This window comes from Pavona decussata, unplaced genomic scaffold (genome assembly GCF_977016875.1).
Source record: "Pavona decussata unplaced genomic scaffold, jaPavDecu1.1 SCAFFOLD_143, whole genome shotgun sequence".
NCBI lineage: Eukaryota > Metazoa > Cnidaria > Anthozoa > Scleractinia > Agariciidae > Pavona > Pavona decussata.
The window spans coordinates 876500-1164857 of NW_028145556.1; the positions used below are offsets into that span (position 1 = coordinate 876500).

The 288358-nt window shown below is 39.6% G+C and overlaps 13 protein-coding genes, 4 long non-coding RNA genes, 2 other non-coding genes and 4 pseudogenes across 24 annotated transcripts; 8 read left to right on the forward strand and 15 right to left on the reverse strand.

Moving 5' to 3' along the window:
• The first annotated feature begins 727 nt into the window (after positions 1-727).
• Positions 728-22956, forward strand: LOC146466483 (alkaline phosphatase-like; annotated as a pseudogene). The gene is made up of 7 exons (XR_014867943.1): positions 728-1166; positions 2147-2375; positions 17985-18221; positions 18749-18889; positions 19281-19388; positions 20119-20400; positions 22739-22956. The product of XR_014867943.1 is annotated as an alkaline phosphatase-like (transcript).
• LOC146466484 (uncharacterized) lies at positions 5106-8333 on the forward strand. Of its 2 annotated transcripts, none has more exons than XR_014867998.1 (3): positions 5106-5260; positions 7136-7205; positions 8014-8333. It is a non-coding gene; the product is annotated as an uncharacterized LOC146466484 (long non-coding RNA). The 2 variants fall into 2 exon arrangements; XR_014867997.1 differs by lacking the exon at positions 5106-5260 and adding an exon at positions 6746-7040.
• A 20274-nt stretch (positions 22957-43230) lies between the features above and the next one.
• Positions 43231-54779, forward strand: LOC146466485 (photoreceptor-specific nuclear receptor-like). The gene is made up of 4 exons (XM_085127303.1): positions 43231-43450; positions 43910-44191; positions 48822-49379; positions 53012-54779. The coding sequence occupies exons 1-4, from the start codon at positions 43423-43425 to the stop codon at positions 53251-53253; spliced, it is 1110 nt and encodes a 369-aa protein (XP_084983429.1). The 5' UTR covers positions 43231-43422; the 3' UTR covers positions 53254-54779.
• Positions 54780-54925: 146 nt separating this feature from the next.
• On the reverse strand, positions 54926-64182 carry LOC146466486 (alkaline phosphatase-like). Its single transcript, XM_085127301.1, has 8 exons — positions 64053-64182; positions 61348-61677; positions 59844-60089; positions 58562-58798; positions 57896-58036; positions 57394-57501; positions 56218-56499; positions 54926-55712 (listed from the first exon to the last, which is right to left on the reverse strand). Exons 1-8 carry the CDS (start codon positions 64111-64113, stop codon positions 55486-55488), a joined length of 1632 nt encoding a protein of 543 aa, XP_084983427.1. The 5' UTR covers positions 64114-64182; the 3' UTR covers positions 54926-55485.
• A 5041-nt stretch (positions 64183-69223) lies between these two features.
• LOC146466487 (alkaline phosphatase-like) lies at positions 69224-83157 on the forward strand. Its single transcript, XM_085127047.1, has 8 exons — positions 69224-69352; positions 75272-75607; positions 76501-76746; positions 78727-78963; positions 79505-79645; positions 80180-80287; positions 80981-81262; positions 82394-83157. The coding sequence occupies exons 1-8, from the start codon at positions 69292-69294 to the stop codon at positions 82621-82623; spliced, it is 1641 nt and encodes a 546-aa protein (XP_084983173.1). The 5' UTR covers positions 69224-69291; the 3' UTR covers positions 82624-83157.
• Positions 83158-87719: 4562 nt separating this feature from the next.
• On the reverse strand, positions 87720-91059 carry LOC146466488 (uncharacterized; annotated as a pseudogene). Its single transcript, XR_014867956.1, has 3 exons — positions 90838-91059; positions 89387-90143; positions 87720-87928 (listed from the first exon to the last, which is right to left on the reverse strand). The product of XR_014867956.1 is annotated as an uncharacterized LOC146466488 (transcript).
• A 3692-nt stretch (positions 91060-94751) lies between these two features.
• LOC146466489 (alkaline phosphatase-like) lies at positions 94752-112999 on the reverse strand. Of its 2 annotated transcripts, none has more exons than XM_085127300.1 (8): positions 112836-112999; positions 107668-107997; positions 106493-106738; positions 103547-103783; positions 102864-103004; positions 102206-102313; positions 100786-101067; positions 94752-95633 (listed from the first exon to the last, which is right to left on the reverse strand). In XM_085127300.1, exons 1-8 carry the CDS (start codon positions 112894-112896, stop codon positions 95407-95409), a joined length of 1632 nt encoding a protein of 543 aa, XP_084983426.1. In that variant the 5' UTR covers positions 112897-112999; the 3' UTR covers positions 94752-95406. The 2 variants fall into 2 exon arrangements, with proteins under 2 accessions (XP_084983426.1, XP_084983425.1); XM_085127299.1 differs by lacking the exon at positions 112836-112999 and adding an exon at positions 110016-110169.
• Trnas-uga (transfer RNA serine (anticodon UGA)) lies at positions 100359-100431 on the reverse strand. Its single transcript has one exon. It is a non-coding gene; the product is annotated as a tRNA-Ser (tRNA).
• Positions 110034-112825, forward strand: LOC146466491 (uncharacterized). Its single transcript, XR_014867996.1, has 3 exons — positions 110034-110166; positions 110201-111599; positions 111646-112825. It is a non-coding gene; the product is annotated as an uncharacterized LOC146466491 (long non-coding RNA).
• Positions 113000-115599: 2600 nt separating the features above from the next.
• LOC146466492 (uncharacterized) lies at positions 115600-117754 on the reverse strand. The gene is made up of 3 exons (XR_014867974.1): positions 117678-117754; positions 116613-116841; positions 115600-115729 (listed from the first exon to the last, which is right to left on the reverse strand). It is a non-coding gene; the product is annotated as an uncharacterized LOC146466492 (long non-coding RNA).
• A 4115-nt stretch (positions 117755-121869) lies between these two features.
• Trnas-uga (transfer RNA serine (anticodon UGA)) lies at positions 121870-121941 on the reverse strand. Its single transcript has one exon. It is a non-coding gene; the product is annotated as a tRNA-Ser (tRNA).
• Positions 121942-126233: 4292 nt separating this feature from the next.
• On the forward strand, positions 126234-128166 carry LOC146466494 (uncharacterized). Its single transcript, XR_014867942.1, has 3 exons — positions 126234-126298; positions 126895-127123; positions 127997-128166. It is a non-coding gene; the product is annotated as an uncharacterized LOC146466494 (long non-coding RNA).
• Positions 128167-131834: 3668 nt separating this feature from the next.
• LOC146466495 (D(1) dopamine receptor-like) lies at positions 131835-134209 on the reverse strand (annotated as a pseudogene). The gene is made up of 2 exons (XR_014867995.1): positions 132737-134209; positions 131835-132239 (listed from the first exon to the last, which is right to left on the reverse strand). The product of XR_014867995.1 is annotated as a D(1) dopamine receptor-like (transcript).
• A 1804-nt stretch (positions 134210-136013) lies between these two features.
• Positions 136014-150136, reverse strand: LOC146466496 (beta-taxilin-like). Its single transcript, XM_085127302.1, has 13 exons — positions 150026-150136; positions 149760-149940; positions 149527-149606; positions 148130-148189; positions 147700-147810; positions 145697-145839; positions 145374-145425; positions 144524-144643; positions 144149-144223; positions 143562-143654; positions 139886-139981; positions 139078-139191; positions 136014-137877 (listed from the first exon to the last, which is right to left on the reverse strand). The coding sequence occupies exons 1-13, from the start codon at positions 150071-150073 to the stop codon at positions 137452-137454; spliced, it is 1599 nt and encodes a 532-aa protein (XP_084983428.1). The 5' UTR covers positions 150074-150136; the 3' UTR covers positions 136014-137451.
• A 7814-nt stretch (positions 150137-157950) lies between these two features.
• Positions 157951-189378, reverse strand: LOC146466497 (bromodomain and WD repeat-containing protein 3-like). The gene is made up of 43 exons (XM_085127353.1): positions 189205-189378; positions 189069-189127; positions 188972-189001; positions 188725-188784; positions 187776-187926; positions 185793-185885; positions 185463-185548; positions 184659-184733; positions 184423-184563; positions 183682-183762; positions 183047-183075; positions 182380-182451; positions 181382-181452; positions 180717-180817; positions 179712-179752; positions 179247-179345; positions 179016-179067; positions 178440-178541; positions 177843-177909; positions 177622-177689; positions 177182-177310; positions 176574-176651; positions 175561-175783; positions 174882-175095; positions 173874-173970; positions 172761-172999; positions 172185-172398; positions 171419-171541; positions 170730-170837; positions 169323-169395; positions 169158-169209; positions 168811-168893; positions 167945-168056; positions 167719-167780; positions 166615-166924; positions 165860-165985; positions 165318-165387; positions 164702-164755; positions 164466-164501; positions 164147-164209; positions 162573-162668; positions 161525-161677; positions 157951-160764 (listed from the first exon to the last, which is right to left on the reverse strand). Exons 1-43 carry the CDS (start codon positions 189233-189235, stop codon positions 159637-159639), a joined length of 5352 nt encoding a protein of 1783 aa, XP_084983479.1. The 5' UTR covers positions 189236-189378; the 3' UTR covers positions 157951-159636.
• A 6-nt stretch (positions 189379-189384) lies between these two features.
• Positions 189385-200200, forward strand: LOC146466498 (dehydrodolichyl diphosphate synthase complex subunit DHDDS-like). Its single transcript, XM_085127355.1, has 7 exons — positions 189385-189710; positions 191861-192003; positions 193699-193815; positions 196772-196873; positions 197024-197138; positions 197677-197784; positions 198492-200200. Exons 1-7 carry the CDS (start codon positions 189528-189530, stop codon positions 198852-198854), a joined length of 1131 nt encoding a protein of 376 aa, XP_084983481.1. The 5' UTR covers positions 189385-189527; the 3' UTR covers positions 198855-200200.
• A 268-nt stretch (positions 200201-200468) lies between these two features.
• On the reverse strand, positions 200469-202878 carry LOC146466499 (E3 ubiquitin-protein ligase TRIM71-like). The gene has a single exon (XM_085127354.1). It carries the CDS (start codon positions 202794-202796, stop codon positions 200601-200603), a length of 2196 nt encoding a protein of 731 aa, XP_084983480.1. The 5' UTR covers positions 202797-202878; the 3' UTR covers positions 200469-200600.
• A 1644-nt stretch (positions 202879-204522) lies between these two features.
• Positions 204523-207516, reverse strand: LOC146466500 (E3 ubiquitin-protein ligase TRIM71-like; annotated as a pseudogene).
• Positions 207517-212322: 4806 nt separating this feature from the next.
• LOC146466501 (uncharacterized) lies at positions 212323-228915 on the reverse strand. Its single transcript, XM_085127082.1, has 13 exons — positions 228802-228915; positions 225122-226054; positions 223604-223755; positions 222260-222399; positions 219557-220872; positions 218473-218616; positions 218138-218272; positions 217207-217363; positions 216686-216903; positions 215374-215685; positions 214581-214741; positions 213837-214508; positions 212323-212893 (listed from the first exon to the last, which is right to left on the reverse strand). The coding sequence occupies exons 2-13, from the start codon at positions 225999-226001 to the stop codon at positions 212465-212467; spliced, it is 4716 nt and encodes a 1571-aa protein (XP_084983208.1). The 5' UTR covers positions 226002-226054; positions 228802-228915; the 3' UTR covers positions 212323-212464.
• Positions 228916-232013: 3098 nt separating this feature from the next.
• Positions 232014-241502, reverse strand: LOC146466502 (uncharacterized). Its single transcript, XM_085127180.1, has 5 exons — positions 241225-241502; positions 237377-237843; positions 235234-235839; positions 234230-234438; positions 232014-233689 (listed from the first exon to the last, which is right to left on the reverse strand). Coding segments are annotated over exons 1-4 (1353 nt in total). The 3' UTR covers positions 232014-233689; positions 234230-234436.
• Positions 241503-244420: 2918 nt separating this feature from the next.
• Positions 244421-248715, reverse strand: LOC146466503 (uncharacterized). Its single transcript, XM_085127305.1, has 5 exons — positions 248579-248715; positions 246603-246914; positions 246123-246142; positions 245661-245782; positions 244421-244742 (listed from the first exon to the last, which is right to left on the reverse strand). Coding segments are annotated over exons 1-5 (588 nt in total). The 5' UTR covers positions 248581-248715; the 3' UTR covers positions 244421-244610.
• A 50-nt stretch (positions 248716-248765) lies between these two features.
• Positions 248766-286209, forward strand: LOC146466504 (activating signal cointegrator 1 complex subunit 3-like). The gene is made up of 34 exons (XM_085127297.1): positions 248766-249003; positions 249656-249701; positions 250044-250727; positions 251221-251288; positions 251639-251805; positions 252004-252145; positions 252772-252897; positions 253675-253875; positions 254741-254881; positions 255762-255926; positions 261445-261693; positions 262168-262302; positions 262853-263044; positions 265593-265817; positions 268418-268537; positions 269182-269346; positions 270176-270262; positions 270834-271010; positions 271316-271541; positions 273289-273542; positions 274420-274655; positions 275319-275472; positions 276453-276538; positions 277493-277805; positions 278430-278693; positions 279284-279421; positions 280166-280419; positions 281272-281509; positions 281704-281838; positions 282709-282764; positions 283410-283578; positions 283871-284137; positions 284787-284993; positions 285760-286209. The coding sequence occupies exons 1-34, from the start codon at positions 248791-248793 to the stop codon at positions 286060-286062; spliced, it is 6603 nt and encodes a 2200-aa protein (XP_084983423.1). The 5' UTR covers positions 248766-248790; the 3' UTR covers positions 286063-286209.
• Positions 257942-260568, reverse strand: LOC146466505 (uncharacterized). The gene is made up of 2 exons (XM_085127265.1): positions 260442-260568; positions 257942-259907 (listed from the first exon to the last, which is right to left on the reverse strand). Exons 1-2 carry the CDS (start codon positions 260546-260548, stop codon positions 258071-258073), a joined length of 1944 nt encoding a protein of 647 aa, XP_084983391.1. The 5' UTR covers positions 260549-260568; the 3' UTR covers positions 257942-258070.
• Positions 286210-288358: the final 2149 nt, after the last annotated feature.

Below are 288358 nucleotides of genomic sequence, written 5' to 3' on the forward strand. Positions count from 1 at the left end.
CTATGCGCTAAAAGCAACCGTTCGCGAACGCTTAATTCATAGCCGACGCCATCTTCAATCAAAAGAACAATGACGATGAGAATAGGTCGTGTAGGCCACATTCAAGTGTTTTACGCTTTCTAATATTGTGGCGATCGCATATAACGCAAATTTTCGGCGCAAGTGTTTCCGTCATCACTCTTCAAGTGCGGATATTTATAGGTCTGGACAGAAATAAGTTAAACGTACTCATTAAGACTTCCCGAAGTACTTTTCTTCATGAATTCCAAGGTCGCATTTTTATTCATTTGTCTTGCATCCGCCTTCTAGCTGAAATAATATGTATGTAAAGTCCTAGATCCTTATTCAAATCTAACCCTAATTATAAGTTAAATTGAAAAAATGTTAACAGAAAAACCATATTCAGAGCCGGATTGAAATATGCTAAACTGCTTTTAAAAGTTTGAATTGCCCCCAGCCTAGAAATATGGCCGTTAAGTACGATATGCCTGTAGGTTTGGGTAAGACGAGAGGAGCTTGCTGCCACCAGCCACGGTATCCATAGAAAAAGAAACAAACGAAAGCTCTCAACCAAATGCAGAACGGAACTAACCGACCCGGTACAGTTAAAACTTAATCATTCAACATGGCGAAATAATTTATTGAAAAATTAAGCACAGAGGACAAACACAACGAAAGAAGAGTACGCAAGCTAACGCCAAAGTCAACTCTCCTGGTAGCGCGACGAAATTGTGACGCACAGATGGGGGTCAGCTGGCGAGCTCTTGACGTGCGCTCCCGTGCTAAGACTTCAGTGTCCCCATGTACTGAATTTTTTTCTATCCGACATCTCTTAGGTGTGAAAGGCGACATCTTTCGCAATCAAGACGACAATTCGTGGTATAAAGAAGGTGTCAAGCTTGTTGAGGACAACCTCAAGGTTAAACCAAACCTCAACACCGCCAAGAGCGCCATTTTGTTTCTGGGCGATGGAATGGGTATCACTACCATCGCCGCCACTCGGTTTCTCGATGGACAGCAGAAAGGAAAGAAGGGGGAGGAAAACGTTTTGAGTTGGGAGGTGTTTCCGTGGTCAGCTTTGGCTAAAGCCTACGCTGTTGACCTACAGGGAACAGACTCTGCAAGCTCCGCGACAGCATTCCTGAACGGAATAAAAACCAATGAAGGTAAGGACTCCCAAAAATTGTTAAAAAATATCCCTTATCCCGCGGTTTACAAGCTCAATATTAGTTTTTTCTAAGCGCTTTTCATGTATCCTCGTTCCCAGTTCCAACGTTATTTTGGTCAGCGGTTGATTAAAAACCAGCGAGTGGTATGGGGACGAGTGGTAGCCTGCTAAACTGTTTACCGGGTTAAAACGTCTGGGCATGCGTCAGATTAGAACCATTTGGAGAATCGTTTTTTCTAGCTGTCACACATTGAAACAGTAAACAAAGATACACAGCCCTGGCCAGTCTCCACTTACTTCGGCACTTACTTCTACTTTCGCTTTAAAGAAAAATTTGAACTTTTTCTAGTAGCTAAAATTGTAAAATAAACTCACAGACTCCGGAAAAAGAAAAAAAAAAACTTCGAGACCTTATCTTTAATGGAATTTTCCTTTTTCTTTGCGATTTTTTGTCGCTCATTCGAAACTTTTTCAGTTCATGAAACCGCTTTGTCATAATATTTGCTCAGTTGATATTTTCCTCGGGAAATTTAGCGACTGGAATTGGAGCCACTGCGCATGCTCTCCTTTTGACGGCGTTGAGACCGTGGTGATGATTAGATTCACCTAATGGTTCTAGTCTGATGCATGCGCAGACCTTTGACCACGGTGGAGCGTAGCTAGTGGCCTGTTTCGCACGATATCAAACTGATTTGACGTTGGCGCCGTAAGGAGTAGGAGACGCCAGCGCCGTGTTTGCTGTCCGCCGCCCAAGCTAAAAGTTTGTCTTTGTTTGAATAAAGCCATCAGCTTTGCAGGATAGCGACCTTGGTAAAGTCATCCCTTACACATTCCTCGAAATTTAAAGTATTTCACTTTCCTTCGCGACTGTAAGCCTCATTAAATGTCCCGTCACAGCTGTTTCATAGAATACATTTGCTGAGATGAAAAAGCCTTTCCATGATCAATTTTCTTCCTGTTTGTCTTATAATTCTCAAGATATCCTTGCTGTCGACCAATCTGTTCAAAGGGGTTACTGCGCTTCCTTAACGGAACAAAGTAAGGTCGTGTCCATCCTTGCGCTCGCTGAGAAAGCTGAGATGTCAACAGGAATCGTAACCACCACACGCGACACCCGCGAGCGCATACGCGCACTTGGCCGACCGCAACTGGGACGCGGATAAAACAAGCAAAGTAAAAGATGATGCATCCAAGTGCAAAGATGCCGGTTATTTCAGTAATCTAATTATACTTCACTAGAAATCAAGTTCATCCCACCCTACCCCAACAAGAACTATGCCCAAACTGCTAAAGAAAAAAGGTTTCATATGGACCCTTGTATCACTGAATGTATATGTACGTATACCAAAAAAATAAAAAAACAAAGAGACTTTACTGAGAAATAACGAAAGGGATTGCACTAACCCGCGGGGAGCTGTTGCTATTCGCGACAGGCTAGTTATGTTTCACTCAAGTCAACAAAGACGAAAAACAAAAGGAAATTATTAGTGTTCACTAAGCCCAAAAAGGAGGATATGAGAGATAATAGAAATAACTAAGAAGGAGAAATAATTAAGGGACAAAAAAGTAACTAAGGTACAATCTATTCATTAGGAACTCGCGAACTGTCTTGTACAATTCATTTGTTCATCTTCCTCTACTTATTAATACTGTTACTGAGAACAAGCAAAACAGCAAGAGACAAGAAACAAGAAAACAAAAAATAAGAAAACACGGACTAGCTGTTGAGAGGACCATTACGCTTTTCTATATCATTGACTTGAATTTCATTTTATTTTTACCAACTCATAACATCCACCTACAGGAGGTTAACATCTACCTAAGGGAGGTTATGATGTTTATAGCACCAAGTATGTATAATAAGGAAGAATTGACCTGGAATATACAGAAAATTCCCAAGCAAAAGAATGCTTATGACTGTGGGATGTTTGTTTGCATGGCAAGCTGAGTGGTGCATCTGCAGTCAAGTATTAGAAAATAAAGAAAATGGTCATGCATGTCTTTGAAAATGAATACAATCAATAAATATTAATATTATCTGAATATTTCAGTTTGTAGAGCACCTTAGCAGAGGGAAGAAGCCAAAGTTTAATCAGGTAATGATTTGGCATGCATGGAAATTGGATATTTTGAAGTACATACAGTAATAATAATAATAATAATAATAATAATAATAATAATAATAATAATAATAATAATAATAATAATAATAATAATAATAGTGAGAACTCTTTATTAACATATTTCAAGCTTCTTAAGATCACAAGTTTCCTTGCTAGAGGATAAGCTTCTATGCGTATGAATTATTTATTTATTTATTTTTTTTATTTATTTAGCCTCGCCTAACTAAAATACAAGCAGAATGGAAACAAACAATAGAAAAAAAGAAATACCAAAGATATAATAATTACGCAGGGAGACCACTACAGCGTAGCCAATTACAGCGGATCCCTCATTATTATAATACATAAGCTATAAAATGTACACTGTAAGCTACTGTACCTCCCTTAGGTAGATGTTAACCTCCTGTAGGGGGATGTTATGAATTGGTAATAAATGAAATGAAGCTCAGGTCAACGATCAGGAAAGCTCCTGCAATATTGTAAGTTTTAATGCTTGCAAATAAGCTTTCTATGCGTACGATTGTGCCAGTATAACACATGCGATACAAACATGGTGCTACAAAACGTACCTCAGTCCCTTAGGTAGATGTTAACCACCCGTAGGTCGATGTTACTTGAGCAAATCTTGACTGTTACCATAGTTCCACGTTTCTTCCACAAATCGAGTGTAAAATCCTTAAGATGTTCAAACGCCGAGAAACGAAAGTAGGAAGAACTCTGTATTCTACCATAACGAGACCTAACAAACGTTCGAAGTCTTTATTTCACCGACGTCGTCCGTTATTACTACTAAAAGAGAGTGAATGCAGGTCAATTTCCGGTATAATCGGACCTCGGATCGTGGCTGCTCCGATGAATAACCCAATGACGTCACCTCCCTTAGGCTGATGTTATCTTTTCGAAACCGGCCTACTCTGGGACCTTTACTCACCGCGAGATTGTGCGAGCTAATGCGAGTTTAGACGAGTTAAGGAAAAATTGACCTAGCCTATCAGTTGCGAGTTTGTGCGAGTTAAGGCGAGTTAGGGGAAAATGAACCACCTAATGTTAAGGTGATAAGGGTTAAAACATATAATATGCTTTAAAAAAATATACATGAAAAAGATACCTTGCAATTTCGTTATGTCTTGCATATATAATAAGGCTTCATGTTTTCCAATTACGAAAAAAATAAACGAAAAATTCCAGATGAGCTCCAAAATTAAATAAAGCCAAATCTTATTTAAATTTAGAAATTGAATTTTTTTCCTAATTGGACAAGCTCAAGTACGGATATGGAGTTCTGTTCTTTATTAATTACATAGCATTCAGACACCAAACTATCCAATTAGGAGGCTCATTGTACGATAATAATAATAATAATAATAATAATAATAATAATAATAATAATAATAATAATAATAATAATAACTATCATCATCATCATCATCATCATATTATAATATTTATTATAGCTACATAAATAGTTGGCAGAATAATAAATTAGTGAATAAAGAAACTAATGTAAACAAAACCATCATGAATAGGGGAGATAAGTAATAGACCCTGTTTTCCTTACAAATCAGTATCTTTGACACTTTTGAAATCCATATTCTTTGGCGATCCCCTTTGGGGATTAATTTTGAAAAATTACACTGAAAGTAGGATGAGATAATTAAATTGGTATCTACTTTGCTTAGTGGCGAGATTAAGCGAGTTTGTGCGAGATAGTGCGAGTTTAGGCGAGTTAAGGAAGTTTGAACGTAATCTGAAGTGGCGAGTAAAGGCGTGTTAAGGCGAGCTAAGACCCCATGCAGAGTAGGCCTCAAGACTAACAACACAAAACTCGATCATAGGATTAATGTTGCCACACGCGTTTTAACCTAGAAAGTGCGTGCATTGATATTTTTCTCAGTATCCAGCTTTCACACAATCAGGCGAGAAGTTCACACCATATCGTCGTGCAAGAATGTCTGCTGAAAAAGGCGAGGTACAGGCTGTAAATCGAAAACTACTTAGGCGACTTTCTTTTTATTTTAGTTGATATTTTTCAGTAGGTTGTTCATTTATGCCAGTAGCACTTTTTAACTCCCGACACGCAAGAATTTCAGAGCTTGTCCTTTTTGAGTAGATTGTTAGTGAACTTACCGTTACGCAACAGTGACGGCGACGACAGCGCCACAAAACAAAACGCTTAATGAGCTAAAACAATTGCTTTGCACGTGCGTTTTAAATTTTGATAAATTTCTTTGCCATCCTCTGCAAAACAACAACCTAACAATACCAAATTTAACTCAACTTGGACGCAACTCCTACCACTTTGGTTGCTGGCGAATCCTTGGTAGTTCGACGTTTCTGTTGTAGTTGAACGAGTTAAAATTATGGCCAAGTAGTACGAATGAAGTAAAGTTATATTTTCAAACGACGTTTTCTTTGGCACTATCGTCGTCGCTGCTTAAGTTTCCTTATAATTAAGCGGGAAGTCTCTTTTCGTTTTTCACGCGCGCACAGTGTCTAAACGTCTTGGGACAGGCTAAAGCACCCTACTGCACCGGCAGGTCGACAAGTCGACTTCTAACTTGACTCCAAGAAAACGGACTTCGAGAAATCTTGTATCAAGTCGACAGTGCTGATTTGATGTATTTACTTTTATTAGGCAGGATTTTTACAGCGTTTTGGTGGACGTCAATTAAAGAAAAGCCGTTGAAATTATTTTGAATTCTGACAAGGTTCCAAAGTAACCCGGCAAGAAACTAAGAATTTTCGCTCGCTAAGAGAAGGTAAACGTTATTAAAATCGATTCTCGAGCCAGATCAAGCGCAAATAAAAGGTATTTTTGAATTAAAAATTTTCAATTTTTACTGCACGGGATAATTTGCTCACTTGCACGCAACGCTGATTTAATTATCAGGTGTAGCGATTTTAAATGTTTCATAAAAAAAATACGGCTTCGTTAAAACAATGCCCATTTTATTACATAACCTGGCTTGGAAATCAACTTTCATAACGTTTACCATCCGTCAGCGGTTGCCTTGAAATGCTCTCATGCATAATTCAAAATAATTTCAACGGCTTTTCTATGATTGACGTCCACCAAAACGCAACTTTATCGGAGTCTTTTGAAGGCAAGGTGTTATTAGTAACCGCTTTAAGGGTATTACCCGTCACCGCAATCCTAACATTACACTTCACAATTTTATTTCATTATAAAATTTTAAGGAGAAGAATCTCCATCAGGTAATATTCGCGACTCCAGTGATTTAACACTGACTGGCAAAACATGACACTGGCATGCAGCTTAGATGGCCTTAAATCAATGTTTCAGTGTCCGTGATCACAAGATCGATCACAGAGTCCAATGCCATCCTATGATAAAACAACACAAAATTCAATCATGGAACTTACTAACTGAACAAGCAAGTTAGAAACTTTCATAATCGTTTTACCCTCGAAAGTTCGAGTTTTGGATTTTCTGGCCTGCTTTCAACGAGTATTCAGCTTTCAAACCGTTGCATCACTCACAAACCGGTCTAGGCGGGTAACCCTGGTAATATAACACTAAAAGCTTTACCTTTCAGTTATCACAAGGCACGTTTAAAACAGTCCCATATTGTCACAAGTCACAAGACAAACAATAAAAAACGCGATCATAGGTTTAATGTTGTCACAAGTGCGTGCTTCAATACTTTCCTCAGTAACCAGTTTTCAAGCAATCACGCAAGAAGTTCGCACCATATCGTTGTGCAAGAATGTCTGCTCCAGAAGACAAGGTACAGGCTGTAAATCGAAAACTACTTAGACAATTTTCTTTTTATTTTAGTTGTTTTTTTTCATAAGTTGTTCCTCTTTGTTGTTGTTTACGCAGATTGTGATTCAAGACGAACCCTCACCCGAAACGGTGAAAGAGGAATCGAAAACAACAATTAAGTCCAAAGGTAAACTGCAAATAGTTTTTTTTAAAAGCTGAGGAAAACGCCAGGAAAGAAAATTCCTAGTAGCCACACATCGAAATTAACAAACGAACCACAGAATCCTCTGGGGTTTGTTTGTTATCAACGACTTCCTCTGGAATGCTGAAAGCTGGTTTACTAACTTAGAATAAGCGTCACTCAACCGGTGCCTACAACTACCTGAAACTTAGAAACGACTTATTGACAACATCAACTAAACAAACAAACTGATATACAAATTTTCTAACAATAGACCAACCGACTTGTGACTGACAAAAACAGGTCGAAACGCGACAATCTCTTTACGGTCTCCAAAGCCAATAACATCACGGCTTACTGACAAACAAGCAATAACATCTCGGTTTCCCTGACCAATTAAATAAACAACCAAAGAACTGATTTATACCATCTACTGACGTTCCACACTCTGAAGTTGTTTTCCTCTCGGGTTGTCAAAAGATCAGTCAATGCCACCTCAAACAGTCCTTCTCAGAACTTCACTCACCCGGATGATCATAAATTACGTATACACTCCCCCAGCCAGGCAATAGTAATATCATTCTTATTAGCCTTTACTTGAGAGGTCCTAAGCTCTCAATCGTCGTAGAACTTGTCCTTGCATACGCAACTGATTTTTGTAACGTAAATAAAAGTCTCAAGAGTATCACCATTAAAGGTGAATAACATTTGTGGAATGAGTTTCTTGATTGCCTTTAAAAACAAAAATGACGTGTTAAAGTCGAACTAAAATTAGCACACTCATTGTCTTAGTTCATTATTTTCGTTTTCACAGGTCCGTTATCAAGGGTGTCTAAAGTCTCCGAGGGTTTGCCTGCAGCATTTTTAATGCTGGAGAAGATAAAAATGCCGAACACGCCAGGGTGTCTATCCAGCTACTCGGGACAGTGGGGTGAAGATAGGACTGCTATTGGTTCGAAAGAGTAGTTTGAATGCCATAACATTATCGTTATCTTAAAAGAATTGATAATTTCTTCACAAATTTTCATGGAAATTCCCGCCGCAGTTTTGATCGAAGTGAACAGTCTTAAAGCACCTTAGCTTCTTCAATTGTAAAACAAAGAATGAATAATTAAATATTCAAGTTACGTTTTTGTTTGCTGTTGTTTTGTATCCTGTGCATTTGCATCCAAGATGGTAGACCCAAAAGCACAGTAGACTTGTGCTAGCTCTTTAATGCCCGAGCGGATCTGAGGCTTATTGTTTAAAGAGTGGATAATGTTCTGTTCCACTTTGTAAGTCACTATCCGCCGGGAAATTACGTCTGGGAATTTAAGCGTAAGCTTATGAAAACTAGAACTAGTTGTCGAAATTGTACTGCCGGCTTCCACTGTATCTGCAGGAAAAATTTTCACGCAAATCAATCTTGTAAAAATAAAGACAATCAACAAATGTTTTGTTTAGTTGAAAATATCCGATCAAAACCTCTTTCATCTTTCTACGCAATTTTTACGTTCGTTTCGTTCATTATGTGACGGTTTTCATCCATCTCTTTGATCATCGTTCATTGAGATGACACTTAAAGTTATTTTCCGCATTTATGTATCACTAGATTTTCCACTGTACCTCATTGTTTTGGTCGAACTTCCATAACGCGTCTTGTGCCCGTCTTTATACTATAGACACATTTTTAATACCACACGAACAACAAACGTTTGCCCACGTTCGTCCAGACGGACAATGTGTCCTCTAGAATGAAAAAGGCCATTGAAACGTTCGACGTTGTTGTGAGGTGAAATTCACGAGGCTATCAAATGCCTGGCACTCGAAATGGTCGATGATATGGTGAAAAATGCCCAGCTTATGCACGGGGAGGATACTATAAATCACACACTTAGCTACTTTTTTCCTATTTTTTGAGCAATATCTTCATGGCTAAGGTTAAAACGGAGATTTTAAACCAAAGCGCATTAAAACCGCTTGTTTGGAAACGATATATAGGCGACATATTTTCCCCCATGGACTTAAAACAGAGAGGAGATAATGAAGTTCATTGAGCAAGCAAACAAACACCGCCCCACACAAAATTTATGGCTGAAATTTCAGAAACAGAAACGACATTTCTGGATACAAACATTTGTAAAGGCAAAAGATTCAGAAGCAATTCAGTTCTTGATGTGCGTACGCACTTCATACCTACTGAAACATTTCAATATACACACTTCTCTTCATGCCACCCACTAAGGCTCAAAAAAGGCTTCATCAAAAGCGAGGCTCATACAATCAGAACAAACTCTTCTAAAAAAATATATTTGAATATTAAATCAGGCCTACGAGAAAGAGGTTATTTCGAGAACCTTGCTCAAAGGACCCTTTCAGAAGTGCAGTTTTATAACGGGAAACTGGCACTCCTACACTAAAAAGCCGAAGAAGAACAACTGAATCTTGCCTTTCGTTACACAATACCACCCAGCAGTGCCAAACTTAAAACAAATCCTCATGAAAGACTGGCATTTTAATAGAGCAACAACAATCGCTCAAAGAAATCTGCAAACACCCTGGGTAGTTCGATGTTTCTGTTAAAGTTGAACGAGTTGAAATCATAGCCAAGTAGTACGAATGAAGTAAAGTTATATTTTCAAGCGACGTTTTCTTTGGCGTTATCGTCGTCGCTGCTTAAGTTTCTTGATAATTAGGCGGGAGTCTCTTCTCGTTTTTCGCGAGCGCAATATTTTTCACGTCGCTCCATAGTATCTAGACGTTTGGGGACAGGCTACTTCACCGGCACCCTAGATAAGCTGGCGAAGATACTGAAAATTTTTTGGATGTCTCCTATTGAGATGTAATTTGGGGATCAACAACTATATGCTTTTAGCATTGCTTCATTTTGTTGAAGTTTCTTTTTTAGTATTGGTATCACGTTTGACTTGCCACAAGTCCACTTCTAACTGGACTCTCGGCTCTAACAAAACGGACTTAGATAAAATCTTGTATCAAGTCGACAACACTAGTTGATGTATTTACTTTTATTTAAATTAGGCAGGATTTTTAAGGGGTTTCACCCGTCACCGCAATCCTAACATTACACTGCACAATTTCATTTCATTATCAAATTTTAAGAGGACGAATATTCATCAGGTATTAAACACGCACGACTCCGTGATTTCACATTCACTGGCATAACATTATCACAGCTCATGATCAATGTTTGTTCGTGATCACAAGGTACACGATCACAGAGTCCTTTGCCATCGAATGATAAACAACAAAAAATTCGATCATGCAACGAACATGCTATTTTAGAAACTTCCATCATCGTTTTACCAACGAAAGTTCGAGTTTGAATTTTCTGGCCTGCTTTAAACGAGTATTCAGCTCTCAAAACGTTGCATCACTCACAAACCGGTCTAGGCGGGCAACCCTGGTAATATAACACTAAAAGCTTTACCTTTCAGTTATCACAAGGTACGTTTAAAACAGTCCCATATTGTCACAAGTCACAAGACAAACAATAAAAAACGCGATCATAGGTTTAATGTTGCCACAAGTGCGTGCATCAATACTTTCCTCAGTAACCAGTTTTCAAACAATCAGGCAAGAAGTTCGCACCATATCGTTGTGCAAGAATGTCTGTCTCTTGGTTGGGATGAGTAGTTTGAATGCCATAACATTATCGTTACCTTAAAAGAATTGATAATTTCTTCACATATTTTCATGGAAATTCCCGCCGCAGTTTTGATCGAAGTGAACAGTCTTAAAGCACGTTAGCGTCTTCAATTGTAAAACAAAGAATGAATGAAATTAAAATATTCAAGTTGCGTTTTCGTTTGCTGTTGTTTTGTATCCTGTGCATGCATTTGCATCCAAGATGGTAGACCCAAAAGCACAGCAGTCTTGTGTTAGCTCTTTTATGCCCGAGCAGATCTGAGGCTTATTGTTTAAAGAGTGGATAATGTTCTGTTTCACTTTGTAAGTCACTTTCTGCCGGGCAATTAAGTTGTGGGATTATCAGCGTAAGTCTATGAAAACTAGCTAATAGTTGTCGAAATTGTACTGCCGGGTTCCACTGTATCTGCCGGGAAAATTTTCACGCCAATCAATCTTGTGAAAAATACAGACAATCAATAATTGTTTTTTTCAGATGGAAATATCTGATCAAAACCTCTTTCATCTTTCTACGCAAGTTTTACGTTCGTTTCGTCCATTATGTGATGGTTTTCTTCCATCTCTTTGATCATCGTCCATTCAGATGACACTTGAAGTTATTTTCTGCATTTATGTATCACTAGATTTTCCACTTTACCTCGTGTGTTTTGGTCGAACTTCCATGATAAGTCTTGTGCCCGTCTCTATAGTATACAGACGCATTTTTAATACAACAAATGTTTGCCCACGTTCTCCAGACGGATAATGCATCCTCTAGAATAAAAAATAAGTAGTCGAGGACTACATGTAGCTACAGTCGAACCTGTATATAACGGACACCCTCGGGACTTGAGGAATTGGCGCTTAATACAGGATCACTAAAAATACTCACTGGGCGTGGTCTAATGTCAATTTTAATGGCGTATCATACAAAAACATTTCATGCAAAGAAAACAGTAGGATAATCAACACTCTTTCAAGCGATCAATACTTTAAACAAACTTCAGTGCCAGCTTGTAAGTTAACGGTACAATATACGTAGCATTGTGTAAAAGTACTATGCAATAAATTGTCCTCTACTCTTCTACGGTATACAGTACTGTATTTCTATGACTTACAGTTCACAATAAAATAACTCACTCCGTCATTTCATAGTTGTTACGTTCGAAGTGGAGTTATAACGGAAATGTTGCTAATTAAAAGTAGTACAATAGAAAATAAAATAGGAATAGAGTAAGAATTACGACGACTTAATAAAGTCGGACCCGTGCGTTTGGCGCTTCGGCATTTAAAACTTTTGTTTGTAGAGCAAGTCGTTTAACTGTCGACACTGCCAGCGACAATTCCTGTTATCCATGGTACTGCGCAAACGCCCGTAGTTTTTCGGCATGTTCTATAGCATGTGAGAGTGATCTTTGAAGGCGATTCATTCTCCATCACATGGCTGAAGAACAAGCTAATTAAAGATGAATTTCTAGCTAAAGAGTGAAGCATATTCAAAACAAACTTGTTTTAGCGTTCGTGATATGGTACTATACCTCAGCACATTGCGGACATCTGAAAAGCGTTAACGTTACTAAACGGCCGAGTATCAGCTTACAGTAGCTTTGTACATGTTGTTTCGTTATCATTTTAAACACAATAAAATACCGCATAAAATAACATATGTCTTAAGTTCCATTCAAGAGTGGCCGCTTAATACAGGTAAAAATAACAAAGAAAGACAAACATAGGACTGCTAAGGGGTGGCCGCCTAATACAGGTAACAAATACAGTGTTTGTATGAGCGAAAAATCGGGACTTTGAAAATTGGCCGCTTAAAAGAGGGTGGCCGCTTAATGCAGGGCCGTTATATACAGGTTCGACTGTACTTCTGTAGGAAGGAAATAAAATAAAAGGCAGTCTATGACCGCATGTGGCTACTGCTTTATTTTTGTAGAATATTGCAGAGTAGAAGCAAGGTTGTCAATTCTACTTATTACCATCCCCCCCCCCCCCGGGCACGCCCTCAGGCATTTGTGTACTTGACGTCCTATTCCCCACCCCCGGGCACACAGAAAGAGATAATTCCCCACCCCCAGGACTCATGACATGGACTAACAATAAACTGCTTCGTTTTGATGATTGATTTCTTTATTTTAACAAAACCAGGAACCTGAAAAATCCTAAACTTTTAAAACAATTAACTCCCTTCCGAAGTAAAGCGAATATTATAAAACTCGACACACGCGTACGCATTGCATGCAGAAATCGAACTGTAAAATTTGAGAACAAATATGGGAACCGAACCACAATGCCTCGACCGTACAGCGAAGACTTGAGATGGCGGGCAATATGGATTCTGAGCTTTTATTTATTCTTTTCTTACTGCTGTGACATCTTTGCCGCCCACAGTCACTTGGCCCAATAAACAGCGGTCGACACTTCTGGGCGGTTCGAAACGATCGATCGCATTCGATCGCAAATGAATGCATATGTTATTATTTGTAACACAAACTGCAAGGCTGATACTACGTGAAAGAGTTGACTTTGCGAGACAACAACGCGACAGAAACCGACAAAACAGGGCTGCAACCGTGGACAGCTGTTTCATTCTTATTGGAACTCGTCAGCACGGTGTTGTCTCGCAAAGTCAACTCTCTGACGTAGTATCAGCCTTGCAGTTTGTGTTACAGTTTATTTTTGGCTGATTAGGTCTCTTGTAGATCCTACGTCAACTAGCAGCATTATCGTTGGCGGTTCTTTGCAGCTTTCACGTCTTCATTATTATTTGGTTCGCAAATGAGGTTTTAACTACGCAAAGAAATACCAGAATGCAATTTTAAGAGGTAAGACGTTTTTTAATTGACATTTCTAGCATAACTCCTCTGCTCCTTATGTAGTCAGTGCCAAAACACCAAAATTGTGCAACGTAATTTGATCGTGTTGTCATACGGGCGAATTTGGTATGCGCTGGGGGCTTTCGGTTTGTTTACACTTTAAAACACAGGGGACAGTAATAGATATTGTTTGGCTCGCCCGTGGTTTACATAAGATTGCATGGTGAAGAAATTTCATGAATCAAGACACACAGATAAACAGACAATAAAAGCTTTCTTGATAGAAAAATTTTGTTCAGATTCGTTTAATTTTCGCCTCGAGTGACGAACTGAGAGTCACTAAAAAGCACAATTTCTCGTTTTTCGAAAATTTCGCCAAAGCTATTTGAAAAATGACAAATCGACCAATTTTACACAAAGCACGGTGAAATTCATACTCAAACCTGTAGTATTTTTTAAGGTGGATTTCCAGGTTCCGAGAACGTCTACAGCTCATGCGATGATTTGCACATCTTGTTTCCCACCGCACATGTTTCGCCTTGACACAATCTCGAACTGGCATTCCTCTGCTATGAACTTACCGATTCCCTCTTTTTAAGCAGCCGAGATTTACAGTATTGAAAACCTGTGATTTCGTTCCAAGAACTACAACATGCTACCATGAAAATTCACCCATAAGGGACGCGCCCGCCATTTTTAATTGAAAAACAAGGAGCTACGAATAAGGCCGACTGAGATCTCGCCAGCCTGTCGTGGTGAACTCAACCCAACTTCGGGTAACGAACATAATTAAAAAGATACGTACGGACCGCGTACGGACTTTCAACTCCACGAGGCCATCAAATGCCTGGCACCCCGGAACGGGAGGGCAATTTTTTTTACGCCCACTTCAAGATGGCGGACAGTTACCGTGACAGACTGGTAACTAGCAAGTCAAGTAGAGTAACACAACATTACGTCCGGAAAATTTGCAATCGCTTTCGCGTGTTTCCACGGCTTCTCAAGACGTTGTTTTTACCTGTTTTTCACTAAGACACCAGACATCATTAGCGAAATATTACTTTAATTAGCTGAGACCAATTAAAGTGCGGATAACCTTGTGAAGAATACTTCTCAAATCGCCTCCGAACATTATTATAGTCTGTAGTGTATTGAGCCCCTTTCTGCGGCTAAACCAACCTCTACTACCTTTAAAAAATATGTCTCGCACTTTTGTAGTGTCACCATTCCTTGAGTACAGTTCAAAGCTCAGAAGCCATTTTTCTGGTGGGCGTAAAACGAAATCGATTTTCATTTTACGCCCACTTTTTGGGCCTGCGGAAACTAAACTACGAGGAAACTGGGCATGAAAGATTACAAGAAAAGGGACTGGAAATGAATTAAGACATAAATGTTGAGCTATGAAGCTAGTACCACAGGCGGCCCAAGCTTAAGCTGTGAACGATGATCATCTTGCGTAATAGCGGTCACGGCGCAAATATAAGAGTTTGTATGGAAATATTTACGATCGGATTCAGGAGGTACAAATACTGGAAAGTTCTTGATAATAATGACATACCTTGCTTCTACTGAGGTGCATTGCCGATTGTCTTTTTGCCATTTTGTGCTGATTTGAGCCTATTTTAGCGAGTTATCACTTCCTAGGTTTTCCACTCCTAAGAGAAAGAGTCTTTCAAATGCAACGAACAACGAAAACATGCCTTTGGATGTCAACCAGGAAACAATCAGACCTAGGCCTCGCGTTTCACACTTCTCTACAGAGATGAATGTAGAAAACTTGTGTGGTAGACAGACCACTCAGCTTAAAGTATTGATTGTAAATCCGAATGGCCCTATTGATTCGCACTGGTCTTTCGACGACGAAACGAAGTCGATCATTCTAAACATAAAGCAAAGCAAAGCAAAGTGTCCCTTGGGAAATATATGAGGGATCATCTAACATTTGATTGACGTGTATACTTCTCTCGACCAATCCGTTTTTTCCACACACTGGTGTGCGGACTGTTCAAAAACCCCATGGTTTTCGTGCAGGCGGTATTTCAAAGTCCCCCTCCCCATTCTCCTCGCGGCTTCGCCGCTCGTTTGCCCCCACTGAGCGGCTCCGCCGCCAAAACTTTACTTCGCGCGCGCCTACAATACCGCCAGCTACGCAGGCTATAAGGAAACCTGAAGCTGCCTTTCAATTTGAGAGTAAGATGGCGCCGCTTGGTCGATGATATCATAAAATCTGAAACAAGAGCTATACGGTTCCGCGATTTCGCCGAGTTCGTGGATCATGAAGCCAGAGTAGCCACTAATCCCGTGTTTGGAAGTATTGTTGAAGACACGAAGCCCAAGATGGATAGGCGAGACGGTCGTTTGCAGAAAGGATCTCTTACGAAAAGAGCCGGAGAACTTAGTTCTGCTGCACAAGTGGGAAGTAGCCAGAATGCACCTACCGGTTTTGCAACCACTCGTGGTACACCCCCTTCAGTAGGGGAAGTATCGTGTCTATATTGTAACGCTGGTCACACCCTAGAGAACTGCATCTCTCTTAGAAATCGTCCGTACATGGACCGAATAGAGTTCCTGAAGTCCAAAGCCCTCTACTTTGGTTGTCTGTGCAGTGATCACGCCGCAAGGAATTGCCCTAGGAGAAAATCGTGTACGTTTCCTAACTGTGCTAAGAAACACCCTGCAGTCCTACACAAACTCTGCAGCTCGAAAGCAACAAGCTGAAAATCTACCCGCCAGTCCGTCGTCCCGCGAGGGAGTCACGCGCGTTCAGAACGCTTTGGTAAACCCAGATGGAAAAATCAAGACTGCCAATAATGGATGCCTCTTAAGGACAGGCATGGCTGTGGTTCCGGTGAAAGTCTGGATCAAAGGGAGTAAAACGCCGACAGTCACCTACGCCTTTCTGGACAGCGGTAGTTCCTCCACGTTTTGCACCAAGACCTTGATGAGGCAGCTAGGAGTGAGTGGTCCAAAAACTACAATTTCTTTAACAACATTGGAAAAGAAGGACAGTCTTGTAGACAGTTTTGTTGATACGGATCTTACCATCTCCGATCTGGACGAGAACGCTTTCTTTGAACTCCCAACACTTTACACAAGACGAGGGAGGATATATCCACTCAGGATGACGTTGACAAATGGCTACACCTAAGTGGAGTGCACCGGCCCAAAGTCGATGCAGAGATTGGTGTGCTCATAGCAAGTGACGTCCCTTAGGTTCTAGATCCTTTGAAAGTAAAGCTTAGTCAAGATGGCGGCCCTCACTCCTCGCAAACGAGTGTCGGATGGGCGGTTAATGGCCCGTTGACCCGTTGTCTTCGTGGTTCTCGTTCATCGAATTTCTTTATTAAGGCCGACATTGAGCTGCACCAGATGGTACAACACTTTTACAACCGCGACTTCGGCGAGTCGATTGCTGATAGCTAGACTGAACTTTCCCAAGATGAGCGCCGTTTCATGGAAAGCGTAGAGGAATCCGCAGAGCTGAAGGACGGCCATTACGAAATCGCCTTACCTTTCAGAAACCGTCAGCATCCAGTTCCAAACAATCGTGTTCAAGCAGAACAGCGTTCTATGTGGCTGAAGAGGACGTTGGTAAAGAACCCGAAGTTGCTCGACGACTACAAAGTCTTCGTTCGGTACATTGTCGCAAAAGGTTACGCCAAAAGGGTTCCTGTGCACCAGAAGGAGTCAGCCTGCGAAGGCAAGACATGGTTCATCCCTCACCATGGAGTCTATCATCCGCATAAGCCTGGGAAAATCAGTGTCGTCTTCGACTGCTCGGCGAATTACAGGGGAAAGTCCCTCAATGATCTGCTGTTGAAAGGACCAGATCTCACAAATTCTCTCTTGGGTGTCCTTACAAGATTTTGTCAAGAACGCGTTGCAGAAATGGTGGACATCGAGGCCATGTTCCACCAAGTTACAGTTCCTGAATATGATCGTTCATTTCTTCGTTTCTTGTGGTGGCCGGATGGCGATTTGTCACGTGCATTGGCGGAATATGTCAACTGTTTAAACCGTCATTACTTTGCACAGTCAAAAAGCACATTTGTATTACTATCACATATTAATTCGCCCGACTTTTTCAAGATAAAAAATCGTCAAACTGTTTGCAGGCTGTTCCTTGTTATAAAATTCACTTCATATCGACCCTTTGCTGTCTGAAATGCCTGCACAAAGTACATAGACATAAATTTAGGCATTTCTATTACTATACAGGAAGCCCCAGGAAACAGCTTTTTTTAACAGTGATACAGCATTAAACGTAAACCAGAATTTCATTTCTGGAAGGAAAAGTAGACTAACAGGCTTATTTGATATTTGTTCTTCTTGTAATTAACAGCTTCGCAGCTAGTTGATTTCTCGTACGGTAATGGCATGGAGGTCGTGTTCGCGGGGGGTCGCAGAGAACTCATGCACAAAAATCAAACGGACCCTGAGTACCCGGATAAGAAAGGACAGAGACTGGATGGAAGGAACTTGATTCAGGAATGGCTTGACAAACATTCTAACTCAGAATACGTGTGGAAAAAAACTCAGTTTGACAAGATTGACGTGGAGAAGGTCGATCACGTGATAGGTATGTCGAGAAACGTCCCGCCTTGGTTTGGTAGTTTTAGGTGATTTCATGCTTTACAAACTGGAACTTAAGTTAAATAAGCCAACAGCAATGAATTTTTAGAAGCCACAGGAGAGCATTTTTGGTATTAATAGAAGATTGATTACAATAAAGGGTAAGGAAATATTAAGAAAGCTGCAAGAACAACTGTTGGCATTAATAAAGAAAGAAACCTCTTTACCACTTTGTCACCGCACAGGATGCTTTCAACATGGCTGATCCTAACAATATGCAGGATACATGTCACATATAATCAACCAAATGACGTAGCTCTCTTCGAGTTGCCTAGTGGCTCAGCGGATAGAATATTTGATCAACATGCGAAACGTCACTGGTTCAATTCCCGTCAGGGACTCATTTTCTTCTTATGCTGCGCGCTTGTGATGTGTCGTTAACTGCATCTTTTTTTTATTGTTGATGATTGTTGTCAGCCTCTGAGTACACTGTGTAAATTGATGCACCAAACCAGGCCTTTCTTTCTTCTGCAGGACTCTTTGAGTACTCTCACATGCAGTACGAAGTGGAACGCGCTACAGACAAGGCTGATGAGCCGTCGATTGAAGAGATAACTAAAAAAGCCATCAAAATACTGCAGAAGAATCCCAAGGGTTACTTTCTGTTAGTTGAAGGTTTGTTTCTTCAGTATTTTGCGCTAAAGTCTTACCATGGTACGAGTTTCTTTTACTTGTGAAAAATTATTGACGTCTTATTGACGACTTCCCGCGGAAGGCTCTCGTGAGCCTTACCAAGTAACACTGAATTGTTTGGTAGTCGTATGGTGTCAGGAGGTCAGGGTTAAGGGCTCGTGAACAGGATCGAACCCATGACGAATTCGAGAAACGAAATAGTCCAAACAAATGGGGGTAAAATTAAGAAATGAAAAACATAATGTTGAATCGTCATGTACAAAGGAGACAACATACCGACAAAATTTCAAAACAAATTCATGCCCCCCTTCCCACTGCCCCCAGTCTACCCCTCTCACCTTCACTATCTCTGTCTTTTTCCTCTTATTTCCAGCGGGGCGTATTGATCATGGACACCATGATGGCAAGGCTGTCAAAGCTCTAACTGATGCAGTTGCTATGAATAAAGCGGTTGCCAGAGCGCTGGAAATGGTAAGGAAAGGTAAATATTTTGACCCATTAGATTTCATTTTGATGGTTTTCGGTCAAACCTGGGGCTGTTTAGACCTATCAGTTACACAGATATATATACGAGATCGATTTGGGTACAATTTGACCTAAGTGTGGACACTTCAAGATCGATATAAACCAGAGCATATCGGGAGGTTGTCTTGGATCGATCTGGGATCAATCTCATTGTGGCAGCCTTCCACGCAGTCGTTTTTAGGGGAGGAGATAACACGACTCCCCTAAAAAGGACTGCGTGGGAGGCTAAATCTGATTTAGATCGATCTAAACTGATTAATGTGGATGGCTCCAAACATCTGGTTTCTTTCGTCTCAAAGGCAACATCTTTGGCCACTTTCAAACATTCCCTTTGATCCTCTGCAGTTAAAACCGTACGCAGCTCTTAGAAGATCTTAAAACAGCTCAGGCACAGTATTGCCTGAAAAAAAAAAAACAATGCGAAACAATGAACAAACGACAGAAACAATGAACCCTAGCCCTGAAACGGAATTATAGAGCTGAGTGATACTGTTCAGGTCCAACGAAAATAGAGATTCTACAGAATTTTGTACTATCCGATCATTTTAGCGTACTACCCTTCACAGGTTTAATTTTTTGCAAGATTTTCCCTAAACATGTGTTCTTTTTTATTTCTAAATTTAAAAACTACTTAGTCAACCATTTTAGAGATACCAAATCTTCATTTGTATTTGTTCGTTCCTTAGACGAAACGCTGATAACAGTGACCGCTGACCACTCTCATGTCTTCACAATCGGTGAATACCACAAGCGTGGGAGCCCTGTGTTTGGTTTGGTAAGGGAGGTAGACATTGAGTTGGCCGTGGACACCCAGAACAGGACATTCACTACTCTAGGCTATATGGACGGACCAGGCGGGCTGAACGGGTCTAGACCGGACCTGCGCAATGTGGATACCGCTGACAAGGATTATTTACAGTAGGCCACTGTTTTACTTGATTATGAAAGTCATGGATCTGAGGATGTTGGTAAGAGTGTTGACTACTTAGTGCGTTCGATTGACTGTATTCTGGAATAAGAATAAGCGGAATAGCTGCTAGATCTCACTTTTTAAGCAAATTTTGGAAGACATTTCTGCAAACTTTTGCTGATACACGATAATTTAAGGACGTTCGCGCGAAAAAGTTCTGCCCCACAGATTTTTTTCATACTTCAGGTATGGTCAGCTAATAAGTTATCGATGTCCGAAAAATGCAAAAAAAAATTGCGGGTCACCGACTTCGTTTCAGAGATACAGCGCTGGAAAAATACCCTGATTTTGAAAAGTTGGGCCTTCGTAACTCAAAATGATCTCCACAGTTTTAAGTTTAAAATATTCATAGATGAGTAACTGGAGACAATCAATTTTAGTCAAATTTTATCTAAGGGTATATGTTTCGTAAATTAGTCCAACTGGTGTCATCCTTGTAATTAAATGTAGCCCTTAAAGGGGACATTCGCGATCGTCACACAGACAATAAAGAGTGTAATTCAATGGCGCGTGGACAGAAAAATAGAAAATAATCAAACTTCTGCCCCATAGATTTTTTTCATTTTCCTCTAAAAAGTAGACAATCGATAAAGAAAGTGATCAATTGAAAAAAAAGTGGGGGTCACCAGACATCTAAGAGAGTTATAATGAAGACAAGCTAGCCGCTGTGGTGACAGATTCCAAGTCACGTTTTTGCGTGACAGGTCAGAGAAGAACTGGAACCTAAACAGGGATATCTATCCCATCATGCACAGCTCACAATGATTGCTCGAGGCAATGTTCTCGTTTGAGGTGCTGCCAAAACTCTGATCGTTTAAGTTGTTTATTGTTATTCTACGTTCAAAACTTATACAGCTGTTTAGCCAATGCCAAGAAAATGCATCTATAGCCGTTAGCGAGCGAAAATGTGGGAAGTAAGCTTATTTATTTACCTAGAATGGGTATGTGGAGATTGATTGTACACGGGATTGGTGATCAATAAAATTGCTCTCTTGTAAGGTAAGACTTTCTCGTTTACTATCAAAACTTAAAAAAGCTTAAAGGTGACTTCGTTTGACGAATAGACTACATAAAGTATTGCATTTCAATTATTTTGTTATATCGAGAGTCAAGTAAATATATAAATCTCTTGGCGGGAAATACCCTCAGGGCCGTATCAGCGCCTTTTCTTGGACTTTTTGTTGCAACCTTAACCCTTCTAATCGTTTCACGTCGAGTTTTCGTTTTTAAAACTGTGCAACGGAAATGAATTTCCCCCTTTTCCCCTTTTTAATGCTGTCACATCGGCCGACATGAGTGTTTACCTCCGTGTATCGTCAACCATGAATTGCGCGTGACATTGCGTGCCGTGTGCGTTACTTGCGCACTAAAGATGCGCATAAACAATTAGCGCGAACGTCCTTAAGAGACATTTTGTACTCCAGTAACTCCCAAAATCTCTAATGAGGGATTTCTTGTCATCATTGTACGTATTCCTTATCCGGAATAGGGTCAATCGAAAGCACCCTTAATTATTTTGATCCTTTAACACCAATAACGACATGCATTTTCTCCTCACTTTTCCTCATACATTTGTCACACTACTGGTTGGGAGAATTTGTTTAAACATCAAGACATTTAATTATAAGTGTTCATTTCTTGAGTCTCATGAGCTGTGTGTTTGATCAAGTACTCATATTGTAATGAGAAATTAGAAGCTGATCAGTATTGAGTCGTAAACGGTTAACAACGCGCTGTTACTCCCACAAATGTTTGGTTAATCATTGAAACGTACGAGCCCCCGCCGCTAATTCAGTTATAGAAAGTCGGTGAGGACTCAGAAGGTAATATGCCCTCGTTTTTGCCATCGGTCAACATGAACTTTAGCACTGTTTGCTTGTTCTTACTTTACTGTTCTTGTTTTTCTTTTGCAAAGTGGAGTGGAACTTACACAAAACCCACCATACCTTACGCGTGCGTGTCGTCTTTGTATCTCAATATCGCTTTTATAAGTAAGTCGCGCATGACTCCTCACGTGAACACTTTCATCAAAGATTGAACTGATGGTTATCAGAGTTCAAGTGTTGCCTATAATTCATGGCATGTGGACTCCGTTAGATTTATGGACCTGTAGATTTGACAACGAGTACGACTTTTCACAACAATCTTGTTTCTAGACTTTCCTTATAAACTGGTAAACAACAAGAAAGAGTGAGATCTCTGGTGGCGAAACCTGTCTGAAACTTGAAAGTCGTACCTCACCATACTCAAATGTAAAGGCCCCTATTTTTCTTGGCGTAATATCAAGTTCGTTTTTCATAGACTAATGATTAAAATGTTCTCGATTTCTTCCACAGGGGTATTAGCGACCGGTCCTGGAGCCTATTTGTTCCATGGTGTGGTGGAGTAACAGTATGTGTCTCACGTGATGGATTACGCCTCGTGCAAGCAGAAATCAAGTGAGAAACACGTGACCAGAGGCGGCAAGCCTCGTAGCACTGAGTGGAACCTACACGCCGACTGTTCCCTCGCTCTATGAGTTATTACTGATCGCAGCTTTGTGGTTTCTTTAGTCCTGAACCATCACGACTTTACGGAACTCATTCAGTAAAGCAGCTCTCTTTTTTGTAGCATCGTTGTGTTTTTTGTAGTTCAGGGCTCCGTTGTTCCAAGCCTGTTTAAGATTTTCCTGGGTTAGTGTGAACTTTAAATCGAGTTTAATTACTAATCACTGATTAGTAAAGATTCTTCCAAAAGATCTTTTCCCTCCGTTTTGGCATAGACTTTTATTTACCATCTGTTTAAAATTAGCTTACAAAAATGTTTTTAACGAGCGAGATGAAAACTCGGTTCACTTTTAATCGGGGATTAGCGTTAATCTACGTTTGAACAACAGGGCCCTGTACATAGTACACGGAACTCACCAGTGAAACAGCTCGCTTTTTTGTAGAATCGTATTTTCTGAGAATCGAATAAGTACTGTATTGCATATCTGTTTGTAAAACGTTTTCATCAACAACCGTTCAATCAGCTTGACTTTTTAGTGCTAATGCTTGCGCACACAGTGAGGCGACTTTTATTAAATTCATCGTCAAGACTCTTTTGCCAAATTCCATTTACTGTAGCGGGTAGGTAGAAATGCTTTTTTTAATGAACCGAAAGCACAGCGTTAAATCTCCATCAGTCTTTTGAGAGACAACAGACGGAAATAATACTTGTGTATTTCTGGGCTAAACAAATTAGAACAGCCGGTTCTTTAAAATAATTGAGTAGGGTTTTTTCAGTTTTTTTGCTCTTGTCGATGACCATTAAACGTGTACTAATAAACTCCAAGTAAACTCTGGTTCTGTTTCAGTCTGTCAGAGCATTTTTTTAACCTTCTTTAGCAAAAATATTTGATAGTAAATTGTATTTCAATATTAAGTTTTGAGCTTTTATTATTTAGCATTGTTTCAGTATTAAAGGTGCGTAGATAGCTTGATGTCCGTAAAATTATATAATTTGAGTTTATTGTACCACTTTGTAGCAAACACGACCCTACCTGCTAAGTTAAGCTTAATAAACGTGTATAAGTAAAGTGCATCTGTCTGTCTATCTATCTGTCTATTTATGTCTTTTTGAAGTCAACCGATCACAAAGTACTTAATGGAAAAAATTGCTGTTCTTATCGGGCTTGAAAAACATTTTACCTTTCTTGAATGTACAATGACAGCTGTGAGGAATTGAACTGATTATTTTTCGTCATTATTTGTACAGATTTTCGAGTCGACAAGGATTAATGAGGCTTCAATATGCTACCAGTTTAAAGACTACTATAACTGTTTGCCTCATATCGGCTTGTTCTTTAACAGAATACTTACAAAAAAGTGTCTGCCATCTTGGATTTGCGCCGCCTAAAAGAAACTAGGTAGGTGACAAGTAGTTTGCATCTGACCTCATTAGTATTATAAAATATGGCCATCATCACTCAACAATGAAATATTTCATACAATAGTAATTGCCTGAAAATCACTTTCACAATAGTCTTTACAGTTGACCTGGCCTTTGAGTGAAAGCAAGGCTAGAGTTTACATTGTTTTGATACAAACCTCACCGCTTTTCATATGAAAATGCAAAGTAGTTAGCATAAGAACAGCATGATTTTCTTCTAAAAAGCAGTGAGGTTTGTCAGTCAAAACAGAGTCAATTCCAGCCTCGCTTAGAGTACTCTAAGACCACCTCACTAGGCAGACACAGGAATAGAAAAGCTAAACAAAAAGTGTCGAAAAATCAGTGATAAAACATTGCTGAGCTAGTTAAAAAAAAATGGGCGGGCTCTGGAGAAAGATAAAATGGAATTGGGGGCTTATCATGGAAAACTAGATCTACACGATTTAGCACTTTCATTTGTATGATAGAATTCGACATGCTGTAGCGGTAAAGAACCAGTATCATCTTTTGAAGAACAAGTGACCAGCCACTCAGCATTATTCAGTACAATCAAAGAAGAAAACGAAATCTTTGTGTTCTCTCAGCACTGGACTGGTTTATATTACACTGATAAAAAGTATGATTGAAATGATTGTTCCAGGTGCTTTTAAAAATATTTGCTTTTGAGTTACATGAAACTTAGGACGTTCAGCACATTCAAACTCATTAATTCTAACTTCTGATGTCAGCAGTCACACTCAAAGTTTAGTCTAATGCAACACGTCCCCGGTTATTATCGTTGTCTGTTTTCCTAGCCTATAGCCTGACATAACATCAGCGAGAAGCGGATCTTCTTTACTCCTTTTCTCACCCAAAAATGTTCCATTTCACCTAACCAGTCTGGTCCTTCAATAAAACGTCCAAAAACAAATTGTCGAATATGATACAAGGGCTTCTCCTGTTGTACAAATAGACTTGCTGCTTCTAAACTGGGAAAAGGATTGAAAGCTGTCCAAATTATCGCTTTAGAGTTTCTGCGTTAACATAGCTGAACAGTTCCGGTGAAAGCAAAAATAAAATTTTTGGTCTTAACATTAATATTGAGCAAGGCTAGGACTAGATGAGAGTCTAAAGTGCTCTGCTATAAGTTGCTATGGAAACAGTTAAGTGGCTTTCCTTCGTAGAAATAGATTCTCCAAATACTCACCATTGTTTTAATTTTTTACATATTTACTATTGATAACACTGATAACCAGAAATCGGTGATTTGAAATTCATTCCATAGTTTATCGCACCACCCAATAGACCTATACTGTTACCATATGTTTGAAAAAGAAAAACAAAAGCCATGATCAGTGTTAGAAATAATTTCAACTGATTAACAAAAAATGGTAAGAATGGAAGTTTTCTTCGCACTGATAGTAATATTAATTGACAAAAGAGAACTTTTACTTCCAAAAATTCAAAGAAAGTAGTCAAGGAGATGGAACGAGGCAACCTTATGTCAATATAAAGAGAGGCTGATTCGCAACACTAGTTACATTTCTGACTTCGTGAACTGTAGTGACTATATCGTACTGCTTCCTGAATCTCATTCTACTTTAATTTATCAAGGACTGACAGAATTCCTGGATCGTTTATGATGGGAAAACGTAAGCTACTTGAATTTGTTGTATAGATTTAGCAAAATGTTAACAAGGAATACAATAGATTGTCTTAAACTCCAGTTACTAATAGGCGACACCGCCGGTGCTCACGTTCCCACAATGGCAAGTTTAGAAATATAACTGGTTTGGTGAATGCGTGATTAAACATAATAGGCCCCTCAGATCCCAGTGGATCAAGCCGTTCGCGCTAAGACCGCTTGTTTCCGATGTCGCGTTGACCCTCCTCTCGCCATCTTAACTCAGTTTCCGTAGCGCCATCGTGTACAAGTTTCCGCCATCTCTTTCTCTCCGCACATGACCACTCCAACCCGTACACCGAAATGCCGCAGTGCCGCGGGTCATCCCGCACTCGATCTTGGAAACGTAGGATTGGCCGACCGCGAGAATGAGACCCAGTTGCCGTCTCGCTGAAGAGGGCCACCAGTTGATAGCCGGTCATACTACAGTCAGCAAACGTGTCCGAACCGTGTCCGAACAACAGCTGTACTAGAAATGTAATTGAGAATCGTAGTCTTGGTCTATTATGCTATTACATAGTACTGGTTTATTCTGCTCGAGTTAGATAACTATTAACAGTCAGTTCTTATTGCTTTTATCCATAGTTTTTCAGGTTCCTGTTCTTGTTTTGACTTTGCTGAATTTCGCATCTCAAGGGTCAACATCAGGTAGGTACTTGGCTATTCTTCATTGGTAGAAAAAGCCAATGAATAAGGAGAAGTAAGGATGTACAGTGAAATTCAATACAATCATCTCAAGAAGAGTTTATTTACAGATCAGACACACAATTGAAATCCAATCGGGACCAGGCAACCTGCTTATGTCCTTTTTGGAGAGATGTTCGCCTTGCAGTTATGTCCATTTTAAGAGAGTGTATTCCAGTAAGACCTGGTGGAGCTCAGTTCAGACACAGTATCTCTTAAGCACACTGAGAAGTAGGCAGTTTTAGTTTTTTTTTTTCAGTGGTTAGGCATCTAAGTCAGCTTTTATCGACCTTTTTCAATCAGGCAAGGGAAAATCTCAAGGAAGGGCAGAGGTCTCCGAACAATACCACATTAGAGCGAAAGTGTAATTATGTTCAGCGCATGATAGGTAGAGTCTGAACCGGGCTTAAGCGTTCTTATGCTGAGCTGGAATAAGCCATTTCCGAGTTGCTCTGAACCTCACTATGAAAGCGAGGCTAAGTGCAAAACTTTTCATATGAAAATTAGTTTTGTTTGCATATGAATGAAAACTAATTTTCATAACAAAAACTTTGCACTTAGCCTCGCTTTCATAATGAGGTTCAAAGTAACTTGGAAATGGTCTATTTTGCAACTGGTGAGAGTGAACCTCGTTTCCAGGTTCTTTCCCTTGGGAGGAGCCTCCAATTCCCAAGGGTGAGAGTGACCGCTCCAAACTAATGACGTAGGATAGGTGTGTATTGTGATATTCCCTGAACGGGGTGTGCCTTCCCTCTACATACATTGCCCGGCCCTACATACCCCTCTCTTGTTAATTTGTACATACATATATATACATACATACGAACTTTATTTTAACTCGGTAAAAAATCTTCAGTAATTTACAAAATAGTTACATTAAATCACAAAAAAAGCCGATAAAAACTATTCAATTACTGTTTTACAAGATTGCCGTGTGAGAAGCCGATGAATTAAATATTTGCTGGATTTCCTTCTTGAATTGCCCGATGTCAATGCCCTGTCTCATCAGCGAATCGAATCATTACGGTAAAAGGTATATTGTGCCAGTCTCTAAAAACAATTGGGAACAGACGCTCAGGACGGATAGTAATAATAATAATAATAATAATAATAATAATAATAATAATAATAATAATAATAATAATAATAATAATAATAATAATAATAATAATAATAATAATAATTCTTTATTAAAATATTCCACACAAATTGCTATTTACAAGTTAAAAGTATATTTAAAAAAAGCTATTAAAAAACCTATTCACAATTCATTTCGGAAAAATAATATTTCCAAGCAATAATGTTTTTGTAAAGAAAAAGAAAAAAAAAACAAATGTTATGAAGTTTTTAAAAAATTAAATTCGGCATGTTAAAATCAGTTCCACGTGATAAAAAGAAAAGAAAAAATAAACAAATAATAATAATAATAATAATAATAATAATAATAATAATAATAATCTTTATTGAGGAAATCAATTTCACTAATAAGTGATTTACAAAAGAGTCCTCGAAGCGAACGGTGAATTTGAATAACATAGCCACTTTAAAATTTTTTCAACAGCACAAGGTCGTACAGTTTACGGTGCATCATCAGAACTGTATAAACTGCCTTAGATTTTTACGTCTTTCTTGCTTTTCCTGTAGGCGTTTGTCAGACAAACACTTGGATCAAGAAAGGTTGTCGTAAGGACTTCGCACGAGAAATGGTTTTACTGTTCAGTGACCGTAATCCGACCTCTAAAGTCAGAATAAACTGGAATCACTGGCCGCGCTACCTCTTGAGGTAATTCATATACTACGCGACAAGAAAGATCAAAAGAACGGTTACATACACCAACTCCAGACATAAAATATATGGTCCACGTCCAGACCCATCTGCACTACGCATTTTAAAATAATATTTTGCATTTTTTCGTCAAAGTTCTGGTTTTAAACTGCGGACGCCGTTTGTTCAGTTTCTCAGACATCGCTGACCAAACTTCAAAAGCACCGTTGTCCTGCCTCGATGGTCAATTTGTCGATCAAGTAAATTTGATTTAGTTAGAAAAGCTGTTCCATTTCCCTTTCATTATCGTGTGCGCTGTTAAATGTTATTTTCTTTTTAATTGCGGACTCATTTGCCAAAATTTTAATTCGGTGAAGTCAAATCTTGTCACGATGTTTGGTAAACAGAATAAATTTGGTTAGTCCATTGCGGTTAGACACGACAAGAAAACAAGAAAAAGTATTTAAAAGGATGGCTCAGTCCTTCTGATCTCTGTTTTCAAATCAGTCCCAGGAATCCATTCAACAAGTGCACTGTCCGGTCCTATTTGTAGTAAAATCAGTTATGCCAATAACCGAATAAGGGCCGAGAGTTGTTGATTAAAGATATCATGAGACTGATGTATATCAATTACAAATGGATTAAAATTAGTTGGAAAGTTACAAGATGACTGGGACATCTAAATTATGACCAAAGCCTGGGGTCTCCTCCGCGGAGTAACCTCTCTCTTCTCCCGCCACACCCTATATGCAGGGCGGAGGATCAAGAGGTTTCAGTTTCAGTTTATTTTTTTGCAATTATTCTTGCGCATCGTTACAAGGTAAATATATATTAAAATATAAAAGATAAATAAATAACAAAAAAGAGAGAAACATACGGCGAGGATCCCAATAGATAAATCATAGGGGCTTATACAAACTACAGGCTCCTCAAAAAATTACAACTTTGAAATCAGTATTTTAGGCGTAGCTTATTTAATTTATCAATACATTTAGGTTAAAAAGCAAGTACACAAGCAAGTACTCAATACACAAGGAGTTCTGAGATAGGACTAGGAATAAGAGAAAGAAAAAAAGTCGATTGGCCTGCTTACTAAGCACTCTCTTCAGCCTCTCTTCGACTTCAGTTTATATTCCTTCGTCTTATATCCAATACTCTGCGGACGAGAGGGTCGCAAAGTTGTTCTAATTTGAGGAAAGAAGCTTAAAGTGACGGCAAGTGAAGCTTCCAAGTTCCATTTCAATGGTAAATAAAAAAGTAGTATTGAATCAAACACGGTTCACAAACACAATCAATGTGTAGGACAAGGAGCGCGAATCAATCAATGTTTACTTATCTGACTCTGAGAAGCTTGCGCCTTTTTTCTTATTGTTGTGTCTTACCATCGTAGAGCTCATCAGATCAACTGAAACGGGCTCAGTTTACCTTCGGGAGTGAATCAAACATCGTTCTAACATCTGTGGGCTTATCTGATGCTGGATATAAATTTTCATTTTTAACATTTTAGTTTGGCGTGTCGCTGTGCAGCTGAGGCCAGACGTCAAAACCTTCAATGGTTTGCATTACAATACTATGGCGAATGCTGGGCTAGGAATGGTTCCCTCAGTCAACTCTTTTCAAGGTAAGACGGCCCTGTGCAAATCCCACAGGTATCCCACATCTGATCTAAATCAGTATGTTATACCGCAGGTACCCCATAGATTCTAACTGCAATTGTGTCGGAGGGACGTTCAAAGCTTGTAAAGAAGAAGATCCAAAATCACTTTGCGTTGGGCGAGCGTTCAGAGCTTACTTCTACGAATTTAGCGACCAGCAGAATATATCCCAATGTCAGATACCAGTTGGTGGAGGATACGGTAGCTATCATAGTTTGTCAATATGTATATGTATATGTATATTTTTATTACCACTGAACTTTAGGTTGAAAGCAGTCTAGTTTTAGTTCTACGTGTCAAAATAATTAAATTCAAATTCCAAGTCGTTTTAATAGTTTTTTAATGGTTCCCAATTGCTTCAAAATTCGTTAATTCTGCCGATCAATTTTCTCTCTTAACAACGCCAAAACAATCTTGAAATAACTGTCACGCCTTTATACCTGAAAGTATTTTTTGAATTTCATGAAACATCGAAGAAAATAAATGAAGCGCATGAAAAAATGTAGCATTCAGTAATACCTTACATCTCTTAAATAAAAGTCCGCTCGTTATGTATTTCTGCCTTCTCTGTTACTGTTCCCTAGGATGCCAGAAGGCCGTGGACGTTGCACTTGTAATCGATACATCCGGGAGTGTACAGCAAGTCAATTTTAACAAAGTGATTCAGTTCCTTAAAATGTTTGTCGAACGCTTTGACTTTCCTGATAGCGGCACCAGGTCAGTGTGACAACTTTTGAGTGCGTGGATGAAATCTTAAAAGAGTTGGTGTTGCAATGAATTATTTAAGCTGCCTTGTGAGCTGTTCTTTCCTGTAGTACCACAGGTAACCAAAGCGTATGTGACACAGGTTACCATGCAAGCGTGATTTAAGACTTTGTATGGAGTTAAAATTAAATCGAAATTTAGACAACAATATTCCCACAAAACTCACCAAAAATATAATAAAGTCTGAAAAATCTTACCCGGTGTGTTTTGCTGTGTTTTCAATGCTTCTCAGTGCTTCTAAACGCTGTTTAGAGCGGTTTATCTCTCAGCAGCTCTTTCACGTGCATCACTGTATTATGTTAATGACAAGGTAGGAAACTGAAAGTCGAATTTTAGTCAATTCAGTTGTAAACACCAAATGTTTTTGTATTTAGTTTAGCATAAACATACCTACCCGCCTCGACTAGCTTCAGCTATTTGCGGGTAGGTATATAACACCTTGTAACTGTCTATTGTTAATAAAGTGTTGTTGTTGTTGTTGTTGAATTTGAATAAAATTTGGCCCGTCATTTGAGGAGAGCACTTCGAAAACCTCGCTAAAATTTGCTTGAAACTTAGGCACTCGCTTAACTGTCTCTCCATATGGCAAGTAGGATGATGTGCGGTCCTTCCTGGGTAGATAATTTTCGGCGAAGTTTATTTATTGAGACACAGGCCTTCGTTGAAAACAAAGTTCATTTCAAATTGGGTGCCATTTTTGCCGCCGACAGAGCCGTGTCGCTGGAATGTTGGAACAAACTCACGGTCAAACCTAGGCACGAGTACTAAAATGTGCCCAGCCGGGGAAATCCACGGGAAGCCTTTGGCAAGTAACAAACCACACAAGCCCCCTCCCGGCTAAGTGCAGTTCTGTACCAGCCAGCCGTGCTTGGCGTGACAGCAAGAAACGTCTCTTGGATTGTATTGACTGTGACCTACCGAAACGACCAAACGCGTATCGCCAGATCTTTTCAAACGACTCACTGGGACAGATTACTTTTCCTTCCTCCCTCCTGCTCGCAATGAATAAGCCGGTAATGAGAACTTCGAAATACAAAAGGTTTAATGAGCAAAACAATGACCTTACACGTGTGTAAAAAATGTTGCCGTTCTCGGCAAAACAACAACTTTGCGAAATTCAAGGTTTTTTGGAGAGCGTGCATACAACAGATACAAAGACAAATTTTTAGTTTCTTTCAGTCAGCTTTTATTCAATTAAAGCCAACTCGTAAGTTACGAGTTGGAAAATCGCGAAGTCAATTCACAAAAAAAAAAGTAATAATAATAATGCAAAAGTCAATTCATATTCTCAAGAGACGTTTCTTGCTGTCACGCCTAGCACGGCTGGCTGGTACAGAACTGCACTTAGCCGGGAGGGGTGTGTGGTTTGTTACGTGCCAAAGGCTTCCCGTGGATTTCCCCGGCTGGGCACATTTTAGTACTCGTGCCTAGGTTTGACCGTAAGTTTGTTCCAACATTCCAGCGACACGGCTCTGTCGGCGGCAAAAATGGCACCCAATTTGAAATGAACTTTGTTTTCAACGAAGGCCTGTGTCTCAATAAATCAACTTCGCCGAAAATTATCTGCTCAGGAAGGACCGCACATCATCCTTCTTGCCATATGGAGAGACAGATAAGCGAGTGCTTAAGTTTCAAGCAAATTTTAGCGAGGTTTTCGAAGTGCTCTCCTCAAATGACGGGCCAAATTTTATTCAAATTTGACTTTTAGCTTCCTACCTTGTCACTAACATAATACAGTGATGCACGTGAAAGAGCTGCTGAGAGATAAACCGCTCTAAACAGCGTTTAGAAGCACTGAGAAGCATTGAAAACACAGCAAAACACACCGGGCAAGTTTTTTCAGACTTAAGTATATTTTTTGTGGGATTTTTAGGGAAAATTGTTGTCTAAATTTCGATTTAATTTTAACTCCATACAAACTCTTAAATTACGCTTGCATGGTAACCTGTGTCACATACGCTTTGGTTACCTGTGGTAGTACTGTTTCCTGTGCTGTACAAGGTGGTTCTACTGTTTTTTAGTTTGAGTGGGTTCAATGAGTACAATCAATCCAAGAGTCTGAATTGTAACCATTCAAATGAAAGCTACTGAGCAGTACTTTCTGGTGGTTCTATTTATTTTGCTGTACAAGGTGGTTCTAAATTTTGAGTCTGTGGATGAAATCCTAAAGTGTGACCATTCAAATGAAAGCTACTGAGCAATACTTTCCTGTGATGCTGTTTATTTTGCTGTGCAAGGTGGTTCTAACTTTTCAGATGGTCCTACATTTGAGTTTGATAAAGTGTGACTCCTACAGATAATAATCCTAAAGATGTTGAGCAGCGTCTTACAGTAGCATGTTTTGACGATATTCAAATTGATTCAGTCTATATTTCGAGTCCTTACTGGAAGTACACTTGCATCTTCTGGGGGTGGGGATTGATTGTTCCCTACCCTACTGTTTAACTGAAATTCATCAGCATACTAGTACAATAGACCAGCGAGGACAAATACAAAGTTTTTTATTATGAAAATCAGTTTTTGTTCATATGCAAACAAAACTAATTTTGAGAATGATGTATTAATCAGTAAATGACGCAGGCACTTACTCGGAAAAAAATCCGAGTGCTCCTATCAGGAGTCGAACCTAAGACCTTCCAATTACTAGTTCGGATGCTTTACCACTGAGCTACAGGAGACTCGTGGGAGCTAAGGCCATTAAACTAGGTTCATATTTCATATGAAAAGCTTTGCACTTATAATTAGCCTCGTTTTCATAATGAGGTTCACAGCAAATCGGAAATGGCATATTGCCAACCCGAGATGATCGGAGTATAATGGATTCTAGGACACTCTTAGTCGTTGTTTTCCTTAGAAAACTTAGTGGTGATCACGAAACAAATCTCCTCTTTTCTCAGCCAGTTCAATAATTTTGTTCATTCAAGGTTCGCTCTGATGCGGTATGACCACAGAGTTTGTATTGATCTGATGTTAGAAGATTCTGCTCTGTATTCCTTGCACGAACTCAAAAACAAAATCAGCAAGATGAGATACACGGCAGGCGCAACTGTCACTCACCTTGCTTTGAAGGAAGTTAAGGAAAAGATCTTTAAGGGAGCGCAGAGGAATGGTGTACCAAGAACATGTATCATTATGACCGATGGAAGGACGCATGGTGGGAGGGAAAAAGTCAAACAACCTTCTGAAGAACTGAAGGTACGATATTACAATAGCCATTATACGAAATAGCCTGACAATTTTTAGTTAAATTTAATTAAACACATTAATTCCATAAAAAGATTTGCCAAACTGCAGAAGTCAGCAAAATGTTTCATAGATCTGCCTTCGGAAACAGAATAAATATCAAAATTTGAAATTCTCATAAGTAAAGGATTTGTGATACATAAACAAGTCAAAAATTAACAATAAAATGGACTTTTCGCAGTCGTTATGAGACCATTTTCAAGTTCAAAATGATTAAAATAAGCTGTTGGAAATCTTCGAAACTTACAAAAAAAAAAAAAGGGTTTCGACTAGATTAGCCGCCTGCTGATTTTGGCCGAGCTTGAAAAGAGAAATCTCTCTAAAAATTGAAACTAGTGCCATGGTGGACTCTATTGGATTCTCTTAATAAATAATAATAATAAAATAAATGACTTTATTTAAGTGTCTAAGTATTTAGCGCTGATAGCACTAATCATTTCACTTCATATTTTAGACATTTTAAGTGTAAGATGTCTGCTTATTCATATCATGACTGGGTTTATCCAATGTTGTTGAACTCGCAAACTGATCAGTAAGTGGCAGTGCGGTCTAATTCCCTAGGTATACAATTTGGCTGCACATGGTTAACGCGGCTATACCGAGAGCATCTATTTGCCAAACTTGTCACTGACACGGTTGCCTAGTTAGGGGAGAGCTAATTTTCCACTGACCAGCCTGGGAACTCGGGCAAAAAAATAATGTTAAAGAGATGAATCAAAGTCATCAAGCTGAAAAGATGTAGACTGCACGTATAAAATCCTTTAGTTTGTAGTCTATAGTGGTAGCAATACAGCAAAGACAAGCTATGGGAAACCATTTAAATTTTGCTGATTAATTTCACATCCTTTGGCTCAGTCATTAGGTGTTCATATGATAGCAATTGGTGTCGGAAGCTTTGTGGATACTCTTGAACTCAGTTACATTGCTGGTAAACACGTGATCCCGCTGACTTCATATGATGAGGTTCTGGCAAAAGTGGATCGTAACCTTGACCAACTCGTTCGCGGGGCTTGTCGTAACGTGTAGGTAAGTGAAACTCAGTCATAGTATTATCCAGGTTTATAAGTTCCTTCCTTCTTGCAGTCAAGTAAAGAAAACGCTATCATGTGGCAATGATTTCGACTTCCAAGATCGTCGAAGCTCAAGGCAGCCCGAAAGGATTATCCTGATTATCTAAACTTGTTTTGTATAATATCAAGAAACAAACAACAGCAAAGGAAAGTTATGTTCCGTAGCGGCACCGTAGGGAAGCACTGCTCGGTAGCCATCATTTAAAAGATCACACTTTATCGACACTTTTGGATTTCACCAACAAGCAAGAGTGCGTCTCCTCGCGGAGGCAATCCAATTTTCGCGCGCGCTCGCGTGTGTCACGCTCTACTATCCCCACCCTTCCAGAGAAATAATAGACTTCTCACAGTTTGGTCAGCAGCTCCGCCAGCGTTTAACCGCTTTTTAAGCATGATGTGTGCATGGTCAAGGAAACGCTAGCTGTAGCAGTAACATAAATAAAAGACATTTGTCACACTTCATTCTTTAATTAAAATGCGTTCAGAGTACTGATCAGATGACCTGTGCGGTAGATGCTTTATTTAACTTTGATCCCTGTGTTTATGTCCACAGTAACAAAGAAGCAAGGAAGGAAGAGAGAAGCACTACTGAATCAAGATGTTATTTAATCTCAGTACTAGGTCCAATGTTGAGATGTCAATAAAGATTATTCATTCAAGCTTACTTGTCAAACTTATTGTTTAGTCCGCCATTCAGATAGTTAACAGATAAAGACTGCGAGTTTTCCCAGAATGACCATCCCAGAAGCAAAAACTTACAATGTTGGGTGTATATATGTCTTCCACTAATTCACGTCGAGTGATCAAGAATCATATTTCATATATTGAAGAGGAAACAACAAGAAGTTTCATCTGATGTGAAAGTAGGGTCCTTTTACCGTCTAAGGCGATTTTTTTCGTCTCACTTTTCCGTGTAAATGGATAAATTCGAGACAGGGATTGGGGTACTCTCCTTCGTCACTAGATTCACTGTATTAGACGAGTTTCTATGCTTATCTCTCGCTCTCGAAATGTCTGTATTATCTTTTTACGATTCACACAAAAGGATTAAGCTTTCAGGTCGAACAGGGAGGAATGATAATAGTTATGAACTCTCAAAAGAAATAACAATGTCTTTGGTGACCACTTTTGTATTCTCTCAGTTCACAAATCAATGCAGCACCATAAGAACTTGTAAAAAGGTTTTCTTAAGGACAACTTTTAATGGACAATATGAATTATTTAACGCTTACATTACACTTGAATAACTTATAATATTGAGCAGGAGAAATAATCGCCAATCCAAGTGGCTGTTAAAAAGACAAGAGGACATTGTGTCCCTTACTAGACCTATCTACCCAAACTTCTTGCGCGTGAAAGAATCTTTAGAACTCTGACTCTGCCGTGGATTAAAATAGAACATGTTTAACATGTCTTTATTGTCATCAACGAAAGCTTCGTCGACTTCCAACGCTTTTAATACAGATATGTTTGTGTAGGGCTTAAAAGGAACGGAAGAAAAAATGAATCAGTTAAGTGCGTTTGATCAGTGGGAATAATGTTTTTCAGTTTAAAATGTGACATATTTTAATCGTTTGGCGGTGTTTACATGCCACTTTGAGAAAGATTTGTGTTTTTTGAGATGAAAAATAGATTAGATATGGTGTAATGAAGCTTATTAGTTTCTAATCAGCTGCATTCTCGATTTGTAATACAAATTTAGCGTTCGTTGAAGGATTAGCACATCAGAAACACTTGACAGCCAATTCTCAACAATACCACTTTTACCAATTGAAGTTGCCGCCTAAAAGAATTGAAACTGTGTACTCAGTTCTAGGTCGAGGCCTTTCAAAAACCAGACAAACGGTAAACGTAATCGTCTTCGAGAAAACAGTGCGCGACAAGTTAAAACTAATCTTAAAATATGTCTAAAGGGATTATGAATGTGTAACAAATTATAGCGGCTGCAAAAAGCTTTTATTATTGTCTGTGTTTTAATTTCGTTTGGTAATTTATCTTCAGTTGTAGTTAAAAAGCACAGTCGCGTGTCGAGGGTGTTCACACGGATCTGTGAATTAAGCAAGCTTTGTAAAGCCGACGCCTAAGCCATAACCCACGTGCTAAGCTTTAAACGCCTGGCAGGGCAGTAAAATTCGTGTTTTGCTCTCCTGTTTCCCATCTAACTTTAGAGTGGCTCTCCGATCCTGTTAACTGCAACTGAAGTTATTTTATCTTGCTGGGTATATTTTCACTTGTTTTGTTTCAGACAGTTATGCTTTGGCGGGCGTGACACGTGCTCGAGTGCAATGAAGTGCATTTCAATCGATTCAGTTGTACAAATATGTATTTGAGACTCAAAACTGAAAGGGGCTTTTACAAAAATTAAAGTACACAGTCACAGTCGGGCTTCTTAATCTTAAGCCACAAAGCTTACAACAGAATAGGTTTTTTATGATTTAATTAAAAGTTATAAACAATGTGGATATTTGGTCAAATGTCCTTTTTGTAAACCATTTTGATTAGCAACCAGCTGTTAGGTTTCTTCGTTTTCCCCGTTGAATTCTTTTCAGTCAAACTGCGGTGAAATAAAAAAAAAAGGCCGAATGAGCGACAAAGTGCTGAAACGTGACTACTGAAAAGAAAAGCCACTTTAAAAAAGCAATATATTAAAGTTGTCAGTTTTTCGATTTCTCTTATGGTGGTAATGAAGCTATAAATTCTTAGTTATGTGTTCGAGTTTGACTTCGAGCGCGAGTTAGAATGCCGAGATCATTTTCTAATCGGCAATAGCAGCTTAGTAGCTGGTGATAGTGAATATCTCTTAAATCAAAGCACCGCTAGGCTCAAATACTAAAATCATCGCTTAGTGCTTGAAACGATAGCACGACTGCTTGAATGTAATAAAACCAGTGCATAGATGATCCGAAACACTAAAATAAGTATTCGCTTTATCATTAATGCTATTATCATGTATTGACTCGAACAAAACCTTCAGTCGATCTGAAAACTTCAGCATGAAACCATGAAATGAACAACTTCTCTGATAATGAATTATCTTTGTCAAATTTTCACTTTGACATTTCTACGAGTTCAAAGGTAAACACTATTAGTCAGTGTAAAGATAGCATTATCATTTCAGTCTGCATATTTCGTTCCGCGTTCTTTTCCGTCTAAGCAAATTAGGCCCTGTTTACATGAAGGGAGGAGGGAGATCCTAGAAGGAAGAAACAACTTTTCGTTTGTTTTACATGCAGAAATTTCAGTCGGGGTGGTTACTAAGTGGAGAAGGAAAAGAAGAAAAATTGCCTTTAGCAGCTGAACGCCCGACCGCCGCCATGTTTGTTTTTAATCCCCAGTACAATGACCTTTCAAGCGCAGGTAGTTTACATGGTGCTAGGATCTTCCTACCTCTTAGCTAGGAAGACCCTAGCACCAGCGCCAAGTACAACCTTTTGCATGTAAGCTGAATACAGAAAGCATATGGCGCAAGGATAATCCGCCGGCTTCTAGGATCTTCCTAGTGCTAGGATTTTCCTCCCTCCGTGTAAACAGCCCCTAAATTAATAACCTTACTGATTGTTTTTGTTCATGCTTCCTCTTGTCTTGCGCCTATAACAAGGGAGCCTGGACTGCTAGATGAATGTTACAATGTTTCAGAGTATAAGCAGCGAAGAGAAACGGTGGACAGAGGATATATTTCGAGCGGAGTGAGAGTTTCCTGCGGCGTTCGCTGCAACTGTTTTTTTTTTTTTTTCCAAGACTTTCTCGACGTGCATATGTATTTGCGTTTTTAATCGCTTTCAGTTCTATCGTGATGTAGTCCTTACTTATTCCACTATAGATCTTTAAAATTACTTTTGAGAATGTAGTGTTTTATCGCCTACTTTGATGGCCACCTTTGTTTTCTTATTATATGCTTACTTGACAAAGTGTTGGCGGATACAGTAGGGAGAAAGTATATGTTGATTACTTCTCTGTATAGCGGGCAGGTGCTTGGAGTGAGACGCATACATTTCCATTCCCTCTTTGTTCGTTTCTTTTTTTTAGTTTTAACTTCTAAGGATAACTTGCATGGAGCACGTTTTACTAATTCTTACACGCATTATTGTTCGAAAAATTTGTTACACAAGCTGCATGGTCATCATTCAGCTAACAACACTAACATTTTCGCGTAAGATTTTCGTATTGTCCTGATAGAGCCTTTTTCATAACTTTCAATGCAGAATGGCAACACTTAATTTTCGTTAAAATAAATCTGTTCAAAGGCTGTTTTGGAAAAACATGGTCGGGTCGTTTCTTCTTAGTTACATCCAATTCCTCCTATTTTTGCTATGAATGTGATCAGGGCAAGTACTTATTTACCTTCGACGGAATAGATCCTCACATTATTGTAAGTCGTGCGTGCGTGATAAGTTACTTATAGACCTGCTGTGCAGATTTCATGATTTGTCCTATTTTGCTTGTGATCAAATATATTTAACAGTATTATCCTTACAAACCGATAACTCAGGTTAAATTGTATATCCATTAAACATCACGAATCTCCGAAATTTTTTAGCAGATATGTAATCGTAAACATGACTAACAAAACTCTTCTGAAAAATATCGACCGCAATCGTTCCCCTTGTCTCCTTTTCTTTCCATGAACCTACGTTCTGTTCATTTCTTGTGGTCCTATTTTCCACGTTGATGTGAAGAAATGGATTATGTGAAAAGGGTATCTTGGTCTTTCAAGTTGAGTTTCTTCAGCATTTGCAGCTCAGTCTTTTAGAGCAGTGTTGTTCAGGCGTAAATTTGCATGCGTCTTGGCCAAGGATCACGGAATAATTAATTTTTTGCAAAAATCACATTTTCTATTACGCGCGCGCGGAAGTCATTCTTCGTCCTTACGATTTGTTTTAGTATTGGTTTGTGTTAATTTGTCGTTGTTAATTTTTCATCTTGCATACAGTTGGTACACTTCTTGGCTTGACTTAAAATACTAAAATTCTTTGTCAAAATGCATCCAGCATCAGATTGATATCATTTAAAAATTAAAATGGTTATTAAACATGAGAACATCTATCAGAAGAATCATTTCTGTTTTCCCGTATAAATCGAAAGTATTAACCGACTTTTCGTTTGGCCTTATCCGTTCAAGCAGTAATTTGTTAAACACGAATAAACTTTTTTATTTTCCCCGGTGATGATTTGGTTGGCAAATTGAATCATGCAGAAAAGAAGTACTTTGAAACATTTTCAGTGAAATGTATCCATGTTTCTGTCGCCTCTGAACTAAAGAAAAACAATAGCAAGTCGATCTCAACAAAGTTAATTAAGAATGAGAACGCAACAAGTATCATTTTCACTCACGAAAAATCAACGAGAACATGAAACGTGGCAGCTGAACCTCTTTGCTGCAAGTGACTAAAACATTAGCTGTCTGTAAAGACTCAAACTGCCAAATTTACTTCTCATTAAAAACCGGAGATTTACCTTTTGGGCAAAAGGCTTGCTAATTTTCTTTTCCAAATAAGCGGTGTTATCTTGCGTAAGCCGCGCCGGAATTAGTAAAGTAACTAAAGATTCAAAGGAAAAACGGCTATTTATGTAGCAATTTTGGGTGTAATTAAACTGCGCTTTTCTCAGGTTTAATTTGCAGGCACAACATCTAAAGAGGCAATCAGCATCGGTTTCGTATTTGCGTTTGATGGTTCCTTGTCTTTCGAAAAATTAATTGGACAATGAAGATTTCCCCGGGTAAAGTGTGATGATGTTTGTATAAACATCTCTCTTTACGTAAAAATCCGGTCGCTGTTCCTTGCCTATAGCTTTAACAGTTTACGGTTTTTCAAGTTAATTGATAGTTTTACATGACATTTCTCAATTTTTTTTTTCATAATATTATCACATCTACAGATTTATAAAACGGGGAAATAACAAACCCACTGATTAAAAGTTATCATTTAAGTTGTTTAAATGGTGCTCCAGATAAAAAATTCATACTACCATATTGCCGTACTTTTACAGACACACTCAATCTTTTATCGATGATTTTCATCCTTTTTACATAAACTGACGATTCGTAAAAACTGCAGAAGACCACGAAAACTGTTGGAAGTAGCCCAGTTTCGCTAAACTGAATAAGAGAAAATTGAAGGTGGCTATTTAACCTTTGTAAATAATCACAAACTTTGGATTAAAAACGTTTCTTGATTGCTTTATCTCGCGTTTGTCGCTATGAATGACATTGATGCTGTCTTCGTTTATTAAAATCGCATTAAAAACGTGCTCTTGTCCCACAAAACAAAGGAGTCACTTAACAGGAAACATATCATTTCTACTAAAACCGACGAAGAGTAGAAAAACAAACAGCCACGAATTGCTAGGAAATTTGAATTTGCTTTTTCAAGGGCAAATGCCAATTCACTGCTGCCATCTGCTTCGGTGAAGATGATCGTCAAATGTATACTTTCATGGGTTCATAATTCGTTACTTATCTGGAAATGTCAAATTTTATTCAAGTCTCTTTATATTCACTCTCGGCTTTCCCATAGTAATTGGCTTAGAACGCATCTAATGCCTCGCTTGAAACAATTACGCTTTGTTGGACTGACTCGATACAAATGAGTATCTTTTGTGATTGCGTTTTGTCCACAGCGAATTCGAACCTAGGGCGAACGACAGTCTTAACGCAGATCACGTTAGTTATAAAGCGAAAATCACAAATAAATCCAGGGTAACTCGAGAAATACAGAGAAACGACGGACTGTTCTAGTTGACCAGTCACTGCGATTTAATTTTCTCTAATAGAGAGAAGCAGTAGAAATTACGTTTCACGGCTCGAGTTAAACGAATTTTGATTATCAGGGATTAAATCAAGCTAGAAAAACTACCTTCAGTTCGAAATTGGGAAGACGTTGACATCCTACTAGGAAGAACATCAAGAAAATTGTGAAAATGATACACTGGTTGAACGGAAGTAAAAACGAATTTGTGTATTTTATGTGGCCAAACGCGTTAATTTTGCCGGTAACCATTGATTAAAAACGTCCCCTTCGTTGCACAAAACACGTATCGATATTTCCTTATCAATTATACATTTAAGTTGGTGATGGAAAAATATCCGTTTGGTGTTGACACAGAGCGCAAAATCGCGTAGTTTTATTATCCGCTCATGAAAATGTTCTTGTCGTGTGCGATGAAATGGGCGACAACTACAATGCAATTCAGTGGTTTTAAACATTTGTACTTTGCCACAAGATAAGCATAAGGCTAGAGTCTGTGTCTCCTTTATTAACATCACAGTTTATGTTGACAGGCGGAAGCGAGGTTTCCAAATCAACTCACAATTAAAACTATTCTTGTGACAACAGTGTGAAAAAAAATCACTTCTCTATTATTATTTAATCTTAACTTGACGCAGTTCGCAATGGCAGGTGCCTCAGACAATATGCCTAAGTCACCAAGCTTTGATTTGCTCAATATTTTGAACAACCGCAGAACTGCTAGGCTTATGAAAACGAGCTGAAGCTAAGGTGAAAGAAACCATTTCAATGCTGCGTAAACCATCACAATGCAATGGAAGCCCGATTCGTGCTGCACTCAAAGGGTTTTGTGGGGGGGCGCGCGTGCCACAAATTACCTATATTCACACTGAACGCACTAAACACATAATACGGACCGATAATTAAATTTCATGGTGTGATATGGGCCGTTTGTAAGAAAACAAGCAGTTTTGAATGCGGTGATACTGTAATTAAAGGAACACAATGGTATCTCGCCAAGAGCTTTGAGAAAAATACTCTTTACTGAAATATCGGCATCACCCAAACTAAAACAAATAAGTATGCTCCTGTAGACAAGAAGTTTTCAAATATGGACGGTATATCGGACTTATTTGGACAGCACGTGTCGAGCATATTATCTTCAAATTCTATATGCATAGAATCAACATTTCAAAGCAATGGATTCCTAATTGTTTTGATGGCGAATAAAAGTGTAAAAAAGCTGCGAAAACACTTTACCGCCCAAACAAAAGTCATTGATGAGCAGATTAAATTACAAAGATGTTACTGATCTGCATAGGCTTTCATTTAGGAACCCAGCTTTAATTAGCTTTACCAGCCAATCACGACGCGGTAGCATCACGTGACATTCATGGCAGCTGGGCTGGCCAAACTACAAGGTGCGCAGGCAATGTACAAGTCCAAAAGCCCCTTCAACGCGTGTAGAGACTATAAAACGCCAGAACGCCGAGAGAAGAATTCACAAATTTTCACGAGCCGTTTTTGCTCTTATTTTCGCCATGGACGTGGAACAGCAAACTGTAGTAGGTAAGACGATCAAAACTTCAAGCTGTTCTCATTCCTAAGGATTCTAAATGACAAGCTACGGAAGTTTTTCTGTGTAGTGAGTTTAAAAGTTTAGAGTTCTTAAAGGGTTTTACTTTTAATTAAAATCCCATTAGCTAGAAGACGATACCAAGGTGAAGCTATGTTTTCGCTTCAAAAATGTAGACTTTGCCTCTATTTTCCACTTTTTGTTGTCCGAACACTTAATTTTTCTGATCTTGGCCTGACGGGAGACTGCTTTTAATTCTGTCTTATTTCCAAATTCGCTGAGAAGAGAGGACGCAAATCTTTTGATTTTTCATAATCCCAAAATCACTTCTTCCTTCGTTCACGCTGAAGCGCATTTCTGAGAAAATTTAACACTTCGACACCCCACGTTCCAACAAATTTACGTAAGGAAAGGTTTTATGACTTTTTTATTTTGACTATTAAATTCTCCAGAAGACCGTGAAATGGATCGAGAAGCCTCATCGCCAAAGAAACTTGAAGCAGTTGAACGAAAGCCCGAAGTTCTTTGTAAAGTGTGCGGGGATATTTCGTCGGGTCGCCATTATGGAGTATATACGTGCGATGGTTGCAGTGGTTTTTTCATGCGAAGCGTGCGAAGAGACATGGTATATTCCTGCAAAGGCAACGGTAACTGTGTCGTCGATAAAAAGCGACGGAATCAATGTCAAGCTTGCCGCTTCCAAAAATGCCTCGATGTTAAGATGAACCGCTTTGGTAAGTGAGAAAGCCAGTCGCAAAGTTACTTTTCCGATCATCAACAGTGCATATACGCTTGCATCACGCCCCTCAAACCAGCTCGTTGGTAAAATAATTAAAACACGACCCAGATCATAAATTTTGTTTTCGTTTTTGTCACATATCCTAAAAGATGGGCTTAACCTAACATTGATAAATAATCGACGGACACAGCACATTGGGATCGGTTTTTGTCTTTAATTCTAAAACGCCGAGATAAAGGCCGAAAGAGGCGGAAATCGTTTAAAATATAACGCCCTGTTCATGCGAGCGACCTGTTTTCCCCTTTGGTATGAAAACTATTTATTTTTATCTCCTTTGCGAAAAATTAAATTTTAATTTGGTGACAGAATGTTTACTTGGGAGATCCAAAACGTTAAAATTGCAGAATTCTGTCGAAAAGTTCTGAAAGTCGACTTGTAAGGTTGTCTTTGGCTTCTACGGCTAATTTTAGGTAGGAATACTTGAAAGGGGGAAGAGCGACGTCAGAGTTTTATCAATTTTTACAATGTTTAGTATTTTGGAATTTTCTCTAATTTGACGACGTGATATGTATTTGGAAGATGGTATTTTGATACTCCAGTGGGGCCACATTGTCCCTTAAATACATTGAATTTCGAAGACAGCAATTAGTTCCAATTAATCTTTATAATAAAAAGGAAACGTCAAACTTTCGTCCCATTCTTCACCGACAACAAATCACTGTGTATTTTCGCAAGCTGCGGTCGAGGAACTTTCGCAATTAAACTTTATTTATTCCTAGACGAGGCCGCGCAGTGCGCTTAGAAATTAGAGTTTCCCGACAAAATGAGTAAATAAATGTGTCCTAATGAAAAGCTAGCACGATATCGCGGGAAGATTAGAAAAACAGTAAATTGTTCCAAGTGATAATCAGCGGCCATGCCAGAAAACAGCATATGTCGAGCTAATGAGTACAGGTGAAAAAAATCCTTTCAACTTCTTTACAAGAAAAACATTTGGCGGCAGCTTTGAGGAAGAGTTACATCTTGCGGAATGAAATTATATGGGCATTTTAGGAACATATGGTGGTTAAAAGATTGCGTTTGGCTTTTACAAGACGTGAAAACAATCTGGGTGTACCTCGATACCGGCTTTCCAAAGGTGATACGAGGATAACGAGCAAGGATATTCTCCTCCTTCATTAGATCAACTGTGCCGTGTTTTTCTTTTGAAAAGTAACTCGCCCTCATTCTTTGCCAAACAATAAACTAAGTTTTGAGCGATGAAACAAATGCATCTATTGTGTTTCTCTATACATTGTCCGCTGGATATTTTCTTCAAAACGGGGAAAGCCTTCTTAACTTCGCAGCTTTGAGCAGAAAAAAAAAAGATACTTGTTTGACGACACTGTCGCATAAAACGAAAGGAAATTACTTTTGCTAAGCTAGAGAGCCGGTGTTAACACGATTATGGTGTATTTGAAATATAGGCAATTTAGACGCTCTGGACACGCCGCTTGTTTTGAATAGATTAATATCGATAGTGATAGACTATTGTAATACTGGGGCCAGCAGTGTGATCTGGATGATAAAATAAACAAAAACGCGTGGCTTTCCTAAACAGTAGAACGCCTTTCTTAAAGAGCTATTCTCGCTTAAAAAGCTTAAAAACCCACAGTTACTTAAATTGAAATCCACCTTAAACCTGGAGTCTTCTCCATATAATTTTTACTTTTATGAATGTGTTGTTTTCTGGAAAACAAAGTGTTTCAGAAAGGTGAATATTTATTAAAAGTGCTAGTTAGAACCTAGTTTAAGACATATCTTTTGTTGTGCCTCTACGGTTGTTGTAAACAATGGTTTTTCATTTTCTTCTCGGTTCTTTTCCATTGTCTTGAATCAGACATTACAATTTAACTCTATTATAAACAGGTTGTTGTGTAATATGATCCACCCGAGCTGAACTTTATTTTTCAATCGCAGACTTATTCTTACACAAAATCCCTGGTTTCGCGCCGTAAAGTTGTTTCAACAACCTTCAAAGCGTACGGCGCAAATACGTTAGGGAATCTAGTTAGAAGATGAGTTTGCCATGACCGCTAAATGCTATAATATTTTTTCTCATAAGGATAAATTTCAGTGATTTAAAACACGCGGGAGGTAGATCCGCTGGGAGTATCAAAAGCCGCAGTTAATTTGCAAGAAAAAATTAGTGTTATCAGCAAATTTTCCAAGTTAACTCAAACATTTTATGAACCTTCGATGAGTTATTTACAGCACAATGGCAGATTAAAAATCTAAATGAAGATGCTTCTCCTACTTTATTCATAATAATCTACTCGAAGCCTGCCTTTGAGAGAGAAGGAAAAAAAGATTTCTACCAATATTAAGACGAAGTTAACAAATACCCCAGCAATATAAAGATAACCGAAATAGGCATGTACTTGTAGTTGTAAAGGCAGCAAGCTAATTAACAAACAAATGATACCCCCCAAAAATAATCCGTGAATTCATTATACAACAAAGAATATTTTATTTAAAACAAGCAATACAAAAGTTAGTTTTTTCCTCTCGTAGAAAAAGGCATCTAGAGACAGAGTAAAAAAAAAAAAAAAAAAAGAACTTTGTGATGTTGAACACAGCTAGACCCTTGGCCAAAACGGGGGCGTTTTAAGTCAAATTCTATGTAACTGTGTGTTCTAAGTTTCGGGTCACTAAGCCGTACAAAGTAAACTAAGGAATGCGAGGTTTGTTCTTCTTTCTGTCCGTTTCTGTGGAAACCTGTTTTAGGATGAAATAGTTTCACACCTTAAAAAGCTCTTTATTAGATTCTTCAAAAGAAAACCATTTTCCTGAATAATGTTAACACGGAAGACTTAAGTGTCAGTTATATTGTTGTATTCAATACCACTGTGTTGAATATGACTGAGCTATACCTGCCTAGTACTTCGTTTCCTAGGTTTTAATTCTGGAAGCACAGGAACGCTCTTACATTGAGGGAATTTTACAATTGAAGTTTTTATAAACTTAAATCTATATTTCACGGTGCTCTGATCACACTTATCAAAATCAATGAAACTAAGTGAACTGATGGTGGCTCATTCGAGAATTAAAGTGAAGTTTACAGCTTTTTACGTGGCTAGCAAGACGTGCGGTGCAGCTGGCGGGGAGAGAAAATGTGTATTTTTTAAGTTTATTCGAAAGGAGCAAGTTGAACTGAACCTTTCCGAGTTTATACCAAGTAATTCCTCGTTGAGAAAAGAAAGTAATTCCTCAATGAGAAAAGAAAGACTCAAAGAACAGCTGTGAGTTTGAATAAAGAGATACGTTTCTTAATTCATTTTGTAATAAATTTTAATAGCTTTGTCTCTAAGCCGCTTTAGCAAGTCTTAGATATTTTGAACGGGTGACATCAGACAAAGATTTTTTTCCTTTCTTCTGTCTTCACAACCATCGATCGAAAGTCAGTTGAATCCACGCCGTGAATACACGCACAAATCATGATGCTATATAATTTATATTTAAATTTGTCGAGGAAGCCTTTCTCGGGCTCTGTTATCAGCACCGCATATTCAAGCGCCCTCTTCATAAATTATACATTTCACAACACCTCCAGACAATATTTTGTGCATGGTGGTATAACGAGGGTATTGATGCAGTACTCGCTTTATTGTGTTCTCAATGTTCTGAATAATTCAAAATTGGCAGTTTCGCATACCTTTAATAGCTCCGACATCAAACGTAAAAGCCTTTTTAGCCACAAAATGCATGGTTGTTTTCGTTTTCAAGAAGTAAACCTCAATGTGAGTCACATAACTCAAGCTCGATAATTTCCTGAAAACCTTTCGGAAGTATATAGATGTTCGTTTACAACCTGTATACTAATTAAGGACACAGGTTATTCAGTTCTATTCAGTTGATAAGAACTTATCACTTGAGTCAGTAAATGGTGTAGATCACGTCCGAAAAAATGTTCATGACACATTTTTCATTAGTTCAGTCAGTTTGTCAGTAAGACTTGAAATTTACAATTTGCTAACTGAAAATGAATATTACAGAAATACCGAGTGTTGTTGTTTTTTCTCCACACTTCAGTAGTGCTTACTGCCTTGAAGCGCATTTAGCAAATAAACAAACGATGGACTTTGCTTAAAGAAAAATCGGCCAATATAACTGCAAATGATAAATTATGTGAAATGAATTAAAAGCAACGAAACTACAGCTGTTACCCAGCAAAAAAAGTCGTTGTTGTAAGAGTATAATGCTTGTCTCTGGCAAGCCTCTTAAAGTTAGATTATCTTGTAAATTAAAATGTATCTTTAGTTCGCTTTTCGCCCGCTTATCGGCTAGATGACAGAGAAAACAGGACAGCGGGACTAAAAAAGATCGGTATAAGTCTAAAAAGGTTAACCTAGATAAATTTTGCTACTCTTTCGCCTAAACCGGGCTTCACGTTTAAAAGGCGATAAAGTGACATTTGAGTTTCAGTTGCCTATGATCAGATCTAAGCAACACTGAACGATTGAAGGTTGTGAGTTTCCTGTTTTGTTCATAAATGTTTTGTTTTTGTGGGTCAAGTTAAGGGTAGACTTTGAGAAAGTAGTATGGTCGAGAAGACATATTTATGTTTATTTTTATCACACTTCCAGCCGTTCAGCAAGAAAGACAGCCAAATTCAACTCGCCTTCTCAAACCGCCACTGGGAGACGAATACACCAGCAAAATTGTGAACAACGACTTTCTGACGAGCCTGATAGTGGCGGAACCTTGCCGGGAAGTCGTACATCGGTTCGGACATCAAGCCCCAGGGATTCCCTTCCCCACGCAACAAGAAATCGCCACCTCACTGTACTGTTCCACTCCCGACGCGATTTGTGAGTCGGCCGCGCGCCTACTGTTTATTTCTGTAAAATGGGCGAGGAACATTCCTTCGTTTGTAAACCTACCGTTCCGAGATCAAGTAATCCTGCTTGAAGAAGGTTGGAGGGAACTCTTCATCATGGGCGCTGTACAATGGAACATGCCTCTAGAAGTAGCACCGCTACTAGCTGCTGCTGGGATGCACGTGGATAACACTCCGGCAGAAAAGATAGTCGCTACCATGGCTGATATTCGAATGCTCCAGGAAATAAGCGCCCGATTTCGAAGCCTTCAAGTCGGCGAAGCGGAGTTTGCCTGCTTGAAAGCGGTAGTTCTCTTTAAGTCTGGTGAGTAACATCACACAGCGAAACATCATTACAAACACAATTTAGCTTCACTTCACTGCATTTCCAAGCAAAATACTCAAATTGGAAGTTAAATAAAGAAATGTGAAAGATTATTTTCAAAAACCATAAAAAAATAATCATGAAAGTGTGCTTACTGACATTCGCCCGGCCAAGGATGCATTTAAATATTAATTCTTCAACAGAATCGAAACTGAATCACATTAAATGATACAAGTCTTTGACCTTGCAGGAGCTCTTCACTCAAACATGTGGTTACTAAAACCCTGCTAGTTATTTCTTTTGAAAAAATTATCTATGTTTCAAGCTTCTAGTATGAATATTATATTGCCGGGATCAGCATGATTCGGTTCACTCCGTGGTGTATCAGAGTTGAAATGCAGCGTGGAGTGAACCACTACTGGCACAAAATGATACGTCGAATATCAGTGAGAGAGTTACAAATTGTCACTCTGGTCTTCATCGAAATATACTCAAAGACAAAACGTATCAAACTGCCGTATAAACCGCTTTTTGAAAAAGGTTTTAAAAGTGTTTTTCTTTTTTGTTTCAACACGTTTTTAATAAAGCCTAAACGATGAGCAAGTCAGAAGAACTGACTTTATTTGTCTTTCAACTCTAATCCTGTTTCGGTTGAATTGGCTGTTATTGCCCTTCACTCAGAGGTGGGCGTCGTAAGATTTTGGACTAACTGAGCTCTTAAAAAGCACTAATCATCCGAAATTAGAAGTCTTGTATTTTGAAAGTAAAATTTATTCTAGAATGAAGTAATCCATTTTGAACCGCTCGAGAGCACATGTAGTATCCTCGATTAAAACGCCTAGAATATTAGCGTGGCCTAATAAGCTCAAGGATGTTTTTTAGTCCTTTTTATTAACTGGTCGTATCCATAACCATATCATACCCAAATCAAAGCCACTTAATTCTCAGTAATTCACCTCCCACTTTGAGTCCACACATCTCCTCATTTATAATTAAAAGAACCATTTCTCTATGATTGAATTCCTTAATAAGACTGTACGCTTCGGTTATTGAAATATGCCTAATTACGCCGATTCTAAGTTTCACATATTAACTTTAATTAAATATGAAACTTATACTCTTTCATTTTAATGACCTCACAGAAACCTCGTACAAGTTATTATCTTCGCTATGTAATTTCATTTTACAGTAAAAAGTCGGCGTGTCTGAGAGCTTCGTTCAGATTTGTTTGCTACCAAGCTTTAATATTTATAGTTTTCCATGGAGAAAACTCGAAACAAAGCACGTTTTGTAAGAAAAGTGAAAACATGAAGTTTGTTTTATTTGTCAAAGAGTTTAGAGTTTTGTTATCCCTCTGTCGGAGTTCGCACTTTCTTCAAAGAACTTCAAGTTGACGTTGGTTTGATGAATGTAGAGATTACCCAAAACCTTCCTAATGGATGATACCACAAACAGATAAATTGCTACTCGAATGGAGAGCTCAAAGATTGCCATCTAAAACTACAGCCGAATATTAACCGGTCTTGTTAAGAGTTGGTGTGCATGTTTACACTACAACAGTTGTACAAAAACCATTGTTTCGATCTGAGAAAAACTTCGAAGAATCTGCTTTGTAGGTGCTAAACTTTACAAGTTCAAGCTGAGTTTCTCTCTTCTGAAATTAAAGAATGAATATAAAATAAATGAGGCATTAACCAAACTTAGTGTTGTAGAACTCGATTACTTCATCTCAACACGAAGCCTAAATTATAAATAGATTCAATTTATAGTTTGAATTTTTATTCAAGAAAGACATGACAAAAAGATGTGAACAAAAAAGCAAAAACATGATTTCCTGGTTCCAAGCTTCAAGAATGTCAGCTCTATTACAAAAATCCTTGTAGTAATCCCCAAGCGAACGCAGCGTTGTTATATTTTCTTTTCTCCATATTTATAGAAAACAGCGTGTCGGATATTTTCACTCTGTGGTTTTTGGTAACAGGTGTTTTTGTTATGAAAAATAATTCAATAAAAATCCCCCCAGATCATTTTACCACCCGCCATGTATCGAAGGTCATGTCATATTCAATAATATATCCAATTTACTGCTATACTGACCTAACTTTCCGAGCTCAGTGGAACGAGGAAAGTCACGCCACTTTCGTATTCTTGTTTTTACTGGAAAGAACTTAAAGTTTGATGAAATAAAGAAAAGAGTATAAAACGAAACGAAAAATAATGTTATTTAATTCATGGAAAGCTTATAAGGCCGGTTAAGGGGCAAAACCCTTAAGAATACAAAGATAACTTTCTTAAGAGGAAGTATTGAGTTTTCTACCAGAAATTTACATTATTCCATGAGCAATGAATTCCGTTGAGCCAAACAATAATTCCAACACCATAGTTTAAGGACAATTTACAACGGAGCGTGTGGCATCGGGGAATATATCACTTTGTCGCTCACTGATAACCAGAAATAAAAAAAGACCTGTATATTCATGTATTTCATGCATGATTTGTTAGATTACTTATAGATCGTTTACGTCGGGTTTAATAAATCAGTGTTTATTTTTCTTCAAAAATATTTATACGTGGATAGTTCCAATTGATGATTCTTGCATCAAAAAGAAAAATTATTACTTTTATTAGAATTGAAAACATAAAAATTATATGGTAGATTTAATTCTGGATGATGAAAGTCTCTCTGAATAGCGAACACACCCCAAATGTAGTAATCCAAATAAACCAGATTTTTTCAAAAGTCAATACAGCAAATAAGATTAAAAGGGCGGAATGTTTGATGTTTAGATTCAAATTTTATTTGTAAAATACACAGTAAATAAATGCAAGCATCTGTCAGTTTAAAACCACAAACCAACTAGTTATGCAGGTAAAACACCGCTAAAATCGTTTTTCCAATCTCAGCCTCAAAGCTATATTACTTTTAGTATTTAGGGTGCGATCGATTGCTCCTATTCCGGAATAGGAATACGTACAATGATGACAAGAAATCCCTTATGGAAGGCTTTTGAGTTACTTGAGTACAAAATCGCCCTTAAATTATCAGGTGTAAGCGAACGTTTGCGGAAATGTCTTCCCAAATTTACTTCAAAAGAGAAATCTAACAGCTATTTCGCTTATCCTTATTTCAGAATACGGTCAATCGAACGCGACCTCAGTAATGCCCCCAAATGTCGCAAAAACGTAATTACATCAATCTGCCCAACGACAAGGAACACGAACAACGCGAATAACAAATCAGAATTCGACGCAAAAACGTGCAACAGGTTCTAAGCGCGGAAAGCTTGCAAGCGCTGGTGCCAGGCGCGGGAAAAATGCAACCGATGCCAAGCAAGAGAAAGCATACAACTAATGTCAAGTGCGGGAAAAAACGTGTTTTTCCAAGTCATGAGTTATTCCTTGGTCTTGCTCCGATATGCTGAACTAAACAAAAGCGCGGAATGTTTGTCATGTTCTCATAGGCTAGTCAGCATTGACTTAAGATGAGTTTGTCGAACGTGTTTGTTTGTTGACTTAATTTTAAGTCAAGTCTCTCATAGTCTTGACTCAAGACATTTACGCACGCATTAAACACAGTGCGGGCATTTCAAGGCTAACTGACCTAATTTCTTTTCTTTTTTCCAAACTATCAGAGCTCAGAGGATTGCGAGATCCACAGCAAGTGGAATGTTACCAAGATCAAGCACAGATCATGTTGGGTGATTACATCAGAAGGCATTTTCCTGGTCAGCAAGTCCGGTTTGGAAAACTGCTGTTAATGCTACCATCTCTAAGAATGGTGAACCCTAAAACTATCGAAGAACTGTTTTTTCGTCAGACTATTGGCAGCGTGGCGATTGAAAGTCTGCTCTGCGACATGTTTAAGTCTAGTTGAGCCCGCCTTGAACGTTTCTACCGATACGCATCTCTGAGAAAAGGCTAAAAGATAGGCTGGCCTGCAGCTGAGAAACCGTTGATTTGACTGAACTCAGTGAATGATAGCGGGGTGAAAAATTTTGATAACTGTTGGCGGAGCTCGTAACATTTTGCTTGAATGTGTTTGCTAAGAATTGACTGCTTCTATTTACACAATCCTAGTTGAATAGGATGACGATGATTTGTTAACAGCGAAACACTTGTAAATAAAGAACAGGGCTATAAAAAAAATTGGACTTTCCCTCAGGGTACCCTATAAAATCTACCAAAATTCAGACTTTAGACGGTTTCAACTCCAAATTGACGAACAAAGTGTAACAAAGCACTGCTCTGTAACTTTCATTTGAACGGTCACAGTTAAGGATTTTGTCCAAAGACTCAAAAATTGGGACCACCTTGTATAGTATAATAAACAGTACCATTGTAGGAAGTTAACTTTCGTCTGAATGGTTACATCTGAGGAATTACTCTACAGATTCTATAGGTTTGTATTCTCGGATTCTGAGGTTGTACAGCTTAATAAACTGCATAGCACAAAAAAATGGTAAATTGCCTTGTGATTTCAACATAAGAGAGATTTAGAATCGAGTTTACGGCATACGGTAAACGTGAGATTCGCGTTTAAGTTTTTTTGAAAAAATGAGCGCATAGATGAGAATAGCCGAAAATAATTCTGATCTTTGAAGCTAACGCAAAACTACTCGATTTTACTAAGAAACTGAAAACAGCGAGCGTCAAACATAGGATTTTAAAACATGTTCAGGTGGTCATTTCTGCTAGATCTCATCCCTTTATCATTATGTACAACTCTTTATTGTATTAGGAAAGGCGCAAGGTTGCTCTTGTAAGTATAAGACGAAAGTTATAACAAACCAATTTGTATGTTATACTTTCCACGGGGTTATTCATTAAAACAAGTAATTGTGGCTAACATGTGCATGCAGCAACGATAACGACATGGGCTGTTTGGACGTGCAAAAGATTCCCGTCATGTTTTGTTTAACCAGCGGTCACAGACAATAGTCCTCAAGGTTTTCTGCCCAACTTGCACGAAGAAAATTAAATCAAACTAACTTCAGCCGTTTGCTCAGAAATTTCGTAGTTATGTTGAATATTGGCACCCCCGGTTCACCATCCTTAAAACGGCCGACATGATTTTAACACCCTGAGGTTCAGTTTGTGTTTACTGGCTCATCTGAATTAAGGAATCAGGCTCCTAGCTCAACATCGCCATTTTTGAACGCCTTCTACGTAGCCTTTTTTATTCCAACTAGCAATTGGATAACAACAAATGGATAACAATTGTATGCTTAGTGACCTGGCCCTCGAGTGGAGGCTAGGCTCTAGTTGACTTTGTTCTGCTGCATATCTCATTGTTTTTCATATGCTGGAAATCATGTTGTTCTTACCCTAACTAGTTGTATTTACATATCAATCAAAAGCACCGAGGTCAATTTATAAGAGTCATTAAACTGGTAGCACATTGAAGCCTCATTTGTCCTTCTCGATTTGAAAATGTGTACAAAACTTCACGTGGTTTGGCCAGTTGAAAATCATTTACTTACTCCGCCCCAGCTGTCATTGTTCATTCATTTTTTAAAAGCGTAGACACAGAGAAAGACAGACAGACAGACAGACACACTTTTCTTTAATCAGTACACGTTAATTAAAATCAGCCTAGCTGGTAGGGTCGTGTAAGCTAAAAAGAATACAAATGAAATATAAAAAAATGCATGATTTTACGAAGTTGAGGCTGACTACTACAATGTTATATAATAAGCTTGAAACTTGGTATTGAAATACAATTTACTATTAAAATGTTTTGCTTAAAGCAAGTTAATAATGCTCACACAGACTGAAACAGAACCAAAGTTTACCTGAAATTTATTAGTACACGTTAGTCATCGACAAGACCGATTAAATTTTTGGTTCATTAGCATTTCTACCTACCAGCTACAGTAAATGAAGTTTGACAAAAGACTCTTCATGATGAATTTAATAAAAGTCGCCTCACTGTGTGAGCATAAGCACTCAAAGTCAAGCTGATTGAACGGTTGTCAATCAGTAACACTTCACAGACAGACATACATTACAGTTCTTCAAATCTCAGAAAATACGATGCTACAAAAAAGAGAGCTACGTCACTGAATGAGTTCTGAAGTTCTAATAATTCTGAACATGAAGTACAGGACTAAAAATACCACAAAGCTGCGATAAGTAATAACACATACAGCGAGGGAACAGTCAACGTGGTGGTTCCACTCTTGCTGTGAGGCTTGCCTCCTCTGGTCACGTGTTTCTCACATGATTTCTGCTTGCTCTCACTCAAGCACAAGGCGTAATCCATCACGTGAAACACATACTGTTGCTCCACCACACCATGGAACAAATAGGCTCCAGGACCGTCTGCGAATACCCCTGTGGAAGATTTAAGAACATTTTGATTGTTAGTCTATAGAAAACGAACTTGAAATTTCGCCAAGAGAAAATGAAACAAGCGTGAAGAAAAAATCTCCAATACGTGGTATTATATAGCTAAAAACTAGACTGGCACACAAACAGTGGCTTAAATTCGTACTGGCCGATTGACAAAATCGACGAGATATCACCTCTCTTTCTACCGACTTTTCAACAGAAGTAGCGGTGTTTATGCGCGGGCTCGTATGCTTCAATGATTAACCAAACATTTCTGGGAGTAACAGCGCGTTGTTACCATTTACGCCTCAAAGCCGATCGGAATCTAATTTCTCCTTACATATCACAGCTTGATCAAACATACAGCTCATGAGAATCAAGAAATGAACACTAATAATAAAATGTCTTAACCAGTAGTGTGACAAATGTATGAGGAAAAGTGAGGAGAAAATGCATGTCGTAATTGGGGTTAAAGTGTTAAAGTGTTTAAGGTAGTCAACATTCTTACCAACATCCTCAGATGAATGAGTTTCAGATTTAAGTAAAACAGTCGCCTGCTGTAAATAACCTTTGTCAGCGGTATCCACATTGCGCAGGTCTGGTCTAGACCCGTTCAGTCCGCCTGGTCCGTTCATATAACCCAGAGTAGTGTATGTCTTGTTCTCGGTGTCCACGGCCGCCTCATTGCCTACCTTCCTAACCAAACCAAACACAGGGTTCCCACGCTTGGGGTATCCACCGATTGTGAAGACATGAGAGTGGTCAGCGGTCACGGTTATCAGCGTTTCGTCTGAGGAACGAAGAACCGCAATCGGAGATTGATACGTAATTTAAAAATAATAATTAAAAAAACCCCACATGTTTCGTCTAACTGGTAGGTGTGAACAGCCCCATGTTTGGATTCCGATATGCTATGCCTTTTAAGTATGGTTTTGTGCATGCGTTTCAATGTTAAGATGGTTTATCCATCTACATTCAGTTGACTTTGCGAGACAGGAATTCGATGCTTTGCCTTCTTTCTCCCTGAGGCACGTGATGTGGCAACGCGTGATTCGGGGGGTGGGCAGGTTCAAAGTAGGAAACTTGATAGGGCATGGGTTTTGTTGCATTTTATTTGACCTGGCTCTGTTACTGGTTTCATATAGAACTGCTATACCGTGCTCACGAGGTCCAATAAGAACGAAACAGCTGTCCACGGTTGCAGCCCTGTTTTGTCGGTTTCTGTCGGGTTGTTGTCTCGCAAAGTCAACGTTTTCACGTAGTATCAGCCTTGCAGTTTGTGTTACAGTTTATTTTTGGCTGATTAGGTCTCTTGTAGATCCTACGTCAACTAGCAGCATTATCACCCGCGGTCCTTTACAGTTTTCACGTCTAATTATATTGCTAGTCAGAAATCCCATTCAAGCAACCATTGTATTATTTGTTAATTTGGATACCGATCAAATTAACTATTAATTTGGATACCGATCCAAATTAACTATTAATTTGGATACCGAAGATATTTTGAAATAATATATTCCTGACAAAATCAGCATTATTTTTTACTCTTAAATAATATACAATATAATTAATAGGTAATTTGACAGTCCTCGGAATTTTTCTCGTCCAATTATTTCCAAATTGGACAGCATGTAGTCCTATTACATATACTAATTGCTAACCTGGAATAGGTCGAAATGTTTACCTTTCTTTACCATTTGCAGCGCGCTGGCAACCGCTTTATTCATAGCAACTGCATCAGTTAGAGCTTTCACAGCCTTTCCAATATGGTGTCCATGATCAATACGCCCCGCTGGAATTAAAAAGAAAAGCACAGAGAATTAAAACAGAGACGGTTAGAGGGGGGGAGAGGGGCAGGAGCAGATTTTATCAACATATTGTTCCCTCTGTACTCAACTTTTCAACATATTGTTTCTCAACAGATTTAATTTTCTCATTTTTTTAAAATATTACCCCACTTGTTTGGAGTATCTCGTTTCTCGAATTCGTCACGTGTTCGAACTCTGTTCACGAGCCCGTAACCATGGACTCCTGACACCATACCACCACCAAACAATTCAGTGTTACCTGGTGCAGCTAATGAGACCCCTCCGTGGGAAATTGCCAATTGAGACGTAAACAATTTTTCACAAATAATAGAAACCGGTATCCTGATGGTAAGACTATTAGCGCGAAACTAAACAAACCTTCAACTAACAGAAAGTAACCCTTGGGATTCTTCTGCAGTATTTTGATGGCTTTCTTAGTCATCTCTTCAATCGACGGTTCACCAGCCTTGTCAGCAGCACGATCCACTTCGTACTGCATGTTAGAGTACTCAAAGAGTCCTGCAGAAGAAAGACCAGGTTTATAGCAGTGAATAAATCTTCAAACTCGACCGGCTCAGAGTCGGACAACACTTATCAACGGTACGAAAGATGTATTTTAAGACAAATCACAGGTAAGGGACAAGAAAAAAAAAATGAATCCCCCTGACAGGAAAAGAACCGATGACCTTGCGCATGCTGATTAGATGTTCTAACCGCTGAGCCACTAAGGGAATAGAAGAGAGCTACGTCATTTGCTCGATTATATGTGACATGCGTCCTTCACACTTCCAGGATCGCCTGTGTGGTGATAAAGTGAGAGAGAAGACAATCACGTTTTCTTTATGAATGTTAACAGTTGTTCTTGCAGCTTTCTTAATAGTTCCCAACCCTTCATTGTAATCAATCTTCTATTTATACCAACGGTACCCTCCTGCGGCATCTCAAAAAATTCGTTGTTGTTCGCAAGGGCTGCCTTACTTGACTTTAATTCCAGTTCCATGAAATCACCTAAAACTATCAAACCAAGGATGTTTCTCGACATACCTATCACGTGATCAACCTTCTCCACATCAATCTTGTCAAACTGAGTTTTGTTCCACACGTACTCCGAGTTAGAATGTTCGTCAAGCCATTCTTGAATCAAGTTCCTTCCATCCAGTCTCTCTCCTTTCTTATCCGGGTACTCAGGGTCCGTTTGAGTTTTGTGCATGAATTTTCCACGACCCCCCGCGAACACGACCTCCATTCCATTATCGTACGGGAAATCAACTAGCTGCAAAGCTGTAAAATACAAGGAGAGAAAAAAACAAAGCCTCTCAGTTTACTCCTCTTGTCAGAAATGAAATTCTTGGTTTACGTTTAATGCTTAGTCTGTTTTGAAGAAGCAGCTGTTTCCTGTGGTTACCAGCTGTATAGTAACAAAAATGCCTAAATTTTCTATATCTATGTACTTTGCGCAGACTTTTAGACAGCAAAGGGACGATATGAAGTGAATTTAAAAAACGAGGAACAATCTGCAAACAATAAGGACTATTTTTTAACTTGAAAGAGTCGGGCGAGTTCGGGTTTGTTTTAACTGAGAGCAAATGTATCAAAAATCATGTGTGATATATGTGAACATCGTTGTTACTTATGTGCGCACCGTAAACTCGAAGCTACCAGAATAAGGTTTTCTGTTTGCAGCAAATATGATATTTATATATTCGCTCTCATAAACAAGTAATGCTCCGCAGGTTTATCTAAACCCCACAAACGGTCCACCTCCTAGTTGGTTTGATATCTCAATTGATAGAGGGCTAGCTCGCAAGGACCATGGGTTCAAATTTCAGTCAAATCTGAAGAGCAAATAATGTAAAAAAAAGAGCAAGGCTGATTTCACGGTCAGGGAAGTATATTTCCAATATTTCGAAAGGCACGGCCTTTCTTCTTCGGGGTTTGTTTGAGGTTGACCCTGTGGCAAGATACGTTAAACAGTTACAATGGATACCTGAAAAACATAGGCTAAAGTTACATAAACAAAAACGTTACAATGTGAAGAGAGCTTTTTCAGGCTTTCTTAATTATCACATAGGCTTATGTTGAGTAACTAATTTCGATAGTCTTTCTCCTATTAAAGTTCTCACCTGAGTTAGAATCCATTTCTACTCAGATGATTAATAGCCAAACACGCTCATTCCCCATTACAGTCGTCTGGTGGAAGTGAGGGATTTCGGGATCGTTTAGGTCCACTCGAAGACCTTTCCCTTCAGTTTAAGCACAGTTATTGTTGGGGTAGGTTGGGATGAACTTGATTTCTAGTGAACAATAATTAGATCAGTGTAATTACCAGCATCTTTGCACTTGGATGCATCATCCTTTGCTTTGCTGGTTTTATCCGCGTCACTCTCCCAGTTTCGGTCGGCCAAGTGCGCGTATGCACTCGCGGGAGTCGCGTGGGTGACGCGCGTGGTGGTTACGATTCCCGTTGACATTCCAGCTTTCTCAGCAAGCGCGAGGATAGACACCACCTTTCTTTGTTCCGTTAAGGAAGCGCAGTATCCCCTTTGAACATTTTCGTCGACACCAAGGATCCCTTGAAAATTATAAGACAAATAAGAAACAAATAAATGGAACCCTTTTGGCAAGTACTCCTATACATTCTCTTTGAAACAGCTGTGAAGGGACATTTAATAAGGCTTACAATCGCGAAGGGAAGGAATATACTTTAAATTACGGAGGAGGTTTAAGGGATTAATTTATGATGGTGGCTACCTTGCGAAGCTGATGGCTTTGTTAATGCAAAGGCAAAGTCTTAGCGACCGCAAAAATAATGATTTGGTGGAGAAGAGCAAACACGAAGCTCGACGGGCCTGCAGATTTTCCTTGCAGGTCCAACGTCAAATCAGTTTGCTATGTTCCATCATGGTCAAATGTCTGCTCATCCATCATCATAAGGTGAATCTAATCTTCACCACAGTCACAACGCGATCAAATAGGAGAGCATGCGCAATTGCTCCAATTCCAGTCGCTGGCCGTGAAAATTTCCCAAGGAACAAATCAAAGCAACTTTTGTGATAACCTGGGATCATGAACGGAAAACGTTTCGAGTAAGCGACAAAAAAAAAAAAAAACCGCAAAGAAATAAGAAAATTCCTTTAAAGGTTAGGTCTAGAAGCTTGTAAGTTTTCAGTTTTGAGTAAGAGAGTTTATTGTACAATTTTTACCATCATTCACAGCACTATCAGTGTGTATTATTGTGTTTTCGAGGTGACCTGTTTATATAAGTTCGATGAGTTTCTTGAGATCTCATCGCTATATTATTTTTGCTACTTTTGTAATACGTTAATCTGTCTTATGGTTTTATGGCAAATAAAAGAAAGAAATGAATGAATAAATGAATGAACGAACGAACGAACGAACGAACGAATGAATGAATGAATGAATGAATGAATGAATGAATGAATGAATGAATGAATGAATGAATGAATGAATGAATGAATTTCAGTTACTTAAAAGGGTTCAAGCCTAAAAGCGAAGGCAGAAGTAGTGGAGGCTGGTCGGTGCAGTTTACTTTTTGAATAGCGACCTCTTCAAATGGTTCTAATTTGACGCATGCTCAGATGTTTCAACGCGGTGAACCGGCTACGCAGGCTACCATTCTTGTCCCCATACCCAACGCGGGGTTTTAGTCAACCGCTGATCAAAATATCGTTGGAACTTGGAACAAGGATGCGCAGGTTACATGAAAAGCGCTTGGAAAAAACTAATATTGAGCTTGTAAGCCGCGGGATAAGGGATATTTTTGAACGATTTTTGGATTCTCGGGATCACATGAAATAAACATAACTTACCATTATTTGTTTTAATTCCGTTCAGGAATGCTGTCGAGGTGCTTGCAGAGTCTGTTCCCTGCCGGTCAACAGCGTAGATTTTAGCCAGAGCTGACCATGGAAACACCTCCCAACTCAAAACGTTTTCCTCCCCCTTCTTTCCTTTCTGCTGTCCATCAAGAAACCGTGTGGCAGTGATGGTGGTGATCCCCATTCCATCGCCCAGAAACAAAATGGCGCTTTTGGCGGTGTTGAGGTTTGGTTTAACCTTGAGGTTGTCCTCAACAAGCTTGACACCTTCTTTATACCATGAATTATCGTCTTGATTGCGAAAAATGTCTCCTTTCACACCTAAGAGATAACGGACAGAAACAAAAAGATGAGTACACAGAGGCACCGAAGTGCTAACAGGGAGCGCGCGTTCCGCGTGAAACGCGAGCGCGCCTGTGTTTTGCTACAGAAATATCCAGCGAACAAGCTTTAGAACGCTTTCTAACGATCTTGCAGTTTGCGGTGAGTGAATCTTCGCCCCTTACGTCCGAATGAATTTAATTCTGAAAAACAAAACATAACACTGGCAGCCGGCTTCATCTTACTTCACCTTGCTAGGATAGTGCGTCAATTCGAATTATAGAGAGCATTTTTTCGGGAGTAGACGTTGCAATAATATATTTGGGCCATATCAAACGATTCAGATATTTTAAAGTTTGAACCTGGTTTTAACCGTTTTGGTTTAGAGTTTAAGAGGTTTGTTTGTTTCTTTTTCCATGGATGAGTAACAAAGCACTAAATGCCTGGCCTCTCAGGAAATAGCAATCTCGTATCGTCTTCCAAACCTACAGGCATATCATAGTCAATGGCCACATCAGTCTAAGCTGGGGAAAATTCAAAAACTTATAAAACAGTTAAACATATTTCAATCTCACTCTTGGGAATAACGTTTTTCCCGCTAAGCTTGTTCGACTGTTTGATTCGCTGTGCATGAACGTTTTCTTGCACTTCCCTCGTCTATGATTTTTTGTTTTGTTTTTGTAATTGACCACCCCTCCCCACCCCTTCAACAATAAAATGGTCTTTTCTCGGCTTGTGCCGAAAGCCCAAGAGACAAGTCTTTTCAGTTAATTGTCTTCAATTGTCTTTACTTTTGTTTACATTTCCTAAGTTCGCAATATGTAAACAAGGCAATAACTGCACAATAAATGGTTGTTCATAAATGTGCAAATTCGTAACATATGTGCAGTGAGGCATATAGTTGATCGCCTTTACTGCACAGACATAATGAACGATTTCTTCACGCATCATGAACAAAAAAAAGTATGTAAAGCCAAAGTTTTTACCGAAAGATGGTGAATACGCTGCCTCATTCTTGCTTGATTTCTTTTGAGCTGCCGACTTCAACTATATGCTGACCGAACTCAAGTTTCACGAACTTTCGCTAAGTGGTTTAGTTACTCATGTTGCTTTAACAGCTGATTCTTTCGTCTGATTGGCTAAGTAGTGACGAGAATATTTACTTGGTTTAACCTCTTTTACTTTGCATCTGGTTTTGTGTGGCCTAAACGGTACAGGTCTGCTGCGATTAAAATTGACTCAGTCACAGTTTTAAAACATAACTGAATTCGTTTTCATTTCCTAGAAATTCGTTTGACCTGAAAAGCCAGTCACCATTTCAAGATCGTAAGCAACACGTCTCAAAACCGACGCTAAATGAAATGTTTACTTGAAGTGTAAAGGCGTCCAATGTCACATCATGCGTGTCATTTCAAGAACTATCAGTGCAAAACCAAAGTCTTATCTTCCTACACTCTTGTTGAAATAAATTACCCTACCTTCTCATCCATTTCAATACTTCTTGGCTACTCCACATCCGAGGATCTCGAAATAAGTCAAATGAAGTCGGAAGTCCGAAATCCGAAGTCCGAAGTCCGAAGTTGGAAGTCGGAGTCGGTGTCGGAAGCCGGAAGTCGCTCTTGGCAACCGAACACTTTCTTAATTGCATCCAAAACTCAATAACTGCACTACTCGGCATGCGTACGTTTACCAATTTCTTACAATCATGATGAAGCGTCACCAACCCCCCCCCCCCTGGGGGGTACTCCTCGGAATTCTCTGTAGGGGTGTGCCGCCCGGTTCTCCAAATCCTGACGCTATTTCAGTCTTAAACATGCCATTTTCCACACCCGTTTTCAGACCTGGCCTCTAAATTTCATACCCGTTTTCAGACCTGGCTTGTAGCGTAATTAAGCTACGCATCAGTATACCGAACTTAAGAATTGGTAAAATTCACCCGATAATTAGCTCGAATAATTATTTTGGATACTTCTCTTTCTCTACTATTCATTTGGAGTTGAGAGGACAAATACGTTTATACGCTCTCGAGGTTCCCTTAAAAATCATACCTGTCTATAGCCGTTTTTGGACCAAAACGGCTCAAAAACCATACCCTTATACCCATACCCTTATATAGGGGGGGGGGGGGGTACTCCCAGGGACCAAACGGCTTCCTTTCCGTTTTCCCTTCAATCCTGTCTTGTAGCTTTTTCAGTTCCCGCGCTTCGCTTCCTAAATTCCGTTAATTTTGCAAACGAAATCTGACTTAATATTACTGACTACATCTCGCTTGCATAGTGCGCAAATATTATTTAACATCACATTATATGACATCATTCAACACTCTTAACTTGTGAGTCAATCAATCACACTCTGTCTACATGTATTCAACTTACCTCCAAACATGAAAGACAGCATAAACGAGCTAAACACAACAAGATCGACGAGCACAGCCATGCTTTGATGGTGCAGAGAACGCGTGAAATGCCTAATGTTGTGCCTTGACGAAAAAGACACAGACGCGGAAACTATGATGTATTTATGGGTTTTATATTGAACAGTGTAAAACTCCCGTTTTGATTGGTGTAACGGAATTTGTTGATTAGAGAAAAAGACACATGAATGGCGTTATTGAGTGGTCTGACCGTGGCACGTGATCAGAGTTTAAAGTCCAGGAAACATGGGTTTCGACTAAGCAAATTATAATATTACATTTATCTCAAATACAGTTGAATTACTCACAATGAAATAGTCTTTAGTCTTTTCTGGTCGTTTCTCCCCATTTACTTCTTGTAGAATAGCCCTGATTAACAAGTAACAACGTGCCTCTTGACTCAGAACAAATTTAGCCTGCATAACAAATTCGTCAGCATTCGTTAAAGTCTTGGTAACCGTGCGTCCTATTGAAATCCCAGGCGCGGGCGCTAAGCGCGCGAGCGTTAACTCATAATCCCCCCTGGAGAGGAACCAAACTCGATCAATCGTGCGAAGCTCGTAAGAAGAAACTATGCCCATCTCCATATAAGGAAGCAAAGGGTGCCCGCTCCTGGGGGTCTAAAAGGCCGATAGAAGTCTGGTAACGAAGAGGTGTCGGACAATGTTCGGGAGAGAGAAAACTGGAAACAAGAGTCGCTTCGAGTTCAAAATATGTGGTTACTTGGAAGCTGTTTCACCGGAATATTTCGTTGTTTGTTTTGAATACCTTGCCATGGAGCCACAAACTAACTTCATTCTAGGTTTGGAAAAAAAATACCATCGTTTAAAGTGCGTTTACTCCAGTTCAGCGCTTGAAAGAGGTTTTTTAAAGTGTTCGATTTGTTTTCTTCTGTATTATAGCAATTGTTGCATTATGCCATAAATATCTATATCTCTTTAAGGCCTAGGGCAAACGTCGAATCTAAGTCGCGTCGAATTTATTAAAAATAGGTTCGACAAAGAGTCGACTTAATTCCAGTGTGGTAGCAAACGTCGAACCTGCGTAGACCCTAATTCACAAGTTGCACTTCGTGAAACATAGGAATAAGCACGTGTCCCCGTGCTATTAGGGACCTTACGAAAACAACACGGCGACGGCGACGACAACGCCACACACACAAAAGGCTTAATGGCAAAAACAATCGCTCTGCACGTGCGTTTTACATTTTGGTACATTTCTTTGTCGTCCCCTGCAAAACAATAACGTGAAATGACCAGATTCAAGGTTTTGTGGAGAACGTGAACACACGACAGTGAATTTTTTATTCTCTTCCTTAACCTGAACGGTTTAGTTTGTCGTTTGTGTACAAGTTGAATGAGTTAAAATAATCGCGAAGTAGCACAAATGAAATAAAGTTATACTTTCAAATGACGTTTTCGTTGGCGTCACCGTCTTGCATTCGTAAGGTCCCTATTCACTCGATGCGCGGCTAGTTATTGCTAGGACTTGCTAGCGAAATGCCGAAATACAGTGCTCCGGCGTCGGGCTTTTCTTTGGCAATTAATTGCGAAAAATAGAAAGAGAAGACTCAAACACTGAGCATTTATTGCAAATAAGCAATTCGCGTTTCAATCATTTATATTTAGTGTTCATGAAACACGAAAAACACATTTCCATCACGCTGTGCGACGTCAGCAATGGCTTTCGATAGCTCGCCATTTCTGGTCGCGAAATTGTCTTTGTACAGCGCATGCTCGTCAGGGGGGGAAATAGCGTTTGGCAGATGGGGGAGTCGGTATTTTTGTGACGTTTGCGCAGTTCATCACATTTGAATCAATTATTTTGTAATTTGCATGATTTATGAATTGAGTTCAGCGCGTGTTTAGAACGGCGTTTGCTGTAACGCCGAACCACTGTCGCATTATCCGACTTGGCAAGTCGAACTTATGCTGGAGTCGAACCAATTAATTTGAGTCGAACTTAATTGCGGCAAACGTCGCACCATTCATGCGCCTATTTCAAAATTAATAGGTTCGACGAATTAAGTTCGACTAAGATTCGACGTTTGCCCCAGGCCTAAGCTCGTTAGAAGTGCAAGTAATTTAACTGCAACAAATTCCATACGATGTTGAAGCCATCCGAAGAAGCTGGAGTTGGCGCTCGCCCAAGCTGGGAAGAACGGACTGCAATACGTCAAGTAATGTTTGTAAAAATCGTGAATAAAATGTTATTGCGAGCTATGACAAATTCTAATCACCTTGCACCTTCTGCACCTTTATTTGCACAATTGAATATCCTAAATATTTTTAAAGTGAATTCCTTTTATATTGCAAAATTTATGTTTTCCTATCACCAACGTTTGCTGCCTTCGCCCTTTCTAAATTTATTTCCGACTGGTGGTCAAATTCATAATTATGATACTAGAACGTCAGCTCATTTTCGACCTCACACCTGCCGAACTAATATCAAGCAATTTACTATACTCTATAGAGGGCCAAAAATATGGAATGCTTTGCCATTATCAATTACGTCTTACCCTAGTCTATCCACCTTCAAAAGAAAGCTTCTTGATTTCCTCAGTTAATTGCATGAAACGTCCGACTCTGTTATGTCTTTATAGTCTTACCACCACCGTATGTTAAAAAATCTCAATACAATGTCTTTACTGGTCTTAAAGTCCCAACATATCTCCGAGGAGACCTCTCAGTATAAGCCCGGGGGTTTCTTGAGGTCTCCTCGCCACTTCTTACTTCTTTTACCATTATTATTTACTCTAAACTTATGTACTTGTAATCCTAGTCTATTGTTCATTGTAACTTTCTATGTTTGTATGTCGTGGTGAATAAATAAATAAATAAATAAATAAAATGGAACTTTTTCCTCCGTTAATCTACTTCTTGACCTTCTTCTTTTTATCTGACTTAGAAAAATTATTATTGATTTCAATACACAGTTTGGCCAACAGCAATTCAATAAACTAAGCATTTTTCAAAGCCCAAATATATCAGTCCAGTCATATATTTCAAAATTGTTTTTGACTCCTTCCATGTGGGGAGAGTAATCTTTTTGTCACATTTTGTAACTAGCAGGGGTGGAAGGAGTTTGCAGTGCTCTTACCTGGTGCAGACGAATTTGAAAAACAATGCCTATTGTATTTTCGGTTCAGTGATTGGCCAATAGCTCTAATCTGCTAGCAACGGTTACATCGCTTCCTACCCAGTCACTTTTTAGTGTTAACGCTCGCGCGCTTAGCGGCCACGCCTGGGGTTTCAATAACATGGCACGGTTACCAAGACTGAACGAATGCATGCGATATAAGAATGTTATGGCTATTCTACAAGAAATAAATGGGGAGAAACGACCAGAAAAGACAAAAGACTGCTTCATTGTGAGTAATTCGACTTAATTTAAAATAAATGTGATCTTTATTTAGCCGAAACCCATGTTTCCTATAGCCCATAGCCAGAGTGACTGGTCAACAAAGTTTTGCAAACTGTTTTGATGAGTAGTGGAGACGAAGCATGGGTAAATTTTCGCCGGAAAGCAAAAATGTCATTCCTTGTTTCCACGACTTTGGTTTCCATCATTTGTTCCCAAGTTTTTTTATTAAACTTCTAAAACATCGGCTTTGTTTTCTGAGTAAATTTCAATTTCTGAATGTATAGTTTTGGGGATATATTAGGGTAACTTCAGATATCAGAATTGTTTTTCTCAGCATTTGTTTCAAAGTTTTCAGGACGTGAAGTGGCTTTAGAATCATCAACGTTTCCTTACTTGATGGAATAAGAGGCTCCACGCTCGCTTTAATTTTGTCGTTCGCATTAACTTTCTTTATTTATAACTAACTTTTACATCAATTCGATACGTTTTTTAAAAAGGCAGGGAGTGAACTATTTTCGTCTTCCACAACAAGCCTACACATATTATTGTATTGTATTTCGACGGCCATGTTTTATCCTGTGGGTAATTCTACAAACACTTATTACAAATAGTTTACACTACTGGCACTGCCCCCGTTGTTTAGACTAATCTGTTACAGATCACTCGTTCGCGATCTGATGCGTGAATTGATGTAAATAAAGAAAGTCAATGCGAACAACAAGGCTCAGAAATTTCCACATGAGGGAAATAGGCCTTATCACGGTTTTCGACGCCATTTTGACGGGTAGGAAAACAGGCTTGAAATAACAGTGTTTGTATGGAAATCCGATGTCAAATAATTTTCATAAAACATCGCTTCTGAAAAATTTATGAATTGGAAACTTTTGGCACTAGAAAAAGGATTTTAAGAGCAAAATTAGAGGGATGTAGCTGTGACAGAAAGCGTCCAGTCGCGTTTTGAACTTTCCATACATTTGTCTGTATAGCGAACCAGCCGTGAGCTGCTACTAAAACTAGTTCGCGGGAAAAAATACAGGGAAATGTATGGAAAGTTCAAAACACGACTGGACGCTTTCAGTCACAGCTACATCCCTCCAATTTTGTTCCTAAAATCCTTTTCCTAGTGCCAAAAGTTTCCAATTCATGAATTTTTCAGAAGTGATGTTTTATGAAAATTATTTGACATCGAATTTCCATACAAACACTGTTATTTCGAGCCTGTTTGCCTACTCGTCAAAATGACGTCGAAAACCGTGATAAGGCCTATTAAAGCGAGCGTGGAGCCTCTTATTCCATCAAGTAAGTAAACGTTGATGATTCCAAAGCCACTTCACGTTCTGAACAACGTGACTTTGAAACAAATGCTGAGAAAAATAATTCTGATAGCTGAAGTTACCCTAGAATATCAGTCCCCATAACTACAATAAGAAATTGAAATTTTCTCAGAAAAGAAAGCCGATGTTTTAAAAGTTTAATCAAAAACTTGGGAAGAAATGATGGAAACCAAAGTCGTGGAAACGAGGAATGACAGTTTTGCTTTCTGGCGAAAATTTGCCTTCGCTTCGTCTCCCTTACTCACCAAAACAGTTTGCAAAACTTTGTTGACCAGTCACTCTCGCTGGACTTTAAACTCTAATCACGTGCCACAGTCAGACAACCCAATGACGTCATTCGTGTGTCTTTTTCTCTAATCAACAAATTCCGTTACACCAATCAAAACGCGAGTTTTACACTGTTCGTTGTAAAACCCATAAATACATTATAGTTTCCGCGTCTGTGCCTTTTTTTCGTCAAGGCACCACATTAGGCATTTCACGCGTTCTCTCTACCGTCAAAACATGGCTGTTCTCGTCGGTCTTGTTGTGTTTAGTCTGTTTACCTTGTCTTCCATATTTGGAGGTAAGTTGAATACATGTAGACAGAGTGTGATTCATTGACTCACAAGTTAAGAGTGTTGAATGATGTTACATAATATTTGCGCACTATGCAAGCGAGATGAGAATAAGATTAAGACAGATTTCGTCTGCAAAATCAGGGTAATGGGCTCCTGGCAAAATTAATTAACGGAATTTGGGAAGCGAAGCGCGGGAACTGAAAAAGCTACAAACAGTTTTGAAAGGAAAACGGAAAGGGAGCCGTATGGTCCCCGGGGTACCCCCCTAAATAAGCTATATAGGTATGTACCGTCCTGAAGGATATGGTTTTTGAGCCGACTCCGACTTTGAGCCGACTCCGACGCCGGCTTCCAACCTCGGACTTCGGACTCCGGATTTCAGATTTCAGATTTTTTTACTAATGCACTATTTCAATAGTTTAATACGAAAGGAAATTACAATACATCAGATAACATAAAGACAACATTAAATTACATAAATCATCAAAGGTAAAATGTGCGCAGAGACCAAAGGAGCTTAGGCTTCGAGTTGGTAACTGCCACGTGCAGCTAAGTAGCACAAAACAAAAGACAAGAAAATTAAGAGTGCGTAAAATCATACTTCAATTTTTCATAAAAAACAATAAAAATGATAGTGAGGGCAGTGAAATCAAATACTCATTGGGTATTTAAGAGCCGATTTCTGAAATTAACCAAAATCGGGCGTCAGTCGTGAAATTTTGAATTCCTTCATATTTTGCCCATATAATCTCTATAGCGGAGTATTTTCAAAAATAACGTTAGAAGTTTCATCGGCGTGTTATTTTTTTCGAAATCGGGCAAAGTTTGAAATACGGCAAATTAGCGTCCTTTCGGTCACGAAACTTACTGAAAATTACCCATTTTCATCTCGCTCGTAGAAAGGAACGCGATGTCCTCCATTGATGAAATGTTTACAAAATATAAACACATGCCTCTTCTTCATAATGCACTAGTTAAATTTAGATAAGCTTGAAAATTGGAAATGCTTCGGCCGTTAGAAGAAACCCCATTTCGGCAGTTTAAAAATTTAGCAAATTTCATCCAATTTCAACACAAAAGAAACCCAATTGGTACGTCCAGTTTGAATTTAAAATGAAGACATTGTTGAAGCACAACCTTTTTAGTTTACTGTGTTAAAATATTTCTGGCGGCAATGCAAAAGTACCCCGTCGAGAGACCAAAATGTGAAGGGTACTTTGACACGAGGAGAGCCTGTGAAACGAACAACGGCCGTCACGCTACAAATCAAGTCCTTTGTTAAATTATCACTTGCAACAAGGAATATGTTTTCTATAAGCTGTACAGAAATTGCTAATAGTAGCTTATTCTCTGTTGATCTTAGTAGGATAACATTTTGTATGATTTTGTCAACTCCTGTATTTTTACACATGTAGAAATCAGGATTAGGCACATTTTGCCGTTAGTTGTGTAATAGGAAACTGTTTACATTATTCTGCTTCGGCTACTTTCAAAAATACAACAGTCAGGAAATACCAAAAGTCAGAGTATTTCTAAGCCTTAATTCATCTATTGTTTGAGTTTTTAAGACAGGAAAGGCAATTACTTTAGAATTATCAAGCAAAGATGGTATAAATTCACTTAGAAGAGGTCAAAGCTAACAGCAGAGATCAGCTATGTGATTGTCGCATCGCAGTATAAATATTTATGAAATTGCTATAAACTAGCAGTTTATTCTAGCCCTGAATTCGAAAAAGCTCGCTAAGGAGGACTTACCACAGTGATCTGATCTGCAGCGCCAGTAACTCTTTATAAACGGAAAAAGTTGAAATCCTTGTAACTGCGTGACTCTGACAAACTAAGGCGTGATCAAAACCGCGTGGGACCTGGTAACCGAACTATCTTCCCACGCGCTACGAAGGCGAACAAGTAACAAATGACAAACAATTCCGTATTTTACCTCTGTAAATATTTAGTTGTTCAAGTTCCTAAACCAGCCGTCTAGCCAAATATACACTCCCGTGCTTGAAAACATTTTTTTTGGCGGGGAGGGGGGGGGGGGGGGGGAGGGGGGGGGGGTCCTTGCGCGTGAGAACTCGCGGACGTTTAGAACACAGCTTAGTGCCCTTTTTTCAACAGTCACTTTATATTTTCTACTGTATGGCACTTACCTTTGCAAATATCAAGAACGAAGTGGACAGTTACTATAGTGTTTCCTAACTACAGAAAAAGGCTCACATTAATGGTTGGAGGTTCCATCTATGATACAGTAGCAAGTAGAGTGGACATTGCAAGCTGTATGGGGCCACACCTACATTTTATGTCTGCACTTAGCATCTTCCTTGACTTCAAAACAGTCAAATTTTTGTCTTTCAAGTGCAGATACGATACGCGAGAAGCACAAAAAGCCTGGAATGTCATTCGAGTTCTCTTTTCCTACTGGCTAATGTTCATGTGGCATAATTAAAATTATGCCACATAGACACTAGCTTGTTGAACATTAGCCAGTTCAAAGCTCTCAGTTAGTGAGAACGCCCAAATTTCAAACGAAAACCCGAGAAAACAAAATGAGTGGAATTGTACAGAGAGAGAGCGCTTTTAAATTCGAGTTCATGTTTTCGCGGTTCTCACTATTCTGGAGCTTGGAACAGGTTAGGCTGCAAACCGGTCTCTTTGTGCGCTGGTCCGTCGTAGGATCATGTGCGGTCGTTTCTTGTAGGAAAATGTCTAGTCTACTTGCTACTGTATCATAGATGGAACCTCCAGCCAATAATGTTAGCCTTTTTCTGTAGTTAGGAAACACTATAGTAACTGTCCACTTCGTTCTTGCTATTTGCAAAGGTAAGTAACATACAGTAGAAAATATAAAGTGACTGTTGAAAAAAGGGCACTAAGCTGAGTTGTAAACGTCCGCGAGTTCTCACGCGCAAAGAAACCTCCCTCCCCCTCCCCCCCCCCCCCCCTCCCCGCCAAGAAAAATAGAAACGTTTTCAAGCACGGAGAGTGTATATTTGGCTAGACGGCTGGTTTAGGAACTTGAACAACTAAATATTTACAGAGGTAAAATACGGAATTGTTTGTCGTTTGTTACTTGTTCGCCTTCGTAGCGCGTGGGAAGATAGTTCGGTTACCAGGTCCCACGCGGTTTTGATCACGCCTTAGTTTGTCAGAGTCACGCAGTTACAAGGATTTCAACTTTTTCCGTTTATAAAGAGTTACTGGCGCTGCAGATCGGATCACTGTGGTAAGTCCTCCTTAGCGAGCTTTTTCGAATTCAGGGCTAGAATAAACTGCTAGTTTATAGCAATTTCATAAATATTTATACTGCGATGCGACAATCACATAGCTGATCTCTGCTGTTAGCTTTGACCTCTTCTAAGTGAATTTATACCATCTTTGCTTGATAATTCTAAAGTAATTGCCTTTCCTGTCTTAAAAACTCAAACAATAGATGAATTAAGGCTTAGAAATACTCTGACTTTTGGTATTTGTATTTTTGAAAGTAGCCGAAGCAGAATAATGTAAACAGTTTTCAATTACACAATTAACAGCAAAATGTGCCCAACTCCTGACTTCTACATGTGTAAAAATACATGAGTTGACAAAATCATACAAAATGTTATCCTACTAAGATCAACAGAGAATAAGCTACTATTAGCGATTTCTGTACAGCTTATAGAAAACATATTCTTTGTCGCAAGTGATAATTTAACAAAGGACTTGATTTGTAGCGTGACGGCCGTTGTTCGTTTCACAGGCTCTCCTCGTGTCAAAGTACCCTTCACATTTTGGTCTCTCGACGGGGTACTTTTGCATTGCCGCCAGAAATATTTTAACACAGTAAACTAAAAAGGTTGTGCTTCAACAATGTCTTCATTTTAAATTCAAACTGGACGTACCAATTGGGTTTCTTTTGTGCTGAAATTGGATGAAATTTGCTAAATTTTTAAACTGCCGAAATGGGGTTTCTTCTAACGGCCGAAGCATTTCCAATTTTCAAGCTTATCTAAATTTAACTAGTGCATTATGAAGAAGAGGCATGTGTTTATATTTTGTAAACATTTCATTAATGGAGGACATCGTGTTTCTTTCTACGAGCGAGATGAAAATGGGTAATTTTCAGTAAGTTTCGTGACCGAAAGGACGCTAATTTGCCGTATTTCAAACTTTGCCCGATTTCGAAAATATAACACGCTGATGAAACTTCTAACGTTATTTTTTAAAATACTCCACTATAGAGATTATATGGGCAAAATATGAAGGAATTCAAAATTTCACGACTGACGCCCGATTTTTGATAATTTCAGAAATCGGCTCTTAAAAGGTACAATTTGTATTGCTCGTCATTAGAAGATATTATATGGGAAGTCGGACTTCGGACTTCCGATTTCCGATTTCCGACCTCCGACTTCATTTGACTCATTTCGCGCTCCTCGGATGTGAAGTAGCAAAGAATATTGAAATGGGTGAGGAGGTAAGGTAATTTATTTCAACAAGAGTGTAGGAAGATAAGACTTTGGTTTTGCACAAATAGTTCTTAAAATGACACGCATGATGTGACATTGGACGCCTTTACACCACAAGTAAACATTTCATTTAGCGTCGGTTTTGAGACGAGTTGCTTATGCTTTAGAAACGGTGACTGGCTAAGAGTATAGAAATTTTCAGGTCAAAAGAATTAATGGGAAATGAAAACGAATTCAGTTATGTTTTAAAACTGTGACTGAGTCAATTTTAATCGCACCAGACTCGTACCGTTTTGGCCCGGCACACAAAACCAGATGCAAAATAAAAGAGGTTAAGCCACGTAAATATTCTCGTTACTACTTAGCAGCCAATCAGACGAAAGAATCAGCTGCTGAAGCCGACATGAATAACTAAACCACTTAGGGAAAGTTTGTGAGACTTGAGTTCAGTCAGCATATAGTTGAAGTCGGCAGCTCAAAAGGAATCAAGCAAGAATGAGGTAGCGTATTCACCATCTATCGGTAAAAACTTTGGCTTCACGTACTTTTTTTGTTTATGATGCGTGAAAGAATTATCGAAATCCTTCACCATGTCAGTGCAATGAAGGCGATCAAATGTATGCCTCACTGCACATATGTTACGAATTTGCACATTTATGAACAACCATTTATTGTGCAGTTATTGCCTTCTTTACATATTGCGAACTTTGGAAACGTAAACAAAAGTAGAGACTAGCGAAGACAATTAACTGAAAAGACTTGTCGCGTGTCTTCACACTAGCCGGGAACAGACTAGTTTATTGTTGAGGGGGGTGGGGAGGGGTGGTCAATTACAAAAACAAAAAATTATACACAAGGGAAGTGCAAGAAAACGTTCATGCACAGCGAATAAAAAGTTTAAAAAGTCGACGAGGCTAAGCGGGAAAATAATTCTTGCCAGGAGTGAGATTGAAATATGGTTAACTGTTTTATAAGTTTTTGAATTGTCCCCAGCCTAGACTGAGGTGGCCATTGACTATAATATGCCTGCGGGTTTGGAAGACGATAGGACCTTGCTATTTCCAGAGAGGCTTGGCATTCAGTGCTTTGTTTCTCATCCATAGAAAAAAAACAAACAAACCTCTAAACCTCAGTAAACCAAAACGGTTAAAACCAGGTTCAAATATATTATTGCCACGTTAGCTCCTGAAAAATGTGGTCTATAATTCGAATTGACGCACTATCCTAGCAAGATGAGGTAAGATGAAGACGGCTGCCAGTTTTAAGTTCAGTTTTTCAGAATTAAATTACTTCGGGCGCGAGGCGCGAAGATCCAACAAACTGTGCAAGATCGTTAGAAAGCTTCTAAAGCTTGTTCGCTGGATATTTCTGTAGCGAAACACAGGCGCGTTTGCGCTTCACGCAAAACGCGCACTCCGGCCTGTTAGCATTTCAGTGTCCCCATGTACTCATCTTTTTTTTCTGTCCGGCATCTCTTAGGTGTGGCCATGGAAGGCAACATCTTTCGCAATCAAGACGACAATTCGTGGTATAAAGAAGGTGTCAAGCTTGTTGAGGACAATCTCAAGGTTAAACCAAACCTCAACACCGCCAAGAGCGCCATTTTGTTTCTGGGCGATGGAATGGGTATCACTACCATCACCGCCACACGGTTTCTCGATGGACAGCAGAAAGGAAAGACAGGGGAGGAAAACGTTTTGAGTTGGGAGGTGTTTCCATGGTCAGCTCTGGCTAAACCCTACGCTGTTGACCTACAGGGAACAGACTCTGCAAGCTCCGCGACAGCATTCCTGAACGGAATAAAAACCAATGAAGGTAAGGATTCCCAAAAATTGTTCAAAATATCCCTTATCCCGTACCCTACAAGCTCAATATTAGCTTGTCCCAAGGCGTTTTCAATGAAGCCTACGCATCGTCGTTCCCAGCTCGAACGAAATTTTATTCAGCAGTAGATTAAAAAACCGCAAGTTGTATGGGAACACCGCGTTAAAACGTCCGGGCATGCGTCAGATTAGAACCATTTGGTGAATCGCATATCTGAATGTAACACATTGAAATAGTAAACAAAGATACACAGAGCCGGCCAGTCTCCACTTACTTCTGCCTTCGCTTTAGAAAACTTGAACCTTTTGTAGTAACTGAAATCGTACAATAAACTCACAGACTAAAAACTGAAAACTTAAGCTCGAGACCTTATTTTTAACAGAATTTTCTTTTTTTTTTTCGTTTTTCTGTCGCTCACGCGAACGTTTTTCGTGACACCGGGTTGTCGCACTGGTTTGCTTTGATTTTTCTTCGGGAAATTTTCACTGCTGGGAACTGGAATTGGAGCCATTGCGCATTCTTTCCGTTTGACCACATTGAGACCGTGCTGAAGATTAGATTGTTCGCACGAAAGAAAACTGATCAGTGACGTTGGAGCCGCAAGGACAATGTGTAGTAGGTGGGCTTCGTTTTTACTGCCCGCCGTCCGATCATTTTTTTTTTCGCGCGCTAAAACTTTGTCTTTGCTGAAAAAAGCCATTAGCTTCGCAGGGCAGCCACCATAAAAAAAGTCATCCCTTACACCTCCCACGACATTTAAGGTATCTTCATCCCTTCTCGATTGTAAGCCCTATGAAATGTCCCGTCAGAATCTATAGGAGCATTTGCTGAGATGAAAAAGCGTTTCCATCAATTTTCTTCCTGTTTGTGTTGTGATTCTCAAGGGATCCTTGGTGTCGATCAATCTGTTCAAAGGAAATACTGCGCTTCCTTAACGGAACAAAGTAAGGTCGTGTCCATCCTCGCGCTTGCTGAGAAAGCTGGGATGTCAACAGGAATCGTAACCACCACGCGCGCCACCCACGCGACTCCTGCGAGCGCATACGCGCACTTGGCCGACCGCGACTGGGAGAGTGACGCTGATAAAACAAGCAAAGCAAAGGATGATGCATCCAACTGCAAAGATGCCGGTAATTACAGTAATCTATACGCACTGGGAATTAACGATCATATAGAAGAAACGATTCTGCGAGAATCTTTTCTTCTATATACACTGACTCTAGTTATACTTCACTACAATTCAAGTTCATCTCACCCTACAAGTAGGCCCCCTTATCACTGACTGTATATGTACGCATTGGATTATGGGGCGCTTATTTTGGGTCCTTACAAGCCATGACCGGATTGTAGGAAAAGCTGATCAGATTGAGAACATGACCGGCCTGTCTTCTACAATTCATTTCTTCTTCTCCTTCTTCTTCTTCTTCTTCTTCTTCTTCTTCTTCTTCTTCTTCTTCTTCTCCTTCTTCTTCTTCTTCTTCTTCTTCTTCTTCTTCTTCTTCTTCTTCTTCTTCCGATTTATCAATTTAAAACATCGAAAGCAGTCCTTTATGGTCTATACTCTTACAATGAAATCTGCAATTCCACAGCAACAAACCGATGAGTGGTACCGGATCACTTGTAGACCTGGATCAGCAAATTATCTCAAATACGATTTATTAACGGCAGACTGATCCCAACGGCGGAGGTGACGAGCTTGATAGAAAAAACAACAAAGGCTAGAATAACTGAGATATATTTGTTTTTTTTTTCTTTTTTAAAAAATTCATCTCATGTCATAATCATCTTAATCATCTTATGTCCAACAAGCGCGAGTGTTAAAAACAATCAAGTGATATTTGTAAGCCTTGCTGATTTCCTTTTCAAGAGCAACCAAAAAACAATTTACGGTCGCTACTTCTCGGGCATGGTATAATGGCCCATATACCATTGTCGCTAAGCCAATCAAAACCCTGGAATTGCATTATACAATGATCCAGTTTTTTTAAATAATACAGTATAGACCATAGAAAACTGCCCTAGTTTTTTTTATTAACGATAAAAATGTTCGAGTGGAGTTGGCTTTAATTTCCGTTGAGAAAGCGCGCGCGTTACATCTGACGTCATTTTTATTGCCTGTACTCTTATAGACAATAGCTGCAAGCCAATCAGCGCGCGGGAATTTTGACAGTTATTGTAAAAACTGTTTTGCTGAAAGAAAACTAGAACAAACAAAGAATCAAAAGCCAAGAAACAAACAAACTGAAAGACAGACAGACACACTAGCTGCTGAAAGGACCGTTAATTAATAGGAATGTGTCAACTATCTTAAGCATCACTTTGCATAGTTTAAAAAGCACATTTGTTTTTAAGGAAACAGTTCCCACCTCAAAAACTTTGGGAAGGCTGGTGCGAGTGAAGAATTGGGAGCATAACTTTTTACTTGAAGTTGCGTAGTTCTTTCTAAATTTTTGTCATCTAAGACAGTTTCCTTCACAGCCAATTGTGACTGTGATTTGTTAAAGCTGCGTGTCCCCCAAACAATCCCACAATCCCTCATTCGTACCAGACTCCTGGAGTGAGGAATATGGTCGCGTTCGATTGACCATATTCCAGAATAAGAATATGCGAAATAGCTGTTAGATTTCTCTTTTTAGGTAAATTTGGGAAGACCTATCCACAAACGTTCGGTGATAGACAATAATTTGAGATCCATTTTTCATTCCAGTAACTCCAAAATTTCTAGTAATCATTGTATATATTCTTATTCCGGAATAGGATCAATCAAACGCACCCTGTGTCAATTTGCATATAAGGGTAAAAAATGGATTCTAACTCAGCTGAAATTTTTAATAGAAGAAAGACCATCGCAGTTATGTACTCAACGTAAATTGCAGGTTTTTCCTTGTTATAAAATTCACTTCATATCGTCCCTTTACTGTCAAAAAGTCTACACAAAGTACATAGATATAAATTTAGGCATTTCTGTTACTATTCAGGAAGCCCCAGGAAACAGCTTTTTTAACAGTGATACAGCATTTAATTAAACGTAAACTAAGAATTTCATTGCTAGAAATGAGTGTAGACTAACAGGCTTATTTGATATTTGTTCCTTTCCTTTTATTTTACAGCTTTGCAGCTAGTTGATTTCCCGTATGGTGATGGCATGGAGGTCGTGTTCGCGGGGGGTCGCAGAAAATTCATGCACAAAAATCAAACGGACCCTGAGTACCCGGATAAGAAAGGAGAGAGACTGGATGGAAGGAACTTGATTCAGGAATGGCTTGACAAACATTCTAACTCAGAGTACGTGTGGAACAAAACTCAGTTCGACAAGATTGACGCGGAGAAGGTTGATCACGTGATAGGTATGTCGAGAAACGTCCTTCCTTGGTTTGGTAGTTTTAGGTGATTTCATGTTTTACAAACTGGAATCAAAATTAAATAAGCCAAATCTTGCGAACAACAAATTCTGAGATGTCACAGGAGAGCACTATTGGTGTAAATTGGAAAGGATTGAGACGGTTTGCCATCTTAATATCCTAACCGCGATTTCTATGGTGCGGAGGGAAATATTAGGAAAGCAAGAAAAACTGTTGACATTAATAAAGAAAGAAATCTCTTTATCACTTTGTCACCGCACAGGATGCTTTCAACATGGCTGATCCTAACAATATGCAGGATACATGTCACATATAATCAACCAAATGACGTAGCTCTCTTCGAGTTGTCTAGTGGCTCAGCGGTTAGAACATCTGATCAGCATGCGCAAGGTCATCGGTTCTATTCTTATGCCCCGCGCTTGTGAAATGTCGTAAACTGCATGTTTGTTACTGTTGATAATTATTGTCAGTCTCTGAGTCGAGTTTGAAATTGATGCACCAAACCTGGCCTTTCTTTCTCTTGTAGGACTCTTTGAATACTCTCACATGAAGTACGAAGTGGAACGTACTGCTGACAAGGCTGGTGAGCCGTCGATTGAAGAGATGACTAAGAAGGCCATTGAAATACTGCAGAAGAATCCCAAGGGTTACTTTCTGTTAGTTGAAGGTTTGTTCTACAGTATTTCGCGCTAAAGTCTTACCATGGTACGAGTTCCTTTTATTTATGAAAAATTTTTCCCGCGGAAGGCTCTCATGAGCCGTACCAAGTAGCACTAAATTGTTTGGTTGTGGTATGGTGATTAAGGGCTCGTTATGGCGCCTAAACAACTTTTCGACAGATTTCAATTTAGAGAGTCAAAATCTGTAGGGTCGTTTAGGCGTCTGAACCGGGTTTAAGGTGTCAACTGTTGTAAGTCGTTTAAGAGAATAAGGAGTCCCTCCAACAGTTCTTCGGGTTCTTGGGTAGTGATTGGCTAGTTGAGACGAAGCAAATGTGCTGGAATTAATAAATGAGAAGATTAAATTTGTTGAGAAACAAAATGTTGAAACGTCACGTACAGAGGAAACAATATACCGACAAAATTTTAAAACAGAAGTATTATAGAGATATGCCTCATTTTCAAATTCATGCCCACTCCCCTCTCCCCCCAGCCCACCCCCCTCACCATCACTGTCTCTGTGTTTTTCCTCTTATTTCTAGCGGGGCGTATTGATCATGGACACCATGATGGGAAGGCTGTCAAAGCTCTAACTGATGCAATTGCTATGAATAAAGCGGTTGCCAGCGCGCTGCAAATGGTAAAGAAAGGTAAGCATTTTGACCATTAGAATTCATTTTGACGGTTTTCGGCCAAACATGGAGCTGTTCACACTTACCAGTTATCTGAGATAGATTTGGTTCCAAATCTCCGCTTTCTTTCGTCTGAAAGGCAAAAGTTCGCAAACGTACGCAGCTCTTAAAACGGCTCAAACACAGGATTGGCTGAAAAAAAACAAAACAAATGGAGAACAATGGACAAACAACGTAAATAATGGAGCTAACCCCTGAAACAGTAGAGCTGCGTGATGCTTAAACAATTTTCGAGTGGCAAAAAGTCATCCAAGGCGGTAGCACAACTTTTATCCTACCACGCAGTTTCTTATCCTTTTTAGCGAGGATGTTCTGAAAAGAAAAAAAAAGGAAACTCTTTACAGCAGCCAAGCTTGAACGCTTTTCTCAAAACCTTGTCAACACGGCCTAAATACTTATCATTATACGCAGAACCCAAACTTCTCCAACATTTGCGAATATGGATAGAATAAGGCAAATAAAAGGGAGATGAAGTTGATCCTTCAGTAAACTTTAGAGTACAGGTTTCAAAAAAATTCTCTCGGGACTGTACTATCCTCTTTCACAGCGATTTTCGCTAAGTGCTTTTAATGATTTTCAAATTTAACAACTACTTAGTCAACCGATTTAGAAAAAAAACAAATCTCCTTTTGCATCTCCTTCGTCCTACAGAAGAAACACTGATAACGGTGACCGCTGACCACTCTCATGTCTTCACAATCGGTGGATACCCCAAGCGTGGGAACCCTGTGTTTGGTTTGATTAGGAAAGTGGAAAATGAAGTGGCTGTGGACACCCAGAACAGGACATACACTACTCTGGGCTATATGGACGGACCAGGCGGGTTGAACGGGTCTAGACCGGACCTGCGCAATGTAGATACCGCTGACAAGGATTATTTACAGCAGGCCACTGTTTTACTTGATTATGAAAGTCATGGATCTGAGGATGTTGGTAAGAGTGTTGGCTAATTTAATCATTTTAACTCCAATATCGACGTGCATACTCGCTGAAGTGTTCTCCATTTATTTCTTACCGATACTAATTGGGAGAATTTGTTTAAGCATCAAGAAATTTTACTTTGGATGATCATTTCCTTGATTCTCCTGACCCGTCTGTGTGATCAAGTAGTGATATTGTAAGGAGAAGTTTGATGTTGGTCAGTATTGAGGTTCAAATGGTTAAGGGTTTACTTCCTAAGTTTTGAAGTATGCACAGGAGCTCACACCTACAAAAAAGCCGCTCATTCAAATGGAAGTCAATGAACAGGAGCTTATATCAATCGCGAATTTATAATTGGCTAATAAGAATTTGACTCAGTGTTCGTTTGCTTGTTTCTTTGGTTATTTTTAGTTTTAACCTATATAATAATATTGGAGGCTTTTTTGCTCGTGTTTGTTTTTCTTCCGCAAAGTCAACCTTACAAAAAACCCACCCTACCTTACGCGTGCGTGTCGTCTTTGTAGCCCAATATCGCTCTTTACTTTGTTTTGCTCTAGTAGTTGCACGTTATACGCCAGTTAGTTGCACGTGGCAGTGACCAACTCGAAAGCCTAAGCTCCTTTGGTCACTGCGCACATTTTAGTTTTCACATTTATGTTATTTAATGCTGTCTCTATGTTACTTTTCTTATATATTGGAATTTCCTTTTATTGTAAACAATTGAATTAGTGCATAATAATAAAAACCTTAAAAAAACTTTAAAAAAAACCTCAAGTAAGTCGCGTTTGACTCCCTGACGTGAACACTTTCATCAAAGTTTGAACTGAAGGTTATCAGAGTTTAAATACACTTGGGTTCCATTAATTCTTGTTGCCTATAATTGATCTAAAATAACTTAACGAATAATCAGTGATATAATTCATGGCATGTGGACTCCCTTAGATTCGTGGACCTTTAGATTTAACTACCAATACGACTTTTATAACAACAAGAAAGAATGAGATCTCTGGGGGCGTAACCTGTTAGTCTGACACTTGAAAGTCGTAGTTGTACTCAAATGTAAAGGCCCCGATTTTTCTTGGCCTTATATCAAGTTCGTTTTTCATAGACTAATGATTAAAATGTTCTTGAATGCTTCCACAGGGGTATTCGCGGACGGTCCTGGAGCCTATTTGTTTCATGGTGTGGTGGAGCAGCAGTATGTGTTTCACGTGATGGATTACGCCTTGTGCTTGAGTGAGAGCAAGCAGAAATCATGTGAGAAACACGTGACCAGAGGAGGCAAGCCTCACAGCAAGAGTGGAACCTACACGCTGACTGTTCCCTGGCTCTATGCGTTTATATTACTGATCGCAGCTTTGTGGTTTTTCTAGTCCTCGGTACATGATGTTCAGAATTATAAGACTTCATAACTCATTCAGTGACGTAGCTCTCTTTTTGTAGCATCTTATTTTCTGAGAATGAAAGTATTGTACTGCATGTCTGTTTGTGAAATGTTGACAACCGCCTGGTCAATCAGCTTAAGACTTACGGTATTTCTGGTAACAAATACAAATTACCTGCAGCATACTGAGTTGTTTGGGTAGTAACAAAACAAAACCAAGATCAGCCGGTTCTCTAAAATAATTGAGTAGGTTTTTTCAGTTTTCTTACTCTTTCCAGTGACTATTAAACATATGTATTAATAAACTTCAGGTAAACCCTCTTTTAGGAAAACATTTTGATAGTCAATCTTTTTAATACCATGTTATGATATCTTAATAGCTTATTAGCATTTTATTAAACGAACGTAGCTAGCCGCTCATCTTTGTAAAATTATGCCTTTTTAGTATATTTCATTTGTAATTTTGCAGCCTACACGACCCCACCAGCTAGGCTGAGCTTAATAAACGTGTATGAGTAAAGTGTGTCTGTCTGTTTTTTTGCTTGTCTACTTGTCTTTCTGAATTCTATCGTTCACAAAATAATAATAATAATAATAATAATAATAATAATAATAATAATAATAATAATAATAATAATAATAATAATAATAATAATTTGTGAGACTTGTGAGGTTTCCGCCATAACGCTCGGAAGCTTGTTTGAAAGAAACGAATTATTAAAAACAGACTTAGTCGTCCCCAGAGTCACCAATCTGACTAGCTTTCTGCTAGAAACAGCTGCTAAGCAGTTTATCATGCTATCTGTATATGCTTTGATGCTCCGAAGTTGGCTTGCTTTCGGTTATGAGTCGTCTTCAAGAGAACTCAAAGAACGGCCTCTGCACTACTTGCCGCCATTATTTAGGATTTTATGGATGATAAATAGTTTTAGCATTTAAGAGCGGCGGTCAGGAAAAATCGAGCAAAATCTGAATTTTCTGGCGAAACTTAGCAGAGTCGATTTCTTTCATCTTTTGTCCATAATAAGGTTTTACTAAAGTAAGAATCATGGTGTGGCTTAAATTGGCCAGAAACATTTGCGTTTTGAGAAAATCAGGAAAATCGATCGAAGCCTTGTGAACTGAAAAATGATTGAATTTAAAACCGGAAAATCGCCACTTTTCATTGTCTCCCCGTTTGTTTTAGAAGAAGCGTACGAAAATCGGGATTTCTTATATCGAAAGACAATCTCTTTCTGATATGATAACCGATGAATTTGTGTTTGTTATGATATCTGGCAAATTTAAACAATTTAAAACCAGCGGCATATTTTTACAGCTGGTTTACTCTGTAACGTAGTGTCAAAGGTCAAGCACACATTTCAGTATGTGGTATAACTCGAAATATTCTCACACTTTGGCTTTCAGTAACAATTGCCTTGATGTACTTCATACCTAAATATCAGGCTGGGTTCTCCATTGAGATTTTCACAAAAGGTCGTTAAAGTTGGCTAATTTCGACCACGACATCGTTTGGCGACCAAATGACTGCCAGTGAAAACAAACCGACGCGACGGGCAAACTGCTAATTACAGCTTCAGGGCCTTCAATAATGCTCCTATCTTGCATATCAGAAAGATTTCTGTTTTCCCCTCGCTTCCTTTTAACCATTATCGACGGGAAGAGAAGAAATCGAAAAGATTCAGACATGTCTAACAATGTTGCGTGACAGCAAATATGCAAATTAGTTAGATGGTCACTGAGATATGGCAGTAGGCAGTAGGGAAGGGGTGGGGGGCGGGAAGAATTGCTTTAACAGGCCCGTAGTCAGGCTAAAACAACTGGGATGGGGAAAGCAAATAGGAAACATCAAAAAAGGGGCAGATATAGTAAGCAAAACAATAACTTTGCACTTGCATCACACTTTTTGGTACATTAAACTTCTTTTCGACCCTTTGCCGTCACTGTACGGACTACCACGTGAAATTGCCAAACTTGTTCACGTTTAAAGAATGACGTAAAAAGACGACGACAAATTTCCCTTTCTCTTTTTCCAGTGAACTTGGAATCAGGCAGTAAGAATATGTCCGCAGGAAGATTTGTCTAGAATTAAAAAAAAAAAAGGTGGGAGCTGGAATTATCGCGATGAAGTTTAAAAGAACGCGAATTCTCTTTGTGTTTTCGAATTCGCTACCATCACCGTCATGTTATCTTTAACTCCCTACTAAAAGACACAAATCGGTCATGAGGATTTTGGTTCTTATTTCCGATTCACAAGGAAGGACTGCCTTTGCTGCTGTTGTATAAAAGCCAAATGTTAGCGGAGGAAACTGTCAGGTATAATAAACAATTTATTAAGGGTTGTGAAAAGGCACTTGCAGCGTCAGAATTCAAGATTGATTGTTGTACATTATTACTGTTTTTTAATTATTTATTTTTTGACACATTGTTTTTTACGCTTCTTAAAATTCTGGGGGGGGGGGGGGGTCGGGGCTCGAGTCCCCCCCTGCCCCTCCCCTTGTTACGGACGCGTTTAACAGTATGGCTTTATATACCAGCTGCTTATCTGGAATAACGAACTCTTTGTGACAACTTTTGCGCAAATGACTAGTACCCGTAGTTCTTTATTGAATTTTCTTTTTCATAGCGACCAGCAACAAAAACCGTCAATGCGAAAGATACACCGGAGGAACAGACTTAAAAAGATACACTCACTGATTTAAGTGTAGAGCGAAATTTTACTTCTTCCTAAGATAGAGGGGAAAGGGGGGTGGGGGTGGCTTAATTAAATACATAACCTTATTTCTTTTTAATTTCAGCCTCTTCATTTCACTTAGACCGTCATAAGCTGCTTCCCTTGTTCTAAAGATTAAAGGAAGGTGCATGCAGACCTAAAAATCCTAGCATTAGGGCGTGGCGAAGACACAAACTTCACACTTTTAAGAGCTGGGACCAGGCTTCTTTTCCTTCAATTGAAAAGTTTTCAATACTTTCCTTTGATAGGGATAATAAGTCTTTAGCATGGGCGTTACACAAGCCTGAAAAGCTGTAACTATGATGTCTTACTTTCCTCAAGAGAAGGACCTTTTTACGAGGTAGTGAACAAAAAGTTGTCCACCACAGTCAGTAGCACTAGGACTAGGGTTCCAAGCACAGAAAATAAAAATAATAAATAAATAAATAAATAACACTGAAAACTTCACGTTTAGTCTAATTAACGGCTTTCTCCGCATCTGATGAACTGAAAATACATCTGAATACTAATATTTTGTCCTGGAAAAGACCGAATGTGCAAAAAAGTAAAGTGTTACATCAGACGTTTTTACAGTTTATTATACATAAAAGGTAATGGAAATTATGTAAACGCATACCTGAACCAACTGGAATAAACAGTCCTAGTTTCTTCCATAGCAAATAACACGAATTTTTTTCAAGTCCTCGTTCTAGTTTTGCGGCTTTTTGCGCCTGGCTGTCATGGCTTGATACCGGCGGAGAAGTTTGACACTTATTTGAACTGACCTCGACGCCAGCCAATGCCCAGAGACGAAGTGGAACGGTGTCGAAGACAAATCGTCAATTCCGAAAGGTGAAGGAGATGAACATTCATGGTGAAGGAGATAAACATTCTTGTCAGAATAAGTTCAATTTCGGTTTCTACATCGGCTATTGACAAGGAACCCTTGTGACCGGCGATGTTCCTTTTGCACTAGTTTACTTCAGTTGATCTGCTCCTGTCTCTGGGGTCGTAAGAGCAAGGACCTCCGGCCAAGGAGCTAAAAGACCACCTCCATGCTTCCATGACAGCACAAGAATATCAGACCAAATTTAAAGTGACAAATTTTCCAGTTTCCTTAATTGAATTTATCTTACATTTACTTTACTAATTCAATTTACTTTGGTAAACACCAATGCGTGATATTATTAATATTCACTGATTATTGGTGATTTCGGAATTTGTAAAACGCAACCCTAACTATTTAGCGAATTAAAAACAGAATAGGAAAGTTTGACCGGTCTCCAATTTTTATTTCAGCGAGCATTTTACCATAGTCATAGGGGAGAACTTCACCCCCACAGATTTCCCTTTGATGCGGTTTCATTGGCAATCTGACACCTGAGCGAACTCAAGAAATGGACATCGAGACGCTTACTGCTCCTTACTAGATATGGTTTTATAAGCAAAAATCTCACAACGCAAACGAGAAAAATCGGTTCCCAGACCGGACTTTACCTTATTGTAATTAAGGATTAAAAGAAATTTGTTTTCATTACGCTTTTTTGGTATATGTAAAATTAGTCTGTTTATTGTCACGGTAACGCAACAACGGTTGTTTATTTAGCCGTTGTCGGAATTTTAAACGAATTATGGTGACTTCAAAACGGTCGTGTAAAGTGCTTAATTCAAAACCCAGGCTGATTTTAATACATTATCAAGAACAACGTTACATTACTGAAAAGGCAAAGTTTAAGAAAAATCGGCGTTATACCACATAGCGAAAACTATCTTTAAAATTTATCCGTTTTTGCGGGATTTTTCCTGTTTAGAAAAGGGACATTTTCCTAAGCTCTGTTTGCTTTTATTCATAATGGTTAAGTCTAGTTCAAACTTTGCTATAAACGTGCGGTGCTTCCGCTGTCAATACCGAGTATAAAAATACCATGGATCTTCTTTCCTTCGAGATGAAGAGTCAGTTCAGAATATTAATTTCACACTGCCGTGCGGGTACTTTCGGGATCCTCGCGGGTCAAATTTGTTTATCTCAGTTTTCTAGAACGATAAGCGCTCCTAGAGAAAACTGAAGGCGGCAAATTTGTTCTCTACTTAAAGGCTTTTTGTAGCCAGAAAATGAGCGAAATTGATTTCTCGAGTTCTGCCACCAAATGCTTGATATTTTCTGACCGCCGCTCTTAATTACTAGGATTTTTATGATTAGAAGTTCGGAGGTTAATTGTAAATTTGTGATTTGTAATTTGGTCGTTACATTGATTGGCTACGGCTGGCCGCCCAATCATTGTTTAGGTAATCTAGGAATCCAGAAGTTTTTACTGCCATTTTATAATAATAATAATAATAATAATGACGATGATGATGATGTGCAGTAAAACTATCTGTATGCACGGTATCAGAAAGCAACACAGGGCGCGTAGCGTAACCTGTGGGCAAAGCGAAACTTAAAATAGCACGTGAATAAATCAATAAAATATATATACATATATAAAAGTCATAGTCTAGATGTCTGAAAGTCTAAAACTCATACAAGTAGCTATTCATGGCTGGTCTATCAATCTTGGTATAATATAACATTATCATGTTACTACAGGGTGTTTCAAAAGTTCGTTCCGATTTAAAGTTGTTTATTTCTTAAACAAATCAATTGTTTGTTAGAACTTTTTCAATAAATTGAGGTAGATAATTTATTAAAATGGGTGGTAATAGCAATTTTATTGTCAACTTGATGCCTTTGTTTTGATTTTCGCGCCAAATGTACACACTTGCGTTTTCCCGCCATTTTTTCGCGCCTTTGATGCATGTTGTCCTTTCTCGAATTTGTTGTTATTCTCTGATTTTTTTCCTGGATTTTCTGTTTTCTCTGTTACGAAAATGAAGTCAGACATTGTTTATGCTAGAGCTCAAGCAGCCATATTACGATCATCTGGTCATTCAGTCAAAGAAATCGCTAAATTTTTTAACAAGACTGAACGTTGGGTGAACAAGTGGTCGAAAAGAGAGTGCTTCGAAGACAAACCAAAACGCGGGCGACCGTCTGTTTTGACGAATTGTGCTCGAAAATCAATCGAGAAAGCAAAGTACAAACGGAACAATTCAACAAGGAAGATTGCCAAGAATCTTCAGCAGAAAAATATCCAAGTTTGGAGCATAACGGTGTGGAGATACATGACTAGGAAAGGATGGAAGGCTTTCAAGCGAAAGAAAATACCTCTCAGTGTTGAGCGAAAAGCAAAGAAAAGCCCGTTTGAGATTTGCCAAGAAATACGCGAAGCTGACAGCAGGGGATTGGGACAATTTTTTATTCACAGATGAGTGTCCTAAATATCTTTTCCAGTACCCAAATCCAAAAAACGATATTGTTTGGGGCTGGCAGGAATGTGATGTTCCTCCAGCTTTCCAAGTGAAGCAAAGTGCAAAGGTGATGGTGTGGGGTGGCATGCCGGGTCGTGGGCTCACAAAGTTACACATGCTACCCACAGGCCAAACCGTAACTTCTGAATACTACATCAACCAAATCCTTGAGAAAGAAGTCAAACCGTTAACATCAAGGCGTCAGGTTACAGGTGGCCCGATAGAGAGGAAGCTGTTTAGCTCAAAGAAAGAGATGACATTCGTTGAGGATGGAGCACCGGCTCACACTTCAAAGGCAACTCAGAGATGGTGTCAAAAGAATCTGCCAAACTTTATAGCCAAGGATGGCTGGCCAGCGAACTCTCCTGATCTCAATCCCATTGAGAACATGTGGAGTATCATTGACGAGACAACGTACAAAGATCCAGCCCCCAAAACGATGAAAGGGCTGAAGAGGCGACTACGCTTTGCATGAAAAATGTGACTCTTGACACGCTAAAGGAACTCGCACATTCTATGCCTAGGCGATTAGAAAATGTCATTAAAAATAAAGGTGGGCATTCTGGTTACTAATAATTTGAATGATAGAATGAAAATAAGCAAAAAATAATATACCTAATTTTTAAAGAGGTAGTTTAAATAAATAATGAAACGTTAGAAGAAAACAAATCGGAACGAACTTTTGAAACACACTGTACTTTGAAAGTTCTCGCAATGTTCAGCGTCGCCGATAAAACCGCCTTCTGCATTCTCTCTAAGACTTGAGTAGTCTTTCGCCCAACCAGTGATCGCACACTAATTTCTGTCTCTTTCGACCAGCCGCCTAGCACATCCATGATAATATTATACTGGTGCACCTCATATCCTTTATATTGCTCCTTCAGTTCCCACCTCAAGGGACCATACTTCATGGTTTTCTCCTCGCTCTTCTTCTCTCGATTACTAATCCATGAGCAGCTCATCACTATGGTCATGACTTTCTTGCTCTCATGATTCACAACCCTCGCATCGACCCGGTTGGCTCACACCTCCTGGCGATCTGCATACACAAGTACATCCCACCACGCTTCTACTTGTTCTGACTTGTACACCGGCTTTGGCATCACTGGCGAGTACCATGGTGGTACTTCCTCAAGAAGATCTTGGCCACGTAGGAGCTCGTAGAACAGGACTTTTAAAGCCATGTTATGTCTGAGCAAATACTTGTTCTGAGCTAGTGCAGAACACCCGGCTAGAATGTGCGGGACACATTCTTGGGCATGACGACATAGCCTACACTTCACATCCCCGGGTCAACTCGTGTGTGTCTTCTTACTAGAGTATAGCTTTGTGGGCAAAAGTTGCTCGTGCAGTTCAAATACACCGGCAATAGTGTGCGAGGGGCATGATCTCCATTTATTCAGCCAACTGAAACACTCATTCTTGCACAGCTGTAAATCAGACTTCCTCTCAGTTATTATTGTTATTATTATTATTTTTTAAATATTTTTTTTAAAAATAATAAATTCTTTATTAAATTATTCCACACAAATTGCTATTTACAAGTTAAAAGTATATAAAAAAGAGCTATTAAAAATCTATTCACATTTCATTTCGATTAAAAAAAAAGATAATATTTTCAAGCAATTATGTTTTTGTAAAGAAAAAGAAAAAAAAAACAAATGTCACGAAGTTTCAAAAAAAATTAAATTCGGCATTTTAAAATCAGTTTCACTTGATAAAAAGAAAAGAAAAAAAAATAAACAAAATACGCATCTCTCAAATGGCCCCTTCTGCAGTTTCAATGTCAATGTCCGCGTTCTTGATGTCACGTTGAATTCTTCGTAATGTCCTAGAACCTCTAAGACAGACGAGTGCAGATCTTAACAGTGCGAATGAAATTCGGCTTCTGATCCATGACATGGTTTTGGCATATTGCTCCCCTTTCTTGATAGCAATCAGCTCCGTTAATTGACTATGGTAACTCAAGCATTCATTGCCCATTCCGCCGGTTGTAGTGAAGACCAAAGGTGTAAATGTTCCATGCTCAATGTCGAGAACTCTCCTTGAGTACAGACGCTTTTTCTCACTCTTATGCGTACGATAGATCTGTTGCGGCTCCAGGTCCTTATACGATTCAGCATTGGGGTGGCAAACCCTTACATCAAAGAATGCCGATCGTCGCTGCTCCCAGAACCCACGTGCATGGATATCCAATCTCGCATCTTGTGCTTTGTTGGATCCTCTTCTTAACTGTTCTCCAGAGATGTCTAGGAGAACTGGCTCAGTCTCAACGTCACTGCAAACTGTACTCAGGAGTTCAGCCTCCAAATCTCTGAGCTCATTGTGACGCTGAATGACGAAACCTCCTAGTTTACAGATCATTGAGTGTCAACTGTAAAAACTTCCCCACAGACACATGTGGAAGGGATGTCACTATTGGCCAGTCATAGCGTAATTTAACAGCGTCGCGGAACTGCCTTTCATTGAGGTTAAAACCCAGATCTTTAAGAGGGAGGACTGTAAGCCACGCCGATGATCCTTTTTCCGCCGCCAGATTCAGTGCTCGCTTAGTCTTACATGGTGCCATCTCCTAAATACGCTCTGTTCTGTCTACGAGTTCCTTTGATCTTTCCCTATGCCATCACAGCTTTCATGTTCTTTTTATTATTATTATTAGTATCATCATCATCATCATTATTATTATTATTATTATTATTATTATTATTATTATTATTATTATTATTATCCGGATTGAAAAACATCTCACCTTTCTTGAATGAAAAATGACAGCTGTGAGGAATTGAATTATTGTCAATTCCAAGCCACGTCAATTTTTGTACAGATTTTCAATTCGAGAAGGACAAATGAGGCTTCAATATGCTAGACGTGAAAACTGCAAAGGACCGCGAACGATAATGCTGTCAGTTGACGTAGGATCTACAAGAGACCTAATCAGCCAAAAATAAACTGTAACACAAACTGCAAGGCTGATACTACGTGAAAGAGTTGACTTTGCGAGACAACAACCCGACAGAAACCGACAAAACAGGGCTGCAACCGTGGACAGCTGTTTCGTTCTTATTGGAACTCGTCAGCACGGTGTAGCAGTTCTATATGAAGCCAGCTCAAATAAAATGCAACAAAACCCATGTCCTATCAAGCCTCATACTTTGAACCTGCCCGCCCCCCGAATCACGCGTTGCCACATCACGTGCCTCAGGGAGAAAGCAGACAAAGCATCGAATTCCTGTCTCGCAAAGTCAACTGAATGTAGATGGACAAAACCATCTAACATTGAAACGCATGGACAAAACCATGCTTAAAAGGCACAGTATATCGGATCTGTAAAGACCTACGGCCCCAAAAAATAAAGTAGACGTGAAAACTGCAAAGGACCGCGAACGATAATGCTGTCAGTTGACGTAGTTTAACAGTTTAACAGTTGAGCAGCTTTGCATTTTTGCCAAGTAAGTAACTTTAAGTTTCAAAACATTTGCCACTATTACCCATCACAGCTTTCATGTTCTTTTTCTATAAATGGTCACATGAAAATGTAATTGATCAGTTTTTGGCCGGTGTCTCCGTTGAGGTATGCGTTAAAAAATACATCCTAATTTCACTATCTAGGTTAATATTCCCCCCTGTTCGTAAAGAGTAGGGGACGTAGTTCCCAGTGTTGTGGTCTGGTCTTTGTGTGTGTTGGTCTGGGGAGGGTGGGGTGAGATCAGATATGGACTGAGGCGGCAGCCAGAGGCGCCTTGTATATGCTGACGTCCGATCTCACCCTCTGGATATGATTGGTTATTGATTGCAAAGTCACACGTATGTTGTGACTGATCTAATAAAGACTTCAAATTATGTTAATCTAAGCATTTTGAAATTTCCAGACATTGTTGAACTTCATACTTGTCTGTTTCTCTTTGTGATTCCAAACCCTCAAATTTTAAAATACCTTTATTATCAGAACAATATAGCTAAATCACTCGTAAATTCTCTTCTGCACAGCTCTACATCTGCACAGCTGTACATCCCTATCTCTCAAAAACGTTACAAAGAAAGCATCACCCCTCCATCACCCTTAAACCCTACTTTCCTGACCCCTCCTCCCACAGCAGGCGGAACCCGATCACAACAAGCCCCTAAGCGCAAAAGGCGTCGGATTCAGTATGTAAATTATTTGGCTGATCATAAAGTTCATGGCAAACAGCTGAGGAAACGTCGGCATGAGAAATTTAAACCTTACAAGTACTCCATGGGCAAAGAAGATGAAGATTAATCAATTTCCATCCGCTTGAAATCGCTGTGTATTTGACTTTTTTTTGTCGTTGTTTTTAAAACGGTGACAAAAAAGGTATCTCTTGTCTGGTTCTATTGCTAGCAACTATAAGTCGCGTGTTTCAATTGATCCTTGTTAAGTTATATAAAATTGTTTATATACTAATACGTCAAGATACTCCCTTGGGGTTTTTCCAGCAGAGCTGAACTAATTTGTATGCAACTTTGGGCTTGCGAACTCGCATAATTAACTGACTAACGGTGGGTAAAACGCTAAGACTTTAATAGTTTTTCATTTCCTCGAGATAGATAGGAGAAAACGGTTCTGTAATTGTCAAACAAACTTGAAATGTAGAGTTTTCAGCGCCACTGTGTGTATATGTGTGTGTGTTTTGTTTTTTAACGGTGATGATCGATAATCGTCACAAATAACCTGAAATTTTCCCAGCAAACGGATTGCAAGAGTGACGCAATCAAGAGAAAGCGCGCTTTTATTCAAACTGACAATACAAATCTTAAGATCCAATCAGTGTGGGTATAGAGCGGGCAAGCGTAGGCTAGCTTATTGTTTTTATTGTACAGTACTAGAGTGACGCTCATTAGTAATCCTAGGCACTTATTAATATGCAGGAAGTCAAAAATTAGTATGGAGGAAGACACTGACTAGGCACTTAATTAGTTTTTGAGGAAGGCATTTTTTTCCCTAGGTTATAACAATAGATGACGTCATGGACTCGACCCTTACGCATATCAATGAGTTACCTATACCTATATCTATATACCTATACACTAACGGGGTTAATTTTGCTGAACATATACTACTTCTGTCCCACTACCATTGGACCGTTACTTTTGGAACGATTTCCCCCTTTCTATCCGCTCTAGGCCTACCAGGAAATTTTTCAAGAATTTTGTCTACAAATATTATCTATCACAGCATTAAAAGTTAGACTAGTCAATTCACCTAAGTTACTTTATCTGCCATGCTTTGACATATATATTATTTGTAGTTGTGTATGTGTATAATAACTAGTCATATATTCTATGTATATTGTCATTATTCTTAATATCCACTAAATAAAATTGAAGATTATCAGGGCAAGGTATTAGTCAATAAAGAAATTGAAAAATTGTCGAATACTTGTGAATTGTTCGTGGCTTGTCTGACGCGGCGTTTCGTCTCGGCCAAGAGACTCTTCAGAGACCTTCAGAATTTATAGGCAAACTCGTTGAGCATCACGCACAAAGTCCTGTTCGCAAATTCAAGATGTTAGCAGTCTGGCCCTCTATTGCAGAAGGATTCCCAACCGCACGTCAGGCACGAGTTGAAATTTATACAATAAAGAAATTGTAAAATTTTCAAATACTTGTGAAATGTCGTGGCTAGGTATTAGTCCTTCTATTATTTGCTCTTTCCCTCTTATTTACTAAGGGCCGTCATCCACTGCGTGGTAATGTTTGCTTGTGAGCTGATTAGTTCTGGCCAAAGTCTTAAGTTTTGTTTTATTTATTTCTCAATTAGATTCAGTGTTCTTGTAAGTGTTACGTCTAACAAAGTCCTTGTTATCGTTGTTGGAAAACGGACAAACAAAAGACAACGAAACGCACCAATCCTTTTTACAGTCTTCACAGCCAATAACGTCACGGCTTAACTATCAAACGACCAATAACATTTCAACTTCGTTGACCAATCAGGTCAACACCCAGAGCCGCTACTCACCCAGATGATCATAATTTACATACTCATGATATGAACGCCTGGGTTCAAACCATTTAAAAAATAGAACAACTCTGATAAGTAAACTTAAATCGAATAATCTTTATTAGCATCCGGATCCGGCAACATTGAACCTGGTACTATTCGATTCTGATACAGTAGCTTGCTTCTTTGTCACTGTCATTAGCTCAGCCTAGTTGGTCAGTGGGGTCGTGTATGCTACAAAATGATAAAATATACTAAAAATACATAGTTTTACGAAGATGAGCTAACTACGTTCGTTTAATAAAATGCTATTAAGCTATATAAAAACTCAAACTTGGTATTATTACAATTGACTATCAAAATGTTTTGCTAAAGGAAAGTTAATAATGCTCTCACAGACTGAAACAGAACCAGAGTTTACCTGAAGTTTATTAGTATACATTTAATAGTCACCAATAAGAGTGATAAAACTGGAAAAAGAAAACTGCTCAATTATTGTAGAGAACCGGCTGTTCTTGGTTTTGTTTTGTTACTACCCAGACAACTCAGTTTGCTGCAGGTAATTTGTATTTGTTACCAGAAATACCGTAAGTCTTATGTAGTCTGAATTACCAGTTGCCAATGATAAACACTTTACAGACAGACACACATTACAGTACTTCAAATCTCAGAAAATACGATGCTAAAAAAAATAGAGCTACGTTACTAAATTAGTTCTGAAGTTCTAATATCTCTAAACATGAAGTACAGGGCTAAAACAACCACAAAGCTGCGGTCAGTAATAACGCATAGAGCGAGGGAACAGTCAGCACGTTAGTTCCACTCTTGCTATGGGGCTTGCCTCCTCTGGTCACGTGTTTCTCACATGATTTCTGCTTGCTCTCACTCAAGCACAAGGCGTAATCCATCACGTGAAACACATACTGCTGCTCCACCACACCATGAAACAAATAGGCTCCAGGACCGTCCGCGAATACCCCTGTGGAAGATTCAAGAAAGTTTAATGTACAATAAATGTACTTTACATTTGAGTACAAGTACGACTTTCAGGTTTAAGACAGGTTACGCCTCCAGAGCTCTCGCTCTTCCTTGTTGTTTACCAGTAGATAAGAAAAGTCCAATCTCGTACCCAGAGTCCTCAGGCTCTTTGGCCAGGGTTGGTCACCAGGAGAGACTCTGGGGAACTGTGGAAGTTTACTACCGTAGGATTTCTGCGTTAAAACAATGCAAGCCGTTACGGAGCAGCCAATCAAAAAAAATTAAATAAAATTCCAGTTCCCCAGAGTCTCTCCTGACGACCAACCGCTGGCCAAAGAGCTTGAGGACTCTCAGTACGAAATTGAGGAAAGTCTAGACACAAGGTTGTTCATGAAAAGTCGCATTGGTAGTTAAATCTAAAGGTCCAAGAAACTAAGGGAGTCCACATGCCATGAATTATATCACTGATGATTCGTTAAGTTATTTTACATCAATTATAGGCAACAAGAATTAATGGAACCCAAGTGTATATGTTTGATAACCTTCAGTTCAAACTTTGATGAAAGTGTTCACGTCAGGGAGTCAAACGCGACTTAGGCCTAGGGCAAACGTCGAATCTACGTCGCGTCGAATTTATTAAAAATAGGTCCGACAAAGAGTCGACTTAATTCCAGTGTGGTAGCAAACGTCGAACCTGCGTAGACCCTAATTCGCAAGTTGCACTTCATTAAAACAAGGGAATAAGCACGTGTCCCCGTGATTTTCACTCGATGTGCGGCTATAGTTATTGCTAGGTCTTGCTAGCGAAATGCCGAAATACAGTGCTCGTCGGGCCTTTCTTTAGCAATAGGGAGCTTAAGCAACGACGACGGCAACGGCAACGAAAACGTCACCTGAAAATATATCTTTGTTTCATTTGTGCTACTTCGCAATTATCAGTTAACTCGCTCAACTTTTACAAAAATGGCGAACTATCCACGAGCCAAATTGTTAGGAGTGGCGTACAAGTTAAGAAAACTTCACCGTCATGCGTTCACGTTCTCCACAAAACCTTAAATGTGGTCATTTCACGTTGTTGTTGCGGAGGACGGCAAAGAAATGTACCAAAATGTAAAACGCACGTGCAGAGCAATTTTTTGGCTCATTTGTTTTGCGGCGTTGTCGTTGCCGTCGCCGTCGTCATTAAATGCGAAAAATAGAAAGTGAAGACTCAAACACTGAGCATTTATTGCAAATAGGCAATCGATTCGCATTTCAATCATTTATATTTTGTGTTCATGAAACACGAAAAACAAATTCCCATTACGCTGTGCGACGTCAGCAATATCCGACGACGGCGGGTGTCTATAACGGCGGGCGGAAGTAAAAAAAGTAAGGGTAGGCCCATCAAAAAGTGCACTTTTGGTTAGGTCGATAATTTCTAAAAAAAATGTGTCCCAACCAAGTTTTTTTTGGACGCTCTTTCGAATGGCAACATTCGTGATTGAAAATGGCGACCTACCAAAATCGTCACTTTGCTTCCCCGTCCATATAGGGGTGAGTATTTGACTTTGCTTTCGTCAGAGTCAAGTAAACACATTGAAAATGGAATCAGCACACAAGAAAACCTCCGGATAACTTCCGGACAGCCGTCGTGAAAAGTTTCCCGCCGTAGCGGGGTTGTTTACGACGTCAAAATGCCGAGTTTGCAGTCGCGTCTAAAACGTGAGTAAAATAATCCCATTTTAGGTCTTATTCGGCGAAATTCTTTGATACTTTCGATAGTTAAAGGTTTTTCAATTTTAGTGGATCGTTTTATTTGAGTATTTCATGAAGAGAAAAAGATTTTTAAAGGATTAATCTCCGTTTCATTTTGTCGATGTTGGCGGGCTGTCGATGACCACATGGAAAGCCGCTGTGGCTCTGTCACGAAGCCGCCAATTGCAAACCACAACCAGTAAGTTTTCTTTTTTTCTTGATGTACTGTTAGGAATATGTATTAAAGTCAATCATTAAATACCCTGTTTGAATTCTGTTGTGTTGTAGCTAAATTAGACGAGTCGTCCTTCATCGAAATAACGAGTCAACATTCAACATTAATCTCGGCTCAGTTTGTTGACAACACAAAATCGAGCTTGTTTTGATCCAGATCCATCCGACAGTTTTGAATTAACAAGGAAAAAGGCGAAGGAATCATCGCAGAACCAAGTTTTGGTCTATGCAACATTTAATGAAGAAGATACAATATTTCAACTATATTCCATTAAGTCATAATCATGTCGTGGCACGACGTGATTATGGCTCTGGAATGGTGCGATGATTTAACGAATTGTTATATTTACAAGTTTGTTTTAAATCTGGTTTGGAATTGTCTGTATGCATATTTACATGTTGTCTTGTTACCTGCATTGAAAATATGTAATTTTAAATGGCAGAATCTTTATGGAATGGGTAGAAGAAAAAGAAAAATCTGGATTTTTCGACTTATTTTAATCGTACAAGAGAAGAAATCCGCCCTCTGAAATTTCTCCGTCGTCGAAGCTTTCAAGGAGAGGGTCACGAGCCAATCTAAACGAAGCTTTAACTACAATAAAAATTATTGAACCCTTTCTTCAACTCGTAGCCGTCCTCCGGTCGGTTTCTTAAGGTTTACTTTTCACGCCTTACGACGGCGGGCTCTCCCCAGTTTTCCACGGTCACAGCTGCCGTCGCAGACACCCGCCGTCGTCGGATCTTAAGCTCCCTAATGACTTTCGATAGCTCGCCATATCTGGTCGCGAAATTGTCTTTTTACAGCGCATGCTCGTCAGGAGGGGAAATAGTGTCTGGCAGATGGGGGAGTCGGTATTTTTGTGACGTTTGCGCAGTCCATCACATTTGAATCAATTATTTTTAACTCGTGAATGCGCGTAGCGCAATGAACGAGTTATAGCGATAGGTGACTTTTGACTTGGTCGGTCGGTCGGTTTTGTCGTTAACTTTCGGGCGTGCGCAGTGAATGAGTTTTAAATTCAATTAGTGGAAAAAAACACACGAACATTTATTGTTCACGGCGCATCAGGAAATTCTTATTCAATATGTAGAGAATAATTTGACGATCATTCAGTGCAAGAATGGAGATTTTTCGTTCAATCTGAGCAAAGTTACAAGTTTTTTTTAGTTTTTCAGAAAGTCCGGGGTCGTAAACTCAATTAGTGAAAAAAAAACGTGAAAATTTTTTTTCACGACGCGTCAAAATTCTCTCATTCATTCTGTAGAGAATAATTTGACAATCATTTTAGTGTAAGAATTGAGATTTTTCGTTGAATCTGAGCAAAGTTATAGGTTTTTTCGTTTTTTTCTACAAAGTGCGGTTTCTTTTAAGAATTAAAAATAATGTAATTTAGAAATAATTTAATTAAAAAATAATTTAATTTGTCAGTTTTCACGCGAAAGTGGAACGTGCAATGTCACGCATCATTGACGTCGTAAACAAAATTATGCAAATGAACACTTTAAGATCTTGTCAGCTTTCATAGAGGTTTCAAAGGGAAAAAATGTTTCATTTTCGAAATTTACAACTGGTAATTTATGGGAAAGCAAAAGGACGCGGTCGATAAATAATTCTTATTTAGCAAGAGCTTGTCATACTTCATTATTTTTACTTGACGATTGCGTGGACTGAACTCCAAAGGAAAAATTTCACGCATTTATGTCGGGCATGAAATGTAATGCGATACTTTGTTGAACATATTTCCCTTTGTGAGATCGGCTTGCCCTACAGTAATTTTGTAATTTTAATTCCCAAAAAAACTTCACTTGCCGGGCAGGTGATGGTCAGAATCCAGTAGCCCGATCGCAAAATCCAGTAGCCCCGGACTATCGGGGACACGAATTTGCATGACGTAGCTGCACATGGCGTGCTTCTATGAACTTTGAAAAAAAAAAAGACACGTGATTTTTTTTTTAATCGGCGCATCAAAATAATCTTATTAAATCTGTAGAGAACAGTTTGACAATCATTTTTATAGTACAAGAATGGTTATTTTTCGTTACATAATCGGGCAAAGATATAATTTCTTTTAGCTTTCAAGGAAGTTTCCGTAGCCGTCTAAATTTCAATTACTATGTGTCATCTGCATTCACGAGTTGGCTCACAGGAGCCTTTGATTGTAATTTGCATGATTTATGAATTGAGTTCAGCGCGTGTTAAGAACGGCGTTTGCTGTAACGCCGAACCACTGTCGCATTATCCGACTTGGCAAGTCGAACTTATACTGGAGTCGAACCAATTAATTTGAGTCGAACTTAACTGCGGCAATAGTCGCACCATTCATGCGCCTATTTCAAAATTAATAGGTTCGACGAATTAAGTTCGACTAAGATTCGACGTTTGCCCCAGGCCTTACTGATAAAAGCAATATTAAGATACAAAGACAACAACTGAGAATTTATTACAGTCGTACGCGTAAGGTAGGGTGGGTTTTGCCAGTTCAACTTTGCAAAAGAAAAACAAACACGAGCAAAGAAACATCCAATATTGTTATATAGGTTAAAACTAAAAAAGAACAAAGAAACAAGCAAACGAACACTAAGACAAATTCTTAATAAAAAATAAATAAATGCTTTGTTTATAGTGGAAATGCACCAAAGCTAGTTTACAGGCATTCCACTCAGAAATAACAGGAAACAAATAATAATCAAATCAAACATAACATGTTAAAAATCCCAACTGGCAGGAGGCAAACCAGCTGGCTATTTACAAGCGTGGCCGAGGCGGGACTTGAACCCGGGACCTCCGGATTTCAAGTCCGGCGCCCTTACCACTGGGCCACGCCGCCTCCTTATCAGCCAATTATAAAATCCGCGATTGATATAAGCTCCTGTTCATTGACTTCCATTTTAATGAGCGGCTTTTTTGTAAACGCGAGCTCGTGTACATACTTCAAAACTGCGGAAGTAAACCCTTAACCATTTGAGCCTCAGTACTGACCAACATCGAACTTCTCATTATAATATGACTACTTGATGACACAGACGGGTCAGGAGAATCAAGAAAATGATCATCCAAAGTAAAATGTCTTGATGCTTAAACAAATTCTCCCAACTAGTATTGGTAAGAAATAAATGAACACTTCGGAGAATATGCATGTCGATATTGAGGTTAAAATGATAAAGTTAGCCAACACTCTTACCAACATCCTCAGATCCATGACTTTCATAATCAAGTAAAACAGTGGCCTGCTGTAAATAATCCTTGTCAGCGGTATCCACATTGCGCAAGTCCGGTCTAGACCCGTTCAGCCCGCCTGGTCCGTCCATATAGCCTAGAGTAGTGTATGTCCTGTTCTGGGTGTCCACAGCCAACTCATTTTCCACTTTCCTAATCAAACCAAACACAGGGTTCCCACGCTTGGGGTATCCACCGATTGTGAAGACATGAGAGTGGTCAGCGGTTACCGTTATCAGTGTTTCTTCTGTAGGACGAAGGAGATGCAAATGAATATATTTTTTTTCTAAATCGGTTGACTAAGTAGTTATTAAATTTGAAAATCATTAAAAGCATTTAGCGAAAATCGCTGAGAAAGTGCGAAAACTTAAACCTATGATGGATAGTACGCTCCCGAGGGAATTTTTTTGAAACCTGGAGTCTAAAATTCATATTCATTTTCAGACCAGGTTTCTACAATCCATAGCCGTTTCTGTAAAATCCATACCTGTTTTCAGACTTTCAGACCAAAATAATTAATATGCGTAACCTATGACGTCAGATTAAAACGGCTCAAAACCCATACCCTTTAGTACCATACATATATGTTCCTTATGTAGGGGAGTACCCTCTACCAGAAAATTACATATTTTGGTCTGATATGGGCTCAGCGTTTAAAGAACCGCACCACACATCCCCACCAAAAATTCCTAGGAGTAAACCCCTCCCATGAGTACGCTAAAATGATCAGAGTACGTAGCTCTTTTTTTACCTCTGATTTCGTAGGACCTGCATTGATTGTACATTTTACGCGTTTGCTAATTCTATAGTTTACTGAAGGATCAACTTCATCTCCTTTTCATTTGTCTTATTCTATCCACATTTGCATATGTTGTAGAAGTTTGGGTTCTGCGTATTATGATAAGTATTTAAGCCGTGGTGACAAGGTTTTGAAAAGAGCGTTTAAGCTTGGCTGCTGTTAAGATTTTTCTTTTCAGAACATCCTCGCTAAAAAGGATAAGAAATTGCGGGATAGGATCACTGATAAAAGTTGTGCTGCGGCCTTGGATGACTTTTTGTCACCCGAAATTTTTTTTGGTATCACATAGCTCTACTGTTTCAGGGGTTAGCTCCATTATTTACGGTGTTTGTCCATTGTTCTCTATTTTTTTTTTCAGCCAATCCTGTGTTTGAGCCGTTTTAAGAGCTGCGAACTTTTGCCGGCTTTGAGACGAAAGAAAGTGGAGGTTTGGAGCCATGCACATTAACCAATTTAGATAAATCCTTAAGTGTTCACTCTTAATTCATAATGTACCCAAATCTATCTCGGATAACTGGTAGGTGTGAACAGCTCCATGTTTGGCCGAAAACCATTAAAATGAATTCTCATGAGTCAAAATATTTACCTTTCTTTACCATTTCCAGCGAGCGGGCAACCGCTTTATTCATAGCAACTGCATCAGTTAAAGCTTTGACAGCCTTGCCATCATGGTGTCCATGGTCAATACGCCCCGCTGGAAATAAGAGGAAAAAGACAGAGATAGTGACTGTGAAAAGGGTGGGGTGGGGGGAGAGGGGAGGGGGGCATGAATTTGTAAATGAGGCATATCTCTATAATACTTCTGTTTTAAAATTTTGTCGGTATGTTGTTTCCTCTGTACGTGACGTTTCAACATTTTGTTTCTCAATAAATTTAATCTTCTCATTTGTTAATTCCAGCACATTTGCTTCGTCTCAACCAGCCAATCACAACCCAAGAACCCGAAAAACTGTTGGAGGGATTCCTTATTCTCTTAACTTAAACGACTTACAACAGTTGGCACCTTAAACCCGGTTCAGACGCCCAACCGACTACAGATTTTGACCCTCTTAATTGAAATCTGTCGAAAAATGTTTATACGCCATAACGAGCCCTTAATCATGGAGTCCTTACACCATACCACAACCAAACGTTTCAGTGCTACTTGGTACGGCTCATGAGAGCCTTCCGCGGGAACAATTTTTCACAAATAAAAGAAACTCGAACCATGGTAAGACTTTAGCGCGAAATACTGTAGCACAAACCTTCAACTAACAGAAAGTAACCCTTCGGGTTCTTTTGCAGTATTTCAATGGCTTTCTTAGTCATCTCTTCAATCGACGGTTCACCAGCCTTGTCAGCAGCGCGTTCCACTTCGTAGTGCATGTGAGAGTACTCAAAGAGTCCTACAAGAGAAAGAAAGGCCAGGTTTGGTGCATCAATTTCAAACTCGACTCAGAGACTGACAATAATTATCAACAGTAACAAACATACAGTTTACAACATTTCACAAGCGCGGGGCATAAGAATAGAACCGATGACCTTGCGCATGCTGATCAGTTGTTCTAACCGCTGAGCCACTAGACAACTCGAAGAGAGCTACGTCATTTGGTTGATTATATGTGACATGTATCCTGCATATTGTTAGGATCAGCCATGTTGAAAGCATCCTGTGCGGTGACAAAGTGATAAAGAGATATCTTTCTTTATTAATGTCAACAGTTGTTCTTGCTTCCCTGAGTAATTCCCTCCGCACCAGAGAAATCGCGGTTAGGATATTAAGATGGCAAATTGTCTCAATACTCTCCAATTTACACCAATAGTGCTCTCCTGTGGCATCTCAGAATTTGTTGTTCGCAAGGTTTGGCTTATTTAATTTGAATTCCAGTTTGCAAAACATGAAATCACCTAAAACTACCAAACCAAGGAAGGAAGTTTCTCGACATACCTAACACGTGATCGACCTTCTCCACTTCAATCTTGTTGAAATTAGTTTTGTTCCACACGTACTCTGAGTTAGAATGTTTGTCAAGCCATTCTTGAATCAAGTTCCTTCCATCCAGTCTCTCTCCTTTCTTATCCGGGTACTCAGGGTCCGTTTGATTTTTGTGCATGAATTTTCTGCGACCCCCCGCGAACACGACCTCCACGCCATCACCGTACGGGAAATCAACTAGCTGCAAAGCTGTAAAATACAAGGAAAGGAACAAATATCAAATAAGCCTGTTAGTTTACACTCATTTCTAGAAATGAAAATCTTGGTTTACGTTTAATGCTGTATCACTGTTAAAAAAGCTGTTTCCTGGGGCTTCCTGTATAGTAACAGAAATGCCTAATTTATATCTATGTACTTTGTGCAGACTTTTAGACAGTTAAGGGACGATATGAAGTGAATTTTATAACAATGAACAACCTGCATTGTACGCTGAGTACATAACTGCGACGGTCTTCCTTGTATTAAGAATTTCAGCTGAGTTAGAATCCATTTCTACCCTTATATGCAAACTGACACAGGGTACGTTCGATTGACCCTATTCCGGAATAGGAATTGCAATGATTACAATGTTTACTAGAAATCCTTCATAAGAGATTTTTGGAGTTACTGGAATGAAAAATGGATCTTAAATTATCGTCTATCACCGAACGTTTGTGAATACGTCTTCCCAAGTTTACCTAAAAAGAGAAATCTAACAGCTATTTCGCTTATTCTTATTCCGAAATACGGTGAATCGAACGCGACGTTATTCTTCACTCCAGGAGTCTGGTACGAGTGAGAGATTGTGGAATTGTTTGGGGGTCACACAGCTTTAACAAATCACAGTAACAATGGGCTGTGACGGAAACTGTCTTAGATGACAAGAATTTAAAAAGAACTACACAACTTCGAGAAAATGTCGTGCTCACAATTCTTCACTCGCACCAGGCTTCCAAAAGATTCTGAGGTGGGAACTGTTAATAGCTTCGTCTACTTTCCGTAATACAAATGTGCTTTTGGCTATGCAAAGTAATGCTTAAGATAGCTGACACATTCCTATTAATTAACGGTCCTTTCAGCAGCTAGTATGTCTGTCTGTCAGTCAGTTTATTTGTTTCTTGTCTTTTGTTTCTTTGTTTGTTCCTGTTTTCTTTCAGCAGAAGAGTTTTTACAATAACTGTCAATATTCCCGCGCGCTGAGTGGCTTGTAGCTATTGTCTATAAGAGTAAAGACAATAAAAATGGCGTCAGATGTAACGCGCACACTTTCTCAACGAAAAAAATAGCCAATTCCGCTCGTACTTTTTCCATGTTATTGTAAAAAACAAATCGACGGCACTTTTCTATGGTATTTGTTAATTTTACAATAACTATCAAAATTACCGCGCGCTGATTGGTTCGTAGTTATTGTCTATAAGAGTACAGACAATAAAAATGACGTTAGATGGAACGCGCGCGCTTTCTCAACGGAAATTAAAGCCAACTCCACTCGAACTTTTTTCATGTTATTGATTAAAAAAAAAAATTGAAGGCAGTTTTCTATGGTCTATACTCTATTATTAAAAACTGGATCATTGTATAATGCAATTCCAGGGTTTAAATTGGCTTAGCGGCCATGGTATATGAGCCATTATACCATGTCCGAGAAGTAGCGACCGTAAATTGTTTTCTGGTTGCTCATGAAAAAGAAATCAGCAAGGCCTACCAATATTACTTGATTGTTTTTAATAAAACAATTATTCCACTCACGCTCGTTGTATATGAGATGATTATAGCCAACTCGGCGCTGTGCACCTCGTTGGCTATCTATCATCTCATATCCAATGCACGCCCGTTGAATAATTGTTAAATAGAGCATAAAATGACACCACAAAATGTTCACAACTTGGCAGTGAAACCACACGCCTGCAGCCAGTGTTGAACATTTTATGACGTCATTTTATGGTCTATTTAACAATTAGACGGCGAGCTCGAGGTTTCTATCGGCTGATAGTTGGCGAGGGGCAAAGCCCCGAGCCAACCGGCTATCAAAGGTGATATAAACCGAGAGCGAGCCGTCTAATTGTTTTAGCATACCTCAGTTGATCGATCTATGAAGCAAAAAAATCTTTTTATTTCATAAATTTTGATATATTTGTGCAATGATGCATGCTAAATCGCGCGCGCTCTGACAAACTGCCGTCTATCGATCGATAGACGGCAGCTGTGTAGCCAATCAGATTGCGCGTTACGCGATAGTCGGTCACTGAGGTATGCTAAAAGAGTATAGACCATAAAGGACTGCTGTCGTTGTTTTAGATTGATAAATCAGAACAAGAAGAAGAAGAAATGAATTGTAGTAGACAGACATTTTTCCGGTTTTTCATCTTCCTAAGTTATGTATAAAACTCATTGTGACGTATTTTGTTTTCGTCTTCCACGTTGCAACGTTAGCTTATTTGCTTATACCTATTTTCCAGTTGTATTTCCAAATTTCCAATTGTAACGTTTTTGTTTATGTAACTTTAGCCTATGTTTTTCAGGTATCTATTGTAACTGTTTAAAATTGTAACGTATCTTGCCACAGGGTCAGTCTCAAACATACCCTGAAGAAGAAAGACCGTGCCTTTCGAAATATTGGAAAATATACTTCCCTGACCGTGAAATCAGCCTTGCTCTTTTTTTAGATTATTTGTAGAAATTATTTGTACAATCCGGTCATGGATTGTAAGAACCTAAAATAAACGCCCCATAATCAAATGCGTACATATACAATCAGTGATAAGGGTTCCTACTTGTAGGGCGAGATGAACTTGAATTGTAGTGAAGTATAACTAGAGTCAGTGCATATAGAAGAAAAGATTCTTGCAGAATCTTTTCTTATATATGATCTTTCATTCTCAGTAAGTATACATGTTTCATATAGGTCAGTATACTTACCAGCATCTTTGCACTTGGATGCATCATCTTTTGCTTTGCTTGTTTTATCAGCGTCACTCTCCCAGTCGCGGTCGGCCAAGTGCGCGTATGCGCTCGCGGGAGTCGCGTGGGTGACGCGCGTGGTGGTTACGATTCCTGTTGACATCCCAGCTTTCTCAGCGAGCGCGAGGATGGACACGACCTTACTTTGTTCCGTTAAGGAAGCGCAGTATTTCCTTTGAACAGATTGGTCGACACCAAGGACCCCTTGAGAATTATAAAACAGGAGGAAAATGAATGGAATTCCTTTTTCATCTTAGCAAATGCTATTTTACATTCTCTATGAAACAGCTCTGACGGGACATTTAATAAGGCTTACAATCGCGAAAGGAAGTGATATACTTTAAATGTCGAGGGAGGTGTAAGGGATGGCTTTGTTATATATATATATGGTGGCTGCCCTGCAAAGCTAATGACTTTGTTCATTGAAAGACAAAATTTTAACGCGCGCAAAAATAATGATTTGGCGGCGGACAGCAAATACGAAGCCCGCCTCCTATATGGCATTCTCCTTGCGGCTCCAACGTCACTGAACAGTTTGCTTTCGTTGAAACAATACTTCCAGCTACGCTCCACCGTGGTCAAGGGTCTGCGCATGCGTCCCATTAGAACCATTAGGTGAATCTAATCTTCATTACAGTCTGAACGCCGTCAAAAGGAGAGCATGCGCGATGGCTCCAATTCCAGTCGCCAGCCGTGAAAATTTAATTCCCAAAAAAATCAAAACAAACCATTGCGACGATGCGGTGTCACGAAAAACGTTCAAGTGAGCGACAGAAAACAAAAAGAAATAAGAAAATTCCTTTAAAGATAATGTCTCGAAGGTTGTAAGTTTTCAGTTTTAAGTCTGTGATTCAAGGCAGAAGTAAGTGGAGACTGGCCGGCGCTGTGTATCTTTGTTTACTATTTCAATGTGTTACATTCAGATATGCGATTCACCAAATGGTTCTAATCTGACGCATTTTAACGCGGTGTACCCATACAACTTGCGGTTTTTTAATCAACTGCTGATCAAAATATCGTTGGAGCTGGGAACGAGGATGCGTATGCTTCATGAAAAACGCTTGGGACAAGCTAATATTGAGCCTGTAAACCGCGGGAAAGGGATATTTTGAACGATTTTTGGGAATCCTTACCTTCATTGGTTTTTATTCCGTTCAGGAATGCTGTCGCGGAGCTTGCAGAGTCTGTTCCCTGTAGGTTAACAGTGTAGGTTTTAGCCAAAGCTGACCATGGAAACACCTCCCAACTCAAAACGTTTTCCTCCCCTGTCTTTCCTTTCTGCTGTCCATCGAGAAACCGTGTGGCGGTGATAGTAGTGATACCCATTCCATCGCCCAGAAACAAAATCGCGCTCTTGGCGGTGTTGAGGTTTGGTTTAACCTTGAGATTGTCCTCAACAAGCTTGACACCTTCTTTATACCATGAATTGTCGTCTTGATTGCGAAAGATGTCGCCTTTCACACCTAAGAGATACCGGACAGAAAAAAAAAAATGAGTACACAGGGACACTGAAGTAGGAACGCGCGAGAGCGCGTGAAGAGCTCATCGGCTGACCCCCATCTGTGCGTTACCTTTTTGTCTCGCTATCAGGAGCGTCGACTATTGCGTTAGCTTGCGTTTTCTTTTCTCTGTGTTTGTCCTAGATAAAACGCGGAAAGCCCTTGAGCCACTCTTGTCTGAGTGAGGATCAAATCGACTGACTCTTAGACTGCGAGCAGTCTCTCTTTTGCTCGAAAATCCGCGGGAAGAACGCAAACAACTGAGCAAGTGCGAAATTCGAAGGACGAGCCGCGCGCGCGAGCGGGAATGCCGCGAGTAGCGTGGGCGTGCTTGTTTTTCCCCGTGGATTTTCGAAAAAAAGAGGGACTGCTCACTAACTCCAGAAAAATCAACGCCTGTGTAGCAATCAATGCCTCAGTGTATTCTCCCTCGAAAATTTGAAAACGTTTCTATAACAAACAATCAAATTCATAATAACAATACAAGGCACGCAAACTCCTTTCGTCCATCATTATGTAGAACAAATATTCGGCAATTCTCCGTCTTTTATCAAGGTCCCAAATTTTATTAACTGGCTCTTCATCTCTCGCGTCTTTTAAGAAAAAACTTAAAAGTTCTATTATCATCAACTACTTATGTTAAGAGTGTACAAATATGACTTGTCAGTACTTCATTTTACCGTATTGCCTAGGTTTAGTCACCATTTATTTCTCTGATTTCTCTGGGAGGGAACCTAAGTTTTACAAGCCCCACGGTTTTTGTTAGGTTCCCTCGCCACTTCTTTTCTATCTCTTGTACTTTAATCACTATAACTTTGTAATCATTTGTAACCATTGTAACATTGTAATTAATTTATCATTGTAACTTGTGTGTGGCAAATAAACTAAATAAAAGGTAATGTTTGCAGATTTCCTGATATGATGTCGTGCAGTTCCCCGGGGGAATGCAGTTCTATTCATTCTTACGTCCGTCCGTTTGTTCCCTGAGAGACGTGATACAGTAGTTGTGATTGCACAATATTCGCCTGAGGTCTGTAAATGGAATCACTGCGAAGATCGGTTTGCACGTTGGATGTCTCTGACGTTAGTTTAGGATTCACACACTTTTCAGAAAAGAAATTAATGGAAACTGAACATCGCTGTTACTGAGTTGTTTCATTGTTTATTTTATTTGTTCCTGTCTTTGTAATCCCAGCCTAAAATGTTACTTTTACGTCAGTGTGGATATTATGAACCCACCCGCAAAAACAATATCTCGCTCGCTCAATTTGCAAATTAAAGAGAACTTTAAAGAGAAGACTTGTACAAAAAAACTCATGAAAGGATAAAATACTGACTTACTTAAAGTGCTGAAGAAAAAAAAAACGCTTCACTTCAATGATGTAACTGGATAAGGGCAGAGATAAGGGACAAGGAGATAAGGGGTTAGTTTCTAAAGAGACTGTGGTGCTGCGTCGGAGAGGAGTGGAAACCAATGTTTGTTTTTACAACTGCAGCAACAACAACAAAGTTAATATGATGATTTGGCCGGCACCGTAAAGAGATGCGAGTGCTGACATTTCGAGTGTTGGCCCTTCGCTCTGACGAAGGGAACGTCCGCAGTCAGCAATCGAATCTTGACGACGATCTGGACCTTCAAGTTTCGACTTTACGGAAAACATGGAAATTTATTTTCTTGGAAAATCGATGAAATATTTGAATACCCAGTTCTATGAGCTTTAATTTGATATAGGGTTTTGGGTATCTGTGATTTAACCGAGAGGCGCTACATCCGTTAAACTGAAGCCACCCCTGAAGGTACACGGTAACATTAACGGTAGCCAAATTATGTTAATACCTCTGTTGATCAAAACCAAATAATGCAAATGGCCTTGCATGCTTGCCAGTATACAGGTTATACAGCGGCTTTACAGTAGCTATATGCGCTCACTGGAGCGACGACCCAGGTCCACAGAGATTAGCATATTATCTGATTATCTTACCTTTTATCGTTGAAAATCCCAAATGGTTTCGCTCAGTAATTACAGCGACAAGAGCAGTTAAAAACCTTATTGCTATATAGTTTTTCATTGAGAGTCTATGGACAACAACGTAACACGCTTCCAAACTTTTAACGCTTAATATCGGGCTGTTGTTGTCTCCCTGTTTATCTCTCCGATAAATTAAGCAAAAATCAATACGTGTTTTGAACGAGTGCAATAATTTGTATGCGAAAAACAAAGACTACGCCCGTGCTGATTGGGCGAGGGCCAATCATTGGGCAAGAAGAAGTAACATGAAATTACCGGAAATACATCAATATCAAACATTGCGGAAATGGAAAATGCTGGATCTCATAAGTCATGACTTGGTTACTGTATTGGAGACCACCCTCTGCTCGAAACGTCAGCTGTGGTCAATTTACCTTGTCAACTAAGCTCATTAAGGGCCTTTTTGCCAGGAGGGAAGGTAACCCTAGCACCAGGGTTACCCTACCAAGATCGTTAAAGATAGCCCGCCCTTACAAGCAAATTTTACAGGTAGGGTTACCCTCTCACTCAGGTCAACTATAACGTGACGCGATGGGGGAAAAATTGGAATCAAAATGGCGGACAAGAAGAAATGCTTGTCGGCAACCTCGGCTTGTAGACCGTTCACCAGAAACATTTTACGGTTTCTCAGTGGGTGAAGGAAGGTGAAAATATTGGTATTGAAAGCTAAGTCATACTCGTTCCGCCTTTTCAAGCTCTTTTCAACTTTTCAAAGGTTTGAGACAAGTAAAAAGTTGTCCCGAGTAGGCGAGTTATTCCTAGCAGAGCGTTTACAAGGCAGGTAGGATCAGGGACCCTGATGCTAGGATAACCGTACCTACCTTGTAAGTCTTGTAAACACGTCGCCCAAGAAAAGAAGAAATGTGCGAGTGCTTGGGTAATTCTCTTGCTAGGGTAACCCTAGCGCTCCTTCTTTGTAAACAGGCTCTAAAAGCAAGTTACATTCGTTTTCAATTTCCAACGAAGCAGCACCATCACAGTTTCTTTAGAAACTATGGAGTCGAGTCAAGTCGCACTGTTTAGAACTATTTACAAGAGAAGCAACGATGTATTATTAAAAGTCATGTATTATTATAAAAGCATGAAATATCAGTTAATTTGTGCAGGCTTTGGTCTTTGTCACGTTCAAGTATACAGAGGATCCAAGACCTTTATCCTTTATCCCCATTAATCCGTAAAGCCGACGACACATCTGGCGATGGTATACGCCGATCGCCGCGATCGGCGAAAATCACCAGGTGTACCCGGTGGGGCGATTGCGATTTTCGCCGATCACCGTATAAAATCGCCGATATCTGGCATGTCAGATATTGGCGATTAAATTCGCCAAGTGTGCCCGTTCCCGCGATTTTCTACGGTCATTACTGCGAATCGCCAGTAAAGTCAACCCATCAGGTTGGGCGATTTTATCACAAGAATTCTTAAAACTGCCAAATCGCCGCGATAGGCGAAAAAAATTGCCAAGCTGTGTCCGCATCAATCGGTGGCGAAAATCTTTGCTGGCGATCAAATTCGCCGCGATCGGCGTATAAAATTGTCTTTGTTGCGTATTCGCTGAAAACGAAAGCGCGCCGGATAAAAGCCTGTAAGTAACGCAATGACAGCACACATATTTGAGGCTTCTATCGGCTATCTGCTCCACTCACCATAAACAGAAGTCATGGAAGGCGTTCGCAAAAAGTGCGAATAAGAGTGTCATTAAATTTAGTTCATTTAGAATTCGGTCGCTGCGTATTATGATTATTCTATTGCGTGTAATTAGCATAGGGTGATAAAAATTTTGGGTGAATTCGTAAACTGTAATAAGCGTGCACGATCCGACAAACACATTTGATGAGCCTAAAATTCGTGAAAGGTTAGCGAAAGTTCGACTGTAAACTGATCTGTAACGTAGATGGGTATAATTAGTCACTGAAGCTCTTCCCGATATATACTCCACAGTTTTCTTCTGGCTCTTCATTCTCGATTTGTCGGATGTCCAAATCACTAGCCTGCGAACGCAGACGTACTGTAATAATAATATAATCGAATATTTATACTGGATAAACCTTCAGTACAGAGTACTGTTATCAACGGGGTCCTGTTGACTAAGAATTAAAAACTTACAAATAAGAATAACTAAAATATGTAAAAGCAAGACATGCACTAAGTTAGAATTACAGAAAAAATTTCCGGCCGGAAATACGTCTGCGTTCGCAGGCTACCAAATCATTTACGATGCCCTAAATACAAAGAACAATATATTCTTTGCTAAACTGGCACGCCATATAAATCAACAGTCCAATGATTGAATTCCCTTTGCGGGGTAATATCATCAGCGGTGAGTTCTTCGTCATATGCCCGGGTCCATCCGCCAACAGCCCGTCCCGTTTTCCCTAAAACTGCGGATAGATCCAAACTGCGAGCAAGCTCCCTAAAGAGCGTGTTCGCAGGTAAGGACACATCATGCAATATCGAAAATCCTTGCACCTTCAACAATATCCGTAAAATATCCGGAAAATATGGAAGGTAAACTGATCGCTCCCCGTTTTGATTTCGGTTCTTTCGAACTTGTCTTACGCTTTGCTGAATTCTCGCGCGTTGCGCCCGAACCCTTTTTAATTCTGCGAAGAAAACAAAAACGGAGATTCGTTTTCGTCTTCTTTATCTTGCTAGCACACAGTGCGGTGTCAATACTAACCTGAATACAAACAACATCTAACAACTCTATCAAGCACGGTTCTCATTGTGAGTCAATCACACTGTCCCCGTCTACTGATACATGCTACTTACCTGCTATAATGCAAAACAAGGCAAATAAACTGAGCTTTATAAGGCTGGCGGGAACAGCCATGATTACTTTGCGAAATTGATAAAGAAATGCTGAATAACTGTGCCTTAATGTGCAACAGAATTATGCAATAGATTCATCAATAGTAACATCACCTATAACATCACCTGTCACGCGTATTCTATAACAACAATGTAAACCAAAACCTGAATTACAAGAAGTTTCCTACTCCGACCTTTTCATGAGCCAAACCTAATACCTCAATTAAACACTTGAAAACTTCGGCGTGTGAATCAATGGAAAATGGCTCAGTTTGAATTTGGAACGGCTCAGCCGTTCTTCCCAGCTGGCTCAGCCGGGAATATCGGCTTTGGAACGGCTCGTATTCAGACGTCGAACTTTTTATAAGCCGAACCTAACCCATGAACTACTTAAAGTATTTCTCAATATAACAGCGCTAGCCATGCAGAAACCTAGCCCGCGTGACAGGGGGTAGAAAGAGGAAGGGAGAAGGGTGCTCGATCGCTGGTCTCAGTTAAAGTGACACTTTCATCTAATAGCCCATTTTACAGTTGTGTGCTTAGTGACCTGGTCTTGAATTGAAAGCGAGGCTGGGGCTGACCTTGTTTTGATACAGATCTCACTGCTTTTCATGTGTAAATGCAAATAGTTAGCATAAGAACAGTATAATCTACATATGAAAAGCAGTGAGGTTTGTATCAAAACAAGGGCACCCCCAGCCTCGCTTAGAATCCAAGACCAGGTCACTAAGCACACTACTGTAAAATGGGCTATCCATCTAATTGCTTTTTTGTCTGTTTGTACGTAGGCGGTATCCTGAAAATCCTACAATCTATACGTCTGGGTCTGGGAGCGGCAGAATTTTCCAACAACACGGTAACCGGAATGCACGGAAAATCTTGAAGTGAAATCATTTTACTCCGATCCGGGGCGACGAAACGTTGAATTTTTTTCTCTTCAAGTCAAATTTTTCGTTCATTAATTAGTCTAGTAGGATGATAGGGTTCTCATGCACCCCTGTGATATATTTTTCTAACTTACATTTTTGTAATCCTTAAGATGTCGATTTAACGAATTTGTATGTCCCCTTCTCTAAAGATAATCCCAAGGCCTCGTTTTGGCGGCCTTCTTGGCGGCCATCTTGGTGGCCATCTTTAATTTCTAATTTACAATTAAAATCTAATGCCATTTCGATATTGAATAAAGTGATGTAAAATCATAATTGTTGTAGTTTTTTAAGGACGCTTTGAGGTCATTTGTGGTCATTTTCCAAGTGCAAATTTGGAAGCAATTGGCTATCACCGAGGCTGTTACCAAAAGTTTACTAAAAACCAGGATCGCTTGAAGTGTTGCATGACACCTAATGATAGAGGCTAGACAATACGCTCTTCCCGTAAATCATCGTCATCTGCCATTAGGTTGTTTCCTCCAGAGTGCATTTTCTGTGAAAAGCTTGAACTGAAATTGTCTGGGAAAACAGAGCGATGCATCAAGTTTCCAATGTTCAAGACCGAGGATGGAGCTCTAAATAAATAATATAATATAATAAATAATAAAAATAATAATAATAATAACAATAATAATAATAGTAATAATAATAATAAATAATAATAATAATAATAATAATAAATAAATTTAAATTTATACCGCCCAGTTTCTATAAAAATATTCAACTGCGCCTTACAATAAATATTAAATTAAAAATAAATTAAAAGTTCAAAATTACAATTCTAAAATGCCATAAATAATAAAATAATTCATCAATAATTCATCAATAATGCAAATTAATTATAATAACTATAGTAACTAATTAAATGCCCTATTAAACAAAAAGTTTTAAGTCTGATTTTAAAAATATCTAAACTAAAAATAGATCTTATTGTGGTAGGAAGCAGATTCCAAAGTCTAGGGGCAGTCTAAAGGAGCCTACTTGGAAACAGATAGAGCCTCGAGCCCTTGAACTAGGTATTAAATAGCCGTCTACATCGCAAGGTGCAAGACGAAGGCCTGTTTGCGAGAGAGGCCCAGTTTCACCCGTCCTGTCGCAAATCGTTCTATCTGAAGTACATCAATTACCTCCATGATACAGCCAGAGCCACTATTATAACTGCGATAAAACTGATATAGATCAGGATCGTAAGGCAAATGCGCATCTGAAGGCATTCACTGTTGTACTTGATTTCATTCAAGATTTCGTTATTGGGCAGAACGAAGTCGTGTTACTCGCATCCGCCTTCTCTACATTCAGTATCGAGTTACGATGAGTTTCTTCACGCTCAAAATTATATTTGCATAGAGTTTTGCTTACTGGATATCAATTGATTGACCGTTGCATAATCAGTACACTGAGTAGAAACGGGAAGAAACTCGTTGCACAGGCAACAAAGCTCCCTAAAGAAAAGTACAAGAAATGGGATGATGCCGCTGGAATTGTAAACAAGAGGTGAATAATATTATGTGGCGTCACGGCAAACATAAATATATTCATCTGTGCCCTCGGCCGGTGAATAACATAATGTTATTGCCGTAAACATAAATGTCTACAATTAAAAAAGATGTTTGCAAAGCGAACTCTCTGCATTATTTTGATATGTCGTGTTTAAGCATATGAGCTTCACAAATGAAGGCGACATCCCACCTTTAAATGAAAGTATGTGAGGAGCTTCTATTTGAGTGTATTAATTAAAGGTTGGTGATCGAAGAAAAAATTGTCGCGAGGAGACTCACAATAAAAAGAAGACGTGTTTCTCTGTTGTACTCTTCTAGTTAAGTTTTATCACATTTTATTTGAAATAAACCAGTATTACTGGTAGCCTTGGTAGTTTGTCCCCTGGAATCCCTCTGTTTGAACATCTTGACATTGTCATGAAGTTTCCTGTCAGAAATAAACAGAATTGTAAGTATTGCTCGTTGCGACTAAACGTATAGCAGTTCCTTTATTGCCCATCACGTTATCATTGTTCGCATCCTTAGAGATTAATGGTTTTTCGACGCACTTCGGTCGTTGGAAACACTCCAAAAAGAATGCATTTTTTATCCCATACACTGTCTGAGTGTACCTGTACATAAGGGTGTAGGAGGATTTGCCCAGAGACCAAGTCCAGGTTGTTCGGAAACCGATCAACGCTAATTCATCATTAAAAGTTATCCGAGGGTTTCATCTCGCTCGTTGAAAATGTTTTAAAAGGCTAATTTTAAGCTAATTGCAATAAAAAAACGTCTATGTCAAAACAAAGGAAGAAATTAGCTTAATCGGGTGTTGAACAACTGGGCCAAGGTTTTGTAGGATTGGATAACTTGGATAGGTACAGGCACCGTAGATTGCATTAGATAAATGCAAGTGGCGGTAATATCCAAAACAGACCAAAAACGATTAAGCAAAGAAAGTACGGTATATAACAAGAACAAGCAAGTGGCAAGCCAGTCAGTGAGTAAGTACTTCATTGACTCAGTAAATGAGTGAATAAGTGAGTGTGGGAGTACAAACAGTAATAGTATCTTTTTTGTGTCTTATTCTTCAAAGGGAGACATTGGTCTGATCTAAAGAATGAACATCAACTAACTCAATAAAAAACAATAATTACTACTATAAGATATCGATTGATTCACTGCAGTGAGACACGGTACAAAAAGACTAAAGGGCACGAAGGCAAGCTCTCCGGCGATACGTGGCCACAGTCAACTAGAGAATAAACCCAAACCATTTATCTGATATATAGACAAGGAAGCTGTTTAAGCCCTAAAAAAGTGACCATTACCTGCGTTTAAGCACTTCCAGGATCGTTCTCTGCGTCGTATGGGAAATCCAGGCCAGGTATGTCAAATTCCTGGTCTACTGGATTTTCTGCATTGTAGAGGGAACTTCCTGCGTCATTTTCGTCGTCATCGTACAGGGCGCTTCCGGGGTCGTTGTCCGGCAAGGTCTTACCAGTGACCAATGTAGCGATGACCAGTAGAAGGAGAATTTGTAGCATTAGCGCCATAACACTGAAAGGTGGATAACAGTTTTATTAAGAGGCGCTACAGCTAGGCAAAAATTTAATCAGAATTCCTAGGATTATATGCAGGTTTACTGTACATGTTTCTTTTTCTTTCTTTCTTTCTTTTTTTTTTTTTTTTTTTTTTTTTTTTTTTTTTTGTTGGAGTGGCCGGTTTGTTAAACGGAAAGCATTTCCAGCTGGCCGCTTCTTTCCGGGGTGAAAATTGAAGAAGACAGAAAATCATGAATCATGACAGCTTGAGGAAAATTTCATTTAAACTTTACATGTGAGCAACGCTCACTGTACCGAAAGTTCGAAACATTGGAATAAGCAGCCGATAGTCATAAAAGTTAAACGTACTCGCTTCCCATCCATAATCCTCCCAAGCCAAGAGAGTGTGCTCAATTAAATTGAAAATTTTGACCTGTACCTTTAGTGTCAGTGACAAACTATAAGACCCCATGTAGAATCATGGTATTAAGGCAGACATGAAGAGAGAAAGTTAGAAGTCAACACGATCGAGTAAACATAAAATTGGCAATTAGCACTGAATTAAATTAGCCCATCCAAATAAACCTCAAAATTAACCCTCATATTTCAATATAAACGGCAATTATAGTAATTGTCAAATTCTAGTTTTACGCAGCCAACAGAGCTTCACACGACAGGAGTACCATAATTTTTCTGTAGTTTGTTTGTACGAAAGTAATTGTTCCCCGACCATGATGTTGCCCTTCCAAATTTGCTATCCGGCTGAATGTTAAAAACAAACACAACAAATACAGAACTTTATATTTTAGTAAATACTATTGCTTTAACTAAAAGGAATGACTTTTTCAATACCTTAAGATCAGTGAATGTTTGACAATGTCAAGTAGAAGCCTTACACGGGTATGATGATCTTTTGCTTGTTTCACAAGTGATGTGAAATTGGATGATTGACTGTTTTTCTTTTAAGTTACACACGAACAAATTCCTTGGAAACGAACAGTTAAAAGCAAGAACGTGAACTTCAAGGTGGGAAAGCATAAAGAACTCACATGTTTCTGTTTTAATTAAGGCCAACGAAACAGCTTGAGATAAACTTTTTAAAGACATCTTCTAAATAAAATATTCCAAACTGCTTAATTGCGCTTTAGAATAGTTACATTGTAAGAATAGTGATCATGGTTACATATCTTAATAATGTAATTAATCAACTTCTTCCCCAAATGGCTTTTTTGTCAGTCATTCTGTTTGTTATCCTTCCGGTCAAAGTAAGCTCTGCAGATTTCCAGAAAAGCACACACCTTTGGAAGAAATGCTCCAACGTAAACACAATAATTTTCATGTGTCGCAAAGGACTAGTTTAAAATTATGAAATAAAACCATTGATGATTCAAATGCTAATATTTTTAATAAGAAGTGTATTTTCAGCAACAGCAATTGTCCAGGTGCAAGTTCCTAGTGAAGGGTGTTAGAGGTTGAGGTTCTTTTGGTTTATATGGAGATAGCGAAGTGAGGAGTGAAAGCATGAACAGGTGAATGTGAAGAAACTATCAGGCTACGACTAACAAAAAATGAAAGGCCACACACGACCAGTCAATAAGAAGTGGCAAGAAAAGATGTAAGTGTACGGTCCCTTGAAAACGCCCATTCCTAAGCAAGTACGTGTAACACTTTACCTCTTCTAAAATGAAAGACATTGTTTTCTCTCCGTATACGTCAAATCAAAAGAATTCTTGGGATCGCTTGACGCCAAAACTGTTTCCATGAACACGTTTTGAACCAATTATGAAATATCTAGACGCCTCACTCGGTAATCAACACTGAAGAGTTCAGTGAAATGAGGACATGAATTCGACACTGTAAACAAATTGGAAAGAGAAGCTTCTCAAGTTAACAGGCCAACACTGTTTTCTATTCCTACAAGTCAATAGCATTCATAACTCCACTTGATGACAAAACTGTATCCAAGCCATGAAAAAGGTGTTGAACTGGCCTAGAATGGTCTAGATGCTCCCACAAACAAGCACCGAGGCGTGAGTTTCATTGTCTACCAAAACAGTTTTCGCTTAATTGCACAAGGGTAAGAGAAATATCGTCAGGTAAGCAAATTCGTTTTCGAAAAGGTAAATGTTTTCAGGAAGAATTTTCTTTCATGACTCGTGTGCGTAGACGGATGAACTTGCATGTGCACATAAGCGCAAGCATAATTCCGAACACTGAGTCAGTTATCAAAAGAACGTTTAGACGGTGTTTAACAAAACCACGTTCTAAGCCGTTTTCAATTTTACCACCAATGATATCTAAACAGTGGCTGCTGCTGACGGCAGCAAGAAGGCTTGCATCCCAGACTAGAAAACTGTTTATCTACTTAAAATAAAACACTTATATTAATAAATAGATTTGGAGGCCCACAGATCGCCTTAAGCCACGGCCTAAGTTAGACTTTGTTTAAATAACTGGCCCTCTACTGTCTTACTGGGAAGCGTTTTCTTGTACAGGAGGTACTAAAACACTTGGGAAAGTCTTCTCTAGAGATTTTACTTAAAAAAAACTAACGATTTATTCCTTATGATATGTTTAAAACTAGGATGACTATTGATTGTCATTTGAGATGTCCGCAATCTCGTCGCCTTGATAAAACCACAAGTTTCACTGCAGAATCAGTTTTCCTGGAAGCATAATTTCTTCCCGTTAATCCTTGGATTTCCGCTGTTGAAACTGTCGAGTATTCCTTAGAAATTCTTCTTTCGATTTACCGTTTCGAAAAGGTGTGTAATCCTTCCAAAAACGCGAAATTGGCGGCTTGAATATTTAAGCTTGAAGCGCGTGTGCGCCATTTTGACTGTAATCTGATATATTTTCGGAAGTCAAAACGTTTTTCTTTCTAGGGCCCCCAAAGACCTAATAATATATGCGCAGACAATGGATTCTGATTGGTCAGTCTTTTCTAAAGACAATTAGAACAATAGAGGACAAAAATATCCCTTCTAGGGGAGGGGAAGGGCGAACGACTTGCGGAAAATCACGGGCGGTTCAGGGCGGCTCGGGCTGTAATGGAGTAATACCCTGGAGTAATAAATGAAAAAAAAACTATGATATTTTATAGCCCCGGGGAGGGTACTCCCGAAAATTTTCGATAGGGGTGTGCGGCGAAGGTTATCGTACCCTGACCCTATTTAAGGGTAAATGAAGGGAAAACGGATACCCTTTTTAAGGCCCCAACGCGAAAATGACACCTTATTAAGGGACCTAAACAACGGCTAATGTGCACGGATAAACACAAATCTCTATGAAAATCGCTTTTCTAATACTTCAGCGGACACTTCAGTTTCAAAAAGATATTTCTTTTTCGTAATTACATGGCGCGTACAAGCTTCAATTTAACTGATACAATTTAGGTACCCTATCTAAGGACTAATCCAGGAACGCGTTGCTAAATAAGGAAAAAATGATACCCCATTTAAGGACTGAGAACCTCAAAAACCATACCCTATCTATTTAGCCCATATAGCCCATATATGGGAGTACCCTCCCCGAGTGTATAGCAAGCAGTATAGAAATAAACTAAACAATTATCTTTGACAAATTGGCACAATCAAGCGAATAAGCTTAAATGTTCTGCGTAAACTTTGTTTTCAGTGATGAAAATGAAATCACACTCCAAATTTGACATTCGATTCGCTTTTAACGAAAGTTGTGTTTATTCTCTGTCAAGATTGTCACAAATCAATGTTAAAATTAGAGAAATGTATGCAAGACGAAACTAAAAGAATTTGTCAGAGTTTATGCCAACGACTGACAGTGTTGCGAGGCGTTTGTTTGACCATTAAAGCTAAGAATTAAATTTTCTTAAATGAAGTAAAATGGGACGAGATTAAAAAAAATTAAACTTCAATGGTAAATGATGAACATGGACCGAAAAACTGAGCTCAAAAGACTGCTCTGCAGTTAGCAATATTATTGTGTCCATACGTTTACGGCAAAAAACCTTCAAAACAGCAAACCAGCAAAGTTTTGTCAAAAATCACCTTTTTGGAGAACAACCAATCATTTTGTTCCATAGCTGAGTTTTTCGTTCGATTTACAACGATAACTAAAACTAAAGCTTCGAAAATAAATTTCATTCGGGGTCCAGTGTGAGCGATAAGATCTATTCACCAGACACTGAAAGTTTGTTAATTCGCAGCGACAATCAAAGCTTAACGTATTAATTTCTATATTTACGTTTACTTGGATAAAGCCAAAATGTGACCCTCCACGGGAAAACAGGGAAAAAGGTGAACGCACGGGTACGCCAAATTGACACGCTAAACAATCGGCAGTGAGTGAAATGATACGCCGGCATCTGAGCAGTGTGTCAGAATGCACGGCTAATTAAAATTTTTCTTTTGTTGGTATTGCACGGTAAAAACAAAGGTGCGTGTCTAAGATTTTGAATTTCATTCAATTTACCGTTCTCTCGTCTTGTCAAACATTGCAAGCTCGATCGGCACGCGAGCTGTGTTTCATCCAGCGGTATAAACGCAGGTTACGTACGCTTACTGTAAACGTACGCTTACTTAAGGCTGATAATTAAACATTCTTCACAGATTTTCGACAGTACCAGGGAGCTCTTCTCAAACGAGTGTGAAACCAAAGTTATTCAATTCATCTTTATTAGACGTTCTTTAACGCGACGCAAACTAACGAGGGCTACGAGAACATGTCAGATAACTCGTGAGCGGCAAAAATTGTCGAACCCAGTTCGCCACCAGCACTACTTTCAATATGGCGGCTACTGTGGAGTTGGAAGATATGACGGAGCAACCCTGGTGCGGCTCGTGTAGATGAAGACGAACTTGCTGAAGCGGTTCGAACTTATCCAATATTGTATAAATAAAATAAATAAATAAATGCTTTGTTTATAGTGGAAATGCACTTAGCTACCCAAAGCTAGTTTACAGGCATTCCACTCAGAAATAACAGGAAACAAATAATAATCAAATCAAACATAACATGTTAAAAATCCCAACTGGAAGGAGGCAAACCAGCTGGCTATTTACAAGCGTGGCCGAGGCGAGACTTGAACCGGGACCTCCGGATTTCAAGTCCGGCGCCCTTACCACTGGGCCACACGGCCTCCTTGTATGATAAGAGACGTGTAGATGCTCTTGTAGCTTCTTCCTGAAATACTGGACGCACCCACTCTTTTCTTCTAGCAATTTTTTCACTTTGTTGTCGTCGACAACGCCTTCGCCGCGGAAACAAATAAAATCCTCTCAAGGTAACAAGTATTTGTTCCGCCATTTTTCAAGTATTCTTTTCACCCAACCTTATGTCTTTATGTCAGTGTTCACATTACCGACATAAGCGATTATGTCGTTATGTCGTTATGTCGCAAGTGTGAACCAGGCTTAAGCGATAAGATCGATTCATTGGAACAAATGTAAACGCCGAAAATTTGCATATTTATATCAACAACAACCGCAACGCTAAACGCATTTTTATTTTTACGCTGGATAAAGCCAAAATCGCAACTTTAGCACCCGGGTTTTAGCAAAACTGAACGCCCCTTCCTATGTTGCAAAACGTTGAGAGAAGCCGTCGTTTGAATGCAGAAAGGAACTGCCGCGCTGAAAACACCCGGAAGATTTCGGTCACGAGCTAGGCAACCAAAATCGCTCATGTGTATCAAGTTTCATCAGGCAACGCGGTATTAAGGAAGAAAATATTTCGGCGGTTCTTGGAAGGAAAACTGGACGATTAATGCTTGTTATTCAATCGCCACAGGAGCTGCAGTGTCTTTCCACTTTATTAACCCAACTTCTTTCATTTAAAGCCCTTCTAAAACCTGCATGGAAACACTCTCTTTTGTGTCATAATGTTTTGTCCATTGGCAATCACGCAAAAATCATTAAGTACACTTCGACCTTTGCGTTGCCTTTCATATCGAAAGGAACAGTGGGAGTGAAGTTTATTTTCTTTTTTGCGTGTTTTTAAACAAGTAACTGTAGACATAGTTATAAATAACCCATCCACTGGTCACTCACAGAGCGCTTTGATTTTGTCATTAAAGTTCTGCCCCTCTTCCAGTGATCATGAAATAGATTCGTTGAGTTAACTTTCTGTAAATCGGATATGTGAGGTTTGTCTTATCACACGCGTGCCATATCGCACGCATGTCTTTTCGCACGCGTGTCATATAACACTGTGAGGTTTGTCTTATCACACGCGTGCCATATCGCACGCATGTCTTTTCGCACGCGTGTCATATAACACGTTAAAAAGGGAAAAAGTTGGAACACTGCGACAGATGATCTGTCACAAAAAGCTCAGAAAGTAGGGGTGTCAGGGGGAAAAGGTATTCTTACAATTACCCCTTTGTCGCCAAAATTCATCATTACCACTGGAACCACAAATTCTCCTTTGTCGCCAAAATCCATTATTATCTTAGATGCACCTCATGGTTAAAAAATCCGACATGTTTAGTAAGAGAGTAATGTTTTATTTTGTTTTCGTGACATTTTCGGTTGAACTAGATCACGTTTATCGCAAATACAAAGTGATGCCTAGACTCTCCGCGTGTCTTTAATCGTTCACCTGTAATCAAAGACTGAACTTACGTGCATGCTCACATACTCCTAATACAACGACGCCCAAGTATACGCTCCCACAGCGTCTTGTCTTGTTTATATTTGCTTCGCGCGTTGCCGCGCGAGTGCTCAAGCTACAGTGCTGATGGCGAACGTACAAAGTCTTGAATATCTCAACGACGAAAGCTTAAACACAAGCACAAGCGATCTCTCTTCAAATAGAAAGAGAAAGGGTAAAGGAGTAAGTGAAACTGTAAGACCAGGAAAAGTGAGAAGATGATCCGATCGGTCTCGCGCCATATTTTGGACAAACCAATATGGCACGGGTTTGTTTTCAAAAGGGCCTGTCTAAACTAGGAAACATTTTTTCTTGTTATGTTTCTGAGGTGAAACAAACAAAATGTTTTCCTGTCCCCGGCCCGGGGGCTAAACGAGGAAAAATTGTTCCGGAAAACAAAGGGTCACGCATGTGCATAATAATAAACTGACTTCCGAAGAAGTGTGGGTAAAAATATTCTCATGCCGAGGGCTACACACACAGTCGTTCGCCCTTCTCCTCCCCTAGAAGGAATATTTTTGTCCTCTATTGTTCCAATTGTCTTTAGAAAAGACTGACTAATCAGAATCCATTGTCTGCGCATATATTTTTTGGTCTTTGGGGGCCCTAGAAAGATAAACGTTTTGACTTCCGAAAATATACTGGAAATACATCAGATTACAGTCAAAATGGCGCACACGCGCTTCAAGCTTAAATATTCAACCCGCCAATTTCGCGTTTTCGGAAGGATGACACACCTTTTCGAAACGGTAAATCGAAAGGAGAATTTCTAAGGAATACTCGACGGTTTCAACAGCGCAAATCCAAGGATTAACGGGAAGAAATTATGCTTCCAGGAAAACTGATTCTGCAGTGAAACTTGTGGTATTATCAAGGCGACGAGCTGGCGGACATCTCAAATGACAATCAATAGTCATCCTAGTTTTAAACATATCATCAGGAATAAATCATTTGTTTTTTGATATAAAATCTCTAGAGAAGACTTTCCCAACTGTTTTTGAATCAGGTCGTAAATAGGGCTGGGAAAATCGCAGATTTTGGTCATAAAAAGGTTAAGGGTTTTGGGAAGCGGGCTGGACACTCCTATCCATTTTTTTGGGGAGTCCCCACCCCCCGGGTTTTAAACCTCCTAATCTCGTTTCGACACTCCCGAACCGACTACTGAGATCGGGGTATGAGATTATAAACCTCCTGTACAAGAAAACGCTTCCCAGCAAGACATAGGGCAAGTTATTTAAACAAAGTCTAACTCAGGCTGAGGCTTAAGGCGATCAGTGGGCCTCCAAATCTGTGTATAAGTGTTTTATTTTAAGTAGATAAATAGTTTTCTAGTCTGGGATACAATCCTTCTTGCTACCGTCAGCAGCAGCCAATGTTTTGATATGATTGGTGGCAAAATTAAAAACGGCTTAGAACGTGGTTTTGTTAACGGCACCGTCTAAACTGTCTTTTAATAGCTGACTCAGTGTTCTGAATTATGCTTAATATGTGCTCGTGCAAGTTCATCCGTCTACGCACACGAGTCAGGAAAGAAAATTCTTCCTGAAAACATTTACCTCAGTTTCGAAAACGAATTTGTTTACATAACGATGTTTAATGTGCCCGTGTGCAATTAAGCGAAAACTGTTTTGGTGGACAATGAAATTCACGCCCCGTTGCTTGTTTGTGGGAGCATCTAGACCATTCTAGGCCAGTTCAACACCTTTTTCATGGCTTGGATACAGTTTTGTCATCAAGTGGAGTTATGAATGCTATTGATTTGTAGGAATAGAAAACAGTGTTGGCCTGTTAACTTGAGAAGCTTCTCTTTCCAATTTGTTTACAGTGTCGAATTCATGTCCTCATTTCAACTCTCCAGTGTTGATTACCGAGTGGGGCGTCTAGATATTTCATAATTACTTCAAAACGTGTTCACCTAAACAGTTTTGGCGTCAAGCAAAGCTAAGAATTCTATTGACGTATACGGATAGAAAACAATGTCTTTTATTTTAGAAGAGGTAAAGTGTTAGTCTGCGTGCTTGCTTATGAATGGGCGTTTCCAAGGGACCGTACACTTACATCTTTTCTTGCCACTTTAAAAGCACTACATTTTTATCGATGGCCGTGTGTGGCCTTCTCTTTTTTGTTATTCATAGCCTGACAGTTTCTTCACATTCACCTGTTCATGTTTTTACTCCTCACTTCGCTATCTCCATATAAACCAAGAGAACGCCCACCTCTAACACCCTTCACTAGGAACTTGCACTTGGACAATTGCTGTCGCTGAAAATTCACTTCTTATTAAAAATATTAGCATTTGAATCTTCAGTGGATTTATTTCATAATTTTGAACTAGTCCTTTGCGGGACATTTGACACATAAAAATTATTGTGTTTACGTTGGAGCATCTCTTCCAAACGTGTCTGCTTTTCTGGAAATCTGAAGAGCTTATACTTTGATCGGTAGGATAACAAACAGAATGACTGACAAAAAAGCCATTTGGGGAAGAAGTTGATTAATTACATTATCAAGATATGTAACCATGATCACTATTCTTACAATGTAACTATTCTAAAGCGCAAATAAGCAGATTGGAATATTTTATTTAGAAGATGTCTTTAAAAAGTTTATCTCAAGCTGTTTTGTTGGTGTTAATTAAAACAGCAACGTGTGAGTTCTTTATGCTTTCCCACCTTGAATTTCACGTTCTTGCTTTTAACTGTTCGTTTCCAAGGAATTTGTTCGTGTGTAACTTAAAAGAAAAACAGACAATCATCCAATTTCACATCACTTGTGAAACAAGCAAAAGATCATCATACCCGTGTAAGGATTCTACTTGACATTGTCAAACATTCACTGATCTTAAGGTATTGAAAAAGTCATTCCTTTTAGTTAAAGCAATAGTATTTACTAAAATATATAGTTCTGTATTTGTTGTGTCTTTTTTAACATTCAGCCGGATAGCAAATTTGGAACGGCAACATCATGATCGGGGAGCAATTACTTTCGTACAAACACACTACAGAAAAATTATGGTACTCCTGTCGTGTGAAGCTCTGGCTGTTGGCTGATAAAACTACGATTTGTCAATGACTATTGCCGTTTATATTGAAATATGAGGGTTAATTTTGAGGTTTATTTGGATGGACTAACTTAATTGAGCGCTAATTGCTAATTTTATGTTTACTCGATCGTGTTTACTTCTAACCTTCTCTCTTCATGCATGAGAGAGAAAGAGAAAGCGAGAGAGAGAGAGAGAGAGAGAGAGAGAGAGAGAGAGAGAGAGAGAGAGAGAGAGAGAGAGAGAGAGAGAGAGAGAGAGAGAGAGAGAGAGAGAGAGAGAGAGAGAGAGAGAAAGAAAAAGAAACATGTACAGTAAACCTGCATATAATCCTAGGTATTCTGATTAAATTTTTGCCTAGCTGTAGCGCCTCTTAATAAAACTGTGGTATCCACCTTCCAGTGTTATGGCGCTAATGCTTCGAATTCTCCTTCTACTGGTCATCGCTACATTGGTCACTGGTAAGACTTTGCCGGACAACGACCCCGGAAGCGCCCTGTACGATGACAACGAAAATGACGCTGGAAGTGCCCTCTACAATGCAGAAAATCCAGTAGACCAGGAATTTGACATACCTGGCCTGGATTTCCCATACGACGCAGAGAACGATCCTGGAAGTGCTTAAACGCAGGTAATGGTCACTTTTTTAGGGCTTAAACAACGTCCTTGTCTATATATGGTTTGGGTTTATTCTTGACTGTGGCCACGTATCGCTGGAGAGCTTGCCTTCGTGCCCTTTAGTCTTTTTGTATCGTGTCTCACTCAGTGAGTCAATAGATATCTTATAGTAGTAATTATTTTTTTTTATTGAGTTAGTTGATGTTCATTCTTTAGATCAGACCAATGTCTCCCTTTGAAGAATAAGACACAGAAAAGATACTATTACTGTTTGTACTCCCACACTCACTTATGCACTCATTTATTGAGTCAATGAGGTATTAATACTCACTGACTCGCTTGCCACTTGCTTGCTTGCCGTACTTTCTTTGCTTAATCGTTTTTGGTCTGTTTTGGATATTCCCGCCACTTTCATTTATCTAATGCAATCTACAGTACATGTACCTATCCAAGTTATCCAATCCTGCATAAACGTATCTGGGCCCAGTTGTTCAGCGCCCGATTAAGCTAATTCTTAAAGAAATTTCTCTCTTTGTCTTTAACATAGACGTTTCCTTGCAATAAGCTTAAATTAGCCTTTAAAAACATTTTCAACGAGAGAGATGAAACCCTCGGATAACTTTTAATCATGAATTAGCGTTGATCAGTTTCCGAACAACCTGGATTTGGTCTCTGGGAATATCGTCCTACACCCTTATGTACACACACACACTGACAGTGCATGGGATAAAAAATGCATTCTTTTTAGAGTGTTTCCAACGACCAAACTGAGTAGCAAAACCATTAATCTCTAAGAATGCGAACAATAATAACGTGATGGGCAATAAAGGAACTGCTATACTTTTAGTCGCCACGCAATACTTACAATTCTGTTTATTTTCTACAGGAAACTTCATGACAATGTCAAGATGTTCAAACAGAGGGATTCCAGGGATAAACTACCAAAACTACCGAGAAACACGTCTTTTTTTTATTATCAGTTTCCTGGCAACAATTTTGTTCTTCGATCACTAAAATTTAATTAATACACTCAAATAAAAGCTCCTCGCATGCTTGGAATCTCGCCTTCATTTGTGAAGCCCATATGCTTAAACACGACATATCAAAACAATGCAGACAGTTCGCTATGCAAACATCTTTTTTAATTGTAGACCTTAAGGTCTACGCCAATAACGATGAATATATTTATGTTTGCCGTGACGCCACATATTCACCTCTTGTTTACAATTCCAGCGGCATCATCTCATTACTTGTACTCTTCTTTAGGGAGCTTTGTTGACTGTGCAACGAGTTTCTTGGTGTTTCTACTCAGTTTACTGATTATGCAACGGTCAATCATTTGGAATCCAGTAAACAAAACTCTATGCAAATATCATTTTGAGCGTGAAGAAACTCATCGTAACTCAATAATAGCGGATCCCGTCCTAAATGTTTACCTTCAGTGTACACAATGTTTTGATATTTTTAGACACCCACCCACGGCTTTGTTTTCAAAGGCCTGGCTAAACTAGAAAACATTGTTGCGGAAACACTGTTTCTTGTTATGTTTCGAGAGTGGCTAAATTAGCGGGAAGCAAACAAATGTTTTGCTGCCCCGGGGGCTAAACGAGGAAACATTGTTCCGGAAAACAAAGGGTCACGCATGCGCATAATAATAAACTGACTTCCGAAGAAGTTCTGGGGTAGAATTTTTGCATATTCTCATGCCCAGGGCTACACACAATACATCGCTTGTCGGTTGGCCAGACTTCTGTTTCGTTTCAGGGGTTGTTCCCTCATAAATTGTGATCTCGGAATTTTCCATTTGCTTTTCTAATCGTCCCTTGTGATACCATATTTCTCTGACATCTGTGCATCAATTTAGCAGTAAGTTAAACTACTTCTAATTCATATTTGTCCCTTTAGTTCATGTACACTCTGTTTTTTTTTTATAAGAACCTTTTTTTATAAGAACGTCGAGGCTAAGTTTAACCAAAATTTTAAGAACGTATTAAAAACATTCCTCAGGCTGAGAGTCGATGAAGAACGTTTTTATTTTGCTAATCTGTATATAAAATCAAGGTAACAAATATAAATTATCCAAATACTTAAGGGCATGTTTTGTATAGCATTAACAATGGTGACACACATCTCGGTTTGTCATAATCAGCAGTTCTTGATCCCATATCTCAGCAGGCAATGTACTTTGATAGGTTTCCTGCATTGACTTACTGAAATACATCTAGTGTATACCATGTAATTTAAGAACATCTTCAGAACGTTTTCAACCTCAAATCGCAAAAAATATAAGAACGTTCAGCCTCAGCTCCAAAATTAGACGTTCTTATAAAAAAAAAAACAGAGTGTAGTCAGAGCTAGTCAAATGTAGAGTTACATCCTACAAACAGGCTCTGTCCTCATGAATACAAGGTAATGAGTGCTCAATCTCCTCGTCCTTCCAATTCCTTTCCGTCTTTTCCTTTCCTTTTCTATGATCTGCTTGTCGTTCTTCTACTTCGACTACGCCGTCAGCCATTGTTGTACGCTCGCCGCTGCTATGAAACATTTTTAATGAGCAACACTGGAAGCTAGTCAACATTACTTTCATGGTGGCTAAACTGGGAAACACATGTTTTGGACGCAAAATTTGTGACTGGGAAACAAAATGTTTTTGACCTGAGGCAAAAACAATTTCTTGTCTCCGCAATATATGTTTCCCGTGCGGCTTAACTGGGAAACATTTGCCTCCGCAACAATGTTTCCTAGTTTTTCTCCTGACGGGCCTTAATTCTAGAGTTGGCGTGATGTCCCATACGATTTTGCCGACATAATGATATTTAACAATTATTCCACGAGCGCGCGTTGGGTATGAGATGATAGATAGCCAACGAGGCGCGAAGCGCCGAGTTGGCTATAATCATCTCATATCCAATAAGCGCGAGTAGAATAATTGTTTTATTAAAAACAATCAAGAAATACTGTAAGTTATGGCTGGTTTCGCTTAGCAAGAACAACCAGAAGACCATTTTAATGATCCCTATCCTCGGGCATGGTATAATAGCTCATATACCATGGCCGCTAAGCCAATCAAATCCCTGGAATTGCATTATAAAATGATCCAGTTTTTAATAATTAGATATAGATTTAGATTTAGAACTCTGGGTAAATTTTGTTCCCAGGCCCTTGAGTTCAATTGTTGATCAAACATGTTGCATTCGTTTGGCCACCTTTTTTTTTTTTTTTTTGAACTTTTTAAATTTATTTCTACAATTTCAAGCAGTGCCATGTCGTTGGCCCCCTCGATCGTTCAACATTAACATCATCCAAAAATGCTGGAGTGAACAACTGACATTGGATGATGCAATCGTTTTGCCGGACCTTTAGTCCCTTGTCTACTCATAATAATAATAATTTATTAATTTATATTGCGCTTTTTAACATGCAATGATGACAAGCGCGTTACAAATTATATTAGAATATACTAAATATGTACATAAACTAAATTTAACAATAATAAAGTAATTTAAGCGCGTAAGGCATAAAGCTTACTTTAAAAGATATGTTAATATGTTAAAGATATGTTAAAGATACTCATGGAAGATGCACAAATATGTCAAAAAATCACTTGACAGATACGTACACATGCTGCAACACTATTACCACATATTGTAAAGAACGTCTCAGCGAATTCTTCCCATAGAAAAGCAAATATTTTGTTCTAAATGCTTGTCACACTTCAGCATGTCAGTCGATCGAAGATAGTTCCCCCCACATCGTTGAATTGCTGGTCAAACTTTTCCCTTAGCCTTCACTTTAGGTTGTTGTTCAAAATCTCAACAACAAAAAAAGAAGAATGCACTTGGTAATTTGCTTTTCAATTTTTGTGAACTGCCGGGATCATGTTGATTCAGTCAATCCCCGTGCGCATATCACTCATTTTTCCATATACGGAATATTCCAAAATGTAGGTCTGCAGAGCGTACTAATTAGCGAAACTAGCACTCTCCACAAGTCGAGTTTGCTTTTTAACCCACCCCAAAGGAGCCGAGAACGCTGGACAGAAAATAGGGACGAAGGTCAAAACACCAAAATTTATGGGAGAAAAAGACGCAAGTATAGTGGCACCTCTAAAAGGCAATGATCGTGTTACATAATGGTAACATAACCGAACACCCAGTGTTCGGCTAGTAATGTGGCAAGCGCATGCTAGAAGCCAATGGCAGCAAGAAAAGGTCAGTTTTTTAACTGCATAGGCGTTGAATTAAGGCAGAATTAAATGCGCTGACTTGTGATTGTTCAGGCGATGATATAAATAAATAAAATAAACATGAGCGCTAATTGAGGACAATTTCCAGATAGAATTGCAATTTAGAAATGTTGTATCAAGAGAAAAACCTCTCGGAGAGAGGACAACAACCAACGCAACAGCAAACTCAACCCACAAATGACGCGAATCCGGGAATCGAACCACTATTCTCACTGGAAGCCGCCAAGCACAAACGCCCCCTATTCCTGACGAGACCTGTGTATTCAAATTCCCGCGCATCTGTGGACCCTCAGGGGAACTGGTTGTGCATAATATTTACCAGTTTAGTATAAATAGGCCTGTTTTATCCTGTTTATTCCTCTCTTCGTTAAAACGGACACAGATGGCTCGCTTTCCTGCGTGAGCTCTCGCTCCTTTCCGCCTCCGGGCTCGTCTCTTCCCGTAACTTATCTCAACCTGGGGCGTTTGGGAGTGGGGGCTCCCGGTGAGAATTTAGTACCACTGCGTCATCCCTGCTCCCTTCGTGTGAACAAATAGTATTCATGTGTAGGTTTTTGATAACTTTCCATTTACGAGATGACAATCCTACTTAGTAAATAACAGAAATATTTTCAGTAAATGTCAGGGTTTATTTTCAGAACATGATAATTGTAATTTTAAGGTATATTACTTTGCACGACTCACAGGGAGACCACCTTTTGTATCTTTTTCTTGTACATGTTAATGATTGTCTTACGTGTTAAAATAAAGATGATGATGATGATGATGATGATGATGATGACGACGACGACGACGACGACGATGATGATGATGATGATGATGATGATGATGGTGGTTAATTGTCTTGAAATTAAGAGTAGTTCCATTAGCTACGATCTCACACCTAAGAATAGAAATAAAGAAAATAACTTTAATCTTGTAGACTAGCACTGGCGTGAAAAAAGCGTAGAATGTTATTAGTAACTCTTAAGATAGTAACGCTATTCCGCCCCTTGATTTACATGCACGCGCGTCCGATTGCCCTTCTCTCTATCCCCTTTTTAGCGAAGGGGTAAACATATTTTTAAGGGTAAAAGTATTTCGATTTGCTGAAAAATCTATAAATCTGTAACGTTTAAATTTATACAATCAATTTTACCAACACATCGGCTTATGAAAGTAAACAAAACAACAAGTATACCGCGCTTTTATCGGTCTTTGTTTTTTTGACAAAACAAGCAAACAATGGAGAACAGAGGGTTTGCTCCGGCCTGTTATGTAAGTTACAAATTCAACAAAAAATCCGATTCGCCCTCCATCTTAATTTTTGACAGACTCTTGAAAACTTACTTAGCTCAATTTTTATCCACCCATACTGACAGCTTTTATGGATATGTATACCTGTTTTTCGCTAGATACGAAAGTTTGCTAACTTGAGATGTCAGCCTTTTGCGCTGGCAAAGGATAAGTTTGCGTTTGTTCCATACTTGTCATACGTATTGCACTGTTTTCTATTCCAGTTATTCTCCGCTGAAATGCGGGACTCATCCCTACGGTTTTTGTCGAGAACATTTGAGTAGGTTCAACGCTACCCGATTTCAAGATGCTTAAATTAAAGCGAGTTCCACCGTGCCACTTGCAGCAAAGTCCGCGAAGAAGAAGCCGTTTGAAGGCAGAGCGAAAAGTTCGCGTGAACAACATGTAAATCAGTGGATTCAAAGTACTGTTCGAGTAATGCAGCCATTTTGTGAGTCCCACCCAGTCTCTACCATCGGGGCAAGTTTTACAAACGGCGTAGACGACAACAAGCGAGAAGAAAGGTCCCCAGCAAAGTATGAACGCTCCGACTACAATGCCCAAGGTCTTCGTAATTTTGAGCTCACGGCGAAAAGTGATGTTGTGCTCGCGTTGAATTCCGTGTTGAACGCTAGAATGAGCGTTGCGGATCTCACGAACCTGTCGCAAAGCAACGCAGCAAATTTTACTGTACACTCCAATGAGGATTAACAAGGGAATGAAGAAAGCTGTAAAGGCGATAAATATCGCGTACACTCGTCCTGCCACCGGCATGATCGAGTTTACAACGGTTACAATGGATAAAGTCGCACAGAGAAAGGCAAAAAGCCATGCCACGGCAATGGAAGCTCTGGCTCGCTTCGGTGTCATACAGGTATTATAGGTTAGGGGCGAGTTGATTGCCAAGTGCCTGTCAACACTGATCATACAGAGATTCACAATAGAAGCTGTGCTACAGAGGATGTCTATGTACTGTCACGAGTAATACAGCACTGAATTTAGAAACTGGTCTTCTTTGGGAATTTTTTTTATGTCCGATAAACGAATATACATCCAACATGGCATTGAGAGGCATGCAACAAGGATGTCTGCAACCGCCAGCGACACAACAAAGTAGTTTGTGATGGTACGAAGAACATGAAATCGGTAGAAAGCCAAAATCACCAAACCATTACCAAACAAAGCCAGGAAAATTACCAAAGATAACAAGGCCGCTGTTGAGTCGAAATCCAGTGTATTAACCGACGAACTTGGTGTAGAAAAACTGCCATTGTTTACTGGCGGTGATGAAGACTCGGTCATGCCGAAAAATGAAGGTAACTCACCAAACCTTGCACACTGGTTCGCTCGAAAGCTTGATCAAACTGACTCAAGGAAGTTTGGGCGCACGAAATTCATTCTTGTGTAAGGAAAATTTCTAATTAGTGTTTGTTTGTACAGGTGCCGGATTCAAAGGGATTTCCAGAAATGATCCGACTTTCCTGTCAACTAATAATTCAAAATGTAACTCAGAATACGCAATGTATCTAAACAGCGTCCGCCCGATAGCGTCGTTCTATAGACACTGTTGAAACAAAAATAAACGAAAAAAAAGTAATGAAGAATAGTTTTCGATGCAGTTGATATTGATGTGGACATAATTTAAATAAACTGGCACTACTCAAAATAAACATAACTAGCGTGGCAGTTTTTCTTCATTTCTTGTAATTACACCGGAGTAATTTGTTTAATTCACGGGTTTCTGTAAAGCGGAGGCTTGTCCACAATCCTTCTTTTACAACGCAACAACTGAATCAAAATCAATCTGATATAGTTTTAAGGAACTTCACTACTTCACGATCTTAGGCGAGTGTCAAGATTGTACATTATTTGTAATTTTGATAAACCTGGCCCACAAAATGACAGTTCGATTGCAAAAAAGTACAATATTTGTATAGGAAATCGAATGCCATATGTTAGCTTACGTAAACAAAGCCTTTTTTCTTCTTCCTCAATAATAATCAACGAAGAAGGACCGCTACAGTTTTGCAGTTGGCGGAAAATTACATAGCAACGGATGCGAAAAAGAAAAGTAATAAATTTGAAGGGAAACTACTCATGAGCTTTTAACACAATTATAAAAAATTAATCTTTTAGAATTGACCAGAATAAGGGAGTCTTAAAAGTGGGTTCATTAATTTTCTCATGATTTTCTTCATCAAATTTCCATTATGATGAATCAGTACAAATAGAATTAACGAGCATTTTTCAAGAAGATTTGTTTTTCAAATTGTAGTTTTAAATTAATCCTTTTTGGTTTCAAACATCACGGTTAAAAAACTGAACACACGCACATTTAGTTACCTTTAAATTCTCGACTTATATCTGAAGAAAACGACTTCGAAAGAAAATCGAAATGAAAGACTTCATCAATAACTTCCATTTAAACGAGCGCACCGTTTTGGATTACACACCGTTCAGTATTTAAGCAGTTAAACAGCAAAACAGGAAAGTACTCAATGGCACCCAACGAGAACATTTAAGGAAAATACTTCAAACGATCTCTCGTGTTCCCATATCGTTTCTGCCATTTTTAAGACATTTGAGCAATCTAATACAGATATATCTGTTTGAATGCTTTAACTTGCAGGAAGTTTTAGGAAACGAGATTCTCAGTGGGCGAGACCTCAAGTGTGGCCATTCAAATGAAAGCTACTGAGCGGTACTTTCCTGAAGTGCTGTTTATTTTCCGTGATATTTTTAATGCTGTAGAAGGTGGTTCTAACTTCTTTGTTACACTTGTAAGGAAGAAAACCGAAAGTGTGGCCGCTGTAGCACTGTTTTTTTGTCCGGTACAAGGGTTTATTATTATTATTATTTTTTAACTTTCTATAACTCAGACAGACTGTTACCACACATTCGATGCACTACACAACCACCGTTAAAACGATGTAAAACTATAGGAGCGAAATATATTGCGAACTAGCGGCTCGACTTGCTACAAGTCGCAATCGACCTGACGAAGTCATACAAATCGGACGAAGGACTTTTTTGAAAGTCTATCTTCGAGCCTGTTCACCTTGTACAGCATAACAGAAGAAAAGTACTGCTCAGTAGCTTTCATTTGAATGGTAGCACTTTAGGATTTCATGCATAAAAGACAGCACCACAGCAAAGTACTGCTCAGTAGCTTTCACTTAAATGGTCGCACTTTAGGATTTCATCCAAAGCCTGCTTGTCATACATGCAATAAAAAAAAAATAATAATAAAATAAAAATAATAAAAAGTTAAAATAGCACCACAGGAAAGTAGCGCTTACACTTTCGAAGTCCATCTGCAGACGACTGAGAAAGTTGCGGAAACATTTCATCATCAAATAACTTCCATTGAAAAACTTCCTGGGTAATTTTCGTTTATTCAGTGCAAAATGACAAAATCTATTCACTCTTGATAAAAATACATCCGCACTCTCAGAAACACTCCAAATAGCTTTCCCTCGGGTTATAAAACTAGGTGCATACATCTGTCCTGTGCCGGCGATTTTTGTATATGCATGTATTGTCACTCACCCGTGCTGGTGTCACTGTATGACATTATTTTTTTGTTTGACTTCCTGAGTGAGACCAAAGTTTGACTTAGACTTCACTTTCATAAGTCATTTTGAACGTCACAAGACAGCTTTAGATTAACAGACTAGAGACGACTTATGCTCAGTTCGTTGAGGCGTAATCAAAAGACTCTCACAGACCCCACTGAGTTTAGGAAAGCGAAATCTGGAAAGCCGGAGCACAAAACTACCAAGGGGGAGGGGATCTGAAGTTTTGTACTCTTCCCAGATTACGCTCGGCGTGTTATTCAAGACGGAAAATCAACGAGTAGACCAATTTTGTGGTAGTGTGTTTTGTGCGCTGGCCTTTGCGTGGGGTTGAAGCTGGAGTTGACTTTCTTTCGATACAAACCTCAGTGCTTTCCATATGTAATTGCAGAAAAAGTTAGCATTGGAACATGATTTTCTAATGAAAAGGAGTGTTTTGTAACAAAACAAGGTCAACGCCATGCAGCCTCGCTTCCACTCAAAGGCCAGGTCACCAAGCACACAACTGTAAATTGGCTGTTTGGCCAAGACACTGGAAACTGAACAGCCTAACCAGAGGAACACCAGGCCGTAGAATGTCTCTTAGGCAGTCCTAAACTGTTTCAGACATTTCGTATTTCAATCCAAGAAAAAACAGAGTTCTTGAAACAAGGTAAAACAATGCCTTTTGTTCTTGGAGGCATTGAAATGTCGCTTCGTCACGACAAATGAGCGGACAGGATTCTCGCAAAGTTAACTTTAGTTCCGTTCTTACCGCTTCGAATATTCAGCTAAAGAATTCAGTTAAACTGTTAGTTAACATGAATACCCGACAAGTGTCTAACTTAGACGTCCTAGTTGGACGCTCCTGCATTACATTAGCCACATTATCCCAACACTCCTGAGCCCAGTTGTTCAAAGCCTGATTAAGGTAATTCTGGGTTAACGTGAACTTTGATTCGAGTTTAATTACTATTAAATAAAGATTCTTTAAAAATATTTTTGTTCCTTAGTTTAAACTTAGACTTCTCTTTGCCATAAGCTTGAAATTAACTTATAAAAACATTTGTAACGAGTGAGATGAAAACCTCGGTTATCTTTTAATCGGTGATTTGCGCTAATCGGCTTTCGAACAACAGGGCCCTGGGTCCTAACCATCATTGTGATTACAAAAATGTTTAAAAAATTTACAAGGTTAGAAGATTTAGCATCAAGAAAAAAAGTCGGTTTCCTTGAAAAGTCACGTGTCAAGATGACCATAAAATATTAACTCTCATCACCCTCATGTGTTCTTGTTTCAGTTTCCCCTGATGCATTTCCGTCTACAGTCGGATTATTTTCGGACTCGTTCGGGACGTCTTCGGGACTACTCGTCAAATCAGCGGGCACGGTTACGGACGTTTCGGCATCAGTCGGAGGATCTTCAGATTTACTGGGATTTCCGTCGATAGGTTCTCGAGCAGCATTGCTCGAGTCACTGCTGACGAAACCCTCCAGCTTCTCCTCTAAGTGTTGGTATTCCTCGTTCTGTATTTCATTTTCATCCTCTGTTTCTTCATCTGTAACAGTACGTGTTTGTTCTGTCCCTGCTCCCACATTTCCCTCGCTTCCCTCGTTTGTTTTATTCTCAAATTCCGCTGTTGCAGAAGACTGACTTGTTCCATTAGAATAAGCAGCACTAGTCTCCTTCGTCTGATGAAACGATGAAAGAAAAAGATGTCACCATCAGATGACAAATACGATGAGTTAGCCAACAACGTTCGGTAAAGTCAGGGATGGAATTACCCTGCTTGCAGAGCGTTTCTTCCGGCACGTTTCTTAGCATGTACGAAGTCGTTCGCGTCTCTGGCTTGTTTAACGTGCCCGCCAACTACGTGAGATACCAGAGACGCCGGCGAACGACTTCGTACACGCTGAGAAACTTGCCAGAATGAAACGCGCTGCTAACAGGGTAAGGTGGAATCAAATTGATCAGGTAAAGCTATCATTTGAGGCACAGTGATCTAAGCCCACTCATTTGAATTTAATAAACGCTATTATTATATCTCTCAGTTAGTACGCGCGGTGTGATTGGTCAATTTTGCGGGTCGTATTTCACTGTACGCTACATTTGAAAGTTTCCTTTCCCGTGTGCCCGATTAACCTCAGAAATATAACAAATATCTTACTAACCTAGCCTGCGTGGCAGGCGCTAGAAAGGGGAAGGGAGAGGGGAAGGGAAAATTGGGCGCGCGAGAAACGCGCGAGAACGTTTCGTTCTGAATTCTCCGTTGCTTCCCTCTCTCAGTCAAGCAGGCTCAACCACTGATCGAAAAGTAGCATACACTGTAAGCTCTAATATTATGGAGACTTAGAATCACGTTTACGACAAACGGCAAACGTGAGATTCGCGTTAATGCTTTCTTGAGAAAATGAGTGCGTGATGACAATACTGGAAAATAATTCTGACCTTTGATGCTAAAGCCACCGTTACACGTTGAAACCGCTTTTAGCTGGAATTTGTGTGCAAAGGCGAACGAGACCAGTTTCACGAAGTGGTGTTACACGGTGAAACTCTTGTTTTTTCACCACTGCGACCGTTGCGAGCCGTTGCAGAAGTAGAAAGCGGTTCTACTTTTCGTGAAACTTGTCTCGCAACGGAAGTTCGAAAACGTTTCACGAAACCGACCATGTTACACGGTGCAACGCCTGTTGAAACTTGTTTCGCAACGCCATTGCACACAAGTTTCAGCTAAACGTTTCAACGTCTAACGGCGGCTTAACGCAAAACTACTCAATTTTACTGAGAAACCGAAAACAGCGAGCGGCAAATGTAGGCCAAACATGAGCACGTCGTCATTTCTGCCGTTTTGCCGTAAAACGTAATTCAGAATCATCCTAATTATAATATACCTGGTCCACCTCTGACGTTGTCACCTTGGCTCCTTTGTGCAGCGCTCGGCAAAGGTTTTCAAGTTTTTCGTTCTTGGCGCGTAAAGCGCCCATTTCAGTCTTCTGTTTTTCACGCTGAGTGAGAATAATAAGATACAGTACGATCAAAAACTGAAATTTTCCGTTCTATTTGAATCACGCTAATTAGATAGGTAAGGAGAGTAAAAAAAAAAAACAACATAAAATTGGAAAATATTACCGTCTCGTTATAATTTTAACGATACTTCAATTTAGGAATCAGTTAGCGACTCCATGTGCCATTACTAATTTAAAGAGAGCGTCGAACGGCATGCATTGCGCGTCCACCACGCTAGCTTCAAAATTTACCAACATTGTTAAAGGGAACCTCTGCTCCGAAAACAAATGGACGGTAAATTGTTGGTAATAGTGTCTGAATTTTAAATTTTAGTTTAACCTACCGAAATAGCTGGACTAAAAGTTCGTTAAAATTATAACATTAAGTTTGCAAAGTGATGAAATCTCAACAACAGGGCGAATGAAGATTACCGAGCAGTACGTTCTTAGCATCTTTCATCTTAGTTTTCGTTGACAAATGAGAAATTCCCCAGTCCTGCAACCATGGGAAGTCTGGACACTAGCTTCGGCAGCTATGATTTCTGGGATTGTTTAGCGATATCCGAAAGCATCGTCCACCAAACGATTCCAAAATACCTTCCGAGGACGATTTCCCGCTCAATCTCTTTCTAGTTTCTAGAATAAAAAAGGGGGAAATTTTCCTTTACAGAGCGGTGTTAGAAATTCCACTTACCTCATCCACCATTTGCAACAGCGAGCGATTGCTATTCTCACATTTTGTTTTCCACGTCATTTTTTCCTTTTCGAGTTTTTTGATGGTCTTTGTCATCTACAAGAATAATTGAAAACAAACATCGAATTAGAATCCTTACAAAAGAAATATCCGCCATTTTAACAAATAGGGCAAACGCCGCATGAAACATTGTGGTTATGAGGGAAGGAATCGAATTGTGATGATAAATAATTTGCGTAAAAATTGAATTTTAAAATGAAGTGTTAATTGGGAAAAAAAGTGGGTTGCATTGCGTGCATGTGAATTGTTGTTTTTCCATATATAATTATTTGTCTGTGGAACAAATAAATACAGTCAACTCTCGCCTTGCGGACACCTCGCTATTACTGACACCCCGATAATACGGACAGCAGCTAAATACCTGGCAAAAATAAATTACAGACGCTTGACTGAAATAAATTCCCGCTATTACGGACTCTCGCTATTTAGGACACAACTCGCGGTCCCGAGGGTGTCAGCTATAAAGGGACTTGACTGCAATCGTCTCCCAAAGTTTGTTCTGAATCGATTCTCTATCCTTAATGACGACAAACTGACAGAAAATGAACAATTATGAACAGCTAGCGCGTGCTGCATTTCAAATTCCACCAATGACGAATTTATGATTATGACGCTGTATGACGTAACCATTTTCTTGCAAAGCATCAAGATGGTTGTTGCTACTTTCTGGTATACTTTATACGGCGGCATATAAGCTGTGGAAGTACTTTTCTAAAACAGATTCCGGTACAGTGGCAAATACGACGCTTTAACAAAGGTAATTTACTATCTACGTATTTTATTTAGAAAACAACAACATTGTTCGTGGGCTTCCTCATTTCAGTGAACTTTTCTAAAGTAGGAACGGTAAACAGCTTCTTTGTCGCACTCATATCTTCGACTAGTTGCAACCTTTTCCAGTTTTAGCATACTTATATGTGAAAGAAGTCGGAAAAATATATAAAAACGAACAGCTTTACTCTTGTACCCACTCAGTTCCCGATGTTTTCTTCTGTTTTTTTTTTTTTTTTTGTGACTGCGAATGTTGAACATGCGCAGTCATGCAATGTGTCACTTTCCTGACACAGTATGACGTCATTAAAACGGATTTTACCAGATGTTCTCTCCTCAACAGTGAGAAGGTTTTGGTAAGAAATTAGCAATTTTTTTTTCATGGAAGCCGTATCGAGCAACGAGGGCTGATTCTGCAACATCAGGGAATTCTTGTACGCGTTTTATCTCTGAAACAAATTCTGTGACCCACAAGCTTTGGTTATGACACGAGTAACCACGGGAAACATTTAACGACGATTTATAACGTAACGTAGCGTAACGTGTGGACAGTCTTTTAACACAACAATTTGTTGCGGAAATGTGTTGGAAGTTTTTGAAGGCAGATAAATTTACAATGTGACGCAGCAACAAATTGCTTTGTCAAACATTGTCTGCGCGCTATATTACACGATGACGATTTTTAACGCTCCGCAGCAGAAATGTGTCATTGACTGATTGACATTGCGTATTTTTTTGTTTAACTTGAAGAATAGCACTGTCTAATAATATATGTGAAGACAGAACAAGCCGAAACAAATACCATTACGGCATTCACGAGTAATGACAGCCGCGTCCATGTGGACTGGGAGCCGACTCCGCGATGGTGATTGCTCATTGTAATGTAGAAACTGTCGGCGCGTTCGCACCGGAGTTTCTCATGAAAATGTCCTCGTTTCTTGGCATGACATCCCCTTCCAGATGGAGACAGTACGTGGGTGTAGCCACGAGTTCACTTTAGAAATGCAAACTGTCCGTTCGTTTATGCCTGTGTTCGCTTTCGAAATGGAAAGTGTCAGTGCACTCAAACAGATCCCTTTCGAAAAGAAGGTAGTCTACAACATTTCTTATGAGTTGTCGTTAGAAGTAGACGCTGTCAGTGAGTTCTACCTGCGTGAGTTCCCTTCCGAGATTGAAAGTGTCAGTGCAATCAATGAGATTCCCTTTGAAAAGGAGATAGTCCGCAGCATTGTTTACGGGTTCTCTTCAGCAAAAACTGTCAACGATTTCGTGCCAGATTTACTTTAGAGATGGAAATAAATAAAGGCCGAAAAAAGAGCGGGCGAATCAACCTTCATTCTGTACAAACTGACATCAGGCGGGCGATTCGATCGCAGTTCAAAGAGAAGATAGTCCATAGCACTACCAACGAGTATTCTTCAGAAGAACAAACGTTTAGCGCGTTTAGCTATGAGTTCGCCATCGATCAGAAAACTGTTAACGAAATTGTCAACGAGATTCGCTGAGAAATGGAGATAACTGAGCAGCAGCATTGTTCACGAGTTTTCTTTCTTTTTCTTTCTTTCTGTTAGCACATTTACCAATGATGTAATGAAGCTGCGCTAGTCAACAACTGGCAAATCATGCTAAACCAAATGATGCCCATCTGACTCAAGCTTAATTTTTATCAAGCAAAACCAGGCATGCTTCTGGCAAAACCCACCAGTCAATGATACATGTAATTTACACTAAACTTTGGGAAAAGAAGCTGGAAAAAGTTGACCTTTCTCAGGACCAATTTGAATCAAAGCGGACTTTCAATCTATTTAGCTTTAGTTGAGGCTGAATATACTGGGAGAGGGAGAAAGGAGACTATGGAATTTCTGGCGTGTGAGTGCATACAAATGAAATATCTCTGCGACATAAGAGCAGTGGGGACTGGGGCTAGTTCAGTCTAGGTGCAGCATGGGTAGAACGGAGGGCGGTAGAGTGTGTGCACGGCGGCCATGTTGGAGGACCAAAACAATGGGAGATATTTGCATAAAAATAGAATATATTTCCCAAAGGAAAATCATTGTACTGTTTCGGTCCTCCAACATGGCCGTCGTGCACACACTCTTTAGAAGAGATGTGAAGCACGTGGGAAATCATTCGAGGCCGACACCTCTTTTAGCTTGCGTTATTTTATTTTTTGTTTGTATACGTATTTTGAAGTGTGTTGTTCTTCATTGTCATACATGCGACCTTCTCTTCAGTTAAAGTGTGTGGGGATGTTTGAACTGTAAAGTCTCGTAGGATGGGCTATTTAGAGCTTGAAACACGATTCATCCCCAGATTTCCTTCTGCTTTTTTCCCCATCGGGGTTTTTTCTGGCCTCCGTCTGGCAGTGGTCTCTTTGTAGACTGTCATTTAGCTCTCTTTTGTGTTATTTACCCCGTATTCGGATGTAATAAGAGTTTGTAGTTTTGTAGTTTGTAGTTTCTAGGTTGTAGTATAACGTACTGTTATAGGTCCTGGTGCTCGGCCCAAGACGCCAAAATAAACCTAATGGTCTATTTCACGTTTGTGTTCTGCGTGGTGGAGCTGAAATGTGATCTTCATCAAACTAGTGAAACATTTGACCAACAACATCATTACACGTAGGTGCTGTATTTAACAAAAATTATTGACTCCTTTCAAAATATTAAAACTCAACTTGATATCCAGGTCCAGAGTGCACAAACAACAGAAATGAATAAACGTGATTATTCAGTTTCTCTTTCCTCATTGTTAAGCTGAATTTTAATACATCAAAAGGAGCCTATTGGCAGCATGTCACTTGCATCTCCATCTAGTTATAAGAAATATTGCAGCAATCCTTTCAAACCTTATCCATTTCTTTCTTGAACGTTGAAAACACTTCATTGCTCTTGTTCAGAGTTTTCTGAAATTCTTCAAATCTCTCAGCATACATAGCCAGCTAAAATTGGACAGAAGAAAAACGTTGTTTAGTAACAACAGTAAAATTGAACAAAACACAAATATCTCAGTAACTGATGAAGTGCTACTGGGACACAGTCTAAAAACTCTCTCCTTTTAAACTTATCTGAGTCATCTTAATCCCAAACATATATTCCAATCAAGGGACTGATCAGTTTTTATTGGGTATGGTGGGCAAGTGGAATGGGGGTGGGGGGGGGGGGGAGGCAAAAAAAGGTAGCTTGAAAGGTTGGGGAGGGTCATCTAAAAAGTAAAGGACATTGATGTCTTGATGCTTGATAAAAAAATAATTGTTTCGTCAATAACTGGGACGTCAAGGTCCTTTTTGTGAGTGCTTATTTGTTTACCTAGGCAGACAGAGAGGTACTGGGTATAGCTGTGCAGTGTTGGGATGCTGAACTCTGCGTGATTCTCTACAGCCAAAGTTCTTTCCAATCAAAATCCAACAGTATTTAACTATTAAGCCATGTTTACCTGCGATTTCATCTCTGCCTCCTGTTTGGTTAAAATTTCACACTGCTTTTGATATTCCTGAGCTTGTTTGATCAACTGAATGAGTAAAACCAAAACAAAAAATCTCAATACATGTAAATGGACCAGTGAACTTGGTGATCACCAAAAAATATATTCTTATTCCCACAGGCTATTTTCTTAAATTCTCACTTATAGGATCATGGAAAATGCATAATAGCTGCTTGTAAAGGAAGAATAATGGTGAACGGGCTGGACCCCTCCACCGACCCTTCTGCACAATTGAGGATCTTTTTCTTCCTATGAAGTTGTTTTACACAAATGCATTAGTACGTTTTTTACTGCATAATAACAATAATAAATTGTCAAATTTCTAACCAGCTGATTTTCTGTCAAAGTCTTCTTCTTGTCCTCATCAAACTCCAGATGCTGTTGTGCCATCTTTGCCTCTGCCAGCTGAAGCTCAAGCTGCTTGTGTTTAAATACCTTTTCCACATGCTGGGAATTAAAAGCAACATTTTGAACAATGGGCAAAGACACAAGTAGACTCCTTAGGCACATTTGCACCCCTACCCTCTTACTGAATTAATTTATTGAATGGGAAGTTTCCCTTGAAAGGCATGGTACAGTAATCTCTACCTTACTATCACATGGAAGTGCTCTTAAAAGAGCCTGTCCACACACCGAAATTAGCCAATGCTCAGGTTGGTTGGTGTTTGGTAAAGGGCTCATGGTTTTTGAAACAATGGCCCATCAGAAACCAGCTACAGTACTGTTTTAGTTTATATTTAACCACCAGATTATTTGTAAGAAGGACATTATGAAAACTACTGGGTGACCAGTAATAAAGATATTTCACCCTTGTTAAATAAAGTTGTTTGTTTGTTTGATTATTTGCAGATAATTTACAAGTTTAAATTATACAACCCGCCTCGATTAGTTTTGCTATATGCAGGTTGTACATTTTTCTAATTTGTTTAATTTTAAATTATTGAAATAAAATGATTGATTGATTGATTGATTGATTGATTGATTGATTGATTGAATGATTGATTGATTGAACATGTACATTAATTTTGCCTTAGATCGCCCTGAGAGCTGATCACTCGAAAAGATTTTAAAAGCATAATGAAAAAGGAAATCTTACTGGTATGCAAAATTGAAATGTGAGGTGGCTGCAAATTAATAAATTTCATCTTGTACATACATGTACTTGTTACCAACTTACCTCTTCTCGAACTTCATATTGCTCAACAAGTCCTTTTAGTCTGGCTGCAAGGCTGTGAAAATCAAGGAAAGATAAATGAACACAAATCACGTACATGAACTGCCGGAATATGACGGGACTAGCCCTTTTAATAATAATTGGGCCAGGTCATAGGGTCCAACTGTGGGTTCCACAAGAAAGTAAAGTTAGAATACAGTAGTTCACAAACTACAGTGAAGGCACTGCTATTATGCCCCAAAGGATAGGTCCCTTGTGTCTGCCTACTTTTATACTTTGAACAAAATAATTCAAACTAAAATGTTTTATTATGCAGTCAGACTCACTCATTATTTTCATTCTTCAACTGTTGGTTTGCTCTGTAATTCTCTTGCATCTGTTCTGAGATGTCATTGATTGTCGTCTGGAATTTCTCTGAAAGCTCCTTTCGTTTTGCTTCTTCTTCTTGAGCTCTCAACTGACTCTCCTCCTGACCACCAACAATTACATAATAATTTTACAACTGTTAAAATTGTGCGTTGATCGGCTTGTAGCTATTGTCTAGAGTACAGACAATAAAAATGACGTCAGATGTAATGCACACGCTTTCTCAATGGAAAATAAAGCCAATTCCAGTCATTCTTTTTCCATGTTATTGTAAAAGAACAAATCAAAGGAAGTTTTCTATGGTCTATACTCTTATAGACCATAAAATGACACCATAAAACGTTCAAACTTGGCAGTGATACCACTCATCTTTCCACTTGACTTTTGACCATAGAAAACTGCCGTCGATAAATGTCAAATGGAATGAACAGTGAACACATATGCTGGCAAGAATATTTATTACACTCAGTAATGGTTAGAACTAGAAATGTCCATATTGGAACATGTGTCCCATTACCTAAAATGGGGACATTTGACAACCATGGGAACGTCTATGACACACTGGAACAAGTTTTTTGCATCGATAGGCCATGAAAGTATGCTAATACTGTGTACACATGTACTTTTGGCATGAAATGAGATTAAGTGCTACTGAACTTATTGTAAACACTCCAGATTTTATGATTTATTGACTAGTAAAGCTCACATAATAATTGAAATTGGGCACAGAATAGCTGACCTGATAATTCCCTTGTTTACTCGTGGGAAAAGATTACAGATTGGTTGCTAATGATAACATTAAATGGATAAAAATCCCATTACACAGAAGGCAAACTAGTTAGCTGTTTTTACAAGTCTGGGCAAGATGTTGAACTTTGGATTACCATGAAACCACTCCAGCCAGTGGACAGAGTGGGACTTGAATCAGGGTCCGAAATTAACTTTTTCCTAAGGGAGCCAACTGGCGACTACCCTAAAAGTTTTGGTCGCCAGATGGAAGGGTTTGGTCGCCAAAAGTAAGTGTTATTGGTTTTTTTTTTTTGGTTTCTTGCTTGCCACGCCACGATCGCAGCTTCACCTCTTAATTTGCCGCAAATTAAAGAAAAAAATCCCTCTGGCCAGGGTATAATTTACCTTAATTTATAGTAAAGCACAAAATAAAACCTTTCAAGAAAATGTTATCATTTAACACAATGTACATACAGCTATAAAAGGAGACTCACAAAAGCCGTGTAACGGTAACAGAGTCCTACATCTCAAAAAGCGTACTTGCAAATGTTCTTGCGAAGGCTTCGGCTTTCTTTCTCTTATTATTTCCATTTAGTTGGAAGTATGCTGGCATCCTATTAAGTTCTATGTTTAAGACATGGAGGCCCTTTTTCTATACCTAGACTCAACTAAGAGTGCAATTAAAGTATCTGTTCTTTGAGGAAACGGAACGAAAATGCAACGACGATCAATAAGCTAGTGCCAGACCCTCACACTTTTTTATTGATCAAACCAGTCCCCCACAGCGCAGGGCTGTCACTATTTATAAAATAAGGATTAAGCGCCGATGCTTTTGATCTTGACGGATCTCGCCACGTCATGTTTTCGCCCGTGATATCCGTATTGGGAGAAGCCGCTGAAACAATATGGCGCCAGGTAAATATGGCGATCGTAAAATCGTCGCTTTGTTTTACTACAACTGTCCACGGGAGCTTTATGTTTTCTTTTAGAAAAAACCCTTTTACCTTGGAATGTCAAATGCTGATGGGACAAAACGCTAGTCGCCAGCTGGCAACCAGTTCTAAATTTCTGGCCGCCAAGAACTAATTTTCGGTTGCATTGGCGACCAGTCAGTCGCAATTTCGGACCCTGTGAATACAGATTTCAAGCTGACCACTCAGCAACATGGCCTCCCCAAGTTAATTAACTATTTTAAGCAAGTATAACTCCAGGAGTACTACAAACAACTTTTTACCTTGACAAGCTTGCTGTGTCGCTGCAATTCACGACAGAGACTTTCCAACTTGCTTTTAGCCAGGCTTGCTTTGTTAAACTCTGACTGTAACTGATCTCTTTCCCTCACAACCTGTCAATCACAAACAAAAGACTCGCATTTGATTTCTGTGTGATAGGAATTAAATGCCTGTTTATTTTGAACTTATAGACTGTGGTGGAAGACCTTAAGTTTGTTACTGCCCCACATGCCAGCCAGCACAACTAATTTATTTTGAACTTGACCTCTTGTTGCAATTCTGTTTAGCAACTGTGGATTTCACTCATTAAAAATGACCAATTTAAAGGACATTTTAGCTACAAGAACATTTGGTTTGGCTGGGTTTAAGTGCATAACTGAAAAAAATTATATCAACTACAGACCCCCCTGTTTTTAGTTTGATCCATATTACCTTTTCCAACCTTTTCTCCAATTCATCCTTTCTTGCCTCGGTAACTTTATGCTCAGATGCCTTTCAACAAACATAAAAAGGGAAAAAATGAGGCCCAAATGTACAGTAAGTTAAAAATGATGACACAAACTTTAAATAATTTAAGTTTCAATCTTTTGAAGGTAGTAGCTTCATGTGCCTCAAGCCACGTATATAGCTACTTTTTATAGATAAAAATAAATGATAACCGCAACACTGATATTGTATATTTTGAAGTATAAATGTAAGTAATTAATTGTGAACTCGCTGGGTCCCACAATAGAGAGGGGACTCATCAAAAATTCAGAGGTCAGGTTGGGGACTTGTTGGAGAGAGGACTTTAACAGAGGAATGTGGGGGAGGGGTGGGGGAGCAATAATCCCCTTGAAGTTGCAGTTTTTTTACAGGTTTTCTAAACCTTGTTTCCAACCCGGGAACTTAAGGCTTTCTTCTCATACTGGTCCTGGTTGTTCAAAGAGCAGATAGCTTTATCCACTGGATAAGTCGTTATCCAGCAGAACAAATGTACTCCAACCAATGCTTTTGGCAAGTTTTCCACACAATACCATTCTTAAAGTTGACATATACTTCTACTCTATTCACAAATTATAGGTAAATCGGGAAAATCTTGCACACATTTTGTCTGCTGGATAGCGAACTATCCAGTGGATAAAATTATCTGCCCGTTGACCAACTGGGGCCTGCTTTACAACTGTTGAAATTTCATGACACATATTTTACAATCACGGACAACTGTAGAATAAAACTTTAGGAATTGACATCTACATTAATGGCAGGTGCTTATTAAAGTTAGTTTTGGGCACAGCAGCTCTAGAAATATCTAGAATACTTTAACAAAAGAATGGTTTGGATCTCTTGGGAGGTGGTAATAATCTCGTAATAATTCAATATTAATGCAGATATCAATGTTTAAGAGCACAATTTGTACGTTAGCTAATATCAATTATCGTTTTAGTCGACCTAATTGCTGCCTTGATGACAACCACGGAGATAGTCACAAACAAGCGACAGTACTAGTATCTTGGAATAAATGTATTAAACTGAAATTCCCATAAATACTTGTTTTGTTTGAGGGTGAAATCACACTTAAAGCGCAAATTATATTAAGCTTAAGCTTAAAATGAAAACATGACGCAACCAAAGAGTCTAAGTTGCGAACCGAAATCACAATATTCTGTTACTCGTTTCGTGTCTATTGTCGATAGGCAGCTTTTCTAATTAACGAGGAATCATCCATCTTTTTGGGAATGACGAAACTTATACTAAAACTTAATTAGGCTCAAAACAAAAGCTCGCCAAATGCAAGATCGTACTAGAGTTAGTTGGGGCGCGGACACGATTGCAATTGCGAACCCTACCAGTTGGAGGTGCTTTCTACCAAGGGCGTCAAGTTTTGACTCCGGATTTTCCATATCTTCAAAGGACTTGAATAATAACTCTAAAAAGAGCAAACGTAAGCAATTTAAGTTACCTCAAACGTGAATGTAGAATTCATTCGAAGCTAAGCTGTCACGATATAATTAAGCTTATAAGGACAGAGAAAAACCGTTGACGTGACACGCTGTCAAAACTGAATTAACATACAACTTACTTAGCTTTTTCTCCTCTTCTTTTAGCTTCTTGTTACTTTTCACTAGTTTAGGTTCACTCTTGTTTGCTGTCTTTTCTGTGATCTTGGGTGCTTTTTCGTTCATTTGCTCGTGTGAAGAGGTTGTTGTGCTTCCACTATCGACTTCCGGGCGGACCATGGTCTCCATGTGAGACTCGCCATTCTAGAATCCAAAAAATGTTACATTAAACTTACATGATTCGCTAAATTTGACGATGATTAGACGAAATAGAATCTAAAAATGTTACCTGACTCGGTTCTGTAGGCATAACTACAGTATCTACAGCAGAATTCATGCCGATAAATGAAATCTCAACTTGTCTTCGATTCGTTCCCTCTGAATGTTGAAACGTCAAACAACTGAGCCCGCAATAATATTGCGGTAACATTTTATCTATCCCCAGGACTCCCCGGAAATGAATTGTAGCTCCCAGGCTTTCGTCGTTGCATCTTGGACGATTAAATAAGTGAATATTTCACAGTCTAACACTGTTTAGTATAAATCTACGAGTGTTCTATCACGAATGCTGTTTGGCTACGCTACTTGCTATCTATTTAACAATTAGACGGCGAGCTCGAGGTTTCTATCGGCTGATAGTTGGCGAGGGGCGAAGCCCCGAGCCAACTATCAAAGGCGATAGAAACCGAGAGCGAGCCGTCTAATTGTTTTAGCATACCTCAGTGATCGATATATGAAGCACAAAAAAATCTCTATATTTCATAAATTTTGATACATTTGTGCAATGATGCATGCTAAATCGTGCGCGCTCTGACAAACTGCCGTCAATCGATCGATAGACGGCACCTGTGTAGCCAATCAGATTGCGCGTTACGCGATAGTCGGTCACTGAGGTATCCTAATCTGCGATAGATAGACACTGTGAGTAGCGGTTTTCAACAAAATGGCGGCCGCTTCCTCGCGTCTGCAATGAGGATAAAGATAATTTACTTGTTTAGTTTTGAACGACTGGTAGATTTATACTAAAACAATTAGATTATTCGCTCTCGATTTCTGTGCATGATAGCTGATTCGGGCTACGCCCTCATCAGCTATTATGCGATAGAAATCTCGAGCTAATAATCTAATTGTTAAGGTGGTACTGGAGGCTAAATCGGATCTTTCGGATCATGACCTTTTTTAAACATATGGGAGATTACTTAAAATGGGACATATACGCCAAATTTCAGAGATCAAGACTGAAGCGTTCACGAGTAATAAGCGAGAGAAGTTTGGTTTCTACGGGGTCTTTCGCGGAAAAAAACACGGACTGCCTACTGCGAAAATCCTTGTGTTGTCTTCGTGTACAATTCCCCAAAGAGTATGATGTTGAGAGATCTGTCAATAGTGCTCTCTTTTACGTGAAAGATGAGACCATTCTGGATCTCTAGATGGATGAAATAAAATTATTGTCTTCGCTTAAGACATCATCTTTTGCGATCAACTCAGTGGTGACAATTTAGGAAATGGAAACATGGACGCTTTTGACGCCGGAAATTTCCTCAAAACCGGCAATTTGAACATCTCAGCAGTCTATTACATGATTAATATTGTTTGTAGTAATATCGCAATTTGCTTCTTGGCGCGATAATTTTACGAATAAACGCTATTTCTTATTTTCACCACCTAGCCAACTACCCAACAGCACACGCTATTCCAATATTTTTCTTTCAGGTTTGCTGGAACGCCGAACGGATACGGGTCGCCTTGCGTAATCCAACGAACGGTGATCTATGACTGCGAGCAGCCGTACTTTCCCCCCCTCATATCACGCACGAAAAGTGACGGTAAAATTATGCGGCTTCGCCGCTCGCTAGATCTATCATGCGCTAGATGCGCGCTCCAAAAATTAGGAGAAGACAGAGACTGCTCGCAGTCTAACGGCGATCTCGAAGCCAGGAGAAAACAGGAGAGAAATGCGTGATTCTCCAGCCAGTTTCCCTCAACTTATCAAAATCTAGCCCTCTCCTCGACTGTGATCCTGAACCACAAGCTTCGTTAGCCTTTCCGGACTTCTCCTTCATAGTGTGTAACCGCTTTCTCCGCGGCATCACATATTTTCCCCTTTTTTTAAACGTATATTTCCTCTCTAAACAAGCTTCTTCGATCACACGTGTTTGCCTGTTTGATTCAACGCTGTCACACTGTTGGGGTTCTGTTGCGGGTGCCGTTGCTATGCAGAGGTGTCATTGTTTATAATCGCTTCTCCTGATTGGTTTCGCGGGAAAAATAGCACCCCGTAAAAGGAAAGAAAGGGCCTAAAAAGGACCGTTTTTGATGATTTACCGCTGTAAACTGTTATCACAGGCGTAAAAAAACATGGCTGCCATTGAATCCAAGCCGACGAAAGCTTTCGAGCTGATTTTTTGACGATTCCAGCGCAATTTTGAGAAAAAAATACATGTTGATAGAAAGGTGGGAGTTGGATCAGTGCAATATCTCTTCATTGATTTATAGCATGGACTAGAAACTTGGCAGACGTAAACTACATTAGTGAAGGAAAATTTTTGTGCGAGTACGTCAGATGGCTTCGAATGCGAGACTCATAGCCTCATTGCATATTTCGTAAGGGTGCATTGATGACATTTCTCGTGGTAATTCGTTTCCATTTGACTTTTCTATGACGTACTCCTACCAAAGTTTAGATTTTAATGATATGTGTCAGATGGCCCAAGCTTAAATAAGTGGAATGAATTCTATTTAAGCTACATTCAAAAACACGAATTGGGAAGATATCAACCACGCCCATTGAGAGCTCAAATTTCACAAATTCCTTTCATTCTTTCATATTGAAAATGGTTTTTGCAGGAACTACATACATAAACGTTTTACATGTGAAAATATGATAAAAATTGAATAAGTATGTCAACAGATATGATTCATGTAGATATGTGACAAAATGCGAAAATTAGCCTCCAGGACCACCTTAAGTAACATGACTTTTGACACACACCGCACATGAAAAGAAAACACATGTTGCCCGAGCAGGAGTCGAAGGACTAGAGTCGAACCCACGTCTCCCCGGCTAGTCGGGCATGATAACCACTACTGGCAACGTGACCACTTTTCAAAGTGAGTAGTACTATTATCACCCGCAGTCCATTCCACAGGCCCAAACAAACGGGATACAACCTCACCTGAAACCTACATATGCTAAGGAACTAAATCTAACAATAACCAATGTCAAGGGTTAATAAAACGAATAAGAATGAAAAAATAAAGAAAATGAAGAATCCGAAAAATTAGTCAAACAATAACATTTCTTTTGCAGCTTTAATTCTCGAATTGAGACTTGAAGTTCCCCAATACAGACAAGGACTCCAGGAAACAAGGCTGTAAATAAAATAAAAAAAAAAACTTATTCTGGCTCAGAAGTTTGAAAAATGATGTCACTCAAAATCGATTGGACGGAAGTGGATTACCTTGCAGCTTTGGTCGGCATTGACACACGATAGAAAATAGAAACCAATTTACAATTTATTGATTGTTCACAAGATCCTCTTTTGTTGTTCATAAGAACAGAACAGTTCAGAACAGTTAGCGTGGCATAAGTGTGACAGAAAACGGACTGATGCGAACAAAGCCAGTCATATAACTAAATCTAAAACTGAATCAATTTTATTCAAATTAATTGTGACTAAATGCATGTTCGCTCTTTTTAATAAGATTGTCTAATTTGGGGGCAGAGGTTGAACGTTATTATTATTATTTTTTTTGTTAATTTGAGCCTGAAAAAGTTTTTTTAAGATTTTTTTAAAGTTACCTGTTATAGTATTTCAATAAATCTGTGCGGACTTGACCAAGACACCTATAAAAGAGAATGTGATGTCAAATTGGACTGTGTTGACTGAAGTTCATCTTAAAAAAATTTGGCTCAAATAAAAACGTTCTCAACTGACTCTCAGCCTGGGTAATGTCCTTTGTATGTTCTTAAATTTAAGTTAATCTCAACCTCAACGCGGTTCTTGTAAAAAAGGTTCTTATATGAAAAAGGACTGTAGTCGAGATTAAATCCTGTTCTCTTGGCGTAACTGCAGGAAACTTAATCACTTGTTAATCACCGGTTTCTTCACTGATTTCCTCCAAGTGGACGGTTTTAATCACTTGTTAATCACTCGTTTCTTCACTGATTTCCTCCAAGTGGACGGTTTTTCCTGCTCGAGGCAAAACAGGCCCCTGTCTTGGTGCATCCATCTTAGAAGAGGTGGGTTGATTTGAGTGATCCTGGGGAGGAGGTTGTGCTAATGTTTGCATCTCTATGTCCGACTGAAGACCTTGCTGAGGCTGTCTTAAATGCAAGATCTCAAGGAAAGAGCGGCGCAGCTTCTTAATTCTCCAACAGTAAATAAGTGGGTTAAGAACGGAACCCGACAAAACGAAAGTCTTACACCAACTCCACAGTATTGTCATAACGGGAGGGGTAATGTCTGAAGAAGCGAATAGGACAGCGATTATCATTGTTGGCAAATAGGCCAAGATCAAAGCACCCAGAATAATTGCTAGAGTAAAGGCTGCCTTCTTGTTTTTCTTCATTCTTTTGGCTTCTTCATGAGAAAGCTGTTCAGTTTCAAGTCGTTTTTTCTGTCGTCTTGTTTCCGAGTAAATATAGCCATAGGTATACACGATAAAAGCTAAGCAAACCCAAACTATAATGGTTATTACTATATCCTTCCCTTTCAAAAAGGATGAGTAGAGTTCTGACTCACTGTCTATGACAGCAAATACCAGTTCCACCGTCATTCTAAACACGGTGACAGCCCAGGCCAAAAGTACACCAAACGCTATTCTTTGGGGCGTGACATGCTCCTGATATCTCAGTGGATGTCTAGTGGCAACGTAGCGATCCACGCAAACCAACACGAGATGAAACAAAGAAGCTAAACAAACTCCACCAAACGTTATATCGGCTAGTTTGCTTTTGGAGCTACAAAATGTTCCCACGCCAAGGACTCGCTCAATATCTATAGCGATGGATACAGGCTGTGCAATCAGTCCAGTCAGCAAGTCCGTACCCGCGAGACATGCCAGCAGTATATTCGAGTTGGATCGCAGATGATGCCGTGTTGCCACGGCGAAAATTATTACAGTGTTCAAAGAAATGCTCAAAAGGGCAGCAATCGAATTGATACTAATCATAGCGACAAGATTTCTGTACGCATCGTTTGTCAGGTACTCGTTTCGCCAGTTGTAGTTATACAAGTAACCGCATTTTTCTTTCTCTTGTTCAATAGACATGGTGGCTCACGTAAGATGAACTTCAACCGAGAAAGAGGTCCGTTTTTCAAGAAAGCTATGCAAAACTGGAAAAAACGGAGATGCACAAGACCAGAAAAAGGGAAACAAAAAGCACAAAACAACAGAGTATCCTGACACAAATAAGTTGTACGTACGTCATTCCTGCGTCAGTCCGTTATGTGTGCGATAAAAAGGTTCATTTCCTGGTGGTCAGTTTATCTCCTGGAAAAAAGGTGAATGAATAGAGGAGATTTCTCAATTTTCAGCTATTATAAGCATACGTACGTCATGCTTTGATTCAGTATTTGAATCCATTACGGCATGGTTTTTTTTTTCTTTATTTCCATTTTAGTTAGCTTACGCTTTTTAGTTTTCTAGGAGCCGGTTGCATTTTCGGCAGAGAATGTTCTATGTTGCGCTGGTAAACAAAAGCGTACGATTATACGGTGAAGTGGTCAACAAGGAAGTAAGGTCGGGGATGGGGTGAGGCGCTTTATTGCAAACTTGTTTTGTGTTTCAAAATTAAACTTTAGAGAAGTAGTCTTAACAGGAAGGGATCAGGAATTTAAAGTTTCATTCCATTTGTTTGTTAGTTCTCCTCGTTGACTGTGAAACAAGGGCTTAAAGAACTCTTAGCTGAGTAAGAATGATCACCAACTGCCACAAAACCATCCTAATTCCTAACTTCTCTCAAATTTAATCTTATAAATCTTAAATTTTGCTGTTAAAATTATCCCCCCAAAACGAGTATATGTTTAACATTCACTGTATTTTTCTCCATGTGTTTCAAAATCCAGCGTTGGCAAATTTCTGTTTTGCAGACAACTGGGCGCCTCTGAAAAGCTACAGTTTGACAGTTACCCCAGGGCCCTTCCAGTTTGCGCATGACTGACCATTGAGGCAGTCAAGCCTCGTTTTTCGCTTCTTGGGCGCGCGGAGGTCGGGATCCTCTCTCATTCTCTTTCTAAATGTTCGATTCAAATTTTTAACAACAAAACTCATTGAAACGCTTGCTGCACGTGCTGTTCATCGTCGGTCAAGACACCTGTTCTTCACCGGTGCTGGAAAAAAATTGATAGGCAAACTGTTTTTTGGTGTGAAACGCCGAAACACTTTTTGCTAGTAATAAATAGGTCGTGATTTTCGAATTCCATAATGAGTGAAATGAGGTTTCAGCCACGAACCAATTTTACTTGAAAGGTAATAAGTAGACTTAAATGAAAAGATGGTTTTATTTTCCGTGATCGAGGTGTGTCCCGCAAACCTCTGCATTTTTCACCTCCACAATGATGGCCTTGCAGATGAAGCCACATTTAAATGTGATTTCCGTGTGATGCTCAATCGCGTTTTAAATGTTTTTGTTAATCGCCGACAATACGGGGACAATCGCGAATAACGTTCATCATTATATATTCCGCGCATTATTGTTGTGCACAGAACTTTATTTTTTATGAAAGATTGCACATTTGAACAAGAAGTTCCGCTATAAAAGGGCAAGCCCCTCCTCCATTTCACACCTTTGTGGGCGTGAGATGCAAATTTAGACGCTGCTCAGTCGTGACAAGTTGTTGACTCAAGCGTCCTCTGAAAAAATGTCTCAAAATTTCTTAGTATTACCACAGCAATATAAAATATCAAGTTCCAATTTGTTCAACAGGGTTTATTCTTAAAACTTAGCCAATTTCATCGATAAGATCCGTATAAATATACGCTTGTTGTTCACGTTCTGATGGTTGATTGACAACTGAGGGTGAGAATGACCAGGCCAGGCCCCTTTTATATTAAAACTTATCTTTTCCACCTGTCTCACTTTAATTCAGGACCGAAATTTGGTACCAACATGTCCATAATGTTATAAACATTTGGCATAATACGGCAAACGGCAAAAATGAGCATATGACTTTGACCTTCGTTTGCTGGTCGTCATTTCGAGTACCCTGAGCGCCAGAGGTTATTTTTGAGTATTAGCAATTGAAAATTATTTTGCACCATCGAGGAAATGTAAATGATAATCGGATGTTTGTCTTCCGCTGCAGACGTTCAGTTTGTGAGTTCGTAAGTGTAGGAGTTTCATTTCGCCGAGGCTTCAGCTCCTGTATTAATCTCATGCTTATGAACTGGCAAAATATTTTATTTTTGGTATTTTTTATTGCAAGGGAGTGCAAGGTTGGTACTAGCAAAACCAAAGACAAAGATCAGTGACTGCGACCACAATTTTTGAACTTTTGCCATGTTATTCTCCGAACTAATAACGTTAAAATCGTTCAGACATCGTTCTTTTTGTTTGTTTCTTTTCTTTTTTTCATAATCGATTATAATACTAGGCGAATAAATGTGACTTGTAGCCACGCGATGACATTCTGCCGTGTGTCTCGAATTCCCCTGAACCGCGAGATGCAATTTTCCTACCGTATACGGACCGAAAAGTTTATTTACAGCTTGTAGTAACTGCACGGTTTGTACAGCGCCTCATCCCTCGCAAGACGTGAAAATTAATATTCCCAACCTTCTCTCCTCCGCAGAAGCCTAGGGAGAGGGAAATTAAACGAGTAGAGCCTGGGGGAGAGAAATATTAAGGCGCGCGGGGGACGCTGGGAAGGGACGCTTTTTCCCCTTCCCATCGTCCCGCGCGCCCCCGACTTTTTATTTCCCCCGTTTTCCCTTTTTTCCCCAACTTTTTTTTAAGTTTCTCCACTGATGGAGCCTCTGCGGAGGAGAGAGTTCCAAACCCCCATAATTAGATGTAGTTTTGCTACCGTATACGCGGAACGAAAACTGTCTTTACATTCTGTCAAACTGTACGGATCGTGAGGCTGTTTTTCAGACCTTATCAGTTCGTCTATATTGGACATGAATGGAAGATAGGGCAGAAAACTGGTAAATAGCTTTTACCGGATTTATTGAGGATACTACTTACGAAATAGGACGTAAACTGCAGTCTCCGTGTAACTTTGCTTTATTTCTTTTTTAGGAAATTTTATCAAAAATCTCAGCCAATATTGTTTTATTTAATATCTAGACCAATGAAAATGACAAAAGTAAGGAATGATACAAAAATTCACAAGGTGTATTTTTTGCGTACAAAACATGGAAAACAATGCGTCCAAAAGCGAAAAAAGTGTGTATCGCCAGACATTATGCGAGAAGGAACAACAGAAATGCGTTCATGTGAAAATATTACAGAAATAACAATGGCGATATATTATCAATTATAAACTCTTCATAAATGGACAGCAAACATGACACACAAAGAGAAAATCCAAATAATGTATCACATGGAAGGTGACGTGAAACTTTTGCAGGAGTTTATGCGTACTGAATTTGGGGATTCTGTGCGATCAGAAATTTCGGATTTCTCCTGGAGAGATTAAAATTAAAAGTTTGACGATTTCAGTTTACAGGCAGTTCAGTCACCGGTTCCTGAAAGCTAAGTTACTCAAAAAGTTCCTATGAATTTCGCCAAGTACAAAAATCCCAACTACCAGAAAACTGCGCTGGTATTACGGCGATGTGTTCGCATGAAACGTGTCTTCAAAACTTGAACGAAAGTGTGCACGCATCTTATAACTCGCTGTTATTACGGAATTTGAATTTGAATTCAGCGCCATGTTGGTTTGAAATTTGCTTAGCTTCAAAGTTTCTTAAAGTGCAGTTATTTTGGCAGAAAACAGCTGCTTCATCCAAAATGTTAAAAAAATTCGAAAGCGTCGCAAAAATGTTAGCCTCTAAATTCCTACGGTGTCCTAAGACAGCTGCTAATGCCAGACGTTTACCATTTAAACCTCAATTTCAATATGCAGATTCTGCTCACTTTTCTTAGGATATTTCTTATTGTGTAAGATGGGAGAATTTGTTAAATTATCAAGTTGTGATTGGGGCTTAAGGGTTAAAATAGTGATTTATATTGCACTGACCGTCTGGTACTAGCAGTTACGTCTGACAGGCCTCAAGTTTTATGTAGCCATCCCATGATCGAACGAATATGAATATATGAAGTATATTTGAATTGCGGGTGAAAAATTAAATAGTAGGAAGACCCTCGCAGTTATTTACGCAACTTCAGGCTTTCTTTTCGCACCTGCTTAAGTTGCGTAAATAACTGTGGAGGGTCCTTCTTCTATTTAAACATCTTATGATCCTTGGAACAGTCGTGCATGCACATTGGAATGTTCTGTAATTACGCGATAGTTTATCTTTCAAGAAAGCACATTCGTCTAGTTCTCCACCGCACACGTCCACTGGTTCAGCTTAGGCATTCCTATTTGAGTTTCGTGCACAAGTTCTTCCCGTCTGCTTAATACGAGCTCAGCTTGTGCGAGTTGTGCCAAAGAATTGGAGTCAAACTTGAATGAATACCTGACCGGGTGACCGGACCCATATGACAGATTATCCACAGACAGACAGCCATATTCCACAGCTGTAGCTCAGATTTGGTCCCCTATGCCAGTGTTACACACAGATATGCAGGGAGCCACATTCCACAGGTGAGCGCAGATTTGTTCCGTGTACCAAATCACACACAGACAGGCAGCCCCTTTCCACACTGAGCTGCACGCAGATTTGGTCCGTATGCCAGATTACTGCACACAGACAGGCAGTCACTTTCCAGAGCTCTTGTCCTATACCTTACTCCACGTAATCCTGCATTCTAACAGCTGGTTTACGAACTCTGCCGCGACTGGATACACCGATGATTTCATTACTAACCGAGTCACTCTCACTATCAGTATCATTTTCGTCATATCTTACACGACGTACAGACGAGTTCCTCCGTAAGCTCCGCCTCGAGGGAGCGTTATCGTTTCGTTGCGACGTTTCACTAGTCCTTCGCGCAGAGGCCGCGCTTGCCTTACTCCTGTTGGAGCGCGCGCTCGTGTTAGCCGAGCGTGTAGTTCGTACGGTTACGGTTGGACGGTGCGTAGGACGCGCCGCCTTACGGCGCGTTTGATGGCGCGAGTCCTCAGCACTGTAATCGCTTTCTTCTTCTTCCTCATCATCGTCATCTTCTTCCTCATCTTCTTCGTCTTCATCTCCTTCGCTGTCATCACCTTGTTCTTCTCCTTCATCACTCCCGTCTTGTCCTCCCTCGCCTACCTCTTCCTCCTCCTCCTCTTCCTCCTCCTCCTCTTCTTCATCATCCGATTCGTCTTCGTTCATACTCGTAGACCTCTGCGCTAATGACGCGCTCCTTCGAGTCGAGTACCTACTAGTAAGGGGTCCATTGGAAACAGCTTCCTCCTGTGAACTTTGTTGAATCCTCGAGGCAGGAAATCGCATGACAAGTTCACGCCGTGCGCTTGATCTTGTCGATCTTATCGGCCTTCCATTTTCCGATGCTCCTGTATCATCGAAAACGTTATCATTATCCCGATCATAACGGGACTGCGCGTTCGCCCGAGAACTCCCTCGGGTTTCTGTCCTCACGGGATGCCCGTATCCATTTCTTTGATCTGATTCTGAAGTTATCGCTGCGCGAGTAGCCACTGAGCGAGTTCTGTTCTCACGAGCACTTAGTGAAACAGAGCTTGAGCCTACACCTGAAGACGAGGAAGCACTGGAATTTGCCTGGTTTCCAGAGTGAGGCATGCGCTGTTGGGGCACACCGTCGCTACTGGGAGCTTGTGATCCTAACAACCGCATTGTTCGCAGTCTTGTGCGGCGGGCTCCACCTGATGCAGACTCGTACCAGTCTCTTAGTACGCTATCGATTTGATCTTCAAACATGGCGGACAGGCGAATTGTCATGCTGTAGATCTACAAGGCGATAACAAACAAAACATACTGTCAGTCTATAAGACATGTATCACGTTTAGAAGGCAGAGAATGTATTTGTTCCAGCAACCGAGTGATTACTGAGTTCCAAGACAATTTTAGACTAGCGTGATGGCTTCTACGTGGGAGTGTTTAACCTTTCCAAGCAAGCACGAGAAGCGCTTTTCGACTTCGGGGGGCCTCCTGCCCTCTCTAGAAGGAAACGACTGTTTTCCAGGTTAGTCCGGTGTTGACAATGAGCATTGATTCACTGGTCCACTTTAGGTTACCCCTAGTATCTGGCCAAATTTTACTGAAATCGGCCTCATCGATTTTGAGTTGTGGATCTTGAAAGTGTCTCATCAAGCGAAAATTAAAGTTTGAGAAAAAAGCAATATGGCATTAATCAGAGTTTTCGGTGGAAATCGCTTACATATTTCTGGCAAATATTCACTCCTAATAAAAACTTTTTTGTTTGTAAGATCTTACTGGAAAGTTTATTTCTAAAAATAAGCCTCTCTGAACAGACACAGTAACTTTACCTATCTGCTGTTAGCTGAAAACAAGGGTCAATTGTATTCTGGGTCGCTAGCAGTATGAATCGAGTGAAGACAAAGTTTAGAATTTAGCTCGGCTCCACCAACAAAACTTAGTCATTGCACAAACAATCCTGCCAACTACGTGCGCTAAATGAAGTCCTGCAAGAAAGACTTCCAAACAAGGACGCTGATTGACAGCGAATAAACATCAGCAAAACCCATACCCTTGATCTTGGCATTGTGTTGTAAGCTCGTGAATTTGAGAAAATCAACCGCACATCTCGGACAAAAGCTTCGGGATCAGTGTACAGATTGTTTTCCAATCGATGATACACGGTGCTGAAATCCATGGGTTCAGTTACAACTTCAGTGTAATCCTAAACAACAAATACAAAAATAAGTAAATTAGCTAAATTTCGCATGTCACTAGCATGGGACAAAAGAAATTCCGAGTCCCCGACGTAAGTCGAACCAGTGATCTTTTGCACACTGGTCAGACGTTCTATGATCAAATTTGAGCAGTTTGGTCAGGAATTGCGTGCAGTCGCGATGGGGTGTATTTAAGCAGATTTCGCCCCGTGTCGACGCACATTTATACTTTGAGTAGTCTCTTGTTCTCTCAGGGATAGTAGAAGGGGCGAACGCGATCATTTCATTCCCTGCGCGTCGCGTCTCTCGGTAGAGGCGATTTTCGCGCCTGCGTGTGTTTCACGAGAGACCACTCGTAGTCAAGCAAGTAGCAGGCGTGGGTACGCTATGATTTGCGAGTCCGTTTGGCCGGGCTCTACAGGGAGACAAGTGAGAGCCTGTCATATCCATTTGGTTCATGTGACATAGTCCTGAAATGTGGTACAGCGTTTTTGTATAGGGAGATACACAGAAAGGCAATGATGCGTCATGAAGAACACGGGAATGTATTGAATTTGTCAAGCGTATGCGACTTTACTAACCGAGCTTGATACCTGTCTCCTTTCTCTTTATTAAATACAACAGGGTACAGAGATGAAGCTAAATATATAGCATCATCACCTCTATCGTGTTTTCGAGGTGACCTCTTTATATAAGCCCAATGGTTTCTTGAGGTCTCCACGTCATATCTTAATTGCTACTTTTGTCTCACATTTGTCTCATGAATGAGTGAATGAATGAAATGAAATGAAATGAAATGAAAGTTCATCACCTGATCCCAGTACTCGACAACATAAGTAGCTAGTAACGTAAGATAGCAAGAAAATTTAAATTTAAATTTAAACAGCATGGAGATCAACTTACCGGGAATTCATTCATGTCTACAGGGTGTCGGAAGGGAGTTGCATCTTCACGTGACACTAGGAAATCTAACAGCTCATGAGCAGACTGCATCCACGGCTGAAAAACATAAGGAACGATACCGTAATAAGAAACCACGATCTTCTAAACCAGCGGTCCGGATAACGCTGGTCAAGAGGTACATGGGCTCAAAATCCGAGATTGCATCCGTAAGTTTTTCACCTATAGGGAAAGTTAGAACACTTTATACCACATAACAAAATGCGCTACAGAAAAGTTTTACTCGGTAGTAGCATGCATTTGAATGTCACATTTTAGGATTTTATCCACAGACTCAAAAGTGAGAAACACCTCCCCCCCCCCCCCCAAAAAAAAAAAAAAAAAGAATCACCCAGGTTGTACAGCTTCATAAACGACAACACTGGTAAGTGGGACTCAATACCTTTTCTTTGAATGGCCACACTTTAGAATTTTACATTGTACATTAGCCTTACAACTAGACTGCGACCAGTCTCCTTCTTCTGCTAAGTTCTGTCACGCACGCGCGATTTTTAGCGGGCGACTGTTTCCTCCCTCTCCCCAATCCCTCCTCGCTCACTTTTCTAATTTGCATAATTTTACCGTAGTTTTGCGCGCGTGATCTGAGGAAAAAAGTAGGACTGCTCGCAGTCTACCTTACAACAGTAAAGCACTTCTGAAGATTTCATACAGACACTGAAAAGTTGTAAGTAAGAAGAATAACTTACACGAAGCGTCTAGCCTTGAAATTCACAAATTAAAATCATGAGCACATTTTCATATTATGATCATTACCCAAATAGAGTGTTTTCACATGACGTCACGGCGGCTATATTGGTGTCCCAAAACGAAAAAAAGGCCATGTTAGTGTCGCAAACTAAAACCTCTGGGAATTGAACTCCATTTTTATGCAAATACTTTCTTTTGTTTCAATAAACCAATACCGCCGGTAGTCACGTGAATGAAAACACTCTATAAAGCGCAGGTTAAATAATTTGACAAATATTTTTATGTGGCATTGTCCTATGGCATAGCTCCACAGTATTAAAGAGCTAAGCCTCAAACAAATGCCTGTCATGTTATTCTTGCAAGCCCTCAGGAAGAGCCACACAACTCGTCATGCGGTGTCTCCGCCGTAATCTTGCTCTCAAGTACATATAAGTTCGCTTGAACATATCGAAAGAAAAACAACCAACCAGCCAAGAGAATATGCCACACTCGGCGAATTTTTCCAAATTTGGGAAGAACACTTGGGCCACAGTAGCCTCCCTCGTAGACGTCTTTTTTGGGCTCGCCACAAGTTCCTTTCCAAGAAGTGATACGGGGTCAAAGTTCGCTTGCACGGTATTGGCGAATTTTGAATACAAACGCCTGTAAATTCCTCTATTTTCAATTTACGTTTTTTCGACTGGAAAGAAGTCAGTCTTGTGACTTTTTGGCGCTGTTCCCATTGTTGGTATTGATTTTTAGCTCAGTTTACTATCAAGACCTTCGAATTTGCTTCCAACATTTCATTAACTTGAGCGTTTTGTGAACAGAAACTGTTGTGTCCATCTTACCTCGATAGGCGGTGGAGACGGTTCTCTCTTGAGCTGCTTGTTTGGACGATCAGAGCTCGAACCCTTCAAGGCAAATAAAAACTACTTTAAAAACTTGTTCCCACATAAACTAAGCATCTCTTCCCAGCGGAGGAAAATTCACTCCTTCCCCCCCCCCCCCACCACCTCTAGAACCCTTCAAACAATTCTTATAAAGTTGTATAAGCCCAGGGAAAATCAACTGGGATTTTTTGGTTCCTCAAGGAAACCGTCATTTCAATAATTTATTTCGTACTACGAAGTCTACATTGTGAACAGTTAAACAAGAGATTTCACTCACTCGTTTTCTTTTCCGTGCACCCGACACAGCAGAATCCTGTAAAACAAAGAATTGTATTGGTATGAGAAGCTATAACAGAAAAGAATCACTGATACGCAAAGGTCAGGAAGGCTCAGAGCTTACACGCAAGAGAACAGTTCTGTCAAACATGATCAGGAGGCGAAGGAAGAGGGAAAAGAGGATAATAGGCAGACGGACAGATTATAAATATAAACAGATCAGTTGTGTTGTTCTACCTGCGAAGCATCTCCCTCCCCAGTCGACTCTTCGGAGACATTCTCAACTTGAACCTGAAGAAACAAAGCAAGAGCATGGTTGGTTTAGACAACTGCGACTCGGCAAAGTGAGCTTTACATATCGGATCTTGAATAAGATGGCTCCAAGTGAATTTTACATGAAATTCCAGATGGAAGCCATTTGAGTTCTGTAGAAATTCCGAAAATAACCCGCACCCCCCTTAACGCCCTACAACCATAAGTCCCACCTCCCACCTCCCCCCTCCCCCCCCCTCAAATCTCAGATCTCTACTAACTATGCTCAGTCGCCGCTGAATCCTTCCGGTAACAAGCCCGAATATAAACCCATGTTGTGTTAGCTGTCAATTTACGATACGATAATTTTATTAAGGAGACCTGTTAGGTTATTTCATCCTTAATTCTTAGTGTTTCAAGTTGTTTTTAAAGTCACATCCAACCAAGTTTGAAACACAAAATTCGTTCCGATAATAAGCGCACAAAAAGCCCTTTGGGTGAATTCAAGCCCTCGATCAGATTCGGAATTTTACGGTAAGTGCGCAATGCATCGCATGCGCAACCGGTGCAGAATGTTTTACTTTGCTATCAGTTATAATACCTCGACATCTGCACCTTCCATTGCTTCTTCATCATCACACAGTGACAGTATATCCTCACAGGTGGAGTCCCTTTAAAGTTAGAACAAACAACAAATTAGCTCGGAGAAAAAAAATTGCAGCACCACTTGAGATTTTCTGTTGTTATTGTTTTGTTTTGTTTTGTTTGTTGTTTTTTTTTTTTGTGGTGATTGCGTGCAACAGGTAGCCTCATGCATTCGATTTTAGGAGAGCTGTATTACCCTCCTCCCCACAGGGCACCCTGGCGTTCTTCCTCCCCACATGGGAGAGAAAAATATGACTCCCCTAAAAACGACTGCGTGGGAGGCTATGCAACTGGGTTTACAACTTCCGTTGCAAAAGCGCAAAGATGCAAAAGTTGAATGCCTTGGGGAGATTATCTTTGGCCGGAGCAAAAAGGAAAATACATTTATTACGAGAACCAAGTTAAGTAAAAAAATTCCATCTCGAATTGTGCTTTTATAAATTATTTCGGATGCAACGACCAAAAGTACAAATGTAAGAAGCGTGTGACCTACATTACCTGATGAACGCATTCAGTACAGTCACAAGTTTGGTAGAATTTGTAACAATCTGGCTTTCCTCCTCGTTGTACAGTCGAGCATTTCTTTCCAATTGTTTCACCTCCCAGAGAAGAGAAACGACCCGGCTGACAAAAAGAATAATACAACAGATTGTAAACATTTGCGAGAGCACAAGATAAGGGAAACTCAGTTACCGCTACATGTCCCACTCATCTCCCTCTTCTCTAAATTTCAAACACTTTTAAAGAAACTAATTGACTTCAGTCTATTAAGACAGTGGTTCGTTTGCCTGCACTCTAGGCAGTAAAGCTGTGGGAGTGACAAGGGATGCCATTTCAGTCGGTCAGTTTACGTCCATATTCCCAGAACAAATCGCGTCAAGTTATAATCAAAGAAAAAGTTCCAACAGAGTTTTCGATGTTCTGTTTAATCAAAATTTTCGCGAGAGCTCCGACCGTGGTCGCCAATAAGAAACATGTACGTCACGTCAATAATAGAGAAGTTAAAAATGACGTTTACGGCAAACGTGAGATATGACCACGCGACCATGTTTATCTTTTATTTGCCGCTTGATGTTTTCAGTTTGTCTGTCAAATCGAATACGTTTTGCGTTAGCATCAAAGACCAGAATAAGTTTGCACTATTCCCTTCTTTGTACTCTTTATTTCAATGGCAATCTCACGTTTGCCGTTTGTCGTAAACGCGATTCTCCGCCAACGGCAGGTTCAGGTAATTCTTGAGAAACAGGTCTTACCGGTAATACTTGTGTAAGAGCTTCTCCCGAAGGGTGCTTAGGTCAGTAGGGTAGGGCACCACACTCCAGTAATCCGGATATGCCTGCACATCAACCGGGTAAACAAACGGTCCCGCGAAACTCAGCTGACTCAGTGTCACCAGTCCTGCTACAAGCCTCTCCGTCATGGCCTCTCGTCCCTCACCAAACCATTCAGACTCATCTGGTTCGTACGCCAGCGAAAGCCGCTCCTCATCGGTGAGCGGTATGTTACTTGTTGCTGCGCCTGAAGCGTCCGTGTCTTGCGCCGAGAGATCTGGGTTACCAGGGTCTGAAGCAAATAGGTTACAAGTTTGTCAAACGGTAAAAATATAAGAAAAAGACTGTAAAAAATAATAATAATAATAAGGTTTTTACTTTGAGTGCTCAAAATGATAAATTTTTTGTGAGTCTAAGAGTTTTACTAAATCATTTTACGATATACTAAAAAAATATTCTTTTTAAAGTGAAACTTGTATGTTGACGTGTACTGGTCGGCATTTTTATGTCTTTATACCAGAGAGTGACTACATGCTTCATTTAGTATATTGTTAAATGATTTAGTCAACTCACAGACTTATTATCTTTGAGCTCTCAACGGACTTTTCTTATTTCTTACGTTTGAGCGCCGTTAATTTATAGGTCGACTAATAAGCTTGCAGCGTTCGTACATAACTTGCTCAAGTTGTTCAAGATAGGTTAAAATGTCTTAAAACCTCACGACAACACTTTCTGTCGTATTTGGTAGTTGTACGTCATTTTCCCTTCATCAAAGAAATTGAATTGGACAGATATTTGCTCGTTCTCTAAATATTACGAGTATGGTAGTTACGAAAAGAAAAGGAAAAATTAGTTGTCAATATAACACATTCACGTGATAGAGGGGTATTTCTGGCCGACTAGATCTATCTTCTCCAGAAATCCAACAAATCATTCGGTTATGACGATGATTCAATTTATCACCTCGATGTTTTAGGATTATTTTTTGAACGTTCTGTATTACTGAAAGGGCACTTCATAGAAACATGGATGATTGGGCGTTAATGCGGCACAATAAAAGTTAATGGCACATTATCCAGTACTCACCACGCTCCGTGACAGGCTGTAGGTCCCAGGGGCTCATTCGCTCTACCTCACCAGTGTCCCAACTAAAAAAACCCACATATTGTTACAGTTACTATGGAGATGAACTCAAAGCCAACACGACGCGCTGTTTATATGCGTATTTGATGCCCCCTCTGAACAATAGAGGCTTTTCTAAAATGTTTTTTTGAAGTAAAATTTTCTCAGTTTGCTTTCTTTCTTGTCTTACCTAACAGTGAAGCACTGGAAATGAGAATCCGGAAACTCGGTTTGGAAAGGACTTCTATCAGTTATTTCACCGGCCCACCAAGTCTCGTCTATTACACTACGGAAACGATCACCTGAAATGACAAGAGAGAACGGCTATGACTGACTGAAGAAATCAACCCGACAGATGAAACACAACACTGATAAACTACTAACAAATTGTGACTCCGGTTTCTCAACCGCTCTTTTTTGTCCTTTCTGATACAGACAAGAACATGTAAAGCCTGGTTCTATACGAACGTCATAAAATAAAATTCTCATTCAATAGAGAGATTTAGAATCGCGTTTGTTTTCTTGAAAAAAAAAAATGAGTACATAAATGAGTATAGTGCAAAATAACAACAACAACAACAACATTAACTTTATTTTTACAACCTGAAAAAAGGCCTTTGTAGCTCGCAGTAAGCAGAGCTATTCTAGGCGGGCTACTTAAACTGACAATATATAGTCAATAACTCTGACCTTTGATTCTAAAGCAAAACTACTCAATTTACTGAGAAACTGAAATCAGCGAGCGACGAATGAAGGATAAACAAAGTCACGTGACCAGTCATTTCCGTAAACGTAATCCTAAAACTCCCTTACGCGTTGAAATCGTAAACGACAGCCAACAAATGTGAAAAACGGCGGGAAAATCATGATCACAGGGTTATTTTTGCCATAAACAGGGTGCAAAATCTCTCTGGTGACGTATAACCAGCACTGCACACAGTTCTAAGTTGAGCAATTTTGCAGTGATGGAGGGGGCTGCCTACCAAATGCACCTTTTTTGCTCGCAATGTTGTGTGCGCAGTGTTTCTAATCCTCATTTATAACGGATCAACATACCTGGTCTCCAGTTCCTACTCACTGACAAGTCAAATGTTTGTCGTAATATAAGGAAGTCTAACACATCTGGCATGTCGTGATATCTGAAAAAAAGAATACAAAATTAATGAAAACATATAAGGGAATGTGTATGGAAGAAATTCGGCATGGTTTGGTATCATGATAAGAAAAGCGGTTTACATAAGGTTTGAAATATCGAAGAGTGGACGATTTGAGATCACTACTTCTCAAAGAGTATGATTTTCCGAACAGCGGCTGGGAATCGAGTCTAGATTGCCCTTGTCTTTTCTTTAACAATTAAATCGAGTTTGAGAACTACCAGGCGAATACTTCACAAATAAACCTACTTGACAGTGAAGGATGCCCCAGTGCTGCTTCCCGTTTCAGGATTTATCAGAGCTGTGAAACAATAAATAAATAAATAAATTAATTAATTAATTAAATGAATAAATTTCGTTCATTAGTTTAAAATGCATTTACTACAGAGGTGCAGAAATTTACATGCATCTTACCCAACTTTAAACAGCACAGGGTTGGTGGTCCGACAGAGTAATGTAAGCTTACAATCCGACACAACTCTTCACCCTATCAAACACAAGTTAATATACATACACTGCATGAGGTACACTCCTAAACGACGTCTTTACAGTATGCCCTCAGCAGAGAGCTAACCGTCAGATACAACAGGAGGCAGCCAATACGTGTGAAAAGGGAATAATCAGTATTCAGCTACAGGTTTACAGCAAGGCCAGCGAAGCCGCATATGGGAGGCAGGTACAATTTTTCTCAAAAAACTGATATTTTCAAGACCATTAGTTTTTGGTGTAGGCATAATGAGCATTCCAAGGTAAAATACTTCGCATGGCACTTCTAGGGCCCAACTGTTCGAAAGCTGATAACACTAACACATGATTTTATGTAAGAGATAAATACCGAGAACGGAGGTATTAATCCATATACATCCCGAGGGCCGTAGGCCCGAGGGATGTATATGGATTAATACCGACGTTCGATCTGACTTATTTCATGAAATTATTCCTTTGTTCAAGGGGACAAACGCCGGCTAATTAGTACCGTCACACTTAGGTGAGAAACGGAGAACAATAGAAGCAACCTGATGTGTGCGTTTCTCGCAGTACTGCTAATGTAAATGAGGGATTTATCTGTATAAATCCCTCGTTTCAGTTAGTTTAATATTCATGAAGTATGTAAGTTAAATAAAGGATGTTGAATAACAAAAGAAAATGTGTGATTCATGAAATAAGTCATGTTTAAAACACGAGCAGCAGTGTTTTATCGGGATTTAAAACCACGAGGCGCAGCCGAGTGGTTTTAGACACAATAAAACACGCGCTGCGAGTTTTTTGAACGGCTTCAAAAACATTCCTGGAAAAGCGTGTGTCAAGAGAGTTCATAACAATGATGCTTTTGTGAACGTTGGAAATTTGCATACGAGAAAAACATCAAACACCGCATACTAATAAGGAGGTTTTATCGGGTTTTAAACCCACTGCACGTAATGTTTTATCGACCATTTGATAGGTCAATGGGCTTATGAATTATTAATGAGCTTTTGAAGAAATCGTTAAGCATGAACATTGCTTCATTTTTTAACGTTATCTAAGTCAGAATACGAGATTTAGCCCTCCCCTGTCCTCGCTCCAGACCAGGGAAAAACAATTAAGAAATCCTTTTTCAACACTGAGCCAAAAGATAAATTGAAAAAAATCCCTTAAGTCCTGTCCTTCTTGCCATAACTGGAAAGCAGTGAAAGAGTCAGGTCTCTTTCGTTAGATGATAGAATCGTTTCTCTCCTTACCTACCTACTTCACTTTGTTACAAAAAAAGGAAAGGAGAACTTAGAAGTATATCACTGCCCGTGGATTGCACACAAGGTGCACATTAGTCAGCTTCATTACCTTTAATCTCAGTTTATGGAAGCATTGCTTCTTTGGGTTGACATCGTAGCATTTCGTGGCCATCACTTCTCTGACATAAAGTTCATGGCCTTGACGAAGATAATACACCTACAAAACATGGCAGAGGGAGTTGAAACACAAGATGTTATTTGTAACTTGGGGACCAGGGATGACGCATTTTACAAAAGAAAAACTCTAGCTTTTCAGTCGTCGTAGTCAAAATTAAACCCAAACTTCTGAACAGATATTAAACGAGACAAATCGTTGAGCATACGTGATACTGTATATCATGACTGAATTGAACGTTTGCTCGGAAAGTGGATGTTTATTTGCACAGAAATCGGGTGTTTCCTTACAAAAAAGTTGGATGTTTGCTTCGCTCGGAAAATGGATGTTTATTTGCACAGAAATCTGATAATGGTTGTAAAAAAATTAGATGTTTGCTTCGCTCGGCAAGTCGATGTTTATTTGCACAGAAATTTGATGTTTGTTTGCAAAAAAGTTTGAGGGTTTGCTTGCTCAGAAACTGGACGTTTACTTGCACAGAAATCTGATGTTTGTTTCCAAGAAAAGTTGGATGTTTTCTTCGCTCGGAAAGTGGAGGTTTGTTTGCAGAAAGTTGAATATTTGCTTGCTCGGAAAGTGAAATTTAACTTCTTAAGTGGATGTTAAGTAATGATCAAGCCTACCTCATCACCGATTTGCGGCACGTAGGGTGAAATACGGTTCACTGTGCACATTAGCCAATCAGGAGGTTGGTAGAGGGTCAGTAACTCCTGCGCTTCATCCCCAACTTTAGGCTTCTTAGATGGCTGAAAAGAAAAAAAAAACAAGTCCAAATGGATTTAATTACGATGCAAAAAAGCAATTTTCTACTTAAAAGAAAAAACCTTTTCAAGGCGACAAGGTACGAACGAGAGAAACTTATTGAAGCAATGTTTCAAAGCAATTCTACGTTTGAGGCCGTGTATCACTTTAGAAGTTATCCTTTCTGATCACGATTATTTCACCAAGAGGTACACACTTATCATGCCATTCAGATACTACATTACCCTGCTAGGAAAGCTTTCTTTCTGGTTAGTCTTTTAGCATGTACGGAGTCGTTCGCGTCTCTGTATTCGTCTTGTCCCGCTTCGATTAGATTTGTAACTATTTGCGGTACAAGCCGTTCAGTCTGTTACTTTTCAAATAAATTGTTGTTCTTGTTGTTGTAGTTAACTTGTTTAGCGTCCCCGAGCCAACTACGCGAATGAGTATCAGAGACGCGAACGACTTCATACATGCTAAAAGACGTACCAGAAAGAAACGCTCTGCTAGCAGGGTAATAGTACATAGAACTCAAAACTAAATTTCACTGTTTGTTCTATAACAAAAAAAAAAGGAATTACGTGTCCCCGACGAAGACAACTTGTAAGTCAACTGGTATAAACCGACGATAATGAACAACAAACTCACTCTCTTCTTCTTGGCCGGTTTCCTGCTCTTTTTGCTTTCTTTCTTAACCTTTGGCTGGCGCTGTGGTGAACTGGGGCCTGGCTGAGCCTGTTCAGTTCCTTCCTCCTCAGATGTACTCAGCACTCTACAGACACGCCGCGGCCGACGATTCTCGGTCTGTTGTTGCGTTCTTAGCCCCACTTCTTCAGTCCAATCAGAATATTCGCTTGACTCACTGTAAGTGAATATACGGAAAAGATCCAACTTGTTTATGCCAACTACAAACTCAACCAACTCAACTGGAATATTATTGGACGTGACCAAGAGAAATCAGTAAAGCGTTGATCCTTCTTTCTTCGGTTCACGTTTCTTTATGTGTTTCTGATTTATTTTGTTAGGTAGATACTGGTGTGCGTGTTTTGCCTCTGTTGTGTTTGTCTTCTCTTTTCTCTGTGTTTTCCGGTCACAATATGGCTTCCTTGTTCTTTAACTCTCAAGTTATTTTAGGAAGCCAATACCCCTTTTTCTATTTTATGTCATTTCAGCTATAGTGCCCTGTAGAGGTAGAATAAAGCTCTAGATCTACACTTCCCTTACCTGCTACTTTCAGACCATTCTTCCTCATCATCCTCTTCCTCAGTATCACTAGGCGTGGCTGCTGCCTCCTCTTCCGCTGATTCCTCCACATCCAAGGCAGCTGCAGCCCTGGTGGAATAAGCTGGCCGCCTTGTTCCACGAGAGTGCTGCCCTGCTGTTCGCCGGCTTGAGGTGCGGCGAGCAGCTTGTTGGGGTCTCTCCTCAACAGGGCGTGGTGGTTCTGGGACATGAACCGTTATCTGTACAAAAATACGAAGTCAAGATTTTTAATTGTTACCGATATATGGTTGGACTGCTTTTTTTTCTAAGTGGTCCGAATTGTGCTAAATTTTGCCTTTCCAAAGGACAGACTGTGTGCTTTAAAATATATTTGCATCTCCAATTGGTAGATCCAAAAGGTTATCCTTTTATGATGGAGATCCCATGGCTTGGCAAGAAGCCTAGAGTACTTGAAGAGCTCAGTGCATAACTGACCTACAATGCAGTTTAGATTACTTTCTGTTGTTTTAGCTCAGATTCAGCAGAGTTTTACATGTGGTCTTCAGTTCCTTCAGAAAACGTTGCTCCAATGTTTCATCCGCTGCTTTGAGCTTCTTTTTGTGATAAAAACGGAAATCTTGCCCATTGTCATAGAGTTTTATTGCAAACGAACCATTAAGTTATGGATACGGGCTGTTTGAATCTAAGAAGAAAATTGGGGGGAACCAGGTTCAAAGATAATTACAAAACCATAACCCTTTTTGAATTCCATTCGGGCTTGCTGAGATCTGGTTGTCCAGCAAAGCCCACAAGCTGTGCAAAAATACCTTTGTATTAGAAAGACTACCCTGTGATGCACAGAATACTCGCTAACAAGAAGAGGCACCATCCTCGATGTGCTTTTCTAAGGTTTCACTGTACTGCTGATATTTCTGTCCAAGCCAAAGCCTACAAGACTTTATACTGGATCCGATAGTATCAAGCTCAACTTTGGCTAGCCGTAACTGTATTCTTTACACTTGCACCTCTGTCCATGCCAAAAAACTACAAACCAGTCTACTGGATCTGATAGCACCAGGCGTAATTCTAGCTAGACAAAAGCGTATTGTTTATAAACATGGTACAGCTACTCACTCTCTTTGTTGTTGAGGGCAACGCACGTCTCTTCTTTTCTCTAAGATAGTGAAGCATTTCCTCTCTTCCCTGCATCAGCCGTCTCTCCTCATCATATCTTGGGGGTAAAAAGAAACAATTTTCAGTCACAGTCATGTGTTTGGTGTTAGATTGAGCTAGTGATATCACTTCTACTACACATTAAGACAATATTGTCAGGTTTGTGCTGCAATGATTTTCACTACGGCTGACTTATTTCATTTTGACTATTGTCATATTTTAACAATACATTAAACTGCAATTGCTATCAGTGGGGAGCAGGGAATGCGTAATGGTGAGAGCACTCGACTCCCAGCAATGTGGCCCGAGTTCAATTCTCAGACTAGCATCGTATGTAGGTTGAGTTTGTTGTTTTTCTCAAGGTACTCTGGTTTTCTCCTCTCCTTAATAATAATAATAATAATAATAATAATAATAATAATAATAATAATAATAATAATAATAATAATAATAATAACAATCTTTTATTAGGAAGCTCCATCACTAAGAGTGGTTTACATAGAGGCCCTAAAACTAGATATATATTATATAATGATTCAACTAGAAATATTAAAATATAGAGCTAAAATCGAAATATATATAAACTTAAATATAAAAAGCAGAAAAAAGACACTTCTTAAAAATTGGCAAACTTGCTGAATTTCTTACAGTTCTCTCTAACTCATTTAAGTCTTTGAAACAGTGGTACCGCGAACAATGTTTTCCCCAATTGTATTTGATTTTGGGGAGCTTTACAGTGTCTCTGTTGCGAGTATTGTAGGAGTGCATATCGCTCTTTCTTACAATGTTCAAAGAATGATCCAGTTGGCCATCTTAAAAGACCAACATTCCAAATTCTGACTCAATCTGGACAATGTCCCCAATTTGCGCTCTGCACTACAACATTGAAACTAAAATAAAGTGAAGTCATTAAGCCATTAGTAATATACCACTGCTATGTTACTAATGGTTTATTTTATTAAAACTTACTTCGCAACACTAGGCTTCCTATTAGGTACAATTCGTCTGTTTCTCCAAGCTGCAGTATCAGCATCAGACACATCCTGTATAACAGGAACGTTACCATGGACCAACCTTACCCCTTCCACATCACCCATCTGCCGCATGCCTTGATTACGACTTCCTCCAGGACTCTGAAGGGGTGGTACGGGGCCTTGACCATGTGGGGGTGGGGATTGAATAGCTGTAATGAGACAATTACATTTCAGGGAGGACTCAATGGTGCAAGTACCTTCATCTCATCCCTAACTAGAATATACAATTTAATATGGCTAGGGACCAACTCGAAACTCACCAGTTTATTTAGCCTCTAGGCTCTAATGTTTGACAACAAAATACTGTACTTGTTCTTAATTAATGTCCTAGTTAGTTACAATTATTATTTTTTTGTTGGAAAGACTCATGTGCTTTATATATGTAGTTGTTTATTTTTTTTTGTTTATCCCTTACCATAATCTAAACAAAGGGAGATAAAACTGAACTGGTTTGAAAATGTTTAACTTGGTTTTTTCCTTTCCTTGTTACGTCCACATGCCCACTACAAGTATGTACTGCTCAATTTCTCAAAAGTAATTCAGTTACTTAAACTCCCTGGAAACCTGATCTCCAATGAAAACGTTCAGTCCTAAAGAATGGCTATTCTACAAACCTGGTGCCATCGCTTGCGCCTCTGCTGCTTCAGCAGCTTCTATCTCGGCAAGGAGTGGAGGAAGATCCTCTCTTGGTGTGGGGGGTGGCTGAAGAGCTGGTCTAGGTGGACCCCGCACGTTACTACCGTGGCCTGGCACCAGGCGCTGGAAGTGGAGTGGGTGAGGATTTCCATCTACATCGACCAGGAAAGGAGGCGGCATGAGATGAGGGTCTGTCTGAGTCTGGAACATAAAACAAGTGAAAGTTAGGAAAAGAAAGTCAGCTGTGTTGAGGGGCAGTGTCACCTATTTTAGCGTGACAATGAATAACCAAAAAACGTTTTTGCTTCAATGGAATTGGTAAAATAATGGTTCCGTTTTGTTAACAGTAACCCTTCTAGTGCACAGATTCCAACTGCTGTTACAGTCAATCCACGTCACGCGTGACCGGTATTTTTGAAATTTACATGTCAGTTTTGAACATCGCCAACGAGGTTTCAGAGTTCCCGTAGAAATTTTCCTAGTTTATTGACGGTATAAAGCTATGAATTTTTCTTTACATTACAGCATTAAGTATTTAAAGAATAACAATTGTTTCCCAAGTATTTTGAATCTTTTTTTTTTCTGTTTGTGCGTCTTTTTCGGAAAGATTTCCAGAGAAATGTTCACTATTCCATTCACATGTTGGAAATTAGGAAGAGAAATTCGAATGTTCTTTTCATTTTCGGAAATACTGGTCACGCGTGACGTGGATTGACTGTAATTATGTTTGGCTGCAGATGGCTGGGATGGAAACGGATCGCAACTTGAAAAAATTGATCATAGTTTGCTCTTCCAAGGAAAAAAACCTTAGTTAATATTTTTTTCCCTGTGCTGTAAGAGCGATTTCAAGTTATAAAACAGGTTCTTTGTCAAAAATCGGAGCAGTTTTGACCAAAATTCAGCAAAGTCACCATGGTAGTGCCCCTTTAAGTCTGTCACGAGAAATATTAGGGTTGGTCCTTGAGTAAAGACAATTCATGTATGGAATTACCTGCTCATCCAAAACATAGTTGTTAGAGTCTCTTATTAGTGGTCTGTAGTCTGTATGAAAAAACTGCTCGCTTGGAACCTGTTGTGGTAATAACATGTACATTAGTAAGAGGAGTTAGACGACCCATTATATAAAGAACTAACCACTGCACATAAAGTAACAGAATTACTGTAAATGCTATGTACTCCTGTACTGCTTGAGTTAACTTGAAGTTAACAGTGCGCCTCCATTGGCTCTCAGATGGTATTTACTAAATAAAATGAGGCTTCCTCACTAGGTCATACAAGCAAAAGTTAAACATTAATTTTGATTGAGAAAATGGCGGTAAATCTTTACAGCCTGTACTCTTCCATGTTACTCTGAGTTCCAAATGTAGTGAACTTGATAACTTCAAAAAAAGCTGTGTTATACGAATTTCTGAATTATGTTTGCTGTGCATAAAAAACTGCATTAAGAAGAGAACTGTTATAAAATGTTTTGACAAAACTTGGTAATAGGTCCCTTAAATGACTGAATCTTGATGTCCACCTGGACTAAATCTCGGGGAACAATGACAGTTGCAAAGTTGACATACATGTACAGTATATTACAGAGTATTAGAGCCTCACCCTACTGTATCGCTCACTGGATCCATACCCAAAGATACATAAGTGGCCATGACTGTCTGTACAAGCAAATTTGAGGCCATCAGAAGAAAACTTGCAATCAAACACAGCTCCATGCCCTTGACCTTCAAGCTGAAAAGCAGAAAAAGATATGCATCAAGTTGGCAATTAAGCCTTGTGATTCAACACTCAAATTTGGGTTTTCCTTAGTAACAAGAAAACCAATATCCCATTGTGCAGTTCCAGAAAATATCCATACTCTCCTCACGGAAGGTATTTTGTTTTGCACCCGCCATTCCCCCAGGAAATTCCAGTTTAGCTTCATATTATGCTTCTAAAATTTTGACTTTTAAGACCCCACTCCCCCTAGGAATTTCCGATGACCTTCCGTGGGGTGGGTGTGGATGTTTTCTGGAACTGCTCATTTTACATTCATTACTTACAGAATTGTAAAAACTTGTAATTTTCTCTCCAATCCTGAGATCCCATAAAATGACATATCCATCATGACCTAACAGAGAAATAATAAGATGGTAACTGTTAATTAAATTTAGGGAAGTTCTGCACGTGTTGAGTCATTTTATTTAGAGTACAATAGAGTTCCACTGTGATACAGATGTACACTGTAAAGTAATAAAATGCCAAATATATAGTGAAATTTCACCTGCACTAAGGAGAATATGAGGATCAGTGGGATGAGCCTCTAACACAAACACTTCATCCTGATGACCCTGGAAAGAAAACAAACAAATTACCGGTAGTTACAAATGTTTCATTTTAACAACAAAGTTTATGACTAAAAGTAAATTGGCAACCACATGTAAGTTTGGTTCTACAGTCTGTAACATAACATAGGAATTGGTGCAGTGTTGACTAAAAAGTTGTTGCATTAGAGTTAAAAACGGTGGTGGGGGGATCCAGGAAGAGGGTTGAGGGGGTTGTAGTGCTCACTATAACGACTTAAAAATACTAGATCTGCATTATTTTTAATCCTCCTTTTCAAAGATTTCTGGTGTAACACAACCTCTGACTCTAAGCTATTGCAGATTGCAGTTACAGTGCAACTTGTCTAATACCAGTAGAGTGAGTAAAATACTATTAATTTTTATTAGGCTGAAACAATTAGTCAAAAACATTCAAATTATGTTCTTTTAACTTTTTTAGCATAATAAAATAGTATTTTAAATCTTAAGCGATAGTGTTACATAGTTAAATATAAAATTATTAATAATATTTACATGTATGTAGAGATGTCACTTACAGAGAGCACAAGGGAGAGGTTACCAGTAGCGGCTTCCCAAACTTTCAAAGTGTTATCATTTACAGCTGTGATAACATGCTGGTCCCAAAGATCCCAGCCAACCTAACAGTAATAAATAAATTTTAATAATCAAGTCAGTCACCAAGACAAATGTGATTGGAAAAACATTAATTTTGTTGTCTATTAATTAAGTGGCTCTCAGCTTGTTTTTAAGTATAGTAATCAAGATCTTCATTCATAAAAATCATAATTTTGCATCAATGGTGTGGTTCTCCATATCCACCCAAAGTCAATGGAAATTATACGGGGGTGGGGTGGGGTGGGGTGGTTGGGTCTCAATACCAAATTTTTCAAAAGGAAAGTAAGACACTAAAAACTGGAATTTCCAGAGGTTGGTAGGGTTCAAAACAAAGCAAACCCTATATGCTATATGCTCTCTGGAACCAAATATTAAGTAGATAATTATTTAATTGTTACATATCTAAAATAAACAACCTTGTATTAGCAAGTCCTCATGTAACAAATTTGCTGTTCTTATTTGTCAATGAATGTAAAAGCTTAATAGGGCAATCTTACCATAGTTACTCTTGGCTTAAGGGCTCGAACAGATTCTTCCACCTCTGGTGAACTGAAATAATAGAATTGGCAGAAAAAAAAAAGGAATGATGCATTTAAAGAGTTTTCATGGCAGGTGCCTTCAATTTGAAATTCAATCATAAAATAGTTGTATAAATAAAGTGTGTTTGTTGTTGTCGTTGTTTGTAATGAACAATTAATAAACAAATACTGCAGCACTTCATCACATACCCAGGAAGTCGTTTGCTGACATCAACTAAAATATGCTTCCACGTTGATCTGTGGAAATACCAGATTCTTGCTGTGCCATCTCTTGATCCACTCAGGAACCTGATAAAAATACGAGAGAGAGAGAGAGAGCATATATTATGTAACTACATCAAGAAGTCAACCTTTAGTTATCTATCATGTCTCCCACACATCAAATGTGCAGGTCCAGCATGGAGGGTGATTACAAATTATGAGAAAGAGGAAGGTCTTAACGAACCAAAACTTAATGGGAAATAATTTATTAACTACGTGTAAGTTAACTGGAATTTCCAGCAGGGTGGAGTGGGGTTCAAACAAACACTTCCATGGGGGGGGGGGGGGGATGGATATGGAAATTTTCTGCCATTGTAAAAAGCAATGTTAAAAGCAAAGGAATGCATAATTATTTTGTCGATTAGATATATGCAAATAATAATGGAATTGTACCTGTCTCCTTTATGGCTAAATTGAATACTGTCTACATGATCCTTGAGAGTAAGAAAGAGAAACATCACATTTTTATTGACACATCTGACCAAACTAACTAAATGATCACATGTGATAAGATTTGTAAGTTATAATAATTATCTTATAAAACAAAAAGCCCCTTGATTCATGCCCCCAATTCAATGAGTTGAAATAATGATGATATTAGAAACAAAAAGAGGATAATAATTATTATGAAAATTATTGTAGAACCCAAATTTGAAATCAAAATCATCAAAGGGAGAGATTTTTTGACAGTTTCATATTTCCAACAAGTTATAAGGATTTCTATGGCCACCATATTTGCCCTCCAACATGCCACCCTAAACAACTCTCACCTTGCTAAATGTTTGTTCATTATGCTCAATGTTTTGTCAGCAATACTTAATGCTCCCTTGTTAATGTTACTTTGAAAATTTTGGTTCTGAAAAGATGGCATTCATACTATTACCAAGAAATCTATTCTGGTCACATGACCAGATACAAAATTACCATTCCGCATATATTTCCAAACCAATAAAAACTTTTGACATGAAAATCTTATAATAAATTATAATATATTTACAACACTCACAGTGGTCATTTTCAGGTGTCTAAACATAAAAATTTTCATGTATTAGAAGATCATGTAACTACATGATCTTCTAATGCAATTGGCCTATTCTGTAAACATGTTATCTGCTAAGCGTTTGTAAAATGTTTAATCAAAAGATGTTACAAATACACAAACTATCAATAATTGAAGGAGTGCACAGAATAAGGCATAATGTCTTTTGATGTAAGGTTAAATTCTCCTTTTGTTCCACAAGCGAAAACAAGGCAATTTGGAAAAAGAATCTGACTAGTAATTCATCAGAAGTCACTTAGAGCTTTTTTCCAGGCATCCCTTCAATTAGCTGATAACTACAAGCAAACCACTACATATTAGGTATTATGACTAATAAATAAAGATGATAGCTAGCTTACATTATGTACATCTAACTCAGCAAGTCTTTCAGGAGGTCCTGGGGCCATCTGGTAAATTCTAATGATATGATCCGTGCTTCCAGATACTAAAAAACTCCCTCCTACAACAAGAAAAACTTGTTTTGTAAATGAATTTGATATTGAAAACAAGTACATGTATACTCTAAAGAACCAAGCACTTATCAAAATGGCAAGTTGTGCAATGGAGAAATTAATTTTTTTAGTATCATGATTATAAGGAATGATGATGATGATGAGGATAATATATAATATTTTAATTATTATTTACAATAATTATTATAATAATTGAACAATTAGATTATAAGCTCACGGTTTCTATCGTGTGATGCCCAAATCAGCTATCACGCGTAGAAATTGAGAGCGAATAATCTAATTCATTGTTTTAGTATAAATCTACTAGTCGTTCAAAACTTAGGTAACAAGTAAATTATCCAAATCCTCCTTACAGACACCTCACAAACACGAAAAAGTGGGCTGAATTTTGTTGACAACCGCTACTCACTATCTATCACAGAATAGATAATGGGTAGCGTAGCCAATCAGAGAACGACATTCGTAATAGAACACTAGTAGATTTATACTAATTAATATTATAGTTAATCTGCACAGTTATAGAATGATAGTATGGCTGAATTCAAGATTACCTGGACTGAAGGATGAACAGATCATCTGTGTACCAGGACGTGACTTCTCTATGAATCTTATTGGTCTTGGACTGAACAGAAAATAAATCAATCAACTCAGGATCTATGCAAGATTATTTCATGAATCACACATTTTCTTTTGTTATTCAACATCCTTTATTTAACTTACATACTTCATGAATATTAAACTAACTGAAACGAGGGATTTATACAGATAAATCCCTCATTTACATTAGCAGTACTGCGAGAAACGCACACATCAGGTTGCTTCTATTGTTCTCCGTTTCTCACCTAAGTGTGACGGTACTAATTAGCCGGCGTTTGTCCCCTTGAACAAAGGAATAATTTCATGAAATAAGTCAGATAAATACCTCGAACGTCGGTATTAATCCATATACATCCCTCGGGCCTACGGTCCTTGGGATGTATATGGATTAATACCTCCGTTCTCGGTATTTATCTCTTACATATCATAGTTATTTTTTACTGTAAAGAAAACTCAAAGAAGAAAGATAGGGTCACTCAGTTATTAAAAGACAGTTAAGACGGTGTTTAACAAAACCACATTCTAAGCGATTTCCAATTTTGCCAACAATCATATCTTAACATTGTCTACTGCCGACGGTAACAAGAAGGCTTGCATCCCAGACTAGAAAACTATTTATCTGCTTAAAATAAACCACTTGTAAACAGATTTGGAGGCCCACTGATTGTCTTAAGCCGCGGCCTAAGTTAGACTCTGTTTAAATAACTGGCCCATAAACTAAGTTCATTTGTCAAGTGTGAACTAGTATTCTACTCAGGGTTGAACATGAAATTTCATTAAAAGCTGAAAAAAAAACCAAAAAAAAAAAAAACCAAGACTACAAAACTTTGCAGTGCTAAAAGCAAGTAAACTGAGCCATGAATTAAATGTTGAGATCACTTCTTTGAAAAATGCAAATAAAATATTTCCCTTTTCCCAAAATTTGAGCATGTAATACAGCAAAAGTACTCACTTAAAGGTTAAGGTGGCCAAGTCCCATTTCCAAAAACAAATTGTTCCATCACCACCAGTTGATACCAGATATCTACCACAACAAAACAATGACAATAACAAAAATACATGTCAAATTCTGAACATCAAACATCCACCCCACCCCCACACCCAACTCTGATTCCAAGTCCTTAGACTGCCCCAGCCCCACTCACCTTCTCCCAAGTAAATGTATAACCCCATTAACTGTTACGATTATCTGTTTTAATCAACATACTGCTTTATAATGATTACTTTTTGTTTTAAACTCTACCAATTTTAAAACAAAATTCCACCCACTAATAAGCCATTCTCCCACCCCTACACCCCTCCCCCCAAAAAACACATACAAGAGTCTGCTGAACAACTCTAAACATTATTATGAATTTGACGGCAACTCTACAATTTTTTGAAAATACTGTTACATGTAGTATTACTACTTTTGTACAAGGAACATATTTCAAATAATATTTGATACCTTCTTTGAAAAGATAACAAAGCTGACCAAAGGAAATACAAGTTAGAAAACTTGTTTGAATACCAGCAACAAATACAGGTGAAAGAGTTGGATAGATTAACTAAAAAGGTGTGAAGACTGAAGTACAACATGTACACTGTGATTACCAATAGTAAACAAACATTTCACCTACCTGGATTCATTTAAGGGAGATGGACAGAACTGTGGGGGAAAAAATGAAAATTGCCATTCATAATAATGTTTAACTGCCATTTTTACATGTTACAATACATCACAGGACAACATAAAGCTACTGCACAGCTGTATACATAAAATGACAGTATGCAAAAACTTTTGAAGGGCTTGGTGGAAAAAAATATTTTCATTAAACTCCCAAAACTGATCAAAAATAGAATTTTTGCAGACATTAGCTGCTGCTGAGTATTTCTTGTTATGTTACTATCTTTAGTTATCGCACTACTAATATTGCATTTCAAGTGCAAGACTGAAAATCCAAGAATACCGCCATAGCAAATGATGTTGTTACACTGTTCTGGACATAGCGGTTATTGCTCAATGGTACATGTATGATCAAATCATTGCATAAAATCAGTGGAATTAAGCCTTCAGACAAAACCGTCACTTAAGAAGACTTATTAACATCAACTTGAAATTCAAGGTTTTTATTTTAGCTCAATTTTAAGTTAATAAGACTTAGTTTTGAGCTTAATGTTTCACTTATCATGTCAGCTCTTATTTCTTCTTAGCAATAAAAAATTACCACTGGTTTCCAGAACATTAGAGAATCTGTAAACATGGATCCCATACCTGTAGTGAGGTGATCATGCCTGTGTGACCCTGAAGAACTGCTATAGGTGCTGTGGTTTTTAAAGACCACACTCGGATTACCTACAAATTAAGGAATTAAAATTCAAACCAACAAAATTAAACTTGCATAATACAATAACATCAATACTGGCTTCGAGCACAACTAAAATAATTTATAATGGGAAATGTAAAGGAAAATAATTGAACACCCAGAGAAAACTCTTTTATGGGCATCACTGCAGCTATAATGCTGGCAACAAACTGATTTCACAAACAAAGCAAAGAAAGATATCAACCTGACTGCGTACAAAAAGCTCAAGACTTAGTCTGCAAGCAAGCTTTCTTACTGGGGTCTCATGCAAGGTAAATTTGGGGCACTAGTGGGGAGTGAAGTGAGCCCCAATCCTCTTGTGTGAGACCCTAACTGGAGGGCTTGCTTGAAAGTTACTAAAGAGTCTACTTAGATACCAATAATATTATTGAAGGTGCCACTAATTAAAAGAAATTATTGGTAGCTTGGAGGGACCTACCCCAATACATGTGTATAGCACTAATGCCCTATAAAAGAGATTTAAAAATAAAATAATACATGGCAATCAGAAAAGACAAAGGGGGTGGGGCTTAGGTACATGTACGACTATGATTTACATGATTGCACATGTATCTCTTCGTTTTGCCTTTAGTTAGAAAGTAACACAATTTTAATATACTGTAATTATTATTACACATTTAGTGCATTACCTTGTCACAACTTCCAGCAGCTACCAGGGTGTTTTCATAATTAACTGCGATATCAGAGATCTCTGCCTGATGTCCTCTCAGAGTCGCAAGAAGTCGCCCATCCTCACTGGACCAAATCTTCACCAAACTGTCATCGGCTCCCTAAAAACAAATTATTTTTTAATTAGTTTATAATGTGAAATATATATTAAAATCAAGTACAATGAACATAAGGTGTAAAAGATACTACAACTTACTGTGATGATACATTCTCCACTTCTGTCAAAAAGGACACAATAGACTGCAGACAAATGACCAAGAATTCTGCGATGCTAAGGGGAACACAGGACATGTATTTAACAGTTTTAATAATTATTTTTAATTAGTGAACAGTACTATACTGTCCCTTACTACAGGCAACATAGGAGGATGCTAACTATTTTAATCTGAATATTCCAAATATGGCAGCTATTGAACAAACATGTATGATAGAAAATAACGGATGCCTTCCTATACATGTACAGAGTATTTTCTTTATTAATTTATGTAAATAATTTTAAAACAATACCTACTTAACTCTCTTCCTTAACCCCCTTCCCCCCACAACCCCCCAAGGGCCCATTAACGACCCTACTGTGCAGTTTCAGAAGAAATCCAATATATTTTGTATAATGCCTTCCCCTACTCCACAACAGTTCATTTCAAATACAGAAGGGGGGGGGGGGGGGGATTTGTATGAAGTAAAATTGCAATTTGCAGAGGGATTGGGATAAGTGAGAGGGGGGTGGGGTAGGCTTGTAAAAGAAATGTGAGCAGAATATCAATATTTTCTGGAACAACACTTCACAAAAATAACAGTCCCTTTTATAATACATTGAATAATGCAAAATACATAAGGATAGACTACGGGTACACCTTTTCACCATAACAATTTAACAACCTGTAAATGAGCTTGTGTCTAGTTCTCTCATAAATTCTTGTACTATAATACTTATTAGTGGAATAACGTGCACACATCTAATATTATTTCCTAAACAAACAAATGGCCATTGTGTTCATACCATGGATAATTTGGTGTAAAGGTTTTGTTGTGCCACATTTCTGATACTGGATGTCCCACTTATCTCTCTGCTGCACAGCACTTGACCTAAACATTCAATAACAAATTATCTGTTAGTCAAGCCATGCATAAATCACAGGCTACCAACATAGCTCTGACACTCGTCGCACTTTGCCTACCAATAAAAAGCAAATTAAACCAATCTAAACTTGGATACATGCCTTTGTCTATGCTCAGTGCCAGTTATATGCGGGTGACATATATATTAAATTTACTTCAAATTCTAACTGGTTTATAAGTGGCTAAATAACGGATACCTTCCTATACCTACCAATGTTTCCTGGAATCCTTCTTTTGACAGGCGGTAACAAAGGTGCTCCATGGTGGCAAACTGCTAATGAGCTCACACTTGGCTTGCTTGTGTCTAGGAAAACCAGGGTCATACACAACATTTGTAAGATATAAATATTTTCTATGCTTCTATAGTATTAGCAACAAAAAAATCAATCAAGGCTGGAAAAGACTTGAATATAAGCCAGTGTCTGGGAAATGAGCCCACGCTCGCCTCCAAAGGAGGGTGAGGAGGAGGAGGAGGAGCAAAACTGGACCCGAGGGAGCAGTGGAAATTGAGCCTAGGCTGGAAAACTGAGAAACTTAATAAACTTCCCCCAAATGTTCATGTGTGTTTCCATTTGAAAGTTCCCCCAAATGTTCATTTGATAAATTCAGTCCATAGAAAACATGTGAAAACATTTCCAATTTCGGTAGGGTTTTTTTCTTCTGTCCTCCCTTGGAAATGTCTTCATGTTTCTTTTAATTTTATAGAGAAAATGTGGAAAAAAAGTTGTTTGTTTCCTTCAGAGGGTTTGAATTAGGAACCTGTTAAAACCTGGTTTCTGAGGGTCAAATAAGGGCCCCTCCAGATCTTTCGAGGACCTCCTTTTTCATGAAAAGACACCCATGATATTTCAGTTTCTAATAGACAACACAATCATTAAAATCTATTGGTGTAAAATTAGTATTGTGAGAAATGGTCATGCAGAACTGTTCTTTGATAGCACATCAAATTTGTAGTAAAGGAAATAAAGGGAGATGTAAAGAATCGACCATAAGAGGACACAGAAAATATCTGAGCCCCAGATGGGATTCGAACCCACAACCCCACGTGTTCTAGATCAGATACTCTAACCTCTGAGCTAAATTTGTAGTGTAGCATAATTCAAGGTACAAAGTGTAAAGAATTTCAAACTGATATCACAAGAAAAAATGCATGGTCGCAAAAGGTATTCAATTTACAAGTTGTAAATTATAATTCTATGTGCCAACCAAGTTATGTTCCTTTGCTGTACAGTGTAATACCGTACTGTTGATCAGAGAATGCACAAAAAGAACTCTCTTTAAACCTTTCATGAAAATCAACGGTCTCCTTCATGTTCTGAATGTGAAATAGCAATTCTCCTATTACTGATTGGAAACACCATGTTTAGCCCCTCCAGCTTCAGGACTAGCATAGCTAGTGGGAGGGTGGGAGACCGGGGAGGGGAGACTTCCAAAAAAATTGGATAGGGGTGTGCGACCCGCTTCCCAAAACCCTTACCCTATTTATGACCAAAATCTGCGATTTTCCGTACCCTATTTATGACCTGACCAAAAATTTGATACCCTATTTATGACCTGATAGTGTCTGGTCAACTTCAATTCAAAACCCCTTGGAGCCCAGCACGTGACCGGAGTGTGTGACAAGCCGTTGCAGAACGTACACAGTTGCTGTAAACATCATGATGAAGAAGTATCTTCTTCAAAAACAACAACAACAACAACAACAACAACAACAAAAAAACGAATTCAAACTAGAGTGAAAAAATTGATACCCTATTTATTACCAAAATGGTGGCAAAATGGCTAAAACCAACACCTTATTTATGACCAAAGCAGCTGAAAATCCATACCCTTTGGCACCGCACATACCTTTATAGCCCATATAAGGGAGTACCCCCCCCCCCCCCCCCGGTGGGAGGGCTAGTCAAAAGTGGACTTGAGAGTGATAACTTGGTGTTCATGAAAGCACAAACCTGAGCTCATTTGAGCAACCTGTTTAGATTCAGTTTTTCAGTTTTCTGTCACTGATTTTAATTTTGTTTAATCTGGTTTAACTTAGCTTTATTAAACATGCATGTTCCGTGTGAATAGGGCATAAACTTGCTACAATTTTCATACGAGGTTGTTCCGGTTAATTAGGGGCTTGCAACTCAAAAAATATCAGTGATTTCCAGCATGATGGGATTATTTCATAAACCATATTTTTCCAGATTACCTGAGGTACTTCGAAGTAAGCTCTGTCTTCCAGCTCCTAGCAAAGAGCGAAAACCCGGCGCGCTCCCAGGAACACATTTTTCCACCAAGGGTACAAGTCGCTCGGCTATTTGCAACAAGTAATCATCGGGAATATGGCGATTTTCGGCGACCTAATGAAAGGGAAATCCCTTAAAAAATTGTATTACCAATATCTTTATGCATCTCTTCAATATTGAATGAATTATTGCAAAAAGACTGCCACTGTATTCGAGAACACAATATGGCGCGTCCGAAGGTAACCAGGCCTTCTTCTCGAGGCGAAAACAATATAGAGAACATTGAGTTTTCTTTTTATTATTTCAGTTAGGGAAAGCGAAATAAAATGAAACCGTTTCTAAAGATCGGAAATGTTGTATCTTTGGCACCGGAGAACTAAGATATCACCCTCAAATACGCCTACCTAAAGCCTCGGCCCGCGGGTCATTGAGCATCTGTAAGCAGATGGTATTGATCACGAGCTTGCCATGCAGCGGAAATTAAAATACTGTTTTTTGTTATTCTGACGTCGCTTTGACAGCTGGAATTTTAATCTGGCCAGTCTGAAACAATCGAAAACTGAACCGACATGTCCGCCTCGATCCTTGATTGGTTCGCTACAGATAAACACTATAAATATCTTATTACCATATGAATAGACAAAGGGCTTGGTATGCATAAGTTGTAGGGTGTCAAAGACTGCCTAAATTTCATAATGAACGCAGCAAAAAAACACAATCTGCTTGCCCGTCGAAAATACACTCGGAAAATAAATTTCACCCTTTTTTTCGGGTTTCGCTCAAACATAGCCCGCAGAATAAATTTTTGCTCTCCGGTGAAAAATACCAAATAAATATGATCCGAGGTCGGCCGCTAAAATTGCTTAAAAAGTCGCTTTTAAGAAGATCTGTAAATGGGGGGCAAAAGTGTACCGTTTCCTCGTAGGTTTGGTCGTGTTCTTCGCCCGTCCAATCCAACCGGCGTCGTAGAAGCTGAGGAGAAAAGCGTAATGAAGGGTCAACTCACAACATGGCATGAATCAAACGCTATTGTCTACTTCCCTCGCTGAGGTCAGAACGATCAGAATTAAGAGAAAACCCTGTTGAAAAACCTACTAAGTTACTAAAGAGGTGTAACTGTACCTATGTCCAATGTGGTTTAGAGAAAAGGGGTACTTACCCGATGTTCGGTAAGTTCCTCAGTCAAGGCCTGTGAACGAAACACAACGCGTTGGTTCGTAATTTCAACGGAATAAACACAATCAACTTCGACTTACCGCTCCGGCTCGTCTACAGGGACCCTTTGAGAGGAACTTGGCGATCAGCAAATAGAGTTCTGTAACATTTCGGACAAGAGAAGTAGGTTACAATGTGACGGGGAGAGGAGGCAAAACTCAACCGTTCGAAACGTACCTCGCTGGATATTATCGTCCACGTTGCTCATCGTTCTGGATTAAGGCATGTGTGAAAACAATATTCCTGTTGCCAAAGCGATCATATCGCAGTCGAAGTTCAAGAAAATGTTCCGTACTTTCACCAACAACAACGGTCAAAGCGTGACATGGCGGCAAACAGCGTTCGACTTTCTTTTTTGTCATGACATCATGCATAATCATAAAGCGCTCAGTGCGCATGCGCACATGTTAAGTTTTCGACATTCGTGACCGGCGGGCCGGTGCGATTTTTTTGTTCTTTTTGTTGTTCTTTTTCGTCTTGTAAAAAACGGCATTGGCAGCATGTCCTGGTTCAAGGAAGAGAGAAAGACCTCGTACCTCAGGTCGTTTTGTAATAATGTCATCAAATCCGGCCCGATGCCCAAACACGTAGCGATAATTATGGATGGAAATAGGAGATTCGCCAAGAAAGTGAATTGTGAACGCTCAAAAGGGCACGAGAAAGGATTCGAAAAGTTGACTGAGGTTAGTGCCATATGAAGCTTACTATACTACGTTTTTTTGGGTTTCACAAATGATGGAGCAAGCGCTAGAACGTCGTCTATCTTGAAGAATGTTTCACGACGTTCTCTATTGTAATCCTATCCCCAAATATCAAAGTACACACCGTATATACGTTTACAGATGTTTAGTGACAGAACTTTTTTAACGCCAAATTTGAAGTAAGCAGCACTGCCTTAAGTTTTATTCTGTAAATATAATATGTTTCCAAAAGGATGTGCCGATAATTATGGTCGATGATTATTGCATCACCAAAATGTACTCTACACCTAAAGGCTCCTTGTAAGGGTGCACGTGTACACGGCTCTTACAAAGGACCGTTTACATACCTATGCTGGGACAGTCAACCCCCTCCCTCCCATATTACACATATTTACAGATACCCGCTTAATATGGCAGACGTCGACAGTTTTGTCAGTCCTGGCAGATACATGTAGCCATATATTTTCTCCAAAATTTGCTCACTTAATTAATGTGGGCACCCGCCAACACAAGCAATGGATAGTTTTTCTGGTCCATATTGAAACAATCTTTTACAAAGTAACAGGGACAATTTGGCTAATTCTAATGGCTCAGTCAATACGATTGCATGACCATCCCTATGCCTGGCATTCCTCGTCATTTGTCATTTTCACTTTGGGCAACTGCAAATGCCCCATGGTGGCATCAGCTCCCCCCCCCCCAAAACAAAAAAAACACGGTATAACTTAGAAAAGGGTTCATAATTTAGTCTTGAAATGTCCCACCCAGGGAACAAGACCAAACTGTTTTTCTTAAAAATCATAATTCCAAGCAGAAAAATATATGATTTATTGAATCAGTATTGAACTTGAACACAACATCATCAAAACTTCAAAAACAGAGCTGTTAATATTTCCTTACTCCAACATGACATTTATCGCTGTTAACTTAGAAATCCTATGACTTATAAAACAAGCAGTCTCTGCTTCTTACTGCAAATAAGAAAATATTTTCGTGATTTTATTTAATTGGTAACCCAGAGAGCAGACTTACTACATACCCACCTTTTGTTCTTTGAAAATTGAGCTCGATATTCAGTCAAGTTTAACTCATTGCTTCTCCCATTTAACAAAACATTCAACATCTGTTTAGAAGTTTATTTTCAAAGTATGAGAATCCCAATCGCCATTACCATTAAACAGTGATTGCACCTACAATGTGCGAATGGGTGAACACAGAAGGAAAACACATGTAGAATACAAACTACATGGGGTTTGGTATATGCTACTGCAATAAATTATTTATAATAATACATGACATTTTGAATGAATTAAATCTCACTTTTGATAAGAATAAGCAGAGTACGTATTTCTCATAAAATTGAATAGAATAATACGTATTTTTTGTAGCAGCAAAAAGTGTGACATTCTGTATTATTAGAAAAAAATGGCCAATGCCCCACCCCTAGGCAGACCTCTGATGACCAATACCTCACCATGTGGATCAAGAAAATGACAAATCCCCAGTGTTGGGGGAATTTTGGTCATACTTGGAACTGACTGCGAGCCATAAGCTTTGAAATCTCAATGTAATGCTCCATATATCTCTCTGGGTGAAAGAAAATTTATTATACTTTTGTCAAATTGAATTGTAAATTTTCCAGTATCTTAGTGGGTTTATATGAAGAAACAGTTTAAATATGCTTGTGATTACATTATTCATGCTCTCAGTATTCTACATGGTGTTTGTATTAACAGGCTGCAATTTAAAATTTTTAATCATGAGTTTTACAATTGATGTATGAAATTTTTGATATTTTAATATGGTTTACGATGTAAATTTCAATATATTGTTAGTAGTTCTTTCTTGTTCAGCTAGAGTTAAAATAGGCTATTTAGTTAGGTGTCCACTATTAGTAGAGGGGACTTCTCCCCTCAGCTACATTCCTTTTGCGACACAATAATATTATTATTATTATTATTATTATTATTATTATTATTATTATTATTATGGCTGCCACTTTTTTGGCTTTACATTGAACATGATTCCAAAACAAAATCTCACAGAGTTTGACAGTCATTATCTCTTTAGGACTCTAAAGCTGAATATCAGTTTAGAATGTCTTTGAATGTCTGTCATTTTTCTTGGCACAGGTTCTTGAATGGTGCTTTGATCTCGGAATACCTGAAGTGACAGTTTATGCCTTTAGTATAGAAAACTTCAAACGCTCAAAAGAAGAAGTTGATGGACTCATGGAGCTTGCTAAGCAAAAATTTGACAGGCTGATGGAAGAAAAGTATGTAGCTTCATGGCACAAAAATGTTTGTAGTGAATTAATAATAACAACAATAAGCAAATGATTGGCATGATGGTAGATAAACACGTTTAAGGGGGTGTTTACAGTAAATGTGCAAATTCGCACCAATGTGTGTTTCATACCAGCATGACTGTATGACATTGTGATTTCATACCTTGTTTACATGAGGGAATGAGATTTCATTCCACATTCACATGATGAAGGAACACTTCATGGTGGCTGATGTAAATATGACGTCATCTTGGATTAGAAAACGAAGACCTTGCACCAAAATATCTTTGTGATCATGATCAAGTGCATGTCAAGGAAAAATCCGGCTTCAGCCTTCGATCAAATGACGGTATTTTGTTATTAGCATCTGGAGGTATAACAAAAAAGTCTATAGGAGATCGGGCATTTGCAGTAGCAGCACCGAGGATATGGAATAGACTGCCATTAGAAGTAAGGAACAAGGCAAACGTTCATCGTTTTAAGCAGCTCTTAAAGACACATTATTTTAAGTTAGCTTTTTATTAAAGTCAAGTTGGTTTCTATTGAATTTCATTGATTTTATCTTTTATTTATTTTAACATGTTTTGTTGAAACCATTGTAAATTTATGTCTTTTAGGATAAGTCTTATTTCCTATGATGTACAGTGCACTTGATCATTTTATGGAAAGTCGCACTATATAAATTTTTAATATTATTATTATAAATTATTATTTCTACGCATGTGCTACCCCTTTCAGTCTTCCAGGAGAGTGACTTCGTGGTGGAATGAACAGTTGTCTTGCGTTTACATGACATTGGAGTGAGTTTTTGTACCAGAATGAAAATCTTGCTCTGGCACAGTTACCAGGGTGAACTTACACCGGTTTGACTCCTTCAGTATGAGATTTTGTGCTGGTGTCATGTAAACAAATACTGAACCGCAGGAGTGAACTTGTACCAGAATGAAAGTCACGCTGGTATCACGTAAACACCCCCTTATGGTCCCTGAGAAAACTGAGAGTGGTTACTATAGTCCTAGACTAGAGCACTGCTGCCAGTTGTTTGATTGACTGACTAGGCTGCTCCCTAGTATCTATTTAAGAAAAGTTAAAATATGACTTGTGCTTCCTTTAACTTACCAGTAGAGACCTTTAAATTCTAGTATGAGTACAACTACCAATACAAAATTTGACCTTAAGTTTTTAGCGAAGTACTTACAAGGGATGTTTCCTAGGAAGCTTTGTTTAGTCTTTGTGAGTGATGAATTTGATACAGTTGTTTTGAATGATGATTAGCTAAGCTCTTTTGTGATTCAAAAGACGAGATCACCTATGTTTTGAGGACTTGACTTCACCACTAAGCCCTTCTCACTAAAACTTGTAGTAACTTGACAACGACTATCTCATTTTCCCGTAAAATGACACTGGTGAACTCACGCGTACACACTGTTTCTCTGTTTGGTAAAACTCATCCTCGAACAAGAATCTAAACGCCTCTAGTTAGTAGTTATGCGCTCAAGGCACTGTTACTGTAAATTATGTAGTTAGGCTGTTAGCATGTTGATCTTTTTACCAAAACATTTGTTGAGTGAGTGGTTGGACCACTGAAATTCCACCTATTCTTAAAATGCATACATGTAAGTGAAATCAAAGCATGAACAAAATAATATTGAGAACCGTATTTTTAATTAATTTTTCTTGTAGAGAAATGATACAGAAGCATGGAGTTTGTGTAAGAGCTATTGGTGATCTCACTCTGTTACCTGAAGATTTGCAAAGATCAGTAGCAAGAGTGGTAAAGTTCTCTCAGAACAATACCAAGTAAGTAATGTATATGTATGTATAATTATGTATATAATAAATTTAAAGCATTTCACTCAAGTGATCTCAGTCAAGCGTCTGAACTCCCCATCCCTCTGTGATGGCTCCTTCCATATCTGCACAACAGCTACTATGTATATAGTGCTGACCTGAGTGTCTTGGTATTAATAACTAACAAAACCATTATCAAGCTCACACATCTGTTAAATTAGTCCCCCTTGCAGACGCTCTTTTGGCTCTTCAATCTGGAGGAAAGATTGCGTGATGAGCCAAAAGAGTGTCTGCAAGGGTCGAGGCCTTCTGTTAAATGGGTTAGCACTCACAAGTATAATATGACTATACAGAGGTTATTTGCTACTCCAGAAACTATGGATAGGCTGGAACGAGTGAGGGATTACACGGGATCATTTGGGTAGATGGATGGAAATTGTGCCGATGAATGAGTGCATTTCTCGTCAGTCAGTTGTATAGGAAATGCTCTGACTGACTTTTAAAGGTGAAAACTAGACTATTTAACAAGAACTACCAGGGCACGAAATTGCGCCTGATACAGTCGCCAATGCGCCTAAGTTTTCTGTGCTGGCGACCAAGATTCAAAAGTTAGTCGCCACATTGGCGACCAGAACCCTTTCCTTTATCCTACCTTTATGTATTGTGCAATACAATAAAGCTTGAAAAAGAAAATCGGTGCGAATGGGGAGGTTTATTTGTAGCAAAACCGTCACAAACTCTCCATTAACATCCGCGATCTTGGATAATTCAGAGGCTTCGTTGTGTATTGCGCATTCAAATGTCCCTTTTGCTAACAGTACAATATTGCAGGCTCAGAACATGACCGCACATGACCTCTGAAATATCCAAGATGGTGGATTTCGTCGCTCAGACTTTCATTAATATTCATTTCGCCGAGTGATTTAAATTGAAAATGAACGTCGACGAGGATTGGGAAAATTTATTTCAAATATTGGCTGCGCATACAACCGGGACCGAGGATGAGGTTTCGGAATTCGCACAGGCCGTGGAAGAAAAATATGCCGACAAGAAGTTTTTTCGCACCTTGCCCCTCCGTGGCCACGTGGGATTACCGAAAGACAAATTGGCAATGTCCCTGGTGCCAGAGGATATTCCTTTACGACAAGAAATAACAGCCACAATTACTTCTGCTAATGGAAACTGTCTTTTCAATGCTGTAATTCAGTATGATTTTCTTTAATGTATTAGAAACAATAGTTTAGCAAACTTGCCAACTTATGTTTCTGAAATGGATACAAAAGATTTTGCCAACTTAAGACTTCTGGCAAGTGGTTGATATTGTAGTGTACATGTAAACAATGCCGCTGAGTCTTTGAAATAAGTGGACATCATGATGAGATCATCAAATTTGGTGGTCTTCGAGGGAAAGCTTGACAATTTCCAAAAATAAAAAAAACTTACCATGTGATGAAATGTTGGTGATGTTCATTCTTTGCTATGACCAGAATTGTTGTTTGCTATTCTTTAGACATCAACAAAACCGTCCAGGCATTCCTTACGCTAGGAAAGCCTACGATTTGATATTATCATCCATGATAACGCATTTTCAATATAATTTTTTTGTTTTCGTTTTGGAAAAAAATGGCTACTAACTTTTTGGACTTGGCGACCACTTTAGAATATTTAGGAGCCAAATGTCTCCTTAAGAAAAAAGTTATTAACTTCATGCCCTGACTACCCTATCCTGAGAAATTATTTCGCAAAATGCATTTTTTTTTTGTTTTTGGCGTGATGTCCATCCGTCTACCCAAACAATCCCACAATCCCTTATTATAGATAGATAGATGCTTTATTAAAATTAAATTGCAACCCGGGGGTTGAATTATATATTTTTTTTACAAGAAAATTTTAAAAAATTTAAAAAATCTTTAAAGGTTAAAAAACTGCTATTATAAAATGACAAAAAATGCAATTTGAGCGCATTACTAAGAGGGAATGAGTTCTTTAGCGTTGAATTTTCATCTCTTCCTCAAATTGTAATGGCAGGTGTTCCTTTCTGGGAGTAAAACATGGAGTTTATTATTCCTGTCTTCTGTGATCTTTGAAAAAGACTTGTATACCAGTCTTCTCACAGTTTCTGGAGTGGGGAAATCATTGTGAGTTGTTATTCAGAAGTTTTTGAGCTTCCCTCCTAAGTTAAGGTGTATCATAAGTATTGACTCTTACCAATAGTCTATTGTTATTCCAACAATAGACTATTCTCAAAAAACAATGCTTGAAGGTGCACGGTCATGGCGATTCTGCTCTACTTTGGCCAAAACTGTTCAAGTAGTTTATAATCAGCCTGGTTTCAAACTAAAATTGCTCTTACAACGTCAGGAAGAAAAAAACAAGGTTTTTCTCCTAGGAAGAAAAAACTATGATCAGTTTTTTGTGACTTCTCCAAAATACACAGGAATAACTTGAAAAAGTTGGCCAATTTTTTCAAGTTGTAATCTACTTTTATCCTAGCGATCCGCAGCCAAACATAATTAATACTAGTTTCTGTGCACTAGTGGGGTCATTGTTAACAAAACTCAAACATTATTTTAACAATTCCATTGAAACAAATACGTTTTTGGGCTATTCATAGTGACGTTAAAAATCGGTGACACTGCTTCATGACATCTGGCCTTTGTAAAGGCTGCATGAAATTAACATTACATGTACATGAGGGGGTGGGGTGGGGGAATCACGGCAATTGTATTTACTTTGGTGTAGGGTTTCTAAAATGAGTTTTGTAAGGCTTGGCCAGGATTGTATGCTTTCTTGTGTGGATAATTTGCCAAATCTATTGGGAACTTCCCTTATAATAATAATATTATTAATACAGTAAATGTCCTTGGTGTCTCACTGATCATGAGTGGTCCTTATAAGGATGTTCACCCACACAAATGTCATAGAGAAAAAAATTTCTCTTTTTTTTCTAACTTGTTTTCATCAGGGCGACATTAAATGTGTGTCTAGCATATACATCAAGACATGAAATATCCAATGCTGTGAAATGCATGGCTGAGGGAGTTGAACTTGGCTTAATAAAATCAAGGTAAGGATATTAAGTATACTCACTGCTGTTATTATTCATTGGTAAGTTTTAATTCCTTTATTCAACAAAGTGCAATTTGTTATCTGATGAAATTCAAAATAACATATCGGAGTTTGCTTGATGTCATTTTTTTTTACTTAAAACCCACAGTGATGTTAGCGAGTCGCTCTTAGAGAAATGTCTTTACACATCACGGTCTCCACATCCTGACATGTTAATAAGAACATCAGGGGAGGTGCGATTTAGTGACTTCCTTTTGTGGCAGGTAAGTTGTGCCTATGTTCATGAACTTGGTTTCTTTGTGGTTAGAAGTCTGACTGTTGTATTAGGTAAACCCACTCTGGCTCACTGGGCCAGTAGAATACAATTTTATGTTCCAGGTTTTCATTCCCCAGCTGTGAAGGCATTGTGCTGGCCTCTACATCTTAATGTTTCCTTCTAAGACAAGAACATTCGTGAAATCCATATAAGGGACACTGTCATGGAAGTCATCCTAGTTTTTCAGGTCCAATGTTTGATTTAATGTACATTGTACAAAACCTTGCTTGGATGTAAATTTCTTCCAGATCACCAATGAGATTAAATCAAATGAATTTTCAAACATAGAAAGAGCTGCAATATGTTATTAACAGCCTTGTCGGCTATCCATCATCTCATATTAAATACTTGTATAGTTGTTGATTATTATATAGCGACCAGTAAACCATCAGGGAACCCTAACAAAACAAGGTGCTAGATAATCTTGACTGAATCATTTGTCAAAATTACAGTACTGTAATTTAAATTTGCCTTCTCATTTGCAGTGTTCCTATTCCAGTCTGTCATTTCTTAAAGTTTTATGGCCTGAATTTTCCGTGTGGGATTTCTATGGTGCTATCATCTCATTCCAGTGGAATTACAAAACCTTCAAGGTAGGCAATTACTTTTGTACTTGGTCTGTAGTATTTTGAAGGATGACGAGACTGCATACCTACTAGACTCATTCAAATACCCATGGTGCTAAAAGTTTAACCTTGAATAATGGGTTAGCTGACAAACATGCTCGACTTGTGATTGGCTCCTACCAGGAAGTAAAGGGTATTTTTTTTTAAATCATGGGAGTTGAACTTGAAACAGCAAGCATAACAAAATTATAATATTACTGTTAATAGTTGTTGTTTTGTATCAGACCTTGAAACTATTAAAAGTGAGAAATGTTTAAAGTCCCCTATTATTCAATGTAATTGGCAAGGTCATACACTTAGATTAAATGGTTGCTATCTTCGTTTCTTATGGCGATTGCAAACTAAAACTGCTAAGGAGGACCAGGTAAGTGTGCCTTCTTTGTCATGCAGCTATAACCCTGTCATGGGTGTGGTACTCTCATCAGGTGGCACTTTCTTAAAAATCCAACTGGAGACAACAAACATTTGATAGAAGTTGAATGATGTCAATGATGACACAAATATTTAGGGACTGTAAACCAAGTTCGTTATCAGTATTTTAATATAAAAATGCAAATGATTTTCAGTGATTTATTTGTAAGTAGGATTTAAATAATAGAGTGAGATGAGGAGGTATTTGTGTTTATCCTCACATTTCAAGACTGAAATGTTGTAATTTGTGGTTTTTAATTTAGGATGCCATTGATAACAATGAAAAAAAGCAATCACAAGTTGAATTGGATTGGGAACTTCAGTGTGCTTTAGATGAAATGGCTGAAGAGCCTGCTCCAATTACCAATGGTAACGGGCATGTATTGGGCACAAGACCGACAGGCGAACAGAATGGTTTCACAACGGATGAAATTTCCCACACAAATGGCTATCACGCTCCTCCAACAAGCATGCACAGTTACAAAGATTTGCTGACCAAACCTCATATACAACAGAGACTGGATGCTTACAAGGAGTCCAAACAGTCTAGAATAGACAAATTTCTTGCACATTTGGAAAGAAAACAAATTGAATATTTAGAGACCATTTTCCCAAATGTTTTATAAGAGATAATTGAGCCATATTCAATACTCATTGGGAAGCCGCCCAAAGGCAGAGGATGTGAAGGTGAAACTGAGGTCCTGTTTAGGCTTGGTGCCCATGCTGCTTAACTCCTTCAGAAGCCTTTACTCTTGTCAAAGACATCAAGAAACACTGGAACTACACATGTGTATCTCTTCTGTTGTTACTGTTGCAGTCTTGGGTGCCTGTGAGGCATACGTCAGATTTGGGCTGTCACTCAAATTGTGTGTAGATAAAGAACCACATCAATAATGGTGACAAGTACCCAAATGTTTGAGGGTAATGCTTTGTGCCCAGACTCAATGCTAATTATCCGGGCAATTTTGACAAAAAGGCAAGGGCCTCCAAGCTAAAATCTCAGTGGAAAAGCTATGTGGGAGAGTCTTGATCACGTCAAATATTTGAATTTAATTTTGATTAAAAACTAGATTAAGAATTGAAAATTTTTCTTATATGTAAAATGACATCTCAAACTAAATTTCATGACAACAAACTGTCATTTAGAATTTATGTATTATAAGGACAGCTAGAATTTTCATAAAGCCAATGTCATTTAGAATTTAAGGGGATCAGATTTCATTGCATACCGGTAAACTTCTCTGCAAGTAAAATAATTGGCTAAGGATTCATATTCATAACAAAATGTTAACTTATAGAAAGATCTCAGGCTGTGAGAGGTGACATAAAATGATATGGGAAAGCTCAGAAAGTGACTTGTCCATCATTCTGATCCTTCTCGGGGACTGAATCCTCTGTTTCAGTGGCTTTAATGAAAAGTGCTCAAGTTTTTTATGATCCACCGTGACCTCTTTAAAAAATCAGGTAGGTATTCATAAAAAATATGATGTCATGAATATTATATATATTTACAGACCTTAAACTAAGAAACTTTGAAAATTTACCTGATTCCGAAGCAGGAAAATGCAATGTGCAAGCCAAGATATCACTGGACGTGGTTTTTAAACCAACTGTTTGAAACAGCGTGAGCACCACAGTTTAATATATTTTAAACTTAACAAAGAACTTATACATTATGCAGTGAAGCAACATTGTCTGTCAGATCAAATCAAATCATTTTATTTCACACTATTTGGTTACAAATACAAGAAAGAATTAAAAAGTATAGTAAACATAGATACAGCTTATATAACTAATAAATGTATACATTGAAATCAGTGTGCAGCTGAGCTTTTGAGTTGGCTTCGATAAAAAACCACCATTGTTAAATTATTTTCTGCTGTGCTGAATTCATAAAAAAGTTAACACTCCAAACACAGTGACATTTTTGAATTGGTTCAAAGAGATATACAGAAGAAATAAGAAATTAGTTGATAGCTTATGCCTTTGAACATTTAACTCAGTAAAAAAAACATAAGAATGCTCTAAAATTTAGGGGTGCAGGATAATCGTATACTTTTTAGGTGTTTGTAAATAGAATTTGGACTTAGAGTCACCTGGAATTTGTCTCAGTGTCTAGTCCTGGGGATAGGTCCCTCGGTGTGTGATAATTTTTATTTAAAATTTTATTAATTGTTTGCTTCAATTTATACCTTTAGCATTATTTGGTAATCATGAAAAACACAACTATGCACCACACAGTGTGTTCCACACTTGTAACCATAACACTTATTTATTATGGAAACATCATAATTTGATTCATATGGAATTTAACTCTTATAATGGTATTCAATCTGTACCTCGACTTTTGAAAGTAAATCCCTTGTCTTCCATTATTCAAAAATTTGTAAGCCACAATTTCCAATGTCACACACAACAATGAGACCTCTTTTCAAGACAGATACACTAGTAGGCCTACCAAGTACTAAGTCTTCCACCCCAAACTTTGTGACAAATTTTCCCTCTAGTGTAAAGACCTGCACCCTACGACAATTTGCACAGCAAACCAACAGATGTCCTGTTTTGTCCACTGCTAATCCAGTTGGCCCATTTAACTTTCCATCCCCTGTGCTATGTTTGCCAAATTCATACAGAAATCTTCCATTGCTGTTATAAACCTTAACGACATTGGCATCACGATCTGATACAAAGATTTTGTTTTCATAGCACAAGCAGTCAAATGGCATTTTTAACCGACCCTTCCCTATTGTCTTAAGAATGTGTCCTTCAGGGGAGAAAAACCGAACACATTTGTTTCCTGAGTCACAGACAATAAGATTTCCTTGTGCATCTTGTGCTATACCCCGGGGTTCTTTAAGAGTTTCACCATTGTAAACTTCTGTAATGTATTCACCCTTGGAATTAAAAAGCATTATTCTGTTATTCAATCTGTTTGTAACATAAACCCTGTTTCCCTTGTCGATGCATATCCCATTTGGCCATTTGACCAGATTCTTTCCAAAGGACCTGATAAACTTTCCCTTTTCATTTATAACTACAATGCGGTTGTTCCACATGTCAGTTATGAAGATTTCATCCATGTCATTTACAGTCACTCCCCAGGGATAATCCAATTTCTTGCCGTCAATCTTTTCTTTCCCAATGAATCCCATGGGTGTAAAGGAACGCTCTTTGACGACAAGTGAAATTTCTTGAATCTTTGCCCCATTTACTTGAATGGTTAATGCATGTTGTCCAGTCTCTGTTGGGATAAAGGAAACTGTGTAACTGCCATTGTTATTGTCTGCGACCTTAACTTCGGTCCCAACTTTTCCTCCTTGTGGTGAAATTACATTGACAGCGATGTAATCCCCCGGGCAATAGTACTGTTCCCACTGGGAATTCCGTGTGATCACTTGAAAATCTGTCTCCAGTCCCACTGAACCTTCTCGTAATCCTTCCACTGAACATTCATTAACTGCTGTTGCAGTTTTATCAAGGTGGCCAATTACTGAATTTTGAAGGAACTGAGAGAGTTCTTGGTTCTTCAGAAACGTGGCCCATCCGTCAGCCGGTAACATCGGACCAAGATCGGCTTCCAAACCAGTTTCAAGATCATGGAAATGCTTATCGATGGCCGTTGTGCTCTTTACAAGTTCTGCTCCTGTACTACGTTCAAGGAGACGTTCCGCTTGTCTGATAGACTCTTCGATCAATTTTAATTTATCCTGCAATTCGCCTTTGTTCCTCATGTCGACTTCCCTTATTCTTTTTGTCTCGTTTTCTACTTTGGCTATCATTTCTTCTTCCTGCCGTTGAATGGTGGCAATAAGCAATTTGGCTGCTTCCTGTATTTGTCCTTTGATACTTTGCGAACGATGATCAAGTATTCTGGACTTTTCTTCATATTCTTGAATGACATCAGTATAGTCCTGCCTTGCTTCCCTCACAGTTTCAAGTTTGGAAGCGATACTTTTCTTTACCGCTCTTGCAGATACTTCCAAATATTCCACATCGTGTTTGTTATGCTCCACAATCACACAGTTCTGGCACACGGGGACGCTACACATTTTACAGTAAAACTTGAGTACTTCCTTCTCGTGGAGTTCCTTCTGGCAAAACGCTGGTCGCTTGAGAACATCTTTAAAGTCTTTATCTTGAAAATCTTTAAGCGAAAGGACACGATGTTCTTTGTTCTCTCTCAATATGTTGTGTCCGTTTAAACATTCCTTGCACCAAAACTTGCCACATTGAAAACAGTACGAAGCTTCATCTCGTTTCTCGTCACAGTTTCCACACGTCACCTTTGAAGTGTTGCACTCTTTAATGGCCAAAGTATCGAGTAGATTCTTCACGTAGAAACAGCTAGGCAGAGCTTCCATGGTGCCAGTCTCGGGAACAGCCACTTCCGCCTGGCAAATCGGGCATTTAATCTTGCCATATCGAGTGCTCGTCCTTGCCAAGTTGTTCAGACATTCCAGGCAAAAAATGTGCAAGCAGGGCAGTTGCTTGGGATTTGTGTACAATTGGATACACACCGAGCAAGTTACTTCTTCCTTTAAATTGTACATCAAGGTTGGAACATCCATCACAAAAACACAGGACGAAATAGAATACGTCACCTCCCTGCCTAATTGATCAAGAAGCTCGAAGACAAGCGAACCGGGAGTTTCTGAGAAATCTGATAGGCGTGCATGTCCCGTTTGTGATTGGCTTTAGTCACGCGAAGAAAATAATTGTCACGCGACCAAATACAGCCATCGAAAGCGTTACTCTCTGAATGTTACATTTGTGTGTTTTTATTTTTTTTTTTTTATTTTTATTTTTTTTAAGTTTGTAACCAATACTGCAAACTCGATATAGGCAGATCCATTTGGACGCTTGCAAAAACCTCTTGAACCTGTTGTAGATTTGTTGTATTCATACAATTCATTTCCACTGAGGCGTACCTGCTTTGCGGTTGGCATTTAATCAATCAAGCGATACAATTGCCACGGAAACTGAACCAGACGTCATCACAATTAGTAATGCCATTAAACATTATGTCCTGATTGGACTTGAGGCCATGCAGACATGCTGCACCAGAAACCGCTAGGACCTGAAATCAGTCCGTTTCTTTTTTGCAACGTACTTCTTCTCTTATGCTTTTATAACCAAATGACCCTAACACTAGAGCGAGGGAGAGGGAGACAAAATCAATGAAGCTCATCAGACAAGAACAACTTTACCATTCAGTCTATCTGTTTATTTACAAGTACAAGGAGACTGAGCATGATATACAAGTGATTATAATGGCAATAAATGGATTAAGCCAACCGGTCATTAATAATCATCTCGCTGAAACATAACTGATTATTCTTTTAGCACAGAGCAGAAAATAATTTTCTTCCCAAGGGATTGAAAGGGCATTTATTTGGCTAAGATATCTATAATTTGGTCATACAAAACATTATTGTGAGGGTAACTAATTTTTTTTATCAATTTGCAAAACAATATTGGTACTGGTTTTAAAACAGTTGTCTAGATATTATGACCAATCAAAGTTGGGATGGAGTTTATAGACACTGATAAATTTTGGTAGAGTATTAGCTGATGACTTACTGTTATTTACTGTCAGCTCTGAACTGCATTCTTGTTTACATATCATCTTTATTAAAAGCTTTTATAATCAAACTATAAATTATTTGTGAATCTGGCTTTGCTCAGTTATTACTTAATTTGCCATCTAAGGGTACTGAGGTGTTTTTGGTTTGTATATAGTACTGCTGTATATTCTAAATTATGCGCTGCATTTTGACAAGCCAGCAGGGCAGGTATTAGTGAAAAATAGGAACAACAAGTAAAAATATACAGAAATGTTACAGTCACCAAAACATGCACCTAAAAAGAAATTCATAACAAACAGAACCTTATAAGAAAAAGTGAAAAATACAGGATTGATTAATTTTTACTGTGTAAATTAATATAACCAGAACATCAGTTTTTTGCACTTTACAAATAACTATAAGTGTACTGAAAGATTATACGTTGCATATTGGTACTTGTTTCACACACATTTCAAACACTACAGTAACTACAAGTGGAGTACAATAAATAAATGCGGCTTGTTAGTTAGGAATCAGTAATTTTTCTTGGTATCTTTTAATGCACATCACAGCTGGCCCATAAATTATGAAACAATAAAAAAGAAGAGACATCATAAAGAAATTTTCTGAGTACTAGACAGACAGGGAATCAACTTCAAACTCCATGCATTATCTTCCTCTCATGGGCTACTGTGAGCTGCATGTGCATGTGTGCAGAGAGGAGGCCTCAAAACAGTTGTGTCAACTTTATAGATTTGGTGACACAAATTCATATTAATTTTTTGCAATAGTTTTTTTTGTCACGAGATGTTGAGACTCAGTTTTTTTTTCTTTGGCATTGCTGTTAGCATCTTAGATTTTTAAAGGTCTATGTAACTACTCAAAAAGTTGTAAGCGATTATTTCCAAACTCACAAACAACAATGGTACCATTTTTTAACACTGAAACAGCATTGGGGTCTCTGAGTTGTCCTAGCTCACTTCCACATCTTCCAAACCTTGTGACAAACTTTCCATCTAGAGTAAAGATCTGTACTCTGTGGTTATCCCCAGAGCAAACCAGAAGGTGTCCGGTTTTGTCCACTGCCAGGCCAGCTGGTTCATTGAACTCTCCATCCCCAGTCCCACAACTGCCAAATTCATACAGAAATCTACCATAGCTACTGTAAACCTTAATCAGATCGGCATGACTGTCAGACACAAATACCTTACCAGAGTAAAACAAGCAGCCAAATGGCATCTGCAACCTACCCCTCCCTATTGTCTTAAAAATGTATCCTTTAGGAGAAATGAGCCGAACACATTTGTTTCCTGTGTCACAAACAATGAGATTTCCTTCTACATCAAGGGATATTCCCCGTGGTTCTTTAAGAGTTTCACCATTGTGAACTGCCTTAATATATTCTCCCTTGGGACAAAAAAGTAATATTCTGTTATCACCTCTGTTTGCAACATAAACCCTATTTTCTTTATCAATACATATCCCAGTTGGCTTATTCAGCAGATTTTGTCCAAAGGACCTGACAAATTCCCCCTTTTTGTTGAACACTACAATGCGGTTGTTCTCTTTATCAGTTATGAAAATTTCATTAATGTCATTGACAGCCATTCCCCACGGACTCTTCATTCGTTTGTCTTGAATGCTTTCCTCCCCTATGAATCTCACAGGTGTGAAAGAACGTTCTTTGATGTCTAGTAGTGGCATTTGTGGTATGCTTTGTCCATTAACTTGAATGGTTGGTACATGCTGTCCAGCCTCTGTTGCAACACAGGGGGCCCACACAAACTATGTGACCGTTTGTATTTTGAATTTATAGAGGCAATGTATGGGAATATCGAAAATCCTCGTATTATCGTACTAGATTGCGATAGATATTCTCATTAAACATCAAAATAAACGTAGTTTTACCTTAAATGTTGTGTGTTGTCGTTCCTGAGGTTGAAGACGGCGATTTTAGCCATTTGAAGGGTTCGGCGTTGAACGTTCACTCGAGCGTAATAGAAGAGTGAGAAGGGAGGAAAACTTGTTTTGAAAGGGTTCCAGCGCCGGAGCGATTTTTTCCCCAAAAAACGCATCGCTCCGGCGCTGGAACCCTTTCAAAACAAGTTTTCCTCCCTTCTCACTCTTCTATTACGCTCGAGTGAACGTTCAACGCCGAACCCTTCAAATGGCTAAAATAGCCGTCTTCAACCTCAGGAACGACAACACACAACATTTAAGGTAAAACTACGTTTATTTTGATGTTTAATGAGAATATCTATCGCAATCTAGTACGATAATACGAGGATTTTCGATATTCCCATACATTGCCTCTATAAATTCAAAATACAAACGGTCACATAGTTTGTGTGGGCCCCCTGTGGTTGCAATAAAGCTAGCTGTGTAGCTGCCATCACTGTTGTCAATGATTTTCATTACGGTAGCTAGTGCACCTTGTGCTGAAGTGACATCAACAGAAATGTAGTCCCCCGGGCAATAGTACTGTTCCCCCTGGGAATTCCGTGTGATCACTTGAAAGTCTGTCTTCAGGCCTGCTCTGCATGCAGCTCCTTGAAACCCTTCTACTGAACATCGATCTGCTTCTGTTGCAGTTTCATCAAGGTGTCCAATTCTTGACCCTTGCAGGAACTGAGATATTTCATGGTTCTTCAAAAATACAGTCTTAGGGGATTTAAATTGTTCACTAGATGATGGTACATGTTGTAGCTCTTGAAGGCCACGGAATAGCTCGTCTACGAATGCCTTGCCCCTTACAAGTTCTGCTCCAGTGCTGCGTTCAGCAAGACATTCAATCTGTGAGATGGATTGTTCTCTCTTGTTCAAAAGTTCTTGAGATTCATCTTTCTGTTTCATAATTTGGTCTTGGGCTTCCTTTGTCCTATTTTCCACTTCAGCTATTAAATCATGTTCTTTCTGTCGCAAGATCGAGATAAGTGATTCAACTGTCTGTTGTATTCTTTCCTTGCCAGTTGTCAAACGATGCTTCAGTAGACTAGACGTTGCCTCTAGTTGTCGAATGTAAGAGGAAACGGATTTCGATGATTCCTTTGCAGTGTCCAGTTTAGTAGCGATGTTGTTCTTAACCGCTCTTGCAGTTATTTCCAAATGTTCCACATCGTGTTTGCTATGTTCAACAATAACACAAGTTTGACACACGGGAACTTCACACAACGTACAGTAAAACTTTAACACTTCTCTGTCGTGGAGCTCTCTCTGGCAAAACACTGGCTTCTTGAGAACACCTTCAAAGTCCTTATCTTGAAAATCTTTGAGCGAAAGGACACGGTGTTCCTTGTTTTCCTTTAAAATATTGTGTGCGTTCAAACATTCCTTGCACCAAAACTTGCCACAATGAAAACAGTACGACGCTTCATCTCGTTTCTCATCACAGTTTCCACACGTTACTTTTGACGTGTTGCACTCTTTAATGGCCAAGACATCGAGCAAGTTTTTCACGTAGAAACAGCTAGGCAGAGCTTCCATCGTGCCCGTCTCGGGAACAGCGACTTCCGCCTGGCAAATAGGGCATTTAATCTTGCCATATCGAGTGCTCGTCCTTGCTAAGTTGTTCAGACATTCCAGGCAAAAAATATGTAAGCAGGGCAGTTGTTTGGGATTTGTGTACAAGTGAATACATATCGAGCAGGTTACTTCTTCCTTTAAATTGTACATCAAGGTTGGAACATCCATTATGAAAACACAGGACGAAACAGAATAGACGTCACCTACCTGCCTGACTGATCCAACAAGCGAAGCGGTCTCGTGATCTGGTGGGCGTGAAGTCTCGTTTGCGATTGGCTTTATCACGCGAGCAAAACATTGTCACGAGAAGGAAATAATTGTCACGGTAACGCGAACAACCATTAATATCCGATCAATCGATTCAATGTCCTCCTGAATGTTGCATTCCCCCTTTTTTTCTTTCCAAGGTTGGAATCAATACTCTAAACTCGATGTACCTCAAATCTATTTAGACACTGGCAAAACCTCGTGGACCTGTTGTAGATTTGTCATATCTTCCACCGAGGCGTATCCGCTTTGCAGCGGGCATTTTGGATTGTTTTTTTTTTTTCTTTTAGAACACATATTTTAATAACATTCACTTTCTTGACTAGTTCTTTTTCTTTGATATTGATTGTGACTGAACTATGTAATTAAAGCATTTGGCAGTAGAGTGGAGTGAAGTACTTATACAAAGTCTACAAATCGACACCTCGTTAATGTTGTCAAATGGTGAGCTTTAACTGTTAGCCTGCGAGAGCAGACCCTTTTTGTGGGTTTTCTCGCAAGCTAGTTGCCATGTCTTGCTAGACCATTTTTGGTTCACTTTTTCCAAGTTGCATCCGTCATCAGAATAAGTAATGTCATTAATTCTCTACCATCTCTTGACCAAGCCTATCCTGACTGTGTCCTACTTCAATTTTCTCTGTCGTAACGCACTAAAAATCAGTTGTACTATATTTTGGTTCAGCCTTTCGTCTCAGTAGAATCACTATTAATATTTCTTTAAATTAGCGATTTAGAAGTTAATTAACACAGTATTCAAATACTGCCCCTTTAAGTCTTTAAATATATCGTTACTTTTGGAGAGTCGGTTGCGTTTCGATATTTTTATACGGGCAAACGCCGTTTGCGAAATTTTAAGAATATACCCCAGGCTGAGATTTTGAAAAGAATTTAATTTTGTATTGAATCGCTAAATATTTTTATAAAAAGGTGTATGATACCTTCCCTTAACGAGCCATAGTTCTTTTAGCAGCAAACATTGGTCTTTTCCATTAGTGACCCGTTTTGATTGTTTTTTTTTTTTCCTTTAGTAGAACACATATTTTAATAACATTCACTTTCTTGACTAGTTCTTTTTCTTTGATATTGATTGTGACTGAACTATGTAATTAAAGTATTTGGCAGTAGAGTGGAGTGAAGTACCCATATAAAGTCCACAAATCGACACCTCGTTAACGTTGTCAGATGGTCAGAAGAGCTTACTTCAACTGTTAGCCCTGCGAGAGCAGACGCTTTTTCTGGGTTTTGATTTCGGCGTCTGCTCCGGCAAGCTAGTTACCATGTGTTGCTAGACCATTTCTGGTTCACGTTTTCCAAGCTGCATCAAGTTTTGAACATATTCGAAACCTCCCTCTGTGACTCGCCGCGGCCGGTGACAAATCGCACCCAAATAACACCGCTAATGTACACATTAGTTGCATAAATATGTTCCAAAAATCCTTCATATAGGAGCAAAGCATTTGAAAGTTGACTTATTTTTCATCCTTTTTCCATCCCTGGAGTTAAGAACAGGAAGGCCAACTAAAAGTTTATATGGAGACATCGGTCACCAAATTGAATTTAAGGTACCGGTAACGGGTTTTCTGTCAGTACACAAGTTCGCTAACTTTTGGGGGTTGGCCAACAGGAGTTCGCAAAGTTTAGTTTGCGACTTAAAGTTTCTTAGTGTCTCTCCTCAACCCTAAACCTTGAGCGCGGGATGTATGTAGGGAGATCCGGGGGATATGGTGACTATGGTCGCCTCGAATGTACAACAAGAACATTCCCCGAACAGAGCATTGAAGTTTGCAGTGCACTTTGACAGAGAAACGTTTGGGTCTCAATTCGCAGCTACACAATCAGGTTTCACAGTCTGACGAGAATTTCGGACATGTGGATTGTATTAAACTGAAATATAACTGAACATCAAACACATCGTTTTACCCAATCTCATTCTAAAATATAATTTGTTCTTTTTCTATTCTATATCTTTTGACGTGCAAATTCCGCCATGGCTTAGAGGTGTTACACAAATCCTATAATTCTCCTATTACCAAAAGCTTGGTTTATGAAAACTACTGCCCATACTTGCCGTAAACTGAAAATTGTAGAAAAATACAATCATGAATCATGTGAAATAACAGGAAATTATCCCTCACAAATCCATTTACTCATAAATGTATACTAATTCTTAAATACAAAATTACTCTACCATGTACTAGTACATAGTATAATACTATACAATGTGCGAGCACAAGTTCTTAACCCTTTGAAGCCGCAATAATCAGCAGTTAATTTCTCCTCCGAGTGTGACCACTGGATCAAAAACATTCAAGAAGTGATCCCCCCAGATAGTACCATAAGAAATGTAAGAAGAACAGCTCGTGAAAATATACATGTTGATACAGTATTTGGACTTCAAGGGTAAACCGGCGCATGCTCGGGTCACACCAATCTCGTTCCCAAAGCCCCATTCTATTGGTTAAAAACAGCGACAAGTGAGGGGTCTAGGAACGAGACCGCTTTCAAATCCTGCTTAATCTCGTACTGTACTCCGATCCAATCAAAATTTCATACTGTTACTTCGTCAGCGTGTCTACAGCCATCACGCTGAGGCAAACCTTTGATTACCCAATCTCGTTCCCAAGTCTATTTGTTCTGAGTTAAAAGACTGCGTGATCAGGTTCTCACTGCCTCAAAAGGTTGGAATTTGGTAATGCTTTAACCGGCGGTTAGCAAAATGCCAACTCACCTTGATGGAAAGTTTAATCAGTCTTTACGAGAACAACGTCGTCTCTTCTAAGGCTACAAAGCAGTTCACCTTATATAAACATTACTCTAGACATTAAATTCTCTGCAAATTTGTATATACTAAGGCATCAAATTTCTTATGTATTGTTATTGGTACCGGTGTAAATACTTGTATCTGACTGGTTGAAAATACACGCACCTGATTGGTTGACGATCAAATGGTCGTTTATATGAAGGGCACAAATGAGGATCAGAGAATTAACTCAGCGGTGTATGTAAAAGTAACGTTCATTTGTATGTGGGGCAGTTACATACTCGTGGCTACGCAAAACAATCTAAAACCGGCAGAAGTAGACAGTATCATTGGGATGTTTTGAACGGAAAGAGTAAAAACGGCTAAGCTTGGATGATAAATAGTCTCGCCGTATAATAGCTTATCATTCAAAGCATAAACAAGTTCCCGGGCAAAAAACAGGAACATTTACAACGGTCAGGAACAAGAACGCAACATTCTACCCATGAATATTTGCTTCGCTGTCTAACTATCAGAAACCTGTATTTACGCGGTACCAGTAATAATACAAAGCCGGTCTTTGTCCTTGAAACATTTATAGATTAACCGCACTCGCGAACAGATCAGAGTTTGAAATTCTATATATTTTATATAAGGCCGACCTGTTCACAGTTTCTATTGATGCAAATATTTTCAAAGTGTTACCATTTTTTCGCTGTGTTCTTTTACCCATCCCCCCGGAATCTTAAAAAATAGTTTTTTTTCCAATTTTAAAAACTTTACAAACCTTAAATTCTATTTCATATCAAAATACTCTCTTGAAAGTCAAAAAATACACTGCAAAGGCCGAGGACGATTAAATGCTGCTTTAAATTTATGAAACAGAAAATAGCGTTTGTGTTTAAACAACATGAAGCAAAGAGAAGAGAAGTTCAGGAGAACTTAGAAGTCAATATCAACAGAGCTACAGCGAAGGTTTACATAAGTACTTTCAAATTCTCCTAGTTTTACATGAACACAAATTTATCAGTCACTTAATAACCCATTGCCTTTTGTTTTCACCGGCGGGGTTTCTAATTTGGTTTTGTTCGAGCATCATACCTCGCGAATTCTTAACCCCGCAAGAATTTTAAAAGGCACTGGGGTATAAAAGAAGTTTTCAATTGAGTGTCGCGAAACCAAAACCAAAGTAATTACTGTGACCAATCACAACAAATGAAACAACACAATGAACCAATTAGAATTCGAATCAAATACACGTGACCGGCGCCAAGCGCGGGAAAACGCGTACTGGCAAGGCACAATTGGTTTGCTTCTCAAGTGGCGCGAGATTTGCTAACCAATCACTGCGCGAAGCAAGGCAAAAGGAAACGTAACTTACTTAGGAAACTCAATAGAAAAACAATTACTGTACTTTGATAAAATACAGCCAGTAGAATGAAATGTAGCGTCATATACAAGTTTAGATAACTGCAACGCAACTAATCTGAATAGACGTTATGTGATTAAAATTTTATAAAATCTTTTTGTTCCGGCGAGCCAAACTGGTGCAAATATTTCTTGTTGCAAATTAGTGTTCGCTTGCTGTGATTGACTGGTTCAAGCAGCATGCAGCTGTAATTATTATTTGTCATCTTTTTCAGTAAACCAGTCACTTAGCATCATTTAATAGCTTATTTTTCATAGGGTCTGAAGTCGTTCCCTCTCATTCCCTCTATGCGACCTTGCATTGCCTTAGAACCACGTCAAAAGCTCGAGAAATTCAGCACTAAGACGCACACATAACGATGGTTAGACTAGTAAAGTTCCGCGCGACATTTTGTACACTGATTCAAAACCAGCGTGCAAATACTTGAACTTTTAACTTATTACCTCGGTCCACATTGCTGAGACAGATCATAATACTCTGAATCTCTACCAGTTTTTAATGACATCAAAATTGAGTATCCAAGGTATCTCCACTCTTCTGTAGCTCCTTCCTTTCCTCACAGGATTTTTGTGCACTGCTGGACTCGGGAGAAATGTCTTTTTCATGCTCCGGTTTCCCATCCGTCGCTTCTGTTTCTGTTTCTGTAGACAGGGCACTTTCGGCTGAGGTTTCCTTTTGTTCCACAGCACCTACTTCTGTTAAAACATTCTCATTCTAATTTTCTTTTTCTTTCTCGTCCTCTTTTTCCGTTGATTGTTGTTCGTTGTTGTCTAATTTCTGTTCATCTTCAATCGTCACTTCCTCATCTGGTGCTGACTGTTTCTCATCTACATTTCCATCACCCTCCTCCTTTGAACCACTCAGCTCTTCTTTTGCTTCGTCTAATTTTTCTTTCGCTTCTTCAGCACTTTCCTCTGTCCCTTCTTTTTCCGCACCATCCTCTTGCAGTTTATCCTGCTTTTTCGTTTCACTCTCCCCTCCCTCAGCAGCATTTTCGTCCTCAATCTGCCCCTCCCTATCCTCCTTGGGGAACAGCTCCTCCAGCAAATCCGAATTGCGTAGTTTCCATTCGTGAATCGATTGTCTGTTTATTTCCGGTTGGTTAAGAAGCTCTTCAAGATCGGAAAGATGTTGCTCTTTGTCCTGTGAAAGTATGGACAATATTTAACAATTATTCACCAAAGTGGAGGTAGATGGTGATGGATATTTACCGAGTCATGAAGCGGAGAGGTAAATATCTACCGCTATTTACTGGCACTGAAGTGAATAATTTTTTTTTAGTACATACCAAATTAGTGGATAGCCAGTCCTAGTCGTCACCTTATTTCTGATAGATTGGCGAAAAACACACGCGCGTAATCCAAGACAGTGCCAGGAGGTGAATACTCAATAGAACACGAGCTCAGACCGGTATGACTCATAAAACGAACAATATAAAGCTTAAGCAACGATGACGGCGACGGTAACGAAAATGGTACTTGAAAATAATATTACTTCATTTATTTTGTGTTACTTCACGATTCCAACTCATCCATCTTGTACAAAACCAGCGAACTACCCGGGAACCAAATTGGCAGGCGCGGCGTTAGAGTTAAGAAAGAAAATGAAAAATTCACCGTCGTGTGCTCACGTTCTCCACAAAACCTTGAATTTGGTCATTTCACGTTGTTGTTTTGCAGAGAACGGCAAAGAAATGTACAAAAATTCAAAACCCACTTACTGAGCGATTGTTTTTGCTCATTAAACCTATTGTTTTCCGACGTTGTCGTTGAGGTTGCCGTCGATGTTGCTTAAGTTCCCTAACAATAAGACGAAGACAACAAAAGCGAGAGAAACAGAAACGAATCGCTGAATTTTTTTTAAATTCGGGCAGACATGCTTCCTTAAGAGAAAAGGCAGGAAAAAACTGACTGATCTGAGTCATTCGTGGCGGTTCAGCTCTCCGAATGAGTCAGACAGGAATGAGATCATTTTTCAGACCCGTTTCATGTAAGCAGTAGCAAGGATTAGTATGGAAACCGATCCAAGTCTTTGCAGTCTGAGTTCAAACCAGGAACTTACTTAACATCCTCTAAGTTAAGCTTACCTTCAGAGTTCTCTCCAGTGTTTTAAGCCTCATAATCGCTACGTCGCTACCTTGTACGTTAGACAACGCCCGCAATCTTTCTGCACCATCCGGCACCGGTTCACCAACTATTGACAGGCGCGCTTTTCTGATACTTCGACACAATCTCATCAACTCGTCGTCGTCAGGCAACGGTGACTTGACCGATTCGTTGTCGCTGGAAGTTGACTTGATCGATGCTCTGTCGCTGGATTTTGAGAGGCGTGGCTTGGAGCGTTTTGAAGCCTTTTCATCCTCAGGCTCTGCTGCAACAGACCACGTTTGCTTCCGGTCCAGTGAGAAGTACCACTTGGTCTTAGATGGTGACTCCGGTGGGCTGCCAGAGCTATCTTTTGGTGAAGTTGTCTCAGAAGCTTCACTTTCCAGCGGTGCACTAGCTTCTGATACTCCTTCTTTGACTTCTGGCTTCTGGTCTGATTCTGAAGTCTCTTGCACCTCTGTTTGAACCTCAGATACCACTGTTGATGTCTTCACAGTTTCGGAGATTTCCACGGAGGTTTTTACTGTTTCTACAACAGTTACTGAGCTTTCTGTTGTTGTAGCCATCACCGCTCCATCTATTTTATCCGCAGGAGATTCCGAATCTGTTGATGAATCGTGTTTTTTAGTTGCACCTGTTACTTCCTCAGAGACCTTGGAACTTGGTCCACTTTCTTTCTCCTCTTCATTTGAAACAACTGGGGCTGCATCTTCAGAGATTTTGACATCTGTTGTTGTTGTTTCAGACGTTGAAACTTCTACAGTAGATGATGTTGACTCTACGACCACTTTTTCACTTCCCACAAATACTTCACCCACGACCACGGTGACGGTCTTTTCGGTCGTTTTGCTTTCTCCACTCTCAGTGTTTTCTTTCGGCGCTTCATCTAAGGGTTCAGAGATTGAGCGTGAGCCGCTAGAAGCAGGGTGTTCATCACTGGGTGCTAGGAATGGGGGGGGGGGGGTATCACTACCGTAATGATTCGATTTAGCGCCCTCCTTCCAGTAAGCGCCCCCTTTCTAATAAGCGCCTCCCTTCGAATGTGTTTTAGTTAATAAGCGCCCCTATTCTAATAAGAGTCCCTATTACGTAAGCGCCTTTATTCTGATAAGCGCCCTATTCTGTTCTTTCTGCTGCGCCAGAAATTTTTATTATTGACGCTAATGACAATGAAGCTATCAGCATCGAAACGACTAATGATTTTCAAATTCCTTCATAACAACTGAACATTCACCATATCTATGGTACTGTTACAGTTTCTGTTGTTGTTCCTTTTTTTTTTTAATAAACACATTAAAGTTTTGCTTTGCACATTCGGTTGCTTCTCAAAAATGAATACGCGTCCTCCCTTGAGGTACCAAAAATAAATACGCGCCTTGGACGCTAAATCGAATCATTAGGACACTTGCAGGGTGTGCCGCATCACTAGACTCTGGTGATGCGTCAATACAAGTCGGTTGTTCGACACTAGGTACTGGTGGGAGGGGGGGGGGGGGGGTAGTAGTGAAGAACAAGTACCTGGTGACGCAGGTTCTTTGGGTGTATCACTAGGTGCTAAGTGCTCGTTGCTAGGTGCAGAGAGTGCTGGTTGTTCACCACAAGGTTCCGAAGGTGCATCGCTAGCTACTTGTTGCTGATCATTTGGTGCTAGCGGTTCATCAGCTGGTTTTTCGTCAATAGGCGTTTGGTTTGTGCCACTGGGTGCAGCAGTTTTTTTACCTTCCTCCTCTGTTTCTTTGGGTACTTTGGAGAAAGACCCAGGAGTGGACCTCCGCCGGGTGGCCTTCCGGTCTTCTTCATCTTCTAAGAAATCGTGACGTCCGCCCAAAGCTACAAACAAATAACATGACATTACCTCTGGTAAGATGTGATTGCTTTCAAAGTGCATATTACAATTTTTTTTTTAATTTGCTTGACCAAATCTTCATGTTGTTCTCGCATGAAAATCGAAAAAAAAAATTAATAATAATCCTTATCAGTTTTTCTTCTCCGCGTTTGAGGCGTATGAAAGTGTCAAATTTCACTTCCGGTTGGGTACAATACTTTTATTTATTTAATTTATTTATTAATACCGCGCAAGGCAGGAGCCTGGGGATAGTAGTGCTGTGACGTCAACACAGGAACGCTTAGTCTCGCTGTTTCTCTATTCCTCAGTTGTTTCATGCATGAATGCACATACAGAGCATTCTTCCAAGATGGCAAAGAAGACGTCACACCTTCACTTGCTTCACTCCACTTCACGAAAAATGAAACAATATTATTTTCTTCATTTGCATTTGTGCCGCATGTGTAAACCAGGATTGGATAATTAAGATGAAGTCAGACGATTATAAAATTAACCGTCTCACTCCCAAGAGTTCCATATGGCACAAGAAGTCATTACATGCTCAATATTGGGTCAAACTATATACAATTTGGACAGCAAAAAGACCTTGAAAAAACACATACATTGGAAACATAAAATCTCCCCCCCCCCCCCTTCCCCACGAGACGTGATTAACACGTTAAACTATGCCTTAAAAGCCACAGTTTAGGGGTATGCCCAGTACATACGAGAAATTATTTATTTTCATTTTCAACCCTTTCAATCTTATTGGTTACTTTCTTTATCTTTACTGGAATGATTTATACAATGCCCCAGACAAAACCTTTTAATTGATATATTACATTTGGTATAGGGGTTCACAGTTGCCGTTTTACAAAAATACAACATTTTTCATGGGAGTGAAAAGGGTCACAATGGAATTTTTTTTATTCAGAAAAAAAATGACAGAAAATGACAGAAAAAAAAAAAAAAGACAAACAAAACAAGGTTCCAAAGACTACTGACCAAGAATAGAACTATGCCGCTGGGCTGTGGTGGATCCAGACTTTTTTCGCATGGTGACCTCACCCATGACTGCCAGCTGATGTTGTTTTGGTTTCTGAATGACTTCTCCTCTGGATGCAGCTGCTAACACTGTTAGCCATTTGTCCATGTCTTCTTTACTGTCTGCCATGAACACTGACACTTGAGGTTTAGCACCTGGCTGTTCACACTTAAAGCAGCTTTCAGGAAAAAAAAATGAAAAGGCCCATTCATGTGTGAATTAAATTGTTGGTATTTTGGACCAAACTATCAATAATTAAGTCTCTTTTCTTGTGTCTGGGATAGAGAAGCAAGAAGCGGCAGAGAAGCTCACACAAAAAAGCCTTTCTCCAATGGGCCTCTGTTTTGGGATTATTGTTGCAAGCACTTAAGCATCTGAGATTTGTGAAGGGAGGGAGGGCTTAGATTTCTTTTTGGAATGTTAAGGTAATGGAACCCAAAGACAATGAAAAGTGAGATATATCTCAGAAAATGCAACTTACAACTTTTTCTTGGTTTCAGGCGCTTCAGCCACAGTGATTCCCTGCATGTTAATCACACCACCAGCTTCAAGATCAAAAGCAGTCCTAAAGTAATACAGTTTGCCATCCTTCAACACTACCCACTTGCGTTTCCAGCCTGACAGGAAGAGCATTCCACCTACAGGAAAAGCCAAAAATTACATGCAGTTTTATTTCCAGCTGTTTTGATACACGGTCAATGCCTTACACGTTGTCCTCACCCACACACAAGCCTCAGCCCATTCAAACAAAAGAAGTTGAACAACAATTTTCTGTGGTATGCTGTTCAAGATAGTTTCTAGCTAGCTTTACATGTTGTGGAATAAAGAACAATTCAAGTGCAAGCTGGTAAGCTGTTTATTACGCTATACGAGGTGGTTCTACCTTTTGAGTCTGTGGAAGAAATTCTAAAGTATGACCATTCAAATGAAGGCTACTGAGCTGTACTTTCCTGTGGTGCTGTTTATTATAGAGTTATCCGGAACTCCTGTGATCTCAATATTCCCTTTTCTCGCCTTAAAATCGTTCAGAGATCCTTTGCTTTTCGAGGGGCCAAGTTATACCATAACTTACTTGATGATGTAAAGAACATTACGGACACAAAAGTATTCAAAAGGAGATGTCAAAATAATTGGGGATCACTAGTATTATTAATTCATTTATTTGCACATCTATTTATTAATTTATCTATTAGTACTTTCTTCCTTTTACTTATTTTCAATTGCCATTATAGTAGAACAGCCCTGTACAGGGAGCTATTGTTGTATGTACGTATGCTAATGCTTGAATCTGTCAATGAAATCCTGAGCTGTGGGTAAAACCATGCATTCAAATGAAAGCTATCAAGCATAACTTTCCTTTGTTGCTGTTTACGCTGGACATACATGTATTGTCTATTGAAATGTACACCTACCTTTCTTAGAGAGCCATCCCTCATTATCAGCCTCTCCCAGAGCTCGACAGGACACCTTGTGATCAGCTTTCCCTTTCTGATTGATTACTTCAGGGGCTTTTTCAGGGGTGCCGATCACCTCTACCTCTTTACCACCTATAGATCAAGGAAGCAAAAGAGTTAGAGTGTTTTGGCCTCACCACACAAAGGTGCAAAGTGATGCATCAGCACATTCTTTGATAGCTGATGTGCAGTACTACACATACACTGTACATGAGACATTGAAATCATCTGAATAAACATTTAGAACATTTTAATCTCAGTAGATGCACGACTTTTGCATCTTGATCACTTGCCTTCTCCATCTGTCTCAGCATAACTAATTCTCATTTGCATCCGGTGTGTTGGGCTATGGCTTCCTCCATTCCTGAGAGCAATACGTTCCTTCAACTCTGTAGCTTCGTCTTGAGTCTCTTCTGATTCAGGAGAGGTTTTTTCCACTGGAACACAAATCAATGTTCTTGACTTAAAACGCATACTTAATGCATTGAAAGAACAACAGGAGGTAAAGTAAAGTTGTATAATTTAACATAACAGGTGGCTCTTAGGGCTAAAGCCTAGTTAACTCGTTTACTGTAACATGAAGCAAATACAAGTACTACTGTGGTACAATTCATAGTAGGTGTGACATTGATTTTGTAAATATTAGATAAACTTGCCAAACCAAATTTAACAAAAATTTGAACTTCCATTAAAGTTTAAATCAGATCTCTAGGAAACTTCACATTTTTGCTCAATACAGCATGGCAAATACATTTTAAACTTGTTTTTCAAATCAACGTACTATTTACAAATGCCATGCCAACCATGGATTGTGCTATTTGCCTGGATGGGATGCTACCAATAGTAGTCAATGACAGGATTACCCCAAGAATGCCATTACTGACAATAGGTCACATAAACTAAAGTCATCACCTTCACTTGAAATATCAAAACCAAAGATATAAACAAAAAAAAAACTGTTACTGTCATAAGCTACCTTATGCAGATGCAAAGAGGTCTAAGGAGAAACCACTTCTCAGGTGTGCACATTGTCATGCAATGCAAAAATAATCAAAGCCTACCAGCAAAGTGCACCCTATGCTTCTATACAAAAAATTCATGCACATACAGGCAGTATATGAAGAAACATGTACAGGTAGGTGCTAGGATACTTGATATTAATTGTTTATATGCAACTGATTGACTGATAAATAGATGGATGGATGGATGGATGGATGGATGGATGGATGGATGGATGGATGGATGGATGGATGGATGGATGGATGGATGGATGGATGGATGGATATATTTTTATTATAATTTCATTTTTTTTCAGTTACCCGAAATTGGGAAGTCCTTTTTAGCCTGTAGGTCTTAAACTATGTACTATTACTATACCTGTCTCCTTGCCAGCGTCATCCTCCTTTTTGGGTTCCTCAACTTGTGGTGTAGTAGTATCCTCAGCTGCATCATCTTCTTCAGTTGCCTTGTTATTTCCTTCAATCTTTGGTTGACTCAAATGTTCTTCATCTTGCTGAGCCCCGGGCTGACTATCTTCAGCTGGGACGGGCTCTACTGTTTTTTCGGTCGATTTCTCTGTAGCATCAGCAGTCTCTTCAGATTGTAATGGCTCTTCTGAAGATGTCTGAACATCTTCAGGTACTGTACTTTTTACAGGTACCTCTGGCTTCTCTGAAACTGCTGCATCAGCTTCCTCTCTACCTGTGATTGCATCAACTTTATCGCTATCGCTTATTTCTTCCTTTGCACTTTCCACAGTTTGATCAACAGCTGGGATTATTGCACCCTCTGTTGCCTCTTTCTGTGGATTAGCAGGGTCCTGCTGTCCCTCATTAGCATCATCTTCAGCAGCAGGTGCTACACCCTGGTCTGTCCCAGGAACTTCACCTGTAGGCTGCGTGGATACACCTGCATCTTGCATCTCCTCTTTTTTATTGTCTGCCTTTTCTTCAGGAGGATTTGCAGCAGCATCTTTAGATTTCCTACTCTTGCGGCGTGCAAAGAAACCTCCAAATATGCCAGTGGATTTCTTTTTCTTTAGTGTCGGCTGTGAGCTTTTCTCTCCCTCTGGTGAATCAGTTTGAGCTTGTTTGTCACCTTCAGTTGGCTGTTCATCCTTAGGCTCTCCAGTGCTTTCTTTCTCCTTCTCTTGAGGCATGCTTTCCACTGCAGCTGAATCTTCCTTCCCATCCTGCGGTTCTATCTCAGCTTGCTTTGGTTCTTCAACATCCTGCAGTGTTTCATCTTTGACACCTTCTTCACTTTGCTCTGCCACAGCAGGTTTTACTTCCACTTCTCCATTGTCTTCTGTTAAAGCAGCAGGTTCCTTACCCTCAGTTTCCTGTTTATTATCAGTGTCACAGGTACTTTCCCCCTCTACACCTGCTCCACCCTCTGCTGCCTCAGTAGTACCTTTGGCAGAAGTATCGACGATGACTCCAGGAATAACAGAACCAGACTCAGGTTGCTCGGGTAGCTTCTCCTTTTCTGCATCTTTACCACTCGTATCAGCTTCAGGTAATTCCTGTTGATCTCCTTTTTTATCACCTTTCCCCTCGGGGCTAGCGCCTGGGGGACTTTCTGGCCCTCCTTTAGACTTTTTACGTCGCCCAAACAGAGCTTCAATGACAGATTTCTTTCTTGGTTGGGTCTGTGGGCTCCCCTCTCTGGGCTTGCGCTGCCCTTTTGGTGAGCTAAAATTGAGACATGGAAAATATACATGTACTTTTCAGTTGTTAACCCTTAATTCTTTAAGCCCTTACAGTGATCAGCATCAAATTTCTCCCTTTAATATCGATGCTTATTCACCTCCTGAAGTTATGAGAATTGGAGATATGATCACCAAGGTGAATTTTTCTTGATATTTTAATAACTTCTCCCCACTATTTTTATAAGAAAAGTATGGGTTCAAGATAGGAGAATTTGTTCTTTGATATTAGGGGTTAAAAGGTTAAAGCTAACCATCTAATGTCTTCTTACAATATCACCACTTGATCAACTAAAATATTAAATAAATATTAAATAAGTCACTTAATTGAAGTGTCAGTGTGTTTAACAATGCTGTGCTGATAGGAGACACTGTGAATGACTCAAAAGAAACATTACAAACTCAAATTAAAGAACATAACATGAGACCCAAACCCCCAAAATGACACATTGATAAGGCTGCCATAGCAAAGAGGAGGGAGGGGAAAACTCTACGAAACCTGACCACCACAAAACACCAAGCTAGCAGAAATATAGTGCAACCAAGAGCATGTGTAATGGCAGGCCCATACACAGACACAGGTGACCACTGACCATAATGCTGTCTGCGATACAAGCAGCCAGGACACACCAGTAAGCTGAGAAACGATAACATGCTAAACACACCAACATGCTAAGAGCACCAGCACTTAGAGAAAGCCACCATGCTAAGGCTAACATGCTAAGAACCCCCCTGACACTAATGCCCACACATGCAGCAAAATGCTCTTGTTCCTAGCCATTCACTAACTTAAGTAAAATTGCATTTAACACTATTAAAATTTCCTGAATTAAAGCAAATACATCTCCAACATTTTAAAAGACTCTCAAACTAGGCCTTTTAATAATTTTAAGGCTCTCTTCCCGGCAGTGTTGTGTCAAATGGGGCCCACATCAATATTTTTAACATAATTGTGATGACTGTCTACATGTATGTTGAAAGTTGCAGGAAAAGTCGCTTCATGTCACAGCATCTATAAAAACAGTAATGTTGAAAGCTGGGGTTCAAACAGGGGTGAAGTTTCGTTTTTGAAAGTTAAATGGACCACATCTGCATACCTTCAGTGGAGAGGGATTTGTTTTTGTTTTGTTTTGTTTTTGTTATTGTTGTTTTTTCAGCAATGCTCCCTTAAGGAGAGGTTACTTGACATACAAACTATGACATATAAACAGTCATGGGTCAAGATGGAATATCCTAGAACTTGAAGCAATGCATGAATCGTACATGTAGACTGTTTCAAAATCTTACACAATAAGGAATGCTTCACATCTAAATTCATTACAACTTTTCTACAAGTCAAAGTCAAAACAGAAGCAACACATGTTCACACTTACTATGAGTTGATTGGTACTTTATGTACCACACCCCCAACAATACTGGTTTGATAACTGACAGTCTCGTCAGGTGCGGCTGCTTCACTATCAGGCTTTGACAGGGTGTCCTCAACCTCAACTGTGGACCTATTAGCATTGTCCTGTTCACAGGGGAAGTAAATGTTTGGGAATAAGTAAATTAAAATCACTTTAAGGTACCACTCTGGCAGGCTTCCTGTAAGGTGTATTCCCCTCAAGTTACCACCACTATGGAACAATTTATGAAATTCAGTTTCAATAATAATTATTGATTCTTAATCAAATGCTGTATTTAGCATTTAAGTTGAAAGTGGGCCAAAATCTTGGTTATAAGCCCTGAACTTTTAAAATTTCATAAGAGGTTTTGGGTGGGCTCATATGCAGGGGTGGGGGGCTTACAAGCATTTAAAAAAATGTTTCAAAACTAGCTGATATACTAATAATTTGTGTTTGTGGTAGAAAGAACGCACTCCCAATACAAAATTAAGTTGAGATTGTATGGGACAACATTGATTGAATGGATGGATCAAGATCCAATGGATCCCAAGATTGGAACGCTATCAGGCTTCCCCTGCAGATTTTGTAGGGGTGGATGACATCATGACCAACTTGGTAAAGGAGAGAGAGCCTGGTGACATCAAACGCACTCCCTAATCTTTGATTATTACAAGACCAAACTTGAAACTAACTTTAACTTTAACTGGCACTTAACAAAACAAGATCAGACTTTGATCTCAGTTCTAAAGCCAGCTTCATAAGGTTAATTAAAATCACTGTTCCATACTCTACTTGTTCTGATTGTTCTGTGAATGTAATTTTAATAAGGCAACAAGTCAAAGAATGGGTGGGGGCTTAAAATTATCAGCAGGGATACTTATAATGGAATACAATACCTTTTTTTTATCAGGGGGAGAGATGTTTACATTTAAGATGGACCGATAAGTGGAGGCGAGGGGGGGGGGGGGGGGGCTTATAACCAGAATAAAATTTTTGTTTACAGTCATATAGGCCTATAACAGAGATTTTATGGTATTCTGTGTATTCTATACACTGAAATATCTATGTTGTATCTGTTATGCAATAATGAAAATTTCCAAATGGCCAAAGTAAAAGAATCAAATAATATTCTTATTAATGTTTTAGAAGAAGAATATATTTAATTCTTCGAGGTATTCTGATTTTGAAATATCCAGAATGTGTCCCAAAAACCACACCCTTATGGCCTTAATGCCTTATGGCAATTGTGAAGATAAACTAAAGAAACGAAAATTGAGAGAACCTATTCCAAATGTTTCTTAATTATAAAACCATTTAACTACACTCTACCTCAATATCTCCAACTGTCTTTGATCTTTCCTGCTTGGTTGTGACATCAGTTTCATCAGGTTCCTTCACATTTCTTGTACTGTCAATGGGTAACGTGGACCTTATCTCTTCAGCAGCAAAGTTCAACAAGTGTAAAGTTGGAATATGTTTAGCTGAAAACAAAGAAATCTTCAGTTGGGATTCATAAATCAGCAGATTACATGTAAAGTCCTACTAAATCAACACGATCCATGAAATTAACTCACATTACTTCAAGTCCATTTATTTGCTTTTAAAAATTTCAGCATTGATTTCAGCTTTTGACTTTGGCTTTTTGGCTTTGGAAAATAACTTTCACAAACTTTACTTCTATCCTGATATTATACTCCAAATTCTGATTCCTGTCCTCAAAAGCTCTTCGTTTAGCAGATTTAAACTTTTAAATACAGTCGAACCTGTATATAACGGCCCTATATTAAGCGGCCACCCTCTATTAAGAGGCCAATTTTCAAAGTCCCGATTGTTTGCTCATACAAACGCTGTATTTGTTACCTGTATAACACGGCCACCTCTATTAAGCGGCCGCGGCCACCCTGTAGCAGTCCTATGTTTGTCTTTCTTTGTTATTTTTACCTGTATTCAGCAGCCACCCTTGAATGGAAACTAAGCCATATGTTATTTTATGCGGTATTTTATTGTGTTTAAAATGCGATAACATGTACAAAGCTACTGTAAGCTGATACTCCGCCGTTTAATATAGTTAATGCTTTTCAGATGTTCGCAATGTGCTGAAGTACAGTGCCATATCACGAACGCTTAAAAAAAAAGTTCGTTTTGAATATGCTTCACTCTTTAGCAAGAAATTCCTCTTTAATTAACTTGTTCTTCAGCCACATTGAGCGTAACAACTATGAAATGACGGAATGAGATATTTTGTTGTGAACTGTAAGTCATAGAAATAGAGCACTGTATACCGTAGGAGAGTAGAGGACAATTTATTGTATAGTACTTTTACACAATGTTACGTATATTATACCGTTAAGTTACAAGTTGGCACTGAACTTTGTTTAAAGTATTGATCACTTGAAAGAGTGTTGATTGTCCTATTGGTTCCTTGCATGAAGTGTTTTTGTATGATACGCCATTAAAATTGACAGTAGACCACGCCCAGTGAGTATTTTTAGTGATCCTGTATTAAGCAGCCACCTGTATTAAGCGGCCAGTTACTCAAGTCCCGAGGGTGGCCGTTATATACAGGTTCGACTGTATATAACTTGGTAACTCAAGCTAGTTTGATTTAAACACCGACAATGTGTTGGAGGTTAAGATTTTTCTAGGTTTAGAAATTTTCAAAGCAGTTTGATTTTTTTCCTTTGCGCAGTATTCATTACCATAATCTGAGACAAAGAGGAATAGAAATCAAACTGGTGTGAAAACTTTAAAACCAAACAAATTTTGAACCACAACATACATGTAAACAATGACTCAAGTCACTCATTAGTCACACATTTCTCAGTACATGCATGTACACCATTTTACCTGTTTCAGTTACATTGCTTTCCTCTGAAGGCTGATGCTCAGGCTGATCTCCAGGAGTAACCTCAGCTACCTCAGCCTTTGTTCCTTCGTCAGCTTCTGTGTGAGCACTCGCCATTTCACTTGGTGTTGTTTCAACTTTAACTTGTTCTCCACTGATCTCCATGGCAACAGGTTCAGGACTCGCTTCAGAGTCCTTCCTTTCAGCTTGCTCTTCATTTGCCTGTGCATCAACAGGCTCAGACTCCTTACTATCACCTGAAGTTTCAACTTCTTCTCCGTTTGTCGCTGCACCAACAGATTCATGACCCGGATCAGATTCCTTACTTTCAGCTAAAGCATCATCTTCTTTACTGGTTGTAACCATGGCAACAGCCTCAACACCTTGTTCACATTCTTGATTTTCTCCTGAACTTTTACCTTGTTCTCCATTTGTCTCTATGGCAACAGTTTCAGTGCTTGGTTCAGCCTCTTTACTTTCACCTTCCTTCCCCGCTTCAGCACCTTCACCATTAACCTGTTCATCACCCGTTGGTTCTCCGCGACTTTCACTGGGTTTTGCTTCCTCGCCAGACCTTTCTCCTAAATTCTCCGATGGTTCACTCTTTTCCTGATCGTCAACAGGTTGACCAACACCATTAACTGTCATTTCTGTGTTACTAGAATCCTTTGATTTATCTTCATCATCTATTTTTGTTTCTTTGGATTCACTCTGGCAAGAAGCAGGAGCAGAATCTGTCTCAGCAGCTTCTTTTATTCCTTCAACAGGGGTGGTCTGGTTACCTATAACATCCTTCCCAGAGCACTGTATGTTAGCATCACTGGCTTCCCCATTAACGGAACTGATAGGCTGCTTATCCTGGTCCGAGTCTATGCCAGACATCTTCTTTCCTGGCTATAAGGCTAGAAATACGTCATTCTGTGTTTACTAGACTCCTGAAGAAAATAAAAAAGACAAATTAAAATTGCATGTGAACGTAAATTTTGCTTATTTAGCTTACATAAAACAACAACACAAAATTACAAGTTATGGAATAGGAGTTAATAGATCCATGATCGTATGAAGGTTGGTACAATGATGTAGGTTCATCAATAAAATACAATACTACATGTACATACACAAGTCACAGATATTTCAGGCCTAGTTGTTCAAAGTGTAATGAGGCTAATCCTGGATTAATGTGAACTTTGATCCAAATTTAATAACTATAATCAATAACTGATCACAATGAAAATTTGGATGTACTGTTTTTCATGTATATTTCATTTCCATAGGCCATATGGCTGACACTTTAATATTGAGAATGATTTATTATTTAGTAAATAACACTGGCATGCTCAGAAAAAGGGAATACAGGTGCTCCCATTGGGAGTCGAACCTAAGACCTTCTGATTACTAGTTTGGATGCTCTACCACTGGGCTACAGGAGACTCATTTGAGCTAAGGCCATTAAACTAGGTTCATGGGACAAACATCCTACATACCATTTGTATTCATATTAGCCCTACTAACCTTATTCTTACAAAAAAATCAAAAGAATATTTAACCTTGAACAAGGTTAGCAGCACTAATTTCAATGTAAACAAAAGTATATTTAAATGCCAGCCATTTTTGCATAGGTCTATAGATTGATAACAGTTGTCCAATTTGATATCTGTTGCCCAATTTTTATCAATGAGAACAAAGCAAAGCAAGAAACTGACATTTTCAGGTCTTAGCTTTTTAAATCTAACAACAGTGTACCACCATACTGTAATCATATATTGTTCTAGAAATTATATCCCAATATAGTAAAAATGCCCTTGGCTGAAAGGTTCTGTCCTATAAATTTGCCAATTGTCCTCAAAACTTTGCTTCTTGGGCGAACTGTTCATTTTTTGAACAATCTTTCAGCCTCTGGCTTTTTCCTCTGATACATGTACCACCCAAGCAGCAATTTAATATCCTTTACCTGGAGGTCACATCTTCAGCTTTTTCATTTGATTTTTTAAATCTAATCACAGTGTAATAAAATCCACATCACTTTGTATAGATCTATATTTTATCTGCAATCACGCTGTAACTATCACTGGCTGTTTTATCTTCAGACTCTGAACCAGGATATGTGCGTGTTTTATGAAATTAATGTAGGGCTGTCATAAAAATATTAAACCCTTTCTCACTTATTGGTTGACAATGCCCTTAGCTGAAAGACTGACCTCAAATTCTCAGCCAACTGCTCGTTTTGTGGAGAATCTTTCAGCTTTTGATAATTATGCGATTATTCACCTGGAGGGCTTTATGTAGTTGAGCAACTACTCGAAGCATGGAATACATCCAAAGAAATGAATTTGTTTGGTCATCATAGGTAGTATAATACATCTAGGAATAGTAGCCACAAGCCACGTGATTTGACTGCTAAGTTAAGCTGCTTATATTCCAGTTGAATAAGTTTCTAATTTACGAGGGTAAATTTTATCAATTTCGACTGTTATAATTATCACAATACTTGAAAAATAAGTCATCCATTCAGATGCAATGTACTGTGCATACATTAACGTAGTCACATGCAAATTAGTTGTCAATGGTACTTTAAAAATGTTCAATATGTATTGAAATCGTCTAACAATCTAAATTACTAAGATTCCAAGCCAGAGTAACAATGTTTATCATCCTCCCTCCAGTTTACTGCAAAACTATCTATATTTGGAAGAATGTCAGTGGATTGTCTGACAGAAATTAGTAAGCTGACATTGCAGTTTTCGGCGCTAGATTGGTTGAGCAAACTTATCATTTTGCGTGAGTTTGCAAAGTGCAATCTAAAGGATTTAAGATTTACCATTGTATACGAGATTTACATTTTGCATGACACAAGAGTTTGTTTATATCGGCTTTCGACAGACACTATTGGTTTGACTTTACAGCGACCTTTAAAGTAATAATAACTGTGTCGTAATGACCTTTGGCCAAAATTTACCTTCCGAGGGCAAAATGCACTAATTCTCTCACGTTAAGAGAATAGGTGGCATTATGGCTGAACAATTGCGAGATAAATACGCTGTAAGACCAAAAGATGGTCTACGAACATCATGAAATAAAAACAGGTTACCAAGAGGAGTTGTACAATATGCTTTTTGGGACGGTAGACTGCACACAGAAATATACAAAGCTGACAAACGCAGTGCGGTCGAAATTAACCTTATTAAATTTAGCTCACTCGCTCGAAACAAATTAGAAATTCATGAAGGGCAATCGAAAACAATTGATACGAAGTTATTTAACTTGAAGTAAGTGTTATCAATCGCTGAAGTAATCGAAAGTTTGATGCAACGCCTGATATACGCGATTGATAGCATTTCTTACATTCCCAAACATAAAGACAAACGCCTTAAGAGGGGAATGGTAATACTCGACATGCTTGTTGGCATACATAAACAAGGAAACAATGGCGAAAAACTACGGGCGTTACTTCACCGAATTAAATATCCACTAGACTATAAAAGAATAACGATATAGAGTCCTTAGGGCAGTTGCCCACATTAACTCGCGCGGTGCAGCGAGATTTGTGATGTTCATTTCGCCGCCAAGGTGTCGACCATATTTTTGATGAGCTTACAATTAACACACCAAAACCGAAACTACAGACGGTTGGCAAGCGCTGTATAAAACATAAATAAGGATAAAAAGTGCAGTTTACACTTACCTTTTCGATTAGAGCGTCTCTTGGTTCTAAAAGAGAGCAAAACCACACGTTTCCGTATACAACTGACCCGCAGTAACTAGAAGCACGACAGGGGCTGAGCCTGGACTAACAAACACGCTCGGAATGACGGGTAAGTGCAGTGATTTGTGCACAGTGGGTCCGTCATGATCGATAGAGCACGGTCATAAAATAAATCAAATATTTTTCAGTTTGTTTTAATTTATTAATTTTTTTTAAAGAACTCTTAAGCCCATTTGTTTACTAAAAGTTATATTTCTCGCATGGGGAAAAACACCCTGAACAGAAATCTTTAACCCACTCTAAAAGCCCTAAACTGTTGAACTTCCGTACTCGACTCCTTTTATAAATATTTATTTATTACTGACTGATTCCAAAGAAGCTACAACTAACGCTAAATAAAAGTGGCCATTGACTTGGAGGAAGCCATTGTCATATAATTATTGAGATCATTTTGGTTTGTGGAATAATCCACAGGAACCACAGGACCGTCTAGCCTAACCATCGTTTTGGTGCCATGCTCAAAGAATCCGGCAGAAATTCATTATCTCACTCTTCCTCAGCGAAAGGAAGGAGAATTAATGCACTTTCATTTAGCTCATTTGTGATGTAATCTGTTTTAGCTTTTTTATTTAATGTGGCTACTGAAAGACAAAAAAATTCACAAGTACCTCACATGCTTGCTTAGGTAACTTACAGCCACTGGAATGGGTACTAAGGCCAATGATTACAGGCTAAAAAAACACGAACGTGCTGTTCTTGTGACTTTGTATATCTCAGTCACATCCTACAAGTGTTATTTCCTTATGGGGCCACACTGACAAGGCCTAACAAGGCCGAAATTAAATAGCTGTCACGGTTGCTAACACTCAGGCTCGATAATATTTTTTGGTAGATTGTCGAGTGATTAAGAGGTAATGCTTTAACAGTAACTTTTGTTGAACTTAATGTTTCTGTATAATTTTTAAAAGTTTTGTAAAGCGCATTTTGGATATCTAAATACAGATTGCACTATCAAGTGTTGTATATTGTATTAATTTATTAATTTATGGTAAAGTGCTGTTGATGAACATTTGCATTCAAATGAAGCTTTAATGTTTGTTGTTATGCAGTATAAAACGTACGTGCAAATGCATTTGTGTTTAAACAATTGCATAGGGCGACCAGGGAAACCTATTATTATCATCATTATTATTATTATTATTATTATTATTATTATTATTATTGTTGTTGTTGTTGTTGTTGTTTGTTTTTATTGTTATTGTTATTGTACTTGTTATTATCGTTTATAATTAATTAAAATTTAATTGAAATGGTGCGGTCAATACTGTTAGATTCTTCTTAGTTCCATCCAATGGCGAAACACCTCGGCTCTTTTTCCCGATAAATAACACTACTCATTATTGACGACCTTCAGTTGTTATGCTGAGTCAGTTGAAGATTACGTAAGTCAAGTTTGACTCGTGTTTCACTTAACAATTTTCCTCTTATGGCTGAAGTGTGGTGGAAACGGTAAAAGAGAATTAACATTATATTTAGCTAGTCTAAACATTATAGATCAGTCGCTTGTTATTTCCGGCCTTTCCACAATCGTTCAAGAGGATGCCTGACTTGGCCTTACGGTTGGGATAACTGTGTTAGCCTGTGTGATCTGAGAAGGGACAACAATTTTTCGAGCGATCTCGGACGGTCTGGACCGAATCAGGCAAGTCCTCCCTTGGACAACGGATGGGGGAGAAATCACAAACTGACTCGAGGAACTTAGGGACGCCCATCCATGGATTAATATACAATGGACAATGTGATGCTGTGCCGCTTGCACTAATGACACAAATGATATATTTGATCAGCCGGTACCGGCTCTAACGACCAGGCCAGACTGGGAGCAACTCGTGGGTGATTATGATGGCATGGGTTGTAAATCCGGAGGTCTTGGGATCGGATTCCCTCCGAGATCGGAGATTATTTTCTTTGGCTCGTGCGGTCTAACCTGCGTAGTTGGGGAAGGTGGACAAGAAGGGGGGGGGGGGGGGGGGGGAGGAGTGAGAAAAATTTGAGAGAAAAAAAAGGGGCACTGGGGAGTCAGTCCTCCTTTTTTTATCTCACTATTTCTCCCCCCCCCCTCTCCCTCCCCTAACTACGCCCACTTCGCAGACCACGTGCGGTCTTTCATTTCTTTACTAGGGCTCAGCGCTCAGTGCAGTGGGAAATTCAAGGGCTCACTTTAGCACTTAATTCTTCACTCAAATTTAATACTCTGATCTATCATTACTATGCAGTGAGCTCGCATTCCATCCATATCCAGGTAAGTATAGCCTTAATTACAGACGCTCGGCTCTTAGGAACTGAAGGCACGCCACGCGGGGAGCAATGAATGCCCCTACCTGTGTTGCTAAGTTTATGATCTAGCAGATAGGAAAAATTAACCTGTGATCAATTTAATAAAGCGTTTGCATTTGTAGCCAACAGTATCGGCCCTTGTTATTACATGCTCATTCAATAAACATTGTTCGAAGTCTTTAACGATGATCAGTTTGAACTCGTTTTTTGAACGCGGCTTCCTTGAGTTTCCTTTAGTGTGCGCATGTCCATGGCGCATGGCCCAGTTTGTCAACTCCAAGTGTAATAGTTTTTATTGAATTGATCCATGTACAAATTCCAAAAGCTTCTCCTCAAAAGCAAAAGTTAATAAACAGCCTGTCATTCAATGGGGCCTCAAATATTTCAAATTTTAAGTGCCTTATACAAGCTTCGACTCGGGTGACATCCGGTTAAAAATGTCTACCGCAGGGCATGGAATTTTTGTGGGTTTTAATCTTTAAATAACTGCAAGAAAAAGATCCCGAAAAAAATTTAAATCCCTCGAAACTTACTCCGCAAAAATTCACTTCGAACGAGCCACTGAATTTAATTAAGGATGGTCTCGGGTTAAGCAGAAGGAGAAAGAACGGTATAGTTGGTAAAACTCTGCGAAATGTTCTTTTCTTTAATTCGACTGAAGTTAGGTGATCTTAGGGGTTTAGCATTAGTGAGCTTTCGTGAAAACCCAATGGGCGGACAGGATTTCAAGTCATGTCAAGTTTCATGCAAGCTTCTAATTGAACTGCGTGCTAAGGTTTCCATCACAACAGTGAAACATTTTTTTCTCGCAAAACCTAGGTACGCCAAGTGAGCGACTCAACACCTAGAACAACAACTTTATTTCACTTTTTTCTTGCATTTTTAAATTGTTATATATTACAGACTTTACATATAGAATATAAATTACATTTTACACTGAATATATGTTATATGCAAGGAAATGCCTAGCAGCTAGATCGATAACGACAAGGTTTTCGAGCAAGCAGCTGGTTCTTTGCAAGTAGTTTCGGAGCAGGACATCACTAGAGCTGCACGGGGTGACTAAATTATCGGTACACTACCAGGAAAGGCGTACTGACAGTTTTCCTTTCTCTGCCGTTACTTCACGTGGAACAAGTTTTATTGTGCTGCCCAAATCGTTGTCAACAACCTATCCTTGCGTGGCAGGTGCTAAAAGGGGAAATCGCGCGATGGCCTCTCTGATGCTTCTTCTCAGGGATGCCAGTTCCCTCGCCGGGAGGATTCTTGTTGAAGACATCTTCAGGGAATCTCCCGAGTTCCTCAGGTGTCCCCCCACGGCCTTAAATTTAACGAAGCTGTATTGGTGTTGTTGTTAATTGTGCTTCTTGAGCCAGATTCCGAAGGCTCTTCCGGTATCTCCGACATCGAAGATACTCTCCCTCACAGTTCTCCGGCAGTGAATTTTATAAACCACCCCGCATTTCTTTTGCCTCGATGTGAGATCTTTCGGGTGCACCCATTAGAGGCAATCTCGCAGCGATGAAGCGCCGCAAAATTAAGAACGAGAAGAAATCCGCATGTTTTTGTTTGACTACAGTCACAGACCCAAATCTGCTGTGTAAACAGGCTACATAGTTCAAATGAATGTGAAATATTTTGGTTCTCTTCAGTTTATCAAAACCTTAAAAGCAGTACAGACTAGACTAGTCTTGGAAAGATAGTTTGTGTAAATATTTGTGTAAACGCGAGATCCACGTTTATGTATTCTCGAAAAAATGTGTACATACAGTAGATAAAAATTTGTGCAAAATAATTCTGGCCTCAGTTGATGCTAACGCGAAACTATTCAATTTTACTAAGGAAATGAAAACAGCGAGCGGCAAATCCAAGATAAACACGGAAACGGGGTCATTTCTGTCCTTTGCCTTAAACTTGTAACTCTTAATCTCTATTGTAGAAAAACAACGCGGATCAAAAAGTTGCCTCGCTGCCTGAGACGAGTTGCAAACATCAAGAACGTTGACTTAAGGATTATTGAGAATGATGTATTAATCAGAGAATGACACAGGCATACTCGGGAAAAAATCCCAATGCTCCTATCAGGAATCGAACCTAAGACCTTCCGATTACTAGTTCGGATGCTCTACGACTGAGCTACAGGAGACTCGTGGGAGCTAAGGCCATTAAACTTGGTGTTATTGTTAAGCGCCTTGGACCCTAGGGCTATATAAATAAAATATTATTGCCTCTCTTACTGATACCCTCTCTCTATATCATTACTGAACTCTCTTCATTCGTCTATCTATCTTTCCAAACCTGTTCTAGTTTTAGTTTGTCTATTTTCTTTGCAAATTTAAGTTCTGTATAAATGTGTTAAAACTGAATATCACCGCTGCTTTACGATGTCAGCTTCACCGAAAAGATTTGACGACTAAGTCACCGGTTGAGAAAGCTTTGACTTTGCAGCTAACGCGTTCGTTTTCTTCACAAGATCTTCCAGCTTTTCAGAATTGAAGGTGACTTCAAACGTTGACAGGAGAGTTGAAAGCTGTCAACATAAGAAAAAAAAGCTTTTAGCATACAGATAACAGGACCTAACAAGCGAGTGCTACAGTAAAGGGAGACCTGCACCGTCTTACATGGTTGGTCGAGAGGATAAAAGAACGAACAACAGAACAATGTTCCCAACCCTAAAAACAATGCAGCTGTAGGTTGTAAGGGTCCAGTGAAAATAGAGCTTTTGAAAGGTGCAGGTCTACTGTCCAGTAAGGGTGTTCGGTCCAAGCCTAACTCGGTTCATTTAACAGTCGTACAAAGCCAATCAGCCATATTTGCGGTTAGGAGTACTGTAATGATCTGTTATGTAAACGGAACAAGCGATAAGCACGTTGAGGGCTGGGGACTAATCTGGTTAGAGTTATCAAATATTGATTTGACTGAAAAAAGTATTAATTTAGTATGATGGACAAATGATCGCTCAAGAGAAGAGGTGGCTCCTCGGATCAGTTGGACATTACGACAGCTGTTTACTCACTATTGAACCAAACACAGCAGGAAAGAGAGGTAACAAAGTTAAAGTATTTCTTACCTCATTAGACGTCATCATGAACTCGTCTTTCTCCAAGGGCTTGTGCTCTCCCAGTCCCTTTCGGATGTAGCGAGAATGGACTGGGCAAGAATTCAAAGTGTACATGGCTGCAGCGATCACTTCACCAGGCCAATTGTAGTCAGCGGTTTCTGTCGGATAGCTTGCGTCAACCTCTGCTATCAATTCAGCTGCGCACTCGACCCACAATCCTCCTGGGAAAATATAAATAAGCCTCTGACGGTACAGTTTTAAACGAGTGGATGCGTGAGAGGTTGGATTTTGTTCAAAGTTTCTCAGAGATATGCAAATGATAACTTCCAAATTAAAATATTACATCTTGAGGACAAAAAGCTCTTTCCTCGTCTGTAAACCTTCAACCGAACTTACTCATCGTAATAAGTTAACTCAGACTAAATTATAGTTCAACTTGAAAGACCAAGGTATCTGTATATACCAAATGATCCTACAAATGGAATAGCAAAATAAAACAATATTTTTACAGAGTGTGGCACACAGTCGGTCAGGTGTTCGCTTCCGGTCAATAGACCCTTGTCCAAAATGGCGGCAACAGATTTGAATGAGTTAAAATTGATTTGAATGGAAAACTAATACCAGCACTGGAAAGAGCACCTTTACTTTAGTAACCTTGCAAAGTTTCAGCGCATTAGGTGTTACATCAGCTTAGGAAATGTAAGACGAAATTTGACAAATTTATAGACGTTTGTATGACTGGGGGTATACGTCATACCCCCAGTCATACAAACGTCTGTAAATTTTTAATTTTTCAACTTACATTTCCTGAGCTGATATTACACCTGATATGCTGAAACTTTGCAGGGTTACCAAAGTAAAAGTGCTCTTTCTAGTGCTGGTATACGTTTTCAATTTTAACTTATTTGAATTTTCAGCCGCATTTTGGAGAAGGGTCTATTTCAAAGCAAATATTTGTAATAATTTTAGCATTAAAGTTGTACAACCTTACTTGCAGTGCAACAAGTCATGACATACTTCATTATCGCATCCAACAAGTGCAGTATACCGGTCAGGATGGACATCTTCGATTTTGAAGCCATCCATAGCTGACAATACGCGGCGCGAGGCTTGTAAGACATCATCTTTGGAGTAACTATCACTTGCTTCAATTTTAGCGACGCAAACAGGATTTTTCAGAACCCCCAAAACAGCACAACGGTTGATGGCGTTTGTCCACTCCGCGCATTTGTCCTCTGGAACCAGCAGAATTACCTGTTTGTTCTCGGTTGCCATGACAGCCTTGATGATCGACAGGACATTGACGCCTTCTCTTGTAGAAACATCACTTAATGTTACCATGGCAACGGAGGTGGCGTGACTGAGTCTCATCGCTGCTTTCGCCAGAGATGGACCGCTTTCGACCTGTTTGTCAACAAGTTTTTCCAGTTCTTGAATTTGTTCCAATGCCTTGTCAGAAACCAAGGAGGCGAAGATGAATCGTTCTGATATGAAAATCACGCGTGGCTGAAGAAAACCATCCTTTGGAGCCTGCATCTTATTGAAATCCTTGTTGTTAAGATCAGTGATGAAGTTACAACAGTTTGCACTTGGGCTCAAAGTTATCATGAGGGGAAGTTCTGGAAACAAAAAGTTAATGAATGCCTTGCCGTCTGAACGACAACTGTTTTCTTTCGTATTTTGGTTTCGTTTAAACATGAACCCGCGCTGCCTGACCAAGCCGCCACTCATTGCGTTATCGACGCTGAGTTGTCAACATCACATGGTCGACGCGGATGTTAGATCCGCAGAACCTTTAAATACTATTAAAAACAAGATTCGTAAATGTGATTTAAGTTAACTGCTGGATGATGGCTGCAAGGGCTGTTCTCTGTGCTCATCATGATTATGCAAACTTATCATTTTTATGTCAATTTTTTGGCAATCATCTACGATTATTACATATGTTAGGCAGTTTTAAATATTTTTAATGTGTCTTTTTTTAGTATCTATTTATTTTATGTCCCCAAATTAGTATGGGATTTTCCCAGGCTATAAGGCATTGACACGTTAATAAAGTTTCTATTCTATTCTATTCTATTCTATTCTATTCCATTCTATTCTATATACACTGGAATATTGACAGAATAACTTCGAAATTCATAAGCGGTGACTAATAAGGTGGGAGGAGATTTCCTTTTAATAGTGCGGCTCCTTGTTTAATGCTCATCCATGTAGAACAGTTTGTTGACAACTCACAGGAACAGCTCCACTTCTCTCGCTCCTCCTCCCTCCCTCCTTACCTCCCCTTCTCTCACCCTCCCTCCCTTCCACCCTAAGTCGCTCCACTTCTCTCGCTGTCCCTCCCTCCCTCCTTATCTCTCCTTCTCTGACCCTCCCTCCCTCCCTCCCACCCTCAGTCGCTCCACTTCTCTCGCTCCTCCTCCCTCCCTCCTTACCTCCCCTTCTCTCACCCTCCCTCCCTCCCACCCTCAGTCGCTCCACTTCTCTCGCTGTCCCTCCCTCCCTCCTTACCTCCCCTTCTCTCACTCTCCCTCCCTCCCACCCTCAGTCGCTCCACTTCTCTCGCTGTCCCTCCCTCCCTCCTTACCTCCCCTTCTCTGACCCTCCCTCCCTCCCTCCCACCCTCAGTCACTCCACTTCTCTCGCTCTTCCTCCCTCCCTCCTTATCTTCCCTTCTCTCACCCTCCCTCCCTCCCACCCTCAGTCGCTCCACTTCTCTCGCTGTCCCTCCCTCCCTCCTTGCCTCCCCTTCTCTGACCCTCCCTCCCTCCCTCCCATCCTCAGTCACTCCACTTCTCTCGCTGTCTCTCCCTCCCTCCTTACCTCCCCTTCTCTGACCCTCCCTCCCTCCCTCCCACCCTCAGTCGCTCCACTTCGCTCGCTCTTCCTCCCTACCTCCTTACCTCCCCTTCTCTCACTCTCCCTCCCTCCCACCCTCAGTCGCTCCACTTCTCTCGCTGTCCCTCCCTCCCTCCTTACCTCCCCTTCTCTGACCCTCCCTCCCTCCCTCCCACCCTCAGTCACTCCACTTCTCTCGCTCTTCCTCCCTCCCTCCTTATCTTCCCTTCTCTCACCCTCCCTCCCTCCCACCCTCAGTCACTCCACTTCTCTCGCGCTCCCTCCCTCCTTAATACTAATGACAATGCAACTTACTTGCATTAGCTAAAGCTTCCTGAGCAGTTGTTCCACATCCCCAGAACAAGCACACGTCTCCGTCCTGTATATTAGGTTCGTCATCATATTCAGGATGCAGCAAATCCTGAACTCTAATCCAGCAGGGATGGCCAATATGTACAGGGGCTCCGTGCACTTGCTCCAAAACAGCAGTTACTTCCACGGCCCGTTGAACCAGATCCCGAGGCATTGGGCGCATTGAAGCCACTACGTCGGCCCAAAATGGACCCGCGGGAAGGCAAGGAATCTTGGTCTTATAGCTTGGTACAGCGCGGTTTACCTGTTGATGTCGAACAGGAAGGCCGGCTGTTGTCAGCGCAAGCTCGAACGAGTGGCTACAGCCGAGATAGAATGTGACAAAATCATCAAACGGAATGTCGAGGAGGTCTGGGACGGTTTTGACGCAAACACCATTCTTGAATATCCCGTATGCCGTCTGATCGGTCCTGTAGGGTGAGTAGAGGGCATTTTCACGATGGTATTATATTACTTCAACAACCAGAATCCTTCAGTTTTGTTTTGCTCTTTAAAATTATGCCTATTGTTTTGTTTTAAACCTCACTGAGATTACAAAACTGAAAGAAAGGATGAACGAAAAAAGTTATCGTAGTTGAAGTCAAATAACACCATTATGAAAATGGCCGATTAATGTGGATAGTTTTATTGACATGGGTCAAGCAATGGAAGTTTCTGTTATGGGGTAGATTAAATAAGCTTCGAGTGGTCCTTCTTTTTTCTCACATAGCGGAAAACGAGGCTGCGCGCTAAAAAACCAAAAGTAGTTTCTTAACTTGAAGGTATTTAGCTGGCTGCGGGTTACAGCTCAACAATTGTCCGCGTCTGAAAACGCTGAAATTGCCTAGGCCTGGGTGCTAAACACGGTCGTTTAAAAAATGCCGGCCATTGTCAATGGACTTTCCAAGGTTCAAAAAAGGTTCAAGGGTCAAAGGTTGTTTCTTTCCATTGCGTTTTTACATCCTAGGCCCATTTTGTTTTTACATTCAGTTTGAAAAAACTTAACTGAGTTGTTCCGATAACGTAGCAAAACCCCTGGTATCGAGTTTTTAGCTGAATAATCATGGGAACCCCACGAACTGGACAAGTCGTTCCCAATTCCAGTGTCCGCCTGTACTTCCGGCACCGAGGGCAAACATTTTCATACGCGCTCGCGTATTTCGTTATGCCCGAAAGAAGAGCGTAAATTACTGCGAGGATCTTTCTTCTATTTAATCTTTCATCCGCTGTTCAAATATATGTTTCATATATTTACATTCATTTATTCATCATTCGCGGGTATATTATATTTTACGAACTCACAATATTACCAGCTCCCAGTTGGCTTGATAGCTCAGTTGGTAGAGCACTGCACCGACATCGCATAGGAAATGTGTTCGAATCCCGTTCAAGCCTGAATGTTTTCAGGCTTTCTTTAATTCTGTTCAGTAAAAACCAGTGATAAACTGTGTTTGCAAGGACCACCGTGACAAAATAAAAGTACCGGATCCTGTAGTGAAGGATCTAATCAGCAAAGAAATGTAAAGCAAATAATCTAAAAAAAGAGCAAGGCTGATTTCACGGTCAGGGAAGTATATTTTCCAATATTTCGAAAGGCACGGCCTTTCTTCTTCAGGGTATGTTTGAGACTGTCCCTGTGGCAAGATACGTTACAATCTAAACAGTTACAATAGATACCTGAAAAAAGGCTAAAGTTACATAAACAAAAACGTTACAATTTGAAATTTGAAAATAAAACTGGTAAATAGGTATAAGCTAACGTTACAACGTGGTAAACGAAAACAAAATACGTAACAATGAGTTAATTACATAACTAGGAAGATGAAAGACGGGAAAAATGTTCATGTCTCATCTCTAAGGGTTCAATAGTTTGACCTCTGTCGATGAGGTATGCCTCTCTAGCTTTGCGTACACTGTCACGATTAGATTTGATGAGTTCGAGGGGAATTAGTAGCATGTCAGAAGCGTTATGGTCGTTAGAAAGAAAATGTTCTGAAACTGTGGTGGGTTTGGAACTGTTTGTTTGTTTGTCGACTGGTCTACGGTGTTCGTTAAAACGGTCTTTAAGTCGTCGTTTTGTTTCTCCTATGTATTGTTTGTGGCAGCGGTTGCAGTGTACCATGTAAATAACGTTTTTAGAGTTACAGTCTATATGATGAGTAATATGTCTAGTTTCGCCGGTAGAATGAAATGTGTAGCTGGTACGTCCGTCTGTTATGTAGTTGCAAGTTAAACAGTTGTCCCCACATCGAAAAGATCCATGGGGTAGGTTGTTTTGTGTGGGATTACGTAGTTTGGCGCTAACAAGTAAATCACTCAGGTTGTTGGTCCGTCGGAAGGCAACAAGAGGTGTGGCTTTGAAAACGTTTGCGCAGCGGGGAGATGAAGATAGGATGTTGTAGTGTTTGTGAATAATGGATGATACAGAACGAAGGGCTGGATTGTATGTGACGACAAGGGGTACTCGTATAGGTTGGTTGGTGTCGGAGGTGTCTTTCGTAGCTATAGCGTCGGAACGTGGGATGCCGTTAACACGTCCTATTTCTTGGTTGAGGAATGAAAGATTGTATCCCCGTTTGTTGAGATAGGTTCTGAGTTCGTTTGTTCGGAGTTTAAAAGTTTCGTCAGAAGAACAAATACGTCGAAGTCTGAGAGCTAAGCTGAATGGAATGGCTCTCTTAGTGTGTCTAGGATGACATGAAGATTGTAACAAGTATTGATGTTTGTCAGTAGGCTTAGTGTAAAGGTCGGTAGTGATAGTGCCGTTATAGAGAGACACACTGACGTCCAGAAAGGGTATAGATGTGAGAGAATAATTGGATGTGAATTTAATAGTGGGGTGAATGTTATTGAGATAAGTAGTGAAGGTTTGGAGGTCGTCGAGAGAGTGTGTCCATATCATGAAGATGTCGTCTATGAAGCGCCACCATATGTATGGTTGAAATGGAGCACGTAGTAATGCGTCCGTCTCAAATTTGGCGAGAAACAAATTGGCGTAAGAAGGAGCCATTCTGGTTCCCAAAGCAGTTCCGTGAGTCTGTAGATAGTGTTTGTCGGTGAACGTAAAATTGTTCATGATAAGGATCATGCGTATGAGGTCACATAAAGTTTCGGAACTTATGGTAGAAGGGGTGCGGTTACGTGTTTCGAGGAAGTGTCGTCGACACGCGTTGATGCCTTTGTTATGAGGTATGTTGGTGTAGAGAGAAGAAACGTCCAGAGTGACAAGAATGGCGTTATTGGGTAATTGTCCGAGTTGTTGGAGTTTGTTAAGGAAGTGTGTAGTGTCTTTTATGAAGGATTGTGTATTCTGTACCAGAGGTTTGAGGTGATAGTCTACAAACTGAGAGATGCGTTCTGTAGGGTGAGAGTTACTGGAAACAATGGGACGTCCGGGGTTACCTTGTTTGTGTATTTGGGATCAGTCAGTATTAAAAAACGTTTAGTGTGATTGTCAATAATCTTGTCACGGTGCATGCGTTCTACGTAAATTAATATGCGTTTTTGAATGTCAGTGGTGATGTCTTTGTCTAAGGTTTTGTAGAATTTAGAGTCGTTTAATTGCCTTTCGAAATATTGGAAAATATACTTCCCTGACCGTGAAATCAGCCTTGCTCTTTTTTTAGATTATTTTCTTTAATTCGCAACTTCTTAAGTTGCGCAAATAACTGCGAGGATCTTCTATTTTATCTTTCATCCGCAGTTCAAATACGGTATGTTTCATATGTTCATATCCAGAGGAAGGACTGCTCGTAGTCAAGACTCCACGGAAAAGCTTGCTACACAGGCTGATGACTTCTAATACTACTTACCGAATGTCCACACCAGCAGCTATTGGCGTAGCTGTTACTTCTCCAGGTTTGCTTTTGTAGACAATGGGGCACGGTGTCTTGTTCAGCCGGCAAAATTCAGCGAAGTGTTCAGCCTCCGCGGAAGGTACAAAGTGTACGCTAACTTGGGTGTAAGCAGCTGCAATACCACCTGTCTGCACAGCTGGGAAAAAATTCTGTCGGAACTGAGTTCGAGCCTGAGCTGGGGTCCACTCTGCCCGGTTCTTGAAAGATAACATCTTGGATTCTAAAACAGACATCAAAAGTGTGAGAATTAAGTTAATATGTGGATCTGAACTAACCGTAAAATACGGCCCCTCAGTTTAAGAATTTCTCCCTTGGGAAGAAAACGTAGTGCAGTCATGATCCAGTCATAAAGTTAGCCTGCAAGCAAGCAAAAGGCAATGTCCATTGTATAATTATTTTTCTAAAGTCCTTATTCAGAAGTCAAAGACCCAGATTCGGTAGGTCAGTTACTGTATAGCTGCAACAAACTGAGTCAATCACAGCAGAGACTCACTGATATGTACTAAAAAAAAGGGCAACATGGTATAAATATATTTAAGAATTCGGGAAAAAATCCACGTTTTGTAGTCAAGCTAGTCCAGCAGATCGTATTACATACAGTTTAGAACCGGAACAAAATGTTACTGCAAAAACACATTTGAATTTGTAACGGTGGGAGCTCTTTCCGTCCAATAAAACTGAATTTTGTCATTATATGATGGTATTTGATTTTCTGTGGGAAAACTTGATCCCTGATCCTCTCGCAGCACTACTGATCCCGATCCCACGGCTTGTGATCCCAGATCCCGCGGGCCGGTGATCCCTGACCCCACCCCATTTTTCGCCTTTGATCCTTGATCCCATATACCTCGTTACGACCCTGAACATTCGTGACCGTTTGCAGTTTTCGAATTATTTGTAAGGTCATCAATAAACATTATTGTTTACATCAATTTACATTAAATTCACGTATGTGCTAACATTTTGCAATTTGAGTTTTACCGACTGACGTTTTTGAAGCAAATTTGAGCCAAGGGAAAGTCAAATGAGGGAGTTCGAGTTAACTTAGTTTGAAGTATCGGGGCGCTATTGCACTAGTAAGATCTAGTAATCGAGTAATACTGAGATCCCCTTTGTTTCAGTTTACAAGTATCGATCGCGTGATTACAACAGTAAACCCCTGCAATACTCTGAAGCATTCATTAAAAATAGGAGTTGACTACAACACGCAGATTCATACATCCTACAAACTTACCACCCCACAAAAGCGCTTGTCATGGACGACAATTCCGCTTTAAATTGCAAAGCGTGAAAGAAAGTGTGGTCACGATAAAAAATTACAAACAGGAGCCAGTGGTGAGAGAATCCACTTACCTGTGCGCAAGTTATAAACTTGGATGCCTTCGAATCGGGAGAGGATGAAGACGAAACGAAAATAGAAAATGTGATTGCAGTTTGATGAATGCTGTCAGTGAGCCGTGAACGATCGTAAGAAGAACCTTGTTTCCTGTCACGCAACGCTTCTGCGTGATGATCCTAATAACGGCTGCGTACTGCGACATTTTTTTTTTTTTTTTTATAAGAACCTTTTTTTATAAGGGTAACGAGGGCTCTGGGAACGAGAATGTAGAGTACATGTAAGCCGCGCAACAGAGCATGTCACAAGAAACCTGACAGGCAAGGTCACTTCTGCACAGATTAAAGCCCTCCTTTATGCGTTCGAGCTGTCTAATTTCTACTAAAATTACGGGGTTTTTTGTTGGGAAATTTCCGCAATGTATGGGGCTGCGCGGAAATCAAATCTGGCCTTTTGTTGTGTTGAATACCAGAAATTCGTTAGCAAAAGTAGAGTTTAGGGAGGGGTTATTGAGAGAAAAGTTGAATCTGGTCGATGTAGCTGAGTTGACACATCATTCCTCGGTATCGTTGCCGGGGCGAATTGCAGCGTTTGTTTTGTAGAAAACACACCACTACATAGCTTTCTGGTGTTCTAATAAGTAGCTTCAATCATATTTGCTAGTGATTGTTCAGATAAATCAACACAACTTCATTTATCTTGGGGAAAGCAAAAAAAAAGTCTTCGAAGAAATCTGAGCCTGCAATCTTTTCGCTCCCAAGCATACCCAATCTCGTACCCAGAGTCTCCAGGCTTTTTGGCCAGTTGGTCGCCAGGAGGGCATAAAAATATGGGATACTAGAAATGTGATAATAGGCAGCACTTGATCTATTGGCTAGACTTTGAAAAAAAAAAAAAAAATTAAACGGAGGTGGAACTACAACTGAAGACAGCAGAAACCTATTCAGTGAAATTTAAATTTTAATTGCACAATTATAACCATACAAGCCTGCGTCGCAGACAGTCTATACAATCCCTGATTGAGGTCTTGAGTGATAAGTTCGGCTCTAACGCAGGCTATAACCATACTTATGTTGTAAACGTTTTAAAGCTCCTCTCTACTGAGTTTTACTCACAGCAAATTGTTGAGTTGAAAGTTATAACTAATGTCTGATCTGAGAATAACAATCTTTTTGTTAATTTTCAAACTACTTAAAAATTGCTGCAAATGAGAACATTTTACGGTGAGAGAAATGGTGAAATAACGGATGCATAATGACTTAAGGTGCGTTTCTTTGGGAAAATCCGAATCCGGATTTTTGATCCAAGATCACTCCGATCATGGTGTATCAAAGGAACCGACGAATCCACTCTGGGTAAGGAATCATCGGTTCCTTTGATGTACCATGATCCGAGTGATCTTGGATCAAAAATCCGGATTCGGATTTTCCCTAAAGAAACGCACCCTTAGTTGCATGTCCTGATAAATTGATCATTGTGCCTTTAACTCCTTATTTGCGAATGGAAAACAAGGACCGAAAACAAGGACCAGTAACCCACCAAAAATGTACCAAGATTACCCTTGGTGATGATGGATAATTACCATTAGATGACACACCTCCTAGCTGTCAACTTTCACTTATTGTTCAACCAATCCGCTGTTCAGCTAGTTCGGAGGTAGTCAATGCTTCCCCACCCACACCACCCTTAAGCAGTTTAGTTGTCACTGTCTCACTTTGCTGGTCAATAAACTGTGTTGCCCAAACATTGTGGTCTGTGTTTGATATAGTTAAGTTTAATTACAGAGTTACAAAAAGAACATAGTTACTCCCTTAAGTAACATTACACTAGGGATCAAAGTTACAAAAAGGAGCAAAACGTGTACGTTTTTGTAACGTTATATTGGGGGAAATGTTACAAAAAGGAGCAAAAAGTGTCTCTTTCTGTAACAGTAATTAATTTATTCATTTATTTTTCCACCTCATGTGTTTTCCCATCAAACTGACAAACCGCAGTGGCATATTTCTTAGGCAGTGTCTGATGGATTTTTTGTCTTAATTTTTAGAGGGATCATTTTTTCTGTCTCAAGAACACTTTCTAGCAAAGTTGAAAGGTGAGTGAGATCTTCCAGCATCATACTTGTGTTATGCGAGACATCCTGCAAAGAAAGAGAAATACAGACACAGTCCTTGTTACAAACCACCCTAATACTAACATCTTTAGTCTACGTAGCTGGTGGCTTCATTGGGGTTTGGTGGCACATCGTGTAGCCAGTGAAAACAAGGGAAGTAGAAAATGAGCGGCAAAGCCGAGAGACGAATCAGGGGACATCCCCATCCTATCTTCTCATGGCAAGTTGCTGCTCATTTTTGTCTCCTTTCTCATGGCTCTGCCAATCAAACTGCCAGCTATGCAGGCTAAAACATCTTAACCTCTGAAGGGGTCAGTGATTGTGCAGCAGTTGGAGAGAAGCCAGCAAAAGTGGGCATGTGTGGGGGACTCTCCTGTGTATTAAGCCATACAGGCAAGTATGGTGTTCCAAAGAAGACAGTTTTTTAAACCATTTTTGTACTTGAAATTGGGTTAGAGACAGTAACTGTAGTCTGTAATTGGATGCAATCCTGTCTTCAAGGGAACCACTGGCCAGGAATCAGTGTGCATTACGTCTCTTTTCCAGACTCTTGCCAAACAAAGTGACCATACCAAAAACTGAACATTGTTAGTTTGGCCTGAAATAGGGTCCAGGCAATACACCCACTGGAAATTCAAAGGATTATTTTACATAAAACGGTAAGATTTGCATGAAAATAAATATATATTTTTAGAATAAGAAACAATTCCCAGGTTTAATATTATGGAAAATGCCTTTCAGAGTGACTTGAAAACCCAGGAAATCACACTTTCAAGAGTTAACATTTAAAAATTTCCTGGGGAAACATGCACCTGGACCCCATAGAACTGATAGTGCTCGCATTATCAGAAAACAAACACTTTTTCCTGGATACGCCCCTGACATACAGCTGCTTACGAAATTGTTTTAAAATAGAAGCAAATAATGGCACCAAAAATCCATTACCTGAGCTGCTGTTTGTGCTCTGCTGAGGTAAAATGTGGAGCTTTCCAGTTTGGAACCAGCTGACTTGTAAAATTGTGTTAAACCTTCCACAAGGTCACTTCGCAGTACCAAATTTCTCTCCCCTATTAGATAGGAAAATTATTAGTCTGGATAATTAATTTACTTTGCCATGGGAACTGTCCATACTGCTCAATAGCTGTTACCAGGCATGAGTGTGGGCTTGTTTCTTATGAGAAAAGAATCACACTTTACTATGATTCACGTATTAAGGGAGGCAAGTTGCATCTAGTGAAAAAATTAATATTAACCTACAAGAATCAAGCCATTTCCAAATATATTATTATGAGGAGATTGTGTTGTGATAAATCAATTTAGTTTTCACCTGAGGGTATTTTGTAGTTAACTGTGATTCATTCACTCAGGTACTTAAAATGCCTCAAGCATTGCAGCACCAGAACTTACTTAGCTTCCTGTGGAAGGGCCTTTTTCATTTGCAGCAAAGGTATCCAAAGTTTACATGTAAAAGGAAATAAAAACAAAAAAAAAAAAATAACAGATAAACAAAGTTGAAAGAAACAGCATCACTACAACACAGTGTAACAGATTCTAATCTGGCAACAATACTTGTTTAAAGTTTGATTAATTTGAGTTAACCTCTATGCTGAAATAACACACACTTATAATAAATTATTATAAAATTATGCTAGCACTCCTCTTTAAAATTATGGCGTTTTTAAGAAAAATGTACAACAATGTGTATTTTTCATTTTTTGATTGTGTTTACTTTTCATGATGGAGTGGAGAACAGGGAGCACGTGACCATGAGAAGCACTGAATGATTTAAATGATTTAAGAAAACCTAGTACTATGAATATGTTCCATCGGTATTTTATGGTCAGGATTGTACGACATATTTAGCAACTTTATGAGATGTACACTTACGAATCAAACTTGTAGACAATCTTCTGCCTTTTGGCCTTCACTTCTGCACCTGTTTCCAACTCAAATTCATGTATTTCAGTGTCAAATTCTTGCTCTTCTTTCAAAAGTTTACTCTCTGCCTCTAACTCGGCATCTTCCTTTACATTCTTCACACTGTCACCAACTTCGTCCTCATCTTCATCATCAGTTTCTGAGGCTTCACCACTGACCATTGTACTACTAACCATTGCATTGCGCATGAATGATGTTGCACTTTGGTCAGTTTCACCATCGGCTTGTATTTCTTGTGTCTCTTTTCTAGTTGATTCAGCCCTTAAATTAAGGTAACAAAAAAAAAGCCACAAAAAGTCACAAGTATCAAATTTTACATTCCCACCAGATACTACGAAAACCACCGATGCGTGGAATGGGACCGAATTTTCCTATCACTGCCCCGCCCACTTTCGTTAACAAATTCCACAAATTCCTGGATACTGGCAGTGGGCGGCAACTTTGCGCGGTTTTTTTACTAGTAAAAACAAACACGAGAGTCGTTGTTGCGATGGCAGAAGCTACCAGTAAACGAGGCCAGTAGATGTTATATCAACGGGAGACCTCTTCAAATTGATTTGAGAAGAAAAATAGTAGAAGATATTGTTGAATATGGCGGTGACTTTGTAACTGGCTTTTTCCCTGGAAATTTCTCAGCCATTGCTGAGAGAAACAGGGTCAAATTTGATACTGTGCCGAAAATTTGGAAAGAAGTGATAAAAAAGGCGATACAGGAATCACGAAAATGCGTGCAGCTGGCGTAAAGCAAATTCAGCAGGACGATATTTACTTTATAAGATTTCTAAAGACTGATAGAGCTTCAATGACTGCTGGTGAGTTTTATAAGCATATGAATGAGCATTGTAACATTGCTGCAGGAACATCGAGTACAACTATTCGGCGAGTACTCCGAAACAACATGACCGATGGAAAATGGACCTGTAAAAAGCTAACAAGGCCCGTTTAACCTCCTCTGTACTCATAAAAATCTTTATCCATTTTCCACTTGGACCCGCAATTTTAAACACGTATCTTTCCATGATTTCAGTGATATGTTTTTCTACTGTCGCTGCTCGGCGCCATTTCTACTGTACTACTTCAGACAAGCGGCCACGGCGACACTTCAATGGCGGCAAAGTCACGGGGCCCCAGGAATTTATGGAATTTGTTAACGAAAGTGGGCGGGGTGGTGATACGAAAATTCGGTCCCATTCCATGCATCGGTGGTTTTCGTAGTATTAAGGGTTGGTGAATGGTACATGTAAGTTCGAGACTTTCTGAGATGATATTTTTCCTGTGGGCCTGAGACTTTGTTAGCTTTGCAAAACACTTCCAAGACAGCTTTGCACCAAAAATCGAAACTGCAAGACCTCTTCCTTATTTTGATACAAACTTAAGCTTACATTTCATTAGCCGTTTACACACTAGAGGTCACGGATTATTCTTCCGAGATGGATTATACATCTTAATGTGAAAACAAGAGGGTTTCATAGAAAATCCGTCTAATTTTATATCCATTTAGAAGGATGTTCCGTCTTCAGCGTGAAAACGGCCATTAAAAAACACCTATCACAAAAACGTAATAAATAAAGCTAATTTATTGTTACTGCATAGATACTGTACAAATGGACAATGATTGAACTTATTCCAAACTTTCATTCCCCTAAAAATCGCTTTTCAGGAGGAAACGTTTTTTCCTCAACCAAGTTATCTTTTTGCCCTCGCTGTCATTTACAGGTAAGAAGCCTAATTCGGGGAGCCCTTAACTCGCTTTCAACATCATCATTCAACAGAGCGCGCGCGCTGATAGTGGGGAAGAGACGATATTCAAGTGGTCCGAGGTTTGTGCCAGATCATGAAGCCACTTCTTATTAATAATTTCCCTCATTAAACAATACTATACGCCTTACGAGCTGAAATCTCTTAAATTTCTATAGACTACTCACATTTTCTGCCGGTAAAAACTCACTTTCTCTCAGAACTCGACATGGCGGATAACAAAGATGACTTAGGCCATCATACATAGCGTAGGTACTTTGCGATTGAGATACCGCTAATTCAGGAGCCGAGGGCTCAGAATAAAAGAAAAATGGTGGACAGATTGGCGATTTCAGCGGATTCAGCTGATTTTCTTCATTGAAGTTCCGTGCTGAACAAAATGCCACCAATAGAACTTCCAAGATTAACAGGCTTCTTGCGAGCTTTCTCAGGGCTCTCGTCTCCAAACTCACGACCGCCAGAAAACGACGAAGTTTTGAAAAGGAAGCGACAGCTGAGATCAAAGAAGCAGCTTGAGAAAACTTTATCGTGGCCCGAGTTAAAAGGTTTGATATTAGACGCGACCGGTTTTGACAGAATTGCCACTCAAGAGGTATGTAAATCACGGTCTGCAATTTAGAGAAGTGTCTTTTGATATTCGAACTCAACTAAGGTCTTTCATAGGGTGCCAAGGGAGGGGGAGGGGGGGGGGGGAGAGGGGACCGGGAAACTTGTCCCAGCAACGAGACCCAGTGCCACCTTGTCTCCCTTCATGTGCATTACTCATCTTTCTCAGATATTAAATTTTAGGGGCTAAAATTTGGTCCCTATTACCTACCTCCGTGATTCAGACCAGGCTGCATTTTATATATTAGGTTAATGCAGAAGATCTTCAGTATGGGTTTCCAAATTGCTCAGAGTACTGGCACACTATTGTGGTCTTTGTCATAAATCAGTGTAAGACAAAGATAATGCGTCATAGGTATTGACTTTTGAAAAATTGTACCGTTCAAATGAACTGTTGTTATCCAAGAAATTAATATATCCAGGATTTCTCTCCTGGTTAATTATACATATACCATACGTGTTAACAATCAGGGGAGCAGGGAGCAAGGTTGACATGACCGTCTCCGTAACATTTCATTGGCATTGGCACTTTGTCGGCTGCTTGGCATAAAACTATCACAGACCAAATTATGACACGTTGTTACACAATGCTGAATGAAAAATAATAACAGAGATGATTGAAATTCCAATTTCTGCAGGTCAAGACATTATTGAAGGAGCTTGTTCAAACTTCTGCAGAAATAGGTATGTAGTAATATAATTTTATTTGAAGTAACCTGAATAGTTGATTGAAACTAAAAGAAATCCAGATTATTATTTTGTTGATATATAATTTATATTTAAAGAAATATGTAAGCTCAGGTAACTTTAGTTTGAAAGAGATAGTGAATTGTGCCAGCCCTTTAATATTTTATTATTTTATTTTCAAACACCTGTGTTTGCTTGCTGTGTCACAAAAAAATAGTACAACACAGTTTAAGTTTAAAGGTGTGCATTCAAGCTGTTTCATAACTATACAGTCATGTAATATAAAATAACTATTTACTTAGTTCTTAATAAATTATTTGCTCACCTTTTTTCCCTTAGTTGGCAAAGATTCATCTGGAGAAGCTGTGGAAAGTGCATCAGTATTTGTTTTCATAACTTTACAGGAAGCAGATCACATTGGAAAGGCTGAAAGTATAAAACTGAAGAACTTTTTTGGAGCATTCCCAGCATCTTCAGCCACCAAGGCTTGCCACATAGTCAAGAACATAATTTCACTTCTTCCTGAAGACTGTTTAGCAACTATTAATAAGAGAAGTGAAGGGAGACAAGATGAACCTTCAAAAGAGTTCGGTAGTGACATAAAATTTATGCCATTGAAAAAGAAAGACCTATTGTGTGATGATGATTTGATTTCTGATTCTGAGGATGAAGATGTTGAACAAAAAATAAGTTTTCCATCAATCAAAGAAGAACCAACCATCTTGAGAGAAAAAGAAAAAGGAAGTGATGTAGCTGATGACAACAGTGGTATAAATGGATCCTGGTTGAGAGATCAGTGTGAACTGTATTTTGCTGACAGTTCCAGTGGCCTGTCAGTTTTGGATCTTTGCTCGGCAGTATTTGACATTCTTGCTTCAGATAGAGATAATGCAGCTCTTCAGAATGAGTTATTTGAACTTCTTGGTTTTGATCGGTTTGAGTTCATTCAAACTCTCCTGGCTAACAGACATAGGATTATGATAGCGACTTCTGAAAGTGCTTCTGATTTGACTGAAAGCAAAGGTGAGTGTTGGTGGGGATTTGGTCTTTCCAGTCACATTTCATCATTTGCTAATGTTATTAGAGTTTGGTTTAAAAGGCTGTTTGACTCTTCACATCCAAAACTATTTGACAATGTGCAGTTCCAGAATATATCCCTACTACCCCATGGAAGGTTTTTTGTTTTGCACCCCCCTCCTCCCCAGGAAATTCCAGTTTTGCTTCATACTTGGCTCTAAAATTTTGACTTGTAAGACCCCCTCCCCTTAGGAATTTCCAATGACTTTCCATGGGGTGGGTATGGATTTTTTTCTGGAACTGTACAATTTGAGCATGTATCAATCCGGAGCTTCCCAGGTGATTTCAGCCATCCAATGGTTTTCAGTTTTGTTTTATCTCGAAGGTTATGTAAGTCTGCAGCACAGGCTTCTTTACCCACTGCAAACTCCCCAGTGTTACTGATACATTTCTCCCTGCATTTATTTCACAAGTGCTTAAAAGAACTCTGTTTTTGTAGAGAGCAGCAGAGCCAAGGCCCCAACAATGTCAAACAAGCCTTCCTATGGATGCCAAGTAACAGTGCAGGTATAGTGTGCATATCCCAGTGGCTTCTGTTATAGAGCAGTTCTACCTTTCTTCTATACTAGTCCTAATTAAAGACAAACGTTAATGGTCGCAGATAAACCTTCAGCCCCAGAATTTGCTGACACAATACACTACACTGTAACAGCAATCCACTTTAACAGTAAGGAAAGCAAGATTGTGACAATGAACAAACAAACAACCAAAGAAGCAATATCTTTTTTTAACAAGAGTGAAATACATGTCTGGTATCATCACTGGTTATCCAGTAGTTTATGTAATTTTGGTCCTCTTAATGAAGGTAATTTTGTAACACCACAACCTATTAAAAATTATTTTTTATTAATTTACAGTCTGAACAAGAGAAGCAGTTGATGCGACAAGTGAGGAAAGAAGAACGGAAAGAAGAGCGACGCCAGGCTCGCCGAGACAGGAATGCAGCATCGGATGAACAGGATGTTGACCAAGAAACTTATCTCAGAAGTGTTGGCTTTGATCCTGAATCCATGAAATCACAAAGGTTTGTAATAAACTTCAATAATTTCACCTGTCTTTCAAATAAGAAGACTTCAATCTGGGTAAACCTTTGAAATAATCCTGGTTGATGTACTGCAGTTACTGTATGTTAAACATGTCATTAAATTTTCATCACAATTTTGATTGTTTTATCACTGTAAAGTTTGCACTTATTCAATATATTATGTATATTGTTTTTAAGGGAGATTGCACTTCAGGCAGCGACCAGCGTTCCCTTATTTTCACGACCAAAACGGAGCACCCAGTCATCCCAGGTTTATCCGTATGTATTTGATGCTTTGGCTGAGACACAGCGAGCCACAGCATTCATTTCAGACACCAAGGTATAGTGCACTTCTTGGGATGTTTTATCATTACAGCTCGTCTTAAACTAAAAACTGAGAGGGGGTAATGAAGATTTGGTTTTGTCAACAGAGTTGAGAGGTACTAATTTCATAATTTTATTGGTAATAATTTATTTGGTTTTGAGTTGATAACCAAAGGTAATGTGTTGGCGAGGTTATTGGGTCATAGGTAGACCCTTAAAGATCTCTGGTCCTAGTTGTTCAAAGAGTGGATAACTTTATCCACTGGATAAGTTGCTATCCAGCGGAGCAAATGTACTCCAACCAACGCTTCTGGCAAGTTTTCCACGCAATCCCATACTTTAATTTGATATATCCTTCTACTCTATTCACAAATTTTAGGATTATCGGGAAAATACTGCACACATTTTAACTGCCGGATAGCAACCTATCCAGTGGATAAAATTATCCACTCTTTGAACAACTGGGGCCTGAAGATTATAGACCTATGTATAACTACAGTGCAAGAGTATCCTATGCTATAATTTCATATAGATGGTTTTAAATATTTTCTCCAAAAATATTTAGGTCAAGACTAAAATGCTTTTACAACAAGTTTGTTTTAGTTATCTGGTTATTTGTTTTGTTGTGATTGTTTTTGACAGATTGCTTTGCCAGCAGATGCTAAACGTAAAAACACCAAAATATTTGAAGAGGTCGTTATTCCTCCCAACACACCTGTGCCACCGCGGGAATTTGAAACACCGATACCTATTTCATCACTGGATGAGGTGAGGGTGGTGCTGGTTTGCCTGTTTTTAAATTTGTCCAACTATTAAACTGGCTGTGCAACAGTGGAAAGAAAATACTGAAATATTTTATTAGATTGCAAGTGGTGCTCAACAAAACACAGCGGCAAATGGCAAGCATGAAAACAAAACAGCAAGACTGAAAAACTTTTCTGCACGTGTCTACTTAAAGGATGTGTGCCAAGACCTTATTCATAAATGGCAGCCAAGAAATTATTCTTTTATTTTCATGAAAATTAACTTTACTACAATCCTCGCCAATTGAGTTAGGGACTCTTGGCTCTTTTTCCATGTAACTTTGTCTTGACATCATTTATAACATATTTGCTGTAAGCTGCTCATTAACGTAATCCCCCCCAGTAGACATAACACTCACAGATTCACCTTTTTTCGTCAACATTGTAAGGGGGAAAGAGGGGGGGGGGGGGGAGGAGGGGAGGGGGTGGGAGAATGAAACCATGAACAGGTCGGCCTCAGCAAGGCCTCAGTCCTGAACATTTTGGCCAGGATTGTAGCTCCTTAGCATGTGTAAAATTCAATAGAATTTTTACCAGATAAAATGAGGTTAGTAGGGCTTATTAACATATATATTGAAAAGAGTAATTATAAATCGGCTGCCATTTATGAATAAGCTCTCTAACAAATTCCAATATTGCATACATGACACGTGTTCATGGACACATGCAAAGTGTTTGCAGGAGGGGGGAACTCTCAGATTTCAAACTGGCTGTGCATAACTGTTGCTTCATCTGTTTTTAGATTGGTCAGATGGGTTTCCAAGGGATGAAGCGACTGAATAGGATTCAGTCAATTGTGTTTGATGCAGCATACAACACGAATGAAAACTTACTGATTAGTGCACCAACTGGAGCTGGCAAAACTAACATCGCCATGTTAACGATCCTAAGGGAGATAAAACAGAACATTGAAGAAGGAGTCATCAAAAAAGACAAATTTAAGGTGAGTTCCTTTGTATGTTTATAGTGCGACGCACTGTACCGTGGCCACCCAACAAACTTTTTTTACAAGTTAGCCAATCAGGATACACACATTTGATTAACAGTCACGCCTCCTTGCAAAGTCCAACAGGCAAGTGACGCAACATACGCAAATTTGATTAACAGTCACGCCTCCTTGCAAAATCCAACAGGCAAGTGACGCAACAACGAATTATTGAAAACATGTCGTTTTGTATTTTATGGCTAACTTGTAAAAAAGAGTTTGATGGGTAGCCACGGTAAGGCGCGTCAAACTGTAAATGGAATGTAAGGTCACAATAGTTTTCAGGCAGTCTTCGCTACCTAACATGTTTGTTCAGAAATCCTAATGAGATGCATGCTTCTTACGTTGGACATCACAAAATGTACCCGAGTCATAATCTTCACCTAAACATATGAAATCATGTGAAAATGACAGATAACTATGTCTTACATGTACATGATGTGCCCAAATTTAGAGTTACCTGTATTTCTGGATAAAAACAACATCAACTTTATTTACTAACACAATTACATTAATTGAAAAAGTTTGAGGACCCGCATGCAGCTTTTGAGCTATTCGAGGCAGGCTCAAGTGGCCGTGGTCAATTTTTCAGGAGATATCTGGAGGAAAAACATTTCAGAATAAAAAGTAGCGAGATTAAAACATGACGTTTCGGCGACGACATGTCACCATTATCAAATGTCGTCGCCGAAAAGTCATGTTTTAATCGCGCTACTTTTTATTCTGAAATTTTTTTTCAAATCCTTTGTTATTATTAATCTGGAGGAAAAAGAAGTGAATGCGATTTAAAATCGTGACCTACAATGTTTTGCTTTTCTTTCAGATCATTTATGTGGCTCCTATGAAGGCTCTTGCAGCTGAGATGGTTCAAAATTTTGGGAAGCGACTTTCATCTTTGGGGATTTCAGTCAAAGAACTCACTGGAGATATGCAATTGACAAAAGCTGAGATTCTCAGGACTCAGGTATGGCGGCAAGACCTTCCTTCTTCTCATAAGTACAGTAGGTAAATTATCAAATTAAATATCTTATTATCCACTCCCCCCTTTTCAGGAATAATTTTCAGGGATAATTTTATTTTACACCACTGTGTGGGGGACTTTGCCAGACTGCTTTTGGCGCAGTGTACAATTACTATAGTAATGAGTTATGAATGAACACTAATGTGAATGTGAATTTGAGAGATAGACACTAGGAGTTAAAGTTCTAGAGATGGGGCCAACAGTTTTCTTCCTTATCAGAGAAGACTAGAAAGTCTAACCATTTGCAGAGCAAAGGCAGCACTTTCTCCTCAGTTCTTTAAAGACCCTGAGCGTTGTTCCGGCCGGGAATCGAACCCAGGCCTACCGCTCCACAGTCTGGTGCTCATCCAACTGAGCTAACCAGGCGGCGGTCATCCGGGATCATCATTATGACCATCCGGGTGATTGCAGTCATGAGAAGGACTGTTTGAGGTCAGACATTGAATGACATTGCGACAATCTGAGCGGAAGTCATCACCGGAGTAAAATGGATCGTCAGGGGATGGTATAGTCTCTAGCTGTTGATGTGATTGGTGAATTAAGTCACGATGTTATCTGTCGTTTGTCAGTTAGTTACTGGCTGTGAAGACTGTAAAAAGTACTTGGTGCGTTTCGATCCGTTTCTTTCTCCTGTTAAAATTCGCATAATCAGATTCAATTGCAACAGCAGAAAATTCAGTCATGTTACCGTTTAATGCCCACTTCAGTACTTCGAAATGAAAAGTAGTAATCAACCATTTAAAAGGTTCTGTACTTGGCCTTATTTTATAATAGTGACAAGTGGCTTTGTGGAAACGGTCAGCGGTCCTGTTTTTCTTTACAGATGTTGGTAACCACGCCTGAAAAGTGGGACGTGGTAACGCGAAAGAGCACTGGTGATGTGGCACTAGCTCAGCTTGTGAAGTTATTAATCATTGACGAAGTGCATCTGTTGCATGACGACAGAGGCTCAGTTATCGAATGTTTGGTGGCTAGAACGCTGCGGCAGGTTTGTTCGTTAGTTAAATTAATAATAGATAAATTTGAAAACTTTTGAATGTAGAGGTCCACACAACGCAGGAATTAAACTTGCTGGTAATTTTGCCGGATCTCTCTTGTGAAAGACCTCATGTCAGGGGTCACTTGAACGTGAAAATACAAAACTGAATGCAAGGCTGGCACTACGGCAAAGGGCAGATTTATTAGTGGCCAATATTTCGACTAATAGAATTAGTCTTCCTCAGGGCCAGAGCTATACTGAAGGAAAATATAATAACGGCTCCTTAAATTAAAGTTTGAAAAATATATGCATTACAATTTCACGCCGATTTAAGTGTGTACCCCAAATTTTGGGGTCGTTAAGTATTCATATATTCAAGCTATTGTTCTCTCTTTTGTCGAACAATTTCCGACAAAAGAGCATGTTTCCGAAGATCGCAAAGTCTTTGAAGTAGGTGAGATATTTTATCTTTTGTTTTAGAGTTTTCTGCTGGCCTGTGGAAGTTCCCTGGGGAGGTTAGAGAAATGAGTCACCATGAACACATCGACTCACAACGCGCCGCTCCAGTATCGAGAGTTTTAAAAACAGCTTCCCGTCCTGCAAACTAACGAATAATTAATAAACAAATTTCGTTCGCTAAACGGATACATGGATTTGCCGATTTGTTTATCTGTCATTTTTAATGACAGCGATCTATAACAGATTCTCGCTTTTCAGCTAACAGTTAGAGCATCGCTGAATATAAAATGTAAATAAGGTCAACTGAAAAGAGCGCGTGCCTACATAGGCCAAAGAGCTGATGTTATTGTTTGTCAATGCGTCATTAAGTATAATCAGAATGCGACTTCCACGCTGAGTTTTCCTTTTGTTTCTTCCTTTTTTGGTCTGATATTTTGGAATCTCTTCGCTAGAAGCAAGTATTTTAGAAACATAAACTTAATTACGATCGACCACGTCTTCACTCGTAACAAACAAAGTGCACAACATCAAATACCAGTTTGCTTACAGTGAATTACAATTGGAACTCTTTTGACTCTTTCATAGCTCATAAGGTGCTTTCTTTAGGGAATACAAATCAATGTTTTAGCGTTTTCGTAAAAAAAGTTATCATTAAACAGATGGTATTGATTTCCACGCGTCGGGAAGATGATGATGCCATGCACAAATTTAATTAAGCATAATAACTTCGCCTCTCTAAGCACCGCTTGGCGAAAAATATCGAAACTCGGCTTACAGTGATCAAAACACCACGTTTAGGATCTCTTTTTAAAGCTCTCAAAAGACTCTTCGTTCACTGATATAAATAACAGCTTAAAGTATTTTGCGAAGAACTTAAAACCAAAAAACGTCTGCAGTGATTCCTCGCAGTTCCTATTGATAACAAGAACAAAGGAATACTCCCGCAACTTCACGGCTCAAGGCTGCTTAATTAGACAATTGTTCCTGTCTTTTGAATTCGCATCTTGGTCTTCCTGCAAAGTTCTCACCTTTTCTCAACCGAGTAAAAACGAGCTAATTTCGCGGCTGCCGAAGGGAATGCCCAAAGGAATAAAGAGAGCCTTCAGGCAACAAAATCCAGCGGAGTCACCCATTTCTCAATGACACACTTAAATCGGCGTGAAGTTGTAATGATATGGAAAAACATGATTGGCTAATACATGATATGATGACAGCGTACTTGTAAATATGAGATAACGAAAATGTATAGTGCATTATTCCACGACGAGATGACCAAATGCGCTTTATAGTATGAGAACACTCGCCAGATCGAAATGGAATTTGGAAATGTTGGTTTGTGAGGAGAGGGGAAAATTGGAGAACCGGGAGAACAACCTTTCTGAACAAGGATGAGAACCAACAACGGAATCAAACCACGTGTGACGCCGAGTCCGGGAATTGAACCCGGGCCACATTGGTGTGAGGCGAGTGCTTACAAACCGCGCAAAAATACCTTCGCACCCGGAGGCACCGTCCTGTTATAATTTTAAGATAAAAGTTTTAATAAATATATATACAACGTTGATAAAAAGTACTCATATCTTCTTCAATCGTTTTTTTTAACAATATTGATCAGTTCTGAACTCTATAAAATTGAAAGAACTTGCAGAAAGTTCAGTGTTTTTCCCGATGGATACCAGGGGCTTTTGCGTGAATTATCTGTCTGTTGTTGACCAGCGCGGCCTCATTACATAAGGTGAATTTTGTTGAGCGCCATGAAATCGAGGTCTCACTCTTGGATGATGCGGTAGAAATCTCCCAGAAGGTAGTCTGTGCTGGGTTCCAGCTTGACCGCGTGATCTGAAGCCTGGTGCTGGACGTGGGGCCGCTGGCCTATAATCAGGAGCCATGGCGGGCGCATTAGTAAGATTGGGGTGGGCGGTTGCATTCTGTGCATTGCTCTGAAAATTGGAAGGAACGAACTCTCTTGCAAATACGTTTAAAGAACGCTGAGATGTAGCGCTTCCAGTGTCCTCTCTGGTAGGCACAGCCGTGGTTCCTCCACTAACTCCTCCAGAAGATGGGACAAATTCCTTGGCCCATGGGTTTAATCCAACTGCATCTTCAACTTCACGGTCAGCCCCAGTCTTTTCTCTTTTTTTCACGGCAGTGCCTCCGCCGTCACTAACTCCACCGAATGATGCCAATTCTGGAAATCTTGTTTTCTGAGGGACGAACTCGTGGGCTTCAACATTCAAACTTAGTGAACAGCTTTTTGCGGAACTCTTCTCAGCCGGAGTTGCAAATGCCTTTGTTTCAAGACTGATGGACGTTGAACTTTCTTTTGCTGAGCTGTCAATCAGGAGAGGGACGTCACTGATGACTTTGTTCAAAGGTTCCACCTCTGCGCTTACTGATGTTATTTCTGTCGATACCTCATGAGCAATCACATTCAGCATCTCCTCTTCACTGGGAGTCTCATTAACAGTCTTGTTGACAGCTTCTTCTTCGATGGCGGCGAACTCTTGGGTAGAGGCGCTAACAGTTTGTTGCTCTGAAGAAAATTCTTGAGCAACTCCATAGACTATCTGATCTCCAAAGGGAATCTCTTGGACTGCACTGATATTTTCGATCTCGCAATCGAACTCAGGCACCGCAGAGTCACTGATGACAGCGGTTTGTTCTCCTAGACTTAACTCTTGAGCGATCCCGGCGCAGACCGTTTCTTCTTCGAAAGGAATGTCTCTCAATGCACTGACATTTTGCAGCTCCAAAGTGATTTCAGGCACGAGCTCACTGGCAGTTTCTTCTTTCACACTTAACTCCGAAGCAATCTCACAGACCATTTCTTCTTGGAAGGGAATGTCTCTCACTGCACTGACATTTTGCAGCTCCAAAGTGATTTCAGGCACGAGCTCACTGGCAGTTTCTTCCTCTACACTTAACTCCTGAGCAATCCCATAGACCATTTCCTCTTCAAAAGGAATGTCTCTCACTGCACTGAAATTTTGCAGCTCCAATACGATTTCAGGCATGAGCTCACTGGCAGTTTCAGTTTGTTCTTCCAAACTTAACTCCGAAGCAATCCCACAGACCATTTCCTCTTCCACGGGAATCTCTTTAACTGCACTAATACTCTCAATCTCGAAAGCATGCTCAGGAATGAAGTCACCGACAGTTCGTTCTTCTGAACCGAACTCGTGCGAAATTCCGCAAACTATCTCCTCTTTCGAGGGAATCTCTCTAACAGCGCTGATACTTTCAATCTGGAAAGCATGCTCAGGCACGAACGCGCTGACAGTTTCGACTTCTAAACTGAACTCATGTGCGATTCCGTGGACCACCTCCCCTTCGGTTTGAACCTCTTTGACTGCATCAATCTCGGACGCATGCTCGTGCGCAAATGCGTCGGCAGTTACTATAACAACAGGGATTTCTTGAACAATTGCGGTGGTCGGCTCCCACTCCACATTATTGCTTGTAAATGTTGTCACGGTCATTATTTCCATTTCTTCTGTCTTCACATATTCTTTGACACTGTTATTCTTCAAGCTGAAAATTAAATAAATAAGCAAGGGTCAATAAATGAATGAAAGATATTCCAGTCGCGGCAATATTAACTTGGCGCGCGAGAGTACTGTTTTGATTTTCTTTTCCTGCGTGCTATCTTTTTACGATTTTCTGTTTAATCTTGGTGCTTTCTTTAAATACGCATCCGTAATTTAGTTTTCAAGTTAAAAGCAAGCCGTGTGATAATGACGTGAAGGTAGACTGTGTGGAATTAATAAAATGATGCTACGATAATTTTATCAAGAGAATCTCTTCGACGAAGAAAAAAACCTATATTACACCAGCATCAAGGCGGCTGGTATAAATTGTAGCTCTTTGAAAATTGATTTGAAATTCTGTGATTCCTCTTTAGAGTAAAAGAAAAAAAATTAAAAACTAGAAAAGAGCATGCATAACGTGAACCCTTTTTTTCTCAAATGTTGTTCATAGCTTCTTGTTGGACAACCAACGAGTGATCAGTTTTTGCACTGCAAAGCAGAAATAATAATAAAAAAAAAAACACAGATAGTAAATTACCTTTGTTGAACAATCATATTCGCCACTGTAGCTGAATCTGTTCCAAAAAAACACTTCCACAGCTTATACGCTGCCATATAACTACACCAGAAAGTAGCAACAACCATCTTGGTGCTTTACGACGAACTTTTAAACTTCCATTGTTTACGTCAGATGTCGTCATAGTCGTAAATTCGTCATGAGCGGAATGTTGGAACGTAGCGCGCGCTTGCGATCAGTGATGACTTGTGCATGTTTTATAAGCAAGAATTTGTGGTAGTTATTGGAGATAAGGAATCTTTAAGTTTCAAAGTTAAAGAGGCAGCCATTTAGGTAATGTTTATGGCGACGTGGCTAAGATTGATGGGGAGAATTCATTTCTTTTTAGCCGAATCTGGTGACTCTTCGTAACTCTTTGCCACGCGCGCTTTCTGGTAATTCCAGAGAGATATAAAAACCAAGCCTCATGGGTCTTAATATGAGAGATTTTAACTGTCGTTTTTGATAACTGTTGGGCGGAGAGAGCCAGTAACAAAGATGTCGATCTCTCCTTTGTAACTGCATGATTGGCGAGAAAACAATTTCCGCGCACCATCTCCGCGCGGCCCAGGATAAATCAGAGCGCGCGTAACTCAAAAGTGAAAATGAATTAAACTTGGTAGACTTGTAAACTATATGTTACCATTGCGTTTGGTTTGATTGAATGAAAAGGGAAAAACTGGTCTTTCAATCTCCTGAGCCGCGGACTCGTATAACAAACGCTCGAATACGGAGATTCTTGTTAGGTCTATGTCTCTAATACGTTCTACTAGAGTCGGATACAAAAATGTAGGGTTAGTAAAGTCACTGAGGCAAAATTTGTATCTTGTTTGGACAGGTTTCGTTCACATTGTTACGGTTTCAATAGCCTCCGGTCTCCATTTGGCCAAAAGAGTAGAGACAGCCTGTGTATCATGATCGCGTTGTCAAACACTTGAAAAGAGGTGTGGGTACGAACTTGTTTGTTTTGTTTGTCTTCATGTAGGTTGAATCATCCCAGAGCATGATCCGGATCGTTGGTTTGTCGGCCACGCTCCCTAATTATATCGACGTGGCGCACTTCCTGCGGGTCAACCCGTACGAGGGTCTGTTTTTCTTTGATGGACGTTTCCGTCCCGTCCCGCTTGGGCAGACGTTTATCGGGATCAAGAGTGCTGGTCACGTGAAACAGTTGCATGACATGGACACTGTTTGTTATGAGAAGCTTCTAGACAATGTAGAACAGGGACACCAGGTATGAAAATTGGTTTCCTGTGGAAATTAATTTCTAAGTTGTCAGCATATCTTCTAAAGGGACTTTCATACAATTTAATAATTGCGAAAAGAAAGCCCCCATCCCGCCCAATTTAAGCTTGAATGGGATTCAAACCTATGACCCGTGTGATATTAATGCAGTAAATTTCATTTTCATCAAGAGAGGATGAGCTCTTCCTCTCTCGTTTTCATCCATTCACTCTTCATGGGTGAAATTCTCTGCACCGGCATCACAGAGGTCGTGGGTTCAATTACCATTCAAGCCTGAATTTTGGGCTTTCTTTTCGCAACGGCTTGAGCTGCGTAATTAGTAAGACACCAAGTCTGAAGTTTCAAACCTAGGTACCCCTAACATTGATGGGAAAGGAGCGCTTTCGCCACTGTGCCTTTCTTGAGCCCCAAATGCACATTCTCCTCATCGCTTCAGTTAACAAGTAGCGCATTGTTTTCACAGGTAATGGTTTTCGTGCATGCGCGGAATGCCACTGTCAAGACAGCGCTGACGTTAAGAGAAATGGCGGGAAATCAGGGAGATGCAGCACTGTTTCGTGCACAGCAGAGTCCTGAGTATGGAGCCGCTGAAAAACAGGTACACTGTGAGACTGGAATGAGTGAACTGTGGAGTTATTTCTGAGATCAGGGCCCGGTTGTCCGAAAGCTGATTGACGCTTATTCCCGATTAAAAATCAGTGTCAATGTCAAAGACACATGGAAAAAAAAAATCTCTCCCAACAGGATTAGAACCTAAGACCTTCCGATTTCTAGTACGGATGCTCCACCACTGAGCTACGGGAGACCCGTTGGAGCTAAGGTCCTTAAGTTAGGTTTGCTTGTTGTTGTCCTATGGTTTAAATAAACCACTTTATTTAAGTGTCAACGTTTTTAGCGCATAGCACTAATTTGGGACACTTTCCAGATCGAATTGGATTTTGGAAGTGTTGGTTTTTGAGGAGAGAGAAAAACCGGAGTACCCGGAGAAACACCTTTCGGAGTAAAGACGAGAACCAACAACAAACTCAACCCACATATGACGACGAGTCCGGGAATCAAACCCAGGCCACATTGGTGGGAGGCGAGTGCTCTCACTCCTTGTTGTAGTTACTATCTTTACCTTCTATTCTTAAACCAATTATTTGTAGGTGATGAAGTCCAGGAATAAACAGTTACGTGAGCTGTTCCCGGATGGCTTCAGTATCCATCACGCTGGGATGTTGAGGCAGGACCGTTCCATGGTGGAACAGCTGTTTTCAAAGGGATTGATCCGCGTGTTGGTTTGCACAGCTACCTTGGCTTGGGGTGTGAATCTACCGGCTCATGCTGTAGTAATCAAGGTTGGTTATCGCAACCCTAAGCCCTAACTAAACGATCAAACATTTTAATCCAAGGTGGTTTGGAAAGGACCTCTTAAAAAACAGCCATCGCGGCAACGGCAACGAAAACGTCACAAACGAAAGAGTTAATGAGAAAAACAATCCTCTTCCAATGCGTTATATATGTTGGTGCATTGCTTTGCTGTTTATGGCTAAATTCAAAGTTTAATGGAGAAAGTGAGAGCGCAACAGTGGTTGTTTGTCATAACTTTCCTACTACTTCAGTTCAGCCACATTGACACAACTAGAACAATCGTGAACTAGTAAGTTGAGGTAATGTGAATGTGTACGTTTTTGTTGGTTTTGCCGTCCCCGTCTCTTTTTCTTGAAGCCCCAGTGACTAGATGGACTTGAAAGTGTCACCCCAACAGAAAGTTGCGTCGCTTGTGCAAAAAACACAAAAATCATTCCAACAATCTACTTTTACAACTGAATTCAGATGATATAAGGGGCTTATCCCGCAAATAGCCACAAAGCTAGTCGAGGCGGGACAAGACGAGCACGAGAACATAATGGTGACTTTCCGGTGACAAATTAGGATTTCAAAAATTCTGATTCACCTTTCGGCCGTTTTGTGAGTGAGTGAGTGAGTGAGTGAACTTTATTTAGACAGGGTGGCCCAATCAGCTACGGGGCTGTTATCCTGAGGGGCCCTGTATACACCTAAAATAATTATTCTTATGGTATGAGAAAAAAAATTACAATATATATGACTCAAACACTTTTGGGTTAAAATATCGCAGGATAGAAAAAATAAATAAAAACATTTGCACACTAAGAAAAAACATCTATGCAAAATCGTGTTTCATCATTAGTCGCTTAAAAGCCTCCAAGGACGCTGCCCGTTTGTATGTTTCAGGTAACGAATTAAATAAAATCGCTCCGGAGTATCTAAAAGTTCTCTTCCCGAGGCACAGTTTGGGTCTTGAAGGATGAATGTCTTCACGCCGACGTGTATTGTAACTATGGAAACTGTGGTTTCTATTAAAATAATCAGAAAGATACTGGGGCACTTAATCATTAAGACATTTGAAGACTAAGATAGATTTGTTCCTTTTCCTGATACAGTCAACTCTCGTCTTGCGGACACCTCGCTATTACGGACAGCAGCTAAATCCCCGGCAAAAATAAATTGCAGACGTTTGACTGAAATAAATTCCCGCTATTTCGGACACTAACTCGCGGTCCCGAGGGTGTCCGCAATAAAGGGAGTTGACTGTAGTTTCTAAGTTAGGCCATCCTAGTGTCTTGAGAACTTAGCTGGTGCTATCTCGTCTGACAATTATACGTGCAGCTCGATTTTGTAGGCGCTGTAATCTACTCTTGGACTCAACAGACAATTCACCCCAGACGGTGTCGGTGTAGCACAGGACTGGTAACACGAGACAGTTGTATACGCATTTCGCTGCCTTAAGCGTTAAACATGATCGGATGTGGCCGAGTAGACCCAAGCGCTTGTTAACCTTGGTAAACACTTTACTAACATGCTCTTTCCATGAGAGGCATTCGTCAAGGTGACCCCTAGGTAGCAAAAATTTCTCACCCTTTCGATGTCACTGCCATGAAGCTGAGTCTTAAAAGAGGCATTTGCAAGTTTCTGTTTAGTACCAAAGAGCATACATTTGGTCTTTGTGAGGTTTAGAACAAGCTTGTTGTTTTTCATCCACTGTTCAACTCTTTGGAGGTCTTCTTGGATTTCCGTCATGATACACTCTGACTCCGAGCCAGTGGTATATATGACGGTATCATCTGCATACATGCTGATATTGGATCGCAGTAAGCACTGTGGGAGGTCGTTGATATATATAAAGCACAAAGAGTAAGGGGCCTAATAGTGAACCCTGAGGTACACCATAATCCAGGGGAAGGCTAGATGATAGTTCTTTCCCAAATTTTACTCTCTGTGAGCGGGTGCAGAGATAATCCAGGAACCAGTTATCGCTTGGGCCTCGAACTCCATAATGTTCTAATTTATGGAGAAGGCACTTGTGATCGACGAGGTCGAAGGCCTTTTTTAGGTCAATAAATACAGCCCCCGTCTTTTCCTGATCATTTCATTTTTGATAATTTTACAAGTATTTGCAAGACGAATATACTTATTTCTTCTGTCTACCGACCAATGTTTGCAATCTACACGAACCTATCAACTCAAGGTCGCGTCTTACTTATTGGTTGTCATTTAACAATTGTCCTGCGAAATCACGCGGAATTTCGCCTGATACTTAGCCGACGAGGCCGAAGGCCGAGTTGGCTAAATCAGGAGATATTCCGCAAGATTGAGCAGGATCATTGTTATATTATTCAACAAATTGAATTGGAGACGATCCTTATTTTGCAATTTTTTCTCCCCGACACACAAAATTACATATATCGCAGGATATCTACGGACTACGGACGACGAATATTCAGTGCACCGTAACCATATTTGGGCAGTTTTACAATGTGTTGAATAATATTTTGGGTTTGATGTTTTGTTCATACCACAGAAGTACCTTTTTCTCACCCACAGGGTACCCAAGTGTATGACGCAAAGAAAGGTTCGTTTGTGGATATCGGTATCTTGGACGTGCTGCAAATCTTTGGCCGAGCAGGTCGGCCTCAGTTTGATAAGCAAGGCGAGGGGATCATTATCACATCTCACGACAAACTCAGCCATTATTTAGCGCTTCTTACAAGACAGTCGCCGATCGAGAGTCAATTTATTTCCAGTCTTACGGACAGCTTAAATGCTGAGGTAAGGAATAGACCATTTCTGAGTTGCTTTGAACCTCGTTATAAAAGCGAGGCTAAGTGCAAAGGTTTTGTTATGAAAATTAGTTTTCATTCATATGCAAACAAAACTCATTTTCATTTGAAAAGTTTTGCACTTAGCCTCGCTTTCATTGTGAGGTTCACAGTAACTTGGCAATGGCCTATTTGTGTAGACTGACGCATTAACTTCCAGTGATATAAAGCTTTTGTTACTATTGCCTTTTCGTGGAGAAGAATTCAGAAGTTTCAAAGTGTGGATGAAGTAAAGAAAGAACATGTTCTACTCGCACGTTTTTACGAGCTTGCGGCAAAAACTGTTTCAGTTGAAAGTTATATTCAAGTTGATATTGTTTACATGCTTTGTAATTGTCATTCCGTGCAATGTGGACTGATCTATCCATTTAGAGAAAACCTTTTGTGTTTTCAAGCAGTGAGGGGCATCTTAGAATATTGTTTCATAACAAAAGCCTATTGTTGGGAAAACCAAAAGACAATTGTTCACAAACAATACTAGGATATATCTTAAATTAGGAAGGTTTCATGAATTTGGCCCCAGTGGAACAGCGAAAAATAATCGTGGATTACGTGTCTTTTCCCCCCACTTGATACCACTTGGTACCGGTTGCATGTTTTCTCACTTGAACTCTGGTATGATGTTTTCCCGCCTTGACAAGGGGCTGCATGTTTTCCCGCGCTTGACAAGGGGCCGCGTATTTTCCCGCGCTTGACAAGGGGCTGCGTGTTTCCCCGCGCTTGACACTTGTTACATATTTTCTCGCCCTTAAACCTATGGGCAACCTCGTCTCCAGGGCAATCCGCGTGGTAACCCCGAGAACCACGTGGATTGCCCTGGGGACGAGTTTGTTACACGTGTGAACCCGGGAACACGTGTGAACATGGGAACCCGCATGGCACCTTCATACGCTAATCTATTCATGGGTAAATTTGAACAACACGCCATTGAAAACGCTCCTCTCAAGCCGTTCGTTTGGTGGAGGTTCATCGATGACGTCTTTATGATATGGACAGAAGGAGAGGAACACCTTAAAGATTTCATCAGATACTTAAACTCTGTTCACGCGAGTATCAAATTTACCCATGAATACTCAAATTCCTCTCATCAGACACTCCCTTTCCTAGATGTCCAAGTCCACCTTAGCAACAACCACATCCAAACAGATCATCACACAAAACCCACAGACAGGCATCAATACCTCCTCAAAACTTCATGCCACCCGAACCACACTAAACAAACTATTCCATTCAGCCTTTTCCTGCGAATCCGTCGCATATGCTCTACCGACGCTTTCTTTGATAAACGAAGCGAAGAACTCATCAAGCACCTGGTCCAACGTGGTTATAGCCGCTATTCCCTACAAAGAGATGCAAATCGCGTACGAGCCATCCCACGTCACGCAACACTACAGCCACAAGAACAGAAAGCCACAAAAACAGACAGAACACCCTTCGTCATATCCTTCAATCCTGCTCTTCCCAAAATCTCATCTATTGTGAAAAAACATATCAACATCCTCCAGTCCTCCGCCAACTGCAAACAAGTTTTCCCTCATCCACCAGTTATCGCCTACAAACGTAACGCAAGTCTACGTGATCTCCTGGTCCATTCCGAGCTACCTCAAAACAAGCCTTCCAATCAACAAGCCGCTGGAATTCATAAATGCAACCACCCACGATGCCTAACTTGCCCATTTCTCCAAGAAGGTCAAACGAACTACATTTTTTTCAACACTAACGAAACACGCAAAATTACTGACTTCATATCTTGCAATTCCAAAAACCTAATCTATTTAATTCAGTGTAAGAAGTGCCATTCCCAATACATTGGGGAGACAAAGCGCAAACTTAATGAACGTTTCGGGGAGCATCGCAGATCTATCCTGAATCACCATCAACTACTCAACCCTACTCCTGTCTCGCTACATTTCAACCAACCTGGTCACTCAATCAACGACGTCCAACTAATCCCGCTTGAACTTAGACGCAGCAAACGTGACTCAGTTAGAAAGGCTCGTGAAGCTCATCTAATCAACAAAGCTAAAACATTGCACCCTCTTGGTATAAATAGACGTGACGAAACACGCCAATGACATGTCTCACACTTGTAACTTAGTCCTAAACAACCAATCATTGTCATGTATTTTATATTTTAAATCTTCTTTGTAACGATCCTTTTATGTTTCTCACTTTTCTTTTTCGTTCAGCCCCCGAGGAAGGTTTGTATTGCAAACCGAAATATCGGGCAAAAAAATTTGTTTTTTTAAAAAAACAAATATATTTCAGTTATTCTAGCTTTTGTTGTTTGTTCTATCAAGCTCGTCACCTCCGCCGTTGGGATCAGTCTGCCGTTAATATTTTGTATTTGACACTTGTTGCACGTTTTCCCGCCCTCGGTACCCACTACATGATGATTTCCCGCGCTTGTGCCCGGGTTACAGTTTTTTTGCTTCCAGTTCTTATGCGCTCTTTGCATGGGTTCCTCAGATGTGATAATTTTTACTCCAGTATCGCGCCAGTTATTACCAAATCACTCTGTCTTTTTCATAAGTTTTGTTTTGTCCCCAGATTGCCCTGGGCACGGTACTCACTGTTGACGAAGCTGTTGAGTGGCTGAGTTACACTTATCTTTACATTCGAATGCGAGTCAATCCATTGGTTTACGGTATCCCGTATGGAACCAAAGAGGTTTGTTCTTTGACATAATTAATATGTCACAGGGAACATTTAATGGTTTTTCTGGATGGATATTGCTGGCTATTGTTCTGGCCCCGGTTATTCAAAGAGTGGATAACGTTACTGATTCAGTCGATAAAATGTGCTCCAACCAATACATTTTTATCCGCTGGATAGAGGAGTTATTCACTCCCTGAACAACTGGGGCCAGACGAAGAGCAGTAATTTCAGAAATGTTTTGCCGTGGACACGACAGCCAAGTGATGATGTCATTGTCTTTGTTTTGTTTTCTTTGGTAAAACACTTATTTAACTTTACAAGTTTTTTTCACAAAGGTGTATACTTAACAATAACCACCGATAACTGAAGAATGGGATTTGCACGAGAGCTTTCTTCAACCACACTATCTCTACCCCTGACCATGTCAGCACTGAACGCCCCGCCGAGATTGCGTTGCCGGACTCGTTAATTGTCATGCATTAAAGCAAGTTCAATGTTAAAGTAAGAAATGATAGTCGGCTAACATCTCCGCAAGAGAGTTTCGGTCTTGACGAGAGCGAACGGCATACTTTTGTTGAACTCTTGGAGAAACTATTGAAGATAACGCTAGTTTCAGAGTAAGCGTGGTCTAGCTCTTTCGCTTTCTTTTTCCACAGGAAGACCCCTTTCTACTCGAACACCGAAGAGAACTGATTACAAATGCAGCGCGCCATTTGGACAAAGCAAAGATGATCCGGTTTGACGAACGGACCGGCTACCTGAACTCCACGGATCTCGGAAGAACTGCCAGTCACTTCTACATTAAATACGATACTATTGAGGTGAGTGAAACAAATGAACGACCAAACAAGCAGACGATCAAAATGCACAAAACAACAACAACAACAACAATAACAACAACAACAACAAAAATACTTGCACTGCTTTTGTAGTATGAACGTGATTCTTTCTGTACTCCGTATTTTGATCATCGGAGACGTGTGTCGAAGGTCGTGGGTGGTTTGTCTTTTCCTCAAGTCTTCATGCTGTTGACAAATTGAAGATGGTTTTTGAAAATTACCATCGTCGTTTTCTCATGGACGAGTAAGATTCAGATCAAAGGATTTCGGTAGATCGTTGGGTCGCTGAAGAACACAGGTTATTGTAATTTTTAACCGGGGAGTTTTATTTGTAGCCGAGGCTCGTTCTCAAGAGTTTTTCCCACATACGTTTCACCAGGCTTAACATATTCCATCACATTATTTCCATTGCGCATATGCCACACATGACATTCCAATCCTAGCAGTATGCAGGATGTTTGTCCCATGAACCTAGTTTAATGGCCTTAGCTCCCACGAGTCTCCTGTAGCTCAGTGGTAAAGCATCCGAACTAGTAATCGGAAGGTCTTGTGTTCGACTCCTGATAGGAGCACTCGGATTTTTTTCCGAGTATGCCTGTGTGACTTACTGAAAAATACATCATTCTCATAAGTTACATAGTATAAAATTGTAGAGAAAACCTCGAAATAATGCTTTTTATTATTGAGACAAGAAAGTGTCTTATCTTAACCACTCTGAATTCAACCGACGGATGGTAAGGTACAAACTAGTACAGGAACAGATCGAAATTGTATTCGAGTACTGGCTTTTCTCGTTCTTTTGCTTTTCCAGGTTTTCAATGAGATGTTCAAAGAGCATATGCCTGAACCGGAAGTATTGGCCATGCTCTCCCACTCGCAGGAGTTTGAACAACTGAAGGTGATAAATCCTAACCGACTAGCATAATAGGCCATTTCCGAGTTGCTTTGAACCTCATTATGAAAGCGAGGCTAAGTGCAAAGTTTTTATTATAAAAATAAGTTTTCACTCATGTGGAAACAAAACTAGTTTTCACAGCTTAGCCTAGCTTACCCACTTAGCCTCGCTTTCATAATGAGGTTCACAGCAACTCGGAAATGGCCTATCCAAAGTCGCAAAACCCTTGTTTCCAGGGCCTTTACTCCTTTTGATATCCCGTCCAGAAACAACGGCTTCACAAGTTAAAAGCGGGCGCAAAATGTCCATTCAGGGCTTCGTTCGCATCAAATACATTTTTTAGGCGTAATTTATACGCGATATTTCCATTGTGATGATTGTATTTCAAGTTACAGACAAGAGTCGATCTGGCGCCCTTTTATCAAAACTCCCGAAAGTTTTCTGGGCCGAAACGTAGTTTTCAAATCCATTTTCTCTCACCCTTGTACAGTTTTAAAAGTGTTAACCTTTCAAGATGATTAAAAATGTAAATTTAATTCAGATGAAGTCTGTTCCTTGGCATATTTTATGACAGGTCCGTGAGGATGAGATACCAGAGCTGGAGGTTCACCTGGCAGAGCACTGTCCTTTACTCGTGAAGGGAGGGGTGGAGAACAGTTATGGTAAGGTCAACATCCTGCTGCAGACGTTCATCTCCAGAGGATTTGTTGATTCTTTCTCGCTGGTGTCTGATCTAGGATATGTCGCTCAGGTATGAACATAGTACCTAAAAACTAAAGGGAAAGAACTCTATTTAGGTACGATTTACAGTGCTTGGCGTCGTACTTGTGTCTCCATGTAATTTTTGAAAACTGTGATCATGCCTTTGTCAAATAGTTTTTACTTTGTGATGGCTTCTGTTTGAACTCAAATCAAATCAAATTTAAATATTGTCAAGCGTCTTAGCCAGCCATCTGCAAGATACCATTTCATGACATTTCATTTCTGCAAGATGCCATTTCATGACTGGAGCGTAGTACCTTATATATCCTTGATACCATTGCGCTTTGCTTGCAGAATGCTGCTCGGCTCATGAGAGGTGTGTTTGAAATAGCTCTTCACCGCGGCTGGCCGACCATGGCCTACAGACTGCTGAACCTGTGTAAGATGCTCGACAAGCGTCTCTGGGGAATCCAAAATCCATTGCGCCAGTTTACTATTTTAACTCGAGAGACTTTAGTGAAATTGGAGGACAAGAGGGCTTCGATACATCGATTGCGAGAAATGACAGCTGATGAAATTGGTAAGGTTATGTTTCCAACCCACACCCATCCCTTCCTTACTATGCTCCTTATAGAACGCTACGATTTATTTACAATTCTCTGGTGAAACCTCATTTCGATTACTGTAACATTGTCTGGGGTAACTGTAATAAAACTCTTGCCAATAAACTCCAAAAGCTACAAAACCGTGCTGCTACAGTCCTGACCTCCGCTGCCTTTGACACCAGTACTGAATACCTTTTTCAAGTGTTGAATTGGAGAAAGCTTGAATCTCAGCGCCAGATACAAAAAGCTTGCATAGTGTATAAGTCTCTAAATGGGCTCGCTCCTGATTATCTTCGATCTAGATTTGTCCAGCGTAGCACCATTACTGGCTATTCTCTTCACAACACTGAAGATAAACTTGCTGTCCCCCTTCCCCGCATCAATTTTCTTAAGAACAGTTTCAGGTATAGTGGTGCGGTGTTATGGAACAGTTTACCAACTCACTTGCGGCAGGCAGGATCTCTAGCATCTTTCCATGCTGGCTAAAGCGGCTTCTTTTAATGTAATTGCTTAATCAAACACGGCTCTCATGTAAAGTAGTTTACTTAATCTATTGTAGGTTTAGATAGTTTATACTACGAATTTTGTAACTAGTATTTTTTTTACTAATAAATTTAGTTCTGCCCGTTCTCAGCCCACAACCTTTAAAGTCCCAGTAGTGACGAGGGTCTGATATCTCCTCACAATATCATTGCTTAATTGAACATGCAGCTCACGAGAATAAAACAAATGATCACCAAAGAGGAAATGCGTGGATGTTTATGCAAATTCTCCCAAATAATACCATTATTGTCACTGAAAAGCCCTTTTCAGGGAGTGTCATTAAAGTTTGTATTATTGTATTATTGTACATGAAACATGTAGAACAGTGAGGATATTTACATGTTGATACATCTGTAATTCCCCCATCCCCCTCCCCCCCTCCCCCCAAAAAAAGAAAACCCGTTGGACGTTGACAAAATAGCGCAGAGTTGTTGTGCTTTTAACATCAAAATAAAACACGAGGGAAGGTTTTTATTAAAACAGAGAGATTTAGAATCGCGTTTACGGCAAACGGCAACCGTGAAATTCGCGTTTATGTTTTCTTGGAAAAAATCAGTAGATAGATGAGAAAAGCGCAAAATAATTCCGGCCTTTCATGCTAACGCAAAACTACTCAATTTTACAGAGAAACTGAAAACAGTGAGTGGCAAATATGGGGTAAACATGGTCACGTGGTCATTTCTACCGTTCTTCCGTAATTATAATTCTAAATCTCTATCATAATGCAAATAATTTTCTACTTAGCGAACCAGCCAATCACCCAATGCTACGAAATAGATGTTATGTACACGATGAAATTCTCGGAAAAAATTTCCAAGCCCCCAGCGGGAATCGAACCCACGACCTTCGTGTGCACAGCGCTTATTTAATGTGCTTGCGTGATTTAGGTAATTCGCAAATATGATGAGTATCCGGTGTACTCGCGAGATGCGAAGTCCTGCGACCTATAACCCCAAGCTTGTGACCTGCATACCATAGGAGTCACCCTTAGCGCAGTGGTTAGAGCATCCAGATTAGTAACTGGAAGGTCGTGGGTTCGATTCCTGCTGGGGGCTCAGAAAATTTTTTCTCGAGAATTTCATCCTGTAGATAACACACGTATAGTAACCAGATATTCAAAAAAATCTCTTACGACTTATTACCTCACTGTGTCTCAACTCTAACTGTAAACCTCGTTAGGTCACATGATCAGACACCCACGCATGGGGACAACTGTCAAAAGGTGTGTTGATCAGCTTCCAGCCATTTCATTGGCTTCCAGTATTCAACCGATCACAAGAACTGTTTTGCGCGTGCGCTTGACTATCAAACCAGAATTCCAGTGGGACGACAGAGTTCATGGATCGACTTCTGAGCCGTGGTGGATCTGGGTCGAGGATCCTGACAACAACCATATCTATCACTCCGAGTACTTCCTGCTGCACAAGAAACAGGTTTGTACTGCTCACAGAAACAAGTTTGTACCAGTGTACCAACAGGTTTTTATTAGTTAAGATGGTGCCACTATGAAAAGAGGTTTGTGCCCAATGGAGCAACGATGGCATGGCGGCCATGTTCAAGACAATATAGAAGGAGGTTTATACCACTACAGAAACCGCTTTATAAAACCATAAAAGCAGTCTTGTACCACTATGTAATGTTTAGAACACGAGCAGCAGTGTCTTATCGGGATTTAAAACCACGAGGCGCAGCCGAGTGGTTTTAGACCCGATAAAACAAGTGCTGCGAGTTTTTTGAACGGCTTCAAACATATTCCCGGAAACGCGTGTGTCAAGAGAGTTCATAACAATGATGCTTTTGTGAACGTTGGAAATTAGCATACGAGAAAAACATTAAACACCGCATACTAATAAGGAGGAGGTTTTACCGGGTTTTAAAACAACTGCACCTGATGTTTCATCGACCATTTGAAAGGTCAATAGACTTATGAATTATTAATGAGTTTTTGAAGGGTGAATTTCGGAAATCAAGATGATTAATGCATAAATTCTACGTCAGTTGCACTGTTTCGAACAAGCTGGACGTCCATCACTTGTCAATCCCTAACGGGAAGTAGGCGTAAATCGTTGTAACTCCAACTAACGCCTTTTTTAATAGTGTTGATTTTGCTGTTTTGAAAAGTAGTAGAACAATTTTATGTGCACATAAAAATAAATCACGCGATTGCAACTTTCTGAAATTGTTACACAAATCGCGCCAGGTTCACTTGTACAGCCCATTTTCAATAGTCAACAGTCTACCAGAGCTCTGTATATCTCAACCCTTACTGACAGAGTCTGTTTATGAAAACTAACGTTTTTTCATTATCAGGTTTTAGCCGAGGAAGAGCAGACACTCGTATTCACCATTCCAATCTTTGAGCCCTTACCGTCTCAGTATTACGTACGTGGTATATCTGACAGGTGGCTGGGTTCAGAGGTGGTGTGTGCCTTGTCGTTCAAGCATCTCATCTTACCTGAAAAACATCCTCCTCACACTGAGCTACTGGACCTACAACCTCTACCGATCACTGCTCTGAAATGCAAAGAGTATGAGCTGCTGTATCCGTGAGTAGCTCTTCTTGGTCTAACTGCTGTTGTTTATGTTGTGGTTCAATTGTATCCTTGGTTTAATTTTTATTTCCCTTTGTTTTGGGGTATGATAATTTATGATAATGAGTTTAAAACAATGGGAAATAAAAATTAAACCAAAAATAAAATTGAACCACAACATTTACATTAACCGTTATTTCAAAACGCCGGCCGGGTTTCCTTTTTGATTTTCCGTCCAGCCTCATAGACTACGGGGATAAATTCTCTGCTCAAAAATTTCCTTCCCCTTTCATCAGATATCCGCCTCGTTCTTGTACAAAGATTCTCGTTTCCACCGTTTTCTCTGTCCAGACGCACAAGGGAAAACAACGCTGATGAGGATATGGAAGATTAAAGGACCGCAAATTACATACAAAATCGCTCTACCAATCCTGTTGTAAATAGGCAAAAGAAGTTAATTGGAAAAAATTCAGAGCCGTTATGGTATATTTTAATGTTAGCTTAATCACCTTTAATTGTTCGCAATGATTTTCTGTGGGTTATGTTGTAGGAAAATGCTTCCAAATGCCGCCGTTGTTAGTGCGTAACGCGTCACTTAAAATTCCCCCAGATGCCCATACAAATACTCTATTTTGCGCCATACCATTTCTTCATAAAGAATTGTTGAATATCTTTCAGGTTCACGCATTTCAATCCAGTCCAGACGCAAGTCTTTCATACAGTGTATCACACAGATCATAATGTGTTGCTCGGGGCGCCGACCGGATCTGGTAAAACGCTGGCCGCAGAGCTTGCCATATTCCGCATCTTCAATCAATACCCGGGAACTAAGGTACATAGCTGTTGGTGTCTTACTCTTTTATATTCGTTAGAAGAACAAGCAAACAAGCAAACAAATGTCAATGTATTTAGCGCAGAGCATTAGCTGGGGACACTTTCCAGATCGAATTAGAGTAAAGAAATGTTGGTTTTTGAGGCCGGGAGGGGAAAACCGGAGAACCCAGCGAAAAATCTCTCGGAGCAAGGAGGGCATGGAACTAACAACAAACTCAACCCACATATGATACCAAGTCCGGGAATCGAACCAAGGTCATATTTGTGGGAGGCGAGTGCTCTCACCACTGCACCATCCCTGCTCCCCTGAAACTGTGGTGCTGCTTGAGTGGGGAAGTGGAAACGACAGTTAGGTTTTATCAACCGAGTCAATAAGGTAAATTGGCACTCGTAAAATAAATAAAAAAAATGAAGAGATACAAAAGCTTACTTCATCAGCGCAAGCACTTCGCCACAGCGAATCCAAGGGCTGACGAAGGCCATGGGCAGCGCTCGAATGGTCAGTTATCGAATCTCTTAAATAAAAATAAAAATAAATAAATCACTTTATTTAAGTATCAATATATTTAGCGCAGAACACTAATTGGGGACACTTTCCAAATCAAATTGGAATTTAGAAATGTGGGTTTTGAGGATAGGGGTAAACCGGAGTACCCGGAGAAAAACTTCTCGGAGCAAGGACGAGAACCAACAACAAACTCAACCCACATATGACGCCGGGTCCGGGAAACGAACACGGGCCACATCGTTGGGAGGCGAGTGCTCTCACCACTGCACCATCCCTGCTCCCCACGGTGGTCAATATACCTTATCGACTTAGGTGATAAAACCTTACATGCGTAAACAAGCAAACGAACATCGACGAAGCAATGAGCGAACAAACATACAAACAAACCACTAAAACCACTTTTAGACTTAAAACTACTTTACCTTGTGTTAGGATTGATGCGGAAATCAAGTGTACGTATTTTGTTTCAGGCGGTGTATATTGCACCTTTGAAAGCTCTGGTTCGTGAAAGAATGGATGATTGGAAAATTCGTTTTCAAGAGAAACTGGGCAGAAGGTATGAAGTCATCAAGTGTTCCTGTGTTTTTATTATATTTGATAATTGGATGTTTGAGCGAAGAACAAAGCGGCTGGAATGTAGCCTCCTTCTGGGATGTGTGACGCGTTCAAAGAACCTTTTCCGAATGAGTCTGGGTCTAGAGATTAGGACGCTGAACTTGGTAATTTGTAACACGGTCCATATAGCCCGTAGTTAAATGATTAGGACCTCCTGCTATTTAAATTAACAACTCCGTGACCAATCTCCTACCATTTGGGATTCTCACTTTTTTGAGCTGCGTTGTTTGAAGTAGGGCCACAATATGAGACTGCAAAACAGTCCGTGTTTTTGAGTTGTAAGTTCTTATGAACGCGCGCGGTCTTCGAAGGGAAAGTCTGGAGCGAGTGAGTAAATGGAAGAAATGCAGGCGTGTGATACTCGCGTGTGAGAATCCACGCTTTAGATGCTTCGCGCCTCGCGAGTTCGCACTTTCTGCGATTCGCTTCTCATTCTGTGTGAATTTTTTTCGACGGTTTTGCATTGTATAATATATACACTCGGTTTCGCAGTTGTCTAGTAGTGTTAACCCATTTAGGTTTAGTTGCTATAGTATGACCCGAACAAGGTGGGGAGTGTGAACATTTTACACTTAGGGCTAGTTATTTAAACAGAGTCTAACTTAGGCCCCAGCTTAAGACAATCAGTGGGCCTCCAAATCTGTTTATAAGTGGTTATTTTAAGTAGATAAATAGTTTTTTAGTCTGGGATGCAGGCCTTCTTTTTACCGTCAGCAGCAGACAATATTTAGATATGACTGTTGGCAAAATTGAAAATGGCTTAGAACGTGGTTTTGTTAAACACCGTCTAAACTGTCTTTTACAACTGACCCTTAATGTCTTGTTCCGAGGGAAATGGTTAGTTTTGTTTCCCCTGTCTTGGAGTCATTTTAACACACACACACCCTTCCCACAGTGTCGTGGAGTTAACCGGTGACGTGTCCCCGGACATGCGCGCTATCGCTAAAGCAGACGTGATTGTCACCACCCCTGAGAAGTGGGACGGCATCAGTCGGAGCTGGCAGACTCGGAATTATGTCAAGGCTGTGTCTCTACTGGTGATTGATGAGATTCATCTTCTGGGGGAGGAGAGAGGCCCGGTTCTTGAGGTGATCGTGTCACGGACCAACTTCATCTCCTCGCATACTGAGAAGACTGTTCGTGTGATTGGTTTGTCAACTGCTTTGGCTAATGCTTCAGATCTCGCTGACTGGCTTGGAATAGCTCAGGTATGCCAGCGTAAACTTGATCGCTCTTGAAAGAAATGTGATGTTATGTTTCAATCCTGGTGAAAAAATGTTAGATGTATTTTTTTTTTTCAGTTAGTATTTTAGTCAGTTAGTGACACAGGCACGCTCGGAAAAAGAAAATTCGAGTGCTCCTATCATTAGTCGGACCTAAGACCTTCCTTTTACTAGTTCGGATGCTCTACCACTGAGATTCGACTCCTGTTGGGAAAAATCAGATTTTCTTTTTTCGAGTATGACTGTGTCACTAACTGAAAAAAATACCTCTAGATCGCTCTTGTTTTTAAATTTCAGTGATATAGCGCTTTCAATCTAGCCTTGGCAAAGCGCATAGACTTTCTCAAAGTCGATTTTTGGCATAATTCTACGTCGCTCGTGTTCCGTTAATAAGGCTAATTAATTAGCCTAATTGGGCTGATTTAGCAACAGAACGGGAACGTCATTTGAGGAGTATCTTATGGGTATTCTTGATGCGCGCGCCGTTGTCAACTGACGTTCCCGTTCTGTTGTTACATCAGCCTTATTGACGTACGACTTCGCCTTGTAACAACCCTAGCCAGCCATGAATCCCATCATACTCATTTCCGGTCTCATTTTATTTCATAGGCGGGCATGTTTAACTTTCGGCCATCAGTTCGCCCAGTCCCCTTGGAGGTGCATATTTCCGGCTATCCCGGCAAGCACTACTGTCCGCGCATGGCGACTATGAACAAGCCTACTTTCGCCGCAATTCGTACCCATTCTCCCACTAAACCTGTGCTTGTGTTCGTGTCTTCAAGACGACAGACTCGCCTCACGGCGCTGGAGTTGATTTCTTTCTTAGCAGCTGAGGACAATCCTAAACAATGGCTTCATATGCCTGAAACGGAGGTAAGAAATAAAAGTTGTTATTATTCAACACTATAACACTGCCCAAAAGTGGTCATAGTGCACTGAATATTCGTCGTCCGTAGTCAACAGATATCCTGCGATATACGTAATTTCGTGTGTCGGGGAGAAAAATGGCAAAATAAAGATCGTCTCCAGCTTGGTGCTTGACTGTCAAAAAGTGAAAAAAAAACTGTGTTTTGTTATCAATGCTTTTAGCCTACGACCTCGTAGGCTAAGTATCAGGCGATATTTCGCGCGATTTTGGAGGATAATTGTTAAATGATATTTTTCGTAATGGACCAAGAGTCCGTCTTTTCCTTCGTCGTTCTTTGGCGAAGATAAAGCTGTGCCTGAAACTAATCTTGAGTTTCTCTGCAAATTTAGTTTCTACACCCTGGTTCACGATTTTTTACTTCCCGCTTGAAGAGCAGACACTATGGACTGGCCAGATTTTGTTCCAGTCCATAGAAGGTTGATCTGACTCAAAGCTTTCAGCCGACCTGAGCCCAGAATATACCACGAAAATGAAAGAAATGATTGAGAGTCACAGTCACCTCTGTAACTGTTTGTTTTCTCATTTTCGGTTTTAGATGGACTCCTTGATTCAGACGGTGAAAGACAACAATCTAAAGCTGACTCTGTCGTTTGGTATCGCGCTTCATCACGCTGGTTTGCACGAGAGAGACAGAAAGATTGCAGAGGAACTGTTTGTTAATCAAAAGATTCAGGTCAGTGGCTATTTGTTGAAACAAAGAAGGCAAACAATAACTTTTGATAGGCAATTGTAACCGGCTTTGTTACAAAATGAAGCTTTAGGGTTTAGAACGCTGCGTTCGATTAAAAAGCAAACATTTTTTGCGTGGATCATTTAGTCGGATTACCGCCATCAGTACAGAAGTGTACCAGCTCTCGTGAGTTTGTAATTGAATAGCAGCTGTTATTGTTTTTGGGGTTGGGGTATTGTTCTGTTGTTTGTTCTATTGTTTCTAGAAGGGTTATAAGCCAATCACGTGAGACCTTGTGAGTGCTGCTGCATCGCCCCTTCAGTAGCCTGCGAAAAGACATTTTTGTTTGTTTCGCGCAAACAACGAAGCCCGGAGTTATGAGTCGACGAGTGAAGAGAACACGAGAGCCTGGAGCGAGACCTCTTGCTTCGCTCGCCAACTCGTCACTCGCGGTTTCGCCGCTCACGTGAATCAAGCAAGAGCGCTAGCTCGCAGGCAACGCCTTCAGTGAAAGGTCGCCCACTTTTGGCTGGCTAACCTATCTGCATGCTCAGGTCACCCGTCTTAGTAAGGGTTTCTTTTTCCTGTAAACGCGGTTACGTTTGGGTCTTCTGTTTACTGGGTTAATTTGCGGGTGTTTTGAAAATACAATGTCAACTAAATGGTCCTCATATCCTTTCCAAGATCATTCTTTCACTGCTAAAGTTTGTTTTGCCCTCTTTTAAGTCTTATTCAATCGCCCAACAGATTCTCATCGCTACAAGCACTCTAGCATGGGGTGTAAACTTCCCTGCACACTTAGTTGTGGTGAAAGGAACTGAATATTATGATGGCAAGACGCGGAGGTACGTGGATTTTCCCATCACGGACGTGCTTCAGATGATGGGACGCGCAGGGAGACCACAGTTTGACGAGCATGGGGTGGCTGTGATTCTGGTACACGATATCAAGAAACACTTTTACAAGAAGTTTTTGTACGAACCGTTTCCGGTAGAATCCAGGTAAGTGAACAATTTAAATACGTAACCGACAAGCTGACCGTTTTCCACATAAAAAAAGTGTAAGATGCAGCCGTAGAGACGTCTGGTACAAACCCTGATAAAAACTTTATGACTCACCAACAGTTTATGATAGATTGACCGCGTACTCCTGTACTGACTGTGATACGACTAAGTAATGAAAATACTTTTACTATCATTCACCTTCGATGAGTCAGCTACAATCGCAATTAACGCGTAGATAAATAGGACCGCGTCTGTATCTATTGTTTGCAACTTAAGAACGATGGCGCTTTTGCGGTGTAGCGTTTAAGATGAGAAATTTAAAGGTCTACTTTCAGAGATATATTGTCATGAAAAGGGTAGGGGATTTTGCATGAACAAAACCCCCCCGCCGCTTACATCACCGCCGCGAAATATTACAAGTCGTCGCACTTTGGTAATTCGTATGCAATGAGCAGGATGGTTTTAAATCGAGTTAATTCGCTGATCCATTATTTGTGTCAATGCCGCAATTACCACCATAATCATCCACCACTTGCTCCCGTCGTTGAGGCCTTATGTGCCACATGGCACGAAGTGGATGGGTGAAGGTGACTTGCTCCCGTCGGGCCTCGTAACTCCGTCGGTAGAGCAACGGACGATCAAATTCGAAGGTCGTGGTTTCGATTCCCGCCGAAGTCGGAGATTGTTTTCATTGCCTCGTGTGATCTCCCATTTCCTTACTAGGGCTAACGCTCAGTGGAAATTTCATGTGTTCACTTAGCACTACATCATACACTGCAGAGTTAATTCACTGATACATAACCGTTATACTAACAAGGTCTAGTTACTGAATCTTCCTTCTCTTCCCAGTTTGCTGGAGGTGCTCCCAGATCACTTGAACGCGGAAATCGTGGCGGGAACGGTCACCTCCAAACAAGATGCCATGGATTACCTGACTTGGACCTACTTCTTTCGCCGTCTTTTGATGAATCCCAGTTATTATGAACTGGAAGATACCGAGAACGAGTCGGTCAACAAGTTCCTTTCGTCACTGGTGGAGGATGCTATCACACAGGTGGAAAAATCAGCGTGCGTGGAGATAGGCGAGGTAAAGGAAAATGTTGGGAGCTCGTAATCTACAAAATATAGACAAATACTTGCAATGTTGCACTGACTTTATTCATGTAATATATTAAACACGAGGTAGAGTGTTTCATTCTATTTCCAAACACCAAGAGTGGTTGTTTGGAAATAGCAAAAACACTCTTTGGCAACCCCGTATTTTGTTTGTTTTTGTTTTAGAACGGTATGTCGGTGACTCCCACAACTCTTGGAAGAATTTCATCTTACTACTACTTGAGCCATTTAACACTGCGCATGTTCAGTGAGCGGTTGCACGCTGACTGCAGCTTACCTGACCTCATCCAGATTTTAGCAGTAAGTATTTGTTTTACTCGTTTAAAAATGGTATTTCTTAGTTTACTTTTAGTAAAGAAAACAGCAGCAGGGAAAGTTGTATTTTAGTGTAAGTCAAACACAACACATGATGTATCAGAACACGTACACGCAGCCAGTGCTGAGCGCGGGCTCACAAACAACCGGTGCTAAGCGGGGAAATGCAAAACATACAACTAAAATAAATAATAATAATAATAATAATAATAATAATAATAATAATAATAATAATATTAATAATAATTTCTTAAATGATCATCAAAAGAAAAAAAAAGGCGGGAAAATACGCAACCGGTGCTAAGGGCTGGAAGACACGTGATTTTGGATGTAGATGTTGCTCCTGATTACAGAATCTGGTGATCTCAGTTGGTTGAGCACCAGATTGTGTAGCGGTAGGCCTGGGTTCGATTCCCGGCCAGACCACTAATGGTTAGACTTTCTGGTCTTCTCGGACAAGGACGAAAAACCGTAGGTCCTGTCTCACAGTATTTTCACATAATCTGACTCTGTGGGACATAAAAGAACTACTAGGGACTTAACAAATCTCTGGCAGTGACCACCCCTAGTCAAATTCACCGTCACATTAGGGATCATTCAAAACTCATTACTTCATTAATTGTAAACTGCGCCACAAGCAGTCTGGAAAAAGCCCCCACAGAGTGTTGTAAATTATCCCTGAAAAGCCCTGAGGGGAGTGGATAATGAGATATTTGATTTGAGAACTGGGGAAAACGCAAAACCAATGCAAACTTAAGTGTTTCTGGAGTATTTAGAATTTAAATGATCGACTCGTTTTGAGTTGAGCCAGGTGTTGTTACAGGCCTGATTGAGTGTTCTTGTATTTTTTTACAGGATGCCGAAGAATACTCTCAGCTTCCAGTAAGACACAATGAAGACATTATTAACGGGTTGGTACAACCAGCAAAGAATTATTATTACACTATATGGCATTCTAAGTTGTTTCAAAATAAGCTGATAGACTTCAAAGCTTCGAAAGTAACAAGCTTCGCTATTTTCTGTTTTATGAACATTTTACTGTATATTTCCTGTCTTAACCGCGGTTAGATGTGAGTCGAATTATCTTAACTAAATTATGACAAACGTAAAAAAGAAACCAAAAAAGACAACAACAACAGCAACAACAACAAAAAACAAAAAAACAACAAAACAAAGAAAACATATACAAAAAGCATTTATAAGCTCGCTCTCACAGCTCCGAAAGTGACAAACTTCGTTACTTTCGTCTTTATGAACCTATTATTATTGATGTTTTAACCAGATAGAAATGAGTCGCTCAAAACAAAACATATGAAAAAACATTTATAATCTTTTTGTTGAATATAAATTTTAGCGTAACAGTGTTTGACCCGGCCATTTTATTTTGCTATACTCAGCGCATTTCAGTGAGACAATTCACGATTGAAATGCGCGCGTTGCTACATCATGTCTGGACTTCACTTTTGAACGTCTGATCTATCTAATAATACTGGCAATTCCGTGGTTTCCACATTCTTATCATATCTCATTCATTTCTTTCTTTCTTTTTTTTTCAGTGATTTGGCGCCAACCCTGCCCCTGGAAGTAGACCCTCATTCGTACGACAGTCCGCACACCAAGGCACACTTGCTGTTCCAAGCCCATTTCACGCGCCTTCCATTGCCCAGTACTGATTATCTAACAGACACGAAATCTGTTCTTGATCAAGCCATTCGGATTCTGCAGGTAAAGGCGTTTCGGAGAATTTAAAAACAACCGTTTTATTTCTGAAACACGTGGGAAAAAGGACCCCGGTCAAATACAACGGCGCGCACAATGGCGTGTGCTGTCCAATTACTTAATCATGACGCGTACACTGTCCTATTTATAATACTCAAATCATGGGTGCTGGTAACCAATCAGATTCGAGAATTTTGTTATAGTTATGATCAAGTACGAAAATCAGTCGGAGCTAAGTGCTCATGGGCAGTTTTTGGGTTATTATGCTTTTGTGTTCAATTTTACTTCCCTTTTTTAGGCTATGATTGACGTATCCTCAGCTGAAGGCTGGCTGGCGACATCGTTACGCTGTATGCATCTGGTTCAGATGGTGGTGCAGGGGCGCTGGCTTCACGACTGCACTCTTCTGTCTCTTCCTTGTGTTGATCCAGATATCCTGTCGCTATTCAGACACCAAGGCCGCTCATTAGAATGCCTCCCTGAACTGTTGGATGCCGTGAGGGGCGAGAGAAGGGTGCTGAATACAATGCTAGGAGAAGCGCTGAGTCAAGGAGAAATAACTGAGGTACCTTGTCGAAAAAAAACAAAAAACACCGCAACAACTTTATTACCTATTCTTAAAACAAGATAACGGGAACTGTAAAAGTTACTCAGAACAACTAAAGAGCTAATCTAGCTGAGTAACAAAACACCTGCAAGGGCACGTTAGTTTAAGCTGTTAATTTTTGTCTCTTTGAATTCGCAACTGTATAGAACAGAGAGGATGTCTAATTAAAATTTTCTGTAGAATCCTTACACTTTAAGGTATATATGCTTTTCGCAGTCTTTTTGTGGGCCTTGTTAATCTTGTCCAATTCTGTTCTCTTTTCTGTTTCTTTATTCGTAATTGCACACTTTGGCGGCTTATGTAGTCGAGTCGTCTGCCGTAAAATAGCCCAAGATGACTTGAATTCTCGGCGGAAAATTTATGACATATCCTTGTACTGTTTACGTTCGCGGAGCTTAATTTTGTTATGATTTTTCCAAAGTTCCGTCGATTTCGCAGTCACGAGCTGAGAACTTAATGTATCGCCATTTATTCTGCCATACCCAAGGAGCAGATAACAGGAAACACTCTTACATACCCCTCGTGAAATACTGCTCTTTATGCCATTAACAAAAAGGCTTATAAGAGTAGACATTGAGTATCTTTTACGTTGCTTTTGCTTGATTAGGTATTCAATGTTCTCAGTCGTCTGCCCCAAGTCAGTGTGAAGGTGAAGGTGCGCGGAGTCTGGGCCGAGAACGAGTCAGGACGAAAAGAAACTAAAATGCTCAATACGGCACCGACCGAGGGGCTTGTAAAGGACTGGGTCCCAGTACATGCAGAGCAGGAGTATGTCATAATACTTGAAATTACAAAGGAGAGTTTTGGTTTTAAGGTAAGAACGGACTTGCTTTTGTAGGTTACGTTGGCTACCCACAGAGGCTTTCCGAAGAAACTTGACCCTGTTAAATACCTTTTAAAAACAGCTAAGAATCTGAGAATCTGAGTTTCTACGAATCAAAACAGTATACCAGAGATGCGTATGGAAGAACGCCATCGTTAACAGCGATGGCCTCTCATTTATTACAGTAGGATCTCGATCAGATTCGAACTCTCGATTTCTCGAAGCTCTCCGATATTTCTAACCAAACGTTGTTTCCTTTGGATTTGCTTCGGTCAGAATTTTTTTTTTTTTTTGAAACTCCCAATTTTTTGAATCAATTTCAGTTTCCCTAGGAGATTCGAAAAATCGGTATTCCACTGTATTTCATCCACGGTTCAAATATACGAATTTCATATATTCCACTTCCATCACTTTACCTCGACAGGTATATTACGAATTCACATAATAACCAGTTCCCAGTTGGCTTGATAGCTCAGTTGGAAGAGTACTGCACCGGCATCGCAGAGGTCATGGGTTCGAATCCCGTTCAAGCCTGAATTGTTTTCAGACTCTCCTTCAATTTCGCAGTTGTTTAAGTCGCTTTACTGATAACTGCGATGGTTTTTCATTTATTAGTTCGCACATACGCTATTATACACTATTGTTTACGTATTATTTCTTTAGCTTAGACTAACAGATATTGAGTGTTTTATTTTATCTATTTATTTATTTATTTTTTGTCACGGATATTCTGACATCACCACCTTTTCCTCCCTAGGGTCAGCGCTCCACGACAAAAGCGCATGCGCCATATTTTCCCAAACCCAAAGACGTGGGCTGGTGGGTTGTCTTCGGTGAGATGGACTCGGGCGAGTTGATGGCCGTGAAGAGAGTGGGCCAAGTTCGCTCTACGAGCACTGTGCCCTTATCTTTCTACACGCCTGAGGACCTGGGCAGAAGGATCTACACAGTGTACCTTATCAGTGACGCTTACATGGGAATGGACCAGCAGTTTGATGTGCCTTTGGATATCATCGAATCTGATATTGGTAGCCAAGTTAATACGGAGGTCGACTTTTGATGGCTGGTTTAGTTGGTTCTGTTGAAAACTATATGAAAGTTCCCCCAGTACTACCTAACGCTGCGATTACATGATGAATTTTAGCCCAGCTACAATTACGTGGGAAAAAGTCTATCAAGATGAAACGTTTTTATTCAAATCACAATGAGTTTGGCAAGTTCCAGCCTGACTAGCTCATCTCAACCGGCCTGAAACTTTCTTCGTGTATTGCAAACTCGTTTCAGTCTACGGGATTTGTTAACGAAGCTGTGCTGAAATCTCAGTGTTTTAACCGGGATGTAATTCACCATGTAATCGTGTCCTAAAGGTGGGAAACGTAAATTTCTTCGACAAATTGTCCACACGGCCCTTTTAGGGAAAATGTACTTTGCGTCAGCATAAAAGTTGTGAAAGCTCCCTTGGGAGCTCCCAAAGGGAGCTTTTTTATTACATTCTCAATGAAAATCGTCTATTTGCAATAAATTGTCGTCAAGCATCTCTGTTGGAAATTTTGCTTGACAAATTGTTCGGTAAGATTTCCGAACAGCCCCATACATTAATTACGGTATATATTTTGCAACTCAAACTCTATTCTCGTGCATGTATAATTAATGTATGGGGCAGTGCGGAAATCTTTCCAATTATATTGTTCTGTTGCGTTTTTGCTGTAGGACCCCTCAGCATGGCTTAAAATTGTTCCTTTTCTGTAGGGGTTTGTATGTAGAATATTTAGAACCGGCAAACGAAATTAGCATCAAGCGTATGAAATCACGAGACGTATTGGAAAGTATCAAATACAAATTGAAGCAATTAGGTTATATTTAAAATAAAGTAATAAAGGAATAATATTTGTATTTGTTCATGGTTCGTTTGTGTTAAGACTCGTACAGCAATAGTTGATAGTGCAGGTTCCCAGTCTTTCACGTTCCGCTGCTCACTTGATTTTTACCTTGAATTTGTGACGTGAACGTGCTAGGGACAACGTTAGCTGAAAGTTAAGCGCGTTCTCTGAACTAACTTGCGATGATTCCAACTCATTTCATTTGCGTAATGCGTTCCTGAGAACCAGTAAGTCTGTTGGGTGTTCCATGGTATTGTACATCTCATTTACGGTCTTGTTGCGTGGGTTTTTCGGCAACGTCAGTCATTGAAATAAGTGAATACACTTACAAACCGCTGCGCTTCTCTTTCGTTACTTTGCATCTAACAGTGATATCCAACATTAGCATGCATATTCTATCCACTGTTCACTGTATTTTCCTGTTAAACTAGTTGAAAGAATTTGGTTACACATCAAAGCATTTCATCTTTAGTGATCATTTTCTTAATTCTCCTAACCTGTATGTTTGATCTAGTACTGATATTGTAAGGAGAATTTAGATGCTGGTCACTGATCTAAGGCCCAATTTATACGTCGCATTTGAATGGCGTCGAAAATAATTCAACCCTCAGAAAAACTGTACGAAATCGGGTACCAGCGGTTTTCTCGCGCGCGTGGGGTTTGTCTGCGTGGGAGGCGCTTTGAGGGGTGCGTCCGATTCCCCTCTTGTCTACTTCCTTTCCAGTACCTGTCGCGCGGATGATCGTGATCTGTTGAAACGATCGTCGTCAAAAATAGAACTGGAACCGAAAACCTTGGTTAGAAAACCCGCTGACACACGTGTTCAGGGTCAGCCTCGTACCCAGGCCTCATGGCGCGGGCTTTAACTGCCGTCAAACGTAAAATAAATAAATAAACAAGAAAAGTTCGTTAAAGATAAGGTTTTTTTACTTTGAGCACTCAAAGATGATAAGGTTTGTGTGAGTTTGTGAGTTTACTAAATCATTTTACGATTTAGAAAAAAAAAGTTTCAGGAACCACTAGGTGAATCGATTTTTTGGATGTCACACATTCTTAACGTTTAAAAAAACTTGAAACTTTTTTAATAAATCAAAAAAAGGAATTAGTAAACTCACAGTCTCGCAAAAAAGTTGTTAGCTTTGAATTGAACTCTCAAAGTATAAAAACTGTATCTTTAACGGGCTTAGTTTGTACGTTTGACCGCAGATAAATTGGGGCGTGGGGCCGAGCGCGATGACATAACGGGTGACGTCACATTTGACCGCGTGCAAACTGGGAGCGAGACTGGATCAGGGTCCTGGTAATAGAATACTGAAAACATCAAAGAACAACAGCTTTTCTTTTATAATTTTAATGGAATTCTAAATTGAACATTACGTCCTCAGTCATATTTCAATCGTTCTTTGCTCTCTTCAGTTTGTTACTCATCGAGCATATATTCAACATCTCTGCATCTCAGACTTGATAACGGGAAGG

Coding starts and splice junctions, on each gene's coding strand:
- LOC146466485 (XM_085127303.1), top strand. CDS start 43,423: ATGGACGTGGAACAGCAAACTGTAGTAG. Junction 43,451..43,909: donor GGAACAGCAAACTGTAGTAG/GTAAGACGATCA, acceptor TAAATTCTCCAG/AAGACCGTGAAATGGATCGA. Junction 44,192..48,821: donor TGTTAAGATGAACCGCTTTG/GTAAGTGAGAAA, acceptor TCACACTTCCAG/CCGTTCAGCAAGAAAGACAG.
- LOC146466486 (XM_085127301.1), bottom strand. CDS start 64,113: ATGGCTGTGCTCGTCGATCTTGTTGTGTTTAGCTCGTTTATGCTGTCT. Junction 61,678..64,052: donor GCTGTCTTTCATGTTTGGAG/GTAAGTTGAATA, acceptor GTTATCTCTTAG/GTGTGAAAGGAGACATTTTT. Junction 57,502..57,895: donor TTACTTTCTGTTAGTTGAAG/GTTTGTTTAGTT, acceptor TTTTAATTCCAG/CGGGGCGTATTGATCATGGA.
- LOC146466487 (XM_085127047.1), top strand. CDS start 69,292: ATGGCTGTTCTCGTCGGTCTTGTTGTGTTTAGTCTGTTTACCTTGTCT. Junction 75,608..76,500: donor CGGAATAAAAACCAATGAAG/GTAAGGATTCCC, acceptor GTGATTCTCAAG/GGATCCTTGGTGTCGATCAA. Junction 81,263..82,393: donor TCATGGATCTGAGGATGTTG/GTAAGAGTGTTG, acceptor ATGCTTCCACAG/GGGTATTCGCGGACGGTCCT.
- LOC146466489 (XM_085127299.1), bottom strand. CDS start 110,103: ATGAAAAACTATATAGCAATAAGGTTTTTAACTGCTCTTGTCGCTGTA. Junction 106,739..107,667: donor CGGAATAAAAACCAATGAAG/GTAAGGATTCCC, acceptor ATAATTCTCAAG/GGGTCCTTGGTGTCGACCAA. Junction 103,005..103,546: donor GAAGGTCGATCACGTGTTAG/GTATGTCGAGAA, acceptor TTTCTCTTGTAG/GACTCTTTGAGTACTCTCAC.
- LOC146466496 (XM_085127302.1), bottom strand. CDS start 150,073: ATGAATTCTGCTGTAGATACTGTAGTTATGCCTACAGAACCGAGTCAG. Junction 143,655..144,148: donor AGGCAGAGATGAAATCGCAG/GTAAACATGGCT, acceptor GTCCAATTTTAG/CTGGCTATGTATGCTGAGAG. Junction 139,192..139,885: donor TGTTGCAAATGGTGGATGAG/GTAAGTGGAATT, acceptor ATTCTCACTCAG/CGTGAAAAACAGAAGACTGA.
- LOC146466497 (XM_085127353.1), bottom strand. CDS start 189,235: ATGAGCAACGTGGACGATAATATCCAGCGAG. Junction 177,910..178,439: donor ACCTCTCCCTTGTGCTCTCT/GTAAGTGACATC, acceptor TTTTCTTTCCAG/GGTCATCAGGATGAAGTGTT. Junction 177,690..177,842: donor TCATATTCTCCTTAGTGCAG/GTGAAATTTCAC, acceptor TTTCTCTGTTAG/GTCATGATGGATATGTCATT.
- LOC146466498 (XM_085127355.1), top strand. CDS start 189,528: ATGTCCTGGTTCAAGGAAGAGAGAAAGACCTCGTACCTCAGGTCGTTT. Junction 193,816..196,771: donor TTCTCTCAGAACAATACCAA/GTAAGTAATGTA, acceptor TGTTTTCATCAG/GGCGACATTAAATGTGTGTC. Junction 197,785..198,491: donor GGAATTACAAAACCTTCAAG/GTAGGCAATTAC, acceptor TTTTTAATTTAG/GATGCCATTGATAACAATGA.
- LOC146466499 (XM_085127354.1), bottom strand. CDS start 202,796: ATGGATGTTCCAACCTTGATGTACAATTTAAAGGAAGAAGTAACTTGC.
- LOC146466501 (XM_085127082.1), bottom strand. CDS start 226,001: ATGTCTGGCATAGACTCGGACCAGGATAAGCAGCCTATCAGTTCCGTT. Junction 218,273..218,472: donor TGCTGAGACAGATGGAGAAG/GCAAGTGATCAA, acceptor CTTGATCTATAG/GTGGTAAAGAGGTAGAGGTG. Junction 212,894..213,836: donor CACTGGAGAGAACTCTGAAG/GTAAGCTTAACT, acceptor ATACTTTCACAG/GACAAAGAGCAACATCTTTC.
- LOC146466502 (XM_085127180.1), bottom strand. CDS start 241,502: ATGTCTGTTTTAGAATCCAAGATGTTATCTTTCAAGAACCGGGCAGAG. Junction 237,844..241,224: donor GCTGCTGGTGTGGACATTCG/GTAAGTAGTATT, acceptor CTCACCCTACAG/GACCGATCAGACGGCATACG. Junction 235,840..237,376: donor GGAAGCTTTAGCTAATGCAA/GTAAGTTGCATT, acceptor TTTTGTTTCCAG/AACTTCCCCTCATGATAACT.
- LOC146466503 (XM_085127305.1), bottom strand. Junction 245,783..246,122: donor GCCCTTCCACAGGAAGCTAA/GTAAGTTCTGGT, acceptor CCTATCTAATAG/GGGAGAGAAATTTGGTACTG. Junction 244,743..245,660: donor GAGCACAAACAGCAGCTCAG/GTAATGGATTTT, acceptor CTTTCTTTGCAG/GATGTCTCGCATAACACAAG.
- LOC146466504 (XM_085127297.1), top strand. CDS start 248,791: ATGCCACCAATAGAACTTCCAAGATTAACAGGCTTCTTGCGAGCTTTC. Junction 249,702..250,043: donor TCAAACTTCTGCAGAAATAG/GTATGTAGTAAT, acceptor TTTTTCCCTTAG/TTGGCAAAGATTCATCTGGA. Junction 276,539..277,492: donor CAAGAGAAACTGGGCAGAAG/GTATGAAGTCAT, acceptor CCCTTCCCACAG/TGTCGTGGAGTTAACCGGTG.
- LOC146466505 (XM_085127265.1), bottom strand. CDS start 260,548: ATGGTTGTTGCTACTTTCTGGTGTAGTTATATGGCAGCGTATAAGCTG. Junction 259,908..260,441: donor AATATGATTGTTCAACAAAG/GTAATTTACTAT, acceptor TTTAATTTTCAG/CTTGAAGAATAACAGTGTCA.